Raw genomic sequence first — 285,128 nt, forward strand, 5'->3', positions numbered from 1 at the left:
CATCCCAGCACTCACGGGAAACACACCCCTAAAAGCCCCCTTGCACTGACCCACAGCACTGTGTGTGTATTAGGGTGATGACTTTTTTGCAACCACATTTCCCTGTATCATAATTTGATGAGCTTTCATTAAAGATTAGATAAAATCTTACTTTCAAAGAGATTTGAGACAAAAAACCTCACGCACAAATTGATTTTAAAAATTTAATCATTTTTTGACCATTTTTGAAGTCACTGTAGGCAGATATAAAATTGAACCCAAGCTTTAGAGTCACATATATACAACATTATATAGGGTCATGAAACACACAAGGAAACTTTTTTTAGCTGCAGTAACAGTATAGATGCCACTAGAGCAGTGTTTCCCAACCAGTGTGCCTCCAGATGTTTTGGGACTACAACTCCCATCATTCCTGACCACTGGTCTTTCTAGCTAGGGATGATGGGAGTTGTAGTCCCAAAACATCTGGAGGCACACTGGTTGGGAAACACTGCGCTAGAGGACAATGCTTTGCTACCTCTCCTGTAGGTTCTTTTCCCAGCATGTCCGGCAGGGTCTGCTGGCTGAGTTTTGAGGTCCCAAAAAGGGGCTTTTACCTTGCACAGGTGTGACATTTGTACAGCCTATGTTGCTAAGAACATTCAGGGTATCAGGACAGGAGTCTTTGCCACCCATGCCTGGAAATGTTGCCAGGGACTGGGACCTTCTACATGCCAAGCAAGTGCTGTACCACTGAGCTCCACCCCATCCTTTAGCATGTGCTGAATTGTGCCCATGGGTGAAGGAGTGTTTTCTGAGTTGCTTCCAAGGTCCACTTTTCAGCCTGCTTGTGGTACCTTGGCTAGCAGTTAGAGAATTGAGCGCAAAGGATGGCTATCATCGGGTTCCATGGTCAATGCTGTGCACGTTTGAAGATTCAGGTTCAATGTGGAATTGAGCCCCTCCTCCCCTGTGTGTGGCTCGTGGGCTGTACATTTTTTGATGGGCCTCAGAAAGTGGTGGACTCGCCTTCACTGGAGGTTTTTAAGCAGAAGTTGGATGGCCATCTGCCAGGGATTCTTCAGCTGTGATTCCTGCACTACAGGGAGTTGTGCTAAATGACCCTCAGGGTCCCATCCACCTTGACAGTTCTAAGCTGTCTGTGGACAAACACCGGCTCCCTTGGCCCGAAAAGTGAGGTGAGCGTCACACCCCAGTCCCCTTTGACTGGACTTAACCGTACAGGGGTCCTTTACCTTTTACACTTCCATTATTACCCGGAACCTCAAGCTGAAGTTTGCTCACTAGATGCACCAGCTTCCAAAGCACACACACAGGTGTTGCCAGGCTGCCTAGCAAGGGAGGTATGCTGCAGGATTCTGCTTTGTTGCTAATTGCTTAGGAGCCTGTGTCTCCTTCCTCCCCTTTTCAATTTAACAAAGCTAAGAATAGCTCGGAGGCCCCCATGGGGCAGGCATGGCTGCTACTTTGTGTGGGAAGAAAGGGTGCCTCCCTGACCAGAGCATTTCAAGGGGCAGTGTTGCCGTCAGGAAGCAGAAGGCATGTGATGCTGGGAGCCCCCAGGGATCCTGCCTTAGGGGGCAGAGAGGGGACAGCCTGCTTACAGGCTCCGTCTCCAGAGCCCACAGAGGGAGCAGGCACACAGTGGGGGACTCAGCTGCTGCTCCAGAATTATTTTTGCTGTGCAAAGGATGGGAGCCCAAAGGTCCTCCACCATCATTTTCCTCTGGGTTCCACTTTTTTTTGGGGGGGAGCAGGGTTTCATGGTGTATATTGCATGTTGTCCCTACAAATTGCTTGCTGACTTCTTTTGTGTGAAACAATACATTTCATGTAATCAATTTTCAGGAAGTATGGCTCTTTCAGTACAGTAGGGTCGTCCCCCCAACCCAAATCTCTTACAAATCCTTTATTCAGTTTGTCCCAAGTTCCTTTAGCGCAGACAGGTGACTGTATGGAGAGATAGCTGCCTTTCCGGCACCTGATGTACCTTACACCTTAATGCATTGAAACCTCTGGCCACAGAGATGGCTCCTCCCTCTGGGAATCCTTTTTATTGCAAGGGCCACATGCCAGTGGCAGGTAGAGCCAAAGGTGAAAGTTGGCTAGTTTAGATGTATTCAAGTCTCCAGGGCCAGATGAACTACATCCAAGAGTATTAAAAGAACCGGCAGAGGTGATTTCAGAACCACTGGCAATAATCTTTGAACATTCCTGGAGAACAGGTGAAGTTCCAGCAGACTGGAGGAGGGCAAATGTTGTCCCTATATTCAAAAGGGGGGAAAGAGAGGACCCAAACAATTACCGCCCAGTCAGCCTGACATCAATACCAGGAAAGATTCTAGAGCAGATCATTAAGCAAATGGTCTGTGAGCACCTAGAAAGGAACTCTGTGATCACTAAAAGTCAGCATGGGTTTCTGAAAAATAAGTCAAGTCAGACTAATCTGATCTCATTTTTTGACAGAATTACAAGCCTGGCAGATAATAAATAATAATAAATTTTTATTTATACCCCGCCCTCCCCAGTCAAAAACCGGGCTCAGGGCGGCTGACACCAACAGAACCACAATAAAACATAAAAACAATTAATTAAAATACAGATTAAAATACAGTATTAAAATTTAAAGTGCAGCCTCATTTCAAGTAGGCCATAAGTGGCTGACACCAACAGAACCACAATAAAACATAAAAAAAAAAAAAATTAGTTAAAATACAGATTAAAATACAGTATTAAAATTTAAAGTGCAGCCTCATTTCAAGTAGGCCATAAATCCAAGCCATGAGGGAGAAAAACACAGGGGTCAGGCTGAGTCTAACCCAAAGGCCAGGCGGAACAGCTCTGTCTTGCAGGCCCTGCGGAAAGATGACAAATCCCGCAGGGCCCTGGTCTCCTGGGAAAGAGCGTTCCACCAGGTTGGGGCCAGTACTGAAAAGGCCCTGGCTCTAGTAGAGGCCAATCTAGCCATCTTATGACTCGGGATCTCCAGAATATTATTGTTTGTGGACCTTAAGGTCCTCCGCGGGGCATACCAGGAGAGGCGGTCCCGTAGGTACGAGGGTCCCAAGTCGCATAGGGCTTTAAAGGTCAAAACCAGCACCTTAAACCTGATCCTGTACTCCACCGGGAGCCAGTGCAGCTGGTAAAGCACTGGATGAATGTGATCCCACGGCCGGGACCCTGTAAGGAGCCTCGCCGCGGCATTCTGCACCCGCTGGAGTTTCTGGGTCAGCTTTAAGGGCAACCCTGCGTAGAGCGAGTTACAATAGTCAAGCCTGGAGGTGATCGTCGCATGGATCACTGTGGCCAGATCGGGGCGAGAGAGGTAAGGGACCAGCTGCTTGATGCGGCGGAGATGGAAAAATGCCACCTTTGCTGTGGATGCAACCTGCGCCTCCATGGAAAGGGAGGCGTCAAAGGTTACACCCAAACTCTTGACAGAAGGCGCTGGTACCAATTGAGCCCCTGCAAAAGATGGGAGTTGGCCCCCCAACCCCATGTCGCCCCGACCTAGCCAGAGGACCTCTGTCTTCGAAGGATTTAACTTCAGTCGGCTCCCACGTAGCCATCCAGCCACAGCTTCCAAGCACCTGGTGAGTGTGTCCGGGGCCGAGGCAGGGCAGCCGTCCATCAACAGATAGATCTGGGTGTCATCAGCATATTGATGACAACCCAGCCCAAAACTCCGGACAATCTGGGCAAGGGGGCGCATAAAGATATTAAAAAGCATTGGGGAAAGGATTGCGCCTTGCGGGACTCCACACACCAAGGGGTGCCGCGGCGACAACTCCCTCCCTAGCGCCACTCTCTGTCCCCGACCTGAGATGAAGGAACGCAGCCATTGTTGGACTGTGCCCTGAATCCCCACGTCGGCAAGGCGGTGGTCTAAAAGGTCATGATCGACCATATCGAAGGCTGCTGACAGGTCTAAAAGAATCAGCAGTCCCGACCCACCTCGGTCCAGCTGTCTACGGAGATCATCTGTTAAGGCTACCAGAGCTGTCTCGGTCCCATGACCAGGGCGAAAGCCGGACTGAAATGGATCTAGAGCTGATGTTTCATCCAGAAACCTACCAAGCTGTTCGGCAACCACTCTCTCAATTATCTTACCCAGGTACGGAAGATTCGAAACCGGGCGATAATTGGATAGATCTAAAGGATCTAGAGATGTTTTCTTTAAGAGTGGACGCACCACTGCCTCCTTCAACTCCTCTGGGAAAGTCCCTGTGCCCAGGGACAAGTTGATGATCTCACCCAGGGGGGCCCGTACCTCATCTGGACACGCTCTAATCAGCCAAGACGGGCACGGGTCCAGGGAGCAAGTGGTGGGCCTTCCAGCCCGGAGGAATCTGTCTACAGATGAAGGGAACGCTGTGGATGTAGCCTATCTAAATTTCAGCAAGGCCTTTGACGAGGTTCCCCATGATATTCTTGTAAAGAAGCTGGTAAAATGCAGGCTAGACAATGCTACCATTCAGTGGATTTGTAACTGGCTGACTGACGAAACCCAAAGGATGCTCATCAATGGCTCCTCCTCATCCTGGAGAGTAGTGACTAGTAGGGTGCCACAGGGTTCTGTCTTGGGCCCGGTCTTATTCAACATCTTTATCAATGACTTGGATGATGGGCTTGTGGGCATACTGAGCAAGTTTGCAGATGACACCAAATTGGGAGGGGTGGCTAATACCCCAGAGGACAGGATCACTCTTCAAAATGACCTTAACAGATTAGAGAACTGGGCCAAAGCAAACGATAAATTTTAACAGGGAGAAATGTAAAGTACTACACTTGGGCAAAAAAAATAAAATGAAAGGCACAAATACAGGATGGGAGACACCTGGCTTGAGAGCAGTACACGTGAAAAGGATCTAGGAGTCTTGGTAGACCACAAACTTGACATGAGTCAGCAGTGTGATGCAGCAGCTAAAAAAGCCAATGCAATTCTGGGCTGCATCAATAGGAGTATAGCATCTAGATCAGGCATCCCCAAACTTCGGCCCTCCAGATGTTTTGGACTGCAATTCCCATCATTCCTAACCACTGGTCCTGTTAGCTGGGGATCATGGGAGTTGTAGGCCAAAACATCTGGAGGGGCGCAGTTTGGGGATGCCTGATATAGATCAAGGGAAGTGATAGTACCACTGTATTCTGCTCTGGTCAGACCTCACCTAGAGTACTGTGTCCAGTTCTGGGCACCACAGTTCAAGAAGGATACTGACAAGCTGGAACGTGTCCAGAGGAGAGCAACCAAAATGGTCAAAGGCCTGGAAACGATGCCTTATGAGGAATGGGTAGGGAGCTGGGTATGTTTAGCCTGAAGAAGAGGTTAAGGGGGTGATATGATAGCCATGTTCAAATATATAAAAGGATGTCATATAGAAGAAGGAGAAAGGTTGTTTTCTATGAATCCTTTTTATTGCAAGGGCCACATGCCAGTGGCAGGTAGGGCCAAAGGTGAAAGTAAGTGGAGCAACAAATCAGAATTTTAACTTTGCACAGTGGGTAGCTTCTGCACACATGCACATACCACACTCTGTCCTCCATTCACGCAAGAGGGAGGCATCACAGTTCAAGAATAGGCAAAACCACTCTGGGTGTGAAGTGGGCTGGGGAAAGGTGTAGCTTGGGTTGAGATTGAAAGGCCAGACGAGGCGGCTTGGAGAGATGCATTCTGGCCCTCAACTCAAGGATCCCAACCCCTGATTTAGGCAATGCACTGCAGCTCAGAGTCTGCAGTGACCACCTTGACCTTCTGGCCTGCTCTGTGCATGTGATGCAGTTGCCCTGGGCCACAGGACCACAGGACTATAAGAGCCCAGGGAGAGGAGGCAGGGAGCTGGCAGGCTCATTGGTCAGGCTTGGTGGCCCTGAAGTCGCCAAGATCACTTTCTTCAGCCACAGGACCCTACTGTGTCCCACCAGTCCCTCGACTGGCCTTCTGAATTGATATTGCCAGTCAGCACAGCCAAAGAAAAATGTTCTGAAAGTGAGCCAGGATGGCAGGGATTGAGCAGGACACCCAACGGAATATTGAAGTTTGTTGGCATAAATCAAAAGGTAAGTGTGATTAATTCTATCCTGGAATAATTTAGCCAATAAGTACTAGGAGCATAATAGAAAGATGCAACTGTGGAGCTTTTAACTTTTTCCATTTGGGTTCCCCTTGGCTTGCAAAACTCCTGTTTTGATTTAGGTCACAATCTGGAGGTACTTACAGGGCTTTTTAGCACTGTGGAATCCGGCAGAAGGAGAAGCTGAAATAAAGTATGACTTCACCACGCAGAAAAAAGAGAGAAAAAGCTGTGAAAATTGGTCCTTGCTTAATAAGCAGCTTTGGAATAAGATGGTGTGCAGAACAGGTAGCAGCTTAATATAATTTTCCCAGCACATATTTCAAGGGTCCCTAAGCGTGGGGCAGAAAATGCTAAGGCTGCCAGTGACCCAGGAAGTCTTCCTAACTATCGCTAAACGCAAGTGACTTCACCCACTTTGCTCCTATTTGCTCTCTTTACCTGTTGTAAACAGTGATGTTAAATGTTTGCTCCAGGCCACCCAGGTAGCTATCATTAAAAGACCTGTATAAAAAACATGATATGGCACGTACTTTTATGGAGATACCATTCTGTCATGACCAATAGCCTTCATTTTCTTTTGGTGTGCTGAGAAAGCCTTCTCGTCTGGCCTTTCAATCTCAACCCAAACTACACCTTTCTATATTTTTTTAAAACAGAAAAGAAATAATGAACTTGGTCAGAAAAGCATGATCTCTCCCACCTAATGATCCTGCCAGTATATCTACCAGCATCCAACCTATCTTCTCTATATAATCAATGATTTTTTCCCCCATTCCTTGTCAAATTTCTCATTACCCTGCTAGTTTGGCTATTCCCGCATATTCCATTATTTCTATTTCCCACTCTTCCAGTTTTGTGCTAGTAACAATCTTGCTCCTGGTGTTACATACAGAAAGAATTTTTTGTCACTCTTCTCAACCTTCTCAGCTACCATTCCTAAAAGGAAAGATTCTGGTCATTTTTTAAAGGTGTATTTTAATATCTTTTTAAATTCGTTGTCAGGAAGTTCTTCCTTATGTTGAGGTGGAATCTTCTTTCTTGTAGTTTGAATCCATTGCTCCGTGTCCGCTTCTCTGGAGCAGCAGAAAACAACCTTTCTCCCTCCTCCATATGACATCCTTTCATATATTTGAACATGGCTCTCATATCGCCCCTTAACCTTCTCTTCTCCAGGCTAAACATACCCAGCTCCCTAAGCCGTTCCTCATAAGGCATCGTTTCCAGGCCTTTGACCATTTTGGTTGCCCTCTTCTGGACACGTTCCAGCTTGTCAGTATCCTTCTTGAACTGTGGTGGCCAGAACTGGACACAGTACTCCAGGTGAGGTCTGACCAGAGCAGAATACAGTGGTACTATTACCTCCCTTGATCTAGATGCTATACTCCCCAATTCGGTGTCATCTGCAAACTTGCTCATCCAACCCTATTCATCCTGGTGTCATCCAACCCTGTTCTGTCTCCATGCCACTGTTTGACTAATGACCAATGCAAGGTTTGTGCCGAGTTCCTAGTCCTGGGTTTTGCTCAGCTTCTCCCTGTAAATATGCAAACAGCGTGGGCATCCAGTGCTTCTGGCCAGCAGCCCTTCGGCCCCTGAAACACTCCCCACTGTGTTCTTCCACTGTTGGCTAACCATTCAACGAACACATGTCGCTCCAGCACAGAAGGCCCAGTGGAGCAACAGGGACTCTTGAGTCTCTTGCCTGTTAGTTTTTTTCGGGGGGGGGGGGGAGGTTGTTGCGGCTACTATTGGGTAAAGATGCTCCAGTCCACGCTGTCTTCAAGAGTTTTATTGTAAACTAGCTGGCTCTGCCACGCGTTGCTGTGGGTTATTTGTGTGATTTCCCCTTCCCTGTGCCGATCCATGACGTATCCTGTGATTCCCCTACTCCTCCCCTCACCCCCCAGCTTATACCTGTGATTGCCCCCTCATCCCCCACCCTCATCCCTGTGATTTCCCCCAACTCTGTCCTGATCCATGACCTATTATGCCCCCTTTCCCCCCCCCCCGGGCTTATCCCTGTGATTTCTCCCCTCCCCTCCCCCTCTCCTCCATCCAACCCCACCCCCGGGTTATCTCTGTGACCCGTTCATTTTGCACACAATCATTCCCCCAATGCATGTGTTCTGTAAAATTTTGCCCTGGACCAACCCTTACTCCCCTACCCATGTGTGTCATGCGGAATAACATTTATTCTACCCAAAGGCACGGCCCTGTAAAAGGCCCATATTCAGTTGATTCTATGCTGTGGCCTATTTGGCCCCCCCATCCCCCAACCAGGCAGGCCCCTAAATCCACTCAGCATAGTCTGCAAAGCCAAAGCGAGATACTGTGGAGAGGGCAGGTTTCATCCCTGTGTCTCCTCCCACCCTGTTCTGACCCATTACCTATCCCTGCCCCCTATTCGGCCCCCCATCCCCCCCAGGCAGGCCCCTACCTCCACTTGGCAATGTTGGGCCTTGTTGCTCCAAAAGGCCTGGTTTCAGTTGGTTGCTGTGGAATTTTGTGATGTCACCTGGTGGCGCGGCTTTCGAGGCAGCAGCGGGCGATCTGCCTTTCTATTGGATGCTGCTGGAGTCTTCAGAGCTTCTGCTCGTGACGTCTAATTTGGGCGCCACTTTTTGTGCGTGTTTAATCATTATTTTAGGTATGAAAGGTTTGCTTTTTTGGGGAAAAAATTATGCCAGATCCCTCACTAATGGGCATGGAACGTTGAGGCCAAATTTGTTACATTACGGTTCAGCGGTTACGGAGAAAGGCTGTGACCTCTGCGTACGCAATGCCTACATATTTTCATATATAGATACTGTTTACAGTGCAGAGATCGCAGAAAACATGGCCACCTAGTCACTTTCAGAACCTGGCAATGGCTTCCGTCTGCTTCGGGGCCAGCATAAAAGCCTGGGCACCCCAAAATGCTGCCCCTTGCGCGCCTCAATTCAGGCGCCGGAAGAAAAGGTCTCCCCTCTTGCTGGCTGGGTTCTGGCGTCTCGCTGAGCCCCTCATCCGCTGTCCCTCGACCAGAGTGGTGCCAAGGCTCTGACGCGTCTCTGAGCCCTTCCTGCCCACTCTTTTCTCCAGAGCGTAGCCAGGGCTCGGACGCCTCACTGAGCCCTCCCCCCATTCCGCTCCATTCCTCGTTCCCTCCTGACTCACTGCTCGATTTCTGGTGCCCAGACATGGGTAGAGCGGCACCGGAAGTCGCTTCTACGCATGTCTCGCTGGGCGAAGTGCTGGTCAGTATGACGGGGGGAGGCTCCCCGTAGGGAGTCCCCCTGACATCCATGCTGCAAGGCGGGACCAGATGAAGGCACCTCGGAGAAGCGCTGTGGGGAGTGAGTCTGTTATGTATTGAGCTGAATCCTATAACATTAGGATCCAGGTCCGCAGGAGCCACCCAATCCACCTCCAGGTGGAAGTGAATCAGCAACCTGATTGGCCTGCAGGAGCAGCCAATCAGGCTGCTGGCAGAAGTCAATCCACAACCTGATTGGCCTGCAGGAGCAGCCAATCAGGCTGCTGGCAGAAGTCAATCCACAACCTGATTGGCCCACAGGTGTAGCCCTGAAGTAGCCAATCACGCAAGGCCCATTGTGTAGATAATGTATACTGTATAAGCAGATGTTTTTGGGGAAAGAGCCATTCTTCTCTTCTTCTCCTTTGACTACGAGCTGAATAAAGAGCATGAAATTCACTCTCGACTACGAGTATATTTCACTGGCAACAAAGGTGGGATCCTGCTGAGCTGACCGCCACCTGCCGCACCGCTGCATTGCACCGTGCATCCAGGCTTCAGCTCCAGGACCCAAGGAACCTAGAATGGCAACCGACAGCAGCTTCTCGCATTTCAAACCAGCATCGGGAGACTGGGAAGGGTACGCTGCCCGTTTCAACTTCCTCCTGGAAGCAAAATAAATCACCAACGATGCCATGAAGAGGGCGACATTCTTCAGCGTCTGTAGAGAGGAGACGTACAAAATCACCCAGGCTCTCCTTGCGCCTAGAGATGTCGCTACTGTTTCTTACAATACAAGAACAGAACGGCTGAAGGGGCACTTCTCGCCACAGCGAGACTTTCAGAGTCACTGCAGTCTGGAGTTCATGCGCACACAGCCGCCACCTCCTTGGCATTCAGATCAGCCGCTCCAGTGGCGGCAGCTTGATGACGTTCCACATTTCCACTCGAGCCCCGTCCTTCTCCTGACGGCTGGGGCTGTAGGTTCCGTGCGTGGCCCTCCTCTTCTTCATGGCAACCATGGACAGGCCAAAGAGGGTGATAAGCACTGCGCCGCCAGCCGCTCCCACCGTGCCGACCAGCGTGGAGCTGCTGATTTGGGCCCAAGCCGGTCGCTGTGGTGGAACAAGATGCAGCGGCATTTCAGACAAGGTGAAACCCTGCCATTGCTGGGCGGGTTCTGTACATCACTTGGGAAGCGACAGGGGAGCATCCCTGAGCCAGGAAGGCAACCAACCACCTTTACAGTTACCACTTGAGATGGTGGCAACAGCATGGGAAGCAGAGGGCTATTAATGAGTCTGATTCTCAAGTTAAGGGAGAGAGAGAGGACCTTCCCCCCCCCCCGGCATGTCCCTATGCCATAGCTGTCAAGTCTCCCGTTTTCTGCAGGAAACCCCCGTATTTAAACCCGTTTCCCGCTGTTGCCCCGAATTGAAAAAAATCCCGTAAATCCCCCGGATTTAGAAAGCAGCTCCTACCGGCCAGGGAGGCTCCTTCTGTGCATGTCTGGACATGTGTAGAAGCGACTTCCGGTGCCGCTCTGCCCATGTCTGGGCACCGGAAATCGGGCAGAGCGGCACCGGAAGCCACTTCTACGCATGTCTGGACATGCGTAGTAGCGGCTTCCGGTGCCGTGCTGTTGCTGATCCCTTATTTTCCAATCCGGGAGTTGACGGCTATGCCGTATGCAGGCTCCGTTGCTGCTTTTCCATTGCACCTGGCTTCTGCCATTACCGAATCCTTAAGGGCCCACAATCCCTTCTCCATCCGATGGCCTTCCTCCCACACTTCTTTGGAAAGAAGAACTGAATAAGCACACACAAACATTCACCACCTCCATCGCTACCACCACCAACAAACGGTACCTGCTGGTGAAACTCGGAAAATTAGAATATCGTCAAAAAGTGCATTGATTTCAGTAATGCAACTTCTTTTTTTATTTTAATTTTAATTTTGACAAATGCTTTCTTTTGGAAATTCCACAGTAATAAAACAAATAGTTACAGTCATACAAAAATAAACATCGCTATGACATTTCATTAATTCCATTCCATTTATAATTGCCCCCCCCAAATAACAAATAATTACAATTGCAACAAATCAAGGCTTGGCATATCTTGCTTTGCATGTCACGCATCTATCTCATATATTGGTTTCGCCTTTTAAGTTGTATTACTGAAATAAACACACTTTTCAATGGTATTCTAATTTTCCAAGTTTCACCTGTGTATGGGAAATGTCAAAAGAGTCCACCACCCCCCAAAGGGGGCTGTTTTATAAAAATGAGTTGGTTTGTGCAAATGTTCTCAGTGGGTTCTGAGAAGTCTGACAGGGAGGCAGGCTCGGTGGTGCTGTTTCTGTTGAAGGTTGGCTGGTCTTGGTGCTGGTCTTGGGAAAGCGCCACCCATAGAATCCTAGAGTTGGAAGAGACCACAAGGGCCATCCAGTCCAACCCCCTGCTGAGCAGAAAACACCTTCAAAGCATTCTTGACATATGGCTGTCAAGCCTCTGCTTAAAGACCCCTCGGCATAATCAGGTAGAGGCAGCCTGCAGCTCTGCCGGTGAGAACAGTATTTTGCAAAGGAGGCCTTTGGGCAGGCTGCACCTTGAGCTGAGGGGTGGACGGGCAAGGGGGCAAGGGGTGATGACTAACTGCTGCCTCTGGGAAAGAGCCACAGAGCGTGGGTTGGGGAGACTCAGCCATTCCCAGGTGCACCTGTGGCCCAGCCACAGGCTGAGACCCTACCTGCCCGCAGACTGTCTCACCAGAGTAGTGCATGCTCTGGTTATCTTCCGCTTGGACTACTGCAATGAGCTCTACATGGGGCTACCTTTGAAGGTGACCCGGAAACTGCAATTAATCCAGAATGCGGCAGCCAGACTGGTGACTGGGAGCGGCCGCCGAGACCACATAACACCGGTCTATAAAGACCTACATGGGCTCCGAGTACGTTTCCGAGCACAATTCAAAGTGTTGGTGCTGACCTTGAAAGCCCTAAACGGCCTCAGTCCAGTATACCTGAAGGAGCGTCTCCACCCCCATCGTTCCGCCCGGACACTGAGATCCAGCGCCGAGGGCCTTCTGGCAGTTCCCTCACTGCGAGAAGCAAAGCTACAGGGAACCAGGCAGAGGGCCTTCTCGGTAGTGCCGCCTTCCCTGTGGAACACCCTCCCATCAGAGGTCAGAGAGATAAACAACTCCCTGACATTTAGAAAATACCTAAAGGCAGCCCTGTTTCGGGAAGTTTTTCGTCCGTGATCTTTTAATGTATTTTGAGGTGTGTTGGAAGCCGCCCAGAGTGGCGGGCGGAGACCTGGCCAGATGGGCGGGGTATCAATAATAAATTATTATTATGATGTGGATGTGCTTGCAACTCCACTTCGCTTAAGGAGTGAGATGGGCGAGCAAGTGTGCAGCCCAGGACAAGCCCAGCGCCTAAGCGCCGGCCTTGCCAAGGCACATCTTTGCTTCGCTAGAGCAGGGCCTAAATTAAGCGCTCCTCCGGCGGCACCTTGAGCACATTGTCCATCTCCAGGCGAGCTCCTGCCACCTCCTGTTGGCTCGGGCTGTAGGTCCCTTCAGACTGGCGCCTCTTCCGGGCTGTGAGGATCATAAGCACGGAGATAATAAGGAGTAGCAGCAAGCAACCACAGGCTACTGGGACCGCTACTTCGAGCAATGGGAATGGGAAGAGAGCGCCCGGCGTCCCCCTCTGCAAGAGAAATTAATGGAAAAAGAATGAGCCTTCGGGTGAGCAGTGGGGCAGTTGCTTGGCAGCTTTGTTGTGCTTGGGAGGGAAAGGAAGGGGTGTGTGCTGTCCCCCAGGTCAGTGTTAAGATTGAGATTGAGGTTGAGGTTGAATCCCGACAAGACAGAAGGACTGTTTGCGGGGGACAAGAGGCGATCCTGAATGGGGTAGAGTCATAGAATCATGGCTAGAAACTGAATTTCCAACCCTAGCGAGAACCTCTCTTGCCTCAGCGGAAGGTGTCTAGCTCAGTGGTATAATCATAGAATCATAAAATCATAGAGTTGGAAGAGACCACAAGGGCCATCCAGTCCAACGCCCTGCCAAGCAGGAAACACCATCAAAGCATTCCTGACAGATGGCTGTCAAGCCTTCCCCTTAAAGACCTCCAATGAAGGAGACTCCACCACACTCCTTGGTAGCAAATTCCACTGTCGAACAGCTCTTACTGTCTTACTGTTTAGCCTGGAGAAGAGAAGGTTAAGGGGGTGATATGATAGCCATGTTCAAATATATAAAAGTATGTCATACAGAAGAGGGTGAAAGATTGTTTTCTGTTGCTCCAGAGAAGCGGACACGGAGCAATGGATTCAAGCTACAAGAAAGAATTTCAACCTCAACATTAGGAAGAAATTTCTGACAGTAAGAGCTGTTCAACAGTTGAATTTGCTGCCAAGGAGTGTGGTGGAGTCTCCTTCTTTGGAGGTCTTTAAGTGGAGACTTGACGGCCATCTGTCAGGAATGCTTTGATGGTGTTTCCTGCTTGGCAGGGGGTTAGACTGGATGGCCCTTGTGGCCTCTTCCAACTCTATGATTCTATGATTCTATTTGTATTCCTGTTTCTAATGGGATTGTGGTGTCGATATTCCCATCTGAATGACCTTGGAAACACTTTTTTTGTGCAGGTTTTTTTTTAAAAAAAAAATCCGGGCTGCCAGCAGGAAATGGCTGGAAAAAAACAGGGGTTTCCCGGGGAATACGGGAGACTTGGCGGCTATGGGGAATCCCATTGCTGTGGGCTATTGAAGAGAGAACTTCGCTCCAACTTTTTTTGGGGGGGGGAGTGCGTCTTATGGAACAGAAAGGACAGCAGTTGTGGTCTGGAAATGAAATTAAAGAGAAGAGGAAGCGTCAGCATGCAGGAAAGCCACGGGAAGGGACCAGCGCCAAGACCCCTGGAGGCCTCCGATTCGGGCATGCAAAGGCTTCTAAACAAAGGGGTTGTTTAGAAGCACCAACCGGAGGAAGCACTCCTGCAACAGCAACAGCAGAGAGCCTGTCTCCCCTGCAGACATGCAATGGCACAAAGGACAGGTTCATGCAATCAAGGTTAGTATGTTAAAAGTCCCCAGTCCCCCACATGCAACCACAGTCCATGCAAGGAAGAGCGTGCAGGGCAGGAGAAGAGAAGCCCACCCAACGCAGACTTATTATTCCACTGTCTGCTGAGCAGGTCCTTCTTAAGCACATCCAGCGCCATGGCGCAAAGGTCTCTCCGAGGCCCCCCTCCCTTTCCCAAAATTCAGCCTGGGGCGGAGGGCGCCGTTGGGGCTGCCTGACTACAGCCCGCTGATGGCACTCTCCCTGCTGCCCAGCGGCCCGAGGAGCAAGAGGCATATACTTTAAAATATATGGGAAGTGCAGTGGTACCTCGGTTAAAAACACAATTGGTTCCGGAAGTCTGTACTTAACCTGAAGCGTACTTAACCTGAAGCGAGCTTTCCCATTGAAAGGAATGGAAAGTGGATTAATCCGTTCCAGACGGTCTGTAGAGTACATAAACTGAAGCATACTTAACCTGAAGCGAGCTTTCCCATTGAAAGTAATGGGAAGTGGATTAATCTGTTCCAGACGGGTCCGCAGACGGGTCCACTTTCCATTACTTTCAATGGGAAAATTTGCTTCAGCAAAAGTACACTTCAGGTTAAGTACGGACTCCCAGAACCAATTACACTCATATTTCGGGTTAAGTACGCCTCAGGTTGAGTACTCCGTGGACCCGTGGATTAATCCACTTTCCATTACTTTCAATGGGAAAGTTCACTTTAGGTTAAGTACAGACTTCCGGAACCAATTGTGTACTTAAACCGAGGTACCACTGTAAGTTGCATTACTGAAATCAATGCACTTTTTGACGATATTCTAATTTTTCCGAGTTTCACCTGTAGTTCTGAGGGCAAATGCTGAACTCTCCTGGTGCAAGAGTTGTGGGGAGGAGACCCACCCTGCCTTTGAATCTGACCAGGCCACAAAGGATTTCTTAAACAGTTCCTTCCCCTCCTTGGCCAAACTCTCTTAGCCTTAAGAGACAAAAGCCTAACCCACCACTACGCACAGGAAGCATTGGCTTACGTCAATGTCACATCGCTCCCCGGTGTAGCTGGCACTGCACACGCATCGGTACCGGTTTATGGAATCCTGGCAGGTCCCCCCATTCTGGCAGGGATTGGGGTCACAGTCATTGATGTTGATCTGGCATCTGTAAAAGAAATTGGCAAGAGTCAGCCTTGGCCCAAAAGAAGAAGAGGAGGAGGAGGAGGAGGAGGAGGAGGAGGAGGAGGAGGAGGAGGAGGAGGAAGAGGAGTAGTTTGGATTTGATATCCCGCTTTATCACTACCCGAAGGAGTCTCAAAGCGGCTAACATTCTCCTTTCCCTTCCTCCGCCACAGGAAACACTCTGTGAGGTGAGTGAGTGAACTTAGCAAGCTGGAGAGGCTTTATTGTTTTCTTTTTAATAAACATTTTTATTAGATTTTCCAATTTAAATATCTACTCCATTTTCAAATTATACAAATTACACAAATACCAATTAAACAATTAATCCAAATCTTCTGCCAAATTATGCAAATTTAAAGTTGACTTCCCATGCTTCAGACTCAGAAAGCCTAGTCCTCTTATAGTCACTGCATTTCGAATAAATAGAGCCCAGATCTTATCCAATACAGGTGAAACTCGGAAAATTAGAATATTGTCAAAAAGTGCATTTATTTCAATAATGCAATTTAAAAGGTGAAAACAATATATGAGATAGAAGCATGACATGCAAGGCAAGATACGTCAAGCCTTGATTTGTTGTAATTGTAATTTTTTGTCATTAGGCAGGTCAATTATAAATGAATGTAATTAATGAAATGAAATAGCGATGTTTGTTTTTGTATGATTGTAACTATTTGTTTTATTCCTGTGGAATTTCCAAAAGAAAGCATTAAAAGGGAAATAGAAAATAATCAGTTGCATTACTGAAATCAATGCACTTTTCGACAATATTCTAATTTTCTAAGTTTCACCTGGAATCTATTTAAATCCTTCTATCTTCTTTCAAGCCCCTGAGTTATTCGTGCAAGCAAGTTTGACCAAACCGTATATGTTTCTGTGTGAATTCATTATTATTATTTATTTTTTTAAACTCACAGGAGTGTACCCAGTATCAAAACTAAGGGGGGCAAGAGAGGGGAAGAGAGAGGGAAGGAAGGAGGGAGAGAGAGAGAGAGAAAGAAAGAGAAAGAAAGAGAGGAGGGAGGGAGGGAGGGAGAAAAAGAAAGAAAGAAAGAAAGAGGGGGGAAGGAAGGATGGAAGGAAGGATGGAGCTTCCGTCCACTCCTCCCCCCCCAGCTCAGGCTGCTCCTCCCCACTCCCACGTTCCTGTCGCTGGCTGCAACCGCGGAGGGGGCAAAAACAGCCCGATTTCAGGCTGCTTCTCACCCTCCCCACATTCCTGTCGCTGGCTGCAGCTGCGGAGGGGGCAAAAAAAGCCCGATTTAGGGCTGCTTCTCCCCCCGCCCACATTCCTGTCGCTGGCTGCAGCCACGAAGGGGGCAGAAACAGTCCGATTTCCATAACCCGCAGCGACTTTTCCCCTTCAATTTTCGGAGGGGAAAAGTGCAGGTTATGGTCCGTAAAATATGGTATTTTTTTTTTGCTGGGGGGGCTGCCTCTCACTGGGTATGCCCATGAACCCTCACCTATCCTAACCTCCATCAACTCTTCCATTCCAAAAAGGACTTCCCAGGTAAGAAAAAAAACATTTTACACTCTCCATTCTTCCCACAGCAACGCATGGCCGGGTACAGCTACCGTAGTAATTTATATTCTTCACTTTAATTCAAGTGGTCATAACAAGCTGCTCTTTTGAACAAATCAGTTGCTGGCCTAGCCTGAAATAGGGGACTCTGGCCATACCTTCTGCCTGTGTAGCCTGGCTTGCAGGTGCAGTTGGCTCCCCAGGGACCACTCATGCATTTGCCACCATTCAGGCAGGTGAAGTTCTTCCCGCATTGCTCAGGTGGGAACGGCCACCTGGGAAGAAGAAGAAGAAGAAGAAGAAGAAGAAGAAGAAGAAGAAGAAGAAGAAGAAGAAGAAGAAGAAGAAGAAGAAGAATGTAAGAATCATTATTATTTATACAGCATATACAGGTGAAACTCAGAAAATTAGAATACAGTGGTACCTCGGTTTAAGTACACAATTGGTTCCGGAAGTCTGTACTTAACCTGAAGTGAACTTTCCCATTGAAAGTAATGGAAAGTGGATTAATCCGTTCCAGATGGGTCCACAGAGTACTCAAACTGAAGCAAACTTAACCTGATGTATGAGTGTAATTGGTTCTGGAAGCCCGTACTTAACCTGAATCGTACTTAACCTGAAGCAAACTTTCCCATTGAAAGTAATGGAAAGTGGATTAATCCGTTCCAGACAGGTACGCGGAGTACTCAGCCTGAAGCGTACTTAACCCAAAGTATGAGTGTAATTGGTTCTGGAAGCCCGTACTTAATCTGAAGCGTACTTAACCTGAAGTGAACTTTCCCCTTGAAAGTAATGGAAAGTGGATTAATCCATTCCAGACGGGTCCGCAGAGTACTTAAGTAGAGACTTCCGGAACGAGTTGTGTACTTAAACTGAGGTTCCACTGTATAGGCTTTAGGCAGTATAATAGAAATATTATTTAGGATAGAAGGGTATGATAAAGAATTTTTTGAAATGTATGGTTCTAGAAGAGGAACCTGCTGAATGTAAAAAAATGGACAAGGTAGCTCAGAGGGGGAGAATGAGGGAAGTCTCTATACATTGAAATGGATAATGTAATGAATGGTAAAAAATTATGTGTTATGTGTTTGTTTGTTTGTTTGTTTGTTTGTTTGTTTGTTATTAGTGTATAACATCAATAAAAATAATTATTAATAAAATTGTGTTTAAATATACTGTATATTCCTACGTATAAGACTACTTTTTAACCCAGGAAAATATTCTCAAAAGTCTTAGTTAAAGCTATGGTCTGTATAGCTAAAGCTATGGTTTTCCCAGTAGTGATGTATGGAAGTGAGAGCTGGACCATAAAGAAGGCTGATCGCTGAAGAATGGATGCTTTTGAATTATGGTGCTGGAGGAGACTCTTGAGAGTCCCATGGACTGCAAGAAGATCAAACGTATCCATTCTGAAGGAAATCAGCCCTGAGTGCTCACTGGAAGGACAGATCGTGAAGCTGAGGCTCCAATACTTTGGCCGCCTCATGAGAAGAGAAGACTCCCTGGAAAAGACCCTGATGTTGGGAAAGATGGAGGGCACAAGGAGAAGGGGACGACAGAGGACGAGATGGCTGAACAGTGTTCTCGAAGCCACCAACATGAGTCTGACCAAACTGCGGGAGGCAGTGCAAGACAGGAGTGCCTGGCGTGCTATGGTCCATGGGGTCACGAAGAGTCGGACACGACTAAACGACTAAACAACAACAACAACATATCCCAAATTCTATATTTTAACTGGAAAAGTTGGGGGTCATCTTATACGCCCTGTCGTCTTATACGCCAGAATATACAGTAAATAAAAACACAAAAACAAACGAACAGCTTGCTCCAGGCTAATCTTTCCAGCACCATCCCTGGAAGCTCTGTTCACTCCAGCAGCATCCTTGGGGGGGGGCAGGGGGGACACGTACTGGCAGTGCGGGCCTGTGTAGTGTGAGGGACACTTGCAGGAGTAGCTGTAGACCCCATCCACACAGGTCCCCCCATTCTGGCACTGGTGCCGAATGCAATCGTCCACGTCGATATGGCAGCGCTTCCCAATGTAGCCCTTCTCGCAGTTGCACTGGAAATCCGCCACCTCATCTACGCAGGTGCCATGGAGGCAGGGGCTAGACTTGCAGTCGTCGATGTTGGCCTCGCACAGCGGCCCCTCCCACCCAGGACTGCAGGCGCAGCGGAAGGTGTTGAACAGGTCCTGGCAGGTGCTCTGGTGGAGGCAGGGGTTGGAGCCACAGACGTCTTGCCCCTGGCAGCCCAGAAGGCTTGCCCGGCTGTTCGTCTGCAGGAACTGTTCTGGCTGTGGGTACGCAGCGGGAGCAGCCAGTGGCAGGAGGACTCCACCCACATCTGCGTGTCCAAGGCAGCCGGTGAAGTTCTCAGCCAGGACAAGGAGTGCGTTGTTCTTCAGGAAATCCAGGTTCCCAGCATTCCCCTGGAGGGTTGTGTTGATGGAGCCATCCAGGCAGAGGTGCCACCTTGACGAGAGAGCCAAGGGATCGTCCATGGACAGCAGAAGCGTGTGCCAGGCGCCATCCGAGACAGGCAGCTGGCTGAGGAGGTTGGCCCCCTCAACGCCGTTCCCACTCCTGATCTCAACCAGCAGGGAGGAGTTCTGGATGGCCACCAGGAGGGAATCCACATCCACCGCGGCCCGAAGCAAGATGCTGTCTTGGTCCCTTGTTCTGAAGTCCAGGCGGAGGCTATGGAGGGCTCTGGTGATGGACGCGTTGGCTGTGAATTCCACTGCGTTGCGCTCATGAAATGTGGCTGTGGCCAGACCTGCAAGGAGGAGAAGAAGGTGGACGTAGCAGTCAGAGAAGGCAGGTCTGAGGGGGGTACTTAACCTGAAGCGAACTTTCCCATTGAAAGTAATGGAAAGTGTTTTCCCAGAAGCTCTTTACTTGGGGGCACGTCCACTACATGTGGTAGAAGGTTCCTTCCACATTCTTACATTCCAACATTTGTTATCTTGTTTATGATAAATCTTAGCTAGCTTTACCGGTGTAAAAAATCATCTGTACATCATCTTCATCATATTTTCTTTTAAAACATTACATGCGGTAAACTTTATATTCTTCTTCGACAACCTTTCCCAATCCTCTACCATGAAAATGAAAAAAGTGTTGAAAAACACCTTTGTTAAGAAACCAGAAGCTTTCTTACTTGGGATGATTAGAGATGAATTGCCCAAAAAAGATACAACGTTTTTCCTGTATGCCACAACAGCAGCTAGAATTTTATTAGCAAAGAACTGGAAGAGTGAAGAACTACCTACAGTCGAAGATTGGCAGTTGAATCTGATAGAATTCATGGAACTGGCTGAGCTGACCGGGAGACTCTGTATCCAGGGAGAAGAGTCGGTGGAAGAAGATTGGAAGAAATTTAAAGTTTATTTAGAAAATATGTGTAGAATTAGTAATGCTTAATATAAGATTTGGAAGTATACAAAGGTTGGAGAAGAGGATTAGTTGCGTTATTATGATATATTAAGATTTAGCAAAGTGTTGTCATTATATAGAGTATTAAGATTATTAATAAAAAGATAAAGATTAGAATTAAGACATAGAAAGTACTAAGGATGTAACACAATGAAACACAGTTAGGAGGGATTGGAAGAAGTCGACAATGTTAGAAATTATGAATGTTTTGTTATATTTTCTTTATTATTTGTTGTGTTTGTAATTTGTATTTTGTATTGTTTTTTTCTGTTTTTTGTGTTTTCTTTGTATGTTGTATAAAATCAATAAATATATATTTTTTTAAAAGAGAAAGTAATGGAAAGCGGATTAATCCGTTCTAGACTGGTCCGTGGAGTACTCAACCTGAAGCGCACTTAACCCCAAGTATGAAGACACCATGTTTTTCGTGCCGTAAGACACACTTTCCCCCTCCTAAAAAGTAAGAGGAAATGTCTGTGTGTCTTATGGAGCGAAAGTGTGGTCCCTGGAGCCGGATTGCCCAGGGGCCAAAGGCAGATCATCATTTTTTAAAAATTAAAATAATGAGCTAAAGGTTAACAAGAGGGAAAGAGAGTGTTGAAAGGACCCGCTCAGCAGCTGATTGCAAGAGCATCCAATAGAAAGACAGATTGAACGCTGCTGCCTCCAAAGCCGCGCCACCAGATTACATCACAAAATTCCACAGCCACCATCTGAAAACAGGCCTTTTGCAGCAACAAGGCCCAAAATTGCCCAGCAGACTGAATAGGCCGCAGCTGACTAGGCCGCTTTCCAGACTAGGCCAAGTGGAGGTAGGGGCCTGCCTGGGCCGAATAGGGGGCAGGGATAGGTAATGGGTCAGAACAGGGGGGGGAGACACTGGGATGAAACCTGCCCTCTCCACAGTATCTCGCCTCTGCTTTGCAGACTAGGCCACTTTCCAGACTAGGCGAAGTGGAGGTAGGGGCCTGCCTGGGTGGGGAATGGGGGGCCCCGAATAGGTGATAGGTTGGGACAGGGTGGGCCCAATCACAGGGATGAACCAGGGGTGGAGGGAGACACAGGGATGTGCCTATGTAAACATAACACACGAAAAACAGGGGGACTCTGAAGGTGAGGGGAGTCTGAAGTGGGACTCTAAGGCTCCATTTAACAAACTGAGCCACCGCAACACATGGCAGGGCCAACTAGTGTTCTTATAAATTCTTTAAATGAACAATAGAAAAGCTTATTGCTTCAGATTCTCTTTGGCAGTTGCATGATGCTTACAGACATAGCCGGAAGGGACATCCACGCAGGTTGTGGCTTGAGGACACGGTTTGCTCATGCACCAGACCCTCTCGTGGCAGCGCTTGCCTGTGAAGTTGGCTGGGCAGCCGCAGGTGAAGTCATTCCATGTGACAGTGCACTGGCCGCCATTGAGGCATGGCCCAGACTGAAAGACAAGAAAGGAACCTGATCAGAGGAGGAGAAACAGGGTCCACCTTTTTTTTTTTTGCTTCGGAGGGACATGCATTGCTGGGGGTCTGAGGGGCAGGGGGAAGGCTAGCAGATTTGAATGAGGAATGCTTGGGAGCCGTAGTTTTTTGAAATGAAATTCTATGCTTTTCAAATATCGTGTCTGAGTTTGAAAAGATCAACGCGCATCTACTTTCTTCTAAGCGTTGATCTTTCCAAAATCAGACACGATATTTGAAAAGCATAGAATTTCATTTCAAAAATCAACACGACTTCATAAATTAGCTGACGAAGGCGTCCACATCGATACAGGACCCTGTCGTGGTTTTTTTCCCCTGAATCGACTCAGCACTTCAGTTTATATATAAAACAACTCTTTCGTGAACAATACAGTGGTACCTCGGTTTAAGTACACAATTGGTTCCGGAAGTCTGTACTTAACCTGAAGTGTACTTAAACTGAAGCGAACATTCCCATTGAAAGTAATGGAAAGTGGATTAATCCGTTCCAGACGGGTCCGCAGAGTACTCAACCTGAAGCGTACTTAACCCGAGGGATGACTGTTCTAGGACCCTCTGTAACTGACTAAAAGTTGGCTATCTATGAACACAGGAACTTAGATTGCAGTCCTTAGACCAGGCATGCCCAAAGTGTGGCCCTCCTTAAACTGAAAGTACTCAAACCAAAGCGTACTTAAACCAAGGTATGACTGTATTTGAAAAGCATAGAATTTCATTTCAAAAATCAACACAACTTCATAAATTGTTGAGAAAAGAAGGAGACTCCACCACACTCCTTGGTAGCAAATTCCACTGCCGAACAGCTCTTACTGTCAGGAAGTTCTTTCTAAGGTTTAGGTGGAATCTTCTTTCTTGTAGTTTGAATCCATTGCTCCGTGTCCACTTCTCTGGAGCAGCAGAAAACAACCTTTCTCCCTCCTCTATATGACATCCTTTTATATATTTGAGAAAGTCAACAATGGTAGGATACATGAATGATAAATATGGTTGTTGTTTTTCTTTTTGTATTTTGTAATTTTGTGTTTTATGTGTTTTTTTGTATTTTTGTGTTTTATATGTTTTTCTTCTTCTTTCTTCTCAGTTTTATAAAATCAATGAATATATTGGGGAAAATAAATAAATAAATAATTTATTATTTATCATCAATGGCTCAATTTATCATCATTGGCTCCTCCTCGTCCTGGAGAGAAGTGACTAGTGGGGTGCCACAGGGTTCTGTCTTGGGCCCAGTCTTCTTCAACGTCTTTATCAATGACTTGAATGATGGGCTTGAGGGCATCCTGAGCAAGTTTGCAGATGGCACCAAATTGGGAGCGGTGGCTAATACCCCAGAGGACAGGATCACACTTCCAAATGACCTTAACAGATTAGAAAACTGGGCCAAAGCAAACAAGATGAATTTTCACAGGGAGAAATGTAAAGTACTACACTTGGGCAAAAAAAATAAAATAAAGGATGGGTGAGGCTTGGCTTGAGAGCAGTACATTTGAAAAGGATCTATGAGTCTTGGTAGACCACAAACTTGACATGATATGATAGCCATGGTAAAATATATAAAAGGATGTCATATAGAGGAGGGAGAAAGGTTGTTTTCTGCTGCTCCAGAGAAGCGGACACGGAGCAATGGATTCAAGCTACAAAAAAGAAGATTCCACCACAACATTAGGAAGAACTTCCTGACAGTAAGAGCTGTTCGGCAGTGGAATTTGCTCCCAAGGAGTGTGGTGGAGTCTCATTCTTTGGAGGTCTAAGCGGAGGCTTGACAGCCATCTGTCAGGAATGCTTTGATGGTGTTTCCTGCTTGGCAGGGGGTCTGCTTGGACTGGATGGCCCTTGTGGTCTCTTCCAACTCTATGATTCTATTATTATTATTATTATTATTATTATTGTGCCATTCTCAGCAGAAACAGACAACTTCTGGCCTCCTCCTTACCTTGCAGGTGTCATCAGAGGTGCATCCTAAACCAATGTTGGTGGTTTGCCCCGTAAGCCTCTCTTGGTGGCCACTATGGTTAGCCAGATGAGGGACAAACTGCAACTGCCAGTCATTGAGTCGAACATCCTGAAGGCAGCCTTTGAAAGGCCCTCCCCACGTTCCAGAAATCTCTTGGTCCGGGAGTCCACCCACATGCACCAAGAAGCCAGGAGTGAGAGGGGTCAACGCCATGGGTCCCAGTTCTTCCTCTCTGCCTAAAAGGCTGGTGTAAACAAAACCATTGTGGAAAGACAGGGCTACTGAGTGCCTGTTGCCGTCCGCCAGCTGCCCAGTTGGCCCAACGGGGGCACCCGAAGGTGCCCCCAACTGGAGCTGCCCATCCTTCAGATACAGTGTAAGGAAAACTTCACTTTGGCTGCGGATTTGGGCCACCAGACCGCTGGGCCGCAGAGTTCGGATGAAAAACGAAAGGTTAAAGTTTGCCCCCAGGCTGCTGTTAACCGCAAAGGTGGCAAAGCTGGAGGAGTTGTCTTGGCTGAAAGTTCCCGCAGGAGACTCTGGGGAAGAAAGAAGAATGGAGGGCAAATCTGAGCTGAAGGGAGCATCAGAACAAAACCATCCTGAGACCACTAGGCTGCTCTCAACCCATTCAGCCTCCCTCTGGGACCTTTGGAAATGGCCAAGGTTCTGCAGAAGGACCGCAGCAGAACCTAGACACTGGCAATTGCAACCTTCATGCAGGGGTGTAGCAATAGGGGGGCACCCCAGGCTCCACTCTGCGGGGGGCAGCGTGGCACCCCCCTCGCCACCTCCACCGACGGCTGCCGCTACTGTGGCGGTGGCACGACCACCATCGTGGAGGCCCCAAAGTTCCCCCCCAATGGGGCTTTCCCCATTTGCAATAAAAGCTGCACAACTCTGAGCTGATCCTTTAAAAAATGGAGTTTTCCCCCTTTGCAAAAAAGATGCACAACTTGAGTTGACTGAAACTCATCAGTTTTCAGCTGATCCTCAAAAATGGAGCTTTCCCCCTTGGCAAAAAAGATGCACAACTCTGAGCTGACCCCCCCCCCCAAAAAAAACAGGGCTTTTCCCATTTGCAATAAAAGCTGCACAACTTTGAGCTGATCCTAAGAAAAATTGGAGCTTTCCCCCTTTGCAAAAGAAGCTTCCTGAAATATTTAGGGGGGGGGGCAAAGGCACCTAGGTCTCGAGTTGGCTGCTATGCCTAGGACACAACTAAGAAGTGTGCATGCACACGAAAGCTCATACCTACGACAAACTTAGTTGGTCTCTAAGGTGCTACTGGAAGGATATTTTTTTTGTAATTTTTTGTTTCGACTATGTCAGACCAACACGGCTACCTACCTGTAACCAGTGCTGGTGCTAGGGGTTTTTGCGCCCTAGGCGAGATCACCTTCTGCCCCCCCCCCCAGCCAATCATATTTCAAACATGAGTATATATGAGTAGGCATATATAGGATTGCACTGTAAGCCGGCCCTTCTCTCACTTTCCTGAGAGTAAGTCCCATTGGACTCAGTGAGACTTACTTCTGAGTAAAAATACTTGAACAGGCATTTGCTTTTTTAAAAAAAAAACTGTGGGACTGACTTTTGAGTAGACATGCAGGAGATTGTGTCCACATCAGCAACCCGATAGCAAACACCTACAGGTGAAACTCGGAAAATTAGAATATTGCCGAAAAGTGCCTTTATTTCAGTAATGCAACTTAAAAGGTGAAACCAATCTATGAGATAGATGTGTGACACGTAAAGCAAGATATGTCAAGCCTTGTTTTGTGGCCATTGTAATTGTTGGTCGTTGGGCGGATCAATTATAAATGGAATGTCATTCACGAAATGGAATAGCGATGTTTATTTTTCTTAATTTTTGTATGATTGTAAGTATTTGTTTTGTCCTGTGGAATTTCCAAAAGAAAGCATTTGTCAAAATTAAAAGGGAAATAAAAAATAATCCGTTGCATTACTGAAATCAATGCACTTTTTGACGATATTCTAATTTCCCGAGTTTCACCTGTACGTGCGGCATCTCTCCATCCTATGCGAGCCAATTTTGGGGAAATCCCCTCCCCCATTTCCACGGGGCGCCTCTCCCGCTGGCCCTTTCTGCCTGAGGCTGTGCTGAGCCAGCCTGCTTCGTCTGGCAGCCGTCAGGGGCTGGGAAGCAACGGAGCTGAGGAGCAGCAGCGGCATGGGCGGAGAGGTGGCTTCAGAGGCTAAAGGTCCTTAAAGCGAGTGGCGGTGGCAGCAGCAGGAGAAGCAGCGCCCGTGGGAGCCTTCGCTTTGTCGCCAAGATGCCGGCTGTGTCAAAGGGGGAGGGGATGCGTGGGCTGGCTGTCTTAATCTCCGACATCAAGAATTGTAAGCGCGGCATTCCCAGACGAGGCTGGCCAGCGCCCCCTCCATTTTGGCGCCCTAGGCAATTGCCTAGTTCACCTTAATGGATGCGCCGGCCCTGCCTGTAACGTGCCTAGGACAATTCAAGAAAGCAAAATACCCCCCCCCCTGTTTTTCTCCTCTAAAAACTAGGTGCGTCCTACGGTCAGGAGCGAAAAATACGGTGCTCACCATAAGCACATGTGCGGCCTTCATAAGGCCGAGCACAGTGACAGCGGAAGTCTGCCCAGAGGTCAACGCAGTGACCGCCATGTAAACAGGGCTGGGAGCGACACCACTCTGTCCTCTCGCAGCCCAGCTGAAACCCAGCGGCTTTCAGTCCGAACACCTCCTGTGGCAAGAGAACTTTCGAATCAATCTGCAAGTCTTCCATGCAACCGAGGAAACTCTTTGTTGGATTCGGCGTGAAGTCCTCTTCAACGCCTCCGATGTAGATGTGCAAAAAGGAGGGCAGGAACGAAATGGGGGCTCCCTCTCCAACGGGGCTGCGATGCAAACACACACCCCCAGCACAGGCTTCGTGCCAAAGTTTGAGCACGAGGGAATCCCACAGGAGGACTTCTGCCTTGTGCCAACGGCCATCAACCACCTTCGGTGCCTCCAAGGTGGAAGACAACTGGGTGTCCTGCTTCGAAAGTGTCACTCGCAGGAGGCCACCGGAAAGCTCCAGGAGAAGGTGCTCTGCTGGCTGCCCTCGGTAGAAGAGGATGGCATCGGGGAGGGTGGTCCGGAACCGGAGAGCCACACTGATTTGGTGGCCCTCTGGCGCCTCGCTGGCACTCTCGTCACTGGCTGCTGCCATGTCGATGAAGAGGAAGACACGGGCTGTGAAGGAGAAGGTGGTCGGCGTGGAACAGGTGGAGCCATAGAAGCCAGGTTGGCAGCGGCACAGGTGGCCATGGGACTCGGACTGGTAAGTGGGGATGCACAAGGCCTCGTTTTGGCAACTGTGGTTCTGGCACCCAGTCAACGCCACAGAGCAGTTCTTCCCACCCCAGGCAATGCCGTTTGGGCCAAGAATGCAATGGCAGATATAGTCAGCGATGCCATCTTCACAGGCGCCTCCGTTCTCGCAGGGGTGGTCGTCACACTCGTCAATGTCAGTGGCACACTCCACACCTGGTGTACACCGGAAGGAGGGAGGGAGGGAGGGAGGGAGGGAGGGAGGGAGGGAAGAAAGAAGGAAGGAAGGAAGGAAGGAAGGAAGGAAGGAAGGAAGGAAGGAAGGAAGGAAGGAAGGAAGGAAGGAAGGGCGGACAAGTTGAAAATTCAGTTTTGCATCATTTTGTGACACAGTAATTCAGTTTTACAGTCATACCTCGGTTTAAGTACGCTTCAGTTTGAATACTTTTTACCCCAATGGCATTTCCAGGTAAGGGCGAGAATGAGCCTTTCCTGAAATTCTGGGAGAGCTTCTGCCAGCCATTGTACTATACAGTCATACCTCGGTTTAAGTACGCTTCGGTTGGAGTACTTTCAGTTTAAGTACTCCGTGAACCCATCTGGAACAGATTAATTCACTTTCCATTACTTTCAATGGGAAAGTTTGCTTCAGGTTAAGTACGCTTAAGGTTAAGTACGGACTTCCAGAACCAATTACACTCATACTTCGGGTTAAGTACGCTTCAGGTTGAGTACTCTGCAGACCCGTCTGGAACGGATTAATCCACTTTCCATTATTTTCAATGGGAAAGTTCACTTCAGGTTAAGTACGCTTCAGGTTAAGTGCAGACTTCTGGAACCAATTGTGTACGTAAACCGAGGTACCACTGTACTAGCAAAAAAGAGGTTAAACTAACCCTCTCCAGCCCCAGGAGGAGTGTGGGGACCGTATGTGCGTCAACAGTGTGATGCAGCAGCTAAAAAAGCCAATGGAATTCTGGGCTGCATCAATAGGAGTATAGCATCTTCTAGATCAAGGGAAGTAATAATACCACTGTATTCCGCTCTGGTCAGACCTCACCTGGAGTACTGTGTCCAGTTCTGGGCACCACAGTTCAAGGAGACTGATAAGCTGGAACATGTCCAGAGGAGGGCAACCAAAATGGTCAAAGGCCTGGAAACGATGCCTTATGAGGAACGGTTTAGGGAGCTGGGTATGTTTAGCCTGGAGAAGAGAAGGTTAAGGGGTTATATGATAGCCATGTTAAAATATACCAAAGGATGTCATATAGAAGAGGGTGAAAGGTTGTTTTCTGCTGCTTCAGAGACGCGGACACGGAGCAATGGATTCAAGCTACAATAAAGAAGATTCCACCTCAACATTAGGAAGAACTTCCTGACAGTAAGAGCTGTTCGGCAGTGGAATTTGCTGCCAAGAAGTGTGGTGGAGGTCTTTAAGTGGAGGCTTGACAGCCCTCTGTCAGGAATGCTTTGATGGTGTTTCCTGCTCGGCAGGGGGTTGGACTGGATGGCCCTTGTGGTCTCTTCCAACTCTATGATTCTATGATTCTAAGTGGGAACTGTTTGCTGAGAGTTCTCAGTTGTACTTAGAGATGTGAAGGCCTGGGAAAAACCCTGGAAAAAATTTTTTTGGGGGGGGGGAACCGTTTTTCCCTGGTTTTTCCGCTGAAGTCTTTTTTGTTTTCCCCCGAAAAATGGGGAAAATTAAAAAAATAAAGAATAGGTGGTGGAATGTTTTATTTCAACATGATGAATAAAATATTTTAAGATAAGGGGTCCAAATATTTTATAAATCATTTTTAAAAAATATGGGTGAAACTCAAAAATTAGAATATCGTCAAAAAGTGCCTTTATTATAGTAATGCAACTTAAAAGGTGAAACCAAACTATGAGATACAGGTGAAACTCGGAAAATTAGAATATCGTTGAAAAGTGCATTGATTTCAGTAATGCAACTTCTTATTTTTTATCTCCTGTTTAATTTTGACAAATGATTTCTTTTGAAAATGCCATACTAATAAAACAAACAATTACAATAATACAAAAACAAACCAAAATAAACACCGCTATGACATTTCAATAATGACATTCCATTTATAATTAACCTGCCTACCGTATAGTTAAAGCTGTGGTTTTCCCAGTAGTGATGTATGGAAATGAGAGCTAGACCATAAAGAAGGCTGGTCGCCGAAGAATTGATGCTTTTGAATTATGGTGCTGGAGGAGACTCTTGAGAGTCCCATGGACTGCAAGAAGATCAAACCTATCCATTCTGAAGGAAATCAGCCCTGAGTGCTCACTGGAAGGACAGATCGTGAAGCTGAGGCTCCAATACTTTGGCCACCTCATGAGAAGAGAAGACTCCCTGGAAAAGACCCTGATGTTGGGAAAGATGGAGGGCACTAGGAGAAGGGGACGACAGAGGACGAGATGGTTGGACAGTGTTCTTGAAGCTACCAACATGAGTCTGACCAAACTGCGGGAGGCAGTGGAAGACAGGAGTGCCTGGCGTGCTCTGGTCCAGGGGGTCACGAAGAGTCGGACATGACTAAACAACTAAACAACAACAACAACACTGTCAGAAAGCTCTTCCTAAGGTTTAGGTCCTTGTTTGCAATTTGAATTCATTGGTTCGGGTCCTGCTCTCTGGGGCAGGAAAAAAAAGCTTGCTTTATCTTCCATGGGACAACCCTTCAGGTATTTGAATATGGCTATTGTATCTCCTCAGCCCCGAGTGCTCACTGGAAGGACAGATCGTGAAGCTGAGGCTCCAAGACTTGGGCCACCTCATGAGAAGAGAAGACTCCCTGGAAAAAACCCTGATGCTGGGAAAGAGGGAGGGCACAAGGAGAAGGGGACGACAGAGGACGAGATGGCTGGACAATGTTCTCGAAGCTACGAACATGAGTTTGACCAAACTGCGGGAGGCAGTGCAAGACAGGAGTGCCTGGCGTGCTATGGTCCAGGGGGTCATGAAGAGTCGGATACGACTATACGACTAAACAACAACAACCGACCAATAATTACAATGACAACAAATCAAGGCTTGACATATCTTGCCTTGCATGTCAGGCATCTATCTCATATATTGGTTTCACCTTTTAAATTGCATTACTGAAATCAATGCACTTTTTGACGATATTCTAATTTCCCGAGTTTCACCTGTAGATGCATGACCTGCAAAGCAAGATATTTCTAGTGCATCTAGTCCGTGCATCTGGCCTGGGCTCCACTTGGCCACAGCGGGATAAACAGAGGCTACGAACCAAGCCTGACAGAAGGGAGGTGGTGCCCTGGGCTGATAATTAGAGCAAACCCTTAAGAAGGCCTATTACCCCTCCAACCCCCTAACCCAGCTTCCTACTAATCCACCAGGACAGCTGCACAGATAAACAAAGCCTGGATTAGTCCACTTAATAGCATTATTACGCCTGGCCTGCAGGTTTGGGAGGAACCGGAGCACGAGAGGAATGTGGAATTTGGTCCTGCCTTTGGCCTGCAGGCAGGCAGGCAGGCAGGCATGGAAGCACTGCAGGAAGAGCGAATGTGCAAGCGAACCTTTGGCGATCCAAGTACAGGGGAAACTCAGAAAATTAGAAGCACACATTCTACTCATGTAAAAACACCAGGCAGGCCCCACAAATAACCCAGAGATAATAGAATCATAGAATCATAGAGTAGGAAGAGACTACAAGGGCCATCCAGTCCAACCCCCGGCCAAGCAGGAAACACCACCCAAGCATTCTTGACATATGGCTGAAAGCAACGCGTGGCCGGGTCAGCTAGTAGAATCATAAAATCATAGAGTTGGAAGAGGCCACAAGGGCCATCCAGTCTAACCCCCTGCCAAGCAGGAAACACCATCATAGAATCATAGAATTGGAAGAGACCACAAGGGCCATCCAGTCCAACCCCCCGCCAAGCAGGAAACACCATCAAAGCATCCTAGATCCTTTTCACATGTACTGCTCTCAGTCCAGGTGTCACCCATCCTGTATTTGTGCCTTTCATTTTTTTTTGGCCCAAGTGTAGTACTTTACATTTTTCCCTGTCAAAATTCATCTTGTTTGCTTTGGCCCAGTTGTCTAATCTGTTAAGGTCATTTTGCAGTGTGCTCCTGTCCTCTGGGGTATTAGCCACCCCTCCCAATTTGGTGTCATCTGCAAACTTGCTCAGGATGCCCTCAAGCCCATCATCCAAGTCGTTTATAAAGATGCTGAATAAGACTCGGCCCAAGACAGAACCCTGTGGCACCCCACTAGTCACCACTCTCCAGGATGAAGAGGAGCCATTGATGAGCACCCTTTGGGTTCGGTCAGTCAGCCAGTTACAAATCCACTGAATGGTAGCATTGTCTAGATGCATTTATATATATAAAAATGTAGAGGGTGCATATTTGTTCCAATGAACCTTTCTCCACAACCGCTTACCCAATCGTCCTAAAATTTGCCCACAACATCGGGAGCGCATGTGAGAGTGTCTCTACCCACTTACAATGTCCATACACAAACATAGGACAGGTAGAAACCTGGATTTGTAGACAAAAAAATTGCCCCCTCCAGTGGACATCCAACATACTCCCATGGGTTGGGACAGGGTATGGGGTAATCAAAGGGATAAGCCAGGGGTTGGGGGGGGGAGAGGAGACGGGATACGTCATGGATTGGCACAGGCTGGAGGGAGTCACAGGGATGCGCCTCCGTAAACAGAACATGTGTAAAACACGTGAGGGGAGTCTGAAGGGGGACTCTGAGTCTCCATTTAACAGACTGAGCCACAGCAACGCATGGCAGGGCCAGCTAGTTTTTAATAAAAGCACACATTCTACTGATGTAAAAATATGCTGATTCCCGGACCATCCGTGGGCCGGGTTGAGAAGGCAATTGGCCCGGGCCTTAGTGTGCCCACCCATGCTTTGACCCTTGCTGGAACCTGGACTCCACAGATTGGAAGGGACTCAGGCATCATGCAAACCAATTCCCTCAAACTCTCAACTCTTTCCCTTTCTCTCTCTCTCTCTGAGAATAATGCAATCTTTGGAACAAGGGGGGTTGTGTAATCTCAGTGACGTGACCCACAGCTACCCTCCACCATAGCTGTCAAGTCTCCTGTTTTTCGCGGGAAACCCCCGTATTTAAACCCGTTTCCTGATGTTATCCCGAACCAAATGTCTGGACATGCGCAGAACCAATTTCCGGTGTCACGCCGCTGCTGATCCCTTATTTTTCAATCCGGGAGTTGACGGCTATGCCCTCCACAGAGTACCACTCGCAACTGTACACAGGGGCGTACCGAGGATCAAAACTGGGGGGGGGGAGCCATGGTAAAGGCGTCTGGAAGGGAGTAGTAGGATGGGAATGGGGATTAGCACTCCCACCACCACCTGAAGTGCTTCGTGATCCTTCGGGGGGGCAGCCTTAGGGGAGCCTCCACCACCGCCTTACTCATGGCTCCTCCTTGGATCTCTCTTGTCGGGGCGGGGCAGGCGTGACACACACAAAGACAGTGCTGGCTGGAGGGGGGGCCTCCGGCTTGCCTTCCCTTTGTGTGCCGTTTCCTTCCCAGCCGTGGCTGCGAGTGGCACTTGGCGAAGAAGGTGCGCCGTGGGAGCGGAGCAGAGTCCTCCTTTCTTTGCGCTTTCTGGAGTGGAGATGAAGGGTTGGCGGGGGCGGGAGTGGTTAGAGACCCTCTCCCTCCCTCCCTCCTTGCTGGCGTCTGCGAAGAGGCTTGGTGGGGAAAGTTGGAGGGAGGCACAACATTTTATTTTATTTTTGCTTCGGGGGCAGCTGCCCCCCTGCCCCTTCCTGGGTACGCCTATGACTGTACACATGCATTAAGCCGGTGAAGAGAACTATTGCTATCTGGGTCCTGGTAAAATGCAGGGTCCTAAAGAGAAGGCGAGTCTGCTACTCAGCTGACAGAAACATTGTGTCTCGAAGACCCTGGGTCACTTCATTCCTTAGATACTTCAGTTTTGGGGGTAGAGGAGGTCTTTGTGGACTTGCTTGTATTTACATATTCATTTGAAGCAAAGCCTCAGGAAGGCAAACCCTCTCCGGAAATTAGAAGGTTTTGCTTTAGGCCTTTGTAGTCAGACGTAGGCTTGGTACATGCCAGGAAATAACCTATAGGTGAAACTCTGAAAATTAGAATATCGTTGAAAAGTGCATTGATTTCAGGAACGCAAATTAAAAGGTGAAACCAATCTATGAGATAGATGCATGAAATGCAAAGCAAGGTTTGTCAAGCCTTGGTTTGTTGTCATTGTAATTATTGGTCGTTAGGCGGGTCAATTATAAATGGAATGGAATTAATGATGAGCCACAGCAACATGTGGCAGGGCCAGCTAGCGTAATTAATGAAATGTCATAGCGATGTTTATTTTTGTTTATTGTTGTATGATTGTAACTTTTGTTTGATTCCTGTGGAATTTCCAAAAGAAAGGATTTGTCAAAATTAAAAGAAAAGAAAAAATAAGAAGTTGCATTACTGAAATCAATGCACTTTTCGACGATATTATAATTTTCCGAGTTTCACCTGTATCTTGCTTTGCATGTCACACATCTATCTCCTAGATTGGTTTCACCTTTTAATTTGCATTTCTGAAATCAATGCACTTTTTGACGATCTTCTAATTTTCCGAGTTTCTCCTGTACATTCCACAGTCCTTACCTACTGGTACTGGAAAGAGGAGAGGGCTTCTCCCCACTGCACTCCACCCTGACCCCTGCCTGTCCCAGGGCATCTGAGCGTGAACCTGAAACAACACTACGCTCCAGGGACAGCCAAGCGCACAAACCCCACACACACACCAGGGCGAAACTTTCCCAAAACCAGACCAGCTAGCTGAACAGCTAAGCCGCACCGAGGCATCTTCCCTCTACCCTCCCTCATACAGGCAGGATAAATAATAATAATAATAATAATAATAATAATAACAACAACAACAACTTATTGTTTATACCCCACCCATCTGCCTGGGTTTCCCCAGCCACTCTGGGCAGCTTCCAACAGAAAAATACCAGGATCAAAACTAGGAACGGCTTACGGAGCTGGGTATGTTTAGCCTGGAGAAGAGAAAGTTAAAGAGTGATATTATTATTATTATTATTATTATTATTATTATTTTATTTATTTATACCACGCCCATCTGCCTGGGTTTCCCCAACCACTCTGGGCGGCTTCCAACAGAAAAATACCAGGATCAAAACCAGGAACGGCTTAGGGAGCTGGGTATGTTTAGCCTGGAGATGAGAAAGTTAAGGGGTGATATGATAGTAACAACAACAACAACAACAACAACAACAACAACAACAACAACAACTTATTACTTACAGGTGAAACTCGGAAAATTAGAATATCGTCGAAAAGGGCATTGATTTCAGTAATGCAACGGATTATTTTTTATTTTCCGTTTAATTTTTACAAATGCTTTCTTTTGGAAATTCCATAGTAAGATCGTAAAACAAAAATAGTAAAACAAAAATAAACATCGCTATTACATTTCATTAATGACATTCCATTTATAATTGACCTGCCTAACGACTGATCATTACAATGACAACAAATCAAGGCTTGACATATCTTGCTTTGCATGTCATCTCATACAGTGGTACCTCGGTTTAAGTACACAATTGGTTCAGGAAGTCCGTACTTAACCTGAAGCGTACTTTAACTGAAGCGAACTTTCCCATTGAAAGTAATGGAAAGTGGATTAATCCGTTCCAGACAGGTCCATGGAGTACTTAAACTGAAAGTACTCAAACCGAAGCATACTTAAACCGAGGTATGACTGTATATTGGTTTCACCTTTTAAGTTGCATTAGTGAAATCAAGGCACTTTTCGACGATATTCTAACTTTCCGAGTTTCACCTGTATCTTGCTTTGCATGTCATTCATCTATCTCTCTTATTTTTTAAAAAATAAATTTTTATTAGTTTCTTTCTTTAGAAACATTTATACACAACATGTTTACAAAAAAAATAAATCTCCGTACAAAAATCATTTACAATAGAAAAAGAAAAAAAGAACAAAAATATAAATTAAACAATCATTTACATCTTCTCTATGTTGACTTCCATTTCTTCTCTCTGTAATTTACATATATTAACCTTATTATATCGCACAATTCTTATTCTATTAACATATGATCTTCCCTTTAACTTCAATTTAAGTTCAGTCATTCGTCTATCTCATAGATTGGTTTCCCCTTTTAAGTTGCATTCCTGAAATCAAGGCACTTTTCGACGATATTCTAACTTTCAGAGTTTCACCTGTATACCTCGCCCACCCGGCTGGGTTTCCCCAGCCACTCGGGGCGGCTTCCAACAGAAAAATGAAATAAAATAATCGATTCGACATGAAGAGCATCCCTAAACAGGGCTGCCTTCAGATAAAGAGTAGAGTTGCCAGACTCAATAGAGGACAGGACTTCTGTGCCTTTAATTGCCCTGCTCTCTTTTGAGTCTGGAAACCTTCAAGAGAAACCAGCAGACCCTTTGCTTGGAAATTAAACAAAGGGTCTGCTGGTTTCTCTTTAAGGTTTCCAGACTCAAAAGAGAGCAGGGCAATTAAAGGCACAGAAGTTCTGTCCTCTATTGAATCTGGCAACCCTAATAAAGAGGCGCCTGTCTGTTACCTGCCAGGAAGAGACCGATTCCACCCAGGAAGACCGCAAGCCGCGTGGTGTTCATAGCGGCTCACTTGCTGACATCGGAAGCAGGGGGGGTCTCAGGAGGAGAAGCGGGGGGGGGGGCAATTCTCAGCTGCGCTGGGAGAGCATCGGGCACATTCCTGGGTCCCAGGCAGGAAAAAAGGGATTGGAGCGGAAGCCTGCCAGCACACAGCTCCTGCTGCAAGAGCTAATCCATTTCAGCTCTAAACCTCCCCAGCTGGCTCCTATCACTGCTGACAAGAATGTTTGCTTACTACCTCCCCTGCAGGACAAGGCAGGGCTGGGGGGGGGGGTAAGAGAGAGGTTACGGTGTGGAGGAGTGTCATAGTATCTGCTTTTCATGCAGACCGTCCCATGTTCAACCCCCATCAGCATTTCTAGGTAAGGGTAACTTGACTCATGTCAAGTTTGTGGTCTACCAAGACTACGAGATCCTTTTCACATGTACTGCTCTCAAGACAGGTGTCACCCATCCTGTATTTGTGCCTTTCTTTTTTTTGCCCAAGGAACAGGATCTTCTCCAGGCTAAACATACCCAGCTCCCTAAGCCGTTCCTGGCTTTGATCTGAGAGTGTTCTTAGGTTTTGTCACTGCATGTGGGGTGTTTTTTTGGGGGGGAGGGAGGTTGATGGTGAGGATCAGAGTCCAGGGAGTGCTTTTGTTTGGCCCATGGAACCCTTTGCCTCGTATGGGGTGGGGGTCAGCTTAGCCCAGGGGCCTGGCTGCAAAAACCAATTTTTGCATCCTTGCAAGCTCAGTGTGAGAATTTGTGGAGGAGCGAAGCTGACAGGGAAAGAATAGCTATTAATCCCTCCTGCTTTGTCAATTAATCCCAGTCTGGTCCTGCTGGGTAAACAGTTTATTACTTCACATTAGGATCACGGAGCAGCCGTTGGAAGATTCCCACAACAGGTTCCTGCTCTGTGTTTCTGTGGCAGCTCTGCCCTGCCTTGCGGTGGGTTTTCTTCATTGTTTCAAGAAGCCCCTGGAGTGAGTGGCTGATCTGGGTCCCTGAGTCTGTCCCCCACCCCCAATCTGAAGCCCTCACCCTTTTCTGAGGCAGGGCTGAGTTATGTCAGCAGAAGCCGTGATCTGCCTGCCTGCAAATGGACTTCTGCTGAGAGACAGTGAGGGGAGGAGGGGAATCCTGGAAGAGACCACAAGGGCCATCCAGTCCAACCCCCTGCCAAGCAGAAAACACCATCAAAGCATTCCTGACAGATGGCTGTCAAAGAACATAGAAAGGTGCCTTAGACTGAGTCCTGCCATCCATCCATCTGGAATCTCCCCCAGGCCACCTGGAGATTCCAGCAGGTGTGTTGAATGGGGGAATCTTCTTCATGCAGAGCAGGTACTCTATCCACTGAGCGACTGTCCTTTAGTTATAGAATCATAGAGTTGGAAGAGACCACAAGGGCCATTCTAACCCCCTGCCAAGCAGGAAACACCATCAAAGCATTCCTGAGATGTGGCTGTCAAGCCTTCGCTTAAAGACCTCCAAGGAAGGAGACTCCACCACACTCCTTGGCAGCAAATTCCACTGTTGAACAGCTCTTACTGTCAGAAATTTCTTCCTAATGTTGAGGTGGAAATTATTTCTTGTAGCTTGAATCCATTGCTCCATGTCCGCTTCTCTGGAGCAGCAGAAAACAACCTTCCTCACTCCTCTATTTGACATCCTTTGATATATTTGAACATGGCTATCATTATCACCCCTTAGCCTTCACTTCTCCAGGCTAAACATTATCACCCCTTAGCCTTCTCTTCTCCAGGCTAAACATACCCAGCTTCCTAAGCCATTCCTCATAAGCAGACATCCCCAAACTGCGGCCCTGCAGATGTTTTGGCCTACAAATCCCATGGTCCCTAGCTAACAGGACCAGTGGTCGGGAAAGATGGAAATTGTAGTCCAAAACATCTGGAGGGCCGAAGTTCCTGGGGTGCCTGCTCATAAGGCATTGTTTCCAGGCCTTTGACCACTTTTGGTTGCTCTCCTCTGGACACGTTCCAGCTTGTCAGTATCCGTCTTGAACTGTAGTGCCCAGAACTGGACACAGGACTCCAGATACTATTACTTCCCTTGATGTAGATCAGGCATCCCCAAACTGCGACCCTCCAGATATTTTGGCCTACAACTCCCATGATCCCAACTAAGAGGACCAGTGGACAGGGATGATGGAAATTGTGATCCTGTCCTCTGTGGTATTAGCCACCCCTCCCCATTTCGTGTCATCTGCAAACTTGCTCAGGATGCCCTCAAGCTCATCATTCAAGTCATTGATAAAGATGTTGAATAAGACTCTCCAGGATGAAGAGGTCTAGTGCAAGAAATGAAGAAATGGTGCAGCCCAAACGATAAGAATCCCCACGCCAATCCATGCAGCGATTCCCGGACCGCCCGCGTGCCGGATCCAGAAGCCCATTGGGCCGCATCTGGCCCCCGGGCCTTAGTTTGCTTACCCATGGCCTTATCCACCCATCTGTCCAAACCCCTTTTAAAGGCAACGCAGAATATTGTGGCCTTTAAATACTGACAATGTGGCAGAAGTGTTTGCGGACTGCAGTTCATCAAATGCATGAATTATTATCCTGAGAGATAGGCACATACAGGTGAAACTCGGAAAATGAGAATATCATCAAAAAGTGCATTTATTTCAGAAATGCAACTTAAAAGGTGAAACCAATATACAGGTGAGATTCAGAAAATTATAATACCGGTATCGTCGAAAATTGCATTTATTTCAAAAATGCAACTTAAAAGGTGAAACCAATCTATGAGATAGATGCGTGACACGCAAAGCAAGATATGTGAAGCCTTGATTGGTTGTAATTGTAATTATTTGTCGTTGGGCAGGTCAATTATAAATGTAATGTAATTAATGAAATGTCATAGCGATGTTTATTTTTGTTTATTTTTGTATTATTGTAACTATTTTTTGATAACTGTGGAATTTCCAAAAGAATACATTTGTCAAAAAAATAATAAAAAAAAATATACGTTGCATTACTGAAATCAATGCACTTTTCGACAATATTCTAATTTTCTGAGTTTCACCTGTATATATAAACAGTGAGATTCGGGTGTGTGTGTGTGTGTGAATGCAGGTAGCAATCATTCCCTTATTAATAGTGACTGTTCACAAACACACAAACCAATAGTTGATAACACAGAAATTCTGGCATTGGAAAGCCAATTAGCGCATGCATTTGATTTTTTTTTAAAAAAATTATTGTGCTGCTTCAGTCCACAAGTATTAGTATAAAACCTCTTTATGCAATGCAATGGTCGAAGGCAGGCACCCCCAAACTTCGGCCCTCCAGATGTTTTGGACTATGATTCCTATTTTCCCCGACCACTGGCCCTGTTAGCTAGGGGTCATGGGAGTTGTAGGCCAAACCATCTGGAGGGCCGCACTTTGGGCATGCCTGGTCTAAGGACTGCAATCTAAGTTCCTGTGTTCATAGATAGCCAACTTTTAGTCAGTTACAGAGGGTCCTAGAACAGTCATCCCTCGGGTTAAGTACGCTTCAGGTTGAGTACTCCACGGACCCATCTGGAACGGATTAATCCACTTTCCATTACTTTCCATGGGAAATTTTGCTTCAGGGTACGCTTCAGGTTAAGTACGGACTTCCGGAAGCAATTATACTCATACTTCGGGTTAAGTACGCTTCTTCAGGTTGAATACTCCGTGGACCTGTCTGGAAGGGATTAATCCACTTTCCATTACTTTCAATGGGAAAGTTCGCTTCTGGTTAAATACACTTCAGGTTAAGTACAGACTTCCGGAACCAATTGTGTACTTAAACCAAGGTAGCACTGTAGTGTCAAAATAGGGTCTACAATATTCACCGATGCCTTGCTGGCTGGTGGGTTCCCCACAGTTTTCCTTTTCGCATTCCTGGAATGAGCAATGATTCAGCTCAAAGCAAGCCTGGAATAGGAGGCGTTGCGCCTGTCCTAGCGCAGCTAACAAGGAACTTCTCTCAGACTTTCAGATTTCTCTTCCTCCCACAAGATGGCAGACTCACAACATGTTTGAAGACCTAGGACAGAAGGAACTGCAAAACTAGCTGTAGGATTCCATGAAACTGTGGTCCATGGGCCGAAACTGTGGTCCATGGGCCGGACATGGTCCATGGAAAGCACGGCACTGGAAATCGCTTCTGCGCATGCCTGGACTTGCACAGAAGCGATTTGAGGCACCACAATATTTCAACTGCAAAGCCTAGCAGAGATCCATGGACAGGTGTGAGTCCACAATGACTCCCAGGCTGCACACCTGGTCCTTTAGGGGCACAGTTACCCCAATCAGGACCAGGGATGTTTCTTGTGAAGCCAACCCACTTCTCCTAAATTCTCACAGCGTGACCTTATTACCCTCGATAGCTTCACCCCGTCCTTTCAAGCATCCCAGTGACTTGAAATGTTTTATACTGTGATGCCAATAAAGGTATTTGATTTGATTCCCAGGCTGAATGCTCATTAAATGGGTCATAGAATCATAGAGTTGGAAGAGACCACATGTGCCATCCAGTCCAACCCCACCCCCTGCCAAGCAGGAAACACCATCAAAGCATTCTTGACATATGCCTGTCAAGCCTCTGTTTAAAGACCTCCAAAGAAGGAGACTCCACCACACTACTCCTTGGTTGCAAATTCCACTGCTGAACAGCTTTTACTGTCAGGAAGTTCTTCCAAATGTTTAGGTGGAATCTTCTTTCTTTTAGCTTGAATCCATTGCTCCGTGTCTGCTTCCCTGGAGCTGCAGAAAACAACCTTTCATCCTCTTCTATATGACATCCTTTGATATATTTGAACATGGCTATCATATCACCCCTTAACCTTCTCTTCTCCAGGCTAAACATACCCAGCTCCCTAAGCCGTTCCTCATAAGGCATCGTTTCCAGGCCTTTGACCATTTTCGTTGCCCTCCTCTGGACACGTTCCAGCTTGTCAGTATCCTTCTTGAACTGTGGTGCCCAGAACTGGACACAGTACTCCAGGTGAGGTCTGACCAGAGCAGAATACAGTGGTACTATTACTTCCCTTGATCTAGATCAGGCATCCCCAAACCTCGGCACTCCAGATGTTTGGACTACAATTCCCATCATCTCTGACCACTGGTCCTGTTAGCTAGGGATCATGGGAGTTGTAGGCCAAAACATCTGGAGGGCCGCAGTTTGGGGATGCCTGATCTAGATGCTATACTCCTATTGATGCAGCCCAGAATTGCATTGGCTTTTTTAGCTGCTGCATCACACTGCTGACTCCTGTCAAGTTTGTGGTCTACCAAGACTCCTAGATCCTTTTCACATGTACTGCTCTCAAGCCAGGTGTCACCCATCCTGTATTTGTGCCTTTCATTTTTTTTTCCCAAGTGTAGTACTTTACATTTCTCCCTGTTCAAATTCATCTTGTTTGCTTTGGCCCAGATCTCTAATCTGTTAAGGTCATTTTGAAGTGTGATCCTGTCCTCTGGGGTATTAGCCACCCCTCCCAATTTGGTTTCATCTGCAAACTTGCTCAGGATGCCCTCAAGCCCATCATCCAAGTCATTGATAAAGATGTTGAATAAGACTGTGCCCAAGACAGAACCCTGTGGCACCCCACTAGTCACTACTCTCCAGGATGAGGAGGAGCCATTGATGAGCACCCTTTGGGTTCGGTCAGTCAGCCAGTTACAAATCCACTGAATGGTAGCATTGTCTAGCCCGCATTTTACCAGCTTCTTTACAAGAATATCATGGGGCACCTTGTCAAACGCCTTGCTGAAATCACGATAGGCTATATCAGGCATCCCCAAACTGCGGACCTCCAGACGTTTTGGCCTACAACTCCCATGATCCCCAGCTAATAGGGCCAGTGGTCGGGGGAAATGGGAATTGTAGTCCAAAACATCTGGAGGGACGAAGTTTGGGGATCCCTGGACTATATCCACATGATGTAGCACAAAAACACACACACTTTTTGAATGGTAATGCCCAACTACCTGGGGGGACAACCCCCTCAAATACTTTATTGTGGAGTCTGAAGTCCCCACGGCCCCCAAGGAGTCGGCTCCTATGGCTTTCAGCTCACCCTGCTTACCTGAGTACCCGGGCAGACAGTGACACTGATAGCCGTTCACCAGATCCTCACAGATCCCTCTGTTCTGACACGGTTGGGATGCGCATTCATCAATGTTGGCGAAGCAGGTCTCTCCTTCAAACATGTCAAAAAGAAATTATGTTAGACATCCCAACTAGTTCCTCACTGATTCAATAATAGATAATTCAGTTAAGCTTCACTGATGAAAAATACAGGTGAAACTCGGAAAATTAGAATATCGCCGAAAAGTGCATTGATTTCAGTAATGCTACGTACGGTATTAGGGACCCAGGTGGCGCTGTGGGTTAAACCACTGAGCCTATGGCTTGCTGATCAGAAGGTCGGCGGTTTGAATCACTGTGACGGGGTAAGCTCCCGCTGCTTGGTCCCAGCTCCTGCCAACCTAGCAGTTCGAAAGCACGTCAAAATGCAAGTAGATAAATAGGAACCGCTACAGCGGGAAGGTAAACGGCGTTTCCATGTGCTGCTCTGGTTTGCCAGAAGCGGCTTTGTCATGCTGGCCACATGACCTGGAAGCTATACGCCGGCTCCCTCGGCCAATAATGCGAGATGAGCGCGCAACCCCAGAGTCGGTCACAACTGGACCTAATGGTCAGGGGTCCCTTTACCTTTACCTTTTTACTTACGGTATTGTTTTTTATTTTAATTATAATTTTGACAAATGCTTTCTTCTGGAAATTCCACAGTAAAAAAACAAATAGATACAATCATACAAAAATAAACAAAAATAAACATCGCTATTATATTTCATTAATTGCATTCCATTTATAATTGACCCGCCTAACGACCAATAATTACAATGACAACAAATAAAGGCTTGATATGTCTTGCTTTGCATGTCATGCATCTATCTCATCTATTGGTTTCACCTTTTAAATTGCGTTACTGAAATATAGTCATACCTCGGTTTAAGTACTCCTAAGTTTGAGTACTTACAATTTAAGTACTCCGTGGACCCGTCAAAATTAAAAGGGAAATAAAAAATAACCCGTTGCATTACTGAAATCAATGCACTTTTCGACGATATTCTAATTTCCCGAATTTCACCTGTAGATATTTTGATTTTTGTATGGATAAATATTTGTTTCTGACTGTTGAATAAAATCTGGTTGATTGATTGAATGCTTGATTGCCTGACTAAAAGTGGCAACTCTGGGCTCCTAAGGCCCTCCTCCTGCTTTTGTTGAGTTTCTGGCTTGCGTTAGCCCCAGCCAGTATGACCAGGAACCTGGGTGGTGGGACCTGGTGTCAAAGGGGACTCATTGACGTGGGTCTAAATGTATAGCCTACTTCTTATTGTCGGTTTAAGTTTTAAGTTCCTTTAGATCAGGGCCCCCCCAAACTAAGGCCCCGGGGGCTGGATGCGGCCCAATCGCCTTCTCAATCTGGCCCGCGGATGGTACGGGAATCAGCATGTTTTTACATGAGAAGAATGTGTCCTTTTATTAAAAATGCATCTCTGGGTTATTTGTGGGGCCCGCCTGGTGTTTTTTACATGAGTAGAATGTGTTCTTTTATTATTAATAATAATATTAATAATAATAATTTATTATTTACACCCCAACCATCTGGCAGGGTTTCCCCAGCCACTCTGGGCGGCTTCCAACAAAATATTAAAATACAGAAATCCATCAAACATTAAAAGCTTCCCTAAACAGGGCTGCCTTGAGATGCCTTCTAAAGGTCTGGTAATTGTTTTTCTCTTTGACCTCTGGTAAGAGGGCATTCCACAGGGTGGGTGCCACTACCGAGAAGGCCCTCTGCCTGGTTCCCTGTAACTTGGCTTCTCGTAGTGAGGGAACCGCCAGAAGGCCCTCGGTGCTGGATCTCAGTGTCCGGGCAGAATGATGGAGGTGGAGATGCTCCTTCAGGTATACTGGACTGAGGATGTTTAGGGCTTTAAAGGTCAGCACCAACACTGTGAATTGTGCTCGGAAACGTACTGGGAGCCAATGTAGGTCTTTCAAGACAGGTGTTATGTGGTCTCGGTGGCTGTTCCCAGTCACCAGTCTAGCTCCCGCATTCTGGATTAATTGTAGTTTCCGGGTCACCTTCAAAGGTAGCCCCACATAGAGCACATTGCAGTAGTCCAAGCGAGAGATAACTAGAGCATGTACCACTCTGGCAAGACAGTCTGCGGGCAGGTAGGGGCTCAGCCTGCGTACCAGATGGAGCTGATAGACAGCTGCCCTGGACACAGAATTGACCTGCGCCTCCATGGACAGCTGTGAGTCCAAAATGACTCCCAGGCTGCGCACCTGGTCTTTCAGGGGCACAGTTACCCAATTCAGGACCAGGGAGTCCCCCACACCTGCCCGCCTCCTGTCCCCCACGAACAGTACTTCTGTCTTGTCAGGATTCAATCTCAATCTGTTAGCCGCCATCCATCCTCCAACCGCCTCCAGACACTCACACAGGACCTTCACCGCCTTTACTGGTTCTGATTTGTGGGGCCTGCCTGGTGTTTTTACGTGAGTAGAATGTGTCCTTATATTTACAATGCATCTCTGGGTTATTTGTGGGGCCTGCCTGGTGTTTTTTACATGAGTAGAATGTGCCCTTTTATTTAAAATGCATCTCTGGGTTATTTGTGGGGCATAGCAATTCGTTCATATTTCCCCCCAAAATATAGTCTGTCCCCCACAAGGTCTGAGGGACAGTGGACCTGCTGAAAAAGTTTGCTGACCCCTGCTTTAGATTTTTATGTGTTTTAATTTTTGTATGGATCAATGTTTGTTTCTGACTGATGGTCGACTAAAATCTGATTGATTGACTTACCCTCAAAACCTGGCTGGCACCTGCAAATGAATCCAGAAGCTTCCTGGTAGGCAAAGTGCCGGGGGAAGCCTGTGAGATCTCCGTAGTAGCTCTGATTGGACCGTTCAAAGCACTGGCCCTCGTTGAGGCAGGGCACTGCAGCACATTCATCTACATCCACTTCACAGTGTTCCCCTTCGTATCCTGGTGACAAAAAAGCAAAGGGGGCAGGACGCCAGGTGAGCTGACATGTGCCTCGTTTGTCACAAAGCAATGGGCTAGATCCAGGTCAGTGAAGGGTAACCTTTTGAGCTTGGTGTGTCAAAATTCGCCAAAAAACCGAGCATAACTCGGCGGGTGGTGGTGTGTCACTTCGAGAAAAAAATCATAATTTCGCGACATTTATAGTTTAAATAATAAAGGTAAAGGGACCCAGGTGGCGCTGTGGGTTAAACCACTGAGCCTAGGGCTTGCTGATCAGAAGGTCAGCGGTTCGAATCCCTGTGACGGGGTGAGCTCCTGTTGCTCGGTCCCAGCTCCTGTCAACCTAGCAGTTCTAAGGCACGTCAAAATGCAAGTAGATAAATAGGAACCGCTACAGCGGGAAGGTAAACAGCGTTCACCTTCATGCTGGCCACATGACCTGGAAGCTATACGCCGGCTCCCTCGGCCAGTAATGCGAGATGAGCGCGCAACCCCAGAGTCGGTCACGACTGGACCTAATGGTCAGGGGTCCCTTTACCTTTTAAGGCCAAGGGAGCCGGCGTTTGTCTGCATACAGCTTCCGGGTCATGTGGCCAGCACGACAAAGCTGCTTCTGGCGAACCAGAGCAGCGCACGGAAACACCGTTTACCTTCCCGCCTGCCAAAGCGCCAGGAAAAGACAGCACAGAAAGGGTTAAAAAACAATCTCTGGCTACCGGCAACAACAACAACAACAAAGGATCCGGGTTTTAACAGCAGAGACAAGCTTTAGTGTGAGGAGGAGTGGGAGAACAAGTGGGGGGGAAACAACAACGTCGACAGTGCGAATGGGCCGATGGGGCGTGTGCCAGCAGTGAGGGCTCTGCATGTCACGTCTGACACGCGTGTCATAGGTTCGCAAACACTGATCTAGGTATTGGTGGATCTTACGCCGATCCTCCCGCAGCGGACACCCTGCAAGACTCTGCAGCCCAGTGTACTGCTTTAGGAACAGAACTTCAGGAAGAGTGGGCAGCAGGGACAAAGAAGGAAGAGTGGTGGACAGGTGGCGAAAGAGTGGGAATAGGGTGAGGAGTAACAATGGGTTATTTTCTGATTGATTAGGATGGTCCAAAATGGGAACGTTTTATGGAGCTGTTGATACATTTGGGAGATCCGGAGTCCAGGGGTAGGGGAGTGGAATTAGATAAATGTGGTTAAAGGTTATTATGATAGAAAAAATAATATTTGCATGAAGGGAACACTGTGGATGTACCCTATCTTGATTTCAGCAACGCCTTTGACAAGGCGCCCCATGGTATTCTTCTTAAGAAGCTGGTGAAATGCGGGCTAGACAATGCTACCATTCAGTGGATTTGTAACTGGCTGGCTGACCGAACCCAGAGGGTGCTCATCAATGGCTTCTTCTCATCCTGGAGAGTAGTGACTAGTGGGGTGCCACAGGGTTCTGTCTTGGGCCCAGTCTTATTCAACATCTTTATCAATGACTTGGATGGTGGGCTTGAGGGCATCCTGAGCAAGTTTGCAGATGACACCAAATTGGGAGAGGTGGCTAATACCCCAGAGGACAGGATCACACTTCCAAATGACCTTAACAGATTAGAGATATGGGCCAAAGCAAACAAGATGAATTTGAACAGGGAGAAATGTAAAGTACTACACTTGGGCAAAAAAAAAAAAAGAAAGGCACAAATACAGGATGGGTGACACCTGGCTTGAGAGCAGTACATGTGAAGAGGATCTAGGAGTCTTGGTAGACCACAAACGTGACATGACTCAACAGTGTGATGCAGCAGCTCAAAAAGCCAATGCAATTCTGGGCTGCATCAAGAGGAGCATAGCATCTAGATCAAGCGAAGTAATAGTACCACTGTATTGCGCTCTGGTCAGACCTCACCTGGAATACTGTGTCCAGTTTTGGGCACCAGAGTTCAAGAAGGATACTGACAAGCTAGAATGTGTCCAGAGGAGGGCAACCAAAATAGAAGGGGAAGAAATGGAGGCAGTGAGAGATTTTACTTTCTTGAGCTCCTTGATCACTGCAGATGGTGACAGCAGTCACGAAATTAAAAGACACCTGCTTCTTGGGAGAAAAGCAATGACAAACCTAGACAGCATCTTAAAAAGCAGAGACATCACCTTGCCGACAAAGGTCTGTATAGTTCAAGCTATGGTTTTCCCCGTAGTGATGTATGGAAATGAGAGCTGGACCATAAAGAAGGCTGATAGCCGAAGAATTAATGGTTTTGAATTATGGTGCTGGAGGAGACCCTTGAGAGTCCCATGGACTGCAAGAAGATCAAACCTATCCATTCTTAAGGAAATCAGCCCTGAGTGCTCCCTGGAAGGACAGATCACGAAGCTGAGGCTCCAATACTTTGGCCACCTCATGAGAAGAGAAGAATCCTTGGAGAAGACCCTGATGTTGAGAAAGAGGGAGGGCACAAGGAGAAGGGGACGACAGAGGACGAGATGGTTGGACAGTGTTCTCGAAGCTACCAACATGCTCCAAGACTTTGGCCACCTCATGAGAAGAGAAGACTCCCTGGAAAAAACCCTGATGTTGGGAAAGATGGAGGGCACATGGAGAAGGGGACGACAGAGGACAGGATTGTTGGACAGTTTTCCCAAAGCTACCAACATGAGTCTGACCAAACTGTGGGAGGCAGTGGAAGACAGGAGTGCCTGTCGTGCTCTGGTCCATGGGGTCACGAAGAGTCGGACACAACTAACCGACTAAAAAACAACAACAACAACATTGCTGGATTTTGCTGTAATAAAAATTGAACTTGAACTTGAACTTATATTTGTGAATATTGGAAAAATGAATAAAAATTATTGGGGGGGAAAAATGAAAGTCACTGCTAGGCTGAAAGTTACTGCTAGGCTGAAAGTCACAGGGACGTGTTGTCTTCACCTTGCGACAGGAAAGAGCTTTTGGACTATAGGAGAACAACGCAACAATTTCACCCACCTGGCCAGCAAACACAGCTATAGTATCCAACCCCGTCCAGGCAGGTACCACCATTCTGGCATGGTTGGGAGGCACATTCCAAGATATCCAGCTCACAATGCTGCCCTTCAAAGCCCGTGTTGAGGCAATCACACTGGTAGCTACAAAAGAACAACAGCACAGAGCCATGATTAATGCTTAGGGAGCCATTAAGATATCTTTATTGTCATTGTCCCCTTGCAGGAACAACGAAATTACTCGGTTGCTACATCCACTCAGATAAAGCATTCCGCATAATCCAAAATTACAAAACCTAATTAAAAACAGTAAATATAATACAAATAACAAGTAAAATAAGTTGACTTCAAAGTCCTGGCTTTCCATTGCCACCGCTCATGGAGAACCTTTTTGGGAATTGTTGGAAGATTCTGGACAGATGAAAGACAGCACCGTGTTTTTTCGCTCCATAGGACGCACCTGACCATAGGACGCACCTAGTTTTCAGAGGAAAAAAATGAGGATTTTTTTTTTTTTTGCTTTCTTGAATGGTCCTAGGCATAGCAGCCAACTCCTAGAGGCCTAGGTGCCTTTGCCCCCCCCCTTAAATATTTGAGGAAGCTTCTTTTGCAAAGGGGGAAAGCTCCATTTTTTTGAGGATCAGCTCAAAGTTGTGCAGCTTTTTTGCAAATGGGAAAAGCCCCGTTTTTGGGGGGGGGGTCAGCTCAGAGTTGTGCATCTTTTTTGCAAAGGGGGGAAGCTCCATTTTTGAGGATCAGCTCAAAGTTGTGCCTTTGCCCCCCCCCCCAAATTAAATATTTGAGGGAGCTTCTTTTGCATATGGGAAAGGTCCCATTTTTGGGGGGGTCAGCTCAGAGTTGTGCATCAATTTTTCGTTTTTGTTTTTTCATTTTTTCATTTTTTGTTTTTATTTATTTATTTATTTATTTCATTTTTTATTCCACTTTTATTTTTTCTAAAAAAGGTCAACAACTCTGGGAAATGGGGGGGGGGCAGAAGGTGATCTCGCCTAGGGTGCAATAATAATAATAATAATAATAATAATAATAATAATAATAATAATTTATTATTGGCCAAGTACATTTTCCAACATACTTGGAATTTGTTTTGGCTACATTGCAATGTAAACCTACACACACCGTTCTGCTCACAATACGAATAAGCAAAGAAACCCACCCATAATGGACCTCCCCTTCAGCTACACATCTACGAATTTAACAATTTAATGGCACAAGGGAAAAAACCTGTTCCTGCGCCTGGCCGATTTTGTATATGAAGACCTGTAGCGACGTCCATATGGGAGTAAATCTAGCAGACGATGGCAGGGATGTAAAGGATCTGCTGCAATTCTCTCTGCACTCTTCTTAACTCTGGTAGCATAGATTGACTCTATTGTAGGCAAGCTAGCACAATTACCCTTTCTGCAATTATTACAGCTCGTTGGAGCCTTTTCTTGTCTGTCTTGGAGGCTGTACCATACCAAACAGTAATAGAATTACAGAGAACCGTTTCAATGATGCTTCTGTCAAATTGGATCAACACTTCCTGGGGCAATTTAAATTTCCTTAGTTGATGCAGAAAATACAACTTCTGGTGGACCTTTTAAATAATACTATTGATGTTGCTTGACCAATTTAACTTTTGAGAAATTATAGAGCCCAGGAACTTAAAGGACTCTACTACCGGTACTACGACCATGTTACCAAGGATGGAAATTGGCGGCAGGACAGAAGGGTGCCTTCTGAAATCAATTACCATTTCAACTGTCTTTTGGACATTTATTACCAAATTATTTCTGGTGCACCACGAAACAAGATGGTCTACTTCCCGCCTTTACGCAGATTCACCCTCTCCTGGATAAGCCCAATAACTGTTGTGTCATCAGCAAATTTCAAGAGCTTAACTGATGGATCACTTGAGGTACAGTCATTTGTGTATAGAGAGAAAAGAAGTGGGAAAAGGACACACCCCTGGGGAGCACCTGAACTGATGGTATTGTTGCTCGATATAATTTCCACCAACCTCACCTGCTGCCTCCTGTCTGTTAAAAAGCTGCATATTAGGGTGATGGCTTTTTTACAACCTCATTTCCTTGTATCATAATTTGATGAGCTTTCATTAAAGATTAGATAAAATATTACTTTCAAAGAGATTTGATTAAAAAACGCACAAAATGATTTAAAAATTTTTATCAGTTTTTTGACCATTTTTGAAGTCACTGTAAGCAGATATAAAATTGAACCCAAGCTTGAGAGTCACATATATGCAACATTATACAGGGTCGTCAGACACACAAGGAAGCTTTTCTTAGCTGCAGTAACAGTATAGACGCCGCTAGAGGACGATGTTTTGCTACCTCTCCTGTAGGCTCTTTCCCCAGCATGTCCGGCAGGGTCCGCTGGCTGAGTTTTGACGTCCCAAAAAGGGGCTTTTACCTTGTGCAGGTGTGACACTTGTATAGCCTATGTTGCTAAGAACACTCCCCATTGTGGAATGTGGTGTTGTGTCCAAATTCGATACGAAATATGTATAGAATTGTTAATACAATTTTATGAAATGGTAAAACGGCATCCAAAAAAATTAAAAATGGTTTTGCGTGACCTTTTTTAATATTTCAATGGAATATACCTCATTTTAGTCATTAATAGGCAAAGGTTCATCCATTTGTGCTACAGGAAATAATTTTTGAGAAAAAAATGAAAAAGTCATCACCCTACTGTATATCCATCAGCAAACAGGGGCAGGTACATTAAGATGAAGTAATTTAGAAAACAATTTAAATGGGGCAATAGTATTAAAAGCTGAGCTAAAGTCCACAAACAGAACTCGCACATAGGTCCGCAAGGAATCCAGGTGTTGCAGGATGTAGTGCAATGCCATGTTGATTGTGGTCATCTACTGACCTATTAGCTCGATAAGCAAATTGCAAAGGATCCAGCAACGGATCAGTAATGTCTAGGGCACAAAAAACCCTAGCACCGGCCCCGGCGGCGCTGCTGATCCCGGATTCTTCAATCCGGAACTTGGCACCTATGAACGGGAGCCATATCCAATCCTGCTGGGTGAAGCCATTGCGACTCACCTGTTGATGAGGTCGAGGCACCTTCCCTCATTGAGACACGGGTGGCTCTGGCACTCATTGACGTCCACCTCACACTGCGCCCCCTCATACCCAGGTGTACACGAGCAGGTGAAGAACCCAACATGGTCGCTGCAGGTGGCGCCGTTCGAGCAAGGGCCCGACTCACATTCATCAACCTCCACTTCACAGTTCACCCCTTTGTTGGAAGAGCAGAAGAAAGAATGGCGAATTAACAGGAGTATTTACATGCCACACTTTTAAATATTTCAGTGCTTTGGGACTTTTACTTCCTTGCTCAGTTTACAGGTGAACAGAAGCCCAAAAAGTCTGAGGAACAGAGGAATAATAATAATAATAATAATAATAATAATAATAATAATAATAATTTATTATTATTATTTATTATTTACACACCGCCCATCTGGCTGAGTTTCCCCAGCCACTCTGGGGGGCTTCAAACAGAAGAATAAAATAATCGATTAAAGATTAAAAGCCTCTCTAAACAGGGCTGCCTTGGGAGGGGAGGGCGTTCCACAGGGCGGGTGCCACTACCGAGAAGGCCCTCTGCCTGGTTCCCTGCAACTTGGATTCTCGCAGGGAGGGAACCGCCAGAAGGCCCTTGGCACTGGACCTCAGTTTCCAGGCAGAACGATGGGGGTGGAGACGCTCCTTCAGGTATACTGGACCGAGGCCATTTAGGGCTTTAAAGATCAGCACCAGCACTTTGTATTGTGATCGGAAACGTACTGGAAGCCAATGTAGATCTTTCAAGACCGGTGTTATGTGGTCTCAGGGGCCGCTCCCAGTCACCAGTCTAACTGCCGCATTCTGGATTAGTTGTAGTTTCCGGGTCACCTTCAAAGGTAGCCCCACGTAGAACACATTACAGTAGTCCAAGCGGGAGATAGCTAGAGCATGCACCACTCTGGCGAGACAGTCTGCAGGCAGGTAGGGTCTCAGCCTGCATACCAGATGGAGCTAATAGACAGCTGCCCTGGACACAGAATTGACCTGCGCCTCCATGGACAGCTGTGAGTCCAAAATGACTCTGTGCACCTGGTCCTTCAGGGGCACAGTTACCCCATTCAGGACCAGGGAGCCCTCCACACCTGCCCACCTCCTGTCCCCCACAAACAGTACTTCTGTCTTGTCAGGATTCAATCTCAATCTGTTAGCTGCCATCCATCCTCCAACCGCTTCCAGGCACTCACACAGGACCTTCACCGCCTTCACTGGTTCTGATTTGAAAGAGAGGTAGAGCTGGGGTTTAACCTCAAGCTGCCATTATGCAGGGTGAGACTACTGCCTCATCCAGCTCCATCTGGTATATGAAGGGTGAGCCTACAAAGGACAGGACAAGCAGAAAACTGCTTGGACACATGCTTCCTAGACAACATGCAGAACATGTGGAAGTGTGGACAAGCCCTTAGTGTGTTTTCATGGCCATCTTAAAGTTTGGCTAGGGTGCAACTATTGAGTTGGGGGTTCAGAGGGAATCATAGAATCATAGAGTTGGAAGAGACCACAAGGGCCATCCAGTCCAACCCCCTGCCAAGCAGGAAACACCATCAGAGCATTCTTGACATATGGCTGACAGCAACACGTGGCCGGGTCAGCTAGTAGAATCATAGAATCATAGAGTTGGAAGAGACCACAAGGGCCATCCAGTCCAACCCCCTGCCAAGCAGGAAACACCATCAAAGCATTCCTGACAGATGGCTGTCAAGCCTCCGCTTAAAGACCTCCAAAGAAGGAGACTCCACCACACTCCTTGGCAGCAAAGTCCACTGCCGAACAGCTTTTACTGTCAGGTGGTGCCCAGAACTGGACACAGTGCTCCAGGTGAGGTCTGACCAGAGTGGAATACAGTGGTACTATTACTTCCCTTGATCTAGATGCTATACTCCTATTGATGCAGCCCAGAATTACATTGGCTTTTTGAGCTGCTGCATCACATTGCTGACTCATGTCAAGTTTGTGGTCTACCAAGACTCCTAGATCCTTTTCACATGTACTGCTCTCAAGCCAGGTGTCTCCCATCCTGTATTTGTGCCTTTCATTTTTTATTTTTTTGCCCAAGTGTAGTATTTTACATGAGCTGCTGTGTTCGCATCAGGCCTGGGCATACATCTCTGGGCTGCCACCTGCCAGTCCTCCTAATCCTACTTTCTGGCAGAGTTCTGCTTCACAGCAGTCATGACTATGCTAATCCACAAGGAATGTGCAGGGCCCCTAATCTGGTGGATCAAGAGCTGTTGAGCATTCAGCAAACTTCCTTGCGTCCCATCATGCCAGAGAATGCTCAGCCCATGCCGGCCAAATGTCCACGTTTTTGTGGGGGCATGTGAAGTGTGACTGGGTGGCACATGGATGTCAGACAAGGCTCTGGTCAGACCTCACCTGGAGTACTGTGTCCAGTTCTGGGCACCACAGTTCAAGAAGGATACTGACAAGCTAGAACGTGTCCAGAGGAGGGCAACCAAAATGGTCAAAGGCCTGGAAATGATGCCTTATGAGGAACGGCTTAGGGAGCTGGGTATGTTTAGCCTGGAGAAGAGAAGGTTAAGGGGTGATATGATAGCCATGTTCAAATATATAAAAGGATCTCATATAGAGGAGGGAGAAAGGTTGTTTTCTGCTGCTCCAGAGAAGTGGACACGGAGCAATGGATTCAAACTACAAGAAAGAAGATTCCACCTCAACATTAGGAAGAACTTCCTGACAGTAAGAGCAGTGTGGTGGAGTCTCCTTCTTTGGAGGTCTTTAAGTGGAGGCTTGACAGCCATCTGTCAGGAATGCTTTGATGGTGTTTCCTGCTTAGCACAGTACTCCAGGTGAGGTCTGACCAGGGCAGAATACAGTGGTACTATTGAGATAGGTTTGATTAATAAGGTGCAGATCATCCATTTTATTGTCAAGTGTGTGAAGATTTGAGAGGTATATAGATGGTAAAGCCGATCTCATTCCTCGCCTTTGTAGCTTAATCAAAGCGCTAGCACTTTTTTTGACGTCGTATCCAGATCCTGCAAGGAGCTACAACTCCTTCATCCAAAACGTCTTCGCAATTTTCCTTAAGATTGGAGCGTAAGTACACAAAAAAGGCTGCTCTGATGTTTAAAATCTCAACCTTGAAAATGTAATCCGGATTGGTTAGCCAGAAGCATAATAACAGTTTTAAAAACCCTTTTACTCTAACAATTCTGTTAGGCAGTCAGGCAACGGCCTCTTTACAGTGGTACCTCGGTTTACAAACACAATTCATTCCGGAAGTCTGTACTGAACCTGAAGCGTACTTTTGCTGAAGTGAATTTTCCCATGGAAAGTAATGGAAAGTGGATTAATCTGTTCCAGATGGTCCGCGGAGTACTTAACCTGTAGCGTCCTTAACTTGAAGCGAACTTTCCCATTGAAAGTAATGGAAAGTTGATTAATACACGTTCCAGATGGGTCCGCGGAGAACTCAACCTGAAGCATACTTAACCCGAGGTATGAGTGTAATTGGTTCCAGAAGTCCGTACTTAACCTGAAGCGTACTTATCCTGAAGCAAACTTTCCCATTGAAAGTAATGGAAAGTGGATTAATCCGTTCCAGACAGGTCCGCGGAGTACTTAAACTGAAAATACTCAAACCGAGGCGTACTTAAACCGAGGGATGACTTTACTGGCTTTAACGGCTCACTCTGAAGAAGAAGAGGAGGAGGAGGAGGAGGAGGAGTGTGGATTTGATATCCCGCTTTATCACTACCCGAATGAGTCTCAAAGCAGCTAACATTCTCCTTTCCTTTCCTCCCCCACAACAGACTTATCAGTGCTTCTCTCCAATCCGCGTCTACAATGCTGTCCTAAGAGGCAGCAAGAGCCATAAAACCGTAACCTCCTCAACTCTTAAAACAATTAAAGAGTGAAACAGCACAATTCAAGGGGCTTTTGAATTCCTCTCTACAGCTCAGGTTGTTTTGTGACACCAAACCATCTCAGTGGGCCCTGATTCACTCCCCACCTGCCAGTTTTGTGTCGAAACAGCTCCCACAAGGGTGTTTTCTCAGTGTCCGCATCCTATCAGCGTGGAATTCAATCGTGAGTGCCCCCCGCCTGCACCTGGCACCAGCCAGCACGCAGACGCTCTTTCTGACCTTGCTCTTCCTTGCGGAGTCAACGGCAGGGGCCTTACAGGAGTTACATTGCTCTGAAGGAATGTCAGGGTGACTGGCTGAAGACAGGGAGATGGGACGGGTGGGGGCTCTAGCAACATCAGATTGCCCTTCTGCTGGTTCTCAGTCACCCCCTCTCCTGCCCCCAGTAATGTGGGAGGCAAGCACTTTCTTGGCAGTGAAAATTTAGCTCTACTCAAGGAGAACAAGGAGAGGAGAGCAATCTGAGAAAATTATTGGGGAGAGAGAGAGAGAGAGAATGAAATGCCATCTATCTTGATTTCACTCCATTTAAGTAGGTTCCTGGTTTCCACCATTTCTTTCTCTGCACCCTCCAACCGGCTCAGGATAAGTAATAATAATACAGTGGACCTCGGTTTAAGTACACTGTACTTAACCTGAAGTGAACTTTCCCATTGAAAGTAATGGAAAGTGGATTAATCCATTCCAGACGGTCCGCGGAGTACTTAAACTGAAGCGTACTTATCCTGAAGCGAACTTTCCCATTGAAAATAACGAAAAGTGGATTAATCCATTCCAGACGGAGTACTCAACCTAAAGCGTACTTAACCCGAAGTATGAGTGTAATTGGTTATGGAAGTCCGTACTTAACCTGAAGTGTACTTAACCTGAAGCAAACTTTCCCATTGAAAGTAATTGATGTCATATAGAGGAGGGAGAAAGGTTATTTTCTGCTGCTCCAGAGAAGCGGACACGGAGCAATGGATTCAAACTACAAGAGAAAAGATTCCACCTCAACATTAGGAAGAACAGAGGCAATTAGAGAAAATTTAATTAAAATGTTTTATAGGTGGTATTTGACACCAGTTAAAATTTGTAAAATGTCTAAAAATAAAAATGATCAGTGCTGGAGGTGCCAGAAAGAAATAGGTTCATTCACACACATATGGTGGCACTGTGCCAAGATTAAGCCTTTTTGGAATGGGGTATTAGAAGAGCTTAAGAAAATATTTAAATATAATATCAAAAAAACTCCAGAGTCTTTCCTATTAGGAATGGTGGATAAAGAATTGGATAAAAAGGACGAAAAAATATTTCTATATTCAGTGGCGGCAGCACGAATTCTAATTGCTAAATTATGGAGAAGCCAGGAAGTCCCAACCATAAGAGAGTAACAAGAGAAAGTAATTAGTTACATCGGTCTGGCCAAATTGACAAATTCATGGAATCATAGAATCATAGAGTTGGAAGAGACCACAAGGGCCATCCAGTCCAACACCCTGCCAAGCAGGAAACACCATCAAAGCATTCTTGACATATGCCTGTCAAACCTCTGCTTAAAGACCTCCAAAGAAGGAGACTCCACCACACTCCTTGGTAGCAAATTCCACTGCCGAACAGCTCTTACTGTCAGGAAGTTCTTCCTAATGTTTAGGTGGAAGCTTCTTTCTTGTAGTTTGAATCCATTGCTCCGTGTCCGCTTCTCTGGAGCAGCAGAAAACAACCTTTCGCCCTCCTCTATATGACATCCTTTTATATATTTGAACATGGCTATCATATCACCCCTTAACCTTCTCTTCTCCAGGCTAAACATACCCAGCTCCCTAAGCCGTTCCTCATAAGGCATCATTTCCAGGCCATTGACCATTTTGGTTGCCCTCTTCTGGACACATTCCAGCTTGTCAGTATCGATAAGGGGTGGTTCGAATAAATAAATTAAGGAAAATTTGGAAAAAAATTGGAATATATATAAAGGAACTTTAAGACAAATATCTTGTAGAGCTCCCAAGAGGAAAATAAACAGAAGCAGTGGGAATGGTAATAAATTTGAAGCCAGGGAGGAAGAGAAGTCGAATTGTACAAGAAGATATGAATATGTGAACATGAAAAGGCATAAGTTAAGTTGAAATAACATTGTAGAAGATAGGTTAAATGGTGTTTGAATTTATATGATGGATTAGCTGTGTATTTACTTCGTGTTATTTTATTTTAGTTGGATGTTTTGTTTTATTTCTATTTTAAAATTAAAAAAGATTATTTTTAAAATTATTTTTTTTAAAAAAAAAAAAGACTATAACATCCTTCTGGACCATCTAGAGGGGTTGGGAGCTGGGGGCACTGTCATACAGTAGTTCTGCTCCCTCCTCCTCGGCCGTGTCCAGAAAGTGGTGTTGGGGGATGAGTGTTCAGACCCCTGGGCTCTCACTTGTGGGGTGCCTCAGGGCTCTGTCCTCTCCCCCATGCTTTTTAACATCTACATGCAGCTGCTGGGAAAGATCATCATGGGGTTTGGGCTGGGTGTTCATCAGTATGCGGACGATACCCAGCTCTACCTCTCTTTCAAATCAGAACCAGTGAAGGCATTGAAGGTCCTGTGTGAGTGCCTGGAGGCGGTTGGAGGATGGATGGCGGCTAACAGATTGAGGTTGAATCCTGACAAGACAGAAGTACTGTTTGTGGGGGACAGGAGGCGGGCAGGTGTGGAGGACTCCCTGGTCCTGAATGGGATAAATGTGCCCCTGAGAGACCAGGTGCGCAGCCTGGGAGTCATTTTGGACTCACAGCTGTCCATGGAGGCACAGATTAATTCTGTGTCCAGGGCGGCTGTCTATCAGCTCCATCTGGTACGCAGGCTGAGACCCTACCTGCCAAGAGACTGTCTCACCAGAGTAGTGCATGCTCTGGTTATCTCCCACTTGGACTACTGCAATGCGCTCTACGTGGGACTACCCTTGAAGGTGACCCAGAAACTGCAATTAATCCAAAATGTGGCAGCCAGACGGATGACTAGGAGCGGCCATTGGTCCACATAACACCGGTCCTGAGAGATCTACATTGGCTCCCAGTATGTTTCTGAGCACAATTCAAAGTGTTGGTACTGACCTTGAAAGCCCTAAACCAGGCATCCCCAAACTGCGGCCCTCCAGATGTTTTGGCCTACAACTCCCATGATCCCTAGCTAACAGGACCAGTGGTCAGGGATGATGGGAATTGTAGTCCAAAACATCTGGAGGGCCGAAATTTGGGCATGCCTGCCCTAAACGGTGTGGGTCCAGTATACCTGAAGGAGCGTCTCCACCTCCATCGTTCTGCCCGGACACTGAGGTCCAGCTCCGAGGGCCTTCTGGCAGTTCCCTCATTGTGAGAAGTGAGGTTACAGGGAACCAGGCAGAGGGCCTTCTCGGTAGTGGCACCTGCCCTGTGGAACGCCCTCCCACCAGATGTCAAAAAGAAAAATAACTACCAGACTTTTAGAGGACATCTGAAGGCAGCCCTGTTTAGGGAAGCTTTTAATCTTTAAGAAATTTGTGTATTCTAATATTTCTGTTGGAAGCCGCCGCCCAGAGTGGCTAGGGAAACCCAGCCAGATAGGCGGGGTATAAATAATAAATTATTATTATTATTATTATTATTATTATTATTATTATTATTATTATTTCGAGTTGCATCCTCCTGGGCAAAGGTAAAATGCACTACGGTTACCCCACCCACTTTTGCATTTGGCATATGCCCCTTCCCCCACAGTTGCCCCAAAGGAACGCAGCTCCCAACCCGGGAGGCATCGGCTGCAAGGCATACCTGTGTAGCCAGGTAGGCACTGGCAAGCATACTCGTCCATCAGGTTGAGACAGGTGCTGTTGTGTTGGCACGGCCGGGAGGCACACTCGTTGATGTCTATTTCGCAGCGGTAGCCCTGGAAGCCAGGCACACAGAAGCAGCTGTACTCGTTCGCCCTGTCCAGGCAGATGGCCCCATTCTGGCACGGACTAGAGGCACACTCGCCTACATCCTCCTGGCAGCGGGCACCACCATGGCCAGCCTGGCACTGGCAGCCGTACCCACCAGGAACCTCCACACACTGCAAATGAGACTGCAGGCAAGGACTTCTCTTGCACACCTCCTCGCCTTCGCTGCTGCAGGAGACACCTGCCAGGCTGGGCTGACAATGGCAGGTGTAGTTCAGGTGTCCAGGAGTCCCGCGGCAGATCCACTCAGGTGGACAGGGGTGCCCAGCACACACATCGTATAGGTACTCGCAGTCTTTCCCCATATAGGCTGAGAGGTTCTGGGGACAGAGGCAGCTGTAGCCATCTTCCGAGTCGTTGCAGGTGCCTCCATTCTTACATGGCGATGAGGAGCAGGTGCTGACTAGCTCGGAGGAGGAGACAAGCCCTGGAGACGGTGAGGGGAGGCAAAGGCAACTGTGAAGCAGCTGGGAAGCAGGTGTCGCCGCAATGTGCAAATGTGCATGGTACATCGAATCATAGAGTTGGAAGAGACCACAAGGGCCATCCAGTCCAACCCCCTGCCAAGCAGGAAACACCATCAAAGCATTCTTGACATATGGCTGTCAAGCCTCTGCTTAAAGACCTCCAAAGAAGGAGACTCCACCACACTCCCTAGCAGCAAATTCCACTGCCAAACAGCTCTTACTGTCAGGAAGTTCTTCCTAATGTTGAGGTGGAATCTTCTTTCTTGAAGTTTGAATCCATTGCTCCGTGTCCACTTCTCTGGAGCAGCAGAAAACAACCTTTCTCCCTCCTCTATATGACATACATTGATATATTTGAACATGGCTATCATATCACACCTTAACCTTCTCTTCTCCAGGCTAAACATACCCAGCTCCCTAAGCCGTTCCTCATAAGGCATCGTTTCCAGGCCTTTGACCATTTTGGTTGCCCTCTTCTGGACACGTTCCAGCTTGTCAGTATCCTTCTTGAACTGTGGTGCCCAGAACTGGACACAGTACTCCAGGTGAGGTCTGACCAGAGCAGAATACAATGGTACTATTACTTTCCTTAATCTAGATGCTATACTGTACTCCTATTGATGCAGCCCAGAATTGCATTGGCTCTTTGAGCTGCTGCATCACACTGCTGACTCATGTCAAGTTTGTGGTCTACCAAGACTCCTAGATCCTTTTCACATGTACCGCTCTCAAGCCAGGTGTCTCCCATCCTGTACTTGTGCCTTTCATTTTTTTTTGCCCAAGTGTAGCCACCCCTCCCAATTTGGTGTCGTCTGCAAACTTGCTCAGGATGCCCTCAAGCCCATCATCCAAGTCATTGATAAAGATGTTGAAGAAGACTGGGCTCAAGACAGATCCCTGTGGCACCCCACTAGTCACTTCTCTATAGGATGAAGAGGAGTCACTGGCCTGGGATCGCTCCAGTTGGAGAACAGCCTTGTCCAAAGGTCTCATGGGCTTTGAAGAAACTCAATCTCAGGATGCAAGGGAGAAACGTGCTAAGAGGAAAGCACGCTTGGCAAATCCACACCGTGATCAATTCCCGCCTGGAAACCAAGGTCCCCACTGTGGAAGGACATGCGGATCCAGAATTGGCCTCCACAGCCAACAGACCCGTTGTTAAAACCGTGTTTATGGAAGACAATCTTACACGGCAATGAGTGATCACCAAAGAAGAAGAAGGAGACTCAGAGTTTGATGTCTACCAGTTGGAGAAACCAATGTCCCCACTGTGGAAGGACGTGTGGATCCAGAATTGGCCTCCACAGTCACTTACGGACCCATTGTTTAAAATCGTGCTGATAGAAGACAATCTTACTCGGCTACGAGTGAAAGAAGAAGAAGAAGAAGAAGAAGAAGAAGAAGAAGAAGAAGAAGAAGAAGAAGAAGAAGAAGAAGAAGAAGAAGGAGGAGGAGGAGGAGGAGGAGAAGGAGAAGGAGAAGGAGAAGGAGAAGGAGAAGGAGAAGGAGAAGGAGAAGACCCTGTGTCTGGCCTGGTGACATGTGTGCCACCCTCCTTGTTGTGTTGGCAGGGGGACCTGTCTGTGCACATACTTAGCCTTTCATTCTCTCTCTCTCTCTCTCTCTCTCTCTCTCTCTCTCTCTCTCTCTCTCACACACACACACACACACACACACACACACACACACACCATTCCTGCCTGGTTTCAAGCCACATTCCTCCATGAGATACCTTTCACCCTGGGTTAGGGGTGGGGGTTTCCAGGATGGAGGATTCCGTTCCATCCCTCCTCCCCCGCCAGCCCACCTCCATGTGACGCTGAGGAATGTGCTGCGCTCCACTCAGCCCAGCGCACCCTTTTCATCAGCCCTTTTATTCTCGAATTCCCGCTCAGGCAGAACAAAACAGGAATGACGGAACATGCCTGGAATCCTCTGTGGCAATTAAGAGTGGGGAAGCGCAGGCAAGCCTCTCCTAACGAGCAATCAGAAAGCGCTTCGAACTAGTCTCAATAGGAGTATAGCATCTAGATCTAGGGAAGTAATAGTACCACTGTATTCTGCTCTGGTCAGACCTCACCTGGAGTACTGTGTCCAGTTCTGGGCACCACAGTTCAAGAAGGATACTGACAAGCTGGAACGGGTCCAGAAGAGGGCAACCAAAATGGTCAAAGGCCTGGAAACGATGCCTTATGAGGAACGGCTTAGGGAGCTGGGTATGTTTAGCCTGGAGAAGAGAAGGTTAAGGGGTGATATGATAGCCATGTTCAAATATATGAAAGGATGTCATATGGAGGAGGGAGAAAGGTTGTTTTCTGCTGCTCCAGAGAAGCAGACACGGAGCAATGTATTCAAGCTACAAGAAAAAATATTCCACCTAAACATTAGGAAGAACTTCCTGACAGTAGGAGCTGTTCGCCAGTGGAATTTGCTACCAAGGAGTGTGGTGGAATCTCCTTCTTTGGAGGTCTTTAAGCAGAGGCTTGACAGCCATATGTCAAGAATGCTTTGATGGTGTTTCCTGCTTGGCAGGGGGTTGGACTGGATGGCCCTTGTGGTCTCTTCCAACTCTATGATTCTATGATTATATTCTTTAATTCCATGAAATGGCTCAGAGATGGGAAATCTGCCGCATTAGGGATGTGGTGTGTGGCCACCTTCTGTGTGCACAGGATTTGTTTCTGCCTAGGCCCCCTCAGAGTGCCACCATCAACAGAAATTAAATGGGTGGCAGCAAGAGAGGAGCCTACTGCTCTATTACCTACAGGGACTGGTAGCAGCTCTCTAGGGTTTCAGGAAACTGTCCTACTTGGGAAGGCTGAGGGTTGAACGTGGGACCTTTCGCATGCAACGCAAATGATCCTCTGCCACTGAAACGTGTTTGTCAGGTTATTTTTTTACAGATCGGATGGGGAATAAGATATTTTCAATACTGTAGATGTGTGATCTCTCACTGCCTCCATTTCTTCCCCTTCTATTTGCCAGGAGCTGATGGGACTAGTGGCCATGATCTTGGGTGTTTTTGATGTTGAGCTTCAGACCATATTTTGCGCTCTCCTCTTTCACCCTCATTAAAAGTTTCTTTAATTCCTCCTCACTTTCTGCCAAGGTTGACAGCAGTCGCGAAATTAAAAGACGCCTGCTTCTTGGGAGAAAAGCAATGACAAACCTAGACAGCATCTTAAAAAGCAGAGACATCACCTTGCCAACAAAGGCCTGTATAGTTCAAGCTATGGTTTTCCCAGTACAGTATTGTCATTTGTTTCATTTTTATCCGTCTCTTCCTCCCAAGGAATCCAGGAAGACTACACAACATCAAACTTAACAAAGAGAATACAATGGTACCTTGGTTTGCGACCGCAATCTGTTCCGCGGAGCCGGTCGCTCTCCGAATTGGTCACACCCCGAAGGCATGCTTCTGCGCGTGCGTGAAGTGCCAATAGAGCACTTCTGTGCACGCGTGCACTGCACAGATTGCCTCTGTGCATGCGCGCGTTGCGCAGATCGCTTCTGCGCATCTGAGCGCCGCAGAACCCGGATGTAAACACTTCCAGGTCCGCAGCAGTCGCTTCCTGAGTTTGTTGTAAACAGAGGCGGTTGCAAGCCAAGGTACCACTGTATTTGTTTTATTTTTATCCGTCTCTTCCTCCCAAGGAACCCAGGAAGACCACACAACGGCAAAGTTAACAAAAAAGATAATTAAAACATCGCCATATTTTAAAACAACTTAAAAGATAGACCAGTCTATAATGCCCTATAAGGTCCAGCTGCTGAAAAGTGACCACCCTCTTGCACAGATGTTGCAGTCATTGGTCTACAAGGAACGCCAGCACCTTGACCTCTCGCTCTATGTTTTTATGAGAAAACAGCACCGGAGGATCCCACACGTCACACGCATTTGAGAAAGGAGAATTGATTAGGATAAACTTCAAAGCCAGCCATAGATAAAGAGCATAGGCGGAACACTTCTTTCTCCCACACCCCTCCTTTTCTCACCTGGGGGGGGGAGAGTCTGGAGTTCACATTTACAGATGTCATGGTAAGTCAATTGCTTTGACATGGGATTCTGTGCAAGATGTGATAATTTCCCCCTTCACTGTTAACCCAAACTTTCAGTCTGATGCTGAAATCAACTTATCTTGATTTCAGCAAGGCCTTTGACCAGGTGCCCCATGATATTCTTGTAAAGAAGCTGGTAAAATGCGGGCTAGACAATGCTACCATTCAGTGAATTTGTAACTGGCTAACTGACCGAACCCAAAGGTTGCTCATCAATGGCTCCTCCTCATCCTGGAGAGTGGTGACTAGTGGGGTGCCACAGGGTTCTGTCTTGGGCCCAATCTTCTTCAACATCTTTAATGTAAAGAACTACACTTGGGCAAAAAAAAATGAAAGGCACAAGTACAGGATGGGAGACACCTGGCTTGAGAGCGGTACATGTGAAAAGCATCTAGTAGTCTTGGTAAACCACAAACTTGACATGAGTCAACAGTGTGATGCAGCAGCTCAAAAAGCCAATGCAATTCTGGGCTGCATCAATAGGAGTATAGCATCTAGATCAAGGGAAGTAATAGTACCACTGTATGCTGCACTGGTCAGACCTCACCTGGAGTACTGTGTCCAGTTCTGGGCATCACAGTTCAAGAAGGATCCTGACAAGCTGGAACGTGTCCAGAGCATGGCAACCAAAATGGTCAAAGGCCTGGAAACAATGCCTTATGAGGAACGGCTTCCTTCCGTTCCTCATAAGGCTGTCCTGAACACTGTTAAGGTCATTTTGAAGTGTGATCCTGTCCTCTGGGGTATTAGTCACCCCTCCCAATTTGGTGCCATCTGCAAACTTGCTCAGGATGCCCTCAAGCCCATCATCCAAGTCATTGATTAAGATGTTGAAGAAGACTGGGCCCAAGACAGAACCCTGTGTCACAGGGCTACGCAGCGGCTCCGACCCCCTGTGTACAATTGGTACCTTAAATGTCACTCTAACATTAACCAGGCACACCGTACCTGCTTCTTCATACTCTCCCAGACAGCTCTGCTGATAAGCACCCTCCTTGGTGACCCCCCCCCCACTTAAAATTCCAGTGGAGAAGCTGCAAATATTGGGGTTATCAGTTTCTGCATCTTCTGCTGAAGCCAGAGTGGCAAATGTTTCCACAGGCTTGGGAAGAGGACCAAGCAAAGAAAGGAAGGCTATAAAGGAGGGCTACGTGATTTGCCCAGGTCTGCAACTAACTCAGTGTGTGAAACTCATCCTTTCACCCTGATCAGATATGATCTCCACTGCAACCATAGAGTCATAGAACCGTAGAAATGTAGAGCTGGATTTCAACCAAAAAAGTCTAAATTGGAGACAGAATTGCTAGAATCTAAAACAAAGAATCTTTCCAAGATGTATAATTTATTGTTGGAATGGCATATTAAGGATGAACAAACGAAATCTGCTATGATTGACTGGGCAAAAGATGTAGGGCACAATATTATGATGGAGCATTGGGAAAGAATATCAAGTTTACTGCATGTAATGCTTTAAGAGAAAATATGATGAAAATGATATACAGATGGTGCCTTACACTGGTAAAACTAGCAAAGATTTATCATAAGCATGATAATGAATGTTGGAAATGTAAGAGTGTAGAAGGAACCTTTTACCATATGTGGTGGACTTGCCCCCAAGTAAAGAACTTCTGGGAAAAGATTTATAATTAAATGAAAAAAGTGTTGAAAAATACCTTTGTCAAGAAACCAGAAGCTTTTTTACTTGGGATAGTTAGAGAAGAACTACCCAAAAAATATATTACGTTTTTTCTGTATGCCACAGCAGCATCAAGGATTTTACTAGCTAAGAATTAGCTAGTAGGGAGGCTTTTAATCTTTAATCGATTATTTTATTCTTCTGTTGGAAGCTGTCCAGAGTGGCTGGGGAAACCCAGCCAGATGGGCGGGGTATAAATATTATTATTATTATTATTATTATTATTATTATTATTATTAAAGATGATTGAATTTCTGGAACTGGCCGAACTGACTGGGAGACTTCGTGACCAGAGGGAAGAGTCGGTGGAAGAAGATTGGAAGAAATTTAAAGTTTATTTAAGAAATAATTGCAATATTGGAAATGTTTAAGATAAGACTTTTAAGTACAGGGAGGTTGTAGAGGAGGATTTGTAGAGGTATTGTAGTATATTAAGATTTAGATACAAGGGTAAAATAAGAATTGATTGTTGGTATAGAATATGAGATGAATTTTTGTTAGTTAAGGTAAAAATAAGATGATTGAAATATGATATAGAAATTGGTTAGTTAAGTAATAATAAGATGATTGAAGTATGATATAGAAATTACTAAGGATGATATTGACAATATGTAAATGCAAGTATTGTTGGTAAGCAGTTGGGTGTGAGGAGGTATTAACATGAAGTCCTGTCTATCCTTTCTTACTATGTAACTTATTAATTTAACAAAGTTCTTAATTTGCCTTTTCCTGGGTAGCCTGGCCATTCCTTTGAGATGGAAATCACTTTAATCCTTGATACAATGATAAAGTTCCTTCACCCCCCCTTCTCTCCTTACAGAGAAATATTTGGTCGTTTTGGGAGAATCAAAATGGTTTTCAGGCCTGTCTTCCTGTACTGTTTGCTTGGTACATTTATGAACATTTATTATATATATGACCTTACTACAATATACAATGAAATGCAGAAAGGAGGGACTCGAGGAAGTCGACAATGTTAGGATACATGAGTGAAAAATATGGAAGTTTTTTTCCCCCCTTCATTTTGTATTTTGTATTTTTGTGCTTTATGTGATTTATTTTGTATTTTTGTATTTCTGTGTTTTTCCTCCATTTTATAAAATCAATAAAAATATTTGAAAAAAAGAAATAAGAAATGTAGAGCTGGAAGGGATCCTGTGGGGCATAGAGTCCAACCCTCTGCAATGCGGTGTTAACAGAAAATCTGAGGGCTCCCTTGGACAAAACAAGACTCCGGCCAAGAATATCAGAGCAGAACAGCAGCCAGTAGGCTTGGCCTTTATTAAAAGAAGACTGTGGCATGACAGGACCCCACCTGCAGGGAGGTGAAGCAAGATGGGAGCCCTGAACAAAAGAGAACCTCCACTGTTATCAGTTTTCCTATCAACAAGAAACGCCGCCCAAAATACATCATTCCTACATCATAGCGATGTAATCAAAACAGTCACACCTCGGTTTAAGTACGCCTCGGTTTGAGTACTTTCAGTTTAAGTACTCCGCAGACCCATCTGGAACGGATTAATCCACTTTCCATTACTTTCCATGGGAAAGTTCGCTTCAGGTTAAGTATGCTTCAGGTTAAGTACGGACTTCCAGAACCAATTGCACTCATACTTTGGGTTAAGTACGCTTCAGGTTGAGCACTCCATGGACCCATCCGGAACGGAGTAATCCACTTTCCGTTATTTTTAATGGGAAAGTTCGCTTTAGCTTAAGTATGCTTCAAGTTAAGTACAGACTTCCGGAACCAATTGGGTACTTAAACCGAGGTACCACTGTATTAACAATAGGGAGTCAAATTTTTGTTTTTATATTGATATTTACATATATATATATATTTCTTTTTCTCTTTTCTTCTCTATTTTTTATTATTATGCTTGTTGCTTATGTGCATATTGCTTTATATTGTGTGTTATAATTTGTTTTGTCTGTTATTGGCTATTTAATTTTTCTTTTTCTCTTATGTAACATTTCAACGTTATTGAATAAAGATGAGTTTAAATATCAGAAAAGATTTGATGGTGTTTCCTGCTTGGCAGGGGGTTGGACGACACCAAATTGGGAGGGGTGGCTAATACCCCAGAGGACAGGATCACACTTCAAAATGACCTTAACAGATTAGACAACTGGGCCAAAGCAAACAAGATGAATTTTAACAAGGAGAAATGTAAGGTACTACACTTGGGCAAAAAAAATGAAAGGCACAAATACAGGATGGGCGACATCCCTTTTTTAAAGGGATTTTCCCTTATGCTGAATAGGCTTCCTCGCGAGAAAATGGAAAACTTGGCAGCTATGTGAAAGGCACAAATAAAGGATGGGTGACACCTGGCTTGAGAGCAGTACATGTGAATAGGATCTACTGTAGGAGTCTTGGTAGACCACAAACTTGACATGAGTCAGCAGTGTGATGCAGCAGCTCAAAAAGCCAATGCAATTCTGGGCTGCATCAATAGGAGTATAGCATCTAGATCTAGGGAAGTAATAGTACCACTGTATTCTGCTCTGGTCAGACCTCACCTGGAGTACTGTGTCCAGTTCTGGGCACCACAGTTCAAGAAGGATACTGACAAGCTGGAACGGGTCCAGAAGAGGGCAACCAAAATGGTCAAAGGCCTGGAAACGATGCCTTATGAGGAACGACTTAGGGAGCTGGGTATGTTTAGCCTGGAGAAGAGAAGGTTAAGGGGTGATATGATAGCCATGTTCAAATATATCAAAGGATGTCATATAGAAGAGGATGAAAGGTTGTTTTCTGCAGCTCCAGGGAAGCAGACACGGAGCAATGGATTCAAGCTAAAAGAAAGAAGATTCCACCTAAACATTAGGAAGAACTTCCTGACAGTAAGAGCAGTTCGGCAGTGGAATTTGCTGCCAAGGAGTGTGGTGGAGTCTCCTTCTTTGGAGGTCTTTAAGCAGAGGCTTGACAGGCATATGTCAGGAATGCTTTGATGGTGTTTCCTGCTTGGCAGGAGGTTGGACTGGATGGCCCTTGTGCTCTCTTCCAACTCTATGATTCTATGAAAAATAAAAACAACATTAAAAAAAAATCCTTGGCAGGTGCTTGCTGACTTGCCAAACACTCACCCTTTAGTGTCAACAGCATAAAAGGTGGGGAGGGGCACTTTGGTCTCAGGAAGACGCAAGAGTTAAACAACAACTCAGAGGGCAACTTTGAAGGTGCGGGTGGAAAGAGTTATGTTTCCATGGCAATTGAAAGGCATGTGCTTATATTAGTAAATCCTGGGTGACCTCTGCTGCCCTCCTCCTCCTATCCTGGTCAGCAGAAGAGATTAGCAGAACGGCATTCTCTCTGGATGACTCCCAGGAAGGAAGGAACCAGGAGCTGAGCAGCTCAGATACAGTTCCCCACCCCCACCCCACGCACCTTGCTTCAGATTAACAACCTCAGCAAGCAGTCATTTCCTACACTGGCACTTCACCAAGAGGCAATAATGACCACGGCAGAGTGTGAGAGCAGATTACAATGGACTTGTGAATAGTCTTGGACATCTGTCTCGAAGCGTCACAGCCTTTCAGTGCCCTAATGACATTAAATGTACACAAGTGATGCAGGCCAATTCAGGGCAGGGAAGAAAAACAAATATTAAAAGAGAATACCACTCGTGGAGCAGTATGTGGACCGAGAACTCCCAGAAGTGCAAGCTGGGTTTCGAAGGGAAACCAGAGACCAAATTGCAAACATGCGCTGGATTATGGAGAAAGCTAGAGACTTCCAGAAAAACATCGACTTCTGCTTCATTGACTATGCAAAAGCCTTTGACTGTGTCGACCACAGCAAACTATGGCAAGTTCTTAAAGAAATGGGAGTGCCTGATCACCTCATCTGTCTCCTGAGAAATCTCTATGTGGGACAAGAAGCTACACTTAGAACTGGATATGGAACAACTGACTGGTTCAAAATTGGGAAAGGAGTACGGCAAGGTTGTATATTGTCTCCCTGCTTATCTAACTTATATGCAGAATTCATAATGAGAAAGGCTGGACTAGATGAATCCCAAACCGGAATTAAGATTGCCGGAAGAAATATCAACAACCTCAGATATGCAGATGACACAACCTTGATGGCAGAAAGTGAGGAGGAATTAAAGAACCTTTTAATGAGGGTGAAAGAGGAGAGTGCAAAATATGGTCTGAAGCTCAACATCAAAAAAACCAAGATCATGGCCACTGGTCCCATCACCTCCTGGCAAATAGAAGGGGAAGAAATGGAGGCAGTGAGAGATTTTACTTTCTTGGGCTCCTTGAGCACTGCAGATGGTGACAGCAGTCACGAAATTAAAAGACACCTGCTTCTTGGGAGAAAAGCAATGACAAACCTAGACAGCATCTTAAAAAGCAGAGACATCACCTTGCCTACAAAGGTCCGTATAGTTAAAGCTATGGTTTTCCCAGTAGTGATGTATGGAAGTGAGAGCTGGACCATAAAGAAGGCTGATCACCGAAGAATTGATGCTTTTGAATTATGGTGCTGGAGGAGACTCTTGAGAGTCCCATGGACTGCAAGAAGATCAAACCTCTCCATTCTGAAGGAAATCAGCCCTGAGTGCTCACTGGAAGGACAGATCGTGAAGCTGAGGCTCCAATACTTTGGCCACCTCATGAGAAGAGAAGAATCCTTGGAAAAGACCTTGATGTTGGGAAAGATGGAGGGCACTAGGAGAAGGGGACGACAGAGGACGAGATGGTTGGACAGTGTTCTCGAAGCTACGAACATGAGTTTGACCAAACTGTGGGAGGCAGTGGAAGACAGGAGTGCCTGGCGTGCTATGGTCCATGGGGTCACGAAGAGTCGGACACGACTAAACGACTAAACAACAACAGGGTCTCAGCCTGCGTACCAGATGGAGCTGATAAACAGCTGCCCTGGACACAGAATTGACTTGCGCCTCCATGGACAGCTGTGAGTCCAAAATGACTCCCGGCTGCGCACCTGGTCCCTCTGGGGCACACTTATCCCATTCAGGGCCAGGGAGTCCCCCACACTCGCCCGCCCCCGGTCCCCCAGAAACAGTACTTCTGTCTTGTCAGGATTCAACCTCAATCTGTTAGCTGCCATCCATCCTCCAACCGCCTCCAGACACTCACACAGGACCTTCACTGCCTTCACTGGTTCTGATTTGAAAGAGAGGTAGAGCTGGGTATCATCCGCATACTGATGAACACCCAGCCCAACCCCCCTGATGATCTCTCCCAGCGGCTGCATGTAGATGTTAAAAAGCATGGGGGAGAGGACAGAACCCTGAGGCACCCCACAAGTGAGAGCCCAGGGATCTCATTTTCCGAGTTTCACCTGTAGCGGAGTCCTGAGTATTCAGGTAGTATTGCACCATTTAGTTTGCTCTTTAGTGCAATTGAGTGGGGGACTGGGAATTGCATTTAGTGCAATTGAGGGGGGGGGGAGGCTGGGAACCTGTGCCACATGCCTTGCACCTAGAATGGAGGAGGAGGAGGAGGAGGAGGAGGAGGAGGAGGAGGAGGAGGAGGAGGAGGAGGAGGAGGAGGAGGAGAATCCTGCTTTGTATCCCGGCTTGAGGGAAATCTGGCTATGCCGCAGCCATAGTGTTCCTTCGTCCTCTCTTAAGTGGCTGATTTGTCTGCCTTAGCTGCTGGCGTATTTAGATTGGATTTGGAATTAAGGCCTGAGAGCTGGTGTGCCTCACCAGAACACACAAGAACTCCCCTCCCCCTTTGGTCCCATTTCCCTGTTTGATATGTAGCAGCAACAGCAGCGAGATCAGAGGAGGTGGGAAGCATGAGGGTCAGCCTAGAGGAGTGTTTACAAAGGGGGTATTCTGCAGGGTGAGCAGAGCTACAATGGGAAGTGGCAGATCAAAGAACTTCAGGGACGGGGTAGGCAAGACAACCATAAAACCAGCATGGATTTATGGGCCTTGTATGGCTCCCTACTCGAAACCTGATAATAGGAGCAGTTTCATCTCAGAGGCTGTATGAAAATGGTTGTTGTTGTTGTTGTCTAGTCATGTCCGACTCTTCGTGATCCCATGAACCAGAGCACGTCAGGCACTCCTGTCTTCCACTGCCTCCCGCAGTTTGCTCAGACTCATGTTGGTAGCTTTGAGAAAACTGTCCAACAATCTTGTCCTCTGTCGTCCCCTTCTCCATGTGCCCGCCATCTTTCCCAACATCAGGGAGTCTTTTCTTCTCATGAGGGCCAAAGTCTTGGAGCATGTTGGTGGCTTCGAGAACACTGTTCAAACATCTGACTGGTCGACACAGTCAAAGGCTTTTGCATAGTCAATGAAGCAGAAGAAGACGTTTTTATGGAATTTTTATAGAATTTTAAGCATAACCTTGCTAGCGTGTGAAATGAGCGCAATTGTGCGGTAGTTGGAGCATTCTTTGGCACTGCCCTTCTTTGGAATTGGGATGTAGACTGATCTTCTCCAATCCTCTGGCCATTGCTGAGTTTTCCATACTTGCTGGCATATTGGGTGTAGCACCTTAACAGCATCATCTTTTAAAATTTTAAATAGTTCAGCTGGAATATCATCACTTCCACTGGCCTTGTTATTAGCAATGCTTTCTAAGGCCCATTTGACTTCACTCTCCAAGATGTCTAGCTCAAGGTCAGCAACCACACTACCTGAGGTGTACGAGACCTCCATATCTTTCTGGTATAATTCCTCTGTGTATTCTTGCCACCTCTTCTTGATGTCTTCTGCTTCTGTTAGGTCCTGCTGAGACCCTACCTGCCTGCAGACTGTCTCGCCAGAGTGGTGCATGCTCTAGTTATCTCCCACTTGGACTACTGCAATGCGCTCCATGTGGGGCTACCTTTGAAGGTGACCCGGAAACTACAACTAATCCAGAATGCGGCAGCCAGACTGGGAGCGGCCGCCGGGACCACATAACACCGGTCCTGAGAGATCTACACTGGTTCCCAGTACGTTTCCAAGCACAATTCAAAGTGTTGGTGTTGACATTTAAAGCCCTAAACGGTCTGGGTCCAGTATACCTGAAGGAGTGTCTCCACCCCCATCGTTCAGCCTGGACACTGAGATCCAGTGCCGAGGGCCTTCTGGCGGTTCCCTCATTGCGAGAAGTGAGTTTACAGGGAACTAGACTGAGGGCCTTCTCGGTAGCAGCACCCGCCCTGTGGAACGCCCTCCCATCAGCTGTCAAGGAAATAAGCAGTTATCTTAATTTTAAAAGACATCTGAAGGCAGCCCTGTTTAGGGAAGCTTTTAATATTTAATGCTGTATTGTTTTAATATTCCATTGGGAGCCGCCCAGAGTGGCTGGGGAGACTCAGCCAGATGGGTGGGGTATAAATAATAAATTACCACTTTTGTCCTTTATTATGGTAATCTTTGCACGAAATGTTCCTTTCATATCTCCAATTTTCTTGAACAGATCTCTGGTTTTCCACATTCTATTGTTTTCCTCTATTTCTTTGCATTGCTCATTTAAGAAGACCCTCTTGTCTCTCCTTGCTGTTTTTTGGAAATCTGCATTCAGTTTCCTGTATCTTTCCCTATCTCCCTTGCATTTTGCTTGCCTCCTCTCCTCTGCTATTTGTAAGGCCTCGTTGGACAGCCATTTTGCTTTCTTGCATTTCCTTTTCCTTGGGATGGTTTTCGTTGCTGCCTCCTGTATAATGTTACGAGCCTCCATCCATAGTTCTTCAGGCATTCTGTCCACCAAATCTAAATCCTTAAACCTGTTCCTCACTTCCACTGTGTATTCATAAGGGATTTGATTTAGATTGTATCTTACTGGCCCAGTGGTTTTTCCTACTTTCTTCAGTTTAAGCTGGAATTTTGCTATAAGAAGCTGATGATCTGAGTTACAGTCAGCCCCAGGTCTTGTTTTTGCTGACTGTATAGAGCTTCTCCATCTTTGGCTGCAGAGAATATAATCAATCTGATTTCGATGCTGCCCATTTGGTGATATCCATGTGTAGAGTCATCTCTTGTGTTGTTGGAAAAGAGTGTTTGTGATGACCAGCTTGTTCTCTTGACAGAACTCTATTAGCCTTTGCCCTGCTTCATTTTGAACTCCAAAGCCAAACTTGCCAGTTGTTCCTTTTATCTCTTGATTCCCTACTTTAGCATTCCAATCCCCTGTAATGAGAAGAACATCCTTCTTGGGTGTCATTTCTAGAAGTTGTTGTAGGTCTTCATAGAACTGGTCAATTTCACTTTCTTCAGCACCGGTAGTTGGTGCATAAACTTGGATTACTGTGATGTTAAAAGGTCTGCCTTGGATTCGTATCGAGATCATTCTGTCATTTTTGAGATTGCATCCCATTACAGCTTTGGCCACTCTTTTGTTGTCTATGAGGGCCACTCCATTTCTTCTACGGGATTCTTGCCCACAGTAGTAGATATGATAGTCACCCGAACTGAATTCACCCATTCCCTTCCATTTTAGTTCACTGATGCCCAGGATGTCAATATTTATTCTTGTCATCTCATTTATCCAGCTTACCTCCATTCATGGTTCCTACATTCCAGGTTCCTATGCAATATTTTTCTTTACAGCATCAGACTTTCCTTTCACTTCCAGGCATATCCGCAACTGAGCGACCTTTCGGCTTTGGCCCAACCACTTCATCAGCTCTGAATCTACTTGTACTTGTCCTCCGCTCTTCCTCAGTAGCATGTTGGACGCCTTCCGACCTGAGGGGCTCATCTTCCAGCGTCATAACTTTTATATGCCTGTTGTCTTTGTCCATAGAGTTTTCTTGGCAGGGATACTGGAGTGGCTTGCCAATTCCTTCTCCAGGTGGATCACGTTTGGTCAGAACATAACTTCTCCAAGTTATTTAAGCCCCTTTGCCACGACAAGGCAGTGATCCATGAAGGGGAAAGCCTCTGCTTTAAGCCTCTGCTTAAAGACCTCCAAAGAAGGAGACTCCACCACACTCCTTGGTAGCAAATTCCACTGTCAAACAGCTCTTACTGTCAGGAAGTTCTTCCTAATGTTGAGGTGTAAACTTCTTTCTTGTAGCTTGAATCCATTGCTCCATGTCCGCTTCTCTGGAGCATCAGAAAATAACCTTTCACCCTCTTCTATATGACATCCTTTTATATATTTGAACATGGCTATCATATCACCCCTTAACCTTCTCTTCTCCAGGCTAAACATACCCAGAGCTCTAAGCCGTTCCTCATAAGGCGTCGTTTCCAGGCCTTTGACCATTTTGGTTGCCCTCTTCTGGACACGTTCCAGCTTGTCAGTATCCTTCTTGAACTGTGGTGCCCAGAACTTGACACAGTACTCCAGGTAAGGTCTGACCAGAGCAGAATACGGTGGTACTATTACTTCCCTTGATCTAGATGCTATACTCCTATTGATGCAGCCCAGAATTGCATTGGCTTTTTGAGCTGCTGCATCACACTGTTGACTCATGTTAAGTTGGTGGTCTACCAAGACTCCTAGATCCTTTTCACATGTACTGTACTGCTCTCATTCCAGGTGTCACCCATCCTGTATTTGTGCCTTTCATTTCTTTTGCCCAAGTGTAGTACTTTACATTTCTCTTTGTTAAAATTCATTCTGTTTGCTTTGGCCCAGTTGTCTAATCTGTTAAGGTCATTTTGATCCTGCCCTCTGGGGTATTAGCCACCCCTCCCAATTTGGTGTCATCTGCAAACTTGCTCAGGATGCCCTCAAGCCCATCATCCAAGTCATCGATAAAGATGTTGAATAATTTATTTCATATCATTTGTGAACTGCTGCTCTACACACAACACACACACACACACACAAACTGGTGTACAACAACTTTTTAAAGGCCACAAATCATTTAAAACAAATTGATAACATAGCTGTTCTATTCGAACTTCACAGCAATAGAAACATCACAAGGCAAGAAAAACATTTTTTTAAATAAAATAATGCTTAAGTAAAAATGTCGCAACAGCCCATCTAAAGATAGGAAGAGAAAGGGCCTGCTGGGCGTCTACAGCTGTGGAACCACTACTGAAAAGACCCTGTGTCTGATCCTCACCCATTGTTAAAGGAGGCAGGCCTTAGGTATTGGCTTGAGCAGATCAATAGGGTTGCCAGACTCAATAGAGGACAGGACTTCTGTGCCTTTAATTGCCCTGCTCTCTTTTGAGTCTAAAGAGAAACCAGCAGACCCTTTGCTTGGAAATTAAACAAAGGGTCTGCAGGTTTCTCATTAAGGTTTCCAGACTCAAAAGAGAGCAGGGTAATTAAAGTCCTGTCCTCCATTGAGTCTGGCAACCCTACAGATCAATCAGCTCATACATTCCATTTTTACTAGGGTAGAAATATTAGATGTATTAGGTGTATATTGCAATTGCCCAGAAAATGTGACCTAGAGCTCAGAGCAGGTCCTGGACACGCTGCAGTGATGAACCTTTCATGTGGCCTGCAGGTATCTCAGTTTTCCTGCTCTGTGAAATGGGGGCTGTGCCAAATCCCCACATGCAATTACAGTCATACCTCGGTTTAGGTACGCTTCTGTTTGAGTACTTTCACTTTAAGTACTCTGTGGACCCGTCTGGAATGGATTAATCCACTTTCCATTACTTTCAACGGGAAAGTTCGCTTCAGGTTAAGTACGCTTCAGTTTAAGTACTCCATGGACCGTCTGGAATGGATTAATCCACTTTCCATTACTTTCAATGGGAAAGTTCGCTTCAGGTTAAGTACAGACTCCCGGAACCAATTGTGTACTTAAACCGAGATACCACTGCATTAGGTGTATATTGCAATTGCCCAGAAAATGTGACCTAGGGCTCAGAGCAGGTCCTGGACACGCTGCAGCGATGAGCCTTTCACGTGGCCTGCAGGCGTCTCAGTTTTCCTGCTCTGTGAAATGGGGGCTGTGCCAAATCCCCACATGCAATTACAGGGTTGTTGAAAGGCTTGGAATTCTCCCTCTCAAGGAAGATTGAAGAATTTCAAGCAGTAAAACATGCTGTCAGGGTCCCCTCTGCTAGTTGGCTGAGTCTCGAGATTTATACAGCTAGCATGGCTCCCTGGGTGCCAGATAGCAGCTTTGAAGTGGCATGCCTGCCCTTGCGAACTCTCTACAAACCAAGAAAGGATAAGGCAGAGGAGCCTCCTCCAATCTGTTATCCCAAAGAAAGATCGCCCCACGAAAGCACTCTGGCTCATGGGGCTGGCTCTCTGCAGCCACACAAAAGCCCCCATCGTTGCTTCACACGCTCTCTCGGTAGCCATGGTTACTGGACACAAAAGCAGCCCGGTTGCGTCCCAGGGACCAACGGAATACCAGGAGCCAGACAAAGAAGTCGGTCCAGGACAAGGTTCCCAAACTAAGGCCCGGGGGCTGGATGCAGCCCAATTGCCTTCTAAATCCAGCCCGCTGATGGTCCGGCAATCAGCATGTTTTTACATGAGTAATAATAATAATAATAATAATAATAATAATAATAATAATTTTATTTATACCCCACCCTTCCCAGTCAAGACAGGGCTCAGGGCGGCTAACAACAAGAATATCAAAGCAAGCATAAAAGAAACAATTCAATTAAAATGCAGATTAAATACCATGTTAAAATTCAATTTTAAAATTAGGAATCTACAAGTGCAACCTCATTTAAATATCTGTAGGATAAAGCCTTAGAATGTGTCCTTTTATTTAAAATGCCTCTCTGGGTTATTGGTGGGGCCTGCCTGGTGTTTTTACATGAGTAGAATGTGTCCTTTTATTTAAAACTAGCTGGCCCAGCCACGCGTTGCTGTGGGTCATCCCTGTAATTCCCCCCCCCTGCTGTCCCGATCCATGACGTATCCCGCCCCTCCTCCCTCCAACCCCCCCCCTCATCCCTGTGTTTCAGTAGGATAGCCTTCCCTCTGTTTTCCCCGGGGAGTGTTGTCCCCTCCCCCCTGTATCTCCATACATTGGCCCCTGCGCACGCATTGTGAACATTTTTATATATTTAGATTTAAAAAATTTGAAATAAGAACATGAGAAGCAGAAGTTATTATAAATGAATCTCTGGGTTATTTGTGGGGCATAGGAATTTGTTCATTTTTTTATAAAAAATAATAATAATATATAGTCCGGCCCCCACAAGGTCTGAGGGACAATGGATTGAAAAAGTTTGCTGACCCCTAGTCCAGGAGAAAAAGGGGGGAATTACTGGGTGCAAAGGTTTTCCTTTCAGCTCCTCATTGGTCAGGACTGAGAAAAAAACAGTACGGCCCAGGCTAGGAGCCTCAAGTTGGAGGAAAGAGACCCCCAGGAGAGCGAGGAAGAGGAGAAGGCTCCCCGGAACAAACATGGACTTTCCCTATTCTGATGTAACTCCTCTTGCCTCCTAACCCGCCTCCCCGGGAGGCAGACAAAGAAAATGAGCACATTCCCGGTCCCCTCCCCCTTCTGAAAAACAGGATAAATTTCTGAGATGACCTTGCAACTTGCCAAAGGAGTCCAAAAAGTTAGGTTTGTTCTCAACCCTCTCTCTCTGGCCACCCGCTCTAAACTACAGGTGAAACTCGGAAAATTAGAATATCGTCAAAAAATGCATTTATTTCAGTAATGCAACATTACTTTTTCTTTTAATGTTTGCAAATGCTTTCTTTTGGAAATTCCACAGTAATAAAACAATGACAGGTGAAACTTGGAAAATTAGAATATCGTCAAAAAGTGCATTTATTTCAGTAACGCCACTTAAAAGGTGAGACCGTTCTATGAGAGAGATGCATGACACGCAAAGCAAGATAGGTCATGCCTTTATTTGTTGCAATTGTAATTATTTGTCATTAGGCGGGTCAATTATAAATGGAATGTAATTAATGAAATGTCATAGTGATGTTTATTTCTTCCTCTTTTTGTATTATTGTCACTATTTCTTTGATTCCTGTGGAATTTCCAGAAGAAAGCATTTGTCAAAATGAAAATGAAAATAAAAAATAAAAAGTTGCCTTACTGAAATCAATGCACTTTTCAACGATATTCTAATTCTCCGAGTTTCACCTGCATATGCAAAGGAGGGCATGAACTTGCCCGCAAAAGTGGGCGTGATCGCACACAGAGATTCCTCTCGGGAACCACCTCTTAGAAAGCCGAGAATCGGGCCCTTTTGTGCTGGAAGCCACCTGCGGATGACGCCCGGCTCAGAAACTTCCTCGCCCTGCTGCTCTTTACAGCGTTGTGACCACATAGCAGCTCTACAGGACACAAAGTTTTGCAAAAGAATAAAGTGGCCGAACTCTGGGTTCCACATCTAGAGCAAAGGGAAAACATTACAGTCATACCTCGGTTTAAGTACGCTTTGGTTTGAGTACTTTCAGTTTAAGTACTCCGTGGACCTATCTGGAACGGATTAATCCACTTTCCATTACTTTCAATGGGAAAGTTCGCTTCAGGTTAAGTACGCTTCAGGTTAAGTACGGACTTCCAGAACCAATTACACTCATACTTTGGCTTAAATTCGCTTCAGGTTGAGTACTCCACGGACCCGCCTGGAACGGATTAATCCACTTTCCATTACTTTCAATGGGATACTTCGCTTCAGGTTAAGTACGCTTCAGGTTAAGTACTCCGCGGACCATCTGGAATGGATTAATCCACTTTCCATTACTTTCAATGGGAAAGTTTGCTTCAGTTTAAGTACGCTTCAGGTTAAGTACAGACTTCCGGAACCAATTTTGTACTTAAACCGATGTACCACTGTATTCCAGTGTTGGGTTTAAACAAAATTAAAAAAACATTCTTCCAGTAGCACCTTAGAGACCAACTAAGTGTGTCATTGGTATGAGCTTTCATGTTGGTATGAGCTTCAGATACAGTGGTACCGCAATTTAAGTACACAATTGGTTCCGGAAGTCTGTACTTAACCTGAAGCGTACTTCACCTGAAGTGAACTTTCCCATTGAAAGTAATGGAATGTGGGTTAATCTGTTCCAGACAGGTCCTCGGAGTACTTAAACTGAAAATACTCAAACCGAGGCGTACTTAAACCAAGGTATGACTGTATGAGCTTTCGTGTGCATGCCCACTTCTTCAGATATACTGAAACAGGAGTCGAAACAAAATAAAAAAAAATTCCTTCCAGTAGAAGTGAGAGCTGGACCATTAAGAAGGCTGATGGCTGAAGAATTGATGCTTTTGAATTATGGTGCTGGAGGAGACTCTTGAGAGTCCCATGGACTGCAAGAAGATCAAACTTATCCATTCTGAAGGAAATCAGCCCCCAGTGCTCACTGGAAGGACAGATCCTGAAGCTGAGGCTCCAATACTTTGGCCACCTCATGAGAAAAGAAGAATCCCTGGAAAAGACCCTGATGTTGGGAAAGATGGAGGGCACTAGGAGAAGGGGACGACAGAGGACGAGATGGTTGGACAGTGTTCTCGAAGCTACGAACATGAGTTTGACCAAACTGCGGGAGGCAGTGGAAGACAGGAGTGCCGGGCGTGCTCTGGTCCATGGGGTCACGAAGAGTCGGACACGACTAAACGACTAAACAACAAGAAGTTTGTCATTGGTGTGCGCTTTCGTGTGCATGCACACTTCTTCAGATACACTGAAACAAAAGTGTTTCAGTGTTTAAACAGATACTCTGAATCAGAAGTTTTCAGCGCTGGATTTGTCTGGGGATTTTTGTTTGTTTGCCTGTTTGTTTTACGCCCTCTCCAAGTTTCAGGAGAGCCGCGCGCACGGGCGCATGAAGGAGAGCTCTCTGCGTGCGCGGAGGCTTCAAGCAAACGGCGCCTCCTGAATTCGGCGCTCCGAAATCCGAGGCAGTCCCGTGGAAGTGGGGAAGACGAGACGCCGGGTCAAGAGCTACTTACCGCAAAAGCAGAGGGAGAGGGAGATTGGCAGCAGCAAAAACATGGCAGACTCCATGGCAGGCTAGAAGCCGGCGTGCGTCTTGTGGTCCCCAGGCGAAGGTAGCCTCAATGGTGCGTCCTGGCCAAGTTTGCGCCCGGCTCCCTGCGCATCCCAGGCTCAAGTGGCCATGCTTCGGGATGCTGAGGCGCTTGGCGATTCCATGCTTCTTTGCTTCCGACAAACAGGCTGCCGGACAGGGTGGCTGTCCACTCGCCCCCCTGCTCCGGAGCAAAAGGAAAACGCAGACTGGATCACACGGACTGGAGGGGCAGCAGGAGAGAGTCATGTGCGCTGGGCATTGCTAAAGAGCAGCCTGCAAGGAGGCGCCCTCCGCTACGGCTTTAGAGAAGGAAGGAAGGGGCGAAACGGGGCGAGAAGGGAGGCTGTGCGCCCTTTTATCAGCCAAATCTGAAACGCCTGCTCTGAAGAGGGGTGCATGCACACGAAAGCTCATACCAATGAAAAACTTAGCTCTCTAAGGTGATACTGGAAGAAATCTTTTTTATTTTGTTTGCTCTGATTCCTTTGCCAGGCAAAAAAGAGGACAGCCTCCTAAGGATCTGCTGGTTTTCCTTTCTTATTTCTCTAGACAGTGGTACCTGGGTTTAAGCACACAATTGGTTCCGGAAGTCTGTACTTAACCCGAAGCGAACTTTCCCATTGAAAGTAATAGAAAGTGGATGAATCCGTTCCAGAAGGGTCCGCGGAGTACTTAAACTGAAAATACTCAAACCGAGGTGTACTTAAACCGAGGTATGACTGTACAGCCTTGAAATGATCTGCTGGTTTCGTTTCTTATTTCTCTCTCTCTCCATTTATATATACATATAGTTACAGGTAGGTAACTGCTTTGGTCAGACGTAGTCGAAACAAAAAATAAAAAACTTCCTTCCAGTAGCACCTTAGAGACCAACAAAGTTTGTCATAGGAATGAGCTTTCGTGTGCATGCACACTTAGAATCATAGAGTTGGAAGAGAACACAAGGGCCATCCAGTGCAACCTCCTGCCAAGCAGGAAACACCATCAAAGCATTCCTGACAGATGGCTGTCAAGCCTCTGCTTAAAGACCTCCAAAGAAGGAGACTCCACCACACTCCCTAGCAGCCTCGGCCCAGTATCCCTAAAAGGAGCGTCTCCACCCCTATCGTTCTGCTTGGACACTGAGGTCCAGGACCGAGGGACTTCTGGCGGTTCCCTCATTGTGAGAATCCAAGTTGCAGCCAGATGGGTGGGGTATAAATAAATTATTATTATTATTATTATTATTATTATTATTATTATTATTATCATCATCATCATTATTCACCTATCTGTGCAATGCATTGAGCCTGCAGAGTCAGCTTAGCTCAGCTCTGCAGGCTTGAGTGAAGCCCGGACGAGGTGATGACAGGAGAACAGTGTACTGACAGCTGCTTGAAACCGTGCAAGCCGTTCCAGAGTGTAGTGGTTCGAAAAGGATTAGCGGTTTAATAAAATCATATAAATTCATGGCTTTGATGGTTCCAGACGGTCCGTAGAGTACTTAAACTGAAGCGTACTTAACCTGAAGCGAACTTTCCCATGGAAAGTAATGGAAAGTGGATTAATCCGTTCCAGTCGGGTCCGCGGAGTGCTTAAACTGAAAATACTCAAACTGAGGCGTACTTAAACCGGGGTATGACTGTACCTGGCTATCAATACCTTGGGTCGTTATATGTCATTGCCTTATGTTAATCCTGTTTCCCCAATTGTATATGCCTCCTGTACCTCTCCATTCCCTGACATTTTCCTATGTAACAAGACTTTGGCCATGAGAAGAGAAGAGTCCCTGGAAAAGACCTTGATGTTGGGAAAGATGGAGGGCACTAGGAGAAGGGGACGACAGAGGACGAGATGGTTGGACAGTGTTCTCGAAGCTACGAACATGAGTTTGACCAAACTGCGGGAGGCAGTGGAAGACAGGAGTGCCTGGCGTGCTATGGTCCATGGGGTCACGAAGAGTCGGACACGACTAAACGACTAAACAACAACAACAACAACAACAACAACAAGCTGTGTCTTCTTCAGTTGCTAACTCTTTGGGATTTGAGCTGTCCGGGACTTAGGCTTCATCTCCATGGGTTAACAAGGAGGAAAGGACAATGAACATTCGTAACTCCCATTAGAGTTAATTTAATCCCATCACTGTTTAGATTGGATGCTGCAATGAGGTCACAAATGAGCTGAAGTTCTCTGGTGGCTTCTGATCTGTGCCGTGTGACCCTTCTTCCACAGCCTCCCGCAGTCTTCCACTGCCTCCCACAGTTTGGTCAGACTCATGTTGGTGGTTTCAAGAACACTGTCCAACCATCTCGTCCTCAGTCGTCCCCTTCTCCTTGTGCCCTCCATCTTTCCCAACATCAGGGTTTTTTTCCAGGGAGTCCTCTCTTCTCATGAGGTGGCCAAAGTATTGGAGCATGTTGGTGGCTTTGAGAACACTATCCAACCATCTCGTCTTCTGTCATCCCCTTCTCCTTGTGCCCTCCATCTTTCCCAACATCAGGGTGTTTTCCAGGGACTCTTCTCTTCTCATGGCCAAAGTCTTGGAGCATGTTGGTGGCTTTGACAACACTCAGACTTTGGGTTATGCACGCTTCAGGTTGAGTACTCCACGGACCCGTCAGGAACAGATTAATCCACTTTCCATTACTTTCAATGGAAAAGTTGGCTTCAGGTTATTTACGTTTCAGGTTAAGTACAGACTTCCGGAACCAATTGAGTACTTAAACCGAGTACCACTGTAATTGGTTCTGGAACTCTGTACTTAACCTGAAACGTACTTAACCTGAAGCAAACTTTCCCATTGAAAGTAATGGAAAGTGGATCAATCCGTTCCAGACTGGTCCGCGGAGTACTTAAACTAAAAGTACTCCAATTGAAGCATACATAAACCGAGGTATGACACTACAGGTGAAATTCGAAAAATTAGAATATAGTTGAAAAGTGCATTGATTTCAGTAATGGAACTTATTATTTTTGATTTTCCGTTTAATGTTTACAAATGCTTTCTATTGGTAATTCCACAACAATAAAACAAATAGTTACAATCATACAAAAATCAACAAAAATATACCATTGCTATGACATTTCATTAATGACATTCCATTTATAATTGACCTGCCTAAGAACAAATAATGATAATGACAGAAAATCAAGGCTTGACATGTCTTGCTTTGCATGTCATCCATCTATCCCATAGATTGGTTTCACCTTTTAAGTTGTGTTACTGAAATCAATGCACTTTTCGATGATATTCTAGTTTTTCGAGTTTCACCAGTATTCTAATTTTCCGAGTTTCACCTGTACAGTATTCTAATTTTCCGAGTTTCACCTGTAAATATATACAGTCATGCCTAGGTTTAAGTATGCTTCAGTTGGAGTATTTTCAGTTTAAGTACTCCGCGGACCCATCTGGAACGGATTAATCCACTTTCCATTACTTTCAGTGGGAAAGTTCGCTTCAGGTTAAGAACGCTTCAGGTTAAGTACGGAGTTCCAGAACCAATTACACTCATACTTCGGGTTAAATACGCTTCAGTTTAAGTACTCCGCGGACCCATTTGGAACGGATTAAATCACTTTCCATTCCTTTCAATGGGAAAGTTCGCTTCAGGTTAAGTACGCTTCAGTTTAAGTACTCCGCGGACCATCTGGAACTGATTAATCCACTTTCCATTACTTTCAATGGGAAAGTTCACTTCAGGTTAAGTACGCTTCAGGTTAAGTACAGACTTCCGGAACCAATTGTGTACTTAATCGAGGTAGCACTGTATCTTGTTTTGCATGTCACGCATCTATCTCATATATTGGTTTAACCTTTCATGTTGCATTACTGAAATAAATATATATGATCTGACAAGGTGCCCCATGATATTCTTGTAAAGAAGCTGGTAAAATGTGGGCTAGACAATGCTACCATTCAGTGGATTTGTAACTGGCTGACTGACCGAACCCAAAGGGTGCTAATCAATGGCTCCTCTTCATCCTGGAGAGAAGTGACTAGTGGGAAGAGCCACAGGGTTCTGTCTTGGGCCCAGTCTTATTCGACATCTTGATCAATGACTTGGATGATGGGCTTGAGGGCATCCTGAGCAAGTTGGCAAACGGCACCAAATTGGGAGGGGTGGCTAACACCCCAGAGGACAGGATCACACTTCCAAATGACCACAACAGATTAGACAACTGGGCCAAAGCAAACAAGATGAATTTGAACAAGGAGAAATGTAAAGTACTACACTTGGGCCAAAAAATTGAAAGGCACAAATACAGGATGGGTAACACCTGGCTTGAGAGCAGTACATGTGAAAAGGATCTAGGAGTCCTAGTAGACCACAAACTTGACATGAGTCAACAGTGTGATGCAGCAGCTAAAAAAGCCAATGCAATTCTGGGCTGCATCAATTGGAGTATAGTGTCTAGATCAAGGGAAGTAATAGTACCACTGTATTCTGCTCTGGTCAGACCTCACCTGGAGTACTGTGTCCTGTTCTGGGCACCACAGTTCAAGAAGGATACTGACAAGCTGGAACGTGTCCAGAGGAGGGCAACCAAAATGCTCAAAGGCCTGGAAACAATGCCTTATGAGGAACGGCTTAGGTAGCTGGGTATGTTTAGCCTGGAGAAGAGAAGGTTAAGGGGTGATATGATAGCCATGTTCAAATATATAAAAGGATGTCATATACAGGAGGGTGAAAGGTTGTTTTCTGCTGCTCCAGAGAAGCGGGCCATTTAGGGATTTAAAGGTAAGCACCAACATTTTTAATTGTGCTCAGAAACGTACTGGGAGCCAATGTAGATCTTTCAAGACCAGTGTTATATGGTCTCGGCGGCCACTCCCAGTCACCAGTCTAGCTGCCGCATTCTGGATCAGTTGTAGTTTCTGGGTCACCTTCAAAGGTAGCCCCACGTAGAGCGCATTGCAGTAGTCCAAGCGAGAGATAACTAGAGCATGCACCACTCTGGCGAGACAGTCTGTAGGCAGGTAGGGTCTCAGCCTGCGTACCAGATGGAGCTGATAGACAGCTGCCCTGGACACAGAATTGACCTGCACCTCCATGGACAGCTGTGAGTCCAAAATGACTCCCAGGCTGCGCACCTGGTCCTTCAGGGGCACAGTTACCCCCTTCAGGACCAGGGAGTCCTCCACACCTGCCCGCCTCCTGTCCCCCCACAAACAGTACTTCTGCCTTGCCAGGATTCAACCTCAATCTGTTAGCTGCCATCCATCCTCCAACTGCCTCCAGGCACTCACACAGGACCTTCACCGCCTTCACTGGCTCTGATTTGAAAGAGAGGTAGAGCTGGGTATCATCCGCATACTGATGAACACCCAGCCCAAATCTCCTGATGATCTCTCCCAGCGGCTGCATGTAGATGTTAAAAAGCATGTAGATGTTAAGACGGGGCCTTATTCAAATACAGGGTTCATTCATGGTTACGGATACAGGGTATTCAGAAATATGGCTACACAGAGTCGAATGCAGCTGAAAAAGGAAGGGGAAGACCACCTTTATTTAGCTGCAGGGCCGTCTCTAGCAGGTCGGGCGCCCTGGCGCTGAGGCACAGAGATCGCTCCGGCGTGCAGCATGGCTTCCGTGTGGCTTCGTCGCGCAGCGCCTCCCCTGTCGGCCCCGCGCCCTGGCGCCACCGGGACTGCACCTAGAGCCGGGCCTGTTTAGCAGGGTTTGTTCTGGTGGAGTTCTAGGGTGTTAGTGTTTGCGTAGTACTGGAATGAGGGTGCAGGATCAATGGGCCCCCTTGAGGGCATTTATACCATTCTCAATCCCTAAACGAAGTCCCGTTTTATTCTGCCCTCTGTATCGTGACTCAAGGAAAGAGCTGATCAAACCGATACTTAGAAAACTACCCACCATCACAGACGAGGTTCACACCAGACATCTCGTAGCGGACAAAGATTTGGAGATCACCGGGCCCATTGCAAAGTTCCGTCTCATTGTGACAAGAGTTAGAAGAGTAATGGGGTCAGCAATGACCAGCAAAGGAGTTTGAATTCTAACCCGTGAAGGAATGATAATATGTAGCTGAGATTCAATAATTTAAAATTATAAAAAATTTAAAAGGACGAATCCCAATTTAAAATTAAATTTAAATGGTTGCATCAATTCTGTGAATTGGACTGTAATTTTATCATATTCTTCTTTTCACCCAATCAACAATATTTGTCACAATTTGTCTTCTGGTCTTTGACAGTAATAAAGACATTTACTATTTTACATGAGTAGAATGTGTGCTTTTATTTATTTATTTGTGGGGCATAAGAATTCCTTCATCCCCCCCAAAAAAACAATATAGTCCGCCGCCCCGCCGCCCCAAGGTCTGAGGGACAGTGGACCAGCCCCCTGCTGAGAAAGTTTGCTCTAAATCAACAAGATTCCTTTTAAAAAAAGTTGTGGTGGACTCTTTAAGCCTTTGCAAACAGAAACTTCTTCAACATTCTGCCCAGACACTGAGGTCCAGCGCTGAGGGCCTTCTGGCGGTTCCCTCATTGCAAGAAGCCAAGTTGCAGGGAACCAGGCAGAGGGCCTTCTCGGTGGTGGCGCCCGCCCTGTGGAACGCCCTCCCACCAGAGGTCAAAGAGAAAAACAGCTACGGGATTTTTAGAAGACATTTGAAGGCAGCCCTGTTTAGGGAGGCTTTTAATGTTTAATCGGTTATTTTATTTTTCTGTTGTAAGCCGCCCAGAGTGACTGGGGAAACCCAGCCAGATGGGCGGGGTATAAATAATAAATTGTTGTTGTTGTTGTTGTTGTTGTTGGGGTGGGGGGTTAGAAGGGAAATCCAGCTCCCCATCAAACCAAAATGCTAACTCAGGTGGGAAAGGACAGCTATTCTCTCCTTAGGCACACCCAATGTGTTGGAGAACACTTTGTGGAATGCAACTGTGGGCAACACACACCTATTGTTGTTGTTGTTTAGTCGTTTAGTCGTGTCCGACTCTTCGTGACCCCATGGACCATAGCACGCCAGGCACTCCTGTCTTGCACTGCCTCCCGCAGTTTGGTCAAACTCATCTTCGTAGCTTCAAGAACACTGTCCAACCATCTCGTCCTCTGTCGTCCCCTTCTCCTAGTGCCCTCCATCTTTCCCAGCATCAGGGTCTTTTCCAAGGATTCTTCTCTTCTCATGAGGTGGCCAAAGTATTGGAGCCTCAGCTTCAGGATCTGTCCTTCCAGTGAGCACTCAGGGCTGATTTCCTTCAGAATGGATAGGTTTGATCTTCTTGCAGTCCATGGGACTCTCAAGAGTCTCCTCCAGCACCATAATTCAAAAGCATCAATTCTTCGGCGACCAGCCTTCTTTATGACTTTACACCTATTAAGGATGTGCAATTTAAGGAATTGATTTCATTTCAATGTATTAGATTCCCCACCCCTCTCTACTCTTACAGTGATCCTGTCTGCCACCTGGTGCATTGGAAGAAAGGAGGGATTTTGGGGGGTGGGTTGCTTGCTGGGGACCTCACATACCATAGCTAGATAAATCCGCAGAGATAACACAACTGGAGTCTTCCAGATAATCTGTGTTCACAATCCCTTTGATAGGCAAACAGAAGCTTTTGTACCCAGGGGATAAACCAAGCTTCCTGGAGGCAAATACCACCCCTCCTCTTTATTTCTTTTTTTGCTGTTGTCTTGCAGGTCCACTTTAATCAAACATTCTTTGCAATTACCTGTTTGTTTGAGAGCTTTAGGGTGCTTCCAGAAAGGGGCTTCATATCACAAGTGTGGTGGTGGGCAACAGGTTGGTGCCCCCCCCCCAACACACACATTGTTTTTTCCACAGAAAGAGCACATCCAGATTAAATGGGGAAATATGCAAGCGAGCATTTTGATGCTTCATTCATTCATTCATGCATGCATGCATGCATGCATGCATTTATACACGAGGAACTGATTCCTCCCCCCCATAAACGCCATCTGAAACTACTCATATTGCACCTTTTATTTTTATTTTTTTCAAATAATATTTATTCATTTTCGAACACTACAAAATACAAAAAATCACCAAAAAAGACCTTTCATTGCCTACAGACAGCCACCCAATCTTCAACAACTCCTCACCCACAATACCGGTAATATAACCACCAGACTTAACATGGACACTGGTACCAGAGCCTGCAATAAACCCAGATGCCAACTTTGCTGCCACATACACCCGGACAACATCATTACTGGCCCCAACAACATCCAACATACCATCTCAGGACTATTTAATTGCTCATCTTCTAACATTGTGTATGCCATCAAATGCCAACAGTGCCCTTCAGCTCTCTATATCGGACAAACAGGCCAAACCCTACGCCAAAGGATAAATGGACATAAATCTGACATCAGGAACCACAAGACAGAGAAACCAGTAGGAGAACACTTCAAATGAATGCCGTAGAGCATTGTGGGGCAGCACTTTCTATGCTGTGCTCGCTGTGTCTTGAAAGAGTGTGGGCTGAAGTTAGCCCAGGTCCAGGTCCAGATTTCCTTCAAGGGAGGTTCAGCTTCGCTGCTGCTGCCTCGTTTTAGTCCCCGCTGCCATTAAAGGAGCGGGCAAGGCAGGAGTGCAAGCACGGGTGGCTCCGTGTGCTGCCTTGCAAACGGCCCCCTTTCCTCTGGGGGGCGTGGATGTTGACCATGCCTCCTGGGGGGATCCTGGCCATGTCATTGCCAGCTAGCCAATCGGGTGGCAGGGGGCGTCGCTGGGGGCGTGGCTGATGTTCCCCCCCTAGCTTTGATCCTGGGGACGCCCATGGGTGAAAGGTTGTTTTCTGCTGGAACCCAGAAACTGACAGCTCCTTCTCCAAGGCTGGGGCCCAATGTAGGAAGATACCGGGGGTAGGGGCCAACACTCCCCAGGGGCAACAGAGGGTTCAGACAAAAGTGCATTCTGGGAAATAGAACCCAGAACCTAACAGTTCCTTTTCGAAGGGTGGGGGCCAAGGATACAGGGGGAGGGGCCAACACTCCCCAGGGACAACAGAGGGAAGGGTATCCTACCAAAACACAGGGATGAGCCGGGGTGGAGGGAGGAGGGGTAGGATACATCATGGATCAGGACAGGCGGGGGATCACTTACTTAAAATGGCCACCGGAGCATCGCATGTGACACAACACCCCCTAAATTATAAAGCGAAAACCCCTTGCTGTGCGTGTTAGGAGAAATGATGGACGACTGTCTAATGCTGCCAGGCGTTTATTAATGCAGCTGCCGGGAGAGGCTTTGGGCTTTGGGTGGAATAACTGTTTTGGTGGTTGCAAGGCCTCCTGTTTTACAGGATCTCATGGTGGAGGCGGGGTTTGTGGGTGTGATGCGTTGTTGTGCCTAATCCCTGTGACTGCCCCCACGTGTCCCGATCCATGATCTATTCAGTTTGTCCCCCCCCCTCCCATAGCTGCCAAGTTTTCCCTTTTCTCGCGAGGAAGCCTATTCAGCATAAGGGAAAATCCCTTTTAAAAAGGGATAACTTGGCAGCTATGCCCTCTCCATGACCGGCGTATCTCATGACGTTTTGAAGGATGGTATTTATTTTTGTCTTGTGGATTGGGGGGGTAGTGGTGCTAAATTGTAAAGTAAAAACCCCTTGCCGTGCCCCCAAGTGTGTTGCTGTGGGTTATCTACCCCCCCCCAGGTCAGCCCATGACCTATTTGGGCTCCTCCTCCCCCCACCTCCCACCCAGGGCTCCATTTGGGATAGTATTTAAAGGGCTGTAGACCTGAGGCCTAGTCTGTAAAATGGAGCCTTGGCCTCTTGTTTTACAGGATCTCGTGGCAGAGGCGGGGTTTGTGGGTGTGGTGCGTTGTTGTACCTAATCCCTGTGACTGCCCCCACGTATCCCGATCCATGATCTATTCAGTTTGTCCCCCCCCTCCATGACCGACGTTTTGAAGGATGGTATTTATTTTTGTTGTCTTGTGGATTTTGGGGGGGGGGGTAGTGTTGCTAAATGGTAAAGTAAAACCCCCTTGCCATGCAGGGACCTACATAAATCAAAGGCCGTGCTGCAATCTGCGCCAACCCCCTCCCCCCAGGCAGTCCCCGACCTCCACTTGGAAATGTTGGTTTTTTGGGGGGGTTTTGGGGGGTAGTGGTGCTAAATGGTAAAGTAAAAACCCTTGCCGTGCCCCAAGTGCGTTCTTGTGGGTTCCCCCCCCCGGGCCTGTCAGGGGCCTACATAAAACAAAAGCCTAGTGGTTGGTCAGATAATGGCCGCCTTGGTGTTTCAGTTGCTTGGTTGATGATGATGTCATTTGGTTTGTGGGTGTGGCTTAGATTTCACAGGAAGGGAGGGGGTGTACTGTGGGAGGAATTCCACTTGAGGGCGCTGTTTGACTTGGTGGGAAAGCGGTTCAAATCCTGCCGAGGTGTGTGATTTGAGGTTTTTCATGTCCCCTGCAACCCTCGGGGAGTGGCCTGGATCATTGTGTCAAAATTTCAGGACGATCGGTCAAGCGGTTACGGAGAACATAGCAGCCGACAATTTCAAGATTTTTACATTTTATATATATATAGATGTATATCTTGAAAATTAATAAAGATATATTTTATTTTATTTTTTTCAAAAAGGTAAGTGGGTCTTTTGGAATGGCTGGCCAGATTGAAGCCTCCCTTGGCGTGACGCTCATTGGCCCTTTGCGGATCATCTGCCCCCTTTATTAAGCTGTAACAATCAAACCTTCTTAAATCCTTCTGCCCAACTCTCTCTGACTTTCCAGCATTTGGGATGGTAGTGGGAAGGATGGGAGCCTTGCCAGCCAGCTCACCGGTCAGTCAGCGGAGCACACAAACCCCATATGGTGAATTAAATGGCTTAGTCCAATTAAGGGACCTTAATATAAGACGCTAACGCCCCAAATTGACCATCCTTGGCCACGCTCAGAGGATTTTGCAGCATAAGCTGTGTGAGCCCTGAGTCATCCTCACTAAAGCCACTCTGGCCCGGTCATCGTTTGTGCCGCCTCCGCATCAAAGCAAACTAAGCCGCTCCTTTACGCAGGACTAAAATTAGAGGCGAGAGGATGCAAGTCCATGTTTGCAGGTGACACCAAATTGGGAGTCACCAAGATGAACTTGAGCTCTTGGTACAGCAAACTAAATATGACATAATAGGCATCACTGAAACCTGGTGGGATGAGTCTCATGACTGGAATGTAGTAATAGAGGGATACAATCTATTTAAGAGAAATAGACCAAACAGGAAAGGAGGAGGAGTAGCTTTATATGTTAGGGATATGTATACCTGTGAAGAGATCCAGGATTTAAAACTTCAAAGCCAAATTGAGAGTATCTGGGTCAAAATTAAGGGAGAGAAAAACAACAGTGATCTCATTGTGGGAGTTTACTATAGATCCCCAAGCCAAACTGAGGACACAGATGATGCCTTCCTGGAACAGATGGCCAAGCATTCCAAAGGAAGTGAGATAGTAGTAATGGGGGATTTCAACTATCCTGATATTTGTTGGATGTCAAACTCAGCCAAGAGCATAAGGTCGAACAGATTCCTCACTGGCCTTGCAGACAACTTCATTGTCCAGAAAGTGGGAGAAGCAACAAGAGGATCAGCCATTTTAGATCTGGTCCTAACCAATAGTGATGACTTGGTTAGTGGGGTAGAAGTGGCAGGATCATTAGGTGGGAGTGACCATGCTCTTCTGGAGTTTATTATCCAGCGGAAAGGAGCAACCAAGCATACTAAGGTCCAAATTCTAGACTTTAAGAAAGCCGACTTCAGAAAACTTAGGGAAACGCTGGGTGAAATCCCATGGACAGTAATACTAAAAGGGAAGGGAGTTCATGATGGTTGGGAGTTTGTTAAAAGGGAGATATTAAAAGCACAACTTCAGGCAATACCAATGAGACGGAAACATGGAAGGTGCCTAAAGAAGCCAGGCTGGCTATCTAAAGAACTTTTGACTGAGTTAAGATTTAAAAGGGATATGTACAAAAAATGGAAAAGGGGGGAAATCTCCAGAGAGGAATTCAAACATATAGCCAGCACGTGTAGAGACAAAGTCAGAAAAGCTAAAGCACAGAATGAACTCAGGCTCGCCAGAGAGGTTAAAAGCAACAAAAAGGGCTTTTATGGGTATGTCCGTAGCAAAAGGAAAAACAAGGAAACAGTGGGGTCACTCAGAGGAGAAGATGGTGAAATGCAAACAGGGGACAGAGAAAGGGCAGAACTCCTCAATGCCTTCTTTGCCTCAGTCTTCTCCAAGAAAGAAAACAACGCCCGACCTGAAGAATATGGAGCAGATGATTCAGCAGGGGAAACACAGCCCAGAATAAGTAAGGAGGTAGTACAAGAATACTTGGCTAGTTTAGATGTATTCAAGTCTCCAGGGCCAGATGAACTACATCCAAGAGTATTAAAAGAACTGGCAGAGGTGATTTCAGAACCACTGGCAATAATCTTTGAAAATTCCTGGAGAACAGGCGAAGTTCCAGCAGACTGGAGGAGGGCAAATGTTGTCCCTATTTTCAAAAAGGGGAAAAGAGAGGACCCAAACAATTACCGCCCAGTCAGCCTGACATCAATACCAGGAAAGATTCTAGAGCAGATCATTAAGCAAACAGTCTGTGAGCACCTAGAAAGAAACTCTGTGATCACTAAAAGTCAGCATGGGTTCCTGAAAAATAAGTCATGTCAGACTAATCTGATCTCATTTTTTGACAGAATTACAAGCCTGGTAGATGAAGGGAACGCTGTGGATGTAGCCTATCTTGATTTCAGCAAGGCCTTTGACAAGGTGCCCCATGATATTCTTGTAAAGAAGCTGGTAAAATGTGGGCTAGACAATGCTACCATTCAGTGGATTTGTAGCTGGATTACTGACCGAACCCAAAGGGTGCTCATCAATGGCTCCTCCTCATCCTGGAGAGTAGTGACTAGTGGGGTGCCACAGGGTTCTGTCTTGGGCCCAGTCTTGTTCAACATCTTTATCAATGACTTGGATGATGGGCTTGAGGGAATCCTGAGCAAGTTTGCAGATGACACCAAGTTGGGAGGGGTGGCTAACACCCCAGAGGACAGGATCACACTTCAGAATGACCTTAACAGATTAGACAACTGGGCCAAAGCAAACAAGATGAATTTTAACAAGGAGAAATGTAAAGTGCTACACTTGGGCAAAAAAAATGAAAGGCACAGATACAGGATGGGAGACACCTGGCTTGAGAGCAGTACATGTGAAAAGGATCTAGGAGTTTTGGTTGACCACAAACTTGACATGAGTCAGCAGTGTGATGCAGCAGCTAAAAAAGCCAATGCAATTCTGGGCTGCATCAATAGGAGTATAGCATCTAGATCAAGGGAAGTAATAGTACCACTGTATTCTGCTCTGGTCAGACCTCACCTGGAGTATTGTGTCCAGTTCTGGGCACCACAGTTCAAGAAGGATACTGATAAGCTGGAACGTGTCCAGAAGAGGGCAACCAAAATGGTCAAAGGCCTGGAAACGATGCCTTATGAGGAACGGCTTAGGGAGCTGGGTATGTTTAGCCTGGAGAAGAGAAGGTTAAGGGGTGATATGATAACCATGTTCAAATATATAAAAGGATGTCATATAAAGGAGGGAGAAAGGTTGTTTTCTGCTGCTCCAGAGAAGCGGACACGGAGCAACGGATTCAAACTACAAGAAAGAAAATTCCACCTAAACATTAGGAAGAACTTCCTGACAGTAAGAGCTGTTCGGCAGTGGAATTTGCTGCCAAGGAGTGTGGTGGAGTCTCCTTCTTTGGAGGTCTTTAAGCAGAGGCTTGACAGCCATCTGTCAGGAATGCTTTGATGGTGTTTCCTGCTTGGCAGGGGGTTGGACTGGATGGCCCTTGTGGTCTCTTCCAACTCTATGATTCTATGATTCTATGATTCTATGATTCTATGATTCTATGATTCTATGGGAGGGGTGGCCAATACCCCAGAGGACAGGATCACACTTCCAAATGACCTTAATAGATTAGACAACTGGGCCAAAGCAAACAAGATGAATTTTAACAGGGAGAAATGTAAAGTACTACACTTGGGCAAAAGAAATGAAAGGCACAAATACAGGATGGGTGACACCTGGCATGAGAGCAGTACAGTACATGTGAAAAGGATCTAGGAGTCTTGGTAGACCACCAACTTAACATGAGTCAACAGTGTGATGCAGCAGCTCAAAAAGCCAATGCAATTCTGGGCTGCATCAATAGGAGTAAAGCATCTAGATCTAGGGAAGTAATAGGACCACTGTATTCTGCTCTGGTCAGACCTCACCTGGAGTACTGTGTCCAGTTCTGGGCACCACAGTTCAAGAAGGATACTGACAAGTTGGAACATGTCCAGAAGAGGGCAACCAAAATGGTCAAAGGCCTGGAAACAATGCCTTATAAGGAACGGCTTAGGGAGCTGGGTATGTTTAGCCTGGAGAATAGAAGGTTAAGGGATTCCTCTAGAATCATAGAATCCTAGAGTTGGAAGAGACCACAAGGGCCATCCAGTCCAACCCCCTGCCAAGCAGGAAACACCATCAAAGCATTCTTGACATATGCCTGTCAAGCCTCTGCTTAAAGACCTCCAAAGAAGGAGACTCCACCACACTCCTTGGCAGCAAATTCCACTGCCGAACAGCTCTTACTGTCAGGAAGTTCTTCCTAATGTTTAGGTGGAACCTTCTTTATTATAGCTTGAATCCATTGCTCCGTGTCCGCTTCTCTGGAGCGGCAGAAAACAACCTTTCTTCCTCCTCTAGAATCATAGGGTTGGAAGAGACGACAAGGGCCATCCAGTCCAACCCCCTGCCAAGCAGGAAACACCATTAAAGCATTCCTGACATATGGCTGTCAAGCCTCTGCTTAAATACCTCCAAAGAAGGAGACTCCACCACACTCCTTGGCAGCAAATTCCACTGCCAAACAGCTCTTACTGTCAGGAAGTTCTTTCTAATGTTGAGGTGGAATCTTCTTTCTTGTAGTTTGAATCCACTGCTCCGTGCTTCTCTGGAGCAGCAGAAAACAACCTTTCTCCCTTCTCTATATGACATCCTTTTCTATATTTGAACATGGCTATCATATCACCCCTTAACCTTCTCTTCTCCAGGCTAAACATACCCAGCTCCCTAAGCCAGGGGTCAGCAAACGTTTTCAGCAGGGGGCCAGTCCACTGTCCCTCAGACTTTGTCGGGGGCTGGACTATATTGGGGGGGGGGTGAACAAATTCCTATGCCCCACAAATAACCCAGAGATGCATTTTAAATAAAAGCACACATTCTACTCATGTAAAAACACACTGATTCCAGGACCGTCCACAGGCCAGATTTAGAAGGCAATTGGGTCGGATCCGGCCCCTGGGCCTTGGTTTGCCTACCCCTGCCCTAAGCTGTTCCTCATAAGACATTGTTTACAGGCCATTGACCATTTTGGTTGCCCTCCTCTGGACACGTTCCAGCTTGTCAGTATCCTTCTTGAACTGTGGTGCTCAGAACTGGACACAGTACTCCAGGTGAGGTCTGACCAGAGCAGAATACAGTGGTACTATTACTTCCCTTGATCTAGATGCTATACTCCTATTGATGCATCCCCGAATTGCATTGGCTTTTTGAGCTGCTGCATCACACTGTTGACTCATGTCAAGTTTGTGGTCTACCGTCCATGGGTGGGGTATAAATAATAAATTTTTGTTGTTGTTGTTGTTGTTGTTGTTGTTGTTGTTGTTGATTCCTTTCACCCTGAGTTCGAATGTCTTCAAAGTCCACGACACCTTTGGTAAAAGCTGTTCTCCAACTGGAGAGCTGTAAATTTTAAGTCTACACCCCATGACTTCTCCCATGCAGAAACAGCACTCCTGTCTTGTTGGGATTCAACCTCAATTTGTATACTGCCACCCACCTGCCAACTGCCTCCAGACATCCACACAGACACCTATACTATTATCAGGTATTTCCTGCAATGTGGTTCCAACGTAGCCAGATATAATAGACCACAATGAAACATCCTTGAAGTTGACAAACAACTTTCTACATACTATAGTATGATTTGGACCCTATAGTTTTCCCTCTGTTGATTCTTTACATTCATGTTTTGTTCCTTTCCAGTCATTCTTATCATTCATTTTCTCTCCTTTTACTTTTTTTTATAAAAGGAAGCTACTCTTTTCTTTAGACCTTTTTTTAAATACATTTTGTCGCTGTTTATTTCTCTCTCCCTTTTAAGTTTACAGTCATACGTCGGGTTAAGTACGCTTCAGTTTGAGTATTTTCAGTTTAAGTACTCTGCGGACCCGTCTGGAACGGATTAATCCACTTTCCATTTCTTTCAATGGGAAAGTTCGCTTCAGGTTAAGTATGCTTCAGGTTAAATACGCTTCTGGTTAAGTTCGGACTTCCAGAAACAATTACACCCATGCTTCGGGTTAAGTACGCTTCAGGTTGAGTACTCTGCGGACCAAACTGGAATGGATTAATCCACTTTCCATTACTTTCCATGGGAAAGTTCGCTTCAGGTTAAGTACGCTTCAGGTTAAATACTCCGTGGACCAGTCTGGAACGGATTAAACCACTTTCCATTTCCATTACTCTCAATGGGAAACTTCGCTTCAGGTTAAGTACGCTTCAGGCTGAGTACTCCACGGACCCGTCTGGAACGGATTAATCCACTTTCCATTACTTTCAATGGGAAAGTTTGCCTCAGGTTAAGTACGCTTCAGGTTAAGTACAGACTTCCGGAACCAATTGTGTACTTAAACCGAGGTACCACTGTATTTCCCTTCCTAGAGACAAATGAAGACCTCTAAAGGTTAATTTCTCTATTGCCTTTTCTGTTTCAGTGATAATTCTTCTCTCTTTCTTCTTCCTCTTATCAGGGCATTGCATTCAATCCCACTGCGGCCCGGAATTCTGGATTGTATTTAGATCTTCTCCAGACTCATTTTCTATAAACAATTTGTTCCAAAAAGTAAATAGGTGCAGCAAGCCACACCATTCCAGGTAAGGTAGTGGGATCCCTGCTCTGTAGAATATTCAGTAAACACCAGATGGCAGCATCCAGCATGGAGAGATGACTTCACTTTTCCAACTCAAGTAACCTTTTTATAGGACACTGCAGTTCCGAAATTGGGAGGGGTGGCTAATACCCCAGAGGACAGGATCACACTTCAGAATGACCTGAACAGATTAGACAACTGGGCCAAAGCAAACAAGATGAATTTGAACAGGGAGAAATGTAAAGTACTAAACTTGGGCAAAAAAAATGAAAGGCACAAATACAGGATGGGTGACACCTGGCTTGAGAGCAGTCCATGTGAAAAGGATCTCGGAGTCTTGGTAGACCACAAACTTGACATGAGTCAACAGTGTGATGCAGCAGCTCAAAAAGCCAATGCAATTCTGGGCTGCATCAATTGGAGTATAGCATCTAGATCTAGGGAAGTAATAGGACCACTGTATTCTGCTCTGGTCAGACCTCACCTGGAGTACTGTGTCCAGTTCTGGGCACCACAGTTCAAGAAGGATACTGACAAGCTGGAACGGGTCCAGAAGAGGGCAACCAAAATGGTCAAAGGCCTGGAAACGATGCCTTATGAGGAACGGCTTAGGGAGCTGGGTATGTTTAGCCTGGAGAAGGGAAGGTTAAGGGGCGATATGATAGCCATGTTCAAATATATAAAAGGATGTCATATAGATGTCATATAGAGGAGGGTATCTAGATATTAGTTGTTTTACTGGTTTGCTGTTAGGTTGGAAGGTTTGTAAACTGTACAGGTACTAGAGATGGGCCACTGGCCTGATCCTACAGCATGGCTTTCCTCATGCTCTTCAGTCTGGTAGCGACTGCAGCCTGTGTTTCATGCCACAAGGTGGAGTGTGACAATCACATCTCTTCTGCACAGTTGGAAAATGGTAAAGATTCCTGAAGTTTATGCAGTGCGGAGCTTCATGACTGGTGTGCTATGATAGCCATGTTCAAAGATATCAAAGGATGTCATATAGAGGAGGGAGAAAGAACTTCTTGACAGTAAGAGCTGTTTGGCAGTGGAATTTGCTGCCAAGGAGTGTGGTGGAGTCTCCTTCTTTTGAGGTCTTTAAGCAGAGGCTTGACAGCCAAATGTCAGGAATGCTTTAATGGTGTTTCCTGCTTGGCAGGGGGGTTGGACTGGATGGCCCTTGTGGTCTCTTCCAACCCTATGATTCTAGAGGAGGAAGAAAGGTTGTTTTCTGCTGCTCCAGAGAAGCGGACACGGAGCAATGGATTCAAGCTACAATAAAGAAGATTCCACCTAAACATTAGGAAGAACTTCTTGACAGTAAGAGCTGTTCGACAGTGGAATTTGCTGCCAAGGAGTGTGATGGAGTCTCCTTCTTTGGAGGTCTTTAAGCAGAGGCTTGACAGGCATATGTCAAGAATGCTTTGATGGTGTTTCCTGCTTGGCAGGGGGTTGGACTGGATGGCCCTTGTGGTCTCTTCCAACTCTAGGATTCTATGATTCTAGGATTCTAACCCCTGGGTTCCAGCAGTGCCCTTGGCACCTGCTGCAATTCTGGCTTTGCACCTGACTTCAGCCTAGCCACAAACCTCTGCTGGTGACAAGCTGCTAAAACTCACACGCTATGAAAAGAACAGAAAGCACAGCTCTCAGCTCCTGTGACAAATTAGAAATAGCTCCTTGGCAATTAAGCAATAGGAGATCCTGACAAATGGTGTCTCTCAACTCCTGGCTGTACACACACACACACACAGAGAGAGAGAGAGAGAGAGAGAGAGAGAGAGAGAGAGAGAGAGAGAGAGAGAGAACAGCACACCGGAGAGAAAGTCGTCTCTAGACCATCAAGATCAAGTGCTTTATTATCGTTTGGACCCGACAAGAACTACAGCGGTACTTCTGACACCCAAAGTTTGGACGGAATCTAAGTCATTCGCTGAAACATCGACAACCCCAAATTAGAGAGAACAAGGCAAGACTTTAACTTTCCCCTCAAAAGTGTGAAAGGCTCTCTGAACATCAAAAACCAATAGATCAATGTTTGGGGGTTACAAAAGGTCTAGGCTAACACAAACTTAGAATGTATAGAATTGTAGACAGATAGAAAACAGTTTGATCAGGAGTGTAACTTCCCTCCTGAATCGAAACTTCTTAAGGGGGGAGGTATGTGATGGTTACCTATGAATAGTGCTGGTGGGGAAAGAGTTAACTGGGTGGTCCAATCAGAACCCAAGGGGGGGTCGAGTCAGAGGGACTATAAAATCCAGCCCTGAGGGGTAGTAAGGAAGTGGAGTGGAGTTGAGGGGTTTGTTGTTGAGAGAGGAGAGTGAGGAAGTGAGAAAGTCTGTGGGTAGGCTGAGTTAGTGAGGAGAAATGAGGGAATTTTGGAACAGCTAATTCAGGCATCCCCAAACTGCGGCCCTCCAGATGTTTTGAGACTACAACTCCCATGATCCCTAGCTAACAGGACCAGTGGTCAGGGATGATGGGCATTGTAGTCTAAAACATCTGGAGGGCCGAAGTTTGGGGATGCCTAGTCTAGTTCAAGCTATGGTTTTCCCAGTAGTGATGTATGGAAGTGAGAGCTGGACCAGGCATCCCCAAACTGCGGCCCCCCCAGATGTTTTGAGACTACAACTCCCATGATCCCTAGCTAACAGGACCAGTGGGCAGGGATGATGGGAATTGTAGTCCAAAACATCTGGAGGGCTGAAGTTTTGGGGTGCTTGAGCTAATTGCTAGGAAGGTATAGGCCAGTATAGGAAACAATTGTATTTGAAACTGAAGACCTTCATTGCAACCACAAGCTTGTTAAACTGCAAACTGATAAACAACATTTTGTGTTCCAGTTTGAACCCTGACTGGACTCAGTATTGTACCAGTTAGAGACTGGTTGGTGGCAGTGGGAGAACTCAGCGGTGGTGCAGGGATCAATAGACGGTGAAACGTCCGGGGACCCTGTGTGATCACCACAATGGTGTCTCTCAACTCCTGCCCCCCACCCCAGAGAGAGAGAGAGAGAGAGAGAGAGAGAAAGAACAGCACAACGTAGAGTAAAGGAGTCCCACAAAAATCTAGTGCATTACGGTGGGTGAAAATGAGCTGTAGCACTCTTGAGGATTAAGCGAGGAGTCTTTTGTGCTCAGATGAGGCACAAGCCCTTTGCATCCATGCATATTGGGGAAGGATGTTAGCTCAATGGCAGATCACCTGTTTTGCATGCTGAAGGTCCCATGTTTAACCCATGGCACCTTTAGGCAAGGCTTGGAATATCTCGCGGCCTGAAAGCTGGACAGGTGCTGAACAGGTGATGAGCTAGATCAGGCATCCCCAAACTTTGGCCCTCCAGATGTTTTGGCCTACAACTCCCATGATCCCTACCTAACAGGACCAGTGGTCAGGGATGATGGGAATTGTAGTCCAAAACATATGGAGGGCCGAATGTCAGCCATATGTCAAGAATGTGTTGATGGTGTTTCCTGCTTGGCAAGGGGATTGGACTGGATGGCCCTTGTGGTCTCTTCCAACTCTAGGATTCTATGATTCTATGGAAAAGAAGAAAGATCAACAGAAGCTGTTCTGATTTTAGGGTTAAGAGCAAGGAAAAGGCAAGGCAAAACTGTAAGGAGAACCTTTCAGAGTTGTTGAGAGCTTATCTCTGTGTCTAGGCTGTCAATTGCCTGATCTCTTCCCTCCTCTGCCTTTGGTACCTTGCTGTGGTGTTTAATAGAATTAGGACAAGACCAGAATAGAATTTTGCTCTCTGGACATGTCAGCTATGATCAATGGCTTATGCAACAGAGAAGTTTATTAACCTTTTAATGCTAAGATGTGGGTCACTTTGAGCTCAGGCGAACTGGTCCCACCACTCAAAAAAAAAACCCACCAACATATTTTTCACTCCATAAGATGCACCTGACCATAGGATGCAACTAGGTTTTAATAATACTAATAATAATAAGAATAATAACAATAATTTATTATTTATACCCTGCCACTCTGGGCGGCTTCCAACACACATTAAAATACATTAAAATATCACAGATTAAAAACTTCCCTAAACAGGGCTGCCTTTAGGTATTTTCTAAATGTCAGGTAGTTGTTTATCTCTCTGACCTCTGATGGGAGGGTGTTCCACAGGGCGGGCACAAATATCAAGAAGGCCCTATGCCTGGTTCCCTGTAGCTTGGCTTCTCGTAGTGAGGGAACCACCAGAAGGCCCTCAGCGCAGGACCTCAGTGTCCGGGCAGAACGATGGAGGTGGAGACGCTCCCTCAGGTATACAGGACCGAGGCAGTTTAGGGCTTTAAAGGTCAGCACCAACACACTGAATTGTACTCAGAAACGTACTGGGAGCCAATGTAGGTCTTTCTAGACCGGTGTTATCTGGTCCCGGCGGCCGCTCCCAGTCACCAGTCTGGCTGCCGCATTCTGGATTAGTTATAGTTTCTGGGTCACCTTCAAAGGTAGCCCCACGTAGAGCACATTGCAGTAGTCCAAGCGGGAGATAACTAGAGCATGCACTACTCTGGCAAGACAGTCTGCGGGCAGGTAGGGTCTCAGCCTGCGTACCAGAGGCAGCTGGTAGACAGCCGCCCTGGACACAGAATTGACCTGCACCTCCATGGACAGCTGTGAGTCCAAAATGACTCCCAGGCTGCGCACCTGGTCCCTCTAGGGCACACTTATCCCATTCAGGACCAGGGAGTCCCCCACACCCGCCCGCCCCCGGTCCCCCACAAACAGTACTTCTGTCTTGTCAGGATTGAACCTCTATCTGTTAGCCACCATCCATCCTCCAACCGCTTCCAGGCACTCACACAGGACCTTCACCGCCTTCACTGGTTCTGATTTGAAAGAGAGCTGGAGCTGGGTATCATCCGCATACTGATGAACACCCAGCCCAAACCCCATGATGATCTTTCCCAGCAGCTGCATGTAGATGTTCAAAAGCATGGGGGAGAGGACAGAGCCCTGAGGCACCCCACAAGTGAGAGCCCAGGGGTCTGAACACTCATCCCCCAACACCACTTTCTGAACACGGCCCAGGAGGAAGGAGCAGAACCACTGTATGACACGGATGAGACACAGCAGTGGGGGGGGGGGAACACATAGTCCGGGGGAAACGGACACATCCTCCCCCTTTCCTGGGAAACATTGACCCTGAGCATAGCCATCAAGTTTTCCCTTTTCTCGCGAGGAAGCCTATTCAGCATAAGGGAATTTCCCTTTTTTTAAAAAGGGAGAACTTGACAGCTATGACCCTGAGTCAGGCACAGCAACGTGTCATGGATTGTCACAGGGTGGGGGCAGCCACAGGGATAACCCGCAGCAACGCGTGGAAGGGTCCACTAGTGATAAATAAAGAACTCAAGCCGGAATATTATGTCTTCAAAGTCTCTGTGTTGGACCACTTGCCCCAGCAGAAAAGCCTCTGAAGGCTCATTTATCATTTCCCAAAAAGGATTCATCTGTCTTTAGGAGCAGCGACATTCTCTTCCAGAAACGGTAGCAGCATCTGCTTCCAGATGAATGCAGTGGCTCAGCGGCCAGGCAGAGGCTATGCCAACAGGCAGTGATAGCAAACCACCACTTGGGGGCACAGATGAGATGCTGCAGTAACATTTCCATTTCCAAGCAAAGCACCTGCATGTTTATTCCAAGTCCTCAAGGTGACTCTCAAGAACTCGAGTTCTAATTACTATACATATTTATAAGCAAGTTACAGATTCAGGCTTAGATGCCTGTTCATTCTATTCCTTACTTTGCAAGAAGAAACAGGATCAGATCGAGTAATTATCTTTTTTAAAAATTTATTTTTTAATTTATTTATTACAATCTATTACATATTCTTTTGGAAATTCCACAGTAATAAAACAAATAGTTACAAAAATACAGAAATAAGCATTTCTATGACATTCCATTAATGACATTGCATTTATAATTGACCCGCCTAATGACAAATATGCCTGTTGTCTTTATCCATGGAGGGTTTTTTTTGGCAGGGATACTGGAGTGGCTTGCCAGTTCCTTCTCCAGGTGGATCACGTTTAGTCAAAACTCTCCACTATGACCTGTCCATCTTGGGTGGCCCTGCATGGCCTAGCTCATAGCTTCTCTGATTTATTCAAGCCCCTTCGCCACGACAAGGCATTGATCCATGAAGGGGGTTTCTCCCTGCTTATTTAACTTATATGCAGAATTCATCATGCGAAAGGCTGGACCAGATGAATCCCAAACCGGAATTAAGATTGCCGGAAGAAATATCAACAACCTCAGATATGCAGATGACACAACCTTGATGGCAGAAAGCGAGGATGAATTAAAGAACCTTTGAATGAGGGTGAAAGAGGAGAGCGCAAAAGATGGTCTGAAGCTCAACATCAAAAAAACCAAGATCATGGCTACTGGTCCCGTCACCTCCTGGCAAGTAGAAGGGGAAGAAATGGAGGCAGTGAGAGATTTTACTTTCTTGGGTTCCATGATCACTGCAGATGGTTCATGAAATTAAAAGACGCCTGCTTCTTGGGAGAAAAGCAATGACAAACCTAGACAGGATCTTCAAAAGCAGAGACATCACCTTGCCAACAAAGGTCCGTAGTTAAAGCTATGGTTTTCCCAGTAGTGATGTATGGAAGTGAGAGCTGGACCATCAAGAAGGCTGATCGCCGAAGAATGGATGCTTTTGAATTATGGTGCTGGAGGAGACTCTTGAGAGTCCCATGGACTGCGAGAAGATCAAACCTATCCATTCTGAAGGAAATCAGCCCTGAGTGCTCCCTGGAAGGACAGATCCTGAAGCTGAGGCTCCAATACTTTGGCCACCTCATGAGAAGAGAAGACTCCCTGGAAAAGACCCTGATGTTGGGAAAGATGGAGGGCACTCGGAGAAGGGGACGACAAAGGATGAGATGGTTGGATAGTGTTCTCGAAGCTAAAATGTACAGACAGGTTGCTTTAAGGTGCTGGGCTTTGAGGACCAGCAGAATTAATCTCTTTACCCCATCTATGCAAACCTAGACAGCATATTCAAAAGCAGAGACATCACCTTGCCGAGAAAGGTCCAGCTAGTTCAGGCACCCCCAACCTGTGGCCCTCCAGATGTTTTGGCCTACAACTCCCATGATCCCTAGCTAACAGGACCAGTGGTCAGGGATGATGTGAATTGTAGTCTAAAACATCTGGAGGGCCGCAGTTTGGGGATGCCTGGTTCAAACTATGGTTTTCCCAGTAGTGAGGTATGGAAGTGAGAGCTGGACCAGGCATCCCCAAACTGTGGCCCTCCAGATGTTTTGAGACTACAACTCCCAGGGTCAGGGATGATGGGAATTGTAGTCTAAAACATCTGGAGGGCTGAAGTTTGGGGTTGCCTTACTGTTGTAAGAATTTTGAGGTCATATATATAATAAATGTTCATAAATGTACCAAGCAAACAGTACAGGAAGACAGGCCTGGAAACCATTTTGGTTCTCCCAAAATGACCAAATGTTTCTCTGCAAGGAGAGAATGGGGGTGAAGGAACTTTCTCATTGTCTCAAGAATTAAAGTGATTTCCATCTGAAAGGAATAGCCAGGCTACCCAGGAAAAGGCAAACTAAGAACTTTGTTAAATTAATAAGTTACATAGTAAGACAGGATAGACAGGACTTCATGTTAATATCTCCTCCCACCAAACCATTCACCAAGAATCCTTGAATTTACATATTGACAACTGAGAGATTCCAAGACATCCCTGTAATCAGGGTACCATCTCCAGAAGATTCACAAGTATTCTGTCTATTGAAAAAATGTTAATCTTTTAAGAGTTCACAAGTACTCTGTTAACTGGAAATGTTAACCTTCCTTTCCTGCCTTTTTGCTCCATCCACTTACACGTACAACTAAAGGTATATACAGTAATGGGAAATGTTGTTTTGTTCGGGGTTCCTCTTGCCATCTCTGCTTTTGGGGGCCCCCCTCTGTTATAACAGACCTCTGTTTTTTACAAAAAATAAAGACCACGCTTTGCTTTACAAGCCCTGGGTTTTGGTCTTTGTCATTTTATCCCAACCAAAAGGAGCCTAGGTCTATCTGCTCCTTAGAGGGTCCCAGTCCTCCTTATGAGGCTGATCTCCCTTTAAGGGAACTTATTCATTTTTTATATCACTGACCATCCAGAAGGCTGATCGCTTTGGAAAAGTGATAAAATACCAAATAAGGAGGAATGGATCATAAAATTGACAACCTATCAAACTTTAACAATAAAAGGGGGGGGAGGTGAAGGGTTTGAAAGAAGGAAAACTAGAAAAAGATTGGAAAATGTTTAGACAATATTTAAGGAAACAGGTAGAAAAAGCCAACCTCCTGGCAGAAATATAAAAGGCCCAAATTCAAAGATGGAAAAAATAGGGAAAAGTATGCGTAATGACAGAGATATTCATAAACAGAGTTGAGGGAAGACTGGAAGTCACACGAGGTGAAGGGGGGTGAGGTGGAGGAATCATTTTATTATTTGTATTTTTACTATTTTTTCTTTTTTCTTTTTTAGTTGTGTATTTCTGTTATGTTATAACTTTTGATGTTTATTATATGATTTCATACAAGATTAATTTATGATTTAAAGAAGACTTATATATGATTTACAATTATATATGATTTATAAATTACAATTTTTTAATATGATTTTTGTATGTTTTTCCTTTTCGGTTTTTTGTTTGTATATTTGTATGTGAATAAATTTAAATAATTTTTTTTTCAAAAAAGAAGAAGGCTGATCGCCGAAGAATTGATGCGACTCAGCAACTAGGATATTTTTAAAAGACCATAAGCCCCGCCCCTTTTCTGGTTAAGCCCCCGAGGGAAGGAGAAGGTGCTCTGGTATCCCAACTAAAGCATTACGCCTTTTGCTCAGCTCTGCGCACGCGCTAACCTTCAGGTACCGCAAGCGGGACGCCGAAAGGGAGACTCACTTACGCACTTTGCGCGAGGTGCGTAATGTGCGTAGTGGAGCGACGTCACAGGTGGGAAAAAACCCCGGCGGGCACCTTACGCCAATTCCGTTGGCCGCGCCGGGCTTGCGGAGGGACTGGGGAAAGTGCCGCCGCGCTACGCCACTTGCGCGGTAGCTGCGCTGCCGGCGTAAGGCGGCTCCGCCTCGCGTTCTCTCAGGTGCAGGGAAGGAGGGAGGGCGGGAAAGAGGGCGGGCTCAGCGTTGCCCGGCAGCCCTGGTCCGGGCCCAGCCTATGGGGGCGCTGGGCGCTGTCACGTGGCCCCGGAGCCCCCGAACGCAGCCTGCTGCGGAGCTTGCAAGAGCCGGAGCGAGCCGGGCCGGGTGGCGGCTGCGTGGAGGCGGGTAAGGACCCCCCCCAAAACACCCCGGGGGTAACGTAGGGGGAAGAATGCAGCGAGGAGCGTGCAAAGGGTCTGGAAGCGGCGGCGGGGGGGCGGGTTGCAACGTGCAAGATGGAGAAGGGGCGGTGCAATGGAAATGGAGGGGGCAATGGGGCTCCATCCTTCGGGGGGCAGCGCGGAGCATGCAAAGGGTCTGGAAGCGGCGCACCGGGGGGGGGGTTGCAACGTGCAAGATGGAGAAGGGGCGGTGCAATGGAAATGGAGGGGGCAATGGGGCTCCATCCTTCGGGGGGCAGCGCGGAGCATGCAAAGGGTCTGGAAGCGGCGCGGGGGGGGTTTGCAACGTGCAAGATGGAAAAGGGGCGGTGCAATGGAAATGGAGGGGGCAATGGGGCTCCATCCTTCGGGGGGCAGCGCGGAGCATGCAAAGGGTCTGGAAGCGGCGCGGGGGGGGGGTTGCAACGTGCAAGATGGAAAAGGGGCGGTGCAATGGAAATGGAGGGGGAACTGGGGGACTGGGGAGGGGGTGCAGCTTGGATAAGGAGGAGGGCCATGTGGCCCCGGCAGCGCAGCTCCGAATCACCAATCCTGAAACATGCACCATTGCTAGCGAGTGCCCCCCCCCTTGCGGGTGCGCTTCCAAGAAAATTTGCATAGGATCCTGCTGCGCGGAGCAGTAGGAGGGGCTCCGCTTTTATGGGGATGGTAGGGGTCGGTGGGAAGAGAGGCTGCTGCTGGAGCAAGGTCCTAAGGGGGCGTGGGGCAGCAAGGTGGGGTGGGGAAATGCATAGCTGTCAACTTTCGGGTTTGAAAATAAGGGATCGGCAGCAGCCTCACCTGTCCCGGGGACAGTCTACAGTCAGGGCCGGTGCTAGGGTTTTTTGCACCCTAGGCGAGATCACCTTCTGGCGCCCCCCCTGGCCAATCATATTTCAAACACAGGGCGCCCCCCCCCAGGGGCGACCCAGCGAGCTGAGGAGCCGCACGATCCCGCCAGCGGCCTCCCCCCTCCCTGCACACCACCAGATGGCCAGTGGGGCACAACCAGCCACCAAGCCCCACGGTTCCGCCACCGCCACCCCTGCCTTGATTGGCGCATGCCCCCTCCTCAACCCTCCTCCACCTGCCCCCCCATGGGCAGGCACACCACTGCCTCTGCTGCTCCCGGGCGGGCCGCGAGCTGCCCACCCCCGCCTCCCGTCCTGCGCAGGGAGTCCCAAGGCGGTGGGGGCGGGCAGGCCCGAGGGTCTACAACCGGAGCGCTGGAAGGGCGTGCAGAATCCCGCGCCCCTCATCCCCCGCTCACTCTCCTGCCATTGCCCCGAGGGGCGGCCAGCGGGGGGGAGGGAGGCGGCCCCTGAGGCGGAGAGGTGCGAAGGTCTTGGGTGGGGTGGGGTGCTCCTAGCCTCCGCGAGTGCCTTTTGCAGCCCAGAGCTTCTGGGCGCCGCGACTGGTGCTCCCCTGCCTGCTTGCAGCCCCAGCGGTGTGTTGTCGCGCTCTTGCACGCTGTGCTGGTGGAGAGGGAAGGCTCTGCCGGAGCCCTCGTTCTCCCTTCTGGGCACAGTGGTCGGGGGGGGGGCAGGCTGGGCAGCACCCCCTCCATTTTGGCGCCCTAGGCCCTGTCTACGGTATATCTAACAATCCAGGATAGCAGCGGGAAACAGCGCTGGAATAAGGGAATTTCCAGCAAAAAAGGGGGAGGTTGACAGCTGTGGCTTGGAATAAGGGAGTTTCCTGCAAAAAAAAACAGGAGGGCTGACAGCTATGGGAGAAGGGGAGCTGTGGAGGCTGGAAGAGGAGCAGCCACAGCCGCAATAAAGCGGCTCTGGGGTCAAGAACATGCACTGGTGGATGCGGATTGGATCTTAGGAGGAGGAGGTGCAGGTGAAATTCGGAAGTTTAGAATATCGTCGGAAAGTGCCTTGATTTCAGGATCCTTTATGTTGCATTTCAGTAATGCAACATATGCTAAAGGATTAAGTTCCAATATATAGAGCCCTGAACGTCTTGGGTTTAGGACACCTCAAGTGCTACCTGAGCCCTTACAGGTGAAACTCGGAAAATTTGAATATTGTCGGAAAGTGCCATGATTTCAGTGATACAACTTCTTATTTTTTATTTCCCTTTTTATTTTGACAAATCCTTTCTTTTGGAAATGCCACAGGAATAAAACAAATAGTTGCAATCATACAAAAATAAACATTGCTGTGACATTTCATTAATTGCATTCCATTTATAATTGACCCGTGTAACAACTAATAGTAGGTCAGTGGCAATGGCAATGGCAACAACTAAAGACTTGACATATCTTGCTTTGCATGTCTCATAGATTGGTTTCACCTTTTAAGTTGCATTACTGAAATAAATGCACTTTTTGATGATATTCTAATTTTCCGAGTTTCACCTGTATTCGTTTTATTACTGTGGAATTTCCAAAAGAAAGCATTTGCAAACATTAAAAGAAAAAGAAAAAGTAATAAGTTGCATTACTGAAATAAATGCACTTTTTGACGATATTCTAATTTCCTGAGTTTCACCTGTATCTGCCTTCACGGGGTCTGGTCGGGGTTTAGTGGGGCTGCAAGGTGGGAGGGGAGTTGGGGGATCCTGGGTGCCCCCTTGGAGCAATAGCAGGAATATGTCCGGCCAAGGGTGGTGTTTTTGCAGTGGGTTGCCCCATCCAGTCCAACCCCCTGCCAAGCAGGAAACACCATCAAAGCATTCTTGACATATGGCTGACAGCAACGCGTGGCCGGGTCAGCTAGTAGAATCATTGTTTTCCCCCTAACGCCACTTTGTTGGATTTACAGTGAGGGTCGTAAAAGGCTGGATTCCTCACCTGTCTTTTGAATCCACGTTTGCAGCTCAAGTGGAGATACTAATAATCTTTGAATATCGCTTCCTTTTCATAGCATGCAGTCATTTTAAGCTATTGTGAAGTTGAAACCTTCGGAAGTCGAAGTGTTCGGTTGTCGAGGTATGACTGTATTTATCCTCCCTTTCCACTGCTTCCCACCGATTTGCGTTTATTAAAGCGAGGTGTAATGCGTTTCCCTCCAATGTTTTGAGACATAGATTCTCCAAGGGTCTAGTTTCTGCTTTATGTGCTTGTGACAATAAGTCGACGGAATCCCTCCATCATATAATTTTTACATGTCCGTTGCACAGAGATGCTCGGGCAAACCTACTAAGACCAACAATTCAGAAATTGGTTGGTTCCCCAGTAGAGTCACCTTGCAAGACAATGATCCTCATATAACCTTGCAGGTGGCAAGGTTTTTAAACTCTGCTCTGTCCCCAAAACAGTGAATTGGTCAATCACATGACTATTAAAGGATTCTGTTATCCTTCTGACTGTTGCCTTAATATTCCTGTGTTTATGGTTATTTTTGATGGCTGTGGTGCGGTCTTCTGCTGTTGCGTTCCTTGTGAATTTTGTGCTTTTATGCTTTATGCTCTGTGATTTTATGCTTTACTACCTGGCCCTGCCAGGTGTTGCTGTGGCATTGTTTGTTAAATGGCGGGTCAGAGTCCCCCTTCAGATTCCCCAGACCATCAGAGTCCCCCCCTGTGTTAGGTTTAGATAGGGGCATACCTGTGTCTCCCCACACTGTAGCGACCCATCCCAGGGAAGGTCTTAGTTATCCCTGTCACCTATTGACAGACACCCCCCCCAATCCCAATCAGGGAAGGAGTTACCTATCCATGTCTTCCATTTTGACCCCCTCAACCCACCCCAAGCAGGGAAGGATTTATCTATCCCTGACCCCTATTTAGCCCCCCCCCCCACCGATTGAGGGTAATATGGAGGGGGTGGGTGGGGGTTTGGTGGGTGGTGTTGTAGAGTGAGGGTAGTATGTAGGTGGTTTGTGGGTCCTAGGCGAGCGGTCTTGTAGAGTCAGGGTAACATGCAGGTGGTTAGGGGTGTCGAGGTGGGATTTCTGTGTGTGTTGGGGGGGTGGATTGCGGAAGGTGGAATGGTGGGCCTGTTCTTGAGTTGGACTGGTGCATGCTGGTGGTGGAATCCGGGTGGTGGGATCGATGGGGGGGGGAGATCCGTGGGGTGGGGGGGGGAGTGCAATTGGTGTGTTCTTGGGAGGGGTCCGGTGGGATTGGCTGGGCGGGAACCGTGGGGTGGGGGTGGGTTGTGGAGGCAGCCTGGTCCCTGGGGGTGGTGGGATCGCCGGTGGAGCGATGCACAGGGTGGGGGGAGTGCCTGTGGGCAGCAGAATGGGCGTCGGCACGATTGGTGGGTTGGGGGGAGTGCCTGGGGGTGGCGCGATTCGCAGGGTTGAGGGGGGGAATGTGGAAACGGTCTACTGTCAGGTGTGCTATCTCCGAGGCGGGCTTGGTTCCCTGAGGAGTGGCGTGGTCTCGGGGCGGTTTGCTTTCTCTTGGAGGCGTAGTCTCCGGGGCGTGAGGGATTGTGGGCTATGTTTGTCCCTTGTGGGCTATGTTTGTCCCTTGTTTGTTGGCTCTTCACTGGAGGGCGCAAATTTTTTTGACCACAAATCCAGGTTTTGACCTGTGTTAGGTGTGTCAGCTGGTCAGTGTAAGTGCATGGTTACCTGCTCTCATGTGACTCTAAACATTAGGAAGAACTTCCTGACAGTAAGAGCTGTTCGGCAGTGGAATTTGCTACCAAGGAGTGTGGTGGAGTCTCCTTCTTTGGAGGTCTTTAAGCAGAGGCTTGACAGCCATATGTCAAGAATGCTTTGATGGTGTTTCCTGCTTGGCAGGGGGTTGGACTGGATGGCCCTTGTGGTCTCTTGCAACTCTATGATTCTATGATTCTATGACTGAGGTTGTGGCCAAATTTCAGGGCAATCGGGTGCTTGTGGGAGAAAAGTGGTGAATAACACACATGCATCTTCACCATTTTTATATATATAGATGTTTTCATGTTTATATGGGCTTGTAGCCGCAATAAACTTTGAAACAGTTGAAACAACGTGTACACAACTGGGGTTAGATGTGCTTCCCTTTAGTGTGGCGATGAATGTGCCACACTGTTATTACCAGTGGTAATAACAAAGGAGAGGTGGGGCCCTGCGTTTCCTCAGGTGCTTGGTTTTTTGAGGAGCTTTAATTGGAAAGAGTTCTCATTGTAGATACACCGAAAAGAAGGGTTCTTGGTGCAAAAAACCCTTAATTTTAAAGAGAGCAAGAATGAGTGCGTGCACGCTTAATGTTTAGGCAGGCGTAGGCATTCCTTTGCTTGACCTTGCTTCCTCCCTTATCCGTAGCCATCGAAATGCAGCCTTCATGCAGCTGGCATGGCGCATCAGATCGTCTCTCAGGCTGACCTGATTTTTCCAAAAATGAAGCAACTGCACTTCCTGGTGGCTTCTGAACGTTCCGTGCTCTGCCTGAGCAGCAGTTCTGTATGCAGCCCTTAATTGCAAATTATGCTCATGCTTTGCTTTTGCTTCTCTTCCCCCTTTGCCCTTCTCTCTCTCTCTCTCTCTGAACTTACTGTCTCCTGATTATTAATGATTAAACCCAAGATATTTTTTAAAAAAATAAATCTTTATTGTTTAAAAACAAGATTAGGACACACAAATACAAACACACAGAAACCATACTCGCAAACTAACACTAACTACACAACGTATAAAACACATTTTTACTATCACTTGCTAACTTATATTCCAAATTCTAACTTCCAGATGACTTCCAATTAAACTTGCTGTCATTTATCCTTTATTTGTATCTTTATGCACAGTTTTGCTATATACGTTTCTTTTTCTTTTTCCTTCTTTTCTCTATATTTAAGCTTTGCTATGTAAATTTATTATGTACTAGGTTCAGTCTAAATCTGCCAGAGGAGTTTCTTTTACTGTACTTTGTTATTTCTTATAGAATCTTTAAATACTTCCCATTCTTTGTTGACTTCTTGTTTCATTTGGCCTCTTATTCTACCTGTCTTTTTCGCTAATTGCATATATTCCACCATCAGGATCTGCCATTCTGCTATATTGGGTGCTATTTTGTTTTTCCACTTCCTTGCTATTATTATTCTTCCCGCCACTAATCCATACTTAAGCAATATTCTCTTTGATTTTCCTATTTCCTTTATTAAATTTTTCTAAATGAACAACACCAAACAACACCAAAAACAACAAATAACAACAACAATAACAAACAAAAACATTTTTTTGCATTTTATCTTATACAGTGGTACCTCTACTTACGAATAACTCTACTTACGAATGTTTCTACTTACGAACGGAGCTCCATCCGCCATCTTGGATGCGGTTTAGATAGGATTTTTTCTACTTACGAATTTTTAGATAGGGTTGCTTCGACTTACGAATTTTTTCTCCCAATGCATTTCTATGGGATTCGACTTACAATTTTTTTTTACTTACAAATGTGCGTTCAGAATGCATTAAATTTGTAAGTAGACGTACCACTGTATTCACCCATCTCATTTCATTTTGCTCTGCCAAGCTTTGACCTCCCTTCCTCCCATCCTTCGGTTTTCTTTCCCACTCTTATCTTGCAGTTCCTTTTAGTCCTAATTAAAACCAATTCATAGGATTTATTTCAGTCCTGCAAGTGTCTTTAAACTTCTACAGTCCTTCTCCATGTAGTCCATGAATTTACTCCATTCCCTTTGGAACTTTGTCTCTCCCTGGTTTTGGATCCCGCAGGTCAACTTTGCTAACTCTGCATAGTCAATCATTTTCGTCTGCCACTCTTGTATCGTCGGTATCTCTTGTAATTTCCATTTTTGTGCTAATAAAGTCCTAGCCGCGGTTGTAGCGTACATAAATAATCTCTGATCTCCTTTTGCTATCTCCTCTCCCATTAGTCCCAATAGAAAAGCTTCAGGTTTTTTGGGAAAGGTATACCTAAACATCTTTCTCAATTCATTATATATCATTTCCCAGAATCTTTTTACTTTTTCGCATGTCCACCACATATAAAATTCACCATCTTTATCTTGACATTTCCAGCATAATTTGCTACTCATTCTATACATTTTAGCTAATTTTACTGGTGTTAAATACCATCTATACATCATTTTCATTACATTTACTTTCAGAGCGGTACATGCAGTAATTTCAATGTTTGATTCCATAATTTCAACCACGCATCATATTCAGTGTTGTACCCAAAATCTCTTGCCCATTTTATCATCACAGCTTTTGTCATTTCATCTTTCGTAAACCACTCTAATAAAAAATTATACATTTTCTGTAACAGTTTCACTTGGCCTTCCAACAATTCTATTTGAAATTTGGATCTTTTATCTTCAAAACCTATTTTTCTATCATTTAACAATACACCATTTATTTGGTGGTATTGCAACCATCCAGTTAATACCTCTTTTATTTCTTCATATGGTTTTAATTTCCAACCTCTATCTGATTTCATCAAAGTCTCCTTGTATGTGGTGGCCCTCCTCCCCTCCATATTTATCTTTATAACAGTTAACACCTCTACAGGCGAGATCCACCATGGGGTCTTTGTCTCTAACAGCATTTTATTTCTTTCCCGATTAAACCCAAGATTTGGGGTCAGGCCAAACCCTACGCCAAAGGATAAATGGACATAAATCTGACATCAGGAATCACAAGACAGAGAAACACTTCAATCTCCCAGGACATTATATAAAAGATCTCAAAGTACAGTGTTACCTTGACTTACGACTGCCTCGACTTCCGAAGGTTTCGACTTCCGAAGTCGGCAAAAGCGGAAGTATTTTCGCCGTGTGCGTGTGGTCTGTGCATGCGCAAAATGGATTCGACTTCCGAAGAGCGCCGCGGAACAGATCGCCTTCGTAAGTCAAGGTACCACTGTAGCTGTCTTATTACAGAAAATTTTCAGAAACAGACTGGAAAGAGAAGTTGCTGAATGGCAACTCCTTACCAAGCTTAAAACCATGGAGAGACCTGGTCTGAATAAAGACATTGGATGCTTATCTCATTATTCATGATCACGTTTTCTTTAGCCATCTCACCCCTTGCTTTTTCCTGCAAGACCAATTGCAATCGTTAACAGTCGTCAACAGGTTTGCCACTCCTATCAGCCAGTCACCCATTCCCATCCCCCTTCTGAGTAATACCCCTCCCCACCCTCTGACTATACACAAGGGTCTGGTGACTTCTGTTTCAGTGTATCTGAAGAAGTGTGCATGCACACGAAAGCTCATACCTATGACAAACTTAGTTGGTCTCTAAGGTGCTACTGGAAGGAATTTTGTTTGTTTGTTTTGTTTTGACTATGTCAGACCAACATGGCTACCTACCTGTAACCAAGATTTGATGTTGGGGAAGAATATGGAAAGGGATGAGGAGCAACATCTGTTGAAGATGGGATGGTTAAATATAACAGAAAGCACATGCATTCTGCTACCTGTGTTTCCCATATTTTAAGACACCGTCTTATATTTATTTTACTCAAGAAAATAAGCCCATGGCTTATTTTCAGGGGATGTCTTTTATTATTATTTTTTATTAAATGTGGATTAATGTTTCATGTATATGAAAGAGGTCTGTTTTGGCACCCTTTGCAAGTCTTCTTAATACTTTAGTATGTTTTTACTCCTTTGGAACCACTCAAAAGAATGCTTTGTATAATGAGATCATTTGGAATCTCAATATTCTAATTTTGTTGAAGATTTTGTACATCTAGAAGTGGTGCTGTTCCTGTTTGCCACATAGAATGTAGCTGAATCAGTTTTCTTCTTTGTTTCTGTTCAGGGAAGCTGTTAATGTGTGACATTTTAATGTATCTTTAATCTTTTTTGGAAGCCGCCCAGAGTGGCTGGGGAAACCCAGCCAGATGGGCGAGGTACTATTATTATTATTATTATTTGGACCTTTGGAGCCAGTCCCTTGGGGTGCGATTGACAGCCCCGGCATTGCGGGTGGTGGTGGTGGGGAAGCGGAGCATTCCTTTTCGGGAGGAGGAGGCAGACGCCCAGAACTGGCGGCTGCTGCAGCCCCAACAAAGCATGCAGCAGCGCAGCTTGCCCGGAGGCAGCAGGACACAGCACGCTGGCCATAGCAAGAGGAGAAGGTCTGCCGGGTCAGCGCCCAGAACTGGCTACTGCTGCTGTTGCAGCGCCGCACGGAAGGAGAGCGCCAAGCCAGCAGCAGCAACACCGGCCGCGGCAGGAGGAGGCAGGTGTGTGGAACCGGCGGCTGCTGCAGCCCCGACAAAGGGCGCGGCAGCCCTGCTCGCCCCAAGGCAGCGGGGCCCAGCAGCAGCGCCGTCCTCACGCTGCTGCTGCCGCTGCTTGGCTGGGCTCCAGCTGTCCCCGCCCAGCCTCCTTCATGGCCCCCATATTCCTATGCCCCTCAAATAAACCAAAGATGCATTTTAAATGAAAGGGCACATTCTACTCATTCTACTCATGTAAAAACACCAGGCAGGCCCCACAAATAACCCAGAGATGCGTTGTAAATAAATGGACACATTCTACTCATGTAAGAACACCAGGCAGACCCCACAAATAACCCAGAGATGCATTGTAAATAAAAGGACACACTGATTCCTAGACTGTAAGCGGGCCGGATTGAGAAGGCAAATGGGTCGCATCTGGACCTTAGGTTGCCTACCCCTGCTCTTGTGTTTCTGATTCTGTTAATATCTTTGTTAGTGGCTATCCGGGTCTGTGAAATTAGGTAATGCTGTAGTTTTCTTATTACATGGCATAGCTGCCAAGTCTTCTCTGGAGCAGCAGAAAACAACCTTTCTCGCTCCTCTATATGACATCCTTTAATATATTTGAACATGGCTATCATATCACCCCTTAACCTACTCTTCTCCAGGCTAAATATACCCAGCTCCCTAAGTCATTCCTCATGAGGCATCGTTTCCAGGCCTTTGACCATTTTGGTTGCCCTCTTCTGGACACGTTCAAGCTTGTCATTATCCTTTTTGAACTGTGGTGCCCAGAACTGGACACAGTACTCCAGGTGAGGTCTGACCAGAGCAGAATACAGTGGTACTATTACTTTCCTTGATCTAGATGCTATACGCCTATTGATGCAGCCCAGAATTGCATTGGCTTTTTTAGCTGCTGCATCACAGTGTTGACTCATGTCAAGTTTGTGGTCTACCAAGACTCCTAGATCCTTTTCACATGTACTGCTCCCAAGCCAGGTGTCTCCTATCCTGTATTTGTGCCTTTCATCCCCCCCCCAAGTGTAGTACTTTACATTTCTCCTTGTAAAAATTCATCTTGTTTGCTTTGGCCCAGTTGTCTAATCTGTTAAGGTCATTCTGAAGTGTGATCCTGTCCTCTGGGGTGTTAGCCACCCCTCCCAACTTGATGTCATCTGCAAACTTGCTCAGGATTCCCTCAAGCCCATCATCCAAGTCATTGATAAAGATGTTGAACAAGACTGGGCCCAAGACAGAACCCTGTGGCACCCCACTAGTCACTACTCTCCAGGATGAGGAGGAGCCATTGATGAGCACCCTTTGGGTTCGGTCAGTCAGCCAGTTACAAATCCACTGAATGGTGGTAGCATTGTCTAGCCTGCATTTTACCAGCTTATTTACAAGAATATCATGGGGCACCTTGTCAAAGGCCTTGCTGAAATCAAGATAGGCTATATCCACAGCATTCCCTTCATCTACCAGGTTTGTAATTCTGTCAAAAAATGAGATCAGATTAGTCTGACATGACCTATTAGTTTGTGTAGAGCCTCTCCCTGCTGGTGGGGAGGCTAAATAAAGACCTTCCTGGATGCTCAGATAAGGGCATTTAAATGCTTGAAATGCTGACTGGCAAAGAGGTGGGTGTGGGTTTACACTTGCTTAAAATACTACCACTGAGTGGTCTGAACCACGGTTACATTTTGGAGAGCTTTGCATCTTTTAATGGAAACAGTGCCTCATTCTGCTGTTCAGTAATAAAAATGATGTGGTTTAAACATTTCCACTTGATTCTTGGCCCGTTTTTTGTACCTTTCTCAATATGCCCTTCACTGGGTACTTCCCTTCCCTTCCTCGCTAAAGGAAAATTGGATCATTAGACGTTAAAGAAAAAAATATCAAGGTGGGCGTTGCTGTTGCTTTCTTCCCGCTTTCCTACCTTTATTTTTGGTGAGTTTGCGTGTTGCCTTAGGCAAGATTTGAAAACTTAAATTCTTTTTATAGAAATAAGGCTTTAAAAAAGCACCCACACATTTTTTCCACACAGCTGTAGAACCAACTGTGCTTTTAGACTTGGCTTTCTGGAGGTGGTGGAGAGGAAGGAGGGAAAGAGAGAGAGAGGGAGAGAGAGAGAGAGAGAGAGAGAGAGAAAGAAAGAAAGATAGAAAAGGGGGGATGCAGAGAGAATGACCATTTTGGTTGCCCTCTTCTGGACACGTTCCAGCTTGTCAGTCTCCTTCTTGAACTGTGGTGCCCAGAACTGGACACAGTATTCCAGGTGAGGTCTGACCTGGGCAGAATACAGTGGTACTATTACTTCCCTTGATCTAGATGCTATACTCCTCTTGATGCAGCCCAGAATTGCATTGGCTTTTTGAGCTGCTGCATCACACTGTTGACTCATGTCAAGTTTGTGGTCTAGTTGGAGTTATAGTTCAGAACATCTGGAGTTATAGTTCGGAACACCTGGAGGGTACCATGTTGGCTGTCTCCAGCATGGAGCACAGGGTGATATACAGGTGAATATCCTTGAAAAGTGCATTGATTTCAGTAATGCAACGTCTTATTTTTTTTCTTCCTTTTAATTTTGACAAATGCTTTCTTTGGAAATTCCACAGGAATCAAACAAATCGTTACAATCATACAAAACAAAACATCGCTATGACATTTCATTAATGACATTCCATTTATAATTAACCCACCTAACGACAAACAATGACAACAAATCAAGGCTTGACATATCTTGCTTTGCATGTCATGCCTCTATCTCATAGATTGGTTTCACCTTGTATGTTGCACTACTGAAATAAATGCACTTTTCAACAATATTCTATTTTTCCGAGTTTCACCTGTACATAGTGTTGTGCATATGTGTGTGGCCAGTTCTCCCATCTTATCGTCACAACAGGACTTGCAGTGAGTTCAGCTAAGAGGCATTGAACCTTGGATTTGAACATTGAACTGTTCTGGCAAGAGTTTTCAGGCATCCTGTATTGTTTTAATATTCAACTGGGGGCCGCCCAGAGTGGTTGGGGAGACTCAGCCAGATAGGCAGGGTACAAATTAATAAATTAATAAAGCCCGCATTTTACCAGCTTCTTTACAAGAATATCATGGGGCACTTTGTCAAAGGCCTTGCTGAAATCAAGATAGGCTTGTATCCACAGCATTCCCTACATATTGTGTCTGTGCTGCCGGCATAGCATTCCTAGGGAGGGAGATCACTCTGGGACCCTCTCATTCCTTTTGGGAGATTCCCTTCCTGCTGCTTGTTGGCTGTTTTCTCTGTGTGAGGGATGATTTAAAGCCATTCTTGCATGTTGCGGTTTTGGCTTGCTTAGTTACAAAGAGCCTTTGGTTGCTTCCAGTGATTGACATAACAAAATGGAAATTATATGCTGTTTTACTAGGCACTAATTCATCCGTTTTGAGGTTTATATGTCAGGAAGGCTCAGGGCTGCTTATTACAGCGGCTTCTCTCTCCAATGTGTCATTTTGTGCGGAAGAAACATTTATATTGAACTAGCTGTACCCGTCCACGCGTTGCCGTGGGAAGAATGGTGGGTCTAAAACAGGCATCCACAAATTGCGGCTGTCAAGCCTCCACTTAAAGACCTCCAAAGAAGGAGACTCCACCACACTCCTTGGCAGCAAATTCCACTGTCGAACAGTTCTTACTGTCAGGAAGTTTTTTCTCCAGGCTAAACATACCCAGCTCCCTAAGCCGTTCCTCATAAGGCATCGTTTCCAGGCCTTTGACCATTTAGGTTGCCCTCCTCTGGACACGTTCCAGCTTGTCAGTATCCTTCTTGAACTGTGGTGCCCAGAACTGGACATGGTACTCCAGGTGAGGTCTGACCAGAGCAGAATACAGCGGTACTACGAATTACTTCCCTTGATCTAGATCAGGCTTCCCCAAACTGTGGCCCTCCAGATGTTTTGGCCTACAACTGCCATGATCCCTAGCTAAGAGGACCAGTGGTCGGGGAAGATGGGAATTGTAGTCCAAAATCTTGAAGGCCGAAGTTTGAGAATGCCTGGTCTAAAATGTTTTTTCTTACCTGGGAAGTCCTTTTTGGAATGGAAGAGTTGATGGAGGTTAGGATAGGTGAGGGTAGGTGTGGGTCTGTGGATGGTAGGGTCTCCCGGGGGGGGGGACTGGGTCCCGAGGAGGTGGAAGGGTCTCCTCGAGTGGCTTGGTTCCCGAGGAGGCAGTAGCGTGGTTGGCGGGGTCTGGTGGTCGGCGGGGTAGTGGTTCCCAGAGCGGGGTGTGTCCCGTGGAGGTGGTTGAGTGTTTTGTGGGGACTGTTGGCGGTGCGGCAGGGGTTCCCGGAGCGGGCTGGGTCTCGAGGAGGGGGTTTTTGTGGAGGGGTCTGTCGGGCGGAGTGGTCCGTGGCAGCGGTTCCCAGACCTCTGGGATGGCCTGGGTCTGGGGTGTTCTGGTCTCTGGGGTGGGCTGGCTCTCTGAGCCTGTACTCCATCGGCGGATGGGTCTCCCTGGGCGGCATGGCTCATGTCTGAGGCGGGGTCTGTGGGTGTGGCCTAGTCTCCATGGGGAGGGAGGGGGTGGAGGAGGAGGAGGTGTCAGGATCATGCCACTGGATCATGCTATTTTTGTTTGGGTAAAAACACGTTTTTACCTGTGTTAGGTATGAGATGTGTACAATCCGAGGTTCTGCAAACACTCAGCTATTGCCGTGGATCGTTGTGTCCAAATTTTTACACAATCGCTCAAGCGGTTTCGGAAAAAAGGGGAGCCCACAATTTCGCCCCTTCTCCATTTTTATATACAGTGGTACCTCGACTTACGAACGACTCAACAACCACATTTTTTGACTTACGAGTGGGGCAAATGGCCACACGCTTACGAATTTCTCGATATCCGAACAGAAACTGCGGCGGTTTTAGATAGGGTTTTTTCGACTTACGAATTTTTAGATGGGGTTGCTTTGACTTCCAATGCATTGCTATGGGAGATTGCGTTTCCAGTGGCGCTTTTCGACTTACGAATTCTTTGACCTACGAAGGTGCCTTCGGAACTGATTAAATTTGTATGTTGAGGCACCACTGTATATGTGACTACTGTGATGAACCCCCTCCCCAACGTTGCCGATAGATTATGAGACGAAAGGGTACAGGGTTAAAGCACTCCCCACTCAATTCCTTACGCCTTAAAATAAACCCCCTCAATTCTGGGCTTCTCAGTAAAGAGAGTCCAATTCCAGCTTTCATGGCCTGATCTCACAAACACTCAGGGCTATATGAATGAACAACCTCTTTCTTACAGAACAGAGACTCCCTCAACTCAGATCCCCCCTGTATCAGTCTGCCATATCACCCTGGCAAACTTGTGGCACTCTAGGTTTTCACCATACTGCCCTTCCTGTGTGACTCTAGGACACAAATTATCCCCTTTTCCTTAGGTAAGTTTTGTCCTTTTTTCTGAGTTTTCGGTGAGTTTTAATACGCTGCTGGAATAACCAAGACAATCCTCCTTGGCACAAAAAGAAGATGAATTTTTTTTTCCCTTGAGAACATAGGTTTTTCTTTAATTAACGATGCATAAGTTTACAAGCTTAGTTGCAGTTATACATTAACTCTGTCAGACTTTAACTTCAAGTTATCCGAAGCCTAACCTAAACCACCACGATCCTGGCCCCACACTCTTCTTCTTCCCTCTTCGTCACCACACTCCCCCTCTCCCTCTTCCAACTGCCAAAACTGTTATTCCCTCCTTTTTAAACCGGGCACCGTCCTGCCTCCTAAAGATGCACTGTCAGTTAAGCTGGAGGTGGATTAACTTTTTCTAGTCCAGGGCAGGGCCGGCGCGTCCATTAAGGCAAACTGGGCAGTTGCCTAGGGCGCCAAAATGGAGGGGGCGCTGGTGTGTCTCCCTGCTCGCAAACACTCTCTCTGCTGCCACCGCTGCCGCTTTCGCTCCTGCTCCTGCTTGCTGCTGCTTGTGAGGCGCTTCCTTGCACAGGGCCGCGCCACACGACGGAGCCAGAAATCGGGGGGGGGGGCGCTCAAACCAATCAATCGAAGCAGGCGGGGAGGCGGGAGAACCTGAGCGCGCGCGTGCCCAGTTGTTAGTCAGGCGAGTTTAAAAAAGAAAGAAAAAAGAGCGTGCGGCCTTTGGGGCGGGGCAGCGGAGGACACACTCCAGACTCCTACCCTCACGCGCCTCCTTGGCCATTCGCTGAGCGGGTAGGCGGAGGGGGGCGCTAGAACGCCAGAAGGTGATCTCGCCTAGGGCGCAAAAAACCCTAGCACTGGCCCTGTTCCAGGGTGTAATAAATATTCCATCCTGGGGCTAATCTGTTACAACGACAATAAAATGACGTTGAGATAAGCTGTCCCTAACGAGCCTTGAATTTATAGGTTGTCTGAGGAGGCTCTATCAGCCAAACAACTGCTTTCTCCGCTCTGTTTTATTGGCAGCTGCAAATGAGGGCTCGGTGGCAAAGCTTTGCTGCTGGCGATTCCCTTCTGCCAAACGGAACTATCACGGATTGTTAATTATTGGCACTGGCTTCTGCACAGTGGGTGTGGGAGAATCTGGGCACTCGCTCACGCTGGGCTTAAAGTAGTCTCTTGAGTCCTTGGTGCGCGTCGGTGATGGACAGAGGTTATTCTCGGGTCAGTCCATCTGGCCTCCTCAGAGTAATGGTTTTGCCACAGATTGCAGCTGCCTGTTTGGGAGCCCCTGGAAGACCTGTGAGGTCATAGCTCTCGGAATCTGTGCAGTTAACTAACTTAGGAAGCTGGGGGGGGGGGCGGAGGCAAATATTTTCTGCTACAGCCGACAAAAAAGGTTGACTGGAACCTGCGTCTTGGGTATGTTTAGCCTGGAGAAGAGAAGGTTAAGGGGTGATATGATAGCCATGTTCAAATACAGTGGTGCCTCAACTGACGAATTACATCCGTTCCGGAGGCACCTTCGTAGGTTGAAAAATTCGTCAGTCAAAAAACCCCATTGGAAACGCGATTTCCCTTTGGAATGCATTAGAAACAGAAAAATTCGTAAGTCAAAGCAATCCTATCTGAAAATTTGTAAGTCGGAAAATCCCTATCTAAAACCAGCGCGGTTTCCGTTCGGATGTCAAGAGATTCATAAGCGTGCGGCCATTTGCCCCATTCGTACGTCAAAAAATTCGGTTGTCGAGTCATTCGTAAGTCGAGGTACCACTGTATATAAAAAGATGTCATATAGAAGAGGATGAAAGGTTGTTTTCTGCTGCTCCAGAGAAGCGGACACAGAGCAATGGATTCAAGCTACAATAAAGAAGATTCCACCTAAACATTAGAAAGAACTTCCTGACAGTAAGAGCTGTTCGACTGTGGAATTTGCTGCCAAGGAGTGTGGTGGAGTCTCCTTCTTTGGAGGTCTTTAAGCAGAGGATTGACAGGCACATGTCAAGAATGCTTTGATGGTGTTTCCTGCTTGGCAGGGGGTTGGACTGGATGGCCCTTGTGGTCTCTTCCAACTCGATGATTCTACGAATCTATGTGCCCAATTGCACATTTAATTCTAACTCGCTTGTCTGTGGTTGAAAGTTTGTGGAGGTTTGCAAAAAGAAAAATAGTGGATTTTGACAAACCTGAAGGCCGCTTGCCCATTGTGTACAAGATGAGGAAATCAACCTTCAAACTAAACCCAGGCTGACAAGCTGTTTACTGACGTTGAAGGTCGCCGCCTGAGATACCAAGAAAAGCTCCCATCCAGGCTTGTTTTTGGAAAGGCGGTGGCCTAGATGCGAAGGGCGCCTCCATTCTTATCTTACCCTGACAGCAGAAAACTGTAGTGCTCTCGCTCTTCCCTTCCTTTGTGTCACTGGTATAAAATTTCCACGGAGAAAGGGTTCCAATGCAAAGATGTGGGTTTCAATTGCAACCCTTTAAAAATTTCATTTTGTAATGTATATTTGAAACTGAGAGAACAGGTACGATACATGGAAATTAAGAGGATAGAGAGAATATTTTTTTTATATGCATGTGCGGCAGCTAGGATACTTTGGCACAGATGTGGAAAGGGGGACAATCCAGGAATGGCAAATTAAATGGATAGAATTTATGAATTTGGCAAAATTAATGGCGACAATCAGAAATATACCGAAGGCTGAGTGGAGATTTGTGGAAGGATTTTTTTTGAAAAAGAGAATATTAAAACAGATTGAGTGATATGTTTGGATTACTGTATATTCCTGCGTCTAAGACTACTTTTTAACCCCGGAAAATCTTCTCAAAAGTCAGGGGTCATCTTATACGCCGAGTCGTATTTCTTATACGGCGAGTAGATCCCAAACTCTATATTTTAACTGGAAAAGTTGGGGGTCGTCTTATACGCCCAAAAGTTATATAAGAGGTGATATGAATGTATATAGAGATTTGTGTGAGTATAGATAATAATATTAAAAGAGGAACCGCAAGTTAAAGAGGCTTAAAAAAATTGAAGCGATACAGTGGTACCTCGACTTACGAATGTTTCGAGTAATGAACAGAGTTCAGTACGCCATTTGGGATGCGGTTTAGATAGGATTTTTTTGACCTATGCATTTTTTTTAAAAAAATTCCCCATTGGCTTTGACTTACGAATTTTTCGACTAACGAAGGTCCGTTCGGAACAGATTAAATCCGTAAGTCGAGGTACCACCGTATATAAATGATAGGAAGTGAATTCTTTTTTAAATGAATTTCTTTTATGTATGGTTTTTTGTTTTTTGTTTCCCTATTTCATTCGTTTTCTGTCTTTTCTTCTCCTTTTTTCTGAGCTTTTTTTGGTTGTTTTTTGGTTCATTTCCCCCATGGTATGTACCCCGTTTCCCCTATTTTAAGACGTAGTCATAAAATAAGCCATAGCAGGATTTTTAAACGTTCAAGGAATATAAGCCATACTCCGAAAATAAGACAGTGATAGGCGCAGCAGCAATGCCGGCTGCGGCAGAAGGAGGAGGAGGAAAAAAAGAAGACATCCCCTGAAAATAAGCCATAGTGTGTGTTTTTTAAGGAAAAATAAATATAAGACGGTGTCTTATTTTCGAAGAACACGGGTCAGTTGTGCAATTTTCTTGGCTTCTTAAAATTTGAATAAAAATTATTTTAAACGAAAATGAAGGGAAATAAAAAAATTCCTTCAGTAGCACCTTAAAGACCAACTAAGTTTTTATTTTGGTATGAGCTTTCGTGTGCATGCACACTTCTTCAGATACAGTGAAATGGAAGTTTCCAGGCACTTATGTAGAGAAGGGGTGGGGAGGGGTGGGGATGGGGAGGGGGGATCACTCAGAAGGGTGGTGGAAATGGGTGATTGACTGACTGATAGCTGTTGATGACCGCAAACGACTGCAAATGGTTTTGCATGAAAAAGCAAGGGTTGAGATGGCTGAAGATCGCTTATCATGTATAATGAGATAAGAACCCGATATCTCTGTTCAAACCAGGTCCCTCCATGGTTTTGAGCTTGGTGATAAGTTGCAATTCAGCAACTTCTCTTTCCAGTCTATTTCTGAAATTCTTTTGTAGTAAGACAGCTACTTTGAGATCTTGTATAGAATGTCCTGGGAGATTGAAGTGTTCTCCTACTGGTTTTTCTGTCTTCTGGTTCCTGATGTCAGATTTATGTCCATTTATCCTTTGGCGTAGGGTTTGGCCTGTTTGTCCAATATAGAGAGCTGAAGGGCACTGTTGGCATTTGATGGCATACACAATGTTAGAGGATGAGCAATTAAATAGTCCTGAGATGGTATGTTGGATGTTGTTGGGGCCAGTAATGGTGTTGTCTGGGTGTATGTGGCAGCAAAGTTGGCATCTGGGTTTATTGCAGGCTCTGGTACCAGTGTCCATGTTAAGTCTGGTGGTTGTATTATTGTGGGTGAGGAGTTGTTTAAGATTGGGTGGCTGTCTGTAGGCAATGAAAGGTCTTCCTCCCAGAGCTTGAGAAAGGGAGCGGTCATTGTCCAGGAGAGGCTGTAGATCTCTGATGATGCGTTGTACTGTTTTAGCTTGGGAGCTGTATGTGATGACTAGTGGTGTTCTGTTATTTTCTTTTTTGGGTCTGTCTTGCAGCAGGTTCTCTCTAGGTATCTGTCTGGCTCTGTTGATCTGTTGTTTAACTTCATCAGGTGGATATTTTAGTTCTAAAAAGGTTTGCTGTAGATCTCTTAGGTGAGATTCTCTGTCTGTAGAGTTGGAACAGATGCGGTTGTAACGTAAGGCCTGGCTGTATACGATGGATTGTTTGGTATGTTTGGGATGGTAGCTAGAAGCATGTAGATATGTTTGTCGGTCAGTTGGTTTTCTGTATAAGGTGGTGTCTATACGTCCATCCTGTATTTTTATAGTAGTGTCCAAAAAATGTATTTCTTGCATAGATTGGTTCATTGTTAGGTTGATGGTGGGGTGAAAGTCATTGAATGTCTGGTGGAAGGTTTCCAGGGTCTGTTGTCCATGTGTCCAGATAATAAAAATATCGTCAATGTTTTGTTTTGTTTTTACTTCGATCCAGACCAACACGGCTACCTACCTGTAACCAGAAAATGAAGGGGTTAAACACAAAAATACAAAATAGCACATAGCATGGGTCCAGTCATGCAAGGGTTAAATAACAAAGCCAAGTAAATAATAATAGCATTATCTGATTAACAAATATAATTCCAGATTTGCCAGGCTTATGATGAGGCTCGTGTTCAAAATAATGATTCTACCCAGTAACCCAGTATATGTAATGAAGGAATGCCAAATCACGTAAAAAGTATCTGGAGGTTCTAGTCCTTGTCAAAATCTCAAATTATGCATATTTCCCCCCATTATAGCTGTATTCCAGAGTGTATTTGTAACCCTTGAGTGGAAATAGCCTGGGGGAACCGTATACCTTTGGGAGTCCAGCCCAAAGGCTCGGGGTAAAGTCAGAGGTCATACCGGTATTCTGGCTAGTGGTGTCAAGTGAAGTAGAGAGGATTTGGGTGGGTGTTTCTGCAGGCACAGAATTCATAGAATCCTAGTGTTGGAAGAGACCACAAGGGCCATCCAGTCCAACCCCCTGCCTAGCAGGAAACACCGCCAAAGCATTCTTGACATATGCCTGTCAAGCCTCTGCTTAAAGACCTCCAAAGGAGGAGACTCCACCACACTCCTTGGTAGCAAATTCCACTGCCGAGGAGCTCCTAATGTTTAGGTGGAATCTTCTTTCTTGTAGTTTGAATCCATTGCTCCGTGTCCGCTTCTCTGTCCGTTCTTTATCAAGTCATTGATAAAGATGGTTGAAGAAGACTGGGCCCAAGACAGAACCCTGTGGCACCCCACTAGTCACTTCTCTCCTTTCCTTGTGCGCAAAATGCAAATGATTTTTTGCATTTTTTTTCTTTTAAAAGATATGTGTAATATCTCTTTCTTACTAGTCTATCTCTTGTTGCTAACTCATGAGAGGAAAATGTTAAGCATTGCAAAATTCACCCTTCTTCCTCTCTTCTCCCACCTGCCCCCATTTCTTACTTTTGCTGTCTCCATGCTTTTCTTCCATCCACCTGCCCCTTGCGCAGTTTGTTTTCTCAGCATCGGTCCCTTAGGAATTTTTCCTGGATATGCAAAAGCGTCCTGCAGCATGTAACTATTTTTAGCTCTGCAGTGCAGTTTAGCAGATCCCCTTGTATTCTTGTCTTATGACTGTGGTTTATCCCACTCTTTATAAAAAAAATATCTGAAGAAATTTCCATGGGGGAACCAGATTGAGCGCAGTGGTGAAAGATGCGCAAGAGCTTTTCCATCCCTCTCCATCCAGCAGTGAATGTGCCGCTGTTTGGAATATTGTTGCCTTCTGCCTGTTATGTCTTTTGCAAATTAAATTCCAATTTAACTCCGCAGTTTAGCTCAGCAGTGAGTCTTTACTTTCCTTCACTCTATCTATCTAGAGAGATCATCAGGGGGTTTGGGCTGGGTGTTCATCAGGATGCGGATGACACCCAGCTCTACCTCTCTTTTAAATCAGAACCATTGAGGGCGGTGAAGGTCCTGTGTGAGTGCCTGGAGGCGGTTGGAGGATGGATGGCGGTTAACGGATTGAGGTTGAATCCTGACAAGACAGAAGTACTGTTTGTGGGAGACAGGAGGCGGGCAGGTGTGGAGGACTCCCTGGTCCTGAATGGGGTAACTGTGCCCCTGAAGGACCAGGTGCGCAGCCTGGGAGTCATTTTGGACTCACAGCTGTCCATGGAGGCGCAGGTCAATTCTGTGTCCAGGGCAGCTGTCTATCGGCTCCATCTGGTACGCAGGCTGAGACCCTACCTGCCTGCAGACTGTCTCGCCAGAGTGGTGCATGCTCTAGTTATCTCTCGCTTGGACTACTGCAATGCGCTCTACTTGGGGCTACCTTTGAAGGTGACCTGGAAACTACAACTAATCCAGAATGCTGCAGCTGGAGTGGTGACTGGGTGCAGCCTCCGAGCACAATTCAAAGTGGTGGTGCTGACCTTTAAAGCCCTAAATGGCCTCGGTCAAGTATACCTGAAGGAGCGTCTCCACCCCCATCGTTCTGCCCGGACACTGAGGTCCAGCGGCGAGGGCCTTTTGGCGGTTCCCTTGTTGTGAGAAGCCAAGTTGCAGGGAACCAGGCAGAGGGCCTTCTCGGTGGTGGCGCCTGCCCTGTGGAACGCCCTTCCATCCGATGTCAACGAGAAAAACAGCTACCAGACTTTTAGGAGACATCTGAAGGCAGCCCTGTTCAGGGAGGCTTTTAATGTTTAATAGACTACTGTGTTTTATTTTTCTGTTGGAAGCCGCCCAGAGTGGCTGGGGAAATAAATTATTATTATTATTATTATTATTATTATTATTATTATTATTATTATTTGCTCTGACACTTAATGGTTGCGTGTTTGTTTCTCAGTGACAGATCTGTATGGCTGCATCTGAGGGGACCTCAGACTGAGGCAAGAGCAGAAACTCAAGAGAAGCCACTGCTGAAATGTGATGCGTAATCAGCTCCTTTTGACATGCAAGCTCTCTCCGCACATATTTCATGCTTAGGGGTGGGGGTGGGGATGAGGAATGGAGCCTGTAGTTAAAATGGAAGAATGGTAGTTGTGTCATTCTTCCTGGGCCTGCAGGGGCATTTTTCATAGTGTACATCAGGTGGGCAGTATAGTCCTATGTACAGGTGAAACTCGGAAAATTAGAATATCGTTGGAAAGTGCATTTAATAATAATAATTTATTATTTATACCCCGCCCATCTGGCCGGGTTCCCCCAGCCACTCTGGGCGGCTTCCAAAAAAACAGAAATTCTAAAATACAGAAATCCATCAAACATTAAAAGCTTCCCTAAACATTTATTTCAGTAACGCAATTTAAAAGGTGAAACCAATCTATGAGATAGATCCATGACATGCAAAGCAACTTATGCCTCGACTTATGAATTTAATCCGTTCCGAAGGCACCTTCGTAAGTCGAAAAATTCGAAAGTCGAAAAGCGCCATTGTAAATGCGATTTTCCATAGGAATGCATTGGAAACGGGAAAATTCGTAAGTCGAAGCAACCCTATCTAAAAATTTGTAAGTCGGAAAATCCCTATCTAAAACCGCCACGGTTTTCTGTTGGATGTTGAGACATTCGTAAGTGCGTGACCATTACCCCCATTCGTAAGTTGAAAAATTCGGTTGTCGTGTCATTTGTAAGTCGAGGTACCACTGTATATGAGATAGATGCATGACATGCAAAGCAAGATATATCAAGCCTTGATTTGTTGTAATTGTAATTATTTGTCGTTGGGCGGGTTAATTATAAATGAATCATAGAGCTGTGACTTCCCCCCCTCCTGTCATTCAGCTTTATTTCTCACTCTTATCTCTCAGTTCTTTTTTACAAACATGTTTTAAATCATAGAATCGTAGAGTTGGAAGACACCACAAGGGCCATCCAGTCCAACCCCCTGCCAAGCAGGAAACACCATCAAAGCATTCTTGACATATGCCTGTCAAGCCTCTGCTTAAAGACCTCAAAAGAAGGAGACTCCACCACACTCCTTGGCAGCAAATTCCACTGTCGAACAGCTCTTACTGTCAGGTAGTTCTTCCTAATGTTTAGGTCGAATCTTCTTTCTTGTAGTTTGAATCCATTGCTCCGTGTCCGCTTCTCTGGAGCAGCAGAAAACAACCTTTCACCCTCCTCTATATGGCATCCTTTAATATATTTGAACATGACTATCAATGGAATGCTGTTACAGTCATACCTCGGTTTAAGTACGCCTCGGTTTGAGTATTTTCAATTTAAGTACTCCGCGGACCCGCCTGGAACGGATTAACCCACTTTCCATTACTTTCGATGGGAAAGTTCGCTTCACGTTAAGTACGATTCAGGTTAAGTACGGCCTTCCGGGACCAATTACACTCATACTTTGGGTTAAGTACGCTTCAGGTTGAGTACTCCGCGGACCCGTCTGGAACAGATTAATCCACTTTCCATTACTTTCAATGGGAATGTTCGCTTCAGGTTAAGTACACTTCAGCTTAAGTACTCCGCGGACCGTCTGGAATGGATTAAATCACTTTCTATTACTTTCAATGGGAAAGTTCGCTTCAGGTTAAGTACGCTTCAGGTTAAGTACGGACTTCCAGAACCAATTACACTCATACTTCGGGTTAAGTACGCTTCAGGTTGAGTACTCCGCGGACCCGTCTGGAACGGATTAATCCACTTTCCATTATTTTCAATGGGAAAGTTCACTTCAGGTTAAGTACGCTTCAGATTAAATACTCCGCGGACCGTCTGGAATGGATTAAATCACTTTCTATTACTTTCAATGGGAAAGTTCGCTTCAGGTTAAGTACGCTTCAGGTTAAGTACGGACTTCCAGAACCAATTACACTCATACTTCGGGTTAAGTACGCTTCAGTTTCGACTGGAATTTGCTGCTAGGGAGTGTGGTGGAATCTCCTTCTTTGGAGGTCTTTAAGCGGAGGTTTGACAGCCATCTGTCAGGTATGCTTGGATGGTGTTTCCTGCTTGGCAGGGGGTTGGACTGGATGGCCCTTGTGGTCTCTTCCAACTCTATGATTCTATGATTCTACTAGCTGACCCGGCCACACGTTGGTGGTTGTGAGGACAAAAAGGAGGGGAGGAGGAAGTAGATACATCACTATTAGCTCTTTAGAGAAAAGGTGGTTCTATAAATGTAACTTTTTAAAAAGAAATAAATCCTGACGGAGCCAGATTCTCTTTCTCTCTCTCTCCATACAAGAATACACACTCAGTCATAGAATCACAGAGTTGGAAGAGACCACAAGGGCCATCCAGTCCAACCCCCTGCCAAGCAGGAAACGGAGAAGCGGACACGGAGCAATGGATTCAAGCTACAAGAAAGGAGATTCCACCTAAACGTTAGGAAGAACTTCCTGACAGTAAGAGCTGTTCGCCAGTGGAATTTGCTACCAAGGAGTGTGGTGGAGTCTCCTTCTTTGGAGGTCTTTAAGCAGAGGCTTGACAGGCATATGTCAAGAATGCTTTGATGGTGTTTCCTGCTTGGCAGGGGGTTGGACTGGATGGCCCCTGTGGTCTCTTCCAACTCTAGGATTCTATGATTCTATGACTGTACTTTGTACAAGTTGTCTCTTCTCTCCCCGTCCCTCATCTTTTCATTTTGCAAATCTGCATTGGTCCCACACACACACACCCCATGCCTTGTCTCTCTTAGCTGGTTTAAAGTTTAATGAGCCTTCGCTTAAATGCACTGCTAGCTTGTCAGTTGCTGCGTCAATGCATTTGTGTTTTGTTTTGTTTTTTTTAAAAAAGGAATGCAAAGGCAAGGCAAGGGCTCGGAATTTCAGTTGGTAACAGGAGCTGACACCAAAATCAAAATGGGGCAGAGATTCTTCCACTGCAGCTGATCCTCTCTGTCTTGTCCATATGACAGTTGGTGGCGGTGCAGCTCAAAAACCATAAGGTGCCGTAATGTGCAAGGGCCGCCCTTTTTCTTGCAAGCACGACTGCTGAGTTAACATTTTGTTAAATATTTTAGTGTATATGACTGGAGGCAGGCCAATCTGTCTCTCAACCCCACCCCACATCGAAAGTGCATTTAAGTGGGCTTGTTGTACATGATGTGCGTGCTCACCCTGTATTTATGTATTTGTTTATTTTCTTTGCCTCTGGTAAACGGGACTCATAGAATCATAGAATCGTAGAGTTGGAAGACACCACAAGGGCCACCCAGGCCAACCCCCTACCTAGTAGGAAACACCATCAAAGCATTCTTGATATATGGCTGTCAAGCCTCTGCTTAAAGACCTCCAAAGAAGGGGACTCCACCACACTCCTTGGCAGCAAATTCCACTGCCGAACACCTCTTACTGTCAAGAAGTTCTTCCTAATGTTTCGGCGGGCAGGTGTGGAGGACTCCCTGGTCCTGAATGGGGTAACTGTGCCCCTGAAGGACCAGGTGCGCAGCCTGGGAGTCATTTTGGACTCACAGCTGTCCATGGAGGCGCAGGTCAATTCTGTGTCCAGGGCAGCTGTTTATCAGCTCCATCTGGTACGCAGGCTGAGACCCTACCTGCCCGCAGACTGTCTCGCCAGGGTGGTGCATGCTCTAGTTATCTGCCACTTGGACTACTGCAATGCGCTCTATGTGGGGCTACCTTTGAAGGTGACCCGGAAACTACAATTAATCCAAAATGCGGCAGCCAGACTGGTGACTGGGAGCGGCCGCCAGGGCCACATAACAATGGCCTCCTGAGACCTCCTGAGAGGTCTCCATTGGATCCCAGTACGTTTCTGAGCACAATTCAAAGTGGTGGTGCTGACCTTTAAAGCCCTAAATGGCCTCAGTCCAGTATACCTGAAGGAGCGTCTCCACCCCCATTGTTCTGCCCGGACACTGAGGTCCAGCGGCGAGGGCCTTCTGGCGGTTCCCTCGTTGCGAGAAGCAAAGCTACAGGGAACCAGGCAGAGGGCCTTCTCGGTAGTGGCGCCCACCCTGTAGAACACCCTCCCATCAGATGTCAGAGAGATAAACAACTACCAGACATTTAGAAAATACCTAAAGGCAGCCCTGCTTAGGGAAGTTTTTAGTCTGTGATATTTTAATGTATTTTTATGTGTGTCAGAAGCCGCTCAGAGCAGCGGGGGGGGGCAGATGGGCAGGGTATAACTATTTTATTATTATTATTATTATTATTATTATGGCTTGAGTTCTTTATTAATCACTAGTGGACCCTTCCATTCGTTGCTGCGGGTTATCCCTGTTGTTGCCGCCACCCTGTGACCATCCATGACCCGTTGCTGTGGCTGACTCAGGGTCATAGCTGTCAAGTTGTCCATTTTTTTAAGGGAAATTCCCTTATGCTGAATAGGCTTCCTTGCGAGAAAAGGGAAAACTTGGCAGCTTTTAAACTGTGATATTTTAATGTATTTTGATATGTGTTGGAAGCTGCCCAGAGCAGCGGGGGGGGGGGCAGATGGGCGGGGTACAAATAAATTATTATTATTATTATTATTATTATTATTATTATTATTATTATTATTACTGGTCAACTCTGCAAACCTTCCTTCTGATCTCTGTCCCTCCCCTACCCAGAAAAGAGTTCAATTTACAACACCAGTACCCAGCGCCGAAACTCAGGGCTTCTCGAAGCCTCTCCCTCCCTCCGGTGACCCAGATGCATGGTTTCCGACTGTGACAGATGCTGCCAGAAAGCACCTTGGACAGAGGCCAGGAATTAAAATTATACCGCAGAAGGAACACAATGCGCTTTCTAATTTTTCAGCTGCGTAGCGAGAGCAGCTACCGGCAGAGTGTCTTCTATTTTAAGCATTTTTTGTATGGAGGTGTGGATTTCTTGCTCTGGAGAAGCACTTTGGGACGGATTCATCCGCTGCCTCTAACACAAAGGTGTTTTTTGTAATCTGCTTAAAATGAACACTCTCTGCCCAGATACCTTTCTGTTTTTTGTTTCCTTTCTCTCTGTTGGGATAGATAAACTTTATTTTGGCCATAGGCCCATAATACAAAGCAAACAAGGATAAAACAGTGTAAAACCGCCACACATAAAAACAATCAGACAAAATCAAGCCTTCCTCCAATGAAGTTATGTACAACATATTTAAATGTTCCAAGTAATTCTGTGGGGCTTTTAGTTATGGTTAAAACGTTAGTGCATTGCAGGCCTTCATTGTTCATTAATCAGATCTGAAGGTTACTTGAACGATGTAACTTGATATCAGTAATCGTAAAGTAAATTATGCTGTTTTTTGTAAGAAAGAACTGAAATCAAATATCTTGCTACAAATAGTGTTCTGGTCGAATCATCATCTTGCAGCAGGTATGTTAATTGGGACTCCGGCGGCTTGTCCATGATTTCCAGAATTAGAGGATACAGGATTCTAGCCCGAGTGGGCATGTGCAGGCGGCAACAGAACAGTATGTGGTAGATGGATTCTATTGTTCTGTTGTCACACGTGCATAAAACTGTAATTTGACCTTTGGAAAACCTGTGCCCCAGGACATTGGATGGGAAGACATTAAATCTTGCTTTAATGAAGGTGAATCCAGTTCTGGGCACCACAGTTCAAGAAGGATACAGACAAGCTGGAACGTGTCCAGAGGAGGGCAACCAAAATGGTCAAAGGCCTGGAAACGATGCCTTATGAGGAATGGCTTAGGGAGCTGGGTATGTTTAGCCTGGAGAAGAGAAGATTAAGGGGTGATATGATAGCCATGTTCAAATATATAAAAGGATGTCATATAGAGGAGGGAGAAAGATTGTTTTCTGCTGCTCCAGAGAAGCGGACACGGAGCAATGGATGCAAACTTCAAGAAAGAAGATTCCACCTAAGCATTAGGAAGAACTTCCTGACAGTAAGAGCTGTTCGGCAGTGGAATTTGCTACCAAGGAGTGTGGTGGAGTCTCCTTCTTTGGAGGTCTTTAAGCAGAGGCTTGACAGGCATATGTCAAGAATGCTTTGATGGTGTTTCCTGCTTGGCAGGGGGTTGGACTGGATGGCCCCTGTGGTCTCTTCAAACGCTATGATTCTATGAATATGTGGGCTGTGACAGAAAGAAAAGACAGATAAGATGGAATCTGAGGCGTGGGCTGTTCTCTGTTGGGAGGAAAGGCCGGTTGGACAAGCTTTAACAATGATACCTGTCAAACTCGTCCTCCTTGCTAGCACGCCACGGAGGTTCTGTAAAGCTGCATTGTTGCGGCACCTCCAAATTAGCCACAGGTTACCAAGTGCCGTTTGCTCAGTGTGACAACGTTCTGATAAACCAAGGTGTGTTTGTCAGCACTTACAAACTCCTCTGGGTTTTCCAAAGAGGCCGCGTGGATTTGGTGCGTCCAAGATACCTGGCAGAGGTAAGTCTTGAATTCTGGGGTGGGATAAGGGCACATCTAGTAATTTAGCAAGGTACTGGGATCGGCTCAGCCACCACTCCCTCCGCATTTGTCTTTGGTAAATGTGGCCACTGAAGAGTGTCAGCAGGAAAGCTTCAAGGATGACACTGTTGACGGGGAGCTGGGAATGCAGGAAAAGAGTAAAAAGTATTGCATTCTGGCTGGATGGGTGTCAAAGTAGGAACGAGGCCAAGGAGGAGACCTAGAATCATAGAATCATAGAGTTGGAAGAGACCACAAGGGCCATCCAGTCCAACCCCCTGCCAAGCAGGAAACACCATCAAAGCATTCTTGACATATGCCTGTCAAGCCTCTGCTTAAAGACCTCCAAAGAAGGAGACTCCACCACACTCCTTGGCAGCAAATTCCACTGCCGAACAGCTCTTACTGTCAGGAAGTTCTTCCTAATGTTGAGGTGGAATCTTCTTTCTTGAAGTTTGAATCCATTGCTCCGTGTCCGCTTCTCTGGAGCAGCAGAAAACAATCTTTCTCCCTCCTCCATATGACATCCTTTCATATATTTGAACATGGCTATCATATCACCCCTTAACCTTCTCTTCTCCAGGCTAAACATACCCAGCTCCCTAAGCCGTTCCTCATAAGGCATCGTTTCCAGGCCTTTGACCATTTTGGTTGCCCTCTTCTGGACACGTTCCAGCTTGTCAGTATCCTTCTTGAACTGTGGTGCCCAGAACTGGACACAGTACTCCAGGTGAGGTCTGACCAGAGCAGAATACAGTGGTACTATTACTTCCCTAGATCTAGATGCTATACTCCTATTGATGCAGCCCAGAATTGCATTGGCTTTTTGAGCTGCTGCATCACACAGTTGACTCATGTCAAGTTTGTGGTCTACCAAGACTCCTAGATCCTTTTCACATGTACTGCTCTCAAGCCAGGTGTCTCCCATCCTGTATTTGTGCTTTTTATTTTTTATTTTTGCCCTCAAGCTTTGAGTTAGGGAGTGGGATTGGACATGGCTGCTTTGAGAATCTGCTTGGCAACCAGGAACTCTGGTGGTTTCTGAGCAGGAATGACCTACAGTCATACCTCAGTTTAAGTACACCTCGGTTTGAGTATTTCCAGTTTAAGTACTCTGCGGACCTGTCTGGAACGGATGAATCCACTTTCCATTACTTCCAATGGGAAAGTTCGCTTCAGGTTAAGCACACTTCAGGTTAAGTACGGACTTCCAGAACCAAATACACTCATACTTGGGGTTAAGTACGCTTCAGGTTGAATACTCCGTGGCCCTGTCTGGAACAGATTAATCCACTTTCCATTACTTTCAAGGGGAAAGTTCGCTTCAGGTTAAGTACGCTTCAGATTAAGTACAGACTTCCATAACCAATTGTGTTTGTAAACCGAGGTACCACTGTATATCAGTGGGGCTTCTGAAAAGGGTTGTTCTCATCCTAAGTGTGTTTGAGGTGGGCTTGACCTCAGAGTAGATAGCCTTCCAGCCTATCCCTTGTATGATTTCATTTCACTAGAATATGAAACTTAATTCCGTTGATCTAGTATTGCCTGTAGGCTGGCCTGCTGGGAGAGTTTGCATGTATTTCTAAGCTGTAAATTTTGATTTAGTAGGCAGTGAAGTGGGGTTGAAAGCCTCTAAAGTGGAAAACTTTCAAGTGTTTTGTTGGCGGGGATCACTCCCTCATTTTATGAGTTCATTAGTAACAATGGATCGATGTTGCTTACTACGCACAAGTAAAATACAAACTTTGTTTGCTAAATACAAAGTAAAGTCAACATGCTTAAACTAGGTCATACCCTAGGATATAAGAAAAAGTTTCCAATGTAAACTGAAAATATTTGCTTTTGCATTTTTGGCAAATTTGCACTTTTCTCTGTAAAGCCCACGTCACTGTAGGCTGCTCTCTGCATGTGCGGTGTGTTTTAACATTTACAGCCTGAGCACCCCACCTCAATCTTTTTTCTAGGGGGTAAACAAAGGCTAAAGGAAGAATTAGAGATGGATGGGAAAATAAATTTAGATTTGGGTTAATTAATGAATTATCGGTTAAGGATAGTTGATGTTTTCTTTTTCTTTGTGTAGATTAGAATTGGTTGTGAAATAATGGAAAACTTAGAATAATAGAATCCTAGAGTTGGAAGAGACCACAAGGGCCATCCAGTCCAACCCCCTGCCAAGTAGGAAACACCATCAAAGCATTCCTGACATATGCCTGTCAAGTCTCTGCTTAAAGACCTCCAAAGAAGGAGACTCCACCACACTCCTTGGCAGCAAATTCCACTGCTGAACAGCTCTTACTGTCAGGAAGTTCTTCCTAATGTTGAGGTGGAATCTTCTTGTAGCTTGAATCCATTGCTCCGTGTCCGCTTCTCTGTTTCCTGCTTGGCAGGGGGTTGGACTGGATGGCCCTTGTGGTCTCTTCCAACTCTGTGATTCTATGACTGAGTGTGTATTCTTGTATGGAGAGAGAGAGAAAGAGAATCTGGCTCCGTCAGGATTTATTTCTTTTTAAAAAGTTACATTTATAGAACCACCTTTTCTCTAAAGAGCTAATAGTGATGTATCTACTTGCTCCTCCCCTCCTTTTTGTCCTCACAACCAGCTTGTGAGATAGGGTAAACTGAGAAGTGGTGTCCGACCCCCATTGACACACCCAGTGGGTGAATGGTGATTTGAACCTGGGTCTCCGGGTCCTCGTAGAGAGCTCTAACCACTAAGCCACACGGATCTCACGAGGATACTCTGGTGGCATATAATAGGTAAGGATAAAATTAAACAGGCCACAGAAAGTGCTCCACTAAAACAAATTTCTAAATAAAACGTTGAATTTATTTGAGAATGACATCTAAACGGCACTAAGTGCCCTTTATTGATTCTTCCCCTGGTCCTTCCCGATAAAATATTTCAGTTCAGCTGCTGTTGTTTTTCCTGTTGGTGGTGGTGGTGGGGAATTCACCTATTTATGCAGCGCAGGACATTAATATAAAATACTTTGTTGTTGTTAGTTTTGTTTACTGAGCAGATCTGATCTCCCATTGATTTTAGGGCAGCAGAAGTTTCTGCAGAACATTTTTCATACTCGGGCTGTGTTGTCCTGAATAACCACACCGCTGAAGCTTAGAGGGTAGGCAGTGCTGGGAATTCTCTGGGCTGGCTGGTTTGGGCGAAGGAGGCTCGTAGTGGCTTTTCACATAAACAGCGTAGCTTCTGCTCCCCCCTAAACCTCCCCCACCCCATATTTCAGATTTGTTTCCAGTGGTGTGTGAAAGTATGGGATGTTGCATAGCTTGAAAACTAGACGTTCCAATTAAGAGTTCTTAGAGGCCAAACTAGAAAAGATATATGGTATGATTTTTGTGATGTAAGGGTATAAGGAATGAACGTGCCACAGTTTTCCATCTCCAGCCTTTAAATGGATTTGGTTGATTTGAGTTCTGTCCATACACCCTTCATAGCGTTTCCGGTTCCCTCGACCCCAAAATGGAAAAATGGAACAAAAAGTTCAAAAATGGGTTCAGATGCTTGCCTGATGTACTTACCAGAGTAGATCCCTCATGCAGGATGTTTATTATGCACATGCCCAGAAAGTCAACTTCAAGGGAAGCAATAATACCACTGTATTCCGCTCTGGTCAGACCTCACCTGGAATACTGTGTCCGGTTCTGGGCACCACAGTTCAAGAAGGAGACTGACAAGCTGGAACGTGTCCAGAAGAGGGCAACCAAAATGGTCAAAGGCCTGGAAACGATGCCTTATGACAGTGATGGGCAACCTTTTGAGCTTGGTGTGTCAAAATTCGCCAAAAAACCGAGCATAACTTGGGCATAGCTGCCAAGTCACCCACTGAAAAATGTGGGATCAGCAGCGGCGCGGTACCGGAAGTCACTTCTACGGACATGCGTAGAAGCGACTTCCAGTGCCGCGCTAACCATGTCTGGGCACTGGAAATCGGGCGGAGCCAGGATCCAAAACGGAGCCTCCCTGGCAGGTAGGAAATCTGGGGGATTTACGGGATTTTCCCCAATCCGGACTGCCAGTGGGAAACAGTTTAGAAAATGGGGGTTTCCCCCGAAAAATGGGAGACTTGGCAGCTATGAACTCGGGTGGTGTGTCACCTCGAGAAAAAACCCATAATTTTGCAATATTTATAGTTTAAATAACAAAAATGTATAATTGTAATATATAACTGCGGCATTCCACTGCTCCCTGCTCTGCCGGCCGGAAATGAGGTCAAAGATCCCCTAACGGCCCTAACCAAACCAAACCCTTATTTATCACAAAGTGCCCAGAGTTGTTGAGTTTTTTGGGGGGAGCTGCTGACCAAAGTTTTTTGGGGGGGCCCGCAAAAGTTTCTTTGCTTTTTTGGGGGAAAGAGAACAGAAATAAAGGATGAATAATACCTTTGCTGGAACTAACACGCAGCACCGACATAGTCTGCCAAAGCTCCAAAAAAAGCACAGAAAGGGTTAAAAACGAATGCTGTTACACCCAATCATCGTCTCCCAAAGCGCCAAAAAAGGCAGCACAGAAAGGGTTAAAAAACAAATGCTGTTACACCCAATCAGAAACAGCCACTGACTCAGCAAATTGTAAAACAGACCAATTTCAAACACAATCTCTGGCTACCAGCAACAACAACAACAACAAGGATCCGGGTTTTAACAGCGGAGACAAGCTGTAGTGGAGACAAGTTCTAGCGGAGACAAGCTGTAGGAGGAGCGGGAGAACAAATGGGGGGGGACAACAACAGCGCGAATGGGCTGATGGGGCGTGTGCCAGCAGTGATGGCTCTGCGTGTCATGTCTGACACGCGTGCCATAGGTTCGCCATCACTGCCTTATGAGGAACGTCTTAGGGAGCTGGGTATGTTTAGCCTGGAGAAGAGAAGGTTAAGAGGTGATATGATAGCCATGTTTAAATATATCAAAGGTTGTCATATAGAGGAGGGAGAAAGATTGTTTTCTGCTGCTCCAGAGAAGCGGACACGGAGCAATGGATTCAAACTACCAAGAAAGAAGATTCCACCTCAACATTAGGAAGAACTTCCTGACAGTAAGAGCTGTTCGGCAGTGGAATTTGCTACCAAGGAGTGTGGTGGATTCTCCTTCTTTGGAGGTCTTTAAGCAGAGACTTGACAGGCATATGTCAAGAATGCTTTGATGGTGTTTCCTGCTTGGCAGGGGGTTGGACTGGATGACCCTTGTGGTCTCTTCCAACTCTAGGATTCTATGATTCTAAGTTTTATTTCTTACAGTTAACGTTTTTTTTTATACAGTTGGTATTAAACTGTTCCTTACATTCCTGTATGCTGAAAATCAGTTTTTAAAAAGTTACTTAAAAACACAGTGTAGCTTTTCTTTCCCCCCATAAGCTTCCCCCCACCCCCACCCCATAGTCTCATATAGTCATACCTTGGTTTAAGTACGCCTCGGTTTGAGTATTTTCAGTTTAAGTACTCCGCGGACCCGTCTGGAACGGATTAATCCACTTTCCATTACTTTCAGTGGTTACTTTCAGGTTAAGTACGCTTCAGGTTAAGTAAGGACTTCCAGAACCAATTGCAGCGGTGCCTCGCAAGACAAAATTTATTTGTGCCACGAGTCACTTCGTCTAGAGATAATTTCGTCTTGCGAAGCGTGGTCATTGAAAACTTCATCTCGCGAGTCACCAAAAACATCGCAAGACGCTTTTGTCTAGCGAGTTTTCCGTTGCGCGAGGCATTTGTCTTGCGAGGTACCACTGTACACTCATGCCTCGGGTTAATCCACTTTCCATTACTTTCAATGGGAAAGTTCGCTTCAGGTTAAGTACGCTTCAGTTTAAGTACTCCACGGACCTTCTGGATCGGATTAATCCAGTTTCCATTACTTTCAATGGGAATGTTTGCTTCAGGTTAAGCACGCTTCAGGTTAAGTACAGACTTCCGGAACTAATTGTGTTTGTAGATCCCTCATGCAGGATGTTTTTTATGCACATGCCCAGAAAGTCAACTTCAGGTTTTATTTCTTACTGTTAACTTTTGTTTTCTTTTTGATACAGTTGGTATTAAACTATTCCTTACTTTCCTGTATGCTGAAAATGAGTTTTTAAAAAGTTACTTAAAAACACAGTGTGGCTTCTGTTTCCCCCCATGAGCAGAGGCGTCTTAGCCATAGAGGCGCCATGGCCTGGAGGGCGCTTTGGAGGGCGCGTCCGCCATGCTGTGCCCAGAGCCTCCTCCCTGCAGGAGGAGCTGCTCTCAAGCCCTGCCGGCAGCGCTGTTCTTGCCCACCTCTTCTCGGGCTGCGGGTGCTGTTGCAGGGAAGCCGGCCATTACCCTCCCTTTGGCGCAGCAGCCAGGGCTCCCTGGGCGGCAGCGCTGCGCAGCTGCTTCGGCTGAGCAGACAGAGGCAGAGCGCAGGTGGCAGCGTCCCTGCCTCCCTTTTTGCCATCGCTGCCTCCGGCTCGGAGATCTTCGGGGGGCAGAGGAGCGGGAGGGAGGGAAGGGTGGGGCGCGCCCAAGGGATCCCTGCAGCACGGCGCCAGATAGGCTTAAGTCTGTCCTGCCCATCAACTCCCCCCCCCTCACCCCATATGCTCATACATAGATCCCTCATGCAGGATGTTTTTTATGCACATGCCCAGAAAGTCAACTTCAAGTTTTATTTCTTACCGTTAACTTTTGTTTTCTTTTTTTATACAGTCGGTATTAAACTGTTCCTTACATTCCTGTATGCTGAAAATCAGTTTTTAAAAAGTTACTTAAAAACACAGTGTGGCTTCTGTCCCCCCCCCTCTCGAGCTTTCCCCCCACGCACACCATATTCTCATATTCCGGATTTGTTCTCAATCTCTCACCACTTTCAACTTCAGCTTTCTGTTTCTGAAACACGCCCCTCCTCCTTCTCTGTGCTTTTTTCTCAGGCGTGTTGCAGAACCTGACTTCTGGAGCATTGCACCTGCGTGACCTCCTGAGCCGTCAAGCTTATGAGGAGGTTCTGGCAGGCAAAACAGTGCCTAGCGAAGACACCCAGGAGGAGGGAGAAGGAGAAAGAGAACGGGCGCCGGAGCTGAAGCCTACTGTAGCCAGCCATGGTAGGTCCCAATGCCTGCAGGATCTGGAGGAAGGAAGGAAGGAAATACCGTGTTTCTCATATTATAAGACACGTCTTATATTTATTTTTTCCTCAAAAAAACACACTATGACTTATTTTCAAGGGATGTCTTATTTTTTTCCTCCTCCTCCTGCCGCAGCCGGCATTGCTGCTGCGCCTATCACTATGTCTTATTTTCGGGGTATGGCTTATATTCTTTGAATGCTTAAAAATCCTGCTATGGCTTATTTTATGGGTATGTCTTAAAATATGAGAAACAGGGTATATCAAGGCAGGAAGGGGGCCATGGGAATACTTCTTCCCTCTCTCCCTCTCCCTTCCTGGCCTGCTAGCAGACTTGCCCAAACCGCTTCTGGTGCTTTTCTCATATGTAGCGGACATGCGAAAGAGTAAAAAGGTTTTGGGAAATGATATATAATGAATTGAAAAAGATGCTTAAGTATAAAGGTAAAGGGACCCCTGACCATTAGGTCCAGTCGTGACCGACTCTGGGGTTGCGCGCTCATCTCGCATTATTGGCCGAGGGAGCCGGCGTACAGCTTCCGGGTCATGTGGCCAGCATGACAAAGCCGCTTCTGGCAAACCAGAGCAGCACACAGAAACACTGTTTACCTTCCCGCCGGAGCAGTCCCTATTTATCTACTTGCACTTTGATGTGCTTTCGAACTGCTAGGTGGGCAGGAGCTGGGACCGAGCAACGGGAGCTCACCCCGTCACAGGGATTTGAACCGCCGACCTTCTGATCAGCAAGCCCTAGGCTCAGTGGTTTAACCCACAGCGCCACCTGGGTCCCCCAAAACCTGAAGCTTTTCTATCGGGGTTAAGGGGAGAGGAAATAGCAAAAGGAGATCAGAGATTCTTTATACATGCTACAACCATGGCGAGGACTTTATTAGCCCCAAAATGGAAATTGCAGGAGATACCACTGTCTCGCCAGAGTGGTGCATGCTCTAGTTATCTCTGGACCGTCTAGAGGGGCTGGGAGCTGGGGGCACTGTTATACAGTGGTTCCGCTCCTTGCTCCGGGGTCGTGTCCAGAAAGTGGTGGTGGGGGATGAGTGTTCACACCCCTGGGCTCTCACTTGTGGGGTGCCTCAGGGTTCTGTCCTCTCCCCCATGCTTTTTAATATCTACATGCAGCCGCTGGGAGAGATCATCAGGGGGTTTGGGCTGGGTGTTCATCAGTATGCGGATGATACCCAGCTCTACCTCTCTTTCAAATCAGAACCAGTGAAGGCAGTGAAGGTCCTGTGTGAGTACCTGGAAGCGGTTGGAGGATGGATGGCGGCTAACAGATTGAGGTTGAATCCTGACAAGGCTGTTTGGAGGGGACAGGGGGCGGGCGGGTGTGGAGAACTCCCTGGTCCTGAATGGGGTAACTGTGCCCCTGAAGTACCAGGTGCGCAGCCTGGGAGTCATTTTGGACTCACAGCTGTCCATGGAGGCGCAGGTTAATTCTGTGTCCAGGGCAGCCATGTACCAGCTCAATCTAGTACGCATGCTGAGACCCTACCTGCCCGCAGACTGTCTTGCCAGAGTAGTGCATGCTCTGGTTATCTCCTGCTTGGACTACCGCAATGCGCTCTACGTGGGGCTACCTTTGAAGGTGACCTGGAAACTACAACTAATCCAGAATACGGCAGCTAGACTGGTGACTGGGAGCGGCCGCCGAGACCACATAACACTGAAAGTGCTGGTGGTGACCTCAAAAGCCCTAAATGGCCTTGGTCCAGTATACCTGAAGGAGCGTCTCCACCCCCATCATTCTGCCCGGACACTGGGGTTCAGTACTGAGGGCCTTCTGGCAGTTCCCTCGTTGCAAGAAGCCAAGTTGCAGGGAACCAGGCAGAGGGCCTTCTCGGTGGTGGCGCCTGTCCTGCTCTCCCATCAGATGTCAAAGAGAAAAACAGCTGCCAGATTTTTAGAAGACATCTGAGGTCAGCCCTGTTTAGGAAGGCTTTTAATGTTTAATAGATCATTTTATTTCATTTTTCTGTTGGAAGCCGCCCAGAGTGGGCGGGGCATAAATAATAAATTATGATGATGATGATGATACCGACAATGGAGGAGTGGCAGACGGAAATGCTGGACTATGCAGAGATAGCAAAGTTGACTTGCGGGATCCGAAACCAGGGAGAGACAGAGTTCCAAAGGGAATGGAGTAAATTCATTGACTACAGTGGTGCCTCGACTTACGAATTTAATCCATTCCGAAGGCACCTTTGTAGGTCGAAAGATTTGTATGTCGAAAAGCGCCATTGGAAACACGATCTCCCATAGGAATGCATTGGAAACGGAGAAATTCGCAAGTCGAATCAAGCCTATCTAAAAATTCGTAAGTAAAAAAAACCCGCTGCGGTTTCTGTTCGGATGTCGAGAAATTCATAAGCGCACGGCCATTTGCCCCATACGTAAGTCAAAAAATTGGGTTGTCGAGTTGTTCGTAAGTCGAGGTACCACTGTATGCTACAACCGCAGCGAGGACTTTATTAGCCCAAAAATGGAAATTACCGGAGATACCGACGGAGAAGTGGCAGATGAAAATGATTGCCTATGTAGAGTTAGCAAAGTTGACTTGCGGGATCCGAAACCAGGGAGAGACAAAGTTCCAAAGGGAATGGAGTAAATTCATGGACTATATGGAAAGGAATTGTAGAAGTTTAAAGGCACTTGCAGGACTGAAATAAATCCTACGAACTTGATCAATAGGAGTATAGCTTCTAGATAAAGGGAAGTAATAGTACCACTGTATTCTGCTCTGGTCAGACCTCACCTGGAGTACTGTGTCTAGTTCTGGGCACCACAGTTCAAGAAGGATACTGACAAGCTGGAACGTGTCCAGAAGAGGGCAACCAAAATGGTCAAAGGCTGGAAACGATGCCTTATGAGGAACGGCTTAGGGAGCTGGAGAAGAGAAGGTGAAGGGGTGATATGATAGCCACATTCAAATATATAAAATGATGTAATATAGAGGAGGGAGAAAGGTTGCTTTCTGCTGCTCCAGAGAAGCGGACACGGAGCAATGTATTCAAGCTACAAGAAAAAATATTCCACCTCAACATTAGGAAGAACTTCCTGACAGTAAGAGCTGTTTGGCAGTGGAATTTGCTACCAAGGAGTGTGGTGGAGTCTCCTTCTTTGGAGGTCTTTAAGCAGAGGCTTGACAGGCATATGTCAAGAATGCTTTGATGGTGTTTCCTGCTTGGCAGGGGGTTGGACTGGGTGGTCCTTGTGGTGTCTTCCAACTCTATGATTCTATGATTTAAAACATGTTTGTAAAAAGAACTGCGAGATAAGTGTGAGAAATAAAGCTGAATGACGCTCGGCAGAGTGACATGAACTGAGATGGGTGAAGATAAGTTGGAATGTGCAGTGGTGCCTCGACTTACGAAAGCGATCTGTTCCGTGGCACTCTTTGTAAGTCGAAGTCTTCAGTTGTCGATGTGCCCGTTTTGCGCTTCTGCGCATGTGTGGACTGCGCACGCGGTGAAAAGACTTCCGGGTTTGCCAACTTCATAAGTTGAAACCTTTGGAAGTTGAGGCATTCGGATGTCGAGGTACCACTGTATTTAAAAAAAAATGTTTTTGTTTTCTTGTTTATTTGGAAAATTCAATAAAAATCATTTTAAAAAAAACAGCTTCTGGGGGAAGGAAGAGAGGCTGCGAATGAGTGCCGAGTTAAAAGGGAGGTAGTTTGGCACCACTCTCAAGCAGAGCAAAACGGGCTTTGATTTATGGCTGGGGCATCAAAAAAACCCAGGGAGCACAGAGCTGCAGTATATGAATTATTGAGCGAAGGCGGGAGGAGGGGAGGACGCTCAAGAACAACGTGACTTTTTCCTTTTTTGCTGGAAGTGGCATCAGCTAGCTTGCTTGAGAGAGCGGCTCCGGCGACCTTGAACTCTGCAGGCTTGTATAAGCCAGGGGTGGCCAACTCCCAAGAGAGAGCGATCTACTCACAGGGTTCAGGTCGAAGTTGTTGAGCTTTTTAGGGGGGAGGAAAGCCCTGTTTGGGGGGTGGGTTCAGGTCAAAGTTGTTGAGCTTTTTCGGGAGGAAAGCCCTGGTTTTTTGGGGTTCAGGTCAAAATTGTTGAGCTTTTTGGGAGGAGGAAAGCCCTGTTTTTTGAGGTTCAGGTTGAAGTTGTTGAACTTTTTAGGGAGTAGGAAAGCCCTGCTCCACTTACTTTTACCTTTGGCCCTACCTGCCACTGGCATGTGGCCCTTGCAATAAAAAGGATTCATAGAACCATAGAGTTGGAAGAGACCACAAGGGCCATCCAGACCAACCCCCCTGCCAAGCAGGAAACACCATCAAAGCATTCCTGTCATCAAAACCTCTGCTTAAAGACTTCCAAAGAAGGAGACTCCACCACACTCCTTGGCAGCAAATTCCACTGTTGAACAGCTCTTACTGTCAGGAAGTTCTTCCTAATGTTGAGGTAGAATCTTCCCCTTGCATGGGGAAATGGCCGTGCGCTTACGAATGTCTCGACATCCAAAAGGAAACCGCGGCAGTTTTAGATAGGGATTTTTTGACTTACAAATTTTTAGATAGGCTTGATTCGACTTACGAATTTTTCCGTTTCCAATGCATTCCTATGGGAAATCACGTTTCCAATGGCATTTTTCGACTTATGAATTTTTCGACCTGCGAAGGTCCCTTCGGAACAGATTAAATTCTTAAGTCGAGGCACCACTGTATATGGCATTCAGAGGAAGACTGTCTCTGGACATTTAGTGACCAGTTGCTGCTGGTAGACCACCAACGCCTCCTCTTCCTCCAGCGCATTATTGAACTATGGAACTCACTCCTGTGGGCAGTGGCGAACGGTGCTGCTTGGCTGCCCAGGGCGGCACCCCCTGGGGGCGGGGCGTCGCGCCACAGCGCATGACGCACAAGCCAGAACAAACTGTGCATGTCCTCACATGCGCAGTCTGTCTGAGTTGGTGCTGCTCTCTGCTCGGCCGGCGCGCTCTGAAGCAGAGCGCACTACGGAGCGGTTTGCCGCCGCCGCCCCCAACCCGCTCCGTAGCTCTCACTGCTTCTTCCTAGCCAGTGTGGTGTAGTGGTGAAGAGCGGTCGACTCGTAATCTGGGGGACCGGGTTCGCGTCTCGGCTCTTCCACATGCAGCTGCTGGGTGACCTTGGGCTAGTCACACTTCTCTGAAGTCTCTCAGCCTCACTCACCTCACAGAGTGTTTGTTGTGGGGGAGGAAGGGAAAGGAGAATGTTAGCCGCTTTGAGAGTCCTTCGGGTAGTGATAAAGCGGGATATCAAATCCAAACTCTTCTTCTGGCTCGGGCGGAGGAGGCGAGGGGTGGGCCAGGGGCTGGGCGCGCTGCCCCCATCAGACTGGAGATAGGGGCAGCCCGCCCCCTATGGTACGCGCCTGCCCGTGGGAGGCAGTGATGGTGACCCACTGGGATGGCTTTAAAATAGAAGTGGACAGATCCATGGAGGAAGTGAGGGCTGTCAATGTTTGCTAGTCATTTACCTCCACAGTTGGAGGCACAATCGGATCAGTGGTCAGACTTGGGATAAGATAGCTCCCTACTGCTAGTTCTTAGAGAATGTAAGAGGAGGCCCACTCTTTTAGGCCAATGGCCCATCTAACCCAGCGTCCTGTTCCCACAGTGACTACTACTCAAATGCCCCCGTGGGGCGCCCACAAGCAGGACCCGAGCACGAGAGCAGTCTTCCTTCCCGCATCTTCTTCCAGTTACAGTGGGACCTCGACTTACGAGCTATTCGACATCCGACGTTTTCGACTTACGAGTGGGAAAAGTGGCTGCGCGCTTACAATTTTCTCGACCTCCGAATGGAAAACCCGTTCGCAGCTAGATGCGGCTAGATGTGGTTTTCCTTTTAGGTGCGGTGTCCTCGACTTAACGAATTTTTCTGTTTCCAATGCATTCCTATGGGAGACCGCTTTTTCTATGGGAAACTCAACTTACGAGGTTTTCGACCTACGAGTGTGCATTCGGAACAGATTAAATTCATAAGTCGAAGTCCCACTGTATTGGTATTCAGAAGCATGGCTGTCCCTGGCTGTAGAGGCCTAGCATAGCCAACATGGCTAGTAGGCTTTGGGATTTCGTTGGTTTGTTTCTTTTGGTTTCAAAGCAGACTTCATAGGTTTGAACAGGTGTTGTGCCTCCTTCTGATAAGTTTACCTGCTGCCATTGGGACAGAAGTGCCCCAAAATGCCCAGCAGGTTTGATTCAAACACCAACTATCCCTTTTGCAAATACAGTGGTCCCTCGACTTACGAAGTACTCTACTTACAAAATTTCAAGTTATGAATGGAAAAAGATGGCCACACGCTTATGGTTGTTTTTTTTGACATCCAAAAGGAAAACCGTTGCGGTTTAGATGGGGTTTACTCGACTTAACGAATTTTTCCGTTTCCAATGCTTTCCTATGGGAAACTGCTTTTTTCGACTTGCAAACTTTTCGACCTACAAATGTGCATTCGGAACAGATTAAATTCGTAAGTCGAGGGACCACTGTAATACCCTCATCCTCTCATTTCATATGGCAACAACTTCTTCTGCCTCCTCCCACCTCCTTTCTCCCTGTTATTTCTTAACCCTCAACAGAGATCAATCCGATCATTTGCAAATGATGACCGCCACGTGATGATGAAGCACTCAACCATTTACCCGTCTCCGGACGAACTTGAAGCTGTCCAGAACATGGTTTCCACGGTGGAGTGCGCCCTTAAGCAGGTCTCCGATTGGATGGATGAAATGAGCAGGGCCAGCAGGGCTGAGGGCAGCATGGACGGCAAGGAGGAGCCTTCAGATGTGGGCAGCGGCAAGTGAGTGGGTTAAAATGGACTCCCGTTTTATCGAAGCCTCATTGTTCAATCTGCTTTATATTCAGAAAATAACTCAACTGGTAGAAATGAATAGATGAAAACACTAGCTGGCCCGGCCACGCGTTGCTGTGGGGTTTGGTGTTAAATGGACCCAGGCCCGGTGCGTCCATTTAGGCAGACTAGGCCATTGCCTAAGGCGCGAAAATGGAGGGGGCGCTGCCGAGCCTGCCCCGCAAAACCCCCGCGGTGCCACCGCCGCCCTCCTAAGGTGCACGCTCGCGCTCCTCCCGCCTATGGAGGGGATGCCGAGAGCTCCCCAGTGGCGGCGGGCGCCGCAAGTGAGCGGCGGCGATAGTGGCAAGCGCCCACAGCCGAAGCCTTCAGCTATGGGCGCTGCCACCGTCGCCCGCCCGCTCGCCGAGGAGCTCACAGCGTCCCCTCCACAGGCGGGAGGAGTGCGAGCCAAAAGGAGAGCTCAGCGCCCTCCTGCCTATGGAGGGGACGCTGAGAACTCCCCAGCGGCAGCGGGCGCAGCGAGCGAGCGGCGGCGGTAGTGGCGGCAAGCGCCTGCAGCTGAAGCCTTCAGCTATGGGCGCTGCCACCACCCGCTCGCCGAGGAGCCCCCAGCATCCCCTCCACAGGCGGGAGGAGCGCGAGCCAAAAGGAGAGCTCAGTGCCCTCCCACTGAGTTGGAAGAGACCACAAGGGCCATCCAGTTCAACCCCCTGCCGAGCAGGAAACACCATCAAAGCATTCTTGACATATGCCTGTCAAGCCTCTGCTTAAAGACCTCCAAAGAAGGAGACTCCACCACACACCTTGGTAGCAAATTCCACTGCCGAAAAGCTCTTACTTTCAGGAAGTTCTTCCTAATGTTGAGGTGGAATCTTCTTTCTTGTAGTTTGAACACATTGCTCCGTGTCCGCTTCTCTGGAGCAGCAGAAAACAACCTTTCTCCCTCCTCTATATGACATCCTTTGATATATTTGAACATGGCTATCATATCACCCCTTAACCTTCTCTTCTCCAGGCTAAACATACCCAGCTCCCTAAGCCGTTCCTCATAAGGCATTTTTCCCAGGCCTTTGACCATTTTCGTTGCCCTCTTCTGGACATGTTCCAGCTTGTCAGTATCCTTCTTGAACTGTGGTTCCCAGAACTGGACACAGTACTCCAGGTGAGGTCTGACCAGAGTGTGGTACTATTACTTCACTTGATCTAGATGCTATACTCCTATTTATGCAGCCCAGAATTGGGTCAACATGATGGAGAGGGCACTTGTATGTTTAAAACTCTTGAGAATTCCTTAACTATTAGAGCTGTAAAGTGTGTCCCTTGAGTTGAATCCAAACTGTTTGCGTTCCAAATCTAGGAATTATTTCATTTCAAGTAGTTTCTCGACTACTTCCTGAGCTGTACAGTTGCGGCATGGGAATGCCTAAACCCATCCAGTGATGGGTCCACAAACACCAATATATACAGTATTTGTGTCCGTTACTGGGTGGTAATTCTGCAAAGTCCACTGACTGTCTTTCCATTGGGTACTGGGCCCAATGGCGATCTCCTATTGGTGCAGGGTGGGTTGGATGTCGGTCTCTTTCCTGCTGCGTGGGATTACTGGCAAACATCATAGCTATAGACTATATGGTATGTCTCCACAAACAGCTCTCTAGCCACTATACTGCATAGGTGCCAAGTTCCAGATTGAAAAATCTGGGATCAGTGCCGCAGCACCAGAAGTGGCTTCTATGCACTTCCGGACATGCGTAGAAGCAACTTCTGATGTCGCTGTGCCCATTTCCAAAAAGTCCGCAGCGCCAGAAGGTTCTGGACATGCATAGTAGTGAGTTCTGGTGCTGCGGACATTTTGGAAATGGCCACAGCGGCATCGGAAGTCGCTTCTATGCATGTCCAGAAGTGCGTAGAAGCGACTTCAGGCGCTGCAGACATTTTGGAAATGGGCACAGCGGCATCAGAAGTCGCTTCTACGCATGTCCAGAAGTGCGTACAAATGACTTCCGGAGCTGGCACAGCACCAGAAGACCAAGGCCGCTGGCAGGAGCTCCGTCATCCGGGGGAATACGGGGTATTTTGCCATTCGGAACACCTGCGGGAAACGGTAAGAAAATACGGGGTTTTCCCGGGGAAAACGGGGTACTTGGCAGCTATGCTATAGTCCTTGCCATCAGGTGAGCCTCACCTCCCATTTGGGCTTTGGAACATAATTCTTTCAGTAGAAGTCTGAGAAGGGGTGTAGTCACCAATGAACTACCATCTCGAAAAACCCACCAACAATTCATCACCTTCATCCCCAGCCCACTCAATTTCTGTTTGTAAATATGCTGGTGGTTCTCTGGGAATAGGATAAAATGCAGCATATTGTGCGATGGCGGGCAAGCGAGCTGCCATCTTTGAGGCTGCACCAGCCTTCTTATTCCCTTCTGTATTGGCACATTTCCCATGTGCTAACAGGAGCATTGCTTCTATTTTTGCTGGCAAGAGCAGTGCCTCTAATAGAGCAATGATCTGCTCATCAATGGCTCCTCTTCATCCTGTAGAGAAGTGACTAGTGGGGTGCCACAAGGTTCTGTCTTGGTCCCAGTCTTATTCAACATCTCTATCAATGACTTGGATGGTGGGCTTGAGGGCAACCTGATCAAGTTTGCAGTTGACACACAAATTGGGAGGGGTGGCTAATACCCCAGAGGACAGGATCACACTTCAAAATGACCTGAACAGATTAGACAACTGGGCCAAAGCAAACAAGATGAATTTTAACAAGGAGAAATGTAAGGGCAAAAAAAAATTAAAGGCACAAATACAGGATGGGAGACACCTGGCTTGAGAGCAGTACATGTGAAAAGGATCTAGGAGTCTTGGTAGACCACCAACTTGACATGAGTCAACAGTGTGTTGCAGCAGCTCAAAAAGCCAATGCAATTCTGGGCTGCATCAATAGGAGTAGAGCATCTATATCAGGCATCCCCAAACTTGGGCTCTCCAGATGTTTTGGACTACATTTCCCATCTTCCCTGACCACTGGTCCTGTTAGCTAGGGATCATGGGAGTTGTAGGCCAAACATCTGGAGGGTCGCAGTTTGGGGATGCCTGATCTAGATCAAGGGAAGTACAGTGGTACCTCACAAGACAAATGCCTCGCACAATGAAAAACTCGCAAGATGAAAGAGTTTTGCGTTGCATGAGGCACTCGCAAGACGACGAGGTTTTCTATGGCTGCCGCTTCGTCTTGCGAAGCGCGGCCATAGAATGTAGCGCAGGAAGGCGGCAAAGGAAGATCAGCTGTCAGCGCGGGAAGCTGACAGCTGATCTTCCTTTGCCGGGGGGGATGGAGCCAAAGCGTGGTGGTGCGGTAGCTGCTCCTCCCAGTCTTCCCCGAGCCAAGGGGAAGACATGCGGGGGCAACCGCCGCGCAGAGCCGGCATGGGACAGGGCTTTGGGAAAGGTCTCTGAAGCCCCTTCCGATGCCAGCTGTGCGTGGCGGGGGGAGAAGCGCTTCGCACCCCGCAGCCTTGCACATAGGTCTTTAAGCAGAGGCTTGACAGGCATATGTCAAGAATTCTTTGGTGGTGTTTCCTGCTTGGCAGGGGGTTGGACTGGATGACCCTTGTGGTCACTTCCAACTCTAGGATTCTATGAAGATTTGAAGTTTGCTTCCTAAACATTAGGAAGAACTTCCTGACAGTAAGAGCTGTTCGACAGTGGAATTTGCTGCCAAGGAGTGTGGTGGAGTCTCCTTCTTTGGTAGTCTTTAAGCGGAGGCTTTGATGACAGCAATGCTTTGATGGTGTTTCCTGCTTGGCAGGGGGTGGGACTGGATGGCCTTTGTGGTCTCTTCCAACTCTAGGAGTCTATGATTCTACTAGATGACCCGGCCACGCGTTCCTGTCAGCCATATGTCAAGAATGCTTTGATGGTGTTTCCTGCTTGGCAGGGGGTTGGACTGGATGGCCCATGGGGTCTCTTCCAATGCTATGATTCTATGAAGATTTGAAGTTTGCTAATGGCCTTCTCCCAGGATTGCCTAGAAATGAGCGGCTGGTGGGACAAGAGGACTCATTGCCTGATCCAGCTGCCCACTGGGGTGGTAAGGAGAGGTCATTTACCTGAGGACATCCCTTTCTCCGATTTATGAAGGACTGGAGAATCCATCTGCTTTGCCTCTTGCAACGAGACTCGTGCAGCTGCCAACTTAGGAGTGTGCTTGGGTTAAATAAGGCAAGGCACTAATGCGGAAAGGGGGCTGAGTTGGGAAGGGTCACTCTGTATCGTTTGCAGTTCAGCTGTTGGAGCTCCCTACTAGCAGAAAGAATGAACAAGTGCAGTTAAGCTCCCATAAGTGCTGAGGCATGTGGATTTGCTCCATGCCAGTTTAGCAGCCGTGGGTGAGGTTAAGAACCATGTCTCATTTAGCTGGGAGGGATAGCCTCTGTTACGAGAATCATAGAATCATAGAGTTGGAAGAGAGCACAAGGGCCATCCAGTCCAATCCCCTGCCAAGCAGGAAACACCATCAAAGCATTCTGGACATATGGATGACAGCAACGCGTGGCCGGGTAAGCTAGTAGAATCATAGAGTTGGAAGAGACCACAAGGGCCATGCTGGTTCTTCTTTGAGGACTCCTTGAATCAAACACAAGTCTCGTTCCCCCTCTCCCACTGGGGGAACAGTTTTCCGTACATCTTCCTCCTCTTGGCTGGAGCGAACATTGAGCGTCTAAAGCTATGCACAATTGGAAAAGCGAGAGAAGACGAGAGAGACGGATAATCACTTGAAGCAAATGATCTATACTTAAAAGAGAAGATTGATTGGGGAGCGGCTGCCTAAGAGGTCTCAGAACACCATTTCACTGCTCTCCATCTCTGGCCTGCTCAACTTGTAATTAATGTTGCTTATGTTAAACAGTCAAAAGCTGTGGGTTTGTGTATTAATATTTTAAAATGCATTCCCTTCTTGCCAGCCCAAAGTGTTTGCATGGTGTTTGATTAGTATAAGCGGGGTGCCAGGGCAGTATCTGCAGCTGAGTCTGCAAATCAATGTTTTGTGGTTGCAGCGCTGCGCCAGCTGTATGTGTGTGTGTGTGTGTGAGAGAGAGAGAGAGAGAGCACATACTGTCGTATCTTGGGTTACGAACACCTCAGGTTACGAACTCCACAAACCTGGAAGTATTATTGCCACGTGTGTTGTCTGTGCATGCGCAGAAGCGGCACGCGTGGTTTGCACATGCGCAAAGCATGGAAATTGCAGGAATTGCACTTTCGCATGCGCAAAATGGCACTTTGGGTTACGACCGTTTTGGGTTACAAACTGCGTCCCGGAATGGATCGTGTTCGTAACCCGAGTTTGTTGTTTAGTCGTTTAGTCGTGTCCGACTCTTCGTGACCCCATGGACCAGAGCACGCTAGGCACTCCTGTCTTGCACTGCCTCCCGCAGTTTGGTCAGACTCATGTTGGTAGCTTCGAGAACACTGTCCAACCATCTCGTCCTCTGTTGTCCCCTTCTCCTTGTGCCTTCCATCTTTCCCAACATCAGGGTCTTCTCCAAGGATTCTTCTCTTCTCATGAGGTGGCCAAAGTATTGGAGCCTCAGCTTCAGGATCTGTCCTTCCAGTGAGCACTCAGGGCTGATTTCCTTCAGAATGGATAGGTTTGATCTTCTTGCAGTCCATGGGACTCTCAAGAGTCTCCTCCAGCACCATAATTCAAAAGCATCCATTCTTCGGTGCTTAGCCTTCTTGATGGTCCAGCTCTCACTTCCATACATCGCTACTGGGAAAACCATAGCTTTAACGGCAAGGTGATGTCTCTGCTTTTTAAGATGCTGTCTAGGTTTGTCATTGCTTTTCTCCCAAAAAGCAGGCCTCTTTTAATTTCATGACTGCTGTCACCATCTGCAGTGATCATGGAGCCCAAGAAAGTCAAATCTCTCACTGCCTCCATTTCTTCCCCTTCTATTTGCTAGGAGGTGATGGGACCAGTGGCCATGATCTTAGTTTTTTGGATGTTGAGCTTCAGAGGTACCCGAGGTACCACTGTATTAATAGAACTACACGATCTGACTATTTCCCTTAATGCTTCCCAAACTTTTGATGCCTGGGGGGATCTCTTGAGGTCAGATTCAGAGGCACATTTGCACTCAAAATGTTGCAAATGTCTTTCCCCAACAATAATAAATTTTAAGATCATTTTAAAGCAAAATACTGTACAATAAGAAACATTTTCAGAACAATGGAGAGGCACCCTCCTTTCACTTGTTGGATATCCCAGAGAAAACCCAGGCAATAACTGCCATTTCTCTGTCCGGTCCAGGCTGTCAGGGCTTTGAAAGGGAATTGTGCTTTCCAGGCCAGTGTGATTTCCTCCCTGTCCATCCCGGTAGAGTAGGCTGCGTCTTGGAATTCTGGTGGACCCTTTTTTCTGCCCATGTATTGGCAGACTGGGGGGGGGGGGGAAGGAATTGATGCAACATGGGGCCTCCTGTATCCAAAATGGCATCTTGACTTCTGTAGAGAATGCTTTTAGTCCCTGTTGTGGCATAAAAATATTTCATAGAATCCTAGAGTTGGAAGAGACCACAAGGGCCATCCCCTTCCAAGCAGGAAACACCATCAAAGCATTCTTGACATATGGCTGACAGCAACACTTAAAGACCTCCAAAGAAGGAGATTCCACCACACTCCTTGGCAACAAGTTCCACTGCCGAACAGCTCTTACTGTCAGGAAGTTCTTCCTAATGTTGAGGTGGAATCTTCTGGAGCAGCAGAAAACAACCTTTCTCCCTCCTCTATATGGCATCCTGTGGCGAATGTGAAACTGTTATGTTATGTTTTTGTTTCACAACCGACCTATCGAAGGGTTAACCCAGACTCCTGGTTAACTGACAGCAACATTCCATGGGAGGCATGGCCTGCATGGGGTTTAAATGGAAAGGGGAACCGTTATGTCAGTTGGCAGTTGAGGAGTTTTTATGTGGGAGCTTGGGTGGTTGTGGAAAAGGAGTAGATGAAGTAGTTGATAGGTATTCTGTTATTTGATTACCAAGAACGTTACCTGTGAAATTACGTTTGTACTAATGATACCAGAAAGCAACCATTAAGATTCAAGCCAATAAATATCCATCTTTAAAGTGTCACATTAGTAATCGTCTATTTCATTTTCCAGCTAAGGTACCCAGGAACCCAGGTGGTGGGGAACTCTTTTAAACTGTCAAAACTGCCTTTTAGAGGAGAAAAGGTTAGTTTGTGGCTGAGAGTGCACCAAGAAAGGGGGGGGGCTAAAGGAGGAGACAGGTTCTGAGTGATAATAAAGTTACCTCAGGAAGGAGGCTAGCTTTACAGTGAGGGAGTTTCTAGTGAGGTGAAACCCTTATCTGAGTACACATAGGAACAGTCTGACTTATAGCCCCAAGTATATATAGGTACCTGGCCACGTTTAGGCTGGAAGAGGACTCTCTTTTATTTTTGAAAACAGAGGGTTTAAAGAAAGGCTAGAGGGATAAGTGGCAGGTTTGATTTACCTCAGAAATCCCTGTTAGTGCTTGTAATAATTGAGAGGTCAAAGTTATAAGACGGAAAGTAAAGGCCTATTCGTCTCACATCCCCTTAACCTTCTCTTCTTCAGGCTAAACATGCCCAGCTCCCTAAGCCATTCCTCATAAGGCATCGTTTCCACGCCTTTGTACCACTGTATTCTGCTCTGGTCAGACCTCACCTGGAGTACTGTGTCCAGTTCTGGGCACCACAGTTCAAGAAGGATACTGACAAGCTGGAAGGTGTCCAGAAGAGGGCAACCAAAATGGTCAAAGGCCTGGAAACGATGCCTTATGACAGGGGTCCCCAAACTAAGGCCCGGGGGCCAGATGCGGCCCAATCACCTTCTAAATCCAGCCCACGGACAGTCCAGGAATCAGCCTGTTTTCACATGAGTAGAATGTGTCCTTTTATTTAAAATGCATCTCAGGTTATTTGTGGGGCCTGCCTGGTGTTTTTACATGAGTAGAATGTGTCCTTTTATTTAAAATGCATCTTTGGGTTATTTGTGGGGCATAGGAATTTGTTAATATTCCCCCCCCCAAATAGAGTCCAGCCCCCCACAAGGTCTGAGGGACAGTGGTCCATAGCTGCCAAGTTATCCCTTTTTTAAAGGGATTTTCCATTATGCTGAATAGGCTTCCTCGCGAGAAAAGGGAAAACTTGGCAGCTATGCAGTGGTCCGGCCCCCTGCTTAAAAAGTTTGCTGACCCCTGCCTTATGAGGAATGGCTTAGGGAGCTGGGTATGTTTAGCCTGGAGAAGAGAAGGTTAAGGGGTGATATGATGGCCATGTTCAAAGATATTAAAGGATGCCATATAGAGGAGGGAGAAAGGTTGTTTCCTGCTGCTCCAGAGAAGCGGACACGGAGCAATGGGTTCAAGCTACAAGAAAGAAGATTCCACCTAAACATTAGGAAGAACTTCCTGACAGTAAGAGCTGTTAGGCAGTGGAATTTGCTACCAAGGAGTGTGGTGGAGTCTCCTTCTTTGGAGGTCCTTAAGCAGAGGCTTGACAGGCATATGTCAAGAATGCTTTGATAGTTCTATGATTCTAGGTCTCCTCCTTGGCCTCGTACCTACTTTGACACCCATCCAGCCAGAATGCAATACTTTTTTCTCTTTTCCTGCATTCCCAGCTCCCCGTCAACAGTGCCGTCCTTGAAGCTTTCCTGCTAACACTCTTTAAGCAGAGGTTAGACAGGCATATGTCAGGAATGCTTTGATGGTGTTTCCTGCTTGGCAGGGGGCTGGACTGGATGGCCATTGTGGTCTCTTCCAACTCTAGGATTCTATGATTCTGTGTTTTTCCTGCTTGGCAGGGGGTTGGACTGGATGGCCCTTGTGGTCTCTTCCAACTCTATGATGCTACAGAATAGCATCAAGGCCAGGTGTTTCACCTGTGGGGCCCACCAAAAATAAAACTAAAAGTCAAATCTCATCCATTTCTGTACACTAATAAAAAAATTCCTTCAGTAGCACCTTAAAGACCAACTAAGTTTTTATTTTGGTATGAGCTTTCGTGTGCATGCACACTTCTTCAGATACACTTGAAACAGAAGAGTCAGACCCTTATGTATATTCAGAGGGTGGTGGGGGTGGGTGGGAATTGGTGATGGGCTGATAGGAGTGGTAAACCTGCTGATGGCTGTTAACGACTGTTAATGACTGAAATTGGGGGGGGGAGCAAGGGCTGAGGCGCTAAAGAAAGCTTGATCATGCATAATGAGATAAGAATCGTATGTCTTAGTGCATCCCAGGTGGCTCCATGGTTTTAAGCTTGGTAATGAGTTCCAATTCAGCAATTTTTCTTTAATAAAACAGCTGCTTTGAGATCTTGTATAGAATGTCCTGGGAGATTGAAGTGTTCTCCTACTGGTGTCTCTGTCTTGTGGTTCCTGATGTCAGATTTATGTCCATTTATCCTTTGGCGAAGGGTTTGGCCTGTTTGTCCAATATAGAAAGCTGAAGGGCACTGTTGGCATTTTATGGCATACACAATGTTAGAAGGTGAGCAATTGAATAGTCCTGAGATGGTATGTTGGATGTTGTTGGGGCCAGTAATGGTGTTGTCCGGGTGTATGTGGCAGCAAAGTTGGCATCTGGGTTTATTGCAGGCTCTGGTACCAGTGTCCCTGTTACGTCTGGTGGTGGTATTATTGTGGGTGAGGAGTTGTTTAAGATTGGGTGGCTGTCTGTAGGCAAGGAAAGGTCTTCCTCCCAGAGCTTGAGAAAGAGAGCTGTCATTGTCCAGAAGAGGCTGTAGATCTCTGATGATGCGTTGTACTGTTTTAACTTGGGAGCTGTATGTGATGACTAGTGGTGTTCTGTTATTTTCTTTTTTGGGTCTGTCTTGCAGCAGGTTCTCTCTAGGTATCAGTCTGGCTCTGTTGATCTGTTGTTTAACTTCAGCAGGTGGATATTTTAGTTCTAAAAAGGTTTGCTGTAGATCTCTTAGGTGAGATTCTCTGTCTGTAGAATTGGAACAGATGTGGTTGTAACGTAGGGCCTGCTGTATGCGATGGATTGTTTGGTATGTTTGGGATGGTAGCTAGAAGCATGTAGATATGTTTGTCGGTCAGTTGGTTTTCTGTATAAGGTGGTGTCTATACATCCATCCTGTACACCATTTCTGTACACCTTTATGATGAAAAGCTTGCTCAGTGGGTGAGGGTTCTGTTCTGAGTTTTGCTGAAAGGACACCGAATGTTTATGTCATAACTTCTACAGAGCAGAAAATCTGATGTGATTGGAAGAAGCCTTTGAGCAGCAAAACCAGGACAGAGCAAGTTCCTGTCTGGTTAAAAAGCTAGTAAGGCGACAGATCCTGCCTGCTGGCTGTGTGACTGTCCCCATCAGGAGACAACAGATGCTTTTTTTTCTACTTGGCCCAAATTATTGAGGGAAGAGGTCAGATTTTGAGTTTCTGAGCAGAGCTCTGTGTAAATGCGCTCTCTCTCTCTCTCTCCTTCCTCAGCTTCTTCCCCTTTTAAAAATGTGACGTCAGAACAAATGAAGAGTCTGCTGGATCTGTCCATTCAGTGGCCCATCTAATCCAGCATCCTGTTCTCACAGTGGTCAACCAGGTTAACTAGGCGCTGCACGAAGAAGCAAGCACTTTTATTTCATCTGTCCTGAACTAACCCAGCCCACAAGTTCTAGTGTGTTACGAGAAGTCCATGTGAACCATCTCTTGGGCAGGGGGAGTTGCTTCCCTCTCACCACTGCTGCTGTGTGACAGAGTCTGCATGGATTGTTGTTGTTTAATCGTTTAGTCGTGTCTGACTCTTCTTGACCCCACGGACCAGAGCACGCCAGGCACTCCTGTCTTCCACTGCCTCCCGCAGTTTGGTCAAACTCATGTTCGTAGCTTCAAGAACACTGTCCAACCATCTTGTCCTCTGTCGTCCCCTTCTCCTAGTGCCCTCAGTCTTTCCCAGCATCAGGGTCTTTTCCAGGGAGTCTTCTCTTCTCATGAGGTGGCCAAAGTCTTGGAGCCTCAGCTTCATTATCTGTCCTTCCAGGGAGCACTCAGGGCTGATTTCCTTCAGAATGGATAGGTTTGATCTTCTTGCAGTCCATGGGACTCTCAAGATCTCCTCCAGCACCATAATTCAAAAGCATCAATTCTTCGGCGATCAGCCTTCTTTATGGTCCAGCTAAACAACAACAACAAAATTCTCAGATACCTAGAGATTTTCACTTGTTGGATTTCTTGCCCTCTTATTTTCCATTTCTCTAATCTCCAACCATTCGAGAAGATCAAAATTTTTGTCTTCTCATCATTTATAGAGAGCTTGTTAGATTCGCAGTAAAGGATCAGAGAAGATATAAGACATTTCAGACCCAAGCTTGTTAAGGATAGTAAGACAGCTTCATCTACATCAGCATCACCTGTAGTTTTTCTCCTTGTTATTACTAATAGCCCTCTGTCTGTTTCAGGAGTTTGAAATAAAGGTGTAGCAAAAATTGTTGCCCTGTTCTAAGGCTGTGAAGCAGAATGTATTGTTGCATGCACATACATATTGAGGGTGCAAAATATCACTGCAATTATTGTTCCGGAAAAATATGTCTATTCCTGTCTTCAGGGACCATGGTGGCCGGGTCTTGTGTGGAGTGATGAGGATTGGCTTGGTAGCTAAAGGTCTGCTGATAAAAGACGACATGGACTTAGAACTGGTTCTTATGTGCAAAGAGAAGCCCACTGAGACCTTACTGTCTCTCGTCAAAGACAACCTCCCCATCCAAATTATGGTGAGTAGAATTAGGGCAGTCTGTGGCTGTCATGAATTTCGTTGTTCCCGCAAGGGGACAATGACAATAAAGATATCTTATCTTATCTGTGATGAATGGCTCAGTGGTGGTGTTTTTTATTTTAAAAATTGAACCCTGTCGTGGGCAAAGAAGAAACACTAACTGAATTTTCCACCACGGAAAACCTGAAACAGTTTAAAGATGAATCGCTTGTTCTCTGCCCTTAAATCTAGGCCAGGCACCCCCCAAACTGCGGCCCTCCAGATGTTTTGGCCTACAACTCCCATGATCCCTAGCTAACAGGACCAGTAGTCAGGGATGATGGGGATTGTAGTCCAAAACATCTGGAGGGCCGAAGTTCGGGGATGCCTGGTCTAGGCTATCCTCCAGAGTAGGGGAGCAGAAATGGCGAAAGCTCCTTGCTTTTCTCTGCTTTGTTCCTTCTGACAGTTGCTCAGGGCGATTGCTTTTTTTCTTTTCAGTATACCCTTGCTGTGCCATGATGATGATGATGATGATGATAGTAATCATAAATTATTTATACCCCGCCCATCTGGCCATAGCTGCCAAGTCTCCCGTATTTCCCGGGAAACCCCCGTTTTCCCAGCTGTTTCCCGCTGGCAGCCCAGATTTTTAAAACCCCCGTAAATCCCCTGGATTCTTACCGGCCCGGGGAGGCTTCTTCTGCACATGTCTGGAGTCTCTGGACATGCGCAGAAGCGATTTCTGGCGCCGCGGCCATTTTGGAAATGGGCAGAGCACATGTAGAAGCGACTTCCGGTGCTGCTCTGCCCAGTTCCAAAATGGCTGCAGCGCGACTTCCGGTGCTGCGCTGCTGCCAATCCCGAATTTTTCAATCTTGGAGTTGGCACCTATGCTTAGAGGGAGAAGATAATATTGGCCTTACCATCTCCAGCGGAAGGAAAGTGAGAAGATGGGTTGTTTGGTTTTCAAGTGTTCCGATATTGTTTCAAAGCAACCGTTTATAGGAAGTTAATCCATACTTTGCCCCCCCTGAAAATTTGGATTACAACTCCCATCTGCTCCAGCTAGCATAAACATGTCTTTGTCTCTGCTGAGATTGTGACTACTGGATATTTCTTTGGCACTGACCACCTAATAGGGTGATGACTTTTTTACAACCTCATTTCCCTGTATCATAATTTGATGAGCTTTCATTAAAGATTAGATAAAATCTTACTTTCAAAGAGATTTGAAGAAGAAAAAAACCTCACGCACAAAATGATTTTAAAAATACTATTTATCAGTTTGTTTATATGGGATTAAAGCCATAATAAATACAGTGGTACCTCGACTTACAAACGACTCGACAACCGAATTTTTTGACTGGGGCAAATGGCCGCACGCTCACGAATTTCTCGACATCCGAACGGAAACCGTGGCGGTTTTAGATAGGGTTTTTTCGACTTACGATTTTTAGATAGGGATGCCTCGACTTACGAATTTCTCCATTTTCAATGCATTCCTATGGGAAATCGCATTTTGAATGGTGTTTTTCGACTTGTGAATTTTTCGACCTGCGAAGGTGCCTTCGGAACAGATTAAATTCTTAAGTCGAGACACCACTGTATATGGCATTCAGAGGAAGACTGTCTCTGGACATTTAGTGATCATGACCAGTTGCTGCTGGTAGACCACCAACGCCTCCTCTTCCTCCAGCGCATTATTGAACTATGGAACTCACTCCTGTGGGCAGTGGTGAACGGTGCTGCTTGGCTGCCCAGGGCGGCACCCCCTGGGGGCGGGGCGTCGCTCCACAGTGCATGACGCACAAGCCAGGACGAACTGCGCATGTCCTCACATGCGCAGTCTGTCTGAGTTGGTGCTGCTCTCTGCTCGGCCGGCGCGCTCTGAAGCAGAGCGCACTACGGAGCGGTTTGCCGCCCCCCCCAACCCGCTCCGTAGCTATGGGAAATCTATGGGAAATTTTGTTTCCTATGGGAAATCGTGTTTCAAATGGTGTTTTTCGACTTACGAATTTTTCTACTTACGAAGGTGCCTTTGGAACGGATTAAATTCGTAAGTCAAGGCACTACTGTATCTATCTCTCTATCTGCTGAGATTGCGATTTCCCACCGCAGTGACTCAACTGAACAATTCTGAACTGTTTCAGAAACTCACAGAGGAGAAATATCACGTGGAGCATCATGTGGCTGAGGCTGCCATCATCATCCGTAGCACAAAGGAGCTTCCGCTAAATCTCAAGGTGACCCTAACCTCCCCTCTAATCCGGGACGAAGCTGAGAAGAAGGACGGAGGTATTGAGAGGAGCTTCCTTCTTTCCCTGTGCTAATGATTTTCCTCCTTAAACTGTGCAGGTGAAAAAGGAGTTCTCTCTCCTTGTTGTGCTACCAGCAAACCTCAGTTTACTTGCCAAAAGGATGGGCGGAAGCATCTGATCTCACTAGGGATTCGACAGTGACCTTGAGAGAAATAATAATATTAATTTATTTATACCCCGCCCATTTGGCTGGGTTTCCTCAGCCACTCTGGGCGGCTTCCAATCTTAGAATACAATAATTTATTAAACATTAAAAGCTTCCCTAAAGAGGGCTGCCTTCAGATGTCCTCTAAAAGTCTGGTAGTTGTTTTAATAATAATAATAATAATAATAATAATAATAATAATAATAATAATAATTTATTTATTTATTTATTTATACCCCGCCCATCTGGCTGGGTTTCCCCAGCCACTCTGGGCGGCTTCCAAGAGAAAATTAAAACACAATAATCTATTAAACATTAAAAGCCTCCCTGAACAGGGCTGCCTTCAGATGTCTTCTAAAAGTCTGGTAGTTGTTTGCCTCTTTGACATCTGTTGGGAGGGCGTTCCACAGGGCAGGCACCACCACTGAGAAGGCCTTTGCCTAGTTCCCTGCAACTTGGCTTCTCGCAACGACGGAACCACCAGAAGGCCCTCGGTGCTGGACCTCAGTGTCTGGGCAGAACGATGGGGGTGGAGACGCTCCTTCAGGTATACTGGGCCGAGGCAGTTTAGGGCTTTAAAGGTCAGCACCAATACCCAACCAAGTTGAGAGATAGTTGTATACAGGAGTACAGTTGCTAACCTTCAGTTAACTCTGTTAGTTTATGAGATTGTTACTGGGACACTATTTTCAGAACAGCCCACCCAAGTCAGCTTTCAATATCATATAAACATGGTTCGCTCAGGGCCTTTTCCATGGCTGACCTCAGATGATAGAATGCACTCCTCCGAGAAGTTCATCTTGTCGCCTCTTTTCACCCCTATGTGAAAATCTCTCTGTTAAGGCAGTTCTTGGTTTAAAATATTATTAGAATCATAGAATCCTAGAGTTGGAAGAGATCACAAGGGCCATCCAGTCCAACCCCCTGCCAAGTAGGAAACACCATCAGACCATTCATGACGGATGGCTGTCAAGCCTCCGCTTAAAGACCTCCAAAGAAGGAGAATCCACCACACTCCTTGGCAGCAAGTTCCACTGTCGAACAGCTCTTACTGTCAGGAAGTTATTCCTAATGTTTAGGTGGAATCTTCTTTCTTGTAGTTTGAATCCATTGCTCCGTGTCCGCTTCTCTGGAACAGCAGAAAACAACCTTTCTCCCTCCTCTATATGGCATCCTTTCATATATTTGAACATGGCTATCATACCACCCCTTAACCTTCTCTTCTCCAGGCTAAACATACCCAGCTCCCTAAGCCGTTCCTCATAAAGCATCATTTCCAGGCCTTTGACCATTTTGGTTGCCCTCCTCTGGACATGTTCCAGCTTGTCAGTATCCTTCTTGAACTGTGGTGCCCAGAACTGGACACATTATTCCAGGTGAAGTCTGACCAGAGAGGAATACAGTGGTACTATTACTTCCCTTGATCTAGATGCTATACTCCTATTGATGCAGCCCAGAATTGCATTGGCTTTTTGAGCTGCTACATCACACTGTTGACTCATGTCAAGTTTGTGGTCTACCAAGACTCCTAGATCCTTTTCAAATGGACTGCTCCCAAGCCAGGTGTCCCCCATCCTGTATTTGTGCCTTTCATCCCCCCCCCAAGTGTAGTACTTTACATTTCTCCTTGTTAAAATTCATCTTGTTTGCTTTGGCCCTGTTGTCTAATCTGTTCAGGTCATTTGGAAGTGTGATCCTGTCCTCTGGGGTATTAGCCACCCCTCCCAATTTGGTGTCATCTGCAAACTTGCTCAGGATGCCCTCAAGCCCATCATCCAAGTCATTGATGAAGATGTTGAATAAGACTGGGCCCAAGACAGAACCCTGTGGCACCCCACTAGTCACCACTCTCCAGGATGAGGAGGAGCCATTGATTAGCACCCTTTGGGTTCGGTCAGTCAGCCAGTTACAAATCCACTGAATGGTAGCATTGTCTAGCCTGCATTTTACCAGCTTCTTTACAAGAATATCATGGGGCACCTTGTCAAAGGCCTTGCTGAAATCAAGACAGGCTACATCCACAGCGTTCCCTTCCTCTACCAGGCTTGTAATTCTGTCAAAAAATGAGATCAGATTTAAAAAATCTCCAAACTGCCCTTTATTGTGCTTGTTAAAACATCCAGCGGCTTATCCCATTGACCACTTTCCAGCTTTTATTTTAGTGCTGCAATCCTGTTGATGTGCGTATTCGGCTGCAAAGTTAATACGGTTTAAACCATAACTGTGTGGCGCTTTGTTTTGTCACAGCCAGAGCTGAAAGCTGCAAATCAAGACGGCTTGGGATTTTCGTTGAGGTTTATGTTCTTCTACGCGGGTTAATTTCTTCTGCTAGATTACGGGTTGCATAGGGCTGTGACATTCTGAACCTGCAGGCTTCCCAGACCGCAGTAGATAAAATGATAAACCCAGCTACTTTTTGTAAGCTAAACTTGGATCCTCTTTCACCAATAAGAGAGGATGCCTAAATAATGTTATTTCAGAAAATGAAACATTTTTTCATCCTTTCTAATCATTTTGGGGTGACTTCCTTGTAACCCCCCATGCCATGTTTCCCTGTATTTCCTCTTTAGCAATTTCTATTTCTTTACTTTTTAAACATACTTTATATCCATCTATCTATACATATTTTAAATTTAACCATTATCTATCATTCTTTCATAATATCTTAATCCTAAAAATAATCTCTAAAACTACAACATTATATATTTTTCCAAATCCATTTCAAACTAACTAACATTGCAATATTTCTTCAAATAATCTTTAAAATTCTTCCAATCTTCTTCCACCGACTTCTCTCCCTGGTCGTGGAGCCTCCCGGTCAGTTCAGCTAATTCCATATAGTACATCATTTTCATCTGCCATTCTTCCACCATTGGTATTTCTTGTGTCTTACAATTCCAATTCTTTGCTAACAACATTCTTGTTGAAGGCAGTGAAGGTCCTGTGTGAGTAACTTGGCTTCTCGCAACGAGGGAACCGCCAAAAGGCCCTCGGCACTGGACCTCAGTGTCTGGGCAGAGCGATGGAGGTGGAGACGCTTCTTCAGGTATACTGGACCGAGGCCGTTTAGGGCTTTCAAGGTCAGCACCAGCACTTTGAATTGTGATCAGAAACGTACTGGGAGCCAATGCGGGTCTTTCAAGACCGGTGTTATGTGGTCTTGACGGCTGCTCCTAGTCACCAGTCCAGCTGCCGCATTCTGGATTAATTGTAGTTTCCTGGTCACCTTCAAAGGTAGCCCCACATAGAGCGCATTGCAGTAGTCCAAGCGAGAGATAACTAGAGCATGCACCAGTCTGGTCTTGGCGGCTGCTCCCAGTCACCAGTCTAGCTCCCGCATTCTGGATTAATTGTAGTTGTAGTTAACTAGAGCATGCACCACTCTGGCGAGACAGTCTGCAGGCAGGTAGGGTCTCAGCCTGCGTCCCAGATGGAGCTGATAAACAGCTGCCCTGGATACAGAATTAACCGGTGTCTCCAATGACAGCTGTGAGTCCAGAATGACTCCCAGGCTGCGCACCTGGTCCTTCATGGGCACAGTGACCCCGTTCAGGACTAAGGAGTCCCCCACACCTGCCCACCTCCTGTCCGCCAGAAACAGTACTTCTGTCTTGTCAGGATTCAACCTCAATCTGTTAGCCGCTATCCACCCTCCAACTGCCTCCAGGCACTCACACAGGACCTTCACTGCCTTCACTGGTTCTGATTTGAAAGAGAGGTAGAGCTGGGTATCATCCGCATACTGATGAACACCCAGCCCATCCCCCCAATGATCTCTCCCAGCGGCTGCATGTAGATGTTAAAAAGCATGGGGGAGAGGACGGACCCCTGAGGCACCCCACAAGTGAGAGCCCAGGGGTCTGAGCACTCATCCCCCACCACCACTTTCTGAACACGGCCCATAGGAACGTATTAATTAAATTTCAATGCATTCCTATGGGAAACTGCGCTTCGCAAGACGAAATTATCGCAACACGAAACGACTCGTACCTCTTGCGAGGTACCATTTATCTGATCCTTGTTAAACATCCCTGCCTCGCTCCCTGTAAATTGGCAGGGGGAAGCTGGGGTGAGAATAATAAAGAACTGATCACTATATTCAAAGAGAGGGAAACTGCCAAAGACCTTCCCAGGCGCCAGGATGTGCTGAATATTATTATTATTATATTTATACCCCACCCATCTGGCTGGGTTTCCCTATTTTGTAAATCTCTTCTGCTTTTACCGGTATTTCCCATTCGACTCCAAAAGTCTTTAAAAGTAGCAGGGATGAGGCAAAGCATCACACCTTTTATGGTCTGCCCCCAATGTGTTACATTTTTTATAAAAAATTAATAAGATCCCAGATTCTCTGTGGCCAATGGGGGGATGCCTTTTTTTACGCATATTTACTATTTCAAAAATTGGCTTCATTTATGAATAATGCCTTCTTTTACGCATATTTACTATTTCAAAAATTGGCATCATTTATTTTATAATAATGCCTTCTTTTATGCATATTTTCTATTTCAAAAATTGGCACCATTTATTTTATAATAATGCCTTCTTTTACGCATATTTACTATTTCAAAAATTGGCTTCATTTGTTTTATAATAATGCCTTCTTTTATGCATATTTACTAATTCAAAAATTGGCATCATTTATTTTGTGAAATGTCATTTTGCAGTGTTGGGAGAAGAAAATAAAATTTGGGGTGGAATCAAAAGGACTTCTGGGAGCCTTATTAAGTCCCCCACCCCTCTTCATGCTGCCAAGTCTTCTGTGTTTTTGTGGCAGAAACCCCATTGGTCAAATGGTGTCTGTCTCTGTTTTTCTTTATATTCCCGTTTTCCCAGTAGACAGTGTTCCCACGAAAGACCCTCCGGACTTACTCGACAGGCAAAAATGCCTTGATGCTTTGGCGTCTCTGCGGCACGCCAAATGGTTCCAGGTTGGGCTTTTCGTTCTTATCTTATTGTAGAAGTTGCTGCTTTTCCCGTTTTCCTTTTTGAGTTTCCTTCCTTCCTTCCTTCCTTCCTCCCTTCCTTTCCCTTCCTTCTCCCTCCCTTCCTTCCTTTCCTCCTTCCTTCCTCCCGCCCTCCCTTCCTTCCTCCCTTCCCTCCCTTCCTTTCCTTCCTCCCTTCCCTTCCCTTCCTTCTCCCTCCCTTCCTCCTCCCTTTCCTCCTTCCTTCCTTCCTTCCTTTCCTCCTCCCTCCCTCCCTCCCTCCCTTCCTTTCCTCCTCCCTCCCTCCCTCCCTCCCTTCCTTCCTTTCCTCCTCCCTCCCTCCCTTCCTTCCCCCCTTCTTTCCTTCCTCCCTTCACTCCTTCCTCCCTTCCCTTCCTTCTCCCTCCCTTCCTCCCTTCCTTTCCTTCCTTCCCTCCTCCCTCCCTTCCTTCCTTTCCTCCTTCCTTCCTTCCCTTTCTTCCTTCCTCCCTTCCCTCCCTGTCCTTCTCCCTCCCCTCCTTCCTTCCTTCCTTCCTTCCTTCCTTCCTTCCTTCCTTTCCTCCTCCCTCCCTTCCTTCCTTTCCTCCTTCCTTCCCTTTCTTCCTTCCTTTCCTCCCTTCTTCCTCCCTCCCTCCCTTCCTTCCTTTCCTCCTTCCTTCCTTCCTTCCTTTCCTCCATCCTCCCCCTCCCTCCCTCCCTCCCTTCCTCCCTCCCTCCCTCCCTTCCTTCCCTCCTTCCTTCCTTCCTTCCTTCTGTTTTGAAACACATCAGAAATGCCTCCTCTGTTACTTTTATTTTTATATTTAAGTGTTTTCTACTCAACAGCTGAGAAATTGCAGATCTATGAGCCGCTTGTTTCTCACATGTGATGGTCCGGAATGGCTACAAAGCGATGGCAAAATGCTGCTTTTTTTTAGAAAAAGAAAATTATTCCTTTTCTTATCCTGCCTCCTGTTCGTTTGGTTTTTAGAAAAGCAGTTCTAAAAACTTGCTTCTCTGAACCCCAGGACCTGTCCTTGCTGGACACACACACACACATCCCCCCCCCACCCGCCAACGCTCAGTCCAGCCAGGGAAACGGTAGGTGGGGGGGGAGAGCGTGTGTGTGCGTCCAATCCCTGTGTCCGTGGGGCACATGCGCAGTAGTGCGGACACAGGGACTGGACGCAGACACTTGCACTTCATTATATAGGATAGTTGTTGTATACATACTTGCATTCTTTAACTCTTGCATATCTCAGTTCAAACAGATCCCCAGTTCAGTATTGATATTTTCCTTAATCAAATAATCCTCAACATCTTTCCACTCGATTTTACTTTTCCCCTTAGGGATATTCCTAATTGCTGCGGTCATTTTGGCTAGGTTCATAAATTCCACCAGTTTTTCCTGCCATTCAAGAACCGTCGGAATCTTTTCTCTCTTCCAATTCTGAGTAATGAGGAGTCTAGCTGCTGCACAGACATATAAGAATATATTCTTTCTTCTGGGACATTTTCCAGCACCATACTTCACAAAAATAATTCTGGTTCCTTTTCAAATGTTATTTTTAACATCTTTTTTAATTTTTCATAAATTACAGTGGTACCTCTACTTACGAATAACTCTACCTACGAATAACTCATAGGAATGCATTGAAATTTCTTTATTTGCCCATAGGAACGCATTAATTATCTTTCAATGCATTCCTATGGGAAACCGTGATTCGCAAGACTGATTTTTCACAAAACGAATTCATCTTGTAAGTCACCATCAGATTGCAAGACGCATTTGTCTTGCGAAAAATTCGTCTTGCAGGGCATTCGTCTTGCGAGGTACCACTGTACATTAAAAACAAAACACAGAGGCTTGCTTAAAAAAAAAAAACAACCCTGATTTTTTCAAGTGGATTGGAACAATTCTGTTTGTTTTAGGCAAGGGCAAATGGACTAAAGTCCTGTGTGATTGTGCTGCGTATTCTTCGAGATTTGTGCAACAGAGTCCACATTTGGGCACCGCTGAAAGGATGGGTGAGTACTGGCATGAAATGGAGCCCCACCAGTTGGAAATGGGTTGTTAAATTGCATGATGGGGGAAAGAGAGAGAAAAAACGCATTGTCTGCAATTATTGCTTTCCCCACCTGGGGATTGATTGCAAGGTTATCATTTCCTTCATTCCATTCATGGGTGTACCCAGCGAGGGGCAGGGCGGCAGCTGCCCCCCAGAAGCAATTTTTTTTAACCGTATTTTACTTAAAAAAAAATATTGCTGAATTTTATAACAAAAAATAAAAACACATACAGACAAACCACATGGGAATACCCCATGTGGGATACAACAATAATACAGTGGTGCCTCGCAAGATGAATTCAATTCGTTCCACGAGTCAATTCATTTTGCGAAAAATTCGTCTTGCGAATTGCAGTTTCCCACAGGAATGCATTGAAATTTCTTTTTTTGCCCATAGGAACGCATTAATTAAATTTGAATGCATTCCCATGGGAACCCGCGATTCGCAAAACGAATTTTCCACAAAACAAATTCGTCTTGCGAGTCACCATCAGATTGCAAGACGCATTCGTCTTGCAAAAAAATCGTCTTGCAGGGCATTCGTCTTGCGAGGTACCACTGTACAAACATAGAAAAAGAATAACATACAAAAATGAAAACAACCTTAAAAAGAAACAAAGAATAATGTAGTCTTAACATTGTTGACCTCCTCGTGTCCCTCCTAACTGCGTTTCATTGTATATCATCTTTAGTAATTTCTAAATTATGGTTCAATTCTTCTTTTAACATACTTAACCTATTTTTTTTATTTCACATTTCATAATCCATTCAAAACTTAATTAACACTTAAATCTAAAGCTTACTATATTAGAATAAAGAGGAAAAAAGAAAAAGAAATATAATACAACCTCTATGTGCTCCCAAATCTTAAACATTCTCAATATTGCAGTTGTTTTTCAAATAAAAACCAGTTAATCCCTCCGAAAACTGAAGGGGAAAAGTCGCTGCGGGTTATGGAAATCGGGCTGCTTCCACCCCCCGAAATCAGGCTGTTTTCGCCCGCTCCGCGGCTGCAGCCAGCAACAGGAACGTGGGAGGGGGGAAGAGCAGCCTGAGCTGGGGGGTGTGTGTGGACGGGAGCTCCATCCTTCCTTCCCCCCTCTTTCTTCCTTCCTTTTTCTCCCTCCCTCCTCCCTCTCTCTCACTCCTTCTCTCCTTCCTTCCTTCCTTCCTTCCTTCTCTCTCTCTCTCTCTCTCTCTCTCTCTCTCTCTCTCTCACCACCCACCCTTCCTCCCCCCTTCTTTCCTTCCTTCCTCCTCTTTCTTTCATCCTTTTTCTCCCTCCCTCCTCTGTCTCCCACCCCTTCCTTCCTTCCTTCCTTCCTTCCTTCCTTCCTTCCTTCCTTCCTTCCTTCTCTCTCTCTCTCCCACCCACCCCTTCCTTCTCTCTCTTCCCTCCTTTCCTCTCTCTTCCCCTCTCTTGCCCCCCCCCCCCAGTTTTGATCCTGGATACGCCCTTAATTCCATTTTTTAAAATTAATTATTAAAAGCATAACTTGTAAAACAGACTATGGCCCGGGGGCCACATACAGACACCAAGGCTCTTTTATGCGGCCCCAGGGGAACCCCACCCCTCGCTGCCGCCACCCGCTCTTACCGGTGTACTTCCGGGTCGGAGGAGGCTTCTGGCACATGCACACAAGCTATTTCCGGCGCTTTCCAGGTCGGGAGTGTGCCAGAAATAGCGCATGCACATGGGTGCACACAGGCACGTGCCCTTGCGCATGCTCCCCCACCCTCCGGCCCACCATGCAATCAGTGTGGCGGGCATCCAGCCCAAAGCCGGATAAGTTTGGGGACCCCTGTTGTAAAAGCGCAGATAGTTGGAAGGCCAAAGAAAGGTCTCGTTATAGGGGAATGTTCTTGGCTCACATCTAAATATATGTAATGATGAAACCAGGCAAGCCTTCCTACGGAGAACATTTAACAAACGGAGCCACCACAGAAAATAATACAGCAGTACCTCACAAGACGAAATTAATTCGTTCAGCGAGTCGCTTCGTCTTGTGAAAATTTGGTCTTGCGAAGCGCGGTTCACCGTTTACCCGGTTTACCCGGTCTACCCATTTAATTAATGTGTTCCTATTCATCTTGCAAAGCGCAGCCATAGGAAATTTGGTCTTGCGAGACACCTCGCGCAAGGCAAAAAGCTTTCGTCTTGCAAGCTTTGCGTTGCACGAGGCATTCGTCTTGCGGGGGACCACTCTGGGCGGCTTACAACAGAAAAATGAATTAAAATAATCTATTAAACATTAAAATCCTCCCTAAACAGGGCTGCCTTCAGATGTCTTCTAAAAATCTGGTAGCTCTTTTTCTCTTTGACATCTGATGGGAGGGTGTTCCACAGGGCGGGCGCCACCACAGAGAAGGCCCTCTGCCTGGTTCCCTGCAACTTGGCTTCTTGCAACGAGGGAACTGCCAGAAGGTCCTCAGTAGTGGCACCCACGCTATGAAATGCCCTCCCATCAGAGAGGTCAGAGAGATAAACAACTACCTGACATTTAGAAAATACTTAAAGGCAGCCCTGTTTAGGACAGTTTTTAATATGTGATATTTTAGTGTATTTTAATGTGTGTTGGAAGCTGCCCAGAGTAGGTGGGGTATGAATAAATAAATTATTATTATTATTATTATTACCGAGAAGGCCCTCTGCCTGGTTCCCTGTAGCTTTGCTTCTCGGAGTGAGGGAACCGCCAGAAGGCCCTCGGCGCTGGATCTCAGTGTCCAGGCTGAACAATGGGGGTGGAGACGCTCCTTCAGGTATACAGGACGGAGGCCATTTAGGGCTTTAAAGGTCAGCACCAACACTTTGAATTGTGCTCGGAAACGTACTGGGAGCCAATGTAGGTCTTTCAGGACCGCTGTTATGTGGTCCCGGCGGCCGCTCCCAGTCACCAGTTTGGCTGCCGCATTCTGGATTAATTGTAGTTTCCGGGTCACCTTCAAAGATAGCCCCGCGTAGAGCACATTGCCGTAGTCCAAGCGGGAGATAACCAGAGCATGCACTACTCTGGCAAGACAGTCTGCGGGCAGGTAGGGTCTCAGCATGCGTACTAGATTGAGCTGGTACACGGCTGCCCTGGACACAGAATAAACCTGCACCTCCATGGACAGCTGTGAGTCCAGAATGACTCCCAGGCTGCGTGCCTGGTCCCTCAGGGGCACAGTTATCCCATTCAGGACCAGGGAGTCCCCCACACCCGACCGCCCCCTGCCCCCCCCAAACAGTCAATCTCAATCTGTTAGCCGCCATCCATCCTCTAACCACCTCCAGGCACTCACACAGGGCCTTCACCACCTTCACTGGTTCTGATTTGAAGGAGAGGTAGAGCTGGGTATCATCCGCATACTGATGAACACCCAGCCCAACCCCCCTGATGATCTCTCCCAGCGGCTGCATGTAGATGTTGAAAAGCATGGGGGAGAGGACAGAACCCTGAGGAACCCCACAAGTGAGAGCCCAGGGGTCTGAACACTCATCCCCCACCACCACTTTCTGAACACGGCCCAGGAGGAAGGAGCGGGACCACTGTATAAGTGTGCCCCCAGCTCCCAGCCCCTCTAGATGGTCCAGAAGGATGTTATGGTCAATGGAATAGGCCTTTCCTTGAAGAAGGACCTCAGACGATTATGGGATCTGAGTTGATTAATATAAGGAGAGAAAGTCCTGGAGTTATTGTGGTTCCGAGTTGCATTTTATAGGTCAAGACCAGCACTTTGAAATGGGGCTTGTATATTCCTGCGTATAAGACTACTTTTTTAACCCAGGGAAATTTTTTCATAAGTCGGGGGCCATCTTATACGCCAGGTTGTATTTCTTACACGGCGAGAATATCCCAAACTCTATATTTTAACTGGAAAAGTTAGGGGTCCTCTTATACGCCCAGTCTTCTTATAAGCCGGAATACAGTGGTAGCTCGCAAGACAAATGCCTCGTGCACTGAAAAGCTCGCAAGCCGATGTGTTTGGTGACTCGCAAGACAAAGTTTTCTATGGCTGTGCTTCGCAAGAAGGATTTTTTTTGTTGGTTTTTTTTTTTTTTGCCGCAGCAAACCGCGCTTCGCAAGACGAAATTATTGCAAGACGAAGCGACTCATGGAACGAATTAATTTCGTCTTGCGAGGCACCTCTGTATACGGTAATTGGCAGCCAGGATTGGCGTTGGGAGCTCAAGCCGTCTTGCCCCGGTGAGCAACTTGGATGCTGGATTCTGCACCTGCTGAAGTTTCCGAACCGCCTTCAAAAGCAGCTCTGCACATTGCAGTAATTGTAACTTGTTTCTATTTGGGTGCCCAGTTATCTCAGGAGAAAGCATGTCAGAAGAAAGTGCCCTTCACTCTGTTTGCCACTTGCCTTAGTAAACAGAGCTATAACTGTTTGTACAGTTTGACGTGGATCTTCTGATACCCCTGTGGGAAGTGGATTGAATTACTTTTGCCACAGACACAATCCATTTGGGGATTTTTCCTATGACGAGGGACACAGGTGGCGCTATGAGTTAAACCACAGAGCCTAGGGCTTGCCGATCAGAAGGTCAGCGGTTTGAATCTCCGCTACGGGGTGAGCTCCCGTTACTCGGTCCCAGCTCCTGCCAACCTAGCACTTCAAAAGCACGTCAAAGTACAAGTAGATAAATAGGTACTGCTACAGTGGGAAGGTAAACGGCGTTTCCGTGCGCTGCTCTGATTCGCCAGAAGCGGCTTTGTCATGCTGGCCACATGACCTGGAAGCTGTACGCCGGCTCCCTCGGCCAATAATGCGAGATGAGTGCCACAACCCCAGAGTCGGTCACGACTGGACCTAATGGTCAAGGGTACCTTTACCTTTACCTATGACGAAGCCCATTGGAATGGATAGTCATTGATGTAGCTCCCATTCATTTAATGACAACAACAACAACAATAAAGTGGTACCTCGACTTACAAATGCCTCGACTTCTGAAGTCCGTTAACCCGGAAGTATTTTCACCGCACATGTGTTCTGCACGCCTGTTTTGTGGTTGGGTTAACATTTCTTGGTATGCAAACATTCTAAAGCAGTGGTCCTCAACCCCCGGGCCACGGACCGGTACCGGTCCGTGGATCAATTGGTACCGGGCCGCCCAAGGAACGTTAAATACAATTAGATTAAAATTATTAAATCAACCCCCCCCCCTCAGCGGGCCGCAAAACAATCAACGTCCCCCCTCAGTGGGCCACAGTAAAATGATCAAACGTTGACTGGCCCGCAGCGATAAAAAGGTTGGGGAGCACTGTTCTAAAGCATACACCACCTTCCCTTCCACACACGTATAATCCCCACCCCTTGATGCAGAATGAAAGTAGAAAGCCTAGCACCAAATTGTCAAACAAGCGTTGCATCTTCTCCATGGGTGCTATTCATACTGACATAGGTCTAAATGTCTTCTAGCCACTGGAGCTCATTTGTGAGAAAGCCATAGGCACGTGCAATAGACCCTTGGGTGCCGGTGAAGCTCTGCGGCGAGTGATGGAGTGTTTGGCATCAGGGATCCTGCTACCTGGTAAGAGCTGCCACGGGCAATCCCTGAGGTACTGGATGGTGCTTACCTGTGCACACTTCAACTTGTCTCCTTTTGTTACTTAAGAGCCAGTGTGGTGTCGTGGTTCAGAGCGGTGGCCTCGTAATCTGGTGAACTGGGTTCGCTTCCCCACTCATCCACATGCAGCTGCTAGTCACACATGAAGTCTCTCAGCCTCACTCACCTCACAGAGTGCTTGTTGGGGGAGGAAGGGAAAGGAGAATGTTAGCCGCTTTGAGACTCCTTCGGCTAGTGATTAAGCGGGATATCAAATCCAAACACTTCTTCAGCCTCAGTCCTAGTCCTGTGAGTTTTTAAAGTACAGTGGCACCTCGGTTTACAAACACAATTGGTTCCGGAAGTATGTACTTAACCTGGAGCGTACTTAACCTGAAGCGAACTTTCCCATGGAAAGTAATGGAAAGTGAATCCGTTCCAGGCGGGTCTGCGGAGTACTTAAACTGAAAGTACTCAACCCGAAGTATGAGCGTAATTGGTTCTGGAAGTCTGTACTTAACCTGAAGTGTACGTAACCTGAAGCGAACTTTCCCATTGAAAGTAATGGAAAGTGGATTAATCCGTTCCAGAAGGGTCTGCGGAGTACTTAAACTGAAAGTACTCAAACTGAAGCGTACTTAAACCGAGGGATGACTGTACCTGGTTTCCTGAATAATTTCATCCTCACAGCAGTTAAGAAAAGAAGGAAGCACAGGGCTACCATGGGTCACCAGGGTTGCTGAACTACAGCTCCCACCATCTCTGACCATTGGTCCTGCTGGCTGGGGCTGCCGAGAGTTGCAACCGAGAGTTGCAGCCACAACAGCACCTGGAAGGGGCCAGGATCCCCAATCCCTGGTTCTAAAGTCCTTGTGAAGGCTCAGGTCTAAAATAGCAGGCTGCTAGAAGAATCACAGACTCAAGAGTTTGTGGAGAATAAGAAAGTAGAAAAAACTTTTATTGCAGGCTTGCAACAAAATTAATACAGACACAGCAAGTTGGCATCCCAAATAGCTGTCCACAATCCCTATTTCCCTTTGACCTTTATATTTTTAGGGGCAGTCCCATCCATACAAAGCATCTAATCAGTTTCGCCAGTTTAGAACAAAGAGACACCAATCAGAGAGGGCAAGGCCTTTTCCAATTACCATCTATGAATATCAACACCTCCATCTTGGAATAGATCTTCCCTTAACCAAATTTGGGACATCCGGGATTGCTCCATGTTGAGATGAGTATCCCAACCTGTATATGGCACAGGTTCCTTCCTCCCCTCCTCCCTGCATGGAAAGAAAGTGGCAGCCGCTTACTCTCTCTCCTCCCCCCCCCCACTCGCCTCAGTGCCTGGAAGAGATACAGAAATATACGGTACTAACCAAAATCTTTGGGTTTTATTCATTTAAATCTTTGGACTGGAGAGCAGATTTTTGTAGTGTGTGTTGGAAGTTTGGGATATACTCATTACGGCGAGTATATCCCAAACTCTATATTTTGACTGGAAAAGTTAGGGGGTCGTCTTATACGCCCAGTCGCCTTATAAGCTGGCATATACGGTAGTGGCTTTCCAACATAGGTGCCTTTCCATCACGGATACAATTACAATTAAACTTTGGTAAATATTAGAAAGCAATATAATAAATAAAAGACACTTCATCAATGCGTATACAAAAAATAGCAATACAGCGTGGAAAGACAGGCATAACCCATAGCCCACTTCTTGAACCATCCATTCTTATATAATGTTCCAAGCGTTCTGCCAGCCGGACAAGAACAGGAACAAGAACATTCCCTAACCGGGTGGCTTTCTGTAAACATAGGCAATGGTGACGGTCATAGAAAAAGCATCTTGGTAAGGCAAAGGGAGACAGAACATATGATTTTTAGAAAGACAAAATGACTTATACAGTGGTGCCTCGCAAGACGAATTTAATTCATTCCACGAGTCAATTTGTTTTGTGAAAAATTCGCATTCCCATAGGAATGCATTGAAATTTATTTTTTTGCCCATAGGAATGCATTAATTAAATTTCAATGCGTTCCTCTGGGAAACCGTGATTCGCAAGATGAATTTTTCGCAAAACAAATTTATTTTGCGAGTCATCATCAGATCACAAGACGCATTCGTCTTGCGAAAAATTCGTCTTGCAGGGCATTCCTCTTGCAAGGTACCACTGTACCAAAAAGGGCAAAACGGCTCATTCCCTGCAGTTATATATCAGGAAAGCATAGGCCCACTTCCCGTACCTGTGACCTATAACCTAAGCCTACTCACTATACTTGTGCTGATCTGAGCTGTCCTGCTTTTTTGCCCCACAGGTGGGCCTGGTGTGCACGATCCCTGTGAGCGGGAGCCAACGGATGCCTTGTCCAATCTGACTGTTCAACAGAGAGAAGCCATTACCCACAGTGCCCAGGTAAAATGTGCCCAGACGCCTGGGTAGGAGAGCATCCCGCTCCACCTTTTGTTCATCTCCTGCGGCCACAAGTGGTTGGGAAACTAGAGATGCCATATTTTGAGCTGTTTCTGCTGCTTTTTCCATCGCGTTGCCCAGGGCCAGTGCTAGGGTTTTTTGAGCCCTACGCGAGATCACCTTCTGGCGCCCCCCTCCGCCTTTCCACTCGGCGATTGGCCAAGGAGGCGCGTGAGGGGAGGAGTGTGGAGTGTGTCCTCCGCCGCCCCGCCCCGAAGGCCACACGCTCTTTTTTCCTTTTTTTAAAACCTGTCTAACAACTGGGCACGCGCGCGCTCAGGTTCCCCCACCTCTCCGCCTGCTTCGATTGATTGGTTTGAGCCCCCCCCCCCCCGATTTCTGGCTCCGTTGAGTGACGCGGCCCTGCGCCCCCTGCAGGGCATTGCAGGGAAGCGCCTCTGCAGCAGCAAGCAGGAGCGAAAGTGGCAGCGGTGGCAGCAGAGAGAGCGTTTGCGAGCGGGGAGACACACCAGCAACTGCCTAGTTCGCCTTAATGGATGCGCCGGCCCTGCCGTTGCCATACATCCGGGTTTCCCCTGACATTTTGCCAACTCCGCAAAATTCACCCCTGACGCCAGCTTTACACCCGAAAACCAGGACATGTCAGGAATTTTCCTGACATACGGCAAGCCTAGGAAAACCCTTAGTGCAGGGCTTTCATTTGGTTCAAAAACAAAATAAGCATATATGCTTCCTGACCAACGTTCTATGAATACAAAAAAAACCATACATTTCTTGTTGGTTACATTCCTCTGTTATCTTCTCAGCGGCAGAGTTTAGCAGAATAAATCTTCTTTCCTTGTCTGAAGCATGTCCATGACTTAATCCAATCTTTTGTCTTCTCATTAAGCCTGTATTCGCTCGTAGAAATGGCGTCCGGGGGATCCAAAATTCCCACGGGGGCTTTCCACCCAGGGCTCCCAGCTTCTTCCTTCCAAGGTCGAAGCTGGTAACGGGCCACTGAGGGTGAGACTGCACCCCCCATACCCGGGGGGGGGGGGAGAGATTCGGGAGGCTGCATACTCCCCTCGGCAACCTCGTAAATCGGCCCGTGGGATCGGAGGGATGGAATCTGTCAGCCATTTTCTACTGCGATCCAAGCAGAAGTCATAGAATCCTAGAGTTGGAAGAGACCACAAGGGCCATCCAGTCCAACCCCCTGTCAAGTAGGAAACACCATCAAAGCATTCCTGACGGCACATATGCTTCCTGACCAAGGTAGCCTATGACCATAGCTGCCAAGTCTCCCATATTCCTCAGGAAACCCCCGTTTTCCCAGCGGTTTCCCGCTGGCAGCCCGGATTTTTTAAAAAACCCGTCCCGGATTCTTACCAGCCCGGGGAGGCTCCTTCTGCACATATCTGGAGTCTTTGGACATGCACAGGAGCGATTCCTGGCACTGCAGCCATTTTGGAAATGGGCAGAGCATGCCTAGAAGTGACTTTTGGTGCTGCTCTGCCCAGTTCCAAAATGGCTGCAGCGTGACTTCCAGTGCCGATCCCGGATTTTTCAATCTGCGAGTTGGCACCTATGCCTGTGACATTGACTATGGAAAACATCTGCATCCTGCACATTGCATATGGTAATTGCATTCTAACTGAGTAATACCACCTTGTATGAGGAGATGTACAGTGGTACCTCTACTTACGAATTTAATGTGTTCTGAACGCACATTCGTAAGTCGAAAAATATTGTAAGTCAAATCCCATAGGAATGCATTGGGAGAAAATATTTGTAAGTAGAAAAAATCCTATCTAGCCCGCATCCAAGATGGCGGACGGAGCTCCATTCGTAAGTAGAAACATTTGTAAGTAGAGTTATTCGTAAGTAGAGGTACCACTGTAATACCATTGGCTACTGTGGCTGCAATACTCATTTTAGAAAACCAACATTTTAAGCTATATGTTTTATGTATGGGTAATACATAAAATGCTATTTTCTTTGAAGATAACGCCATTTCCCATTATAAGTAATGGAAAGTGGATTAATCCCTTCCAGACGGGTCCGCGGAGTACTTAAACTGAAAGTACTCAAACCAAGGCATACTTAAACCAAGATATGCCTGTATTATTATTATTGTCATTTTCTATTTAAAATGGCTGTCCTCAACAAGAGAAAAAACAACTTGAAAGGACCGTAGCAGATTTTAATAGAGAAGCTGTCAAGAAAGTTAAGAAGCCTCTTCCCCTTTGCAGTGCCCATTTGCCCACTGGAGACAGCAACCAGGAAAGAAGGAGAAACTGAATTTGCTTTGCATTTCGGTGAGACAGAAAATAACCTGGAAATAACTTGGAAATTATATTTCTTTCTTGCAGCATGCCTTGAGACAGTCAGCTTTTGGGCAGATCTACAAGGTGCTGGAAATGGACCCTCTGCCTTCCAATAAGTCGTTCCAGAAATATTCCTGGTCGGGAACCGACAAAGAAGGTAGCTGTTGTGGGACAAACAAAATCGGAGTGGGAATCTCCCTGTCAGTTGAGGGGGCGTGGTTTTGCTGCCTTTGTTTTAGGAGCATGGAAACTAAGAAGGTGGTAGCCCTGAGTCTTTAGCTCAAGCACCCCTAAGCAGAATTTCCCCCTTTAACTTTCAGAAACAGCATGTACCATATGTCTATCTTCCACCCTGAGGATTTGTGTTCATGGGGCAGCTAACAAATGTAAATGATTAGGAGCCTTTTACCCAGCATTCCTCGCAGGGGCGTACCCAGGATCAAAACCGGGGGGGGGGGGAGCCGTGGTCGTTCAGGTTGTGACATTTCCGCACGAAAAAGGCGAATGAAACCAAAATTTTAAGGAAATTATATGCAGTAGTACCTCGACTTACGAACGACTCAACAACCGGTTTTTTCGACTTACGAGTGGGGCAAATGGCCGCACGTTTACGAATTTCTCGACATCCGAACGGAAACCGCAGCGGTTTTATAGCGTGTTTTTTCGACTTGCGAATTTTTAGATGGGGTTGCTTTGACTTAACAAATTTTCCCGTTTCCAATGCATTCCTATGGAAAATTGCGTTTCCAATGGCGCTTTTCGACTTACTAATTTTTCGACTTGCGAAGGTGCCTTCGGAACGGATTAAATCTGTAAGTCGAGGCACCACGGTATCTTGCTTTGCATGTCATGGTTCTATCTCATAGATTGGTTTCACCTTTTAAATTGCGTTACTGAAATAAATGTATAATTATAGCAGTGCTTTATTACGGTAGGTATTACAATTATTTGCTTGAAAAAAATTAATTTTTATTCTAGTTACGTGCCTTATACTAATATTTTTCTTGGGTTTGAAGAAAACTTGTTCAAAACTTTCGTTTCAATCCCGTCCTGATTTTCCTTGAAGAATTTCCGATGGACGCTCATCAAACACAACCCAGTCTGTCTGTCCTCTCCCATTGTACTTCTGAGCCAGGTCTTTACCCTTTAAAATTTAATTTTATACAGAAATTACTTTACTTACCTTTTCGGAACCAGTTTCTAATATCCATTTAGGCAGCTTCGATGTCTTCTAAATGTAAATAAGAAGGTAAACTAATAGCGGGCGGCTCAGTTTAGCGGCCGGCGGCTCACTTTAGTGACGCAGAACTCACTAGACCCCTCTAGAAGATTCCCTCTTCTCTCTGCTAGAGCCCGCTAGAGACCTCTCCCTCCCTTGAATCCCAATGGCTGACTGACATAGATTCCTCTACCAGTCGCTAGGTAGCTCTAGATACTTCTCGGGTTTTACACCATTCCAGTGTGGTAAACAACTGATTATTTGCCATCGCCCCACCTAATTTTGTTTCATTTCATCACTTTATAATAATAATAATAATAATAATTTATTATTTATACCCCGCCCATCTGGCCGGGTTCCCCCAGCCACTCTGGGCGGCTTCCAACAAAACAGAAATTCTAAAATACAGCGATCCATCAAACATTAAAATTCAGAAATCCATCAAACATTAAAAGCTTCCCTAAACAGGGCTGCCTTGAGATGCCTTCTAAAGGTCTGGTAATTGTTGTTCTCTTTGACCTCTAGTGGGAGGGCATTCCACAGGGTGGGTGCCACTACCGAGAAGGCCCTCTGCCTGGTTCCCTGTAACTTGGCTTCTCGTAGTGAGGGAACCGCCAGAAGGCCCTCGGAGCTGGACCTCAGTGTCCGGGCAGAACGATGGGGGTGGAGACGCTCCTTCAGGTATACCGGACCGAGGCCGTTTATAACCATTTTTTAAATTTTTTTGCTTCTAGGGGGAGCAGCTGCCCCCCCTGCCCCTCGCTGGGTATGCCCATGATTGCTCTGGAATTATAAGAAATTGGGGGGGGTGGAGAAATACCACCAGGGCAGTTTTGAAACCAGTGCAGTTGTGAAAGGTTCAAACGCCTGCCCCCTCGATTCGAAGCAGCATCCAAATCACAGAATCATAGAATTGTAGAGTTGGAAGGGATCCTCAAAGACCATCTAGTCCAGCCCCCTGGGATGCAAGAGTCTCAGCTAAAGCATCCATGACAGTTGCTGTTTACCAAAACCTCCCCCTTAGGAATCACTGTGCAAAATTTAGTTCGGATCTGTTAGGCAGTGTTCAAATGCATAGTGAACAAACAATTTTCCAGTGGGGTGGGGAGAGAGAGAGAGACTCAACCTTATCTCGTCCTCTGTTGTCCCCTTCTCCTAGTGCCCTCAATCTTTCCCAGCATCAGGGTCTTTTCCAGGGAATCTTCTCATGAGGTGGCCAAAGTATTGGAGCCTCAGCTTCAGGATCTGTCCTTCCAGTGAGCACTCAGGGTTGATTTCCTTCAGAATGGATAGATTTGATCTTCTTGCAGTCCATGGGACTCTCAAGAGTCTCCTCCAGCACCATAATTCAAAAGCATCAATTCTTCGGCGATCAGCCTTCTTGATGGTCCAGCTCTCACTTCCATACATCACTACTGGGAAAACCATAGCTTTAACTAGACGGATCTTTGTCGGCAAGGTGATGTCTCTGCTTTTTGAGGGTAATGCCGAATTATTAGGAGAGATTTTGCCAATTTTAGCCAAGTTGCAGAAGAGCTTTAATTGCAATCAGAATTTTAATTTAACAAATGTTTGGGTGGGTGTGTTGTGTTGTGTTGTGGCTGTGTTGTTTTTTCTTCCCCCCATTATTTTTATTAATTTCCACATAAAGTATATTACATAGTTAAACTTTTAGTTACATTACATTTGTTATATTTACAATTTATATTTTACATTTGTCCATATCTTTGTTTCCTTATATTAAATCTCAGATTACAAATTCAACTTAAAATTACAAATTCGACACCCACACTACAGTGCTTTCTTCTGCTGTTTTTAGATTTGTGTATCTGGTTGCTCGGTATAATATTCCTTATAGTTTCAATCCATTTTCGACTGCCTTCATATCATTATCAAACCTTTATATTCTTACTTATACACTTATATTCTCAATTCTTAAACAACATATATCATTTTTTTAATTTTCTATTTTTGTTATTGTACATTGTATTTGTGTTTTCTGCCTATATATCTGTCAGAGGCGCTGATGCGGCTACTCTAGAGTAACGACTCCTCGCAGCATAGTCCTTTTAGACTTTTATTAAGTGCTGATTATTTACACTGCTCAGAGCGATCTATATACATGCTTTCGGTCAGGTGTCAGAACCTCCGAATGGAGTTTGGCGCGTTTTCTTCAAACAAAGAAGCTTGGGAAGACCCAGCCTCTCCCCCCGACGTTTTTTGCGCAATTCCGGAGTCGGGGGAATTGGCCTCCCTCCCGGGCTTCCCCTTTCCTGTCCCACCTGGGTCAGTGGCTCCGCAACCTTGCCTGAGCCTCGGACACCACTTCCTGATTCTCCGCTGGAGGCAGAGCTTGGGGATGGGCTGGACCTTAAGATGGGAGGGACTTCTCGGTATTCCCTGTCCCTCACAATATCCAATAAATATTTCTGATTTGTGAGCTCATTTCCTTCTGCAAGTAATTTCTCATTAAAGGTTTTATTTTAATTCTACTAGCTTGTCTATGTATGTCATGAATTTCCCCCATTCATTCATGTACACTACATTGCCTTGCTGTCTTATTCTCGATGTTAATTTTGCAATTTCCATATATTCCACCATTTTCCTTTGCCAGTCTTTCACTGCTGGCTGACTGACCGAACCCAAAGGGTGCTCATCAATGGCTCCTCCTCATCCTGGAGAGTAGGGATTAGTGGGGTGCCACAGGGTTCTGTCTTGGGCCCAGTCTTATTCAACATCTTTATCAATGACTTGGATGATGGGCTTGAGGGCATCCTGAGCAAGTTTGCAGATGGCATCAAATTGAGAGGGTGGCTAATACCCCAGAGGACAGGATCGCACTTCCAAATGACCTGAACAGATTAGACAACTGGGCCAAAGCAAACAAGATGAATTTTAACAAGGAGAAATGTAAAGTACTACACTTGGGCAAAAAAAAATGAAAGGCACAAATACAGGATGGGAGACACCTGGCTTGAGAGCAGTACATGTGAAAAGGATCTAGGAGTCCTGGTAGACCACAAACTTGACATGAGTCAGCAGTGTGATGCAGCAGCTCAAAGGCCAATGCAATTCTGGGCTGCATCAATAGGAGTATAGCATCTAGATCAGGGAAGTAATAGTACTACTGTATTCTGCTCTGGTCAGACCTCACCTGGAGTACTGTGTCCAGTTCTGGGCACCACAGTTCAAGAAGGATACTGACAAGCTGGAACGTGTCCAGAAGAGGGCAACCCAAATGGTCAAAGGCCTGGAAACGATGTCTTATGAGGAACGGCTTAGGGAGCTGGGTATGTTTAGCCTGGAGAAGAGAAGGTTAAGGGGTGATATGATAGCCATGTTCAAATATATGAAAGGATGTCATATGGAGGAGGGAGAAAGGTTGTTTTCTGCTGCTCCAGAGAAGCGGACACGGAGCAATGGATTCAAACTACAAGAAAGAAGATTCCACCTAAACATTAGGAAGAACTTCCTGACAGTAAGAGCTGTTCGGCAGTGGAATTTGCTGCCAAGGAGTGTGGTGGAGTCTCCGTCTTTGGAGGTCTATAAGCAGGCTTGACAGCCATCTGTCAGGAATACTTTGATGGTGTTTCCTGCTCGGCAGGGGGTTGGACTGGATGGCCCTTGTGGTCTCTTCCAACTCTATGATTCTATGAATTACCTCTTGTTTCCAAACCTGAGCTAAAATTACCCTCGCTCCTGTAGTCACATAAAGGAACCATTTCACGTCATCTTTCACAACGTCTTTTCCCACCATTCCCAAAAGGAATGCCTCAGGCCTCTTTTTTATTGTGTATTTTAGTATTTTTTTGATTTCATTATATATATCCTCCCAATATTTCATGACTTTTTCACAGGCCCACCACTAGGGTGAGGACTTTTTCATTATTTTTTCCTCAACAATTATTTCCTGTAGCACAAATGGATGAACTTTTGCCTATTAATGACTAAAATGAGGTATATTCCATTGAAATGTTTAATAAGGTCACACACAAACCATTTTTAATTTTTTTGTATGCCGTTTGACCGTTTCATAAAATTGAATGAACAATTCTATATATATTTCGTATCAAATTTGGACACAACACCACATTCCACAATGGGGAGTGTTCTTAGCAACATAGGCTCTACAAATGTCACACCTGCGCAAGGTAAAAGCCCCTTTTTGGGACCTCAACACTCAGCCAGCAGACCCTGCCGGGCATGCTGGGAAAAGAACCTACAGAAGAGGTAGCAAAGGATCGCCCTCTAGCGGCATCTATACTGTTATGCAGCTAAAAAAAAGCTTCCTTGTGTGTTTGATTACCCTATATAATGTTGTATGTATGTGACTCTAAAGCTTGGGTTCAGTTTTATATCTGCTTACAGTGACTTCAGAAATGGTCAAAAAACTGATCAATAAAAATTTTTAAATCCTTTTTTGCATGAGGGTTTTTTTAATCAAATCTCTTTGAAAGTAAGATTTTATCTAATCTTTAATGAAAGCTCATCAAATTATGATACAGGGAAATGAGGTGTTAAAAAATCATCACCCTAATATCCTCCCAATACTAGTATCTGAAGAAGTGTGCATGCACACGAAAGCTCATACCAAAATAAAAACTTAGTTGGTCTTTAAGGTGCTACTGAAGGAATTTTTTCCCCCTTCCAATATTTCTTGACTTTTTCACAGGACCACCTCATATGTATGTTGTTGTTTTTAGAAGAGCCATAACGGTTACTACCACTAGTCACTAAGTTTTTATTTTGGTATGAGCTTTCGTGTGCATGCACACTTCTTCAGATACACTTGAAACAGAAGTGTCAGACCCTTATATATATACAGAGGGTGGTGGGGGTGGGTGGGAATGGGAGATGGGCTGATGGGAGTGGTAAACCTGTAGATGGCTGTTAACGACTGCTGATGACTGCAATTAGTCCTGGGGGGGGGGAAAGCAAGGGCTGAGGCGCTAAAGAAAGCTTGATCATGCATAATGAGATAAGAATCCGATGTCTTTATTCATCCCAGGTGGCTCCATGGTTTTAAGCTTGGTAATGAGTTCCAATTCAGCAACTTCTCTTTCCAGTCTGTTCCTGAAATTTCTCTGTAATAAAATAGCTTCTTTGACATCTTGTATAGAATGTCCTGGGAGATTGAAGTGTTCTCCTACTGGTTTCTCTGTCTTATGGTTCCTGATGTCAGATTTATGTCCAGTGGTTACTACCACTATCTGAATGCTCCAAAACCCGCCTAATGTGAGTTTTATCTTTTGTAGGAGCTGGCTCTTCCACCTTGAAGAGGCCTTTTGAAGATGGGCTGGGAGATGAGAAAGACCCAAACAAAAAGATGAAGCGTAATTTGAGGAAAAGTAAGTTGTCATTCCTACACACCTATGTTTTGCTCCCAGGAGAGGAGCCAAAGTTCTACCCAGGGAGCTGATTTGAAAGCCTTTGAAGTGCTGTGGGCAGGGGCATCTCTAGGCCTGGGCTGGGGGGTTGCAATGCACCAGGGCACCTGGCCACCAGGGGCGCTGCTGCACCTGCCAGACAGCTGACGTCTGCGAGAAGGACTTTCCTTCCTTCCATTCTGATCTCCAGCAGGCTAGGGACAAAGGTGAGAGCTGTTTCCTAGTCTTGCTGGATCTCTCAGCGGCTTTTGACACCATCGACCATAGCATCCTTCTGGACCGTCTAGAGGGGTTGGGAGCTGGGGGCACTTCCATACAGTGGTTCCGCTCCTTCCTCCTGGGCCGTGTTCAGAAAGTGGTGGGGGGGTGAGTGTTCAGACCCCTGGGCTCTCACTTGTGGGGTGCCTCAGGGGTCTGTCCTCTCCCCCATGCTTTTTAACATCTACATGCAGCCGCTGGGAGAGATCATCAGGGGGTTTGGGCTGGGTGTTCATCAGTATGCGGACGATACCCAGCTCTACCTCTCTTTCAAATCAGAACCAGTGAAGGCAGTGAAGGTCCTGTGTGAGTTCCTGGAGGCGGTTAGAGGATGGATGGCGGCTAACAGATTGAGATTGAATCCTGACAAGACAGAAATACTGTTTGTGGGGGACAGGAGGCGGGCAGGTGTGGAGGATTCCCTGGTCCTCAAGGGGGTAATTGTGCCCCTGAAGGACCAGGTGCGCAGCCTGGGAGTTATTTTGGACTCACAGCTGTCCATGGAGGCGCAGGTTAATTCTGTGTCCAGGGCAGCTGTCTATCAGCTCCATCTGGTACGCAGGCTGAGACCCTACCTGCCTGCGGACTGCCTCTCAGAGTGGCATGCTCTGGTTATCTCTCACTTGGATTACTGCAATGCACTCTACGTGGGGCTACCTTTGAAGGTGACCCGGAAACTACAACTAATCCTGAATGCGGCAGCTAGACTGGTGACTGGGAGCGGCCACCGAGACCACATAACACCGGTCTTGAAAGACCTGCATTGGCTCCCAGTACGTTTCCAAGCACAATTCAAAGTGTTGGTGCTGACCTTTAAAGCCCTAAACTGCCTCGGCCCAGTATACCTTAAGGAGCTTCTCCACCCCCATCGCCGTTCTGCCTGGACACTGAGGTCCAACGCCGAGGGCCTTCTGGCGGTTCCCTCACTGTGAGAAGCAAAGCTACAGGGAACCAGGCAGAGGGCCTTCTCGGTAGAGACCTCCGAAGTTGCGTTCCGTGTCGGGGGAGGCAGGCGAGAGGCAGCGGCGGGAGAAGGTCTTCCCCGCCGTCGCCTTTCGCCCCGCACACAGCCGGCATCGGACGGGGCTTCGGAGACCTTCTCCGAAGCCCCGTTGCATGCCACTGCCAGTCCCGCAGAGCCTATAGGAACGCATTGGTTAAGTTTCAATGCATTCCTATGGGAAACTGGGACTCGCTAGACAAAAAATTCGTTATACGAATTGACCCGTGGAACGAATTAATTTCGTCTAGCGAGGCACCACTGTATTTGATTTCCTTTGTAATTTTGTATTTTTAATTTCCTTTGCATTCCTTGAGAGCCAGTGTGGTGTAGTGGTTTAAGAGCAGTAGACTCGTAGTCTGGGGAACCGGGTTCACGTCTCCGCTCCTCCACATGAAGCTTCTGGGTGACCTTGGGCTAGTCACACTTCTCTGAAGTCTCTTAGCCTCACTCACCTCACAGAGGGTTTGTTGTGGGGGAGGGAGGGAAAGGAGAATGTTAGCTGCTTTGAGACTCCTTCGGGTAGTGATAAAGCGGGATATCAAATCCAAACTCCTCCTCCTCTTCTTCTTCTTCTTCTTTCTTTGTATTATTCCTGGATCTGTTTTTGTAATTTTTAAAGTTTGCAAATAAAGATTTCATTTAATTTAAAAAGAAAAAGAAAAAAGAAAGGAAAATGTGCTCAGTTTCTTGGAACAGCAAATCTATGCAGCCATTCTACACAACCATTGGTGTTTGAGGGTATGTAATAAAAGTCAAATGTATATCCTCATAAAATCGACAACGTAGTAGTACATAAATAAGCTTATTTAACTTATATGCAGAATTCATCATGCGAAAGGCTGGACTAGATGAATCCCAAGCCGGAATTAAGATTGCCGGAAGAAATATCAACAACCTCAGATATGCAGATGACACAACCTTCATGGCAGAAAGTGAGGAGAAATTAAAGAACCTTTTAATGAGGGTGAAAGAGGAGAGCGCAAAATATGGTCTGAAGCTCAACATCAAAAAAACCAAGATCATGGCCACTGGTCCCATCACCTCCTGGCAAATAGAAGGGGAAGAAATGGAGGCAGTGAGAGATTTTACTTTCTTGGGCTCCTTGATCACTGCAGATGGTGACAGCAGTCACGAAATTAAAAGACGCCTGCTTCTTGGGAGAAAAGCAATGACAAACCTAGACAGCATCTTCAAAAGCAGAGACATCACCTTGCCTACAAAGGTCCGTATAGTTAAAGCTATGGTTTTCCCAGTAGTGATGTATGGAAGTGAGAGCTGAACCATAAAGAAGGCTGATCGCCGAAGAATGGATGCTTTTGAATTATGGTGCTGGAGGAGACTCTTGAGAGTCCCATGGACTGCAAGAAGATCAAACCTATCCATTCTTAAGGAAATCAGCCCTGAGTGCTCACTGGAAGGACAGATCGTGAAGCTGAGGCTCCAATACTTTGGCCACCTCATGAGAAGAGAAGAATCCTTGGAAAAGACCCTGATGTTGGGAAAGATGGCGAGCACATGGAGAAGGGGACGACAGAGGACGAGATGGTTGGACAGTGTTCTCGAAGCTACCAACATGAGTTTGACCAAACTGCAGTAGGCAGTGCAAGACAGGAGTGCCTGGTGTGCTCTGGTCCATGGGGTCATGAAGAGTCGGACACTGGTGGCGGCGGTGGCAGCGGCAAGGTCGGGGTTCTTTTCCCTCCTCCAAGGGCCCCCTCCTCTTCCTTGAGGTGGGGGCGACGGGGACAGCAACGGAGCGAGCGGACCCCTGTTCTCCTTTGCCTTGTTTTTCCTTCTTTCTCCTTTCTGCGGCGGCAGTGGCAGTGGGGCTGGGGCTTCCTTTTTCCTCCTCTGGCCTCCGGAGTACCTTGAGACCTTCCATCAGGTTCACAGGGTGGGGGTGGGGTCCGGCAGCTCCCCGGTTGCTGCAGTGTTGGCCCCCAGTGTCCGGGCGGTGGCGGGAGCCGTTTCGGTGGCTCGGGAGCCCATCCGGCAGCTCCTGCAGCGCTGGTCACTTTCAGCAGCTCCGCGGATCCGTACCGACCGCCATCTTATATAATAATAATAATAATTTATTATTTATACCCCACCCATCTGGCCGGGTCTCCCCAGCCACTCTGGGCGGCTTCCAACAGAAAAATACAACACAATAATCTATTAAACATTAAAAGCCTCCCTGAACAGGGCCGCCTTCAGATGTCTTCTAAAAGTCTGGTAGTTGTTTTCCTTTTTGACATCTGTTGGGAGGGCGTTCCACAGGGTGGGCGCCACCACCGAGAAGGCCCTCTGCCTAGTTCCCTGCAACTTGGCTTCTCGCAATGAGGGAACCGCCAGAAGGCCCTCGGTGCTGGACCTCAGTGTCCGGGCAGAATGATGGAGGTGGAGACGCTCCTTCAGAACACTCCTTCAGAACATCTTGCCTCGCCGGAAGTCCACAAGGCCCCCAGAGATGCGTCGCCTGCGGCATTCCGCCGTCGGCCGGAAGTGAGGTCTTGGCATGCGGCCGCGTGTCACCGAAAATGGTTATAGGTGTCATAGGTTCGCTGTCACTGCTCTAGTCCATGAGAGCTTGCACACTAATGTGTCCCTTAAGCATTACTGAAGCCTTTAAGCATGGGTTATATTGCAACTGCTCTTAAAAGCTAAACCACTAGCCCAATTACTATGTGGTGCACCACTTATGCCTACTGCCAATCTGTACGCATACAAAAAAATCCAATCAGGGTTCCTAAGAACAATTTTCCAAACGCCAAAAGGTGTGCCGAACGCAGATCTTCGATTGGAAACAGGCCTGCATAGAGTTGAAGCAAAGGTATGGCAATCTGCCTTTTACCTGTTGCTAAGACTTAACAAGGCACCCACTGGCCTCCTCCCTCTGATACACTGTGACAAATCCCTTAGGAAGCTGAAGCTGGCCCGATACGGACTCTCAGCAGAGCATCTCCTAAGTCTGGAAATGGGGAGGGCGAAAAATTTAATCAAGGAAAGAATCACTGACAATGAACTACAAAATGATTTTACCAGGCTCTCTACAAATTATCAACACCTATATGACCATCGAAAGATTTATTTGGCAAATTACCTGAAGTCGGTAGATAATCCTAAACATTTCTGGGCATTTTCTAGGGCCTGCTTCAACGTTCTCCCCTCAGCGCTATTAGCTGGTAGGTATAACAAGACTCCCTTTGATCAAAGATTATGCCCATGTAACAACAAAGAGATTGAAACAGGCACGTTTTGCTACACTGTTCGTTATACCAAGAGACGAGAAAAGAGCTAATTGAACTGCTCCTAGCCAAACAACCCGGTCGATCAGGAGAGGCTTACACCAATTACAGTGGTACCTTGACTTACGAATGACTTGACTTGCGAATGTTTCGAGTTACGAACAGAGTTCGTCCGCCATTTTGGATGCAGTTTAGATAGGATTTTTTCGACTTAGGAATTTTATTAATCCCCCCCCCATTAGCTTCAACTTACGAAGGTCCATTCGGAACGGATTAAATTCGTAAGTCGAGGTACCACTGTATCTGCTAGCTGACACAGATATAGAGACCACCAGGGCTGTAATATGTTATAAAAATTTAAAACTGTGTAGTGCTCAATATTATTACAACCTAAGTATTGAATTGTATTACTCTTTTGCTGGTCTTTGACCGTATTAAAGTTTTACTTACTGCATGGGTGGTCAATGTGGTGCCAAATCCAGGGATGATGGTAACCCACCATCCGGAGGGCACACACTGGCGACGGTGGCAAAATGCCTTGTGTTCATTCATTCATTCATTCATTGCTACTGATTACCGTTATACAGTGGTACCTCGACTTACGAACGACTCAACAACCGAATTTTTCGACTTACGAATGGGGGTAATGGCGACACGCTTACGAATGTCTCAACATCTGAAAGGAAATTGGGGCAGTTGTAGATAGGGATTTTTCGACTTACGAATTTTTAGATAGGGTTGCTTCCAACTTACGAATTTTTCCGTTTCCAATGCATTCCTATGGGAAATCACGTTTCCAATGGCGTTTTTCGGCTTACGAATTTTTCGACCTACGAAGGTGCCTTCGGAATGGATTGAATTCGTAAGTCGAGGCACCACTGTATTCCGGCGTATAAGATGACTGGGCGTAGAAGAAGACCCCCTAACTTTTCCAGTTAAAATATAGAGTTTGGGATTTACTCGACCCAGAATATAAGATGACCCCCGACTTTTGAGAAGATTTTCCTGGGTTAAAAAGTAGTCTTATATGCAGGAATATACAGTAAGTTTATTAAACAGCATTTCAATGGGAAATTTGCTGTGGAAAGTTTTCCACCCCACATCACTATGTGGCCTGCTCTGTTCCAACTGCCATTTCTCTCTCTCTCCCCCCCCCCCCCCTCACATGCCAGTCCTTGACAGCAAAGCAATAGATCTCATGAATGCTTTGATGCGTCTGAATCAGATACGGCCTGGATTGCAGTACAAGCTCCTTTCTCAGTCAGGCCCGGTCCATGCCCCGGTCTTCACCATGTCAGTTGATGTGGACGGCACAACATATGAAGCTTCAGGGCCTTCCAAGAAAACTGCCAAGCTTCATGTCGCAGTGAAGGTAAAGTTGTGTGGCAGAGCATGGAACATTGCACTCTCCAAGCAGGGGTCAGAATCTATGGGGAATAAAAACTGTGATAAGGCTGAAATGTAGATGCAGTGGTACCTCGCTAGAGGAACGCCTCGCACAACGGAAAAAGCGCAAGACGAAAACATTTTGCGATTTATTTATTTTTGGCAGACTCGCTAGACGGAAGTTTTCTTTTTCTTTTCTTTTTAATATATATTAAACACAAAAACACACACAAATTAAACACAGCAGAACACATTAAATTACAAACACTACAATAAGAAAAAGATAACAAATCAATCTTCTATCATGAATATTTATCGACTTCCTCCATTCCCTCCCAACTTCCTTAGTACCAAATCTTGATTCCAATCTTTTTAATAGTTATCTAAACCTGTTAATACTCTTAATGGCTTATCAGTACTGTAGATCTCTTATACTTATCTCAAAATACAATTCTAGTTAAATCTTTAAACTCAATACAATAGCAACAGTTAACCAAATCTTAATATATAATAATAACTTAAGTAATCCTCTTCTACAACCTTCTTTTACTTCCAAATCTTTAGCTAAATACTGCTAATCTTACAATTCTTCTCTAGATAAACTTTAAATTTCTTCCAATCTTCTTCCACTGCTTCTTCTCCCCGGTCCCGGAGTCTCCCAGTCAGCTCGGACAGTTCCATGAATTCTATCAGCTTCAACTGCCAGTCGTCCACCGTATGTGTATCTTCAGTTTTCCAATTCCTTGCCAGTACAATTCTAGCTGCTGTTGTGGCATACAGAAAATATGTAATATCTTTCTTGGGTAATTCCTCTCTAATTATCCCAAGTAAAAAAGCTTCTGGTTTCTTAACAAAAAAAAAAATTCAGCACTTTCTTCAATTCATTATAAATCTTGTCCCAGAAGCTCTTTACTTGGGGACATGTCCACCACATATGGTAAAAGGTTCCTTCCACATTCTTAAATTTCCAACATTTATTATCCTATACATCATCATATTTTCTTTCCATGCATTACGTGCAGTAAACTTCATATTCTTGCTAGACGAAGAAGGGTGCCGCGAGGAGGAGAACGTCAGACCAAGCCTCCTCCAGGGAGCCCGCCCACCTCGTGCTTCTGCCGCCGCCATCACCCGGCTTCTGCAGGGACTTGGCAATTGGCGCCGGCGCACCGGAACGGCAGCCGAGCAGCAGCCGGATTCCCCCCTCACTCTCACCTTAAGCCTTCATGCACGGGAGAGCTGCCAACCAGACATCCTGCCTCCCTTCGTGCGAATGGGCTGTCTGGTTGGGCGCGAGGGTCCGGCTGCTGGGGAAGGAGGGAGGGAGCCTCTCCCTGGCCCTCCTCCTGCTTGCCCCTCCCCAGAGCCTTTAAAACTACCGGCCGTGGCAGGTGAGTTAGAATCATAGAATCGTAGAGTTGGAAGAGACCACAAGGGCCATCCAGTCCAGCCCCCTGCCAAGCAGGAAACACCATCAAAGCATTCTTGACATATGCCTGTCAAGCCTCCGCTTAAAGACCTCCAAAGAAGGAGAATCCACCACACTCCTTGGCAGCAAATTCCACTGCCGAACAGCTCTTACTGTCAGGAAGTTCTTCCTAATGTTTAGGTGGAATCTTCTTTCTTGTAGCTTGAATCCATTGCTCCGTGTCCGCTTCTCTGGAGCAGCAGAAAACAACCTTTCTCCCTCCTCTATATGACATCCTTTTATATATTTGAACATGGCTATCACATCACCCCTTAACCTTCTCTTCTCCAGGCTAAACATGCCCAGCTCCCTAAGCTGTTCCTCATAAGGCATCGTTTCCAGGCCTTTCACCATTTTGGTTGCCCTCTTCTGGACACGTTCCAGCTTGTCAGTCTCCTTCTTGAACTGTGGTGCCCAGAACTGGACACAGTACTCCAGGTGAGGTCTGACCAGAGCAGAATACAGTGGTACTATTACTTCCCTTGATCTAGACGCTATACTCCAATTGATGCAGCCCAGAATTACATTGGCTTTTTGAGCTGCTGCATCACACTGTTGACTCATGTCAAGTTTGTGGTCTACTAAGACTCCTAGATCCTTTTCACATGGACTGTTCTCAAGCCAGGTGTCCCCCATCCTGTATTTGTGCCTTTCATTCCCCCCCCCCCCCAAGTGTAGTACTTTACATTTCTCCCTGTTAAAATTCATCTTGTTTCCTATGGCCCAGTTGTCTAATCTGTTAAGGTCATTTTGAAGTGTGATCCTGTCCTCTGGGGTATTAGCCACCCCTCCCAATTTGGTATCGTCTGCAAACTTGCTCAGGATGCCCTCAAGCCCATCATCCAAGTCATTGATGAAGATGTTGAATAAGACTGGGCCCAAGACAGAACCCTGTGGCACCCCACTAGTCACCACTCTCCAGGATGAGGAGGAGCCATTGATTAGCACCCTTTGGGTTCGGTCAGTCAGCCAGTTACAAATCCACTGAATGGTGGTAGCATTGTCTAGCCTGCATTTTACCAGCTTATTTACAAGAATATCATGCAGCACCTTGTCAAAGGCCTTGCTGAAATCAAGATAGGCTACATCCACAGCGTTCCCTTCATCTACCAGGCTTGTAATTCTGTCAAAAAATGAGATCGGATTAGTCTGACATGACTTTTTTTTTCAGAAACCCATGCTGACTTTTAGTGATTACAGTGTTTCTTTCTAGGTGCTCACAGACTTCTTAACCATAATATTGTTTCTTTAACTTTCCCATTCTATCTCTCAATTAAACGCAGATAAAAAGATAAACAAAATATAGGACATGACATGGACTTCTAACATTTTGATTCTATTCATCCTAATATCTTTTTAGTTTTTTATTTTTATATCGCTTTTCCTTATACAACAAGAGTTATTCTATTGCAAAGGCTGCGCTGATGTTGCATCGCTTTTTTAGATACAGTGGTACCTCGCTAGATGAATGCCCTGCTAGACTAATTTTTTGCTAGACGAATGGGTTTTGCGATTGGTGGTTGCCTCTCAAGACGAATTCATTTTGTGAAAATTTCGTCTAGCGAATTGCGGTTTCCCATAGGAATGCATTGAAATTCAATTAATGCGTTCCTATGGGCAAAAAATAAATAAAAAATTCAATGCATTCCTATGGGATTCGCAGGACGGATTTTTCGCAAAACGAATTGACTCACATAATGAATTAAATTCATCTTGCGAGGCACCACTGTAATTCCTCAATGAAACTATTTCTCGGATGGTCTTTTATTTTTTCCGACAGGTAAGCCAGTTCCATATATTCTAAGATTTTATAGAACCATTCTTTTTTGTTAGGTGCTATTATATCTTTCCAGTGAGAAGCTATCAGTGTTTTGGAGCAGGAGAAGTGTATATAAACTTTCTTTGCTGGGGTTTTTTTTTTTGGTATATCTGGAGTGGTTATACCTATAAGATACGCTTCTGGTGTTTTGCGGAATTTGATTTTAAATATCTGTTCTACTTCTGCATGGATTTCACTCCAGAATTTTGCCACTTTATCACATTCCCACCAGATGTGATACCAAGTGCTGGGAAGCTGCTATTGGGCTTGTAACGTCTTAAGGGTTCCCACGGCCGTGGTTCAAGAATCCTCCGGCGCCCCCCCCCCCCATGGCGGCAGTAGCGCACGGCTGAGGGGCAGAGATTAAGGATGGTGGAGCAGAGCCCACCTCCGCAGACGGGGCTGCTCGGCCTCCCGCCCTGGACCAGCCCCTCCTTGGTGCCTCCCTCCAGCGGCCGCTCCGGGACGCGGCGGTGGCGCGCGGCCATTGAGCTTCCTCCATGAAGCAGAATCAGTGATACTCCTGCCTAGAGTGGCAGCAGGCGCGTGGTGCCACCCTAGGCAGGAGTCTCGCTGATTCTGCTTCATGGAGGAAGCTCAATGGCCACGCGCTACTGTCGTCGTGGGGGTGGGGAGACGCCGGCAGCAGCTGCTCCCAGACACCAGACGTTCGGCGCCCCTTTCGCGCCCCTGGTGGCCAGGCGCCCTGGCGCCTTTTGCCACCCAGCCCGGGCCTAGAGACGGCCCTGTATTGGGCACAGGAAATACTCTAGTTCAGCCTTTCCCAGTCTGGTGCCCTCCAGGTGCTTTGGACTACAACTCCCATCAGCCCTAGTGAGCTGGCACCAGGTTGGGGTAAGGCTGCTCCTTCCTCCTCTTCAACAGGTCAAACAATGGAATTCAATTCAGGTCACCCTAAAAAAATGCATGGTGTGTTTGGGGTTTTCTTAAAAGTGGAGAGAGGGGCAGGTTCAAAATCCTACCTAGTCACAAATGTGATTTTTCTTTTCTTTCTTGATGTACATACAGGTTTTGCAAGCAATGGGCTACCCCACCGGTTTCGATGTGGACATGGAATGTACAAGCTCAGATGAGAAGTCAGACACGGAAGGCAAAAACGAGACAGTCTCTTCAAACTCAAGCAATAATACTGGAAACTCTACAATTGACACCTCTGCTACGTTGGAGGTGGTGGTTCAGTCGTCATCCAGTGAGGGAGTGGGATATAAGCAGGAAACACCATCAAAGTATTCCTGACAGATGGCTGTCAGGACACCTCCAAAGGAGACTCCACCACACTCCTTGGCAGCAAATTCCATTGTCAAACAGCTATTACTGTCAGGAAGTTCTTCCTAATGTTGAGGTGGAATCTTCTTTCTTGAAGTTTGAATCCATCGCTCCGTGTCCGCTTCTCTGGAGCAGCAGAAAACAACAGGTGTCGCCCATCCTGTATTTGTGCCTTTCATTTTTTTTGCCCAATAAAGAAGATTCCACCTAAACATTAGGAAGAACTTCCTGACAGTAGGAGCTGTTCGGCAGTGGAATTTGCTGCCAAGGAGTGTGGTGGAGTCTCCTCCTTTGGAGGTCTTTAAGCAGAGGCTTGACAGCCATATGTCAAGAATGCTTTGATGGTGCTTCCTGCTTGGCAGGGGGTTGGACTGGATGGCCCTTGTGGTCTCTTCCAGCTCTATGATTCTATGCGAATACTTCTAAGCCCTTGAACTCATTGCACAATTACAAAATGGTACAGTGGTACCTTGACTTACGAATGACTCGACCTATGAATGTTTCGAGTTACGAACAGAGTTCCGTCCGCCGTTTTGGCTGCGGTTTAGATAGGATTTTTTCGACTTGCGGTTTTTTAAATAAAAAAATCCCCATTGGCTTCGACTTACGAATTTTTCGACTTACGAAGGTCCGTTAGGAACGGATTAAATTCGTAAGTCGAGGTACCGCTGTATTGCTTTTCTGCTCTTTTGTGGCATTCCTCATGACGGACCACATGATGCTGTGGCGCTATGTCTCTTGGATACCTGAACAGTGTGCTCACTTACAGCAAGGATGTTTCACACCCCTGCACAACAGTGGTGGAAAACCTGTGGCCTCCCAGATAGAGCTCGACTTAGTCCCAGCAAGCATGGCTCTTTGTCAGAGGGGTACAGCCAGATCTACTGTTAGCAAACACGGGTTACTGTGTGGGGCATGAGCATGGAGCAGGTAAGGTGATCTGTAGCTTCGGAGCAGGTGCTGGCTGGTAACTGGAAACCCTGGCTTGCTCTGGCTGTGCTCGAGTTGGCCTTTTCATAGAATCATAGAATCCTGTCCTCTGGGGTATTAGCCACCCCTCCCAATTTGGTGTCATCTGCAAACTTGCTCAGGATGCCCTCAAGCCCATCAAGCCCTTATTCTTAATTATTCTTAATTGCCCATGTAAGTCAGACGGCATAGCAAAGGTTTCAGCATGTATTTAAAAGCTGAGACAGAAGGTGCCTGTGGAATCTCTAGTGGCAGAGCGTTCCACAGGACTGTGCCGGTAGGACTAGAGGCTCAGCTTCTTGTTATTCTCAGAAGGACCCTCGCCAACATAAAGAACAACTGTGACACTCCTGCAGACACATCTGAGTGTTTGAACTTCTAGACCCAAGTTGTCCAGAGCTTTGTAAATGAATACAAGGGCCTTGACCCTGGCTCAGTAGCAGATGGGCAGCCAGTGCAGATGCCTGAACAAGGGGGTCACATCCTGTCGGCCAGGTGACCCCACCAGCAACCTGGCCACTGCACTCTGCAGTCGCTGGAGCCTCAGAACCAGACCCAAGGGCAGCCCCACACAGAGCACATTGCACCAGTGCAGCCTCAAAGTTACCAAATGCCTGGAATACAATTGTCAGGCCATCCCCCAGAGGGCTTTGTTTTCCAGCTGCCACACAATTTCATAAGCAATAGGGCCGCCGGATAAATTTTGGCTTACAAATACATGTTTACGGCAACATGCGAAACTTGAAACAGGTGTAAAATAAAAAAATTCCTTCAGTAGCACCTTAAAGACCAACTAAGTTTATATTTTGGTATGAGCTTTCGTGTGCATGCACACTTCTTCAGATACACTTCTTCAGTATCTGAAGAAGTGTGCATGCACACGAAAGCTCATACCAAAATATAAACTTAGTTGGTCTTTAAGGTGCTACTGAAGGAATTTTTTAATTTTGCTTCGACTCAGACCAACACGGCTACCTACCTGTAATTGAAACAGGTGTGTTAGCTCAGTTATTAATGTGGTCCACAGGCACTGCTAGCACACCTGTCTTCATTGCTGCATTTGTGTGCGCGCGTTTGTGTGTTTGCCAGTTGGCTTCTTGTTGTTTAGTCGTTAAGTCGTGTCCGACTCTTCGTGACCCCATGGACCAGAGCACACCAGGCACTCCTGTCTTCCACTGCCTCCCGCAGTTTGGTCAGACTCATGTTGGTAGCTTCGAGAACACTGTCCAACCTTATCTGGTCCTCTGTCGTCCCCTTCTCCTAGTGCCTTCCATCTTTCCCAACATCAGGGTCTTTTCCAGGGAGTCTTCTCTTCTCATGAGGTGGCCAAAGTATTGGAGCATGTTGGTAGCTTCGAGAACACTGTCCTACCATCTCATCCTCTGTCGTCCCGTTCTCCTTGTGCCCTCCATCTCAGGGCTGATTTCCTTCAGAATGGATAAGTTTGATCTTCTTGCAGTCCATAGGACTCTCAAGAGTCTCCTCCAGCACCATAATTCAAAAGCATCAATTCTTCGGCGATCAGCCTTCTTCATGGTCCAGCTCTCACTTCCATACATCACTACTGGGAAAACCATAGCTTTAACTATACGGACCTTTGTAGGCAAGGTGATGTCTCTGCTTTATAAGATGCTGTCTAGGTTTGTCATTGCTTTTCTCCCAAGAAGCAGGCGTCTTTTAATTTCGTGACTGCTATCACCATCTGCAGTGATCATGGAACCCAAGAAAGTCAAATCTCTCACTGCCTCCATTTCTTCCCCTTCTATTTGCGAGGAAGTGATGGGACCAGTGGCCATGATCTTAGGTTTTTTTTTATGTTGAGCTTCAGACCATATTTTGCGCTCTCCTCTTTCACCCTCATTAAAAGGTTCTTTAATTCCTCCTCACTTTCTGTGTCATCAGCATATCTGAGGTTGTTGATATTTCTTCCGGCAATCTTAATTCCGGCTTGGGATTCATCCAGTCCAGCCTTTTGCATGATGAATTCTGCATATATGTTAAATAAGCAGGGAGAGAATATACAGCCTTGTACTCCTTTCCCAATTTTGAACCAATAAGTTATTCTGTATCCAGTTCTAACTGTAGCTTCTTGTCCCACATAGAGATTTCTCAGGAGACAGATGAGGTGATCAGGCACTCACATTTCTTTAAGAGCTTGCCATAGTTTGCTGTGGTCAACACAGTCAAATGCTTTTGCATAGTCAATGAAGCAGAAGTAGATGTTTTTTCTGGATGGGCGTGTTAGCTCAATAATTCAGGTGGTCCATAGGCACTGCTAGCACACCTGTCTTCGTTGCTGCATTTCGTGTGTGCGCGTTTGTGTGTTTGCCAGTTGGCTATCCATCCCTTACTCAGAGATCAGGATCTCCTGGAAGATATCTGGTTTACCAGACACAGATCACCAAGGATTTCTGACTCCTTCCTCCCCTCCCCCCCCAAGTTCTTCGGCTGAGCAATTCTCAGACACCTGTTCCTTAATCCTGAGTGTGTGCCCCCTCCTCCTCCTCCTGCCCCTGTGGTCTGCGGGGTGGGGTGGGGTGGGGAACAAGGTTTTGAAGTCTGCCTGTCCCTGCCTTAAAAGTACAGTGGTGCCTCAACTTACGAATTTAATCCGTTCCGAAGGCATTTTCGTAAGTCGAAAAATTCGTCGAAAAACGCCATTGGAAACGTCGAAAAACACCATTGGAAATGTGATTTCCCCTAGGAATGCATTGGAAACAGAAAAATTCGTAAGTCGAAGCAACCCTATCTAAAAATTCGGAAGTTGAAAAATCCCTAGCCCGGTTTTTTTTCTGGATGTCAAAACATTTGTAAGCGCGTGGCCCTTACCCCCATTTGTAAGTCGAAAAATTCAGTTGTTGAGTCGTTCGTAAGTCGAGGTACCACTGTATGTCGAAACAAAAAATAAAAAAATTCATTCCAGCAGCACCTTAGAGACCAACTAAGTTTGTCATTCTTACCAAGTCTACGCTCAACACAGCAATACTTCGGGGGCCTATATATGATGATACACATGGTATCTGAGGTACCCACACATTTCAAGGTGCAAATTTAACACATTTTAGGTGTGGATGCCCTTTGGAACCGGCGTTTACTAATGACAAACTTAGTTGGTCTCTATTTGGGGGGGGGATAATTTTTATTACATTTTCCAAATAAACAACAAATAAAAATTTATTTATTTTTTTACATTCCACCCTATATACCCCTCTCATTTCCATCTCGCTCTGCCGAGCTGTGACTTCCCTCCCTCCCTTCATTCGGCTTTCTTGTTTCCTCTTATCTCGCAGTTACTTTATACTAAACATAAATTAAATTCATAGGATTTATTTCAGTCCTGCAAGTGTCTTTAAACTTATACAGTTCTTCTCTATGTAATCAATGAATTTACTTCAGTACCCCTGGAACTTTGCATCTCCTTGGTTTAGGATCCCACAGGGGCACCTTTGCTAGCTCTGCATAGTCAAACATTTTCGTCCGCCACTCCTCAATTGTTGGTAACTCATGTAATTTCCATTTTTGGGCTAGCAATGTCCTCGCCACAGTTGTGGCATACATGAATATTCTCTTATTACCCTTTGCTATCTCCTCTCCCATTAGTCCCAATAAGAAAGCTTCGGGGTTTTTGGGGAAAGTGAAACATCTTTTTCAACTCATTATATATCATTACCCAAAATCCATTTACTTTCTCACATGTCCACCACATATGATAAAGACAAACTTAGTTGGTCTCTAAGGTGCTAATGGAAGGAATTTTTTAATTTTTTGTTTCGACTACGTCTGACCAACACGGCTACCTACCTGTAATTAAAAGTACAGTCTGTGTGTCTGTATCTTGGGCCAGTTCAGTTTGATTTGCTTGACTTTGACGTCTTTTACTTTGCTCAGGTAAGAACTCAGGGTCCCATCCTCACAGCTAGTGGCAAGAATCCGGTGATGGAGCTCAACGAGAAGCGGCGAGGTCTCAAGTATGAGCTCATTTCCGAGACAGGCGGCAGCCATGACAAGCGCTTCGTGATGGAGGTGAGGAGAAGCGAAGCATATGGTGGCCTCCTGGCCTCAGTTTTGCTTTATGGCACCTTTGGGTTTTTTTGTTTTTTGTTTTAATGTTTTAAAAAAACTTTATTGAGATTTTAATTAAAACATATCAAATAGTAACAAAACAAATTAAAACAAATCAACTCAAAATATAAAAATTCATACAGATATCATACTTCCAAATTTACATCTGAAAAGTACCGGTAATTGATATCTAATACATAATTCGACTAAACCTTCCTGTCTAGTCTTTTCCTCTATAACATCCAAATAAAAACTTACACTTAATATTTCTCTTAAACATCCTGGAGAGTAGTGACTAGTGGGGTGCCACAGGGTTCTGTCTTGGGCCCAGTCTTATTCAACATCTTCATCAATGACTTGGATGATGGGCTTGAGGGCATCCTGAGCAAGTTTGCAGACGACACCAAACTGGGAGGGGTGGCTAATACCCCAGAGGACAGGCTCACACTTCAAAATGACCTTAACAGATTAGGCAATTGGGCCAAAGCAAACAAGATGAATTTTAACAAGGAGAAATGTAAAGTACTACACTTGGGGGGGGGGAGAAAGGCACAAATACAGGATGGGAGACACCTGGCTTGAGAGCAGTACATGTGAAAAGGATCTAGGAGTCTTGGTAGACCACAAACTTGACATGAGTCAACAGTGATGCAGCAGCTCGAAAAGCCAATGCAATTCTGGGCTGCATCAAGAGGAGTATAGCATCTAGATCAAGGGAAGTAAGAGTACCACTGTATTCTGCTCTGGTCAGACCTCACCTGGAGTACTGTGTCCAGTTCTGGGCACCACAGTTCAAGAAGGATACTGACAAGCTGGAACGTGTCCAGAGGAGGGCAACCAAAATGGTGAAAGGCCTGGAAACGATGCCTTATGAGGAACAGCTTAGGGAGCTGGGTATGTTTAGCCTGGAGAAGAGAAGGTTAAGGGGTGATATGATAGTCATGTTCAAATATATAAAAGGATGTCATATAGAGGAGGGAGAAAGGTTGTTTTCTGCTGCTCCAGAGAAGCGGACACGGAGCAATGGATTCAAGCTACAAGAAAGAAGATTCCACCTAAACATTAGGAAGAACTTCCTGACAGTAAGAGCTGTTCGGCAGTGGAATTTGCTACCAAGGAGTGTGGTGGAGTCTCCTTCTTTGGAGGTCTTTAAGCAGAGGCTTGACAGGCATATGTCAAGAATGCTTTGATGGTGTTTCCTGCTTGGCAGGGGGTTGGACTGGATGGCCCTTGTGGTCTCTTCCAACTCTCTGATTCTATGATCCTGTTTCCAGGTAGAAGTAGATGGGCAGAAGTTCCGAGGGGCTGGTCCCAACAAGAAGGTGGCCAAGGCTAGTGCAGCTCTGGCAGCTCTCGACAAGCTCTTCTCCGGCCCCAACGCAGCTGCCAACAAAAAGAAGAAGATTCTGCCCCAGGTGAGGCTTGTCTGGGTGAGCCGCTTCTTCTTGCTAGTGCCGCATGAACGAGGTTGCTGACTCCCGATAGCAGGCCAACTGCCCTCATTGCCTGTGTGGTTCCACTGGGCCCAGAAGCATACCTGCCAAGTCTCCCGTGGAAAAATCCGGGATCAGCAGCCGCACGACACCGGAAGTTGCGTAGACGCAACTTCCTGTGTCGCTTTGCCCATCTATGGGCACCAAAAATGGCCGGCGCCAGTGCCAGAAGTCGCATCTGCGCATGTCCAGAAGTGCGTAGACGCAACCTCTGGTGTCGCTTTGCCCATCTATGGGCACCAGAAAATGGCCGGCGCCAGTGCCAGAAGTTGCGTCTACGCATGTCCAGAAGTGCGTAGACGCAGCTTCCGGTGTCGGCGCTGGCCATTTTCGGTGCCCATAGATGGGCAAGGCGACACCGGAAGTTGCGCCTACGCACTTATGGACATGCGTAGACGCGACTTCTGGCGCCGACCATTTTCGGTGCCCATAGATGGGCAAAGTTGCGTCTACGCAACTTCCGGTGTCGCGTGGCTGCCGATCCCGGATTTCACCACGAGATACTTGGCAGGTATGTTTCTGGGCCAGATTCCTGGATTCTGGGCCGATCCCAGATTTCTCCACGGGGTACTTGGCAGCTATGCAGTTGCTGGAAGCCACAAGAGGGGAGAGTTGCTCTTGTGCTCAGGTTCTGCTTGCAGGCTTCCTTTGGGGGCACCTGGGAACAGGATGATGGACTAAGGACCCATTTCCCTCATCCAGCCGGCTTTTATTATGCTCTTACGTTCCATGAGCTTGGTGCTCTCTTGAATGAGGAGGCAACATCAGATTTTGAGCACTACTCTGGGTGTCCTGAATAGCCCAGGTGTCCAGCTACCTGGGATCCATTTTGCCGCTGGCCATCTTTCCTTGGTTGTGCCTCATCTGCATTTTTCTCTCCATGCAGACAAAAGGGATCGTAAACCCAGCCATGTCTGCAGCGGTCCAAGTGGCTCGAGGAAGAGGGAGAGGTGCCCTCACACGAGGCGCTTTTGTTGGGGCAACAGCTGCCACTGGTTACCTAGCACCAGGTATGACCAAGCCAGGCTTGTTCCCCAGTTGTTGCAATGGAGAGCCAAGCTCTGCTGCAGGGGTCAACCCCACATCTCGGGAGCACTGGGTCAAGCTTTGCATGGGGCAGGAATGGGGACCGACTCACCCCCCAACCTCCAGGAGTTGCTGCACTCCAGATCCCAGCAGCCAGAATGTCCCAACAGTCAAGGGCAAGGCTCCCCAATCTAAGGCCCGGGGGCCGGATGCGGCCCAATTGCCTTCTCAATCCGGCCCGCAGATGGTCCGGCAATCAGCATGTTTTTACATGAGTAGAATGTGTCCTTTTATTTTAAATGCATCTCTGGGTTATTTGTGGGACCTGCCTGGTGTTTTTACATGAGTAGAATGTGTCCTTTTATTTAAAACTAGCTGGCCCGGCCACGCGTTGCTGTAGGTCATCCCTGCGATTCTCCCCACCCTCATGACATATCCCACCCCTCCTCCCTCCAACCCCCTGGCTCATCCTTGTGTTTTGATAGGATACCCTTCCCTGTTTTCCCCGGGGAGTGATGTCCCCTCCCCCCTGTATCTCCATACATTGCCCCTGCGCATGCTTCATGGACATTTTTATATATTTAGATTTAAAAAATTTAAAATAAGAACATGAGAAGCAGAAGTTATTATAAATGCATCTCTGGGGTATTTGTGGGGCATAGGAATCTGTTCATATTTTTTTAAAAATATATAGTCCGCCCCCCCCCCCAAGGTCTGAGGGACAATGGACCAGCCCCCTGCTGAAAAAGTTTGCTGACCCCTGATTTTAGAATGTCGCAGGTGCCCCAACCCTGGCTGAGAGGATGGGAGGATTCTGAGCAGCACCAATGTGGTATTGTTGTGAAGATGTCTTGACTAGGACTTGGGAGAGAACAGGGTTCAATTCCTCATTTCGCCAAAAAGCTCACTGGGGACGGGCTCAACGGGGACGTTGGGACGGGCACTGCCTTCTCTCTGCCTGACCTCCCTCCCCCCAAGGCCCTCTTGAGCTCCTTGGAGAAAAAGGTGGAATGTAAATGCAATAGATATATAATAAATAAACAGAAAGGCTTTCATCCCGTTTTGATTTTTAAGCTCACCAGCAGGTAACACTGGCCTAGCCTGTACTTTAAGCATGTTTCTCTGCTCTTAATGAATGTGCCACCTACTCCCACTTTGTGGCACTTTTTGTGGCTAGGCAGAGCTGCAGCCAGCAATGTACTTTGGAATAGCAAAATAGGCATCTGTTTTGGATTAAATTGATGCTTCCATCTTCACTGAGTGCAAACCTTTGGAGACTTCCTACATTTTTGAAGATCTCTCCACCCTCCCCCAAAATACCAACCACCAAGCAAACCTGGGGGTTATGAGCAGTGCTTTCCCCCCCCCCCCCAAGGGGCAATCAAGGGTACACAGTACAGACACCTCTTTTTGTTGTTAAAAAGGGTGGCACTTACTGTAACAACTTCATGGTGAGAAAAAAAGCACTGGTTATGAGTGCACTAGGGTGATGACTTTTTCAATTTTTTTCCTCAAAAATTATTTCCTGTAGCACAAATGGATGAACTTTTGCCTATTAATGACTAAAATGAGGTATATTCCATTGAAATATTTAAAAAGGTCACGCACAAACAGTTATTATTATTTTTTGTATGCCGTTTTACCATTTCATAAAATTGTATTAACAATCTATATATATAAAAATGTAAAAATCGTGAAAGTGCGTGTTCCACTTTTCTCCGTAACCGCTTGACCGATCGTCCTTAAATTTTGACACAATGATCCAGGCCACTCCCGAAGCGTTGTTAGGGGAAAAAAATCCCTCAAATTTCACACCTGGGTAGGTAGAAACCTGCTTTTCCACAAAGTAAAACAGTGCCCTCAAGTGGAATTCCTCCCACAGTACACCCCCTCCCTTCCTGTGAAATCTACACCACACCCACAATCCAAATAATGACATTATCAACCAAGCAACTGAAACCACCAAGGCGGCCATTATCAGACCCCTAGGCCCCTGCCAGGCTGCTAGGCCCCCACTAGGCGGGGGGGGGGAGATAGAGAGGGCGAGCGCCCGGATCGCAGGTCGCAGCACGACCTTTGTTTTATGTAGGCCCCTGCTATTTCCCTGTATCATAATTTGATGAGCTTTCATTAAAGATTAGATGAAATCTTACTTTCAAAGAGATTTGATTAAAAAAACCTCACGCACAAAATGATTTTAAGAAATTTATTGATCAGTTTTTTGACCATTTTTCAAGTCACTGTAAGCAGATATGAAATCGAACCCAAGCTTTAGAGTCACATATATACAACATTATATAGGGTCATCAAACACACAAGGAAGCTTTTTTTAGCTGCAGTAACAGTATAGACGCCGCTAGAGGACGAAGTTTTGCTACCTCTCCTGTAGGTTCTTTTCCCAGCATGCCCGGCAGGGTCTGCTGGCTGAGTTTTGAGGTCCTGAAAAGGGGCTTTTACCTTGCGCAGGTGTGACATTTGTATACCCCATGTTGCTAAGAACACTCCCCATTGTGGAATGTGTGTTGTGTCCAAATTTGATACGAAATATATATAGAATTGTTCATTCAATTTTATGAAATGGTAAAACGGCATACAAAATTTTTTTTTATGGTTTGTGTGTGACCTTTTTAAAAATTTCCATGGAATATACCTCATTTTAGTCATTAATAGGCAAAAGTTCATCTATTTGTGCTACAGGAAATAACTGTTGAGGGAAAAAATTGAAAAAGTCATCACCCTAGTGTAAATGCATGAAGGCTTCTGAGGTCCCCTTCAAGTATCTGCTTCTTCTCAACACTCTGCCATGACAAATCAGTTTTGCCCCCCTCCATGTGTTTATGTTGCAGGCTATGGGGCAACTTATGGATACAGCACAGCTACTGCCGCGCCAGCTTACGGTATGTACAGCCTCTTCCTTACGTGACCCCACAGGCCATGTTGTATGTATGTACAGTGGTGCCTCGCTAGACGAATTTAATTCGTCCAGCGAGTTGCTTCGTATAGCGAAAAATTTGTTTTGCGAAGCGGCTCCCATAGTAACGCATTGAAGTGCGGTTTCCCATAGGGTGCCTCGCAAGACTCGCCTTGTCTTGCGAAGCGCGCCATAGGAAACTTCGTCTTGCGAGACTCCATTGAAATCACAAAATGCTTTCGTTTTGTGAGTTTTTTGTGAGGTATTCGTCTAGCGAGGTACCACTGTACAGTATTTATTATCTCATGGGGCGTGAGCCAAAGGCTCTTCTGGGAGCGGCCTGGGAGGAATCATTGACTCCCTGGCGACGTTGATAAACCGCAGCACCTCATTTTGTGTCTCTGGAAGGCTGTTTGCCCCTGCCGTGGCTCTTTTTCTGGTTGGAGTAGCTTTTTCCTCCCTCCTCCTGCTTCTGCCTGACTGTGAAGGGTTGCTTGTTCTAACTGCCTGTTCCCCTTTCATACCAGAACTTGAACCTCTCTCTTCCCCTGCCTGAGTAGCTCTCCTACCTTCTTACAGCCATCTCGTACTCCATTCAAAGGAACCCAAAGAGCCAATGCTCAACTGACTTGAATCGCCCAACCCTCCCCCAAAATAGCTGGCTTATTGGTGGCTGTAGTGTACAGCTTTATTGCAATCTGCAGCGAACCAGCTCTTTGTCACTGCTGTATTTTGGGGGACACACAGACCCAGTGTTGAAGTCACACAGTCCTGGGTCCCTTTCATGTTAACGGAGTCATCGTTGTTGGGGTGTGGTGGTGGTGAAGTTCACGCACTTGAGGATGTGTACCCATTGCTCTCCTCGGCTGGTCTTGGCGAGAGGCAGCGGTCCACAGTGGCAGATCTCATCATAAGCAACAATAGCTGCAGTGGCTGTTACATGAGCAGCAGGGTGATGACTTTTTTACAACCTCATTTCCCTGTATCATAATTTGATGAGCTTTCATTAAAGATTAGATAAAATATTACTTTGAAAGAGATTGATTTAAAAATAAACCTCACGCACAAAACGATTTAAAAAATCTTATTTATCAGTTTTTCGACCATTTTTGAAGTCCCTGTAAGCTGATATAAAATGGAACCCAAGCTTGAGAGTCACATATATACAACATTATATAGGTAGCACCTTAGAGACCAACTAAGTTTGTCATAGGTATGAGCTTGTGTGTATCTGAAGAAGTGTGCATGCACACGAAAGCTCATACCTATGACAAACTTAGTTGGTCTCTAAGGTGCTACTGGAAGGATTTTTTATTTTTATTTTGACTGCGTCAGACCAACACGGCTACCTACCTGTAACTAACATTATATAGGGACATCAAACACACAAGGAAGCTTTTTTTAGCTGCAGTAACAGTATAGACGCCGTTAGAGGACGAACTTTTGCTACTTCTCCTATAGGTTCTTTTCCCAGCATGCCTGGCAGGGTCTGCTGGCTGATTTTTGAGGTCCCAAAAAGGGGCTTTTACCTTGCGCAGGTGTAACATTTGTATAGCCTATTTTGCTAAGAACACTCCCCATTGTGGATTGTGGTGTTGTGTCCAAATTTGATACGGAATATATATAGAATTGTTAATACAATTTTATGAAACGGTAAAACGGCATCCAAAAAAATTAAAAATGGTTTGTGCGTGACCTTTTTAAAAATTTCCATGGAATATACCTCATTTTAGTCATTAATAGGCAAAAGTTCATCCATTTGTGCTACAGGAAATAATTTTTGAGAAAAATAAAAATGAAAAAGTCATCACCCTAATGAGCAGTGTGATATGTGAACTATTCCTCCTACAGGATTGTGTGAGCAAGTCCAATTGGCTCTGCTGACTCCCCTGCCCACAAACAAACAAAAAACTAGGCAGTGCCACTTGGTGTGTTGAGCAAAAGAACCTCAACACTCCTTCCTCCGAAAGTGTATACCGTAGTTCTCCCCCCCATGCAACAACAACAACCTTGTCTTGTTTAATTGGGGGCGGGGGACCGGGACCCTGGCTCTTTGGATTACTTTGAATGTAGTTTTATGCAGCAATGAGAGCAAAGCCCATTGGAGTCAGCGATACGGTCCGGCTCAATACAGGGCCTTGGAATCCCAACTGCCCCCCTTCCCTGAATCATTTGCTGTGACACATTTCTCCTCTGAAGGAGTCTGAAGCTTTTGTTTTTTTGAGGATACAGTGGTGCCTCGCAAGAAGAATTTAATTCATTCCGTGAGTCAGTTCGTTTTGCGAAAAGTCCGTCTTGCGCATCACGGTTTCCCATAGGAATGCATTGAAATTTCTTTTTTTGCCCATAAAGGTAAAGGTAAAGGTAAAGGGACCCCTGACCATTAGGCCCAGTCATGACCGACTCTGGGGTTGCGCGCTCATCGCGCATTATTGGCCGAGGGAGCCGGCGTATAGCTTCCAGGTCATGTGGCCAGCATGACAAGACGCATTCGTCTTGCGAGGTACCACTGTACATCCTTCCCAGAGAACATGGCCTGCTGTATGCCTGCACTATTTCCTGCCACTTGGGTTGCCACGGGTCTGAATGCAGCATTTTTAATACTGCTGTTGGCAAAGTGGAGGGGGGCAGTCAGTTAGGGGTTTTGGAAACTCAAGTCACAGCCAGCTATTTCAACCATTCCTTGTACTTTTAAAAGCAGCCAGAATAAGAGGCGTTTGAGGGAATGTGTGATCCCTGCTCTCTGCCAATATACCAAATCAAAGTTTATTGCATTAGCCATATAGCCATAGGACATATAAAAGATCAAACAGGCAACTGTCGCACAACAGTATAGAATACAACAAATACAACTATAACATCAAATATAAATTCCAGCTGAGTGCGACTGGTAAGGTAAAAGCAAGGCGTGTCGACTGTGAGTATAACAGGGATTTACATAGTTCAACTCCAAGATATATGTAGCCGAGTGAAATTTGGTCCCCAGGGGAGCTCTCTCCTGTCTCTTTCCCCTTGCCAGGGGAGTCAAATAAGGCTGCCTTCTGGCACCCTTCCTCTTTAATTTCTACATAAATGATATAAAAACAGCTATTAAAGCCCTTAATCAACCTGCCCCGTCCTTGCAACAAGCAAAAATTCCCATCTTACTGTATGCCAACAACATGGCAGTCCTCTCTCTAACAAAGTGGGGACTTAACAACATGGTGAGAGGACTCATGAAATTTTGCACAGAAAACTCCCTAACAATCAATTTTTCCAAAACCAAAATAATCCCTTTTGGCAGGACAAAACCAAACCCATCATGGTACCTCGAGGGTCACACCATTGACCAATGCTCAGTTTTTAAATACTTGGGCATCACTTTTCACCATAGATTATCTTGGACAGCCCATTTAAACACGATTATTCTGGCTGCTCACCGGATCATCGGTGCTTTGGTGAAGTTTTTCTTCGGAAATGGTGGACAACTGGTGGTGCTGACCAGAAAGATCTACATCAGTAAAGTACCCCCAATGCTGCTATACAGGGTGGAATTATGGGGGTGGAACATGAATGTACTCCAGCGTCTGGAGTCTCTGCAAAATCTTCCAATATATGGAGAGCTGGCAGCCATACATTAGATGGAGCACTATTGGTCTTTGGGTCTCTGTTGCTCCAGAGGGCAAAACCAAAGCGGGTGGCAATGGAAGCCATTCTTTAGTTCAGCATTAGGGGGGGGGATCCTCACCATCTAATCTAGCTAACTGTCAAGGATTCTTTAGCTGTCGTTCCTGCACTGCAGGGGTTTGGGCTAGAAGACCCTTGGGGGTCCCTTCCAACTCGGCAATTCTGTTGTTCTATATTCCTAGTGGCAAGAGCTGTTCCAGGGCACAAAAGGGACAGCCACAGAGAAAGCCTTTCCCCACATCCAGAGCTCAGAGGTCGGGTGAGAGGCAAAGGAGAGCTTCTGCAGCTGATTTTAATGTCTTGCTCTTTTAGGGCTTTTTAGTCCCTTCCCTAAAGGCACGGCTACTGGGCTCTCACCTCAGAGTGGAGAGGTTGGAGCTGCCTTAGTGGAGTTTTGGAGAAAAGGCTGAGAGCGCTACAGTGTTCATCAGGGTGATGACTTTCTTACAACCTCATTTCCCTGTATCATAATTTGATGACCTTTCATTAAAGATTAGATAAAATCTTACTTTCAAAGAGATTTGATTTAAAAAACTTCACGCACAAAATGATTTTAAAAAATTTATTGATCAGTTTTTTGACCATTTTTGAAGTCACTGTAAGCAGATATAAAATTGAACCCAAACTTGAGAGTCACATATTTACAACATTATATGGAGTCAAAAAACAAAACAAAAACCATTATATAGGGTCATCAAACACACAAGGAGCTTTTTTTTAGCTGCATAACAGTATAGACGCCGCTAGAGGACGATGTTTTGCTATCTCTCCTGTAGGTTCTTTTCCCAGCATGCCCGGGAAAATTGTTAATATAATTTTATGAAATGGTAAAATGGCATACAAAAAAATTAAAAATGGTTTGTGTGTGACCTTTTTTAATATGTCAATGGAATATACCTCGTTTTAGTCATTAATAGGCAAAACTTCATCCATTTGTGCTACAGTAAATAATTTTTGAGAGAGAAAAATGAAAAAGTCATCACCCCAGTGTTCATGCCTCTCTCTCATCATAGCTCTGAAAAGTTGGGCAGGAATTCAGGAGGAGGGGGGCTGAGGTAATTGGCCACCAAAAAATGTGTCATTCTTTGCCCCTTTTCCTCTCCCTCCCACCTTACACGGCCCATGGCCCATCGCTGACTCCCAGCTTCTTGCCTGGAGAAATGCTGTCCTCATTCTCTGCATAAAGGATCGTCACCACTCTTTTTTGGAAATGTCTGACTGCCTGGTTGTGGTGCTTAGTCTCGGGACAGAAGCGCTGCTCCTGGCTGTAAGGTTCCCACTCACCCACCTTCCCCCATTTTTTTTCCTCTTTCTCTTTCTCTCTCTCTTTCTCTCTTTCTCTCTCTCTCTTTCTCTCTCTGCCTCTGTGAAGCTGTTTGCATGTTGGGAAAGTTTCCCTGATCATCTCGATCTTCTTGGAATAACTGCTGTTGCTGCTTTCTGATTTCTGAAAAGAAATATGTAGGTGAAAAGACCCAGGGCCCTTCAAACAGGAAACACTTGCTGTTTTACTCTCTTTTCCCCCCTTCCCCAACAAAACAAAACAAGCATCTGCAACAGACTCTTAGTGAGGCCACAAGAATGTTAAATTTTGCAGAGAGACCTGGTTGTATTTTTCCAGCCCCTTCCCCAGCTTCCCAGCCTAAGAGGACAAACTCCCACAAATTATTTGTCTGAGCTGCATTTCTCCTGTTTGCTTTGAGGCTGATACTGTATAAGCAAAAATCTGCCCTTATTCCCTTATGGGGTACACAAGAGCCCTTATTGGCTTCTCCATCGGTCGGAGAATAGAACAGAGACCAATCAGAGAATTTTGAGAAGCAAAGCCTTTATTTTTGTTGTTGCAACAGGGTCCTCCCCCTCACACAGGGGAACAAGGAAGGAACCCCAAACAAAGCTGTCCTGCACTTAAAAAGAAATTTGAAATTGGTTTCAGCCCACCCCCCAGAAGCATCACCCATACGTCACAGAAGGGGTGTAGCCCAAGACCGCCCTCCCTGAATTCATCATAGATACATCATGAAAGGGGAGGTCTGGTGGCAGAAATCTGAGCATCCTGGACCCTGCCCCCTGCCCCCAAAACCCAATCAAGTAAAAAAAGAGAGAGAGAGAGATTTACATTTCCCAGCCAAGTTAATCACACCCTTTTGTCTGGCACTCAGGTATCAGGATGCCAGGGATTAACGCTTTTAATTCCTGAGACAATGAGGTGGTTTCCCCCACCCCCCTTCTTCCTTGCAGAGGAACACCTGGTCAGAGAGAGTCAAAATGGTGTCAGTCAGGCCTGTCTTCCTGTGCTGCTTCAGACATGTGCCTGTACATTCATGTACATGTTTAGGAGCAATTATGATATGTATAACCTTAAAATTATCACAACAACACACATAGCAGGGTGTTGATGCTGTATTTCCCACCATAGCAGGCTTGTGAAACAAACTTCAGCCTGGTCTGGCGTATGTGCCAAAGTTCTAGCTGAATCTCTCCTTTTTAAACAAACAAACAAAACTAGTTGCAGGTCCCTAATGAACCACTTCCTATTCCTGGTCTGCTTTGGGAGGGAGTTGGCTTCAGGGGAAGGTGACCTTGTCCCCCCAGCATAATGGCTGCTTTGACCTTGGGTAGCCACCAGGAGGCCAAATTAGGAAGCTAATAATAATAATAATAATAATAATAATAATAATAATAATAATAATAATTTATACCCCGCCCATCTGGCTGGGTTTCCCCAGCCACTCTGGGTAGCTTCCAACAGAAATATTAGACTACACTAATTTCTTAAAGATTAAAAGCTTCCCTAAACAGGGCCGCCTTCAGATGTCCTCTAAAAGTCTGGTAGTTATTTTTCTTTTTGGCACCTGGTGGGAGGGCATTCCACAGGGCGGGCGCCACCACTGAGAAGGCCCTCTGCCTGGTTCCCTGTAACCTCACTTCTCACAATGAGGGAACCGCCAGAAGGCCCTCGGCACTGGACCTCAGTATCCGGGCAGAGCGATGGAGGTGGAGACGCTCCTTCAGGTATACTGGACTGAGGCTGTTTAGGGCTTTAAAGGTCAGCACCAACACTTTGAATTGTGCTTGGAAACGTACTGGGAGCCAATGCAGGTCTTTCAAGACCGGTGTTATGTGGTCTTGATGGCTACTCCTAGTCACCAGTCTAGCTGCCGCATTCTGGATTAATTGTAGTTTCCGGGTCACCTTCAAAGGTAGCCCCACATAGAGCGCATTGCAGTAGTCCAAGCGAGAGATAACTAGAGCATGCACCACTCTTGCTAGACAGTCTGCAGGCAGGTAGGGTCTCAGCCTGCGTACCAGATGGAGCTGATAGACAGCTGCCCTGGACACAGAATTGACCTGAGCCTCCATGGACATCTGTGGGTCCAAAATGATTCCCAGACTGCGCCCCTGGTCCTTCAGGGGCACAGTTGCCCCATTCAGGACCAGGGAGTCCCCCACACCTGCCCGCCTTCTGTCCCCCACAAACAGTACTTCTGTCTTGTCAGGCTTCAACCTCAATCTGTTAGCCGCCGTCCAACCTCCAACCGCCTCCAGACACTCATACAGGACCTTCACCGCCTTCACTGGTTCTGATTTGAAAGATGAACACCCAGCCCAAACCCCCTGATGATCTCTCCCAGCGGCTGCATGTAGATGTTCAAAAGCATGGGGGAGAGGACAGAGCCCTGAGGAACCCCACAAGTGAGAGCCCAGGGGTCTGAACACTCATCCCCCACCACCACTTTCTGAACACGGCCCAGGAGGAAGGAGCGGGACCACTGTATAAGTGTGCCCCCAGCTCCCAACCCCTCTAGACGGTCCAGAAGGATGTTATGGTTGATGGTGTCAAAAGCCGCTGAGAGATCCAGCAGAACTAGGAAACAGCTCTCACCTTTGTCTCATTTAAACTCTCACTCTTGTCTCATTTAAACAAACAAACAAACAAAAACAACTTGCCTTTTTCCAATGGCTAGACTTACCTGGAGTCCTCTTGGTTTCTTCTCTTTTAGGTTTGCCCAAGAGAATGCTTCTGTTGCCAGTTATGAAACTTCCCACCTACCCAATGCCCCCTTATTCCTTCTTTTAGCAAATGGCAGAAACCAGTCCCCTCTGACTGACTGACCACTGCAGTGCAGTACAGAATGCCAGAAGTAAAGTGATACAGGCAGATGGACAGGACGTCCTGCCTGCTTTTAATCCTGGTTTTCTTTGAGCGCATACTTGAGCAAAAACCATTTGTAAAGAAGCATCTTTTCCTACTTTTTTATTTTAAGAAAATGCAAATTTAGTTCTCTTAAAAACTTGAAGCAAGCAAACAATGGTCTGTGAAAATGGTTACCTCATTCCCCCCCCCCAAATAACTTATACTAGCCTTCTGTTATAGAGAATAAACTTAGATGCTTAAATTCATTGTTTTTAAGTGAAGTACCCAAATTATGTAAAACTTTAAAAAAAAACTTGTGAAGGATGTATAGATGATAAGATGCTGATCACAAAAGAATAATAAAACCAGTTCTTGTTGTCATGGAGAGTTTCCGCCTGTTTTCTAACGCAGGGCCATGGCCTCCGTGTGCCTGTCCCCTTTAGGCTTTTGGATATGTGGTGTAGCTGCTTTTCTAAAAAGGAACTGGAGTACCAAACATACTCTCTGCACTAAAAATAAAATAAAAGATGACCCACCCCCTGAACAGCCTGTTTAGCTTTGTAAATACCAAGTCGTGTAATCCAGCAGAATATGGGCTCAGTTACTGCTTTGGATGAATTCCATGTGAAGGTTTTGTGAGGTCCTTCGTAGGATATGCCACCCCAGATCTTGGAAGGACTTCGGATCTCTTTAGCAATTATAGCGATAATGCGGACTATGTCTACATGCGATGGATTGCTCATCCTTTGGTGCAGTCTGCTGTTAATTTAGGGAGGTTGCCTGGACACCTTCTGATCCAGAATAGGCCCTCTTACTGTGTTAGGATTCATTTTGCTACTTTGGGAACCAGAGATGGTGCCTATAGAGAAGTTTGGGGTGTCCTCTTCCCCTGCTGCCACCCTCCACCCCAATTTCAAATGAGTTAAGGCATATCAAATAATCCAAATTGAGAAAGTTCTCAGACCATAAATGAGAGCGTTGGAATATAATAAAAGTCCAATACAGTGGTACCTCGCAAGATGAATGCCCTGCAAGACGAATTTTTCACAAGACGAATGCGTCTTGCAATCTGATGGTCTTGCGAAAATTCGTCTTGCGAATCGCGGTTTCCCATAGGAATGCATTGAAATTTAATTAATGTGTTCCTATGGGCAAAAAAAAGAAATTTCAAAGCATTCCTATGGGAAACCGCGATTCGCAAGACGAAATTTTTCACAAAACGATTTGACTCGCGGAACAAATTAAATTAATCTTGCGAGGCACCACCGTAGTTAGATCTAGTGGAGTTAAATGCTCCAATAGTTAACTCCTTTAATTCCAAAGTCTGCTCCCCCTATCACCTCCTCCCCTTTTAAAAAAAGAAACCCAACCTCAAATAAATGAGCCCAAATCACGGATGTTCTTGTGGCCTCCCTCGCTCAGTCTGGGATCTTGTAGCTCATTGGTGTGAATTTTTTTTGCCCCCCTTTTTTCAGAGCTAAAACTAAGGCCTCTCCTTTCCCCATCCCTCCCACCCACAACCTTGTACAATTCTAAGAATCTAAAGCAGCAACACGGTCCCCATGAAAACTTGCTACCTTAATTGTCCTGGTCTCGTCCAGTGCTGCTGTGGAAAGTTAGCCATTTCAGCCATAGGCCAGTACAGTACCTTGCCTTTTTCTTGTAACATTCGAGCATTGAAAGCAAAAGCGGCGATTTGCTGGGTTATGTGCCATGGGTTTGCCTGCTTCACTTTGAGATCCAGGAGACTGTTCTCGAGAAAGACTGTGTGTGGTTATGGGGGGGCTCTAGGGGACTTAGCTAAGGGAACTGCTATTAAGGCATCACCCCCACAAAAAATGTACCGTAAGTGTTTCTCTTGCTCTCTTCTTTTCAAATGTCACCCATTTGTGGCTCACCTTTTTTTATGATGATTTTGTGCTGCCCAGAGGAGGCCTTTATATACTCTGCTCTCCTCCAGATGTATTTGGACAGGTGAAGGTGGGTCTTTGTAAGTGTGTGTGTGTGTGTGTGTGGAAAGGAGGTTGAGTTTGGGGGGGGGTGTCTCTAAACCTCCATGGAGGAAGAGCTCTATCCCTAAGATGCCTTCCTCAGAGGCAGAGTATATAAACAAGCAGCTTTCTTCAGGGTTAACCACAGTTGTGGTTTTGAGAAAAGGTGGCGGTGGAAAGTGAGCACCTAAGTATTATGGAATGTTTCCACTTTGTCCTCTGGCTTTTTGGTTCAGTGGCGGTGATGCTTTAAAGGCCGTCTTGGATGGGCAGTAGGGCGATGGCTTTTTTACAACCTCATTTCCCTGTATCATAATTTGACGAGCTTTCATTAAAGATTAGATAAAATATTACTTTCAAAGAGATTTGTTTTAAAAAAGACCTCACGCACAAAATGATTTTAAAAATTTTATTTATCAGTTTTTTGACCATTTTTGAAGTCACTGTAGGCAGATATACCTAAAATTGAACCCAAGCTTTAGAGTCACATACATAAAACATTATATAGGGCCATCAAACACACAAGGAAGCTTTTTTTAGCTGCAGTAACAGTATAGATGCCGCTAGAGGACGATGTTTTGCTACCTCTCCTGTAGGTTCTTTTCCCAGCATGCCCGGCAGGGTCTGCTGGCTGAGTTTTGAGGTCCCAAAAAGGGGCTTTTACCTTGTGCAGGTGTGACATTTGTATAGCCTATGTTGCTAAGAACACTCCCCATTGTGGAATGTGGTGTTGTGTCCAAATTTGATATGGAATATATATAGAATTGTTAATACAATTTTATGAAATGGTAAAACCGCATACAAAAAAATTAAAAACTGTGCATAACCTTTTTTAATATTTCAATGGAATAAACCTCATTTTAGTCATTAATAGGCAAAAGTTCATCCATTTGTGCTACAGGAAATAATTTTTGAGAAAAATAATAATGAAAAAGTCATCACCCTATTGTACAGGGATTGCTATTTTAAATGCATGGGGGTGGAGGTTGGGAATGGGACTGAGATTTGGGGTGCCTTCAGATCGAGAACAGTATTGATAAAACCCTTGACTGTCTTGCTGGCCTATGGATGAAAGGGAGCCCATCACTGAGCTTGGAAAAGCATAGCAGAGAAGACTATCAAATAAAGATTTGTTTCCATGCAAATTGGCAGCTTGATAAATTTCAAGGGTTGGGGGTGTTTTTTGGCGTGTGTTTTTGTTTTGGTTAATGCCATGAAATTCTCCCAACCCACACTAAAAAACTTTTAAGCACAAATCTTGCTGACTTTATTGAGGACCCGCTTTCCAGAGAGATCCTCTCCCTGGTCAGTTGTGACAGCTCTCTCCGTGGCTGCTATGCTCTTTTCCAACTTGATGGCAAAATCATTTCCAATAATTGATATGAAGTCATTTTCCCTGCCCTCTCCTCTCCATTTATTTTTTCGTCATGTCGGGAGTTACTAACCACGTCTGTAAACCTGCCCTTTTGCTGCATATTTTACATTTCTCTGCTTTACTTGAAAATCCTGAGAAGCTATCGGTTCCTTATTTTTACATGCCGACAAATATATGAAAGGGGGGGGGGAGAGCAGATAACTGTTAACTTTTTTTTTTGGTTGCTAATATAGGATGGTTCCAAATAATTTTTTATTTACCTAAAAAAGAACCCCGACTACCCCAAAAAGGTATCAAAAAAAGTGCCCATTTTGCAATGAAAATCCCACTTACAGCTTGAAAGAGCAGAGAAATTTAAGCGGCGCTCGCTACTTTTTCATTTTCTTTAATTAACCTGCAATTTCTCTTCCTCTTGCTTCTCTGCTCTTTTCTCTGCTGTAGGTGGCTTTTTCATTGACGGCCCTTATTGCCAACCTCTCGACATGGCTCCTTTTATCATTCACTTGGGCCCTCAAGATTTCTTCTCTGACTTCTAGAGCAAACAGGTTATGCGGTTCGGAAAAAGGTGCTTCCCCCCCCCTCCAACAAATGTTTTTTAAAAGCAAGAGCTATGACAGGACCTGGAAGGAGGGGAGCGGGGGGGGGCAGCCTTCGGCACTCAGATTTTGGGACTCTCTAGTTTTCTCTTTCAGGGAAAAGAAAAGAAAAGCTTGCTTATATATATTTTTTAATTCTCAACTTTCCTGAACTCCCAAAAAGCAATACAACCCACCCCGGCTCTTAAAACCACAGCAATAGATGTACAAAAAGAATGTCATTTGGCTACTTCTGCATTTCACTAAAAGAGGGTTGGGGGTTTTTTGCATTCTGAGCACTGGCCTAGCTGCTCGGGTCAAATCGTTGACACTCCAGTTTGGGCTTTTGAGTTTGAGCAATGGGAGGGGACACTTTTTCTCTCTCTCTCCATTCCCCATGCCCACCCCCTGTATTGCAGCAATGGGGTGGGAAGTTTCCTGGTTTATAGATTGGGGGGGTTGCGGGGGGGAGTTAAGAAAGCTTCAGTCCTAATGCACAACTTTGTGAAACTTATAGGCTATTTCACCTGCAAATAAATGTTTCCTCACTGCCGCTGCTGCCCCCGTCTCCATGAGCATTTGCCCTAGAAACCTCATGGCCTGAAGGGTGCCCTTGGAGGGTGCTGGAGGTCTTTAAGCAGAGGCTTGACAGGCATATGTCAAGAATGCTTTGATGGTGTTTCCTGCTTGGCAGGGGGTTGGACTGGATGGCCCTTGTGGTCTCTTCTAACTATGATTCTATGGGTCCATGGGGAACAAATTCCTTAGGGGGGAATCCAACCCAATGGCTAGAAAGAGAGTGCAGAACCTTTCGGTTCAGATTATAGCTCAGCAGTGGATCTTCTGTGTGGCTTTGGTTAAGAGTCAGGCCTTTCCTATAAAATGGGAGCAATAAGCCTACCTTGCAAAAAACAAAACTCCTTTGTAAGGACAGGTGTATCACTTATATTATCAATGCAGCCAATCTTCAAGTCCTGTTGGGTTTTTTTGGGGGGGGGGGCAATAGCAGCTCTCTTATTCCAGCAGAGCTTGTGAGGGATGAGCTCTGCAGGCTGTGTCCTGGCCGACATCTCTCCATAGCAAGTGAATCCTTGCTATATCTGCTTCTCAGGAGGTTTAGCAGAAATCGCACTTCCAGCCATTCTGGACTTCTGTTTATAAAGTTAAGCTTGAACTGTGGCTGGAAGAGGAATAGCACTTCTATTTATTGGCCTAAAGAATGTGTCTGTTACTTCCTTTTCAACCATGCTGCTGTTTCACTGCACCTTACTGTTAACAGGCTTTCCTTTGTAGTTTTTTTCACTTGTAAAATGAATGTAAATACCATGGGAGGATTTCCTTTTCTTTTTTTACATATTTATTTCTTTGGTTAAATACCAATTGAAGTTGTGTTTTTAGTGTCCTACTCAAGGAATCGACCATAAGGAAAATATTGTTTGTGTTTTGTCTTATACACCATTAGCACAGAGGCAGGCAGCATTCAGACCACTTAGTGTAAGAGTGTCTGCTTTGCACGCAGAGGGTCCCAGTTGAATCCCCATGGCATCCCCACATGGGCCTGGGAAGCCTGGAAAGCCACTGTGCCAATCAGCGTAGGAGCTGGGTGACCTGGTTCCTAACACACTTCTGAGCAGGTGGTTCAGTTATAATATATAATAATAATAATTTATTATTTATACACCGCCCATCTGCCTGGATTTCCCCAGCCACTCTGTGCAGCTTCCAACAGCATATTAAAATACAATAATCTATTAAACATTTAAAAGCCTCCCTAAACAGGGCTGCCTTCAGATGTCTTCTAACTCTGGCAGCTGTTTTTCTCTTTGACATTGGATGGGAGGGCGTTCCACAGGGCAGGCGCCACCACCGAGAAGGCCCTTTGCCTGGTTCCCTGCAACTTGGCTTCTCGCAACAAGGAAACCGCCAGAAGGCCCTCGGCACTGGACCTCAGTGTCCGGACAGAGCGATGGAGGTGGAGACGCTCCTTCAGGTATACTGGACCAAGGCCGTTTAGGGCTTTAAAGGTCAGCACCAACACTTTGAATTGTGCTTGGAAACGTACTGGGAGCCAATGCAGGTCTTTCAAGACCAGTGTTATGTGGTCTCGGCGGCTGCTCCCAGTCACCACTCTAGCTGCCGCATTCTGGATTAGTTGTAGTTTCCGGGTCACCTTCAAAGGTAGCCCCACATAGAGCACATTGCAGTAGTCCAAGCAGGAGATAACCAGAGTATGCACCACTCTGGCGAGACAGTCTGCAGGCAGGTAGGGTCTCAGCCTGCGTCCCAGATGGAGCTGATAAACAGCTGCCCTGGATACAGAATTAACCGATGTCTCCAATGACAGCTGTGAGTCCAGAATGACTCCCAGGCTGCGCACCTGGTCCTTCAGGGGCACAGTTGCCCCATTCAGGACCATTACTGTTGTCTACACTGAAAAATCCTGATCAACCCTCAATTTAGAGCCATGCTAGGCTGGCCAGCTCTATTGACAACCAGAGTTTCGTTCCTTGCTCTCGTTCTCTCTTTTGTGTTCCATCTGAATGACCTAAAAGCAGCGCAGCTGGACCAGAAGGGAGCCTGGTTTGTGTATGGGTGGGGAACCTGTGGTTGGTGGCTGATGACAGCTGGAATCCACAGTTTCCCCAGCACTCTCTCAGTCCAGAGCCCTCCTTGACAGTGGCCTGTGCTGGTGGCTGACCGATGGTTCTGGTTTTGGGCACCCGCAGTTATAATGATGAAAAAGCCTTACCTTCACTCTGCGAGTTTGCCTAACTCCCCCCTTTTAAAGCAGCCTATGCTGGAACCAGGGTGGATTTGATTTAAATAAAACTGATTTAAATCACAATTTAAATCACTAGTCAGTAAGGCTTGATTTAAATCATAGTTTTCTACATAAAGACTAATTCTTGCTGGTATAACTTTAATATGCAAGTAGATGAAGATTTTTAGAATAACAACTTTTCATATTAGTTTTTTTTAACCCCAGTTTAATAGGTTAATCATTCATTTGGACAACTTTTCTGTTGTACTTAGAAAGGAGAAAAATAATCATTACCTTAATAATAACAATTTAAATAGATTTATTCAACTGAAACAATAACATTACAGCATATGTTATTTGCTTAAACAAACATCCATGTTTGTTAACTAATTTGGCTAAACAAAAACAAAATATATATCTTTTAAGAAACTTAAATACTGTCCACTCCAAACAATCAGAAAAATATTGTTTCTATTCTATTCACTGAACTTCTTGAAAGTTAGCACTGAAGGGGTTGATTCTGTATTCATAGGTTTGTAGAACAATAGGATTAAGGTATTTTTCTCAACTCTGTTCATGTTATAACATTTTTGCTGTGAAGAAGAGGCATGTGATCTCTGCTGAGTCAAATTCAGTTTTGAGAACTGCAAAAATAACCCAAGCATCTGGGATAATATCTTGTAGGCAGAGAAACTGCCCAATAATCTTACAAAAACCTCTGGAAGAGCATGACATTGTGAATGGATTAATGGATTTTATTTACCAAAATAATTAAACATATACAACCTTATTCTACATAATTAAAAATAATCTTTATTTCATGATGGAATAACCTTTGGATGGTAATATATTTTCCTCAAAAAGCATTTTATTTAAAAAAAAATCTGATTTATTTTTTAAAAATCATTTATTTTTATCCACCCTGGCTGGAGCTGCCATACTTTTTCTGGCACTGAATCCCCACCCATTTTAGATGCTGCAGTTATTGAGGTGGGGGTGGCTGGTGCTTCCACAGGCCATACCCCCCCCTCTTCTGGGCTTGGGCTGAAACCACCACCCTCATTGCTGGCTACTGAAGAACAGAAGAGGATGTCCCATAATAACTGTCATGAATAAGAAATGAATGTTTTCTTATCAATAATTAAATCTGATCACTTAACTGATGCTCTGTTGTTGTTTTTATATTATTATTATTTAAAAAGAAACATTAGTCAGCAGATAACGTGGTTATAAATAGAGCAGATTAATTCCTGTGTGGGGGTGAAAGGGTGGCGTGGAGGATGAGTGTTTTAACTCATAGGTTAACAAGGTTGGTGCTGGGTGGGAACCTTTAATAAACTGTCCAAATGTTGCAGGAGGGCTCCGAAGCTGCTCTTGGGTTCAATGTTTAAAATGTTGCATACTGTGGCCACAGAATCTAGAAAAGTGCAGTGGGAAGAAGACCCTTGCTATAAGGAGAATTACCTCTATGCAACTTTGAATTTCTGGAACTGTCCCTTCACATCTAACGCCCAGTCTTATTCAACATCTTTCTCAATGACTTGGATGATGGGCTTGAGGGCATCCTGAGCAAGTTTGCAGATGACACCAAATTGGGAGGGGTGGCTAATACCCCAGAGGACAGGATCACACTTCAGAATGACCTTAACAGATTAGACAACTGGGCCAAAGCAAACAAGATGAATTTTAACAAGGAGAAATGTAAAGTACTACACTTGGGCAAAAAAAATGAAAGGCACAAATACAGGATAGGAGACACCTGGCTTGAGAGCAGTACATGTGAAAAGGATCTAGGAGTCTTGGGAGACCACAAACTTGACATGAGTGAACAGTGTGATGCAGCAGCTAAAAAAGCCAATGCAATTCTGGGCTGCATCAATAGGAGTATAGCATCTAGATCAGGGAAGTAATAGTACCACTGTATTCTGCTCTGGTCAGACCTCACCTGGGAGTACTGTGTCCAGTTCTGGGCACCACAGTTCAAGAAGGAGACTGACAAGCTGGAATGTGTCCAGAAGAGGGCAACCCAAATGGTCAAAGGCCTGGAAACGATGCCTTATGAGGAACGACTTAGGGAGCTGGGTATGTTTAGCCTGGAGAATAGAAGGTTAAGGGGTGATATGATAGTCATGTTCAAATATATAAAAGGATGTCATATAGAGGAGGGAGAAAGGTTGTTTTCTATGAATCCTTTTTATTGCAAGGGCCACATGCCAGTGGCAGGTAGGGCCAAAGGTGAAAGTAAGTGGAGCAACAAATCAGAATTTTAACTTTGCACAGTGGGTAGCTTCTGCACACATGCACATACCACACTCTGTCCTCCATTCACGCAAGAGGGAGGCATCACAGTTCAAGAATAGGCAAAAGGTATGAAGTGGGCTGGGGAAAGGTGTAGCTTGGGTTGAGATTGAAAGGCCAGACGAGAAGGCTTTCTCAGCACACCAAAAGAAAATGAAGGCTATTGGTCATGACAGAATAGTATCTCCATAAAAGTACGTGCCACATCATGTTTTTTATACAGGTCTTTTAATGATAGCTACCTGGGTGGCCTGGAGCAAACATTTAACATCACTGTTTACAACAGGTAAAGAGAGCAAATGGGAGCAAAGTGGGTGAAGTCACTTGCTTTTAGCAATAGTTAGGAAGACTTCCTGGGTCACTGGCAGCCTTAGCCATGACCTCAAACAGGTGCATTTTCTGCCCCATGCTTAGGGACCCTTGAAATATGTGCTGGGGAAATTATGTTAAGCTGCTACCTGTTCTGCACACCATCTTATTCCAAAGCTGCTTATTAAGCAAGGGCCAATTTTCACAGCTTTTTCTCTCTTTTTTTCTGCGTGGTGAAGTCATACTTTATTTCAGCTTTTCCTTCCGCCGGATTCCACAGTGCTAAAAAGCCCTGCAAGTACCTCCAGATTGTGACCTAAATCAAAACAGGAGTTTTGCAAGCCAAGGGGAACCCAAATGGAAAAAGTTAAAAGCTCCACAGTTGCATCTTTCTATTATGCTCCTAGTACTTATTGGCTAAATTATTCCAGGATAGAATTAATCACACTTACCTTTTGATTTATGCCAACAAACTTCAATATTCCGTTGGGTGTCCTGCTCAATCCCTGCCATCCTGGCTCACTTTCAGAACATTTTTCTTTGGCTGTGCTGACTGGCAATATCAATTCAGAAGGCCAGTCGAGGGACTGGTGGGACACAGTAGGGTCCTGTGGCTGAAGAAAGTGATCTTGGCGACTTCAGGGCCACCAAGCCTGACCAATGAGCCTGCCAGCTCCCTGGGCTCTTATAGTCCTGTGGTCCTGTGGCCCAGGGCAACTGCATCACATGCACAGAGCAGGCCAGAAGGTCAAGGTGGTCACTGCAGACTCTGAGCTGCAGTGCATTGCCTAAATCAGGGGTTGGGATCCTTGAGTTGAGGGCCAGAATGCATCTCTCCAAGCCGCCTCGTCTGGCCTTTCAATCTCAACCCCAGCTACACCTTTCCCCAGCCCACTTCATACTTCTGATAATAATAATAATTAATCATCATCATCATTTATATACTGCCTATCTGGCTGGATTGCCCAAGCCCCTCTGGGCGGCTTGATCTCTGACTTCTGATACCATTGACCACTGTATCCTCCTGGACAGACTTAGTGAGATGGGCATCAGAGGCACTTTATTACAGTGGTTCCATTCACATCAAATTCATGTCCAGGGAGTAGCACTGAATCAGTGCTATTTAATATCTATGTGAAGCTCTTGGGAGCCGCCATTAGGAGTTTTGGGGCAAGGTGTCACCAGTATTCTGATGATATACAGTGGTACCTCGGTTTATGAACACAATTGGTTCCGGAAGTCTGTTCATAAACTGAAGCGAACTTTCCCATTGAAAGTAATGGAAAGTGAATTAATCCGTTTCAGATGGGTCCGCAGCGTTTGTAAACCAAAAATTCATAAACTGAGGTGTTCATAAACCGAGGTTCCACTGTACAGCTCTTCTTCTCTGTAACATCTAAACCAGGAGAGGCTGTGAACACTTTGGGCCAGTGTCCAGATACAGCGGTTGAATTCTGGGAAGACAAAGGTTATTTGAGCGGGTGGTTCCCACATTCTGGAAACTGGCAAGTTACTTGTTCTGAATGGGGTTGCATCCTCTCTGAAGGAGCAAGTGCATAGTGTGAGGGTACTCCTGGATACTCCTTTATCACTAGGGCCTAGGTGTCCTCTGTGGCTAGGAGTGCCTTTTACCAGCTTCATCTGGTTCACCAGAGATAGTCTGACCACTGCAGTCCACGCACTGGTAACCTCAGGACTAGAGGCTGCCCTTGGGTCTGGTTCAGAAGCTCCAGCTAGTGCAGAATGCTGCAGCCAGATTGCTGATGGGAGCTTCTGCTCAAGAACATGTGACACCATGGTTAATGGCTGCACTGGCTGCCCATCTGTTACTGACCCAGGCAAAGTCCTGAACAGCTTGGGTCCAGCATACCTCAAGCATCGCCTGAACCCTTCTATCCCAGCTCAATCACTGAGATCAGCGGCAGGAGCATCTTTGGTCATGCCCTGAGTTGGTGAGGCTCATTGGACAACAAGAAGAGACGGAGCCTTTAGTGTCACCAGCCCAGTCATGAGGAACACCCTGCTACTCTTGATTCTGCAGGAGCCTTCTGTCCCAACTTTTAAATGCCGGCTGAAAGCTCTTCTATTCCATGAGACCTATGCAGGCAAATAAGATCTGCTGGTATTTGTTTCTAATTTCTTTTTAACTTTTCAAGATGTTATTGTTTGGTTTTATCTTTTTACATTGTTATAAACCACTGTAATATATTTTTGTATATAAATGTTTATTTTAAAAAAATGTAAACAAATCCATGCTCTTTTTGAAAAGGATGGCAGATTTATCATTTTAGAAATGTGGAGGAAGCACATTCATGTATTTGGGGTGGGGGTGGGGGCAGGTGCCCACATGGGAACATAATTGGCAGGTAGGTTCACAGAAAAAAACAGTGCGCATGGCCGTTAGAATCACAGATCTGACGAATTGGAAGGGGCCCTGAGGATCATCTATTCCAACCCTCTGAATTTCAGCTAAAGCTCCATGGCATACAGCCATGCACCCTCCTTTTAAAAACTTCCAATGAAGGAGAGTCCACCACCTTCTGAGGCAATTTGGAAGGCATGGGCATCCATCCAAGTGCCCCATGCTCATACATTGAGGGGAGCAGTTCCAAGGAACATCCATTCAACAGAGGTTGATGAATGAGGACTGGCTGGCAGGGCTCCTGGCAGCAGGGGACTTCCAGGCAGTAGGAGTCTGCAGCAGCCCAGGTAAGCCTTCCACTCGAAACAAAGAAAGCTTCCTCCCCCAAACGCCTGACCACGTGCTTCATCTTGCAAGCAAAGCAGAACAGACTCCTTACTGAGGGCTGAATTTGGCACACCCACACCCCCGCCAGGTGTGTTTGTGTACACACACACACAACACGTGTGTTCATAAAGGGCATAAAAAGTAGGCAGCATATTATTTGAATACAGTACAAAGGTTTATTTTTAAGCAATATTGATCTCCAGCTGAATTTACACAACAAAATATCCAAAATAACATAACAAGTAATCAAATATTATAAACAGTATGCATTTTTCAGAATTAGGAGATATAAACTGCATCAACATATAGCATTATTAAAAAAAATTAACTGCTGAGATAAATAAATTCTTGTTACATATTATATGCCATAATCAAACTGACTGAGGAGGTTGGGGGAAAGTAAAAAACAAAAGAACAATATATATGCTGCACCAGGCAGGACAACACCATAAAGCTCCATGCCAGGCAGATATTCCTGTTCACTTCAGGCATTAAGTTGCTTAAATTACAGTCGTTCCTTGGTTGACACATTGCAGCTTGAACATTTTGGCTCCCGAACGCCGCAAACCCGGAAGTGAGTGTTCCGGTTTGCAAACGTTCTTTGGAACCCAAACGTCTGTTTTGGCTGTCAGCATTGTTTCCAGGACCAATTAGCCAATTGGAAGACATGCCTTGGTTTGTGAACGTTTTGGAAGTCGAACGGACTTCCAGAATGGATTCCATTCGTCAACCAAGGTATGATTGTATTATCATTGGCATATTGTATTAATTCACACCAAACAGCACTAAATACAAGATTTTAAAGCTGCAAATGTATAACAAAGTTTAGAAGCTAGCATATGTTCTATGCCAGGCACCCCCAAACTGCAGCCCTCCAGATGTTTTGGCCTACAACTCCCATGATCCCTAGCTAACAGGACCAGTGGTCAGGGATGATAGGAATTGTAGTCCAAAACATCTGGAGGGCCGAAGTTTGGGAATGCCTGTTCTATGCTGATGATACTTAAGTTGGTTAGTCACTGTTCACTTACTGTGCTTCAGAGATGCACTTTTATTTGTTTTAGTTTGCTAAAACTTTCATTAGAGGCAACTGAAACTGGCATTCAAAGAGAGATTCTCAAAATAGTAAAATTGTGTCTGGCTTCTTTAAGGCAGTCTGTCTCCCATCACCCATCATCTATTTTCCAAGCCGGGTCCTGAGAGGAGACAGCAGTTACTGTGTATGCCCGAGGGTCCCCTTGATCTGGGGGTGGGATGGGGAGTCCCTTAGCTGCAGCCTCCGCTCTTCACGAGTCAAAAGAGGGTCCACCAGAGGAGCGAGCGGAGGCTTCTTTCGACACACTAGACATCCGGACACAACCCGCCACCATTATGGTGAAGCTCGCCAAGAACGTTAAAAGCCTGCCTAAACAGAAGAAAATGGCTCCTCCTCCAAAGGATGTGGACAACAGTGAAGAGGAGGAATCGTCAGAAGAGGAGTGAGGCAGGAACCGTACTCTTTGAGTACTTCCTCTCGACTGGCCATCTCCAGAGTGCAATTCTCTTTCTCCAACATTGTCTTCATGGAAAGTAGTAACAAACTCCAAAGGACAATTCAGATGTCCATATTTAAAAATGTGAAGGGAGCCTGTGAAGATGAATAGTCAACCAGAAAGGGTGAACTGATCACCCTTTTCTCACCCCTGGGCTGCTCTTCCACCTTCCATGATGACCTCATCTGATTCTGATTCTAATATTCTCCTCGCCCCTTCCTCACATTCTGCAGGGTTACCGTAGTAGAGAAAGCAAGAACAACTTTGCACCATCGCTATTCCGTTGCCCACTTCTTACTGGACGTTGTTCTATAAGCTGTGTGAGGCGTGCTCTCGGACAGATTAGAAAATTGTGGGTTTTGTGTCAGCATTCCTATCAACATGGCAGGTAGGAAATAGCGCCATCTAGATGTTTACCTGTTCTGCTTCATTGTCCTATGAAGCAGACAAGAGAAGGCAGATGGGAAGTTAAGGATTTATAGCTGGGGGAATGGATGAAATCTTTGGACAACTTAGAGACAGTAACATACATGCAAGTGGGTGCTGTGATAGACAGCAAGAGAAAAGGGAGAAAGGCAGGTTCCCTTAAAAAGCCACCCCAGTTAGTTAAGGTCCCAGTACCCCCCATGGGGCTTAGATAAGCCATGACTAAGGCCCATTCAATGGCCTTCAGTGGGACTTAGTCTTGAATATATCTTTCACTAAATGTGCCGATAAAGTTTGAGGCTCCTTCAAAATCACGTATGTATTTTCGAAACTACTGTCCATCTACATTGCATTTTGTAGAACAATGTACATTGCACTTGTCCAAAGCAGTTTATGAACCAAGAGTTTCCAGGGAGCAACAACACAAATCATCAGTTTAGGTGGAAAAGCAGCAGAGAAATAAGTAAATATCCATAAATGACCCCAGAACCAAAAGCAGATTGGTTAGATTCTACTCTCATGTAAGAGCCTGGAATAGCAATTGTTCTTTAGATGAATAATGATCTTTGTCGCTGGATTATAGAAACAGGTGAGCTTAACAGGTGAAAGATTTAACCAGTGCCTAAATCTTTAGCCAGGGTGGGCCTCTACCATCATGGAACCTTAGCCCCCATTCCACTGGCACAGAGGAACCCCACTGTCCAGATTGGGAACCCTGTCCCCATGCCATCAGCCGCAAGGAAATGCTTCTGGTCCTCCAGCAGGTAGAACCCCAAACCACCCTGGGACCTACTTGCAAACAGAAATGAACAAAATTCAGGCCTCTTTGCAGAGGATATAATTTTATGCACCTCTGACCCTATCACAGCAGGCAAATGTACAGAGTTGGAACAGTTCTCCAGGGTCTCAGGATTGCAAGAAACTTTTAAGAAAGCAGAGGTAATGCTTTTTCATACACAACCCCATTCATATACATCAGGCTTTTTACAGCAATGTTGGAGATTCCAATAGCTAGGGAAAGTTTTAGATATTTCGGCGTGCAAATTACCCAAAATTTGAACAAACAAGTTGTATCAGTTTAATTATAGTACGGTTTGGAAAGCTCTAAATATGGATATAATATGTTGGAATAAATGAAGACTCTATATTATGGACAAACTCTTTGCATTGAAAATAATGATTGTACCTCCATTTCTTTTCTTCAAGACTTGGGTGAACACCTGAGACGGAGAAGGACCCTGGAACCTATCCCTGAGGATTTCCAAAAAAGCCCACCCACCTGTGGGAAGAAAGATGGGGAGACCTGGCCATAAAAGTGATAGGCACACCTAACCCCCAAAAAGAGAACCCCCCCAAAAGGAAAAAAATACAAAAGCCCCAAAAGGAAGTCCCACAAAAAGTGGAGAGATTGGGCATTTGAGAGATCCGAGGGAACAAAATAACCCTTGAGGAAAAGCCTAAAAAACACTCCAAAAGCTTCTTTCCGCTGACGCCCCCTCCCCAGCCCCCTCCCCTGCCAAAGCCATAAGCCCAATTTGGGCAGAGGCCAGCACCCCTCTCCCTGCTAATCCATGTGGATTACCCCAAGGCATTAGCAGGACTATCTGGCTCGCATCCACATGGGTAGGCACCCCTCTCTCACCTTTCCCTCCCCACCCCCTGGAGACCGCTGCCCAGCATTGCTGACAAGGGTCCCACCCTACCTGACCCACCACTTTTGCCCCCCCCCAACCCTCCATATTGCCAGACACCCAGCCCTCTGAAGTAACACCTCCAGCCCCACCCCAGCCCATCAGGGGATTAAATACATACGAAGGCTCCGGATAATTTGAAACATCAAGTCAGGGGATGAGCGGTTCCCTCCCTTGACCAAGGTGAGTCTGTGCCTGCTCAGTAAACCTCTCAGCTTTGACACAGAGAGAAGGGTATCTCTGCACACGGAAGGAACTTGCTTATTAAAAAATCTCCAGCACAGCTATGCAACACCACATGGAACATTTTGTCAGTAAGGGGTAAAGGGTTAGTAAAGTTTGCTCTCCTTCCCGCAAAGAACAAGAGTCTGTGCTTAAGTGATCAAACAGTTCTGCGATCAGTTCAGTTGTCGGTGTGATTTTCAAGGGGGCTGTGGAGTCATAAGTTATTTCTAAATGTTCATATTCTTTTGGCATCCAGGATAACTTGACATTTCTTATCTCACTTATAAAATTGGGAATGCCAATTTTATAATCCCAGTAGTACTCAGGGGGATAACACCTTGGTTTTCTGCTGCTTATAGTAGTTGTCCAAGACCAGTTTCCCAACTGTTCCTTCCCAGATGATGGGCGCTGACCAAGGGGTCAGGGTGGGCATATCCGTTCGTGCTCTGCAAAGAAATGAGAAAAAAAGCCATGGATGCCCCAAATGGTGGAAATCTAGTTGGAAGTATATATTAGGTGGGGGATTTCAGCCCCACACCACTGTCACCTGAATGCCCTGACTTTTTTATCATTAACAGAGTCGAGGTTGTATCCTGGTATCTTGAGCACAAATGCAATCAAAACAGCTAATGCTCAGTATGCAGGGCAAGCCATTTAAGCTTGAATTTGCAAGGGATAAAAAATAAAAAATGCAGCTAAGAGTCGATAGCAGAGCAAGCCAAGGTGCTTTCATTTTACGGTGCCTTTTAAAAGGTTGCAGCAGGAGTAGAACAGCATGTTTGCCTGGCACCAAGGAGGGCAGCAATGGAAGCCTCAGGAAAACCACTTCGGGGAGAGTATTCCAGGGAAAGGCCGTAATTCAGAGACGGAGCACCTGCTTTGCATGCAGAAGGTCATGGGTTCAAGAGAGGGCATCACTAGGCAAGCCTGGGAATACCCCCTGCCTAAAGCTCTGGAGACTTGCTGCCAATCAATGTACCGTAGTAGACAGTACGGCACTAGATGGACCAATGGTCTGAGTCTCCTAGGATCAGAGAATCATTAGTTGGGCAAGACCCTTCCCTCTGTGTCAAAGCTGACAGGTTTACTGAGCCGGCACAGACTCACCAATGGAGGGACCCTCTCATCCCCTGACTCAATGTTTTCATTTTCTCCAGAAACTCCATATGTACTATTTAATCCCCTTGTGGGCTGGGGCTGGAGATTTTACTTCAGAGGGCTGGATGTCTGGCACCTTGGAGGGGGGGGCAAAGCTGGTGGGGTCAGGTAGGGTCTCCCCTATCTTTCTTCCCACGGGCGGGTGGGTAGGCTTTTTCTTAAACCCTTGATAGGTTCCAAGGGCCTTCTGTGTTCATTTCCGTTTGCAACCACTCCTCTACGAGAGAGGGCATTGCATAACTTGCTTGCTAATGGTTCTAGAACAGGGGTCCCCAAACTACGGCCCCCAGGCCGGATGTGGCCCAATTGGCCTTCCAATCCGGCCCGTGACGACCCCCGCCGCCCGCTGCCGCCGCCCGCTCTCACGGCGCGCGGCACAGCGACGATCTAAAAAATCGGCAAAAAATCGCTGAAAATCCTTTGTGCGCATGCGTATGGGCCTCTCCCGACCCGGAAGAGGTCATTTCTGGTGCACTTCCGGGTCGGGGGAGGCCCATACGCATGCGCACAAGCGATTTTCGGCGATTTCCCCCCCGCCCGTGTGCGCATGCGCACGGGTGCGCACTCCCCCGCCCTCCGGCCCGCTGCGCGCGCACTCCCCTGCCCTCCGGCCCGCCGCACGGTAAGTCTGGGGACCCCTGTTCTAGAACTAATACAACTACCAGGGCTGACAGAGAGCATATTCCCTTCTAACCTCAAAGGCCCCAATAATTCCATATAATGGAGGTACTCCAAACCCTTGAAAATTGTGGTGGTTCTTTTCTCAACCTTTTCCAGGTGTCAGGGACTAGGCAGAGAAGGAACAGTGGAGACCGCCCCCCCCCCATCCTGACCCTTCCAGGAAAGAGGAAGAGGCACACAGTACAGATTTACAACAGTGGTTTGTGGGGTCCTCCTGCTATTGTATTATTATGCCCTAGTGTTGAAGAATCTTTCCCCCATCCTCTCCCTCTTCCTGTCTCTTCCATGGATGAATAGCCCTGCCCTGCTGCTGTTGCCATAACAGATTCTGTCTTTCAAGATGCTCTGCTATTCCCCTTCTTTTCATGGTTAACATAAGGGTGATTCCCACCCCCACCCCTGTAGTCCTCAAACGCTCAGTGTCAATTCAAGTCAGCATCCCATCATAGGAGCCCATGGAACACCTGAGCCTCTTTCCTGCTGTCACCATGGTGACCTCCAAGATTCTAACTGGCTAGAGAATGTTTTGATGCAAAAGGCAGTGCAGAGTGATGGGCAGTTGGCCAGAACTGAAGGTGCCTGGATGGGGGGGGGGAGTCTGTTAGGGGAGGCGTAACTGAAGTTATGACAAGTCGCAACAAGCCCTACCATATGTTCCTCCCCTGGTTGGCATCCCCCAAATTTGACTGGGTTGATCTGGACATCTAGTGAACTCACAGGCCCTGGCTAAAACTGACACCAGTTAAACTCACCTGTTTCTCTTAATTTGGTGAGATAGGAGTTACAACAGCGACAAATATCATCATTCATCTAAAGAACAATTGCTATTTCAAGCTCTCACATGAGAGCAGAATCTAACCAAACTGCTTTTGGTTCTGGATCAATGTGGATCCTTTATGGATATTTATTTATTTATCTACTGCATTTCCTACCAAACTGATGTTTTGTGTTGTTGCTCCCTGGAAACTCTTGGCTCGTAAGCTGCTTTGGACAAGTGCTTTTGTTGTTTAGTCATTTAGTCGTGTCCGACTCTTCGTGACCCCATGGACCAGAGCACACCAGGCACTCCTGTCTTGCACTGCCTCCCGCAGTTTGGTCAGACTCATGTTGGTAGCTTCAAGAACACTGTCCAACCATCTCGTTCTTTGTCGCACTCGTCCCCTTCTCCTTGTGCCCTCCATCTTTCCGAACATCAGGGTCTTTTCCAGGGAGTCTTCTCTTCTCATGAGGTGGCCAAAGTATTGGAGCCTCAGCTTCACGATCTATCCTTCCAGTGAGCACTCAGGGCTGATTTCCTTAAGAATGGAGAGGTTTGATCTTCTAGCAGTCCATGGCAATGTAATACCAAAAATAAATATGTGATTTTGAAGGAGTCTCAGACTTTATCTAAGGCACATCTAGTGAAAGATACATTCAAGACTAAGTTCCGCTGAAGGTCATTGAATGGGCCTTAGTCATGGTTTATCTAAACCGCATGGGGGGTACTGGGACCTTGACTAATGGGTGGAGGGTGTCCGGTGGCTTTTTAAGGAAATATGCTTTTCTCCCTAAGTTATCGAAATATTTCATCCATTCCCCAGCTTAAAATCCTTAACTTCTCAGCTGGCCTCTCTGTCTGCTTCATGGGACAATGAGTAAACACACAAACCCCTGTGACTACAAACAGTGACTACATAATCACATGAGCACTGTTTCAGAGTAATTTTCATTCTCATGTAGATTACATTTATTCGAAAAAAGATTGGTTAATGAAGAAATTGCATATCAGTCTACTTACGAGTGTTTGTTGAACTAATTGGCTGATGAAGAATTCAACGAAACAGTATTTGCTCTCCAGAAACACTGTTAGCAGAGTTCAGTTGGACATCAGTATTGGACATTGCCGATTACAAAGCTTCACAGCTTGTTCTCTGGTGGGTAAAGTCCAGCATTGCAATTCATTCAGGACTTTCAGAGACTTTCAGAGATTTTAGTTTGTTAATCTTCATGTTTTGCATTATTCCATAAACTTTTTCATATTGCAATTGTTTCTGGCCGTCATGGGACAATGGAGCAGAACAGATGAACATCTGTTTGTTTAGTCGTGTCCGACTCTTTGTGAACATCTAGATGGCACAATTTCCTACCTGCCATGTTGATAGGAATGCTGACAGAAAACACAAATATCTAAGCTGAGAGCACGCCTCGCACTGTTTACTGACCGAGCGTCCGGTAAGAAATGAGCAACGGAATAGCGATGATGCAAAGCTGTTTCTTGCTGTCTCTATGGTAACCCTACAGAATGTGAGGAAGGGGTGAGGAGAATATTAGAATCAGAATCAGATGAGGTCATCATGGAAGGTGGAAGAGCAGGCCAGGGGTGAGAAAAGGGTGATCAGTTCACCCTTCCTGGTTGACTATTCATCTTCACAGGCTCCCTACACATTTTTAAACATGGCCATCTGAATTGTCCTTTGGAGTTTGTTACTACTTTCCATGGAGACAATGTTGGAGAAAGAGAATTGCACTCTGGAGATGGTCAGTCGAGAGGAAGGACTCAAAGAGTACGGTTCCTGCCTTTGTAACTTATCCCCACAATATCAAAATAAGCTCTGATAGACAAGAGGGGAAGACTCAAGTGCAGCAGGTGCAGATCTTAGAGCACTCCAAGCAGGCTTTGGAAGGTACAGCACATCAAATGATTCCTGCCCCTCCCCAGAGGAGGAGGAGATGGCAGGTGACTCCCTACTGAGGGGAAGAGAGGCAGCAGTGTGAGGAGGAAACAGGATGTCCCGGGAGGTGTGCTGTCTTCCAGGTGCAAAGATTGATGATGTAGCGGAGAAGTTGCCAAGTGTTATCAAGCCCACTGACCACTACCGCTTCCTTCAGATTCATGTGGGTACAAATGATACTGCCACTCACAGCCTATAATGTATAGCAAGGGACTACGAGACTCTGGGCACGGAGCTGAAGAGCCTTGGGGCACAGGTGGTCTTTTCATCACTCCTTCCTGTTGAAGGTTGTGGCCCAGGAAGAGAGAGTAAAATACTGGAGGTAAGCCACTGGCTGCGCAGGTAGTGTTGTCAGGATGGGTTTTGTTTCTTCGATCATGGTCCCCGCTTCCTTGAGGAAGGACTTTGGCAAGAGATGGGCTGCACCTCACAGTGGTTGGCAAGAATGTGTTTGCTAAGAGTCTCATGAAGGTAATCAGGAGAGCTTTAAACTAGAACTTTAGGTTGGCAAATATGACCTGGTGGGCATTATTGAAACCTTGTGGGATGAGACCCATGACTGGAATGTAGGAATTATGGGGTATAACCTGTTCAAAAGGAATAGACCAAACAGGAAGGGAGGAGGAGGAGTATTACAATGGTACCTCGGTTTAAGTACACAATTGGTTCCGGAAGTCTGTACTTAACCTGAAGCGAACTTTCCCATTGAAAGTAATAGAAAGTGGATTAATCCGTTCCAGACGGGTCCACAGAGTACTTAAACTGAAAGTACTCAAACCAAAGCATACTTAAACCGAGGTATGACTGTATATGTAAAGGATGTGTACACTTGTGGTGAAATCCATGGCGTGGAGCATGGAAATCAGATTGTGAGTACATGGGTAAAAATTGTAGGGGAGAGAAACAACAGTAGCCTTACTGTGAATGTCTGCTGTAGACTACCGGTAATGCCTACCAGGTCATATTTGCCATCCTGAACTAAAAGCTCCAATTGCCTTGCTTGTTTCCCCTACTTCGTGCATTTGTTTAGAGACAACTGAAACCATGAGTCGCTCCCTCCAGCTGCTTCCTTCCTGTAGTCCTATCAGGAGCAGCAATTGAGGAAGCTGGGTATCTTTAGCCTAGAAAAGGAGACTTAGATGAGATATTATAACAATAACAATAACAATAACAATAACAATAACAATAATAATAATAATAATAATAATAATAATAATAATAAATAATAATAATGGTTTCCCCAGCCACTCTGGGCAGCTTCCAACAAAATATTAAAATACAGTAGTCCATCAAACATTAAAAGCTTCCCTAAACAGGGCTGCCTTCAGATGTCTTCTAAAAGTCTGGTAGTTGTTTTTCTCTTTGACATCTGATGGGAGGGTGTTCCTCAGGGCGGGTGCCACTACCGAGAAGGCCCTCTGCCTGGTTTCCTGTAACTTGGCTTCTCGCAGTGAGGGAACTGCCAGAAGGCCCTTAGCGCTGGACCTCAGTGGATCCTCAATATCCTAGCCATCTTCAAATATCTTAAGGGCTGTAACATGTCTTCTCCTGCTCTGGAGAGTGGGACTCGAACCAATGGGTTCAAGTTACAGTGGTGCCTCGCTTAACGAATGCCCTGCTTAACAAAATTTCCGCTTAACGAAAGGATTTTTCGAGCGGAGCTTGCCTCGCTAGACGAATGCGTTTTACGAAAAATTCGTCTAGCGAATCGCGGTTTCCCATAGGAATGCATTGAAATTCAATTAATGCGTTCCTATGGGCAAAAAAAAAATCAAAAAAAATTCAATGCATTCCTATGGGATTCGCTAGACGAATTTTTCGCTATAAGAAAAGACCCGTGGAACGAATTAATTTCGTCTAGCGAGGCACCACTGTACAAGAAAAGAGATTCCTATTAAACATTCAGAAAAACTTTCTGACAGTGAGAGTTGTTCAACAGTGGAGCACTCTCCCTTGGGAAGTGGTGGACTCTTCTTCCTTGGAGGTTTTTAAGTAGAGGTTGGATGGCCACCTGTCATGGATGCTTTAGCTGAGATTCCTGCATTGCAGGGGGTTGGACTAGATGCCCTTGGGTCCCTTCCAACTCTACAATTCTATGATTTTCCTCCTGGTTCCTGCCCCTAGAGTTTCTTTGACTAAAAATTAACTTTGGGGTGACTCGCTCCCATGATGGGGAGTTTGACTTTAAAGACAACCCCATTTTTTGTATAACAAATTTAGCATTTTAGTTTACTTTATTAAGCTGCACAAGGTTTTCTATTTGATTTTTTTCTGAGAAGGAATGCTTCTCAAGTGACTCATTTCAGTTGCCATATGCATTCTCCTGTGTGTTACCTTTTACCTTTTTTTATCTATGTGTAGTTCTTCACACATGGAACTTTTCCACTTGCGAAGCTAACAGCAGATCTCCCAAAGTCACACAGATGCACCTGAGGAATTGCAGCTGTGTATGCAGTTGTGGCATGAATAAGGATTAGGCTTCTACTGTTCACTAAAAAATAAATAAATTATGGTACATCATTCCCTTTATGAAAGTCAATAAACCCAAACCCTCTAATACAGTATGTATCCAGTAGGGTGAACATGCAGCTGTTATGGCCAATATGATAGATGCTCAGGCATTCAAGTGTTCTGCACCCACATGAATAATGAAGTGATTAAATCATATAGCATAAACACTGGGGGAGCGTAAATCCTGATCTTTTAACCTGAAAGTTTCATGTGATGCAAACACACACACACTTATCATTTGTATGTTTAGAAAGAAATAATATTTTTTAAATAAAAATTCCCAGTGCCTTTCCACTGTGAATATACTGTACTCATTATATGAACATGCAAAGTGTGACACTTTTAAAGATGTAAAACCCAAAAAAGTTTAACAATAAAGAATAGATTGCTTTGAAAACAAAAGCATAGTGCCAATATTTTATGGTGAACAGAAAATTAAACATTTAATAACAATTAACAATTTCTATTTTAAAAAGTAATATTAACAATGTGATACTTATGAGAATTGCATACCAGTTAATGCTTTATGAAAAAATAACTAAAAAGTGATGCTGCTTTTTTTTATATAAAAAAATGTGACTAGACATTCTAATTTTGCACACACAACCCAGGTCCCAAGAGCCATTTGGCTCCTAGATTATCTATCCCAGTTTCTAACACTGCTCACCAGTTGGCTTTGACCTCTGGGTTCTCAGAAAACACCAAGTCATCTGCAACGAGAGTCAGCCCATGCAAGTAAGACCTCCAGCCTCTCCACCATACAAAAGGGATACAAAAGGAATTCTCTGGAGGATACCTCCATTGCCAACAACTGAAGAACAACGGCCCATCCGAGGGGCAATGAAAAAGCAAGCTGAGAGAGGGAGGGAGGAGGCAGGACATCAGACCTCCGAAAGGGGAGGGTCTGAGTGTATATGTGGAGTTTGAGAAGGAAATGAAGACCTCCGGTTGTGGCATGAGAGGTCTGGAGAAAGGAGAGATCTGGTTATAGAGGGGATGGGATACCAAACCCCAAGAAAGGCCATCCCAATAATAAAAAGTCAACAAAGGAGAAAGGGCAAAAAGGAACCAGAAAACATCCAGAAAAGAGACGTTAGAGGGAATAGAATCATCTTTGAAGAAAGGCCTGTCAAGAACATGCCCAGGTCTTATCGACCTAAGCTGGCGCCCGCTTCCCAGCCCCACTCCCTGGCTGAGGCCAGCGCCCCACTTCGAGAAGTTACGGAATTTCCGGGGGGGGCACATAAGCGAGAGCCCAGTTGTGTTGTGGGTATCGCCTATCCCAGAAACGCTCCCCCACCCCCATACTTAGACGCGAGACGATTAGCTCAAGAAAACCCTTTCCATACAGTCGCACCAAGCACCACATATATTTCATTAATAAAGACTCTCGGCTTCCTTTTTGTTTTTGAAGCCCCGTATCAATATGAACAAGGAATTGTGAATGAACTCTGTATTTGCATACTACTGCGTATATAGACCAATCAAAAGCGTTGGATTTTGACAGCTAGCCAATAGCGTTTAGCGGATAGCGGCCTCTAGTGGGTAGAATCTCTTCCCACTCAAGCTGCTTTTCTCCTCTTTGCAAGGTAACTCGGCTCGAGCTTTTGCACGCTTGACTGAGCCGCTAAGTTTCGATTGCTAAATTGATACATACTCTCAGCTCTCCTTCCCCTGCTGGTGGAGACCAGTGGCCAGCATTGCTGGGAGGGTACCCTCTACCTCACCAGCTTTGCCAGCTCATACCTCCAGGTTTCCAGACAACATCCAGCCCATGCAAGTAAGACCTCCAGCCTCTCCACCATACAAAATGAATTCTCTGGAGGATACTTCCATTGCCAACAACTGAAGAACAACGGCCCATCCGAGGGGCAATGAAAAAGCAAGCTGAGAGAGGGAGGGAGGAGGGAGGACATCAGACCGCCAAAGGGAGGATTTTAAAAAATTGTGAACTAAGAAAGAAATGAGCATATTGAGTCTCTATGGCTATCCATGGCATTACTGAGGGATCTATAGGTTCAATCTATTGACTAAGGTGAGCCATAGGCTATTGATAACAGTATTGTTTACTTTCCCCCCAACATATTTTCTAGGAATAAGAGTAAGATTATTCTAGAGCAACCTCACTGCTTCCACAGTGAGAGTTCATGATAGTCTGAATTATGGTTGTTGTTGTTTAGTCGTTTAGTCGTGTCCGACTCTTGGTGACCCCACGGACCATAGCACGCCAGGCACTCCTGTCTTGCACTGCCTCCCGCAGTTTGGCCAAACTCATGTTCGTAGCTTCGAGAACACTGTCCAACCATCTCATCCTCTGTCGTCCCCTTCTCCTTGTGCCCTCCATCTTTCCCAACATCAGGGTCTTTTCCAGGGAGTCTTCTCTTCTCATGAGGTGGCCAAAGTATTGGAGACTCAGCTTCACGATCTGTCCTTCCAGGGAGCACTCAGGGCCATGGGCGTACCCAGGATCAAAACTAGGGGGGGGCAAGGGGAGGGGCCAAGGCACGGAAGGGGAGGGGCCACAAAGTGGGCGGGAACAGCGAACTCGCGCTCCGCCGGGCTGTGCCCCTCCCTAGAAGCAGGGCTGGTGGGCGGAGGCGGAGCCCAGCCCAGCGGAGCGCGAGTTCAGCGTTCCCGCCCGCCGCGCCGCGCTCTCTGGTTCCCCGCCGCGCTTGGCCTTGCCAGAGGGCGCGACAGGGAGCTGGAGGGAGGGCGCAGCGCGGCGGGCGGGAACGGCGAACTCGCGCTCCGCCGGGCTGTGCCCCTCCCTAGCAGCAGGGCTGGTGGGCGGGGGCGGAGCCCAGCCCAGCGGAGCGCGAGTTCGGCGTTCCCGCCCACCGCGCCGCGCTCCCTGGTTCCCCGCCGCGCTTGGCCTTGCCTGAGGGCGCGCCGGGGAGCTGGAGGGAGGGTGCGGCGCGGTGCGGCGGGAATGGCGAACTCGCGCTCCGCCCGGGCTGTGCTCCGCCTCTGCCCACCAGCCCTGCTTCTAGAGTAGGGCAGCTGCCCTAACTTGCCGCATGGTGGGTACGCCCTTGCTCAGGGCTGATTTCCTTAAGAATGGATAGGTTTGATCTTCTTGCAGTCCATGGGACTCTCAAGAGTCTCCTCCAGCACCACAATTCAAAAGCATCAATTCTTCGGCGATCAGCCTTCTTTATGGTCCAGCTCTCACTTCCATACATCACTACTGGGATTATGGTACTCTCATTAAATTTCCGTAAACCACTCTAAACATAGAAATGTTTACAGTAGAACTTGCCAGTTGCTTTACCTTGTAAATTTTAAGTTTTAAATATAGTTTGTCCATCTAGCAATGAATAAAATGAAAACAAAAACATATATAGAGTAAGACAGTATTGTAAATCAAGTATCAAAGGTGCTCTTTTAGCAGTGGGGTTTTATATATAATGAATAGAAATATATAAAGAGTAAGCTACATCTTACAGCTATCAAATCAGGACAGTAAAAAAACTGGTACGAATACGAAAGTATCAAGGGTGGCCATCAATGTTAGTCTGCTGTACATACTAAATTACAGCTGTTCTCATTTTTAATAATGTTTTTACCCTGAGTAGCAGAGCTGCCACACTTTGAAGTTAATGTCCCAGGGACATTTCAGTGTTAAAAGCAAGAGTGAGAATATTTGGGTAGCACTTGGTACATTTCATAAATACTGAATTTGAGCTTCAGAGCATGGTGACTCTATTCATGTGAGGATTTTGAAGGATTCCCCCTGGATCATTCAAATCACAGCCTGTGTCAGTGGAATCCTTTCTTGCCAGTGCGCTAAGTGAAAGGACAGCATGCTTTAAGATGGCAGGAGATCATGAGGGCTGGGCAATATCTGCTTTCCAACATTGTGCCTTCTCAATATGGCAGTATATTACAATGCCAGAAAGGAGGTGTGGAGGAAGAAAGCAATTGCCAGCCACAGAGATGATTAACCTCACCATGCAGCGCTTCTGCCTAATCCTGGTGAGGCCAGGTGGCCAGCGCTGACCCGGGCTTCCTGGAACAGCCAGCAGTGGCTCATTCTGACAATAATCTCGCCATACAAGCAGCAGCTACCAGAAGCCACCGTTCCACACGGAGGAAGCAGGCAGCCTGCCAGCGCTCACACATCCAGGGAAAGAAACGAAGGCGCTGGGTGGCTGGCAGGCAAGCAAGCAAGCACCACTCCCAAGGCCAGTGGCTGGGCTGCAGATGGAGGAAGTGGGGTGGCACGATGCTGGCTGTGAGCAGAGCCGGGGATTCGTGACACATCACTTGATTGGGAATTCTGAAATCACTCTCAGGATTTTAATTTTAAACCAGTTTCAGGCAATGTATCAATACCAGCACCCAGGCCTATAAATAATGGTAAGCTTTACGTAGACATTATGTAAGACTGAATTAGATATGTCCCTCCACCCACTCAGTGACTATAAGGTGAAATAAAAATGGCTATAATTCTTTTCCTTTTAGCAGTAGATAAAATATGCAAGCTGCTGCTGTAAACCTGCCAAACCGCATGCATATAGACCCAGGGATGTGTTTGTCAGAAATGGATGCTGTTTGTAGGCAAGGCCATCAATTCTGAGCAATTGCTATGTGGTTACTCTACAGGAGAAACTTTAACATTTTGGGATAGGCATAATACAAATCATAGGCAATGGTAGGAAAAAATAGAACATGGATTCCCAGCACAAAGCGAGCTGTGGGATGTGTCACTCCTTCCCCACAGAAGAACAATTTTCACCGTTCCACATGAAAAATGATCAGTTTTCAATCCATCCCCGAAATCACTGAGGAAGCACCTTAGGGAAATGATTCACTTTGGACACTAAGCTATGGCCAAGGCTGACCATACTTCTCAACAATTAATTATATATCTGTTGGTTGCTGCTCATCTTACTACCCTATGGACCTATGGTTTAAAATAGTTGTTTGTTGGCATTTCAAAAAAACTGACTCATACATTCTGCTAGGGGTGATGCAGAGCTCTCTGACTTTGCTACTGCTTGGTTTGTGATTTATAGGACCCAAGAACCTCATGGATGGAACATTCCCACTAAACAGGGGTTTATGAGGCAACATCCATGAATGGTATGTTTGCTACAACACTTTGTATTCCACTATGGAAAAGATTTTCCTTCATTCTTTTTACGTGTTCTAGGATTACTGTATTGGACCCAATATAAGCCGCACCGTTTTACCGTATGCCTGTTTCAGCAGCGATATCATAAAAGCCAATTTTTGTAAGGTCGCAAATTTAAGCCGCGCTTTTAACTTTTCATGGTTGGAATGTGGAAAAAAAAGTGAGGCTTATACTCCAGCCAATACGGTAAGTACAGACAGGGTGAAACTACAGAATCAGCAGTTTGGTGCAAATAGCCCTTTGGAACTTTCTTCTCTATGAGGCCACTGGCTATTAAGGAAAGGGCTGGTGCTGTGATGTTTTTATTGTAACAATCTGTATGGGCTTTTATATAAATAATTTTTTTTTTAAAAAAATAGTCCAGTAGCACCTTAGAGACAAACTAAGTGTGTTCTGGGTAGAAGCTTTTGTGTGCATGCACACTTTTTCAGATACACTTAAACAGAAGTCACCAGACCCTTATATATAGTGGGAGGGTGGGTAGGGGTATTATTCAGAAGGGTGGTGGGAATGGGTGATTGACTCAATGGGTATGGTGAACCTGTTTGTTAACGACTGCAATTGGTCTTACAGGAAAAAGCAAGGGGTTAGATGGCTAAAAATAGCTTTATCATGTATAATGAGATAAGAATCCAATGTCTCTATTCAGACCAGGTCTCTCCATGGTTTTAAGTTTGGTAATAAGTTTCAATTCAGCAACTTCTCTTTCCAGTCTATTTCTGAAATCCTTTTGTCATAAGAGAGCTATTTTGAGATCTTGTATAGAGAGAGCTGAAGGGCACTGTTGACATTTGATGGCATACACAATGTTAGAAGATGAGGAATTAAATAGTTCTGAGATGGTATGTTGGATGTCGTTGGCGCCAGTAATTGTGTTGTCTGGGTGTATGTGGCAGCAAAGTTGGCATCTGGGTTTATTGCAGGCTCTGGTACCAGTGTCCATGTTAAGTCTGGTGGTGGTATTATTGTGGGTGAGGAGTTGTTTAAGATTGGGTGGCTGTCTGTAGGCAATGAAAGGTCTTCCTCCCAGAGCTTGAGAAAGAGAACTGTCATTGTCCAGGAGAGACTGTAGATCTCTGATGATGTGTTGAACTGTTTTAACTTAGGAGCTGTCCATCAAAATGAAAGACTCTACCCTCCTCTCGAATTCAGGACAGTTGACCAGTCAGTTTGGTTTCATTTCTGGAGGGCAGGATGACAGAAACAGTCATTTTTCAAGGGGGTAGTTGGTGCTAAGAGCTGAAGCCCATCCCCACTTCCAGCAAGAGGCTGACTCTCTTGCCTAAGATTGTGAATAATTCACACCCTTGGATGGAGGATCCCCAGATGCTGAAGAGGACAAGGCTCCGCAATTTGAATTAGCCATGTGGTTTTACAGAAACTCATGAGTAACCTAGCAAGCTCATGCCCAGCAACCTAAGGCCCATGGGCTGGAAGTGGCCCGCGGAGATCGTTTGACCAGCCCACGAGCCACCCCCGAACCGAGCCGCCCACTCATGCGCTGCGCTAAACTAAGTGCAGCACGGCATGGGAACTTGCTTCCACGGCGCCGAAAGTCATGCGCACGCAATCCATGGAGGGATCTCTGCGGGACCGATTCGGCCCAGGCAAGATAAACCCTGCTGGCCCCCTGCTCAAGCCCAATTGTAGTGAGGATCAGTATGTGCAGCATGGAAGCAGGAACAGAGATGTTATTCATAACATAAGGAAGCTAAAAAATAACAGAGACACACAGAGCTTGAAAACAAAAAATCAGGGGATATTTCACAAACAAAACATTACTGCTCAACACAAAAGTCACACATGAAAATCACAAATGATCAGAGATATGCAGCTTTGGAAAAATGGATCCCAGGAACCTTTACAAGAGTACAGATAGTATGAAACACATTTCTTTAAAAAGCAGGGCAGATGCTTTTCTCCTTCACATACACAATTACTGAAATCACACCTTTAAACTGATACTCACCCCTAGAAAAACTGCAATAATGCAATTAAAAGAAAAAGGAATGGTTTCCACACCAGCTGTGTCTGGTCCAAGGCATGCTGTTAGCAGACACAACCTTTAATGGGTTCACAATTTTTCAGATCAAAATTTTTATTATTATTTTTAAAAAAATCTAAATATTTTGTTCTGCATTCAACAAACATGATATTTGAAACTCATGGCATAGTGAGAAAATCATACATAAAACATTAATAAAATTAAAAGATGATTAAAACACTGCAGGTTACTTTCAAAACATGTAACCTCTGTAAGGCACTAAAAGACAGAAGGGGTGGTAAATGTGCCCCTTGTTGGCCGGCTTTAACATGGCTTATGATACCCAATGCAGCCCTTAATGCCACCATCTCACTGACACAAAGGCAGGATGAATCTCCCACGCCAACAATACGATGAAGATCCTGAGCTATGTAAGTTCCAAAATCAGATATGGCTTTGAAATAGGTCCACCCAGCTGAGCCTGTAGCAAGAGGGTATTGGATGTTAAGGGACAAGGTTTGATCACAGTGGAGATCGAGGACGAATCGGGGAGGTTGATAAGGCACTGTCTCCAAAGACATTGGCATAAGAGGACTTGAGGAGCTGGACGTAGCTTTGCATGCTTCGGTTGGTGCTCTCAGACTGTTCAAGACGATCCTTCAGGTCGTGGAGGCGGCTTTCATACCGACACTCTGCCTGCACGAGGACGGACAAAATGGTTGAAGCGAGGGAAATCACTGCCACACCCACCTCATTTCTATACCAGATCAATTATGGATTCTTCATATAAGCAAGTAGCAGTTCACATGCCAAGCAGAAATTCCAGCCTGCTAACCCCTTATCTTACAACTTTAGCAAATCTTCTATGCTCCTAATCAGTTCCCTGTGCTCCATCCTATTTTTTAAAAAAAAACCCACAAAAAACCCCAACCACCCCCCCTCATCTACTTCCTTTCCTCCCTATCAAAATACAAGATGGGATGGACCTAAAAGGCCTTAAGAAAGTTAAGAGAGCTGCTGCTGCTGCTGCTGCTGCAGAAAGCCACTCACATCATCTTTGCTCCGCCGCAGTTGATTCAGTTCCGTCTTTGTCCTGCTCAGTTGAGTTTCCAAATCCAGCATCTTCGACTGAGCTGTTCTCTCCCTTGCTGCTGCTCGCTCCCTTGTTTGTTCCACCTTTTGCAGGCAAGGCAATAGAAACAAGACAACCAATGTTTTGGGCTTTAGCAAACAAAAAAGCATCCCTCAAGAAGCTTTGAGGGAAGAGGGTCGCTTGATCCCAATTTTCTAAAGCTTCTAAAGCCAGGAATTTTTTTTTTTTAATGTAGCACTCACTTTCCTGGTTACAGGTAGGTAGCCGTGTTGGTCTGGATCGAAGTAAAATAAAAAAATTCCTTCAGTAGCACCTTAAAGACCAACTAAGTTTTTATTTTGGTATGAGCTTTGGTCATCAACAGCTATCAGTCAGTCAATCACCCATTTCCACCACCCTTCTGAGTGATCCCCCCTCCCCATCCCCACCCCTCCCCACCCCTTCTCTACATAAGTGCCTGGAAACTTCCATTTCACTGTATCTGAAGAAGTGTGCATGCACACGAAAGCTCATACCAAAATAAAAACTTAGTTGGTCTTTAAGGTGCTACTGAAGGAATTTTTTTATTTTACTCACTTTCCTGTTATATTAGAAGCAGGGTTAATCTACATATCCAATGTTAGCAGGGGAAAGAGCAACAAGACGGTGGGGGGGGGGAATTAAAGTAAAGTAACAGATGTAAAGAACTTGAAGAAGTGTGTGTGTGTGTGTGTGTGTGTGTGTGTGTGTGTGTGTGTGTGTATTGGGGGGAGGGAGCATTGATTTTACTTTAAATATCTAGAGACAGTTCAAGTGGCCCAATACATTATTAACTTTGCATTTATACTTCCCCACTCTTCCCCACCAAGCTCACATTTCTAATATGAAAGACTAAAAAGAAAGAAAGAAAATCAAATCACAAACATACACAGAGACAGGAAACATCCTAGGACCCAGCAGGATATGTAATGGCTAAGTGTTTTGCTTACACTGGAGAGAGCCGAGTGGGGGGTCCCTACCACCCACAATTAAATTGAGTGCTTTCTCTCAAGTGCTGTTATAAGGAGAAAAGGAAAGAGGCTCCTTGCATAGGCTGCTCTCAAGAGCTCCTTGGAAGTAGGATGGGATGGAAGTGTATCAAATATACATGTCCTCCTACTAACTAGGGCAATAGGGAAGGACTCTTTTCAACCCAGGGGCTGCATTCCCGTGTGGGCAGCCTTGGGGAAAGCTGTGGCAGGGCCGGCCCAAGACATCTGGCACATAGGCGAACCATAAAATGGTGCTCCTTTCCCACCACCAGGGAATAAAGGGCGAGTGAATATCTGTATCAAGAAGGGGGTTGGGGAGAATAAAGATCTACATTTGGGGGGGGGGGAGTGTCAAATCAACCTTACCAGATGGCTGAAGGGGGAATCAAAGGCCACTGTGGGGAGAGGCCTGTTCTGTATCACGCTGGGAAGCTGCTGCTGCGGCAACAGGAGACACATTCTCTGGAGGCTGAATCTGCTGCCCCTGTGGGTCCTGCTGCCTGAGGCAACTGCCTCACCTAGCCTGATGGCCGTTGTTGGGATTCTGGTGAGAGTTAAAACACTCTGGAGGTGTTCTGATTCTCTGGGTGTCTGCCCACAAGTGATACGGTATGAGGCGTGTGTAGGAGAGAGAGCTAGAGATAAGAGCTGCAAACATGCATCTGGCTTCTGTTGGTTTTGCTGTTTCTTTTATTCTTCTGTAATAAAGTTGAGTTAGACTAGAAGCAACGGAATTGAGTCTGTTTTATTGAAGACACAGACTGCCATCGTGCCAGCTGCGATGTAACTCTGCTGGGTCCGAACAAGAAGAAGCTTTGCAGAGCGAGCTGGGGAGCGTACTGGACAGCCATTGAAGATTGGCTGTGTGGGTTTAAGGAGTTACTATCCACTAATGAACTTTAAAGGTAAAGGTAAAGGGACCCCTGACCATTAGGTTCAGTCGTGACCAACTCTGGGGTTGCGGCGCTCATCTCGCGTTATTGGCCAAGGGAGCCGGCGTACAGCTTCCAGGTCATGTGCCCAGCATGACAAAGCCGCTTCTGGCAAACCAGAGCAGTGCACGGAAATGCCGTTTACCTTCCCGCTGTAGCGGTACCTATTTATCTACTTGCACTTTGACATGCTTTCGAACTGCTAGATTGGCAGGAGCTGGGACCAAGCAACGGGAGCTCACCCCGTCACAGGGATTCAAACCGCCGACCTTCTGATCAGCAAGCTCTAGGCTCTGTGGTTTAACCCACAGCACCACTTGCGTCCCTACTAATGAACTTTACAATACTACATTTATCATAACAGGTGTGATGGCCAAGGCACGTGGAGGGGACTTTTGTATAGTGGGCCACATTTCCAGCCACAGACACCTCTGCCTCCTTCCAGGTAAGTGAGGCATTGCAACAATTCAAGGACACATTCTTGCTGAGCAAAACCATGCAAGGAGGACACCCAGAGCAGAGTTGGAAAAAGCATAGAGTCTCTCAAGGACCACATTTGGGATCCAGGGTTGAGATCCCCCACCCCTTGTAATAAAGCATCTTCTCACTGATCTCCTGAAGCTGGTTCTCAAAAACAAAATACTCATTGCCCAGGGGGAGGTACCAACCTGCCTCTTGGCATCACCTATGGCTATCTCCAGCTGGCGTGCCAAGGAGCCACATTCCCGGGTCTTCTCCTCTAGTCGCAGCTGGGCCTGATGGATCGACTCCTCCCTTTTCGCTATGACCTGGATGAATTCTATATTCTGACCGCTTGCTGCTTCAAGCTTCCTGAATTGCAACCACAAGGAAAATTCATGGGTATAAGCCAATCAAAAGGGCTCAACCTTTGAATTGACTAGATGTGCCTGTAAATAAGTTTTGATAGGTGCTGCTTTATACAGTGGTACCTCTACATACGTTCACCTCCGGTTACATATCCTTCAGGAAGTATTTTTCTGGGTTTTGCTGTGTACACATGTGCAGAACTGCTCTACTTTACCACCACGCACGCATGTGCAGAAGTGGTCCCTCCAGTTGCAGAAACCTCAGGATCTGACCGGAGCTCCGGAACGGATCCCATCCACAACCACTGATTATTAGCTGCTGCCCACAGGAGGAGATTGGTCCTAGGAACCAGCAGCTATGGAGAACCAGGGAGAGGGCCTTCTCGGCAGTGGCACCTGCCCTATGGAACGCCCACCCAGCAGATGTCGAGGCAATAAGCAACTATTTTACTTTCAAAAGGCAACTAAAGGCGGCCCTGTTTAGAGAAGTTTTTAATGTTTGATGCTGTATTGTTTTTAATATTCAGTTGGAAGCCACCCAGAGTGGCTGGGGAAACCCAGCCAGATGGGCGGGGTATAAATAAATAAATAATAATTACATAAATTGCTACAGTTCCTTGACTCCTCCCTCTGCTCTCCCCCCACCCCACAAAAGAAGTATATCATATTGGCCTGGACATAAGCCGCACCCAAATATAAGCCGCACCTTTAAAGTCCAAGTGGGGAGGAAAGAAAAAACACAATACCCAAATATAAGCCGCTCCCTTAAAATTCTGCAGGCACTCACACCCATTCCATTTTACCATATGTATGTTTCAGCAGTAATATTGTAAAAGCCAATTTTTGTAAGGTCGCAAATTTAAGCTGCACGGGAAAAGTAAGGCTTATATTCAGGCCAATACGGTATTAACCTACATTTGGAATGCAAGGGGCTATCACTTTTTGCCTTCCCAACACTGCCAGTAAGCCTAGTTTGCATGTTACAGTAAGCCAAACAATGGCTTTGCGCAAATGCATAAGTGTGAGGGCTCCTGAAGAGGAGATTGTGGCCATTTTGTTTCTCCCTGGTTGTTTTGCTGCTGCATCACACTGAATGAAACCATAGTTTGGCTTAGCATGTCATCCAAACCCAGGCTCTTCCAGGCAATCCACAAGCCAGGAACTAAAGGACAAACCCAGTGGAATTTGCTGCCAAGGCGTGTGGTGGAGTCTCCTTCTTTGGAGGTCCTTAAGCAGAGGCTTGACAGCCATCTGTCAGTAATGCTTTGATGGCGTTTCGTGCTTGGCAGGGGATTGGACTGGATGGCCCTTGTGGTCTCTTCCAATTCTATGATTCTATCAGGGCCGTCTTAAGTATATTTGGCGCCCTGGTGCGATTGATCCCTCTGGCGCCCCCGCCCCGTTTCCCAGCGCGGCGGCCGGGCGCAGCACACAGCGCGGCTGCCGGGGGCGCAGCTCTGCGGCGGGCAGGCACCCTGGCGCCCTGCGCCACCCAGACTGGCCGTAGAGCCGGCCCTGGATTCTATGAACCCTAGCTACCACCACCAGTTAATCTGGAGAGAGTTAAAAGTCTGACCCCAGGTCCAGACTTACAAAGATCACTGCAGATTTGCTGCAGTCAGCAACAAAACTCTGCTGTGACTCAGTTGTGAACTCCATATATTCACGCTGAGCCGTGGTTTGGGCTTTGCGTGGTGTGCCAACCAGAGCAACTGTTTCCCCCACCATCACCACCAAGCCCAGCATCCATGACAAGACTACAGTGTTCCATACTCAACACTGATACAGCACCTGATTGATCTAAACACACGAGAACATTTGCACAACACAGCCGTTCAGTTTTGCTCACTCTGCTCCCAACCTTGACAAAGCTTGCATCCTCCCCACTTGCTCCTAACCTCTCCAGCTCTTCAAGCTTGAGGATCAGCTGCTTGTTCTCTTCTTGGGCAGACTGATACCTCTCTCTCATCATCTCCATCTTGTCTCCCTGAAGCTCAATCTGAAATTTGATTTGACTTAATTTAATATCTGTATTCCGGTTTTCCAACGGCAAATGTTCAGCCCAAAGCAGCTAAGAAGGGCATTAACAAAGCAACAAACATTGCAATATCAAGCACAGCATCATATAAATAAAGCAAACGGCAACAATAAATCATCAAAACAATTAATACAATTAAATCAAATCACAGTAATTCAAGATATGAAAATGAAAGATTGGTTTAAAAAATAGGAAGGGGAAAAGGTAGAAAATGTGTAAAGTCTTTAAGGCCTTCCCAAGCTACCAGTGACAGGTGCTGCTCATTTTCATGTCAAGATCTCCCCATTCTTTATTTCCTAGAGAAACAGGAATGGAGTCATGCAGAGACAGAGACAGACAAAGAGAGAAAAGGAGCAGAAAAGGCTACCATGTCCAGGGCTTAAGTGGACCAGGGCTCATTTGGTGCTTATTTAAAGCTACTGTTTCCATTGCCCCTCTCTTCCACCATGGAAGGCCACTCACATGTGGTTTCCAGATACTGAGCAGACCCAAAGGGATGGTGGCCTTGGGTGCTTTAAACCCAAACCCCAGGAGCAGAATCTGATTTCAGTACCAGGAGGTGGGACACAGAGTAAAATTAAAGACAGCCTTCTGGGGTAGGTGTCTTTGCCTCACCACTAAGCAACTATAATCAGAAGCCCCTTCACCTAGACCCTCAACCCCACTGGTCAGAGGGAAGAGCCTAGGAACCTCCTCTTGTACACATTTAAGCACTGTACGTGTTCCTGTTTTTGTGGCCTTTTCAGAGCCTATTGTCATCCAGCATGAATTTTTTTCTTCTCATCGCTGCACAAATGAGCCGCCAGCCACCTGCAAGCAAAGTGAAGCACACACAGATTGAGGCAAACGCCAAAGGAGAGAAAAATCACAATCTCTTACACAGAGAGAGAGAGAGAGACAAAAGGTGAAAGGCTTATGGAGCCGAACAGAATTAACCATGGGTTGCTAAAAAGATGAAGTTGTCTTTTACAAGGAATGGAGGCTCAGGTGCTTGTGGCCAGGCACATGTTATACTCATGCTGGTTTGCACCTCATACAAAAACAGAAACAAAAAATTATTTGAAAATCAATATAAAAAACCAAGATCTGATTTAATCTGCCAAGAGTTTATTTCACATGGATATACTGTGCATAAAGATTTCTGGCTCAAAAAGAAAGACTTCAGAAGAAGAATTTGGGTCGTTTGGAAGCACAGGACAGCAGCTGTAAAATTAAGGCCAAAAAGGTCACACAGAGAGGCTTAGGTAACCAAGTGTTGACTGTCAGAAAGACCAAAGGACTGAAACCTTAGCAAGTGGAACTCAACCGGTCACCATGAGCTGAACCACAGAAGCTCCCCCACCACCCACAGCCCAGGTTTTTGCTTTCAGTTTTAGCACATACCACACTTACAAGGATGTGTGCATTTCAAGACTGAACACAGGAGAAACTGAACTGAGTGCATCCTAAGAACTTCAGTTTCTATTTCCTTCTTTAAAATGAAAGCAAGCAATCCTCAATGGCATTAATTCAGTGTTCCATGCCTATGTTGCACCTTCTCCCCCCCCCAATAAGATAAATAAATTATGCAAAACAAGCCAACATGTGCAAATATTCTGGTAGGCAGTTTTGATTCCTCCATCCCACTCAGTGCCTAGAGACCTGCCTAACCATTTTCAAATTTTCATTCCTCTCAGTCACGAGGACTAGAAATTTGACTTTTTGTTGATGAATTTAAGTTTCTAGCATGCACTGCATTACACAGAACCGTGAGAAACCTATGAATTGCCATACGAAGGACCCACAAATAAAAGCGTGAAGGGGGCTGGTGGATCTTAACTGCATGCTTTCACAAGCCTACCCATTTGTTAACTCGCCAGAGAGAGAAGGTGTTGGTGGACTGAGAAAAGCAGCAAGCTTAAATGCAGGTAGCAAAACAGCAAAACAAAGACATGCCACACATCCTTTTATTCCGCAGTGCAGATGTTTTAATCATTTCAAAAAGAGACGAGACAAGAGACAAAGATTGCATTTTCTTGATGCTAGAGGCTCATTTTGGTCCTCTGCTTGGGGTTCGTGTGGGCGCCTTCTGCCAATCCCTTACCCGCTGACGGAGGTCTGTGATCATGGTTGACAGCTCCATATTTTTCTTCTCGTAACCCTTTAGCTGTTCCTGGCACTCAGCCAGTTTAGACTCTGTGATCTTCAGGATCTCGGGAAGCTTTTCTAGCTCAGCAACCTGACTCTGGAACTGCTTACGAGCCTGTGAGCAAGAATGCAAAAAGCAGGAATTAAAGATAACAGAGGGTGCTTGGCCACAACACCTATTTATCTGATAACAATGAGTTTGATCCACAATTCTAGATCAAGGGCCAGATAATATGTGAAGCTAGTAGATGCTTCTGAAGCCCACAAGCCACTGGAGGTAGTACATTGCAATTGTGGCAAACAGCCACCAGTAGCCATATCCTCCATTAATTGCGTAGAAATGCGTAGAAATCCTGTTACAGCTTATTTTATGGGTAGGGCTTATTTTTGGGAAAACAGGGTATGTACCATGGGAAAAAGTACTTTCTTTCATCTGTCCTGAACTTTCCAACATTCAGCTTCATTAGATGGACCCAGGTTCTAGCATTATGGGAGAGGGATAAAAACTTGCTTTCCTGCCCTTGTGTAATACAAATCGGCTTGTCCAGCCACTTTTGAGTGACGGAATCTGCGTGGAGAGGGTAACAACGTTTAGATTTCTAGGCAATGAGTTACAGGAGGATCTGTCCTGGAGTGTTAATACGAGGGGGCTTGTGAAGAAGGCGCAGCAGAGACTGTACTTCTTGAGAATTCTAAGGAAAAACCATCTTCCACAAAAGCTGCTGCTTGCCTTCTATCACTGTGCCATTGAGAGTGTACTCACTTATGGGTTATGCATGTGGTACGGAAGCTGTACTTCCCAGGATAGGATAGGGTTGTGCAGAATTATTAAAACAGCAGAGAGCATTATTGGCTGCTCACTCTCCACCTTAGAACAAATCTATATCACCAGGTGCCACAGGAAAACACTAGACATATCAAGGGATCCGCTGCATTCTTCGAGCTCCTGCCATCGGGACAGATATACAGAACAATGAAGGCGAGAACGAGCCGTCTCAAGAACAGTTTATTCTCTAGAGCAATTTCGGCCTTAAATGGAAAGTCTGGACTTTGAAGTCATCTTATTTTTACTTGTCATTTCGTATTGCCTTGGTTAATTAATGTTTTGTAGTTATTTTAATGTTTAATTAATGTTTTAATTAATGTTTTGTAGTTATTTATACACCCAATATGCCAGCAAGTTTGGAAAACTCAGCAATGGCCAGAGGATTGGAGAAGATCAGTCTACATCCCAATTCCAAAGAAGGGCAGTGCCAAAGAATGCTCCAACTACCGCACAATTGCGCTCATTTCACACGCTAGCAAGGTTATGCTTAAAATTCTACAAGGCAGGCTTAGGCAGTATGTGGACCGAGAACTCCCAGAAGTGCAAGCTGGATTTCGAAAGGGCAGAGGAACCAGAGACCAAATAGCAAACATGCGCTGGATTATGGAGAAAGCTAGAGAGTTCCAGAAAAACGTCTACTTCTGCTTCATTGACTATGCAAAAGCCTTTGACTGTGTCGACCACAGCAAACTATGGCAAGTTCTTAAAGAAATGGGAGTGCCTGATCACCTCATCTGTCTCCTGAGAAATCTCTATGTGGGACAAGAAGCTACAGTTAGAGCTGGATATGGAACAACTGATTGGTTCAAAATTGGGAAAGGAGTACGACAAGGTTGTATATTGTCTCCCTGCTTATTTAACTTATATGCAGAATTCATCATGCGAAAGGGTGGACTAGATGAATCCCAAGCCGGAATTAAGATTGCCGGAAGAAATATCAACAACCTCAGATATGCAGATGACACAACCTTGATGGCAGAAAGCGAGGAGGAATTAAAGAACCTTTTAATGAGGGTGAAAGAGGAGAGCGCAAAATATGGTCTGAAGCTCAACATCAAAAAAACCAAGATCATGGCCACTGGTCCCATCACCTCCTGGCAAATAGAAGGGGAAGAAATGGAGGCAGTGAGAGATTTTACTTTCTTGGGCTCCTTGATCACTGCAGATGGTGACAGCAGTCACGAAATTAAAAGATGCCTGCTTCTTGGGAGAAAAGCAATGACAAACCTAGACAGCATCTTAAAAAGCAGAGACATCACTTTGCCGACAAAGGTCCGTATAGTTAAAGCTATGGTTTTCCCAGTAGTGATGTATGGAAGTGAGAGCTGGACCATAAAGAAGGCTGATCGTCGAAGAATTGATGCCTTTGAATTATGGTGCTGGAGGAGACTCTTGAGAGTCCCATGGACTGCTAGAAGATCAAACCTATCCATTCTTAAGGAAATCAGCCCTGAGTGCTCCCTGGAAGGACAGATCGTGAAGCTGAGGCTCCAATACTTTGGCCACCTCATGAGAAGAGAAGAATCCTTGGAAAAGACCCTGATGTTGGGAAAGATTGAGGGCACTAGGAGAAGGGGACGACAGAGGACAAGATGGTTGGACAGTGTTCTCGAAGCTACGAACATGAGTTTGACCAAACTGCGGGAGGCAGTGCAAGACAGGAGTGCCTGGCGTGCTATGGTCCATGGGGTCACGAAGAGTCGGACACGACTAAACGACTAAACAACAACAACAAGTTATTTTAAATTTATGTGGAGTGCCTTATCTGAGTGGATGGAGCAGGGGGCAATGATCTTATCTTATCTTGTTTGGAGGCCACGGCATCCAAAACAGCAAACAATTATTTGTGCTTGCCCTTCATATGAACAAAGGACATACACAAAGCTACAATTGCTTGCACACATGTAACTATGGCTTGCTATGCACATTTGAGCCTGTAGTGCCAAAGCATTACAGTCGTACCTCTGGTTACAAACTTAATTCATTCCAGAGGTATTACAAACTTAATTCATCAACTAGATGGACTCGTAATCAGGGGTCAGCAAACTTTTTCAGCAGTGGGCCGGTCCACTGTCCCTCAGACCTTGTGGGGGGCCGGACTATATTTTGAAAAAAATATGTGAACGAATTCCTATGCCCCACAAATAACCCAGAAATGCATTTTAAATAAAAGCACACATTCTACTCATGTAAAAACATGCTGATTCCCAGACCGTCTACGGGCCGGATTTAGAAGGTGTCTGGATCACCCATGTACTAGATGGAGCAATGGTTTTATTTGATATGATAGCTTCCTATGTTTATTTATTAAATTTTTATGAATAGCTCTGCTGAATTAGACCTAGGCTCTAGCATAATGAAAGAGGATGAAAACCTTTTTCCTATCTGTCTTATCTAACTCATGCCATCTTTTTGTGTCATAACATCTCTATCAAGTCTCCTATTCCTTGCCTTTTTCTATACTAAAAAGCTCCATGCACTGCAATCTTTCCTCATAGGGCAGTTGGCCCTTTGATTACTTTGGTTGTCCTTTTCATCACCCTTGAATACTCAATGTTCCCAACTCCACATCACAGCAAAAAAAAACCACCTCTATAGCAGTCCTACACATAACCTGTATCTATGGAGTTTTACCCCTCAATACATGATTCTCCAAGGTTTTTTCTAGCGCTGCTACCTGACCTTCTCCAACTAGAGATGCTGGAGATTGATCCTGGCCCCTTCTGCATGCAAAGCAAGTGGTCTACCACTCAGCTATGACCCCCTCCTAAATCCAGGTCACCATTTGCCATAATTTTACAGTTTCTTCAGTAACCTAATACTTCTATGGTGCCAATTACACTGTGAATCACTCTGACTGGACAAGATTCTGTTTCTTTTCTTTCTTTTTTAAAAAAGCAGCAATGGAAAAGCCTCGGAGGACTGGGGACCCATGATGAACCATAACTTCCAGATTCCCCGCCTTCTCTTCCTTCTTTTCTTAAAAAAGAGTGAATCTCTAACATTTGTTGGAACTGATAAATATGATGCAAAATGTACAAGCAGTATTCTTCTCATGTTTTTGTGAGGTACTAGTCTGCTCCTTCTCTTCCACACCCCACGAAGGTTCCTGTGCAGGAGCTACAACACATGAAACCTCCAGATTTTATGGCTCATCTAAAAGCTTGGACCAGACACTTACATTTTCAATCTCCTTGGTCATTTCTTCCTTCAGTGATTTGTTCTCTTTTTCACAAAGCTCCAGTTTCACAGTCACATCATCAGCTTCCATTCGCGTTTTCACCACCTGGGGAAAAGAGGTTGATGGGTTGTGGGTTTTTTTGAGAAAACGAACATGTACAGCAGCTATATTATCAAATGGAATTGAATTAATCATGTTTCAGTTTTGGTTTACTGAATGCAACTATGAGAAATCTGAAAAGAAAGTATTAAAAGTCTTGTTCACATAGACAGTCCATATTTTTTAATCAATCCTCAAAATAAAAGTCATTGCAGTTATGTTCGCACCAAAAGGAGTTAAAACTCAGAGGGAGATACACCCACTTGCCCTGCTGAACTGCTTTTCTCCATTTGTGTTAGAACACATAAACTCTACCTTTACAGGTGCCTTTGGTTCATATGTTAGAGACAATTTCCTCTCTAAATACCAAGAGTGGAATAGAATTCTGAAATCCATACCCTACGGCTTTACTCTTCATTAATTAATTCCACAGTGATGGGCTCATGACCATAGGTTAATTCCACAGTGGCCATCGTTCTGTGAATCACTCTGACTGGGCAAGATACAGTGTAATGAATCCTCCCATTGTTCCTTAAAAAAACAACACCACACACCCAGTAATAGAAAAGCCCTGGAGGCATGGGGGTCCATGATGAGCCATAATCTCCAGATTCCTAGCTGTTCTTGGGGGAAGGGAATCTCTAGTATCTATAGAACCTGATATATTTGCGGCAACATGTACAGGGACCATTCTTCTCATGCTTCTGTGAGCTTCTCCTGCATGCAAACCCTTTATGCATAGACTTTGAAAGAGCCTAATTTTACCACAAGTTGAGACAAACTCATTTCAAGTGTGACAGTTCAGTTAATAAAAAGGTACTCTAAATTAGTGGACAAGGCTTTTATACAGAAGTGCTCCAATTTGTTGGCTTTCCTCTTCGTCGGCCTTTGCCAAGCTGGAGTCTTCTCCAGATGTTTTGGGCTACACCTCCCCTCATCTGCAGCATCATACAGCTGTGCTGCCTTGGTCTGATGGAAGCTGTAGTCCAAAACATCTGAAGGGTCTTGGTAAAGGTTGCCATTTATGAGCCTAGCCTAAGCCAAGGCATCTGCATCACCCGAGTCTTTCATTGCTGCCAAGAACAGAGTGAGACAAGCTCAAGTAAGATAAGCCTTCGGGGACTTGAGAAAACTAACCAGTTTAAGCTTATTTTATGCTTTGCAGCTCTCAAATCATTCTTTGTATTTGATGTGCATTTGTTTATTGCTTTTTAATTACTACCACAATTAGGCACCTCTCAGATTTTGAAATACTGTAATCCATCTTGGGTAGGGGTATTTTTTTATTTTTGAAAAATACTAATAAAGGGCTACAAAATGAAATAGACCAGCTTCAAATCCTTTCAGTAACACTAAGGAAGAAGAGCAGGTGCTTTTCAGTTACACCCACCTCTTGCAAATATCTAGAAAAGAAATTGCCAAGTACTTGCTTAGACAAAAGACACAGAATGCCTGGAAACCAAAATGCAACTATGCCCCACCCCCCAAAGTTCCAGGGTTTTTGAGCTCGGCAGGGCATTCCTGCCAGAAGACGAAGAAGGAAAGAGGGTGCCAAACGTCGTTCTAGATCAGTACCTGGTTCTTGTAACTTTCAATTGTCCCTTCGTAGTTCTTGAGGGATGCTTTGAGCATTGCTATTTCCTGTTGAGCTTTATTCAGTTTTTCTTCCACTGGGAGTATGCTATTCTGTAGGAACCAGAAAAGAGATGTGTTCAGTCAGAAGAGAAAGGACTGCTGGGCTGCACAACAAGCATCTCCCTCTCCCTCTCATGAGAGAGTCAGTGTGGCGTAGGCAGTTAAGAGTTTCAACTAGAACCTGGGAGACCAGGGTTCGAATCCTCCACTCGGCCACAAAGCTCACCAGGTGACCTTCAGCCAGTCACTCACCCACAGCCTAACATATAGTATTTTTCGTTCCTTAAGACGCACCCGACCATAAGACTCACCCAGTTTTTAGAGGAGGAAAGCGGGGGGGGGGGGGGAATATTCTGAAGCAAATGTTATACTAAACTATTTAATAAACAACCGGTATATCAACATAATATTTCAACCATGTAAAGTGAACAGCAGTCAACAGTAGCAGTAGAGAGAGAGAGGAAGAGAGGGAGGGAGGGAGGGAGGGAGGGAGGGAGGGAAGGAAGGAAGGAAGGAAGGAAGGAAGGAAGGAAGGAAGGAAGGAAGGAAGGAAGGAAGGAAGGGGTGAGAGAGAGTGAAAGAAAAAGGGAGAAGGAAGGAAGGATGAAAGGGGTGACCGCTGTTGGGGCAAAGGGAGAGGAAGGGGACAGCCTAAAAGCGCCGCTTTGGGGCTGCCCCTTCCTCCCCCCTTGTCGCTGTCAGGGCTAAGGCGGCCCGGGGCTGCTCGTTCCTCTCCCCACCACCACCACCCGCAAAAGCAGAGTGCGCTGGCGGCAGCAGTGGAGGAGATGCTTGACAGGGAGCCGGCTCCCGCCTGCCCCTCCTTCCCATCTCCCTGTAAATGAATGTGCTCCGCTTGCTTTACAAGGAGTCTTCACACCATAAGACGCACCGACTTTCCCCCTTCCTTTTTAGGAGGGAAAAAGTGTGTCTTATGGAGCGAAAAATATGGTACATCACCGGGTTGTTGTGGGGATTAGAGGAGGGAGGGGGAGAAGCATGAGCTCATCAGGAAAAAGATGGGATGAAAATGCAATAAAATAAACAAACAAATCCCATTTGGAACATCTCCTGCATTCTCTCAACTGAAACGATTGGAAGTTATTTAAAAAATGCTCCTGTACATCTCATCAGATGGTGGAATTGCCCTTAACAGACCTAGAGCAGCTGGTGCCCTATGAATGTATGTTTTTGGACTACAACTTTCAACAGTCCTAGCTAGCATGATTGCATTATGCTGGGCTGATGGGAACTGTAGCCCAAAACATCTGGAAGGCCCCAGCATGGTGAAGATGAGGACTTTTCTCTACCAACCTTCAACCTCTCATTCTCCATTTTGAATGAGGTACTTTCTGTGACCTGCCGGTGCAGTTTGTCCACCATGGCATCTCTGTCCTCCCGCATCTTGTCTTCCATAGTGTTTTGCTGTTCCACCAAGTCTGAAATACGGCTTAAATACACGTCAGGGAAATATACATTAGCCCAAGGAAGAAAGCAGTTCAAAGCAGAATTTAACAAAGATGACCATCTTTTTAAGGCACATGATTCCCATATAGTAGAAGAGGGAAATCTGTGGCCCTCCAGATGTTGGCTGGGGCTGATGGGAATCTAACAACAACGGAAGGGCAACCGACAGCCCACCCGTTAGAGACAGCCAGTGTTGTGTAAGGGTTAGAGTGTTGCACTTAGGCTGGAAGAGATGAACATAGGATCAAATCCCCACACAACCACAAATCGTGGATGACCTTGAGCCAATCATTATCTCTGATTTCTCTTGCAGCAAAGAGAAGAGATTAATGTTTATATATTTAACAATAATCTGGAAAAATTAGAGCCGCTTCCTAATACCACATGCAACACATCCCCTTTCATTTGGCCAAGGAACTTGAAAAGAACCAGGCCTAGGAATTCACACTAAGGTAAGTCCACCCAACTGTGCTATTATTCACATGGGAAGAACAGTCTCAATCCCCCTATAGAGGTGGACCCATTATGTATGAGAGCCAAAATATATCAAGCTTTGCATGTAAGGGGCACAGGATCTTTGGAAGACATGGGATTGTTTCACATCTAATGTCAAACTGAAATCAAATCCTAGGCTATCATCCCAACTTGAAATGCAAAAAACAAACCATGGTATGCCAGCTCGGATATTAATGACAAATGAACTGAGCTAAGAAGGCTTGGTCACAATTTCAACCCTGGGCTCCAGGGGAGACCAACATCTTCTGACATCCCAACTGCCAAGGAGCAGCTACTGGAAACATTTTACTTTGGATTTCCTAATGGATTCCCCTTTGCACTCAAGCTATCTGGATCCTAGGAACACACTGTGCAACACTATTCCTCAGTTTTGGCAATTGTATAGAATACCTAGATTTGCTCAGTATTAATTCATGCACTTAGCTTCTTTCATATTAGGGAATTTAAATCCAAGTCCACAATCAAAAATCATACTGGTCTGTCTCATAATGGTAGTGAAATGCTGGATATTTTTAAGTTAAAAAAAAGGTAATTTCAATTTTTCCATTTAAAAGAACATACCAAGAGTGGCTTACAAAATGTATAAAATACCTCACAGACATAATCAGGGATTCAACTTCTTTACTGTCTTTACTGGCAGCAATTTTTTTGCGCAAGGCTCTCACTTGCCCGTTTCACTACACTGGGGTGGTAAATGTCAGATCTGAGGGCCCACTGGTATCTCTTTCTGGCCCTCGGAACACTTCTCAGACCAGACTGTCCTCTCTGCAGGCAGCTGTTGTCTTTCATACCCCACACCCCGTTTCATAACCTGACCTCCTGTCATTTCTATAGCCATTCTGCAGAGAAGTCCACATTCTTTGACAACCTAGGCCTTGAAAGCAGACTAAATGCAAAGAAGCCAATACCAGCATTCTCTGACTTATGCAAACTCGCACAATTTGAACCCCCTTTAGCACAGAGCACCAACAGGATTATATGCTGTACACAACACAGTTCTGAATGGGTTTAAAAAAAATAAACCACAGAGCTGGATGAACTGCAGTCACAAGTTGTGGAGGAAACAGAAATGGCAGAGAGCCAGGACATATGGCTGTCACCTTCTTAACTAACTAAAAGAGAGTATTGCAGTGATGGGAAAGCTGTAGCTCTGCAGTATTGCTGGACTGCAATTCCCTCTACCCCAATCCATTGGCTATGTTGGCTGGGGCTGGTGGAGCCCAGTACCTTCTTCAGGAGCTACAGGCTTCAGGAGCCTACAGTAATCTTTTGGATCTGTGTGCTGTGCTGCCTCCCATCCCATCATTTTGTGAGCCAGCTCCAAATGTGACGGCGCAGCTCTCACCTGTTCAGCATCACAATCTCAACTTCCAGATCACTTTTGTCTTTCACCACCTGGTTGTAGCGGCTTCTCCATGATTCCAAGGTGGACAACGCCTCAGCAACATAGTTGTCCTGCCAAGCAAGGCAACAGGCAAGGTCAGAAGAGCAGTCCCATTGTTTGGCATAGAAAACAATAACTCACCTGACACCCCACACTAGTGACAAGTTGCGCAAAGCAAATACAGTGGACATTCGGGTAACGTAACTTTTGGGTTGCGAACATGGCAAACCCAGAAGTGTATACTTCCGGGTTTCGCCGTGCGCAAATGCGCAGAAGTGTTCTATCGCACCGCACATGTGCACAGAAGCGGCGCCTCATGTTGCGGACTTTTCGGGGTACGTAAGGGCCCCCAGAACAAATTAAGTTCATATCCGGGGGGTCCACTGTAGACTTTCACAGCAGCCCTGTACTTCTAGTCACCTTCAGCCAAAGCCAAGCCTAGAACATCAAGGCAAGCCCAATAAAGATCAAATGCTCCTCTATGTCCTAACCAAGTTAAGTGGTCAACAGCATGCTCATTCCCCCCATGCAGATTCTCCCCTTCTATTCCTTTTCAGCTTTCACAAGGGTGGCACAGACAGAGTTACATCCGCAGTGATGACTTTGATTATTCCTTGCTTTAAATTAAGAATTAAAAGCTGTTTTGTTGAGAATCAATAGTTGTCATTTATCTCCAGTGCATCATAACACTAAGCCATGTTAATGTTGGACAGGAAGGGAAGGTGAGAAGAACAGAAGGAAGAAGATGATGATAGGGAGGAAGTGCATAAGCCTATGCAGAGCTCCCAGGTAACATGTAACCATGGTTTACAGATAGGAAAACAAACCAACAAACCAACTTTCCACAGCAAATTCTGCAACCTGTGAGTTTAGCAAAGCTCTTTCTCAGGCAGAATGAGGCAGCTGTGTCTTTCGGACTATTTAACTGGCCTATACAGCTCAAAAGCTTAAATCTCTCCAAGGAAACCTATGGACCAGGGTCCACCCCCCCCCCCATGTTCTGCAAATCAAACCTCACAAGTAGCCAATGCCACTCCACAAAACTTTGTCCTAACAGTAAGTCATGCCCTGACATGGAGGCCACCGGAGCAACCATCACCTTTTCTGCCAGCTGGGCGTTCAGTTGATCAGCATACTCCTCACTGCGCTCCGCTCGATCTTTCTGTGCCTTGATTGCATTCTTCAGGGCTTCCTTGTCACGCTCAGTCTTCATCTTCAGCTCTTTCATCTGTTCCATGATATTTTCCACTTCTGCCTTGTGTTGAGATGCAACACGCTCCAGATTCTGAAATGAAGGCAATCAGGGTACATGAAGGAATTAATTGTGCTTCAGGCAGCCAAAGACCGACTTTTCCTCCCCACAAGAGCTGAGAGCAGAGCAAGGCAACATAGAGAAATGTCTCAGACCAGTCTTATAATATCCAAAGACTAGCAAAACTAGCTCTACACAGTCTTAGTTCTGCATCTTTTTCTCGGTCGGTATATTGAAGGAAGCTGTGTTCCGTCACCCCTTTCTTCACACTTATTCCTACCACCAAAAGTTTCTACTATAATCTCTAGCTATCTGTCTATTTATTCTGGAGGATCTGGGGCAAACCACTGCTCTGGGGCAGGATTCTGGAACAGATGCAGAACCACTACAGAACCCCAAGTTTTTGTATCCTTTCCCTACTTCCGACCTAAATGATTATATATATATATATATATATATATATATATATTGTCATTCATGATATTTTTGTTTCTGTAATTTTATTATTCTATCCTGTTTTTCTTGCTTCAGGACCTTTTAGCGAGAAGTGATGCACAAATTTAATAAACCTAAAGACCAAAGTGGCTCAAGAAACTACTGGATATTTTAGTATAAAAAAAAACACTAGCTAAAAGTTTATAAGTACAGTAGCTATGTTAGAGGACAGGAAGCATCCATCAGCCTGGGAAGCACAAGAAAACTGATGAGACCAAGGGTACATCTAGCTTAGAACTGTCCTACATAGAAACACAAAAGAACCACTGTTTAACTGGGCAGTTTTCTTTATGAATTACTTTTAATATAAGAGCTTATAAAAACAGCAGGCAGCAGACACTATTTTAAGAGGCTCCCGTTTCTCACACACAGGAGGGAATGCCGCTTCTAAAAAGCCTATGGCAAGACAAACCATATCAAAAGCTAGTACAGTAAATGTCTAGCTTCAGAAACACTGTTTCAACCCATAAGAGAATATGACTAAAACATTTCCTTAAATGAGCTCCAACAGTATTTTAATACCATCTCCCAAATTTCAAAAAGCAGGGAACAGATGAGGAACAAGCAATGCAATAATATGTATACTTACTCAGAAGTAAGTCCCACTGTGTTTAATGGTGCTTACTTCCAATTAAGTGTGCACAGGATTGCTACTTCAGTGACTTAAGGTGACCCAGAATGAAAGCAATGGTTCTTTTCATACATGGCATTGCCTCACAAACTAGCACTACTTGAGCTCCTAAAGGACACAGTTGATGGACTCATGGCTAGACTGAGTTGTCATGTATAAGTCCTGTAAAAGCCTTTGTCTTTTCCTCGTTCTGAGGCCATCACTTTGAGGAAAAATACGACAAGGCTTCCACAGCTTGGGCAAAGCTCAGCTCACATGAATAAATGAATTCCATGAAGGCACTGCAAAATCCAGGTTTTGGAATTTAATTATTGGGTGTGGTATGCATAGAGTCTGGGGAAACTGAGGTGCAAGTTGGGCCACAATCTGACTGTATTCATGGAACATGGCAAACTGCTTCCATTCATCGAAACATTAGCCATACCCCTGCTGGAATAAATGCCCCATCCCCCTGTTTGCAGAATGCATAAAATTCTGTGTGTGACCCACGTCCCCACCACCTCATTCACCACAATCCATTCTGAACTCAGGCCTAGTCTAAACGAGCAGCAAAATGAGGTGGCTGAATTCTGTGATGGCAGAACAAACTGTACCAGTTTGGACTGTGCCAGAGAGGTAGTGCCACTTTTCTTTTGAATGCGCTCCTATGTTAAAAGCCCTCTGCACATAGTAAGTGACCACATAACAGAGAAGAAATCTGCATGGTCTTCCTCTTAGTGTACAGTGGAACCTCGGTTTATGAATTTTCAGTTTATGAACGCCGCGGACCCATCTGGAACGGATTAATTCACTTTCCATTACTTTTAATGGGAAAGTTCGCTTCAGTTTATGAACGCTTCAGTTTATGAACAGACTTCCGGAACCAATTACACCCATGCTTCAGTTTAAGTACTTCGCGGACCCATCTGGAACGGATTAATCCACTTTCCATTACTTTCAATGGAAAAGTTCGCTTCAGTTTATGAACGGTTACTCCGCAGACCGTCTGGAACGGATTAATCCACTTTCCATGACTTTCAATGGGAAAGTTCGCTTCAGTTTATGAACGCTTCAGTTTATGAACAGACTTCCGGAACCAATTGTGTTCATAAACCGAGGTACCACTGTACTAACTAAAAAAACGCACACACTCAGAGCAACATTAAAAAAACAATCGTTTTCCTCCTCCCCCAACCTGCAGTTTGAACTGGCAGAGTCCACTGTACCACCTCATCTGGCTGACTGTAGAGCACCAGGCACTGTTTGCTCAATATCACAAAGATACTGTACCCGGATCTGGATCTGCAGGCGGTTATTCTCCGCTTCTTTATTGCGCAGCTGTGCCTGCATGTGGCCCCTCACGGCTTCCATGGATTTGGAGAGTTCAGATGCGGTCTTTGCTTGATCCTAAAAGAAGTGGGGGGGGGAGGGAAACAGATGCATAAGATGAAGCTCAGCTTCTCTAAATCTTCACCCTATTGTTCCCCCCCCCCAATTTCACTGTGAAGCCAGGTAAATGCTTCCCAGCCAGATGGGAAGGGTAGAAATAATAAAATTATTATTATTATTACTATTATTATTATCTCACAGCATAAAATGCCCCAGGAAAAAAACTTACCTTTTCTGTCTGTATCTGAACAATTAGATCATCAACTTCTTTTTCTTTCTCTTGCAGTTTTTTTACCAATTGCTGCAAAACAGAGAGCCCACAGTGGTCAATGATGACAATCATAATTATTTATCAAGTGTTCAAAATTTCCTTGGTGATGTGTAACAACTGAAACAACCAAGCAGCCCCAACTTCAATCTTGTATTTAAGTACTAGCCTGGTAGGCCTAGGTGAGAAGGAACTCCATGTAGGTCACGGAGTGGGCGGGTGGGGGAGTGCCAGAGGGCTTCCTCCTCCTCTGCGCCCAGCACAGAAATGAAGCAGGCTGCTGGAGGGATGGACACTCCACCACCACCCCTTCCTGGAAAAGCAGGCTAGTATTATTAATTTTCTTTTGTGGACAAGTAACTGTTTTGCACTTATTTACAAAGCAGCTCTAACAGCTGGCTTATAATCTAAGAGACGCAACAGCAAAGTAAAGGAAGAAACAGGAAAGTGAGCAAACTGAGGCTCCACTTCTAAACATTGATGTAACCCAACCCAATGAACTTATGATGAAGGGTGGATAACCAATTGAAATATGTAAAGGTAACTTGCAAATTACACAAACTTGACTTGTGTGCAAAAAAGTTTTTTTTTAAAATAAAAAGGGTGCAAAACTCTGGGGGGTGGTGGTGGTGATGATAGGGGCTTTCACAATCCCACCTGCCACTGAACCCAGTGCATTTTCCCTATACATGATTTTTGCTTTACCCTGGAACATAACCCCCATGTAAGTTGAGAATCACCTATAACAAAAAGCTACGTGAGGAAGAAGAACTGAACAAAGATTCATTTCCTCTGGGGACTGCTTACAAAAGAAGTATGTTAATTGATGAACTGGTCCTCAATTGTCCTAGATAATTTCCCCCATTTTACAGATCAAGGAACTGAGGCAAGTGCCATTTCTTCATTAGAAAACTAATGTGCCAGTTGCACCTCCAGTACAACCTGGTTTTCCTGTTTCAGGCACAGCACTTTGTCCGCAGGCAAGAACTGAGCATTTTGTTTCAAGAACATAATCTTAAGTCTCTTCAATATACAAGCAAGAAACATAGTGAATTTCTGGCATATATTTACCGCTTTTTCGGCATCAGCTTCAGTAAGCCTTTTCATTAGTGCCGCCTGCTGCTCAGCCAGCTTCTGAGAGTCTTTCTGCAGAAAGTGTTAAAGGGAGAGAGGAAGAAACCAACAGGATTTATGGAAGATTTTTTTTTAAAAATCCTTCCCTTTTTCCTATAGGGCTGCCTTTTGCAGAACAATGATGGTGTTGCTTCTGAAAGGGTGTGTGTGTGTGTGTGTGTGTCGCTGACTTCTGTACGAAAAAGAAAACTATATGGTAATGATATAAAATGATAGTAATGAGAATATATGTAGATAAAAGACTACAAAGTTAAGATAAAATAATGTAAGCAGTAGTATTGTATGTACAAAAAGCCAGAAAGAGGAAGTTGAGAGAAGTCGGGGATGGGGGGGGAATGGGTTGCTTGAATTTTGTTTTTATATTATTTATGTGACTATGAGAAATTTAAATTGTAAAACCTAATAAAAATAAATAAAAAAGAAAAAGAAAACTATAGCTTTGTGCCCATTTCCCTAATGCTAGCAAACCCAACATTTTGTACAGTGGTGTACAAAATAAGCAAAATTGCATGTGTGTGTGTGTGTTATTACAATACAGGACACTAATAGGCAACCCTTTTGATTATGGAACTTCCAATATTATTCTAAACTTTAGTAATCAGAAATGAACAAAAGCAGATTAAAGAAATAGAATTCAACACCACACACAATCATAAAATCTTTTTTAAAAGTTGGGAAAGGGTAATGAAATCTTAAGGGCACTATGGAAAAATTGAGGTGGCCATCCCTAGGGGGAGAGTATAGAAAGCAGGAAGTACTGTATTAACTGTAACCCAGGGATAGCCAAGACAGTGCCCTCTAGTAGTTTTCAGACTAAAGGTAAAGGTAAAGGGACCCCTGACCATTCAGTCGTGACCAACTCTGGGGTTGCGGCGCTCATCTCGCTTTATTGGCCGAGGGAGCCATCGTACAGCTTCTGAGTCATGTGGCCAGTATGACTAAGCCGCTTCTGGCGAATCAGAGCAGTGCACGGAAACGCCGTTTACCTTCCCGCTGTAGTGGTACCTATTTATCTACTTGCACTTTGACGTGCTTTCGAACTGCTAGGTTGACAGGAGCTGCGACCGAGCAACAGGAGCTCACCCCGTGGCGGGGATTCGAACCGCCAACCTTCTGATTGGCAAGCCCTAGGCTCTGTGGTTTAACCCACAGCGCCACCCGCGTCCCAAGTTTTCAGACTAGAGTGGGCCATATTCAGGCACAAAAGGAATTGGGAGTCCAGAAGAATGGGGGAGGCACCATGTTGGCTACCCCTGCTGTAACAAATTCTCTTGCCAATTGCACGTTTAAGTTCAGGTGGCATCTGGTGCCACGTGTTGAATCCCAAAAGTCTTGCCCTTTGTGCTTTCAAACAGCTACTACCTCACTAATGTGCACACGCAAGTTAACGAAAGATGCATGCAGGAAAGGAAAAGCCTTGTGCTCTGCATTTCTTTCCCTTGCTGTTTAACCACAAGGTCACCTGTCATCACCATGCTTCCTACCAAAAATATCCCAGCTTCAGGCTTGTGTTTTTTGCAAACATAAAACAAGCAATCCAAGACACTTCAAGCTGATTGTGAGAATGATCAGCATTGCAATCTGCCTAGATATTTTGATCAGAAAATTTGTGTTTTGTTGGACCAGTTTAGGTGCAGACGCGATTTCCAGCGCTGCGCGGGCGGCTCAGTTCAGGGGTGGCTCATGGGCCGGTTAAACAACCCATGTGGGCTGCTTGTGGCCCATGGGCCTTAGGTTGCCGACCCCTGATCTAGATTCTAGAGGCACCAAAATAGCTACCCCTGAGGGAGACGAGTCAGATTTACCAGTGGGCCTACTCAGTAGAAGACAGCTTCCTGAAGAAGCAACTTCCTCTTGCATGAGCAGATTTTGAGAACCAGATAGGAATTTACCCATGACAGCATTATGCACTTCTACTACCCTGTTTGTGCAAAACTACTAGCAGGCATATTTGCTGCACACGCAGTTCTTTAGGTCGAGTCCAAAGAAAAGTAGGAATCTAGTACCAAAGAGCAGGTGTTTCGGTCCTCACTCACCTCTCGACCATGTTGCTCTCTAAGCAGGTCTCGGAGTGTACGGTTGGTTTCCTCAAAAGTACTTAACTTCTGCAACAGCAGTTCTTTTTGCCTGGTAAGTGTGTTGATGTCCGAGACTGTCATGTTCTTCTCCTGGGGGCAGGAAGAAAAAAACCAAAGCCAAGGCTATCAGATTTGCTATCCAGCAGTACAGCTTCCAAATCTTTATTCAACAAGGCTTTGCCAGTTACATGTGTGAACAGCTTCAGGGCAAGTTTTGGATGGCAGAAAGATCTACTATTTCTGCTATTCAGGTGCCATACTTAAAAATAAAATTGTTCTCCAGCGCTTTACATTTGCCACCTTGCCTACAGTGAAATCTAAAATTAGCAGAGCAGAGCTGCAGATATTAACAGATCAATTCATTACTTGATTAAAGTTGTAGGATTGAATAAAAAGATGCCACTGCTTAATTAGGAAGCAAAGTCTTTACTTGAAAATTACGGTAATTTTTTTAGTACATAGCTCTAGGTGTAGAGCAAGCGCCAATACATTTTGCTCCAACTTATCCCAATTTCACATACAAAAGTTGACTCTTACACCGGGAACTAAACAGTGTCCTCTGCTGTCAATAAAAGCAGCAGGACAGTTTCCTAGAAGGAATTAGCACCCATATTAATATGGATCTTGAAAACCAGGAGACTTACTGAACTGCAAGCAGTCAACTGTTACTTCCATGCAAGGAGCACAATTTAGCTTGGCCAGGTTTTAACTTGCCACAAGTTTTTCCTCAAACTGTGCCCATCTACCCATCAGCTGGCATCGCTTGTGACATCAGCCAATAGGAAGGAGGACAAAGTTTAATCTTCTGCTGTTGCTGTAATGGGAACAGGATCACACAGCCTAAGCAGCAGGATTAAAGGTGGGAGCCTGAGATTGGGTACTTGAAAGGCTTTTGCAAATCTCCTCCTTCTTCCCTTCTAAATTCCTGGTTCCAAGCAAAGTCAGAGCACTGGAGAAGTTCCCTCCTTTACTTGCAAGACTTGCCTCTCTTAGTCCCTTCCTGATAAGGCCCCTGGAAGCTAAAGAGGTCGCCCCCCCCCCACTTTATGTAGGAAGCATGGTGCCCTCATTCGTGAGGGCATGCTGCTTTTTTGTGGGATGGTAGTTCACCCTGGGAAGAAAGACACAGCTCACCCTTCTGGTGGGCTAAATCTGCAAGGCGGGGGGGGGGGGGTCTAATCAAGCAGGGGGGTTAAGTCTAACAGTCGAGTGGGAGCTCCTTTTAATGTCTCCGTTAAGGGGCGCACACCCACGCCCCTCAACAGAGAGGTTTAAGGGAACCGCAGCCCCGTCTCCAGCTTGCGCCAGCCGGAGGTGAGAGGGGGCTCCTTTCAACATCTCCGTTAAGGGGCACACAGCCATGTGCCCGAGTGGAGAACTGTGATGGAGCCTGCCCCTCCCCATCTGAACAGCAGCGATCATGCTCCTACTCACGTGCAAGCAGGAGCCGAAATAGGACTCTCACAGCTAGGGAGCACATTGACAGAGCCCCCACCCTGCCACTGGCTCGTGTGAGCTGGTGGCAGGTCGGGGGCTCCATAAAACTGATTGGCTGAGGCGAGGGCAGAGGCGCACGCCTCAGCCAATCAGTTTAAGGAAGCAGAGGGAGGAACAAGCTATATCATGCCTGGCCGATGCAGCTTGCTTCTCCCTTTGCCAGTATGAGGGACAGACCACGATGGCGGTTTCACTTGATGGGATATCACTGGTGAAACGGCCGCCACTCCTGAGTCCGCTGCCTTCAACGCCCGGCTGCAGTTTGTTTCCCCCTCAGCACGCTGGGCGCTGGTAGCAGAGGAGGCAGTGGCTTCATCCACGATAAATTGCTGAGTGAAACCACCATCATGGTCTCCCTTCTCATACCAGTCCTGAGCAATATATCAATATGTCGCCCAGGCCTGCAACTCTCCCTTTGGTCTCCCCTGCCAAGTCCCGTATTGTTCAGGAGGGTCCACCCAGTGCTCTGGATAGGATTTTTTGAATGGGAGTGGGTGCATCAGGAGAAAAAGAGAATCGAGGCACAAGAGATGCCCTGTCTCATGAGCAGAACTGTTTTCCAGGGGCTCCAAATCCAACCCCCTCCCCCCGCATTCTGAAGTGGTGCACAATGTAGTGTTACCACCTCATCTTCCTTGTACATCTAGACAAGCTAAAGCAACACCGCCTGGGAATGGACAGGGGAGCAGCCTGTGGCACTTTTGCTCTTTTCCCAGTCAAGAGACTAAGGCAAGCCACCAGATTCCCCACCAAGACTGCCTGCTCCTCCTTGGGGATGCTCCCAACCACCACCTTTGAAAAGCTTGACTGGCACATACAGATTTTAGTTTGCTGATAGCGTCCTTCAGGGCCTTGATCTGTTTGGCAGCAGCTGCTCCATCTAGCTCAGCCTCCACTAGCTTGGACATCAAGCATTCCTTCTCGTGCATCAAGTGCCGTTTCTGAAGTCTGGAAAGGAGTAATGTGTTAATCCTCAAACAGCATAGGACAGGGGGCACAGGATAATTACTTATTCATTTTTAACCCAAATTTTATTAAAAAATAATAATAAATCATTTTCATAAAAGGTAGAAACAAGCAGGTCAGAAAAGACACTAGGCTGGAGACTGTGTCCCTGATGTGCCAGTTTTAAACATATAAAGAATCTTGAAACAATTATAAGGAGGCACTTAAAAGTAACAGAATTCCTCGCCTCTCACCATGAAGAAGCAGCCTACCAACTCAGGATTCTGCCACATGTTTAGACCGAGCCTGAACAACATAATCACAACAACAGCAGAAGGCGTAGGTCACACCACATTGCTCTTAGTTGCCCAGGAGCTGCAGTCTATCATTAGAAGTTTGACCCTCTCCTGACAGTTCTGCTGCTGCTTAAGAGCACCTGTCTGGGACAAATGGGGGCATTTCCCTTGGGTTTGACACAGGCCCCACAGGAGCAGGGGTAACAGTGCATACAACAGGGTTGCCATTTTCAGCGACTTCCACCCAGACTGCTGAATCCTGGCTATGTCAGGGATATTTGGTTGTAATGGTTCAGATCACTTATTCCAAGAAAGCCCTGCTGCTCTGAAGCAGAGAGGCTGCTGCAGACGAAAGAGGCCAAGTGTAAAAATCATAACCCTGCTTCAAAAGTGAGAATAAGAACCCACTCCTGCACGACCACAACCACCTGTAAATTGCAAAGGGCCGTGGGCTTTGCCCACAGCTGCTCTCCCAAACCCAATGATATACAGAGATAGGAAGGGTGAAAAGCTTAATTACATGCTAAGGTCTTTCTCCTCCTTCATACGTTCAATATTGCGCCGGAGAACAGTGTTCTCATGCTCTGTCTCCACCAGTTCCTGAGTGACCTCATCCAGCTCTTCCTTTTGCTCTTCAAGGAGACGCTTAGCCACACATCGCCCATCATCCCGCTTTGGCATTTTGATCTGAGGACATATCTGAGGACACATCTAACAAATTCAACAGAGAGAGAGAGAGAGAGAGAAGAGAATTTCACCCACAATGTATCTATATATGAAATGACAAAAGAGGTGATGATAAAATGGGCAAGAGATTTTGGGTATAATATTGAATATGATGCGTGGTTGAAATTGTGGAATCAAACACTGAAATTCACTGCATGTACCGCTTTGAAAGAAAATGTAATGAAAATGATGTATAGATGGTATTTAACACCAGTAAAATTAGCTAAGATGTATAGAATGAATAGCGAATCATGCTGGAAATGTAAGGATAAAGATGGTGAATTTTATCATATGTGGTGGACATGCGGAAATGTAAAAAGATTTTGGGAAATGATATATAATGAACTGGAAAAGATTTTTAAGTATACCTTTTCCCCAAAAAAACCTGAGGCCTTTCTATTGGGACTAATAGGAGAGGAGATTGCAAAAGGATCCAGCCTCTTGGCCCACCAGGTCCCACCAGGACCATGAGGTATGCGAGGGGGGGGGGGAGAGGGAACGCCAACGGAGAGTGGGCAGCTCCTGCTCTGAGGCCAACGCCCGGATCCGACCCCTTCAACTGCCGGGCCACGCCGGGAACATGAGCTATACAAGGGGGGGGGGGGAGGAAACGGCAGCAGATAGTGGAGGACTCCTGTTCTGAGGCCGACGGCCGGATCCTGCCCCCTCCCCTGCCTGCCCTGCCAGGAGCATGAGGTATACGAGGGGGGGAGAGGGAATGCCAATAGAGATTGCAGGAGACCCATGCCTTTCGGGGACCCTCAATGGGTTGGGACAGGGTGGCGGGATTTACCAGAACGCCCTTGGGGGACTGTGAAACAGGAGGCTAGGGGGGCCTTCTCTACTTTAACTACAACCCTCCTATCTGTGTCTAATCTACAAACGAAACGTACATCCATTCTTAGCCTCAGCCACAGCAACGCTAGTCAGAAAATAAAAATACTTTGGCCAACAAAGTTAGCAAGATTTCAGTAAAAGGGGAAATATTGCAATTCTGCCCCTTCATCCAGCCCATTCGAAGTGGAACAGCTTCTGCTTTGCCCAAAAGGAAGGTGGGCTCTAATAATGCAGAAAGTGAACACGGTCACATGAACGGAACCCCAGTACTTGGAGCTGTTCCATTGTTACAGCATACCGTAGTGTCTAGACTAAATGCCCCCAGTCTTATTCTTAGAGGGCTACAGTTTGGAGGATGTCATTTGAACAGGGCAACATACGATATACCAATTTACATGGTAGCCTGAACATGAAGAGCAAGTCAATAATCCTCTTAATAGAAGCCTGCTAATTTTGCTACAGCTGTTTTGTTTTGCTAACTTTGGAAAACTTGTCATCAGGCACCTTTCCTTGTTTTCTGCTGTCTTTTTTAAATGCAGTTTTTTTTAAAAAAATCAGAATAGGTGGGGTGGGGAACCTGAGACCCTCCAGATGCCCATCTCATATCACTCCCAGCCAGCATGGCCAGTGGTCAAGGGTAATGGGATTGGAATCCAGCAACATAAGGAGTGCCAAAGGTTCCCTGTTTCCCCTTCAAACTCAGGTTTAAACAATGAAATTGACTGGCAGAAGGATGGGGCGAAAATCTTCATGCAATTCACCCTAACACCACAAGATGTTTTAACAAGGGGGTCATTTTCTACAAAATTGTTGGAAGATGAAGAAATATCAACTCAACTCTGACTGCCTCACCTCATTCTTCAAGGTGCCCACCACGTTCATTAAGCTCCCTATCTTCTTCTCGTACTTGTCCATTTTGCAGTGAATGGCGTCCTCCTCGTCTGTTGAAAGATCACTCAAGCGGAGCACTGACAGTAACTTATCTGAATCTGGAGGAGTTATTTCCAGGCGATGGGTTGGTCCCTGATTGAGGAGGATAGGACAGAGGCTATTATTTTGCTTCTTACACCTTTCCTCTCGAGAGGATTTTTTTAAAACAACAACAAACTATTCTTTAAAACCTGTTTTTAAAAAATCATTCTACAAACAGTTAAAAACATCATGATCTCGGGGATGCCCGGAAAACTGTCATTCAGCCATCAAACTCCCGGGGTAAAGAGGAATGATTGCTCTTTTAGGTCCTTGATCCCAATCCATTCAGGATTATATATGCTGGTACTAACACCATGAATTGAGCTCGGTCGCTCACCAGCAGCCAATGCAGTGCTTTCTGGACCAGTGGCATATGGTTTCAAGGGGCTGCCCCACTTACTACCCAGCAGCTGTATTCTGCACCACCCTCCACGCTGTCCTCAAGGGCAGCCCCACAATTTAACTAGCTATTAACAGACAGGTCCTCAGCCTTCCCTCGCCAGGCGCCAAGCAAGCTGGGGCACCAGCAGCTCTACAGGAGCCAGGGATCCCGGTTCTGCCACGTGTGCTCCAAACGCCACAACCTCATCCGCAAGTACGGGCTCAACATGTGCCAACAGTGCTTCCGCCAGTACGCCAAGGACACCGGCTCCATCAAGCTGGATTAAACAACTGTCCACCCACAGAGATGGCCTGAAGAGGACGGCAAACATGGAAGCTGCTTCGGCCGGATGAGACCCTCTTGCCGCACATAAAATGCTTTTGTCTCCAGAAAAATAAAAAATAGGGACTTGTTGGCCCGGATTCTCAAAAACAAAAAACAAACAGACAGGTCCTCAGTTATTTTGTCTGATGACTTTTTAATTAGGTGTCATGCCACGTTGCTCACTCTTCCAGGACTGTACCGAAGAAGAGAATATGAGTCAGTCTCCCATCTCCATTGTTAAAGGGAAATGCTGAACTGGAAGATTACTTCACTCAAGTAGATGTGTTCAACTCCGCACGCATCTGGCTGGGTTTCCCCAGACAGTCTGGGTGGCTTACAGCGTATATAAAAACATAAACATCAAGCGCTAAAAACCTCCCAATACAGGGCTGCCTTCAGGTGTCTTCTAAAAGTTGTGTAATTCTTTATCTCCTTGACATCTGAAGGGAGGGCGTTCCCCAAGGTGGGTGCCATTACTGAGAAGACCCTCTGCCTGGAACAAGCAGAAGACCCTTGGAGGAGGACCTCAGTGTCCGGGTTGAGCAGTGGAGGGGGGGGGGAGAGACACTCCTTCAGGTATACTGTGTCAAGGTGGTTTAGGGCTTTCAAGGTCAGCACCAACACTTTGAACTGCACTTAGAAACGCACTGGGAGCCAATGAAGATCCTTTAGGACTGGTGTTATATGGTCCCGGTGGCCGCTCCCATTCACCAGTCTAGAAGTCGCATTTTGGATTAGTTGCAGTTTCTGGCTCACCTTCAAAGGTAGCCCCACGTAGAGCGCATTGCAGTAGTCCAAGTGGGAGATAACCAGAGCATGTACCACTCTGGCGAGACAGTCTGCAGGCAGGTAGGGTCTCAGCCTGCGTACCAGATGGAGCTGGTAGACAGCCGCCCAGGACACAGAATTGACCTGTGCCTCCATGGACAGCTGTGAGTCCAGCATGACTCCCAGGCTGCGCACCTGGTCCTTCAGGGGCATGATTACCCCATTTAGGACCAGGGAGTCCTCCACACCCACCCTCCTATTGTCCTCCAAAACAGTACTTCTGTCTTGTCAGGATTCATCCTCAATCTGTTAGCTGCCATCCATCCGCCAACCACCTCCAGACACTCACACGGACCTTAACTGTCCTCACTGGTTCTGATTTGAAGGAGAGGTAGAGCTGGGTATAATCCGCATACTGATGAACACCCAGCCCAAACCCCCTGATGATCTCTCCCAGCGGCTGCATGTAATTATAAAAAGCATGGGGGAGAGGACAGAGCCCTGAGGCACCCCACAAGTGAGAAGCCAGGAGTCTGAACACTCATCTCCCCACACCACTTTCTGGAAGGAACGGAACCACTGCATAACACTGCCCACAGCTCACAGCTCCTCTGGACGGTCCAGGAGGATGTCATGGTTGATATCAAAGGTCACTGAGAGACCCAGCAGGACCGGGAAACAGCTTTCACCTCTGTCCTTAGCCCACTGGAGATCATTGACCAGTGAGACCAAGGCCGTTTCAGTCGCATATGAGGCCTGAATCCCAACTGGAAGGGGTCTAAATGGTCTGCATCCTCCAGGCATGCCTGGAGTTGTTCAGAGACCACCCATTGCTCAGCAACCACCTTGCCCAAGAATGAAAGATTTGAAACTCGGCAATAGTCATATTGGCCAGATCCAAGGATGGTTTTTTTAAAGAAGCGTTTAATAACCACCTCTTTCCGTGGGTCTCAGAAGGCTCCCTCACAGAGGGAAGCATTCACCACCACCAGAGCCCATCGCCCAGCCCTTCCTGGCTCACTTTTATTAGCCAGGATGGGCAAGGATCAAGGAGACAGGTGGTCGGTTTCACTCATCCAAGCAGCCTGCCCACATCCTCGGAGGTAACAGATTGGAACTGATCCCATGCAACTTTAGCACTCTCCTGGAGTCTACCTCTTTCCAAATGTGAGTGACTTTATCTGCAAAGAATTTAGCAAAATCATTGCAGGAGATCTTGGGTTCCTCACCAGGCCGCAATGGTGAAGGAGGTTGTTAGATTGGTAGGCTCAGCGTTGAGCTCTAACTTGTTTCTGGTCCAATTCAGAATAAGTTTTCCGCCACCAGCGCTCTAGCTGTCTCAGCAATTGTTTCATTGCCCTCAGCTCCGAGGAAAACCATGGGGCTGTCCAGGATCCATGCAATCAGAGAGGGCGCTTCAGAGCCAAACAGTTGACAGGCCTGCTTAACTCCGCATTCCAGCAGACCCACCAGGGAATCAGCTAAAAGGCCATAAACATGGGATAAAACATCCCCTACCACTCCCTGGAAACGCTCTGGATCCATTACGTGGCAGAGCTGGACCATTTGAATGAGTCCCATCTCCCTTCAGAGGGGAAGGGTCACAGAGAAGTCTATCATTTTCATTTTACAATAAGAACACTGAATGATGATCTAAATATCAAATACACATTTAATTCTGACTTCCCCCTGCCCTTTCCACGGTTCATTTCATGATTTTCTTTTCCATTACATATTCTAATTAATCTCGTTTTCTATATCTCAATAGTTATTACTGCTGAATTTACTCGGTTACTGCTAACTTTTTAATCCCAAGCATGGTGCAAGAGGAGCAGATGGAACACAGAAGTTCCACGTCTGAACCAAAGTCTTCAAGATTATGGTGGCTGTCCCAAACCTTCATCTCCTTTACACTGCACAAGGGAAAGGGAATGCCCCATCACAATACAATAATTTTTTCATACCAAAGCATTTGCATTGAAGATTCACCATCCTTTGTCCCAAAATATAGACCTAGACCCCCAAATTGCCACACAGTTCCATTGTCTTTTCACGATCCTCAAACCAAAAACCCATGGACCAAAATAAATGGATCTTATTCTTAGCCATTAATGATCCCTGCGGTCGTATACCACAGGAAGTTACAACCCAAATGATTCATTTTACTTGGTTTTTTGTTCTATATATTAAAAACAAGAACAACACTTTCATAAAAGCAAACATCTTTTTTAAAAACCCAAGGCTCATTCCCAAGCTCTTTCTGGGGGAAATCCTGGGGGTGGGTACATATAGCTTATGAGCATGGGAAGCCAGAGAATCAACTAGATGCTGGGCAAAAACATTCCTCTATAACCAGGCGTTTGGCAGATTAAACCATTCACGGCCTTTTAAACAGGGCAATGGTGGGAAGTTATTGTTTTCGTTTCTTATGTATTTTTGTTTTTATACGGTAAACCGCCCTATGATCCTTGGATGGAGGGCAGTATAATTTTTTTAAATAAATAATAACTGTTGGCAAGGTGGCCAACATGAAAAGCTGCCTTATACAGAGAAAGACAGTTGGTCCATCTAGCTCAGAACTTCCCAACGTGCTCTATAACCAGTGTGTCATGGCACCCTGGAGTGCCTTGAATGATGGTCAGGGGTTTCGCAGGCAACACTGGCCTCTCTCCCTCTTTTCTTTCCTTCCCTACCTTTTCTGATGCCCAAAGACTTGCACAGACAAGTGGGAGGCCAGGCAGGCATTGCGCTGGCCTTTGTTGTGCTTGCTGTGTGCAGCGCCTGCCTGGGAGCTGAGTGCCCAACGCCAAAGGTGAGCCTTTTTGCCATGCAGGTCCAGCGGCACCTGCTACTGCCACTGCTGTCTTCCAAGGTAAGGCGCTGGCCTCACATTCACTTTGGCCAGTCTCCAAGGGGCAAGGGGTGACGTAACTGGACTTCTGAGGCTCTGAGCATGTTTCCCCATAGGGGAGCCGCATAAAGAATGTGGTTGGTCAAGAGAGCCATGAACTCAAAAAGGTTGAAAACCTCTGCTCTACAGGATTTCAGCCAGGAATGCTTCAGCACACCTGGGACCTTCCGCACACGAAGAATGTGCTCTATGACTGAGCATCAGCTTCTTTCCAGTTCAGCTTCTGAAAAGGCCCATTATTAGGCTGCAAAAGAAACAGCAGCTGTCCTACCTCCCACTTGTATGATGAATCTCGGCAAGATGTTTTGCCTGGGGGCATCCAGGGGACTTTGGTTTTTACTCGGACACTGCGGCGCACATTCACGGTATCCCCTTTCATTTTCTGCTTGTGCTTTTGCTGTGAGGATGGGAGAGCAGAGAGGGGGAGAGGAAGAGAGAGAGAGAAGCAGCATACTGTTTTAGTTGCCCAAAACACTTGCTGAGATTACTTCCACCCCTAAAATTTGTGCAACGAAACTGGAAGCCCCCAACAAAATTATTCCAACAAACTGTACCACGGAAAAGGCTTCACATTCTACATCACAGTGAAGTCTCAGTAACCATGCTCAGGAAAAAGAAATATAGGTACCGCATAGCTAGGAGTATGGCACCCCTGAAAGCAGCTTTAATCTTTGTCAGTCAGGATCATTATGACATCATCATGTCTCTTAGTCTCTTATGATGCAAGGTGGGCCTTAGTTACCCTGGGAAGATTAGATCTAGTGTATGGTAGGAAAGATTTAGGTCACAGCTGCAGCAAAGGACTGATTGTGAATCTGATCCCAGGGCCACCTACTACAGGACTTACCAGGAACCTGAAGCTGCTCAATGGGTAGGCTGCAATACATCTTTGAAAGTGGCCTTTACTGCTGAAAGGCCTCGGGCCAAAACGCATGTATGGAGACAACAGAATCGCAGACAAGACACCAACTCTTGGAAAGATAATGAGAAGGTGTTTCACACGACTAGATGGAATTACAGTTCTCCTGTGGCCCACAATATTTGTTAAGAAAGATTCAACAAGATGCTTTGGGCATGGGAATGTGCTAAAATTGAAAGGGCATTAAACTCAACTCAACTTCACCCATTTTGGCAGCTCTGTTAATTAAAGCCCACAACATACACACATTTAACTTGTGCATGTTCAACTTTACACACACGGGGAGGGGGGGAATAAATTAAATTTAAAGGGGGCAGAACGTGGGTGGGGTTCCAGGGAAAATGACTTTGGTAATCCCACCCATCATTGAACCTAATGGGTTTTGACTATACACAATTTTGACTTTAGGTGTGATCCACAGAACGTAACCCCGCACCTAAGTTCCGGGCTTACTGTTTTTGATTAATTAGCTGCTCTTCAGCTGCAGGGTGTAACGTTTTTAAGGAATTATACAATTTTCGTTCTCCATGGTAAGAATGCATGGATTCCACTGTTTCTGCTGGTTTGGAATACCCAAGTTGCCAAACAGTGGATGGTTTACTGGGCATGAGTTCATTGCACCCACTATTCCTCTCCCCACAAGCATTAGGGAGAAACAAATCAATAGCTCAGCATTAGTTGAACCAGCTTTCTTGATTTGTTTTGCTCTCCATAAATCTTGATGGATAAGGCCAAGGTTTCTTCTTAGCTTACTGTCATTTGTTTGAGCAATGGAAACCACCATCCCTGGAAAGAAACAGTTTGCTTTTTTTCATGCACTTGGTAAAGGTAAGGACCCCTAGACGGTTAAGTTAAGTAGCGCTCGGCTCACTTTTCAGGCTGAGGGAGCCAGAGTTTGTCTGCAGACAGCTTTCTGGGTCAAGTGGCCAGCATGACTAAACCACTGCTGGTGCAGAGGACTGTGCTCTAGCAAAGAGGAGCAAAACAAACCAAATTCGGTTTACCATGAAATGTGAACTGGAGAAATATGTTAATTTCAGCAGAGTTTTGAAAAATCCCCTTCCTGTCATGACATTTGCCATCCTAACCCCCCCCCCGGCAATTATTTCCTTGATTAATGTATAAGACTTCAAATATAATTTGGTATTAATGGGAAGAAGTGGTATTGATTTTGAAGGAAGCACTAAACAAAAACAGTCTTTCAGCAGGAAGATATGGCACCCATGAACACAAGCCAGAGCAGTAAAAAAAAATATGCCAATTTTCTACATCTACACATTTGTGACAAGAGATGCAAAGTAAAGCAAACAAACCATTTGGGCCTGCTCTTCTTTTGCAAGGTAGGAAGAGGGATGGGTTTTCACTGGTGCTTCTGGGGGCTGGGGCTTTCATGATAGAGCCCCTACAAACACCCAGCTGCACACTCATACCTGGGATTTTGCAGGTGGTGGTGTTTTCTGACCCTTTTTAATATGGACATGGACAGGGGTATTTTCATCCACATGGACGTGCAAAGGGGGAGTTGTGGAGCGGCTCTTCATGGTTCTTCTCCGATAACTGGGAAAGGGCATTCAATACAATGGAAAAAGGACCTGTGAATAAGTAGACCGGAAATAACAACTGTTCCTTGGACCCAAGTTTTTTTATATTTAAAAAAACCAGGACGTGTAGCTCTCTTGGGTAGGAACATGCAACTGCTTTGAAGCCCACTTGATCACGTAGCCATCTGGCCAATGTACAAAGGAATTTAAAACAAGTTTAAAGGGAGTCTGGAAACTGTGGCTTTAAAAAAAATGTTATATGTGTCACTTAACTGTGATTGTTTAAATATGGTTTGTTTTAACAAGTCACCTCCATGGTTTGAAGTTGACTAATTCTGAACAAGCCATAGTTGAAATTCTCCAGAGTTTGTTAGTTCAGATGACAAATCAAGCTGCAGAAGCTTCCAAATTCCTAGACGAGAAGGCAGGGGAGCATGCAAGTCTCAGGCTCACTGCTGCTTATTCTCATGATGCAAAAGCAGCTGTGGGGAACCTCTATCCCTTCAGATGTAGCTGAACTATAACTCCTATAATCCCTGGCCGTTTTTACTGGGGCCGTTGGGAGTTGTAATTCAGCAATGTCTGGAGGAATGAAAGCTCCCACCCCATGCTAAGGTTTAACACAGGCATCCCCAAACTGCGGCCCTCCAGATGTTTTGGCCTACAACTCCCATGATCCCTAGCTAACAGGACCAGTGGTCAGGGATGATGGGAATTGTAGTCCAAAACATCTGGAGGGCCGAAGTTTGGGGATGCCTGGTTTAACAGCTAAACTACATTGCCTCCAAACCAGATCAATGTATCCAAAGAGCATATTATGATCTTGTGCAGTGTGTCTAAGAGATTTTAAGAATATGCTAATCAAGCAACTGTGCATGCTCCAGCTCATCTTCATTTCATTTTTTTAAAAAACTACTCAATAAAACACTCTGGAATACAGACAATAAACTAAATACCCCTTATTTTTCTAGGATTAACCTAAAACATTGTATTTCAACTATGAGTGCATGCCTGGAATAGAAACTCTGTATATAAAAACTCTTTACATCTTAAACTATATAACTTACCTCAATACATACCTGGCATTTTGTCCAAGTTCACAAAGTGTAAATGCTGCTCTCTGCCTCCATTTAATGACTGCTAGAGTGTTTTGATAACTTCCCTAGTGACCATCCATGAATACATATAGCCTAGCATACATCCTGTTCTTGCTGCCCTCATCATGTGGAGACAACCCCCTCTTAAAAGTTTGCACTATGGCTAACTTATGCTATGTGGTACAGTTACATACAGTTAGGAGAGTGTCAGATTCTGGTGATCCGTTTTTTTGAGTCGTGACAATTACTCCACTCCTGAAAGAAGGGGAAAACCTAGAAAATAAAATGAAGCCCCCAGTTTAAAACAGCAAGCATTCTTGTTTCCAGTACACAGCTACAGCATTGAATCCAGAACCAACTGACTGAACATTCATACTGTTATAACTGTGCTTCTCGCAAGCTACCCATTTATTAGCCTCAAGCCCAGATAGTTATATTTAGGCTGTTAGCACAGTCTGCTTTAGGTACCGACGACTAGTACAGGCATCCCCAAACTTCGGTCCTCCAGATGTTTTGGCCTACAACTCCCATAATCCCTAGCTAAGAGGACCAGTGGTCAGGGACGATGGGAATTGTAGTCCAAAACATCTGGAGTGCCAAAGTCTGGGGATGTCTGGACTAGTATATGCTTACCCCCAAAAAGGGCCTCTAGATGTTGCTGGACTACAACTCCCACAGTCAATAACCATTGCCCATGCTGTCCAAAGCTGAAAAGCTGGGAGTCCACAGCCTCCCCATCTCTTGAGAACTAACTCATGTACCACTCTTTTTCAATCTGCTGGCCTCTAGATGTTTTGGACTACAATTCCCATCAGCCATGTGTGCCCTTCCTGATACTATTGGACTACAATTCCCATCAGAGACAATATACAAGGCCAATTGTTAGTGAAGATGGGACTTGGAAGTCCCACAGCAGCTGAAGCAGTGGCCCCCACACTCTTTGCCCTCCCCCCCCCAAAGGATGACTTAGTTAGAAGTTGCTGGTGGTGTTGGCAGACCACTTATATGATTTATCTGGTTGCTGCAGCAATTGAAACCCACTTTGGTAGGTGCTTGGTGGTTTTGCATTTGCACCGTTCCTTTTCCTCTTCCGCCAGGAGCTCCCGCCTTGCCCTCACTCCCCACCCCGAGCAACGCTCCCAGCCACCGTTTCCTCAGCATCCTAACCCCGGCTCACCATGGGGTTCTCAAGCGGCTTCGCAACCGCCGCCTCACGACGTCCTCAAAGCCGTGGATGAGGCGGCGGTAGCTGCAGAGGCTGCGGTTGCTGCTGCCATAGCTGCTGCCATGGAGACCTTGGCACCGTTGCGGCGCCGCCGCCGCCGCCGCGCGAGTGCAGGAAGTCCCACCGCAGCGGCACGGCCCCACCGACGAACAGCTGCCGCTCCAGGACGCGCAGACCGACTTCCGGCTCCGCCCCCGGCACGCCGCACGCCGCTCCCCCATTGGACGGTTCAAACCCCCGCCGCCGCCGCCCTCGTGACCCCCCCGATCGCCCGGCCGCCACAGGCGCTCTCTTTGGCGCTCGCGCGCACTCCTGGGCACAAGCCGGGGGCGCGCGTGGCGTCACAAGAGCCCCGCCTCCTCCTGTCGGTTGCCATGGGAACTGAGCGGCTTGCGTCCTGGGTTGGGACGCGCGCGAGATGAGGCCTGGAGACGTTGCCAACGGTTGTTGAGTTGGACTCCAACTCCCGTCAGCCCGCAGCCGGCGTGGCCAATGGTTAGGGCTGACGGGAATTCGAGTCCGGCAAAGCCCGGAAGTCCGCTATGGGGGTGGGTGAGGCCAGCTGGGCATGTATTCTGTATTCTGTATCTGTATTTAGATCGCTCTGCCGCCGCCGCCAGGGCAGCACTTGTGGTATTTTTAATCCGCACAACATCTTTGTGAGGTACGCCTGGTTTGGGAGAAGTGGTCATGCGCAGACCCACAGTACTTCATGGCTGAGTAAAGATTCA

General features: G+C 46.0%; 3 protein-coding genes across 15 annotated transcripts; 1 reads left to right on the forward strand and 2 right to left on the reverse strand.

Moving 5' to 3' along the window:
- Positions 1-12,208: 12,208 nt before the first annotated feature.
- CRB2 (crumbs cell polarity complex component 2) lies at positions 12,209-79,994 on the reverse strand. The gene is made up of 13 exons (XM_035112743.2): positions 79,922-79,994; positions 58,748-59,341; positions 51,057-51,252; positions 47,978-48,117; positions 44,821-45,003; positions 42,022-42,135; positions 26,524-27,471; positions 23,932-24,491; positions 21,790-21,955; positions 18,994-19,861; positions 17,242-17,358; positions 15,415-15,541; positions 12,209-13,026 (listed from the first exon to the last, which is right to left on the reverse strand). The coding sequence occupies exons 1-13, from the start codon at positions 79,974-79,976 to the stop codon at positions 12,799-12,801; spliced, it is 4,296 nt and encodes a 1,431-aa protein (XP_034968634.2). The 5' UTR covers positions 79,977-79,994; the 3' UTR covers positions 12,209-12,798.
- Positions 79,995-106,198: 26,204 nt separating this feature from the next.
- On the forward strand, positions 106,199-223,347 carry STRBP (spermatid perinuclear RNA binding protein). Of its 9 annotated transcripts, XM_060270408.1 has the most exons (19): positions 106,199-106,272; positions 109,184-109,248; positions 141,654-141,824; positions 148,445-148,665; positions 160,301-160,466; positions 162,601-162,745; positions 167,750-167,844; positions 169,750-169,845; positions 175,296-175,407; positions 177,739-177,836; positions 180,209-180,320; positions 186,638-186,730; positions 192,430-192,629; positions 196,960-197,118; positions 202,075-202,209; positions 203,523-203,663; positions 204,628-204,751; positions 207,614-207,664; positions 219,290-223,347. In XM_060270408.1, exons 3-19 carry the CDS (start codon positions 141,822-141,824, stop codon positions 219,382-219,384), a joined length of 2,046 nt encoding a protein of 681 aa, XP_060126391.1. In that variant the 5' UTR covers positions 106,199-106,272; positions 109,184-109,248; positions 141,654-141,821; the 3' UTR covers positions 219,385-223,347. The 9 variants fall into 9 exon arrangements, with proteins under 9 accessions (XP_060126391.1, XP_060126395.1, XP_060126387.1 ...); XM_060270412.1 differs by lacking the exon at positions 109,184-109,248 and having other exon boundaries at positions 215,349-223,347; XM_060270404.1 differs by lacking the exon at positions 109,184-109,248.
- A 22,003-nt stretch (positions 223,348-245,350) lies between these two features.
- Positions 245,351-284,618, reverse strand: ODF2 (outer dense fiber of sperm tails 2). 5 transcript variants are annotated; one of them, XM_035112909.2, is made up of 21 exons: positions 284,350-284,384; positions 283,367-283,445; positions 281,965-282,091; positions 279,887-280,012; positions 275,111-275,281; positions 273,216-273,406; positions 272,273-272,402; positions 269,916-270,047; positions 267,817-267,891; positions 266,707-266,778; positions 266,379-266,495; positions 263,831-264,016; positions 262,693-262,802; positions 260,679-260,814; positions 259,305-259,415; positions 257,631-257,735; positions 253,580-253,738; positions 251,357-251,457; positions 249,300-249,462; positions 246,647-246,772; positions 245,351-246,292 (listed from the first exon to the last, which is right to left on the reverse strand). In XM_035112909.2, exons 3-21 carry the CDS (start codon positions 282,073-282,075, stop codon positions 246,119-246,121), a joined length of 2,496 nt encoding a protein of 831 aa, XP_034968800.1. In that variant the 5' UTR covers positions 282,076-282,091; positions 283,367-283,445; positions 284,350-284,384; the 3' UTR covers positions 245,351-246,118. The 5 variants fall into 5 exon arrangements, with proteins under 5 accessions (XP_034968800.1, XP_034968797.1, XP_034968798.1 ...); XM_035112906.2 differs by lacking the exon at positions 281,965-282,091 and having other exon boundaries at positions 284,350-284,618; XM_035112907.2 differs by having other exon boundaries at positions 281,965-283,445; positions 284,350-284,387.
- Between the last annotated feature and the right edge of the window lie 510 nt (positions 284,619-285,128).

This window comes from Zootoca vivipara, chromosome Z (assembly GCF_963506605.1).
Source record: "Zootoca vivipara chromosome Z, rZooViv1.1, whole genome shotgun sequence".
Taxonomy (NCBI): Eukaryota; Metazoa; Chordata; class Lepidosauria; order Squamata; family Lacertidae; genus Zootoca; species Zootoca vivipara.

What these genes read in the sequence shown, in the direction of transcription:
- ODF2 (XM_035112906.2), bottom strand. Translation starts at nt 284,618, where the DNA reads ATGGGGGAGCGGCGTGCGGCGTGCCGGGGGCGGAGCCGGAAGTCGGTC. An exon ending in GAGGAGAAAGACCTTAGCAT is followed by an intron (nt 272,403 to 273,215) that starts GTAATTAAGCTT and finishes ACTCCTTTCCAG; the next exon opens with ACTTCAGAAACGGCACTTGA. An exon ending in GAGATTGTGATGCTGAACAG is followed by an intron (nt 260,815 to 262,692) that starts GTGAGAGCTGCG and finishes CGTGTATTTAAG; the next exon opens with CCGTATTTCAGACTTGGTGG.
- CRB2 (XM_035112743.2), bottom strand. Translation starts at nt 79,976, where the DNA reads ATGGAGTCTGCCATGTTTTTGCTGCTGCCAATCTCCCTCTCCCTCTGC. An exon ending in GTGCCAGCCAGGTTTTGAGG is followed by an intron (nt 42,136 to 44,820) that starts GTAAGTCAATCA and finishes ACATGTTTGAAG; the next exon opens with GAGAGACCTGCTTCGCCAAC. An exon ending in CCTCTGATGACACCTGCAAG is followed by an intron (nt 21,956 to 23,931) that starts GTAAGGAGGAGG and finishes CTTGTCTTTCAG; the next exon opens with TCTGGGCCATGCCTCAATGG.
- STRBP (XM_060270408.1), top strand. An exon ending in GTCGGGAACCGACAAAGAAG is followed by an intron (nt 180,321 to 186,637) that starts GTAGCTGTTGTG and finishes TATCTTTTGTAG; the next exon opens with GAGCTGGCTCTTCCACCTTG. An exon ending in ACACCTCTGCTACGTTGGAG is followed by an intron (nt 197,119 to 202,074) that starts GTGGTGGTTCAG and finishes TACTTTGCTCAG; the next exon opens with GTAAGAACTCAGGGTCCCAT.